This window comes from Doryrhamphus excisus, chromosome 17 (genome assembly GCF_030265055.1).
Source record: "Doryrhamphus excisus isolate RoL2022-K1 chromosome 17, RoL_Dexc_1.0, whole genome shotgun sequence".
Taxonomy (NCBI): domain Eukaryota; kingdom Metazoa; phylum Chordata; class Actinopteri; order Syngnathiformes; family Syngnathidae; genus Doryrhamphus; species Doryrhamphus excisus.
The window spans coordinates 2,913,401-3,174,546 of NC_080482.1; the positions used below are offsets into that span (position 1 = coordinate 2,913,401).

General features: G+C 40.9%; 3 protein-coding genes across 3 annotated transcripts; 2 read left to right on the top strand and 1 right to left on the bottom strand.

The window, feature by feature from the left end:
- Positions 1–15,748: 15,748 nt before the first annotated feature.
- Positions 15,749–34,422, bottom strand: LOC131105713 (putative uncharacterized protein DDB_G0290521). The gene is made up of 5 exons (XM_058054120.1): positions 34,280–34,422; positions 33,487–33,565; positions 33,329–33,402; positions 15,950–16,918; positions 15,749–15,770 (listed from the first exon to the last, which is right to left on the bottom strand). The coding sequence occupies exons 1-5, from the start codon at positions 34,420–34,422 to the stop codon at positions 15,749–15,751; spliced, it is 1,287 nt and encodes a 428-aa protein (XP_057910103.1).
- Positions 33,803–51,810, top strand: has2 (hyaluronan synthase 2). Its single transcript, XM_058053942.1, has 4 exons — positions 33,803–34,329; positions 47,339–47,965; positions 49,331–49,432; positions 49,539–51,810. The coding sequence occupies exons 2-4, from the start codon at positions 47,339–47,341 to the stop codon at positions 50,466–50,468; spliced, it is 1,659 nt and encodes a 552-aa protein (XP_057909925.1). The 5' UTR covers positions 33,803–34,329; the 3' UTR covers positions 50,469–51,810.
- Positions 51,811–66,802: 14,992 nt separating this feature from the next.
- Positions 66,803–215,562, top strand: znf407 (zinc finger protein 407). The gene is made up of 10 exons (XM_058053005.1): positions 66,803–66,936; positions 68,290–68,948; positions 69,034–71,079; positions 77,378–77,492; positions 130,105–130,179; positions 150,992–151,158; positions 162,784–162,867; positions 163,411–163,531; positions 170,045–170,223; positions 212,353–215,562. The coding sequence occupies exons 2-10, from the start codon at positions 68,366–68,368 to the stop codon at positions 213,162–213,164; spliced, it is 4,182 nt and encodes a 1,393-aa protein (XP_057908988.1). The 5' UTR covers positions 66,803–66,936; positions 68,290–68,365; the 3' UTR covers positions 213,165–215,562.
- Positions 215,563–261,146: the final 45,584 nt, after the last annotated feature.

Genomic DNA, 261,146 nt, shown 5'->3' on the forward strand with positions numbered 1-261,146 from the left:
GTATTATGGAAAGCAGGAAGTGAACAAATGTAACAGTTACTGATTGTAAAAGTACCAGATGGAGGGGTAGGATTTAATAAGCTTTGCTTCTTCCTACTCCTTTTGGACATGTGGAACTGGGAACTGATTATGGGATGCATTCAATTGTAATCTGATGCATGTTCAAATGAAATAAAACCATTACCATTACCATTACCATTACCATTACCATTGTTGGTGCTCGCTGGGTTCTTTTTCGTTGCAGGACTGGGCATCGGAACTAGGAATCAAAATTTTAAAAATTCGATCCCAAGAGAACATGAATGTTAGTCCCGGTTCCCATCGATGTTCGAGACTCGATGCTCAACCTACTGAACAACCTGTTTCATGGAGTCAAAGTGAATATTTAGCGATGAGGGGTTAATACAATTGTGTTGGAGGAAAAAACAAAAAAACAAAACGACATCTGAGTGACAACACAAAATCCAGCCAAGGAAAATCGAGAACGAACTGAACATCTAACCAGTATCAATCAAGTATTTTTTCACTTTTCAAGCAGAAGTACAATACCTCTTTGGGACCATCTGACCTGGCACAATGTTGACAAAAATGATGACAAAAATTCTCATTAGGAAGAACAAGTCGGCTTGTGACCTACCAGCCTAGAAGGTCCAAAGTCCTGTTTCGAGTGTTGTCATTTCCTGCTGTTATAATAGCCAGGTGGCCTCATAGTCCTGTCCATTAAATGTATCATATACTATATGAATGTAATAGTCTGAATTCCAGCTGGTATTGCAATTATCTTCAGTGAATACAAATGACATAACACATCGTCATACCAGCTTACAATTCTTGTTTAGGAATAGGGATTCTGTCTAGACAAGGTAGTGAAAAAAGCTATTTTGTTTTATTGGCTTTGCAGCCATTTGTTCTGGTTATTTTGGCTTGAATGTGTCCCACGGGAGTACGGATACACCTGCTCAGAGAGTGTTAGCGCGCTTGTGTTCGGAGAAGGGAGTCTACGTATGTCTTTATAGTTTGTCTTCCATATGTTTTTGTGTCTGCGTTAACAAGGATAGGCGCCTGGTTCAGATGGGTCATACAAACACTGACGGGGTACCAAGCTGCTCAATGTTATTAAGAAGGGTGGACGTATCATGGACATCGCCAAGACGGAAAGTTCTCCTGGATTTGTCTTACTCCGACTGTATGGTCAATGGAGAGAACGACCTTTCCACAGATGTTGGTACTGGTACGGCCTCTGCGTAGATCATGGGTTCACATCTGCCCAGTTCAGTGTGTATTCCCTGCATTTTCCACCATAGTTTTATGTCTGCCCAGCAAGACTAAATATGTCACAAACATTCAAGATATTAAACGCACTGTGGAAAGACAGAATGTATAATAAACGGTTGTGCATGTGTTAGTTAGTCAGGTCACTTACTATGGTACCCATTATGTCATTGGATGGTCATATCACCTCGTACTTTGGTACGTGACAAAAATAAATAAAAATAAAAATAAAAATAAAAATAAAAATAAAAATAAAAATAAAAATAAAAATAAAAATAAAAATAAAAATAAAAATAAAAATAAAAATAAAAATTAAAATTAAAATTAAAATTAAAATTAAAATTAAAATTAAAATTAAAATTAATGAATGAAATAAAAGAACAAAAAACAAAAAATAAACTGAAATTATATTAGGAAAGCAGGAAGTGAACAAATGTAACAGTTACTGATTGTAAAAGTACCAGATGGAGGGGTAGGATTTAATAAGCTTTGCTTCTTCCTACTCCTTTTGGACATGTGGAACTGTGAACTGATTATGGGATGCACTCAATTGTAATCTGATGCATGTTCAAATGAAATAAAAACCATTACCATTACTATTACCATTACCATTACCATTACCATTACCATTACCATTATCATTACCCCTGGTTTAAAACAAGCTTTTAACATATTTTAGATGATACCAGCCTGAATTTGACTCAATATGGGATTGAAAGGAAATCAGTCATATACTAATTACCAAATTATTCCAATAACAGAGAAAACAAATGAACAGAACAGTAGTACAATACCAGTATTATCTGTCAAATGAGAAATATTTAAAAGGTGAATGTATTTTTACGTGGACAGACATTTAAAAAAAAAAACTATAGACTTTTTAGGGGTAGGGTGAGGATTTACATGACTGTTCGCTTCATAATTTCAAATCTGACTGGTGGAAATGCACGGCATATATTGGTTTATGTTCAAAACCGTGTACTACGTGGTGAAAGTCTGTTTCAAAACACACTGAAACTGTACTCCATGTTTGGACAGTGTTGATGGGAAATCGATTGTTTTTGGTCAGATCAGAGTGAAAAATGTAGGGACTCACTCAGGTTCAGAGGTTTTACACTGAACGATGAATAAGATCCGAAGTTACATCTGGAGAGAAAGGAGTAGCAATTTGGCCAGAGTTGTTGTTGTGAGTCTGTGTGTGTTGTGTGTGTTGTGTGTGTGAGACCAGCTGTTATGGGATTGATAGCAAGACCCAAAAGATGTGAAGCGACTGTGTGAGTTCGGTTGGTTGAACAACTGATTTGTGACTCCTGCCCGGGTGGATGAGTGTGGCCGCTTGAGCTGTGGTTGGCCAACAGCGTGTTTGATTTCATCAGCCAGTCGACTGGGTGGTTTAGACTGTTGCTGGCTGCTTGACTGATAATGTTTACAGACTGTCAACGTTGGAGGGGGGAGATCGGGTGAGAAGGCGAGGGGGCGTGTGTTGGGGGGATGCCTCCGGTTACTCGTGTGTTGTTAGCAGGGCTGAAACAACACGATCACCCACTTAGTTTCCTCTCTGCATCTATTTACAAGCAGGACTCACAACCTAAACAGTTTTGGCAAAGTCATTTGTTATAATAAGAACGGCAAAAGATAATTTACCTTTTTTTGGAGGTTTCAGCAACAAATTAAAATAATTTAATAAAATAACCTGGTTTTTATACTCATTGGCTTCACCTTTAGGGGGACCAAATCTGCAACCAAGGGCGTAACTTTGGGTTTACCATTGGGAGGTCAGGGTAATTTGTATGCCTGTATTAGAAATACACTGTGATACTTTTACTGTGAAATACTTGGTTGCACGGCGGTTGAGTGGTTAGCGCGCAGGCCTTACAGTTAGGAGACCTGAGTTCAATTCCACCCTCGGCCTTCTCTGGGTGCTCCGGTTTCCTCCCACATTCCAAAAACATGCTAGGTTAATTAGCGACTCCAAATTGTCCATAGGTATGAATGTGAGTGTGAATGGTTGTTTGTCTATATGTGCCCTGTGATTGGCTGCCCACCAGTCCAGGGTGTTTCCCCCCCTTCTGGCCCGAAGACAGCTGGGATAGGCTCCAGCACGGCCGCGACCCTCATGAGGATAAGCGGTAGAAAATGAATGAATGAATTTATAATAATAATAATCACGACTGCACGGCGGTCAAGTGGTTAGCACGCAGAGCCCCACAGCTGAAGACCTGAGTTCAGTCCCACCCTCGGCCATCTCTGTGTGGAGTTTGCATGTTCTCCCCGTGCATGCGTGGGTTTTCTCCAGGTACTCCGGTTTCCTCCCACATTCCAAAAACATGCTAGGTTAATTAGCGACTCCAAATTGTCCATAGGTATGAATGTGAGTGTGAATGGTTGTTTGTCTATATGTGCCCTGTGATTGGCTGGCCACCAGTCCAGGGTGTACCCCGCCTCTCGCCCGAAGACAGCTGGGATAGGCTCCAGCACGCCCGCGAACCTTGTGAGGATAAGCGGTAGAAAATCAATGAATGAATACCGTATTTTTTGGACTATAAGTCCCTCCGGAGTATAAGTCACATTTTTTGCGGGTAATTTATTTTCCAAACTACTTGACCAAAACAGACATTACGTCCTCTTGGAAGGCAAATTCTAATATTAATAATAATAAACATGAACAGAAAAGGTGTCCAGTGTTTACGTAACATAAACACTTTTTTTAATTTATAAGTCGCTCTGGAGTATAAGTCGCAGGAACAGCCAACCTATGAAAAAAAGTGCGACTTATAGTCCGGAAAATACGGTACTTGGCATTGTTTTTTTGAGGATGCAGGGAGCAGGACCAGATTCAGGTAAAATGTTTATTTTGAATAATAATTCCGGTAGTAAAATACAGCAACTGAGTAGAGCAGACCAACAAACGATAACGACCCCAAGGAGAGGAGACGCACACACCTGAACTAAATAGGTACCAGAAATTAGGAACAGGTGTGGGCGATAATAGCAACACAGGGGAAAACGGGGCAAAGCAGGAAGTGAATACAAAATAAGGGCGTCCGAACAGAAACTAAAACCCAAGAAGGGGAACATAAACAAACCTACACAGGCGATATTCTTAACTATTTCTGCCACCATGACACAGTAGTTTATTCCTATTGTTTAAGCACAACCTAGCAAGACTGGCAGCTTCCACTCCACTCAACTATCGATAAAAAAATGTCAACTCCCTCCCTCTCTCTTTCTCCTAGTCTCTCTGAAGGAGCGTCTGTCATCACCATGGTTACCGCTGCATATGAAACGTAGAAATGCCTGGATAAAGGTAGTTTCTATTTGATCAGTAAAATATTTAAAGTCTGATTGATCAGAGCGGCACGGCGGTCTAGTGGTTAGCGCGCAGACCTCACAGCTTGGAGACCAGGGTTCAATTCCACCCTCGGCCATCTCTGTGTGGAGTTTGCATGTTCTCCCCGTGCATGCGTGGGTTTTCCCCGGGTTTCCTCCCAGATTCCAAAAACATGCTAGGTGTATTGGTGACTCCAAATTGTCCATAGGTATGAATGTGAGTGTGAATGGTTGTTTGTCTATATGTGCCCTGTGATTGGCTGGCGACCAGTCCAGGGTGTACCCCGGCTCTCGCCCATAGACAGCTGGGATAGGCTCCAGCATCCCCCGCGACCCTCGTCAGGAAAAAAGCGGTAGAAAATGAATGAATGAATGAATGAATGATTGATCAGAAGTTGCTGTATTTATTATTAACCCGCTATATGTGTACTGTGTATGTGTATAAGTAAGACTCATTATCTATACAGTATATAACCACCAACAGCAATCATAATTTAATTTCTTATGTATTTAAATGTGAGCAATATGCACGGGGAATACCATTACATCATAGCCAAACACTTGTTTTTTTGTATCTTGACACGTGTCAGTGTCGACAGCAACACACGACAGTGTTTCTTGGCACCACCAACGTGAAAATAATTCCCTTCCTCGACTTTGGCGGCGGTCCCAGAAACATACGCAGCATATGGCCGACATAATGTCGAAGCTGGTGGAGCAGAGCTGAAGGCGAAGGGAAGAGGAGCCACGGATGAAAGGGAACTTAAAAAACATGAAAAGATTCTGCTACATCCTGAAATCACACCAAAACTGGTTAGCCTCGGAAATTACAGTCAAAGACACAAAGTGAGTTCTATTTTGGCTTGCGAGCGCACTGAAAATAGAGTGGATGAATTTGGCACCGTTGGATGTTCAATCTGACAGTTATTGTTCCACCGAGGATATGTAACACCAGCGTGAGTGGATGCCTCTCGTGAAATGAAGCAAAGCCGCCAGCTCGATGGCAGCGTTTTTGAAACACACCTCAAAATGGTGCAATACGAACGTCACTTGGAAAAATTAAATAATGTTTGTCTTCTTAAAATGGTCTTATTTTAAGCTTAGAAGGATTTTAACCAAACCAGTGTAAGCCGTGTTGATGATGAGATCAGCTTCACGGGCTGAAACCATCATCAAAATGACGTGGACGTGTGTCATCTGTCACTTTTGGCAGTTTGAGTCGATTCAAATTGGCCAAATACCGTATTTTCTGGACTATAAGTCACTCCGGAGTATAAATCACACAAGGCCAAAAATATATAATTAGGTAGTAAAAAACAAACACTGGAGTATATTTTTTATGGGTAATTTTTTTTGTAATTTTATTTTATTATGTAGGCGGCCATGGGTGGAATAAATTAAAACAGTGGAAATCCAAGGAAATACAGCTGAAATAAGTGCAGATTCTGGAAGATCTAGAAAGCTTCCTGTGCGGGTTATTGTGTGTAGCTGCTCTATAGGAGTCCACAATTCAAAAAAGCAGAAACATTAGCATAATAGGTCCCCTTTAATTAGCTTAAGAAACATCTAAAATCGCATTTTTTGCGGGTAATTTTTTTTAAATTTTATTTTATTATGTAGGCGGGCCATGGGTGGAATAAATTAAAACAGTGGAAATCCAAGGAAATACAGCTGGAATAAGTGCAGATTCTGGAAGATTTAGAAAGCTTTCTGTGCGGGTTATTGTGTGTAGCTGCTCTATAGGAGTCCACAATTCAAAAAAGCAGAAAAAGGAGCATAATAGGTCCCCTTTAATTACCTTAACAAACATCTAAAGTCGCATTTTTTTTTGTAATTTTGTAATTTTATTTTATTTTGTAGGCGGCCATGGGTGGAATAAATTAAAACAGTGCAAATCCAAGGAAATATAGCTGGAATAAGTGCAGATTCTGGAAGATTTAGAAAGCTTCCTGTGCGGGTTATTGTGTGTAGCTGCTCTATAGGAGTCTACAATTAAAAAAAGCAGAAAAATGAGCATAATAGGTTTCCTTTAATTACCTTAACAAACATCTAAAGTCACATTTTTTGTGGGTAATTTTTTTGTAATTTTAGAATTTTATTTTATTTTGTAGGCAGCCATGGGTGGAATAAATTAAGACAGTGGAAATCCAAGGAAATACAGCTGGAATAAGTGCAGATTCTGGAAGATCTAGAAAACTTTCTGTGTGGGTTATTGTGTGTAGCTGCTCTATAGGAGTCCACAATTCAAAAAAGCAGAAAAATGAGCATAATAGGTCCCCTTTAATTACCTTAACAAACATCTAAAGTCACATTTTTTGCGGGTAATTTTTTTTGTAATTTTGTAATTTTATTTTATTATGTAGGCGGACCATGGGTGGAATAAATTAAAACAGTGGAAATCCAAGGAAATACAGCTGGAATAAGTGAAGCTTCTGGAAGATCTAGAAAACTTTCTGTGTGGGTTATTGTGTGTAGCTGCTCTATAGGAGTCCACAATTCAAAAAAAGCAGAAAAATGAGCATAATAGGTTTCCTTTAATTACCTTAACAAACATCTAAAGTCACATTTTTTGCGGGTATTTTTTATTGTAATTTTGTAATTTTATTTTATTATGTAGGCGGCCATGGGTGGAATAAATTAAAACAGTGGAAATCCAAAGAAATACAGCTGGAATAAGTGCAGATTCTGGAAGATGTAGAAAGCTTTCCGTGTGGGTTATTGTGTGTAGCTGCTCTATAGGAGTCCACAATTCAAAAAAACAGAAAAATAGCATAATAGGTCCCCTTTAATTAGCTTAAGAAACATCTAAAGACTTTATTTCATTCCAAAATACTACCTTAATATCCTGACTTGACCCCCACCATCAAACCGCTCATGTGTTTTGTTTTGTTTTTCTTTGTGGGGGTGCAACTTCTTTGTAGCCAAAGTCTGTGATGGAGATGGTTGACACCCCCTTTGACAATACTCTGGATGAAATATGTGTTGAAAAGCTTATTGCTCAATCATAAACACACGTCAAGCCACACTTGACCAAGAAAGCTGATCTTACTATTTGTAAGCAGTTTCTGTTGCGGAATAAGAACCATGAAACCACACGGTCCCTCCAGAATATTCCTCGAAACCATGAAAATATTTCTCTGAATACTTTATACACAATATTGTGAAGCAGTATTGTAAATGCGCATGCTAATATATGCAAAGAACTGCTTGCCGCTATTGTTTCTCTCCTTGGAATTCAGTCTGCTGAATTGAAAATAAGAAGTATGTGTGAGTAGCAAAAGTACACATAAATATACATAAATATCCATTCCATAAAACATCTCATTCTGCCATCTATTTGTCAAAGATGTCCACATGAAACCATAACATTTCGAAATGTGAGAAGTTGTTATGCAACTTGGGAGCATTACTGGTTGGATGGTATCATCGTTATGAAAGCGACCCAAAAATAAACAGTATAGTTCATCTAAACCAGAAGAAAACGATCTAAAGTTTTCAACCTAATTATCAGTGCCCGACTGTGACTATTGCAAATATCTTTCTATACGGAGTTGGACGGACGGGCGCAGCAACACGCTGTCCCGCTACACGTGTCGAGTCATTTGACACGCTTTTAGTAACATCATGCCTCAGCGAACATGATTGACAAGCTGTTGTATTGCACAATCAGTATGACCGTCCCAAACGTTCAATCAAATACGACCGCATGAATCACACATGATGGATGATCTCTCATGATGGATTAGTGCAGTTTAGAGACCGTAGCAGTCAAGACATTTGTACTGCATGAAAAAAACAAAACTTTATTGATAAAAAGATCTTGTGTTGATGTTTGGTTTGTACAGTAGATACAAGTACTTCTAGGAACGGGCTGTACGGCGGACGAGTAGTTAGCGCGTAGACCTCACAGCTAGGAGACCAGGGTTCAATTCCACCCGTGGTCATCTCTGTGTGGAGTTTGCATGTTTTCCCCGTGGGTTTTCTCCGGGTACTCCGGTTTCCTCCCACATTCCAAAAACATGCTAGGTTAATTGGCCATTCCAAATTGTCCATAGGTATGAATGTGAGTGTGAATGGTTGTTTGTCTATATGTGCCCTGTGATTGGCTGGCCACCAGTCCAGGGTGTACCCCGCCTCTCGCCCGAAGACAGCTGGGATAGGCTCCAGCACCTACCCGCGACCCTCGTGTGGATAAGCGACAGAAAATCAATTAATAATAATAATAATCACGGCTGCACGGCGGTCAAGTGGTTAGCGCACAGACCTCACAGCTAGGAGACCAGGGTTCAATTCCACCCTTGGCCATCTCTGTGTGGAGTTTTCTCCGGGTACTCCGGTTTCCTCCCACATTCCAAAAACATGCTAGGTTAATTGCCGACTCCAAATTGTCCATAGGTATGAATGTGAGTGTGAATGGTTGTTTGTCTATATATGCCCTGTGATTGGCTGGCGACCAGTACAGAGTGTACCCCGCCTCGCGCCCCAAATCAGCTTTCCTCACCCTCGGGAGGAAAAGCGGTAGAAAATGAATGAACTTCTAGGAACGTCTAGTCCAGTATCAACCTCTGGGTACCTCTCGATACGATACGATACAAGGCTCACGATATGGCGATACAGTCTTTATCGATATATTGGTCAGGTCTACAGATCATGGTCTCAATAAACCGTTACGGTCCACATTTGCCCCTCTTTGTCCCTTCTTGTGGTCTCCGCCTTCACTGTGGTTCTGCTGCTGTTTGCCAGCCTGGATACTTCAAACCAATTGTCTGAGCGAACGCTCTCGCTTTGACTTCTTGTACTTTTCGGAATATTTAGTAGTCACTGCGTCTTTTAGTAGTGTGACCAGTCGAGATTCCAGGAGAATGGAGTCTGGCTGCTGGCCTAACCCGATCTCGGATAAGCAGAATAAAATGGATGATTGGATGTGACAGAAAACGGTGAATTCATTTTATGTCAAAACGGTCTTTTATGTGCAACTTTGTATTTGGGCAAGAAAAACCATTGGAAAACAACAGTAGGAGTAAAACACAAGATATATAATCAAAACGAAGACGAGCGTCAGAACAAACTTGGCACCTTTGATGGCTCATCTGTCCGTAGATCTTCATCTGTGCCGTGTATGTTTAAAATATGAAATTGCCCTCATCAATATCAGCCGAGGGTGATGGTAAATGGTAAAAAGCAGCCCACCATGTCCAGTCGGAACACCAGCCAGATGAAACAAGGGCATAACACTTCAAATAATGAATTCTACCAGGGTGTGGTTACTCCAATGTTGATATTTTGTAAGAAACTGTGTGTATATGTGTGAGAGTCATCATACTAAGATCCCAAAAAATGAGTATTAAATTGTATGACCAAAGTAAATAAAATGCTCTACTAATAGCAGCCATGTTGTGGGTGACCTATGATTACTTATGGAATTTTTAAGAGGTATAAAAGTAGTACAGACAGTCCTACTATATAAGGAGGATCCTGCGTCTACTACCGGCTGTCACCACGGAGAGTTTGGGACTAGTCGTAAACCAGATATGAGGTTTGAAGACTTGGGAGTTGGAGTCCTGGTGGTCTTTCATTGAATCCGTGAATTGGGCAAGACTGAGGAAGGAAAAGAAGCAGGAAATCTGGAGTGTTGTTGAGGAATGTAATCCGACCCGAGGTTGGGGCATTTGGGGTCTGAGTAGTCGAGTACTTTGGGCTTGGAGAGCATCTAAAGCCGAGATGGGATTGATTTAGGGGAGTAAATGGGGAAGGCGCCAATTCTTCGCCCGAATGTGGGTAGTTGCTGGCGTTCAAGGGCAGAACCCCAACGGTGAAAAGGGTTTTGAGGTTTAGATTGTTAGGTTTGGTTTGGCCCTGAGGTTTCTCAAGATAATTATGAGTGAAACAAGGAGCTACGGGGGTAACCAGTAAATCCACCAATTTCATTTGATTTATTGTGGCGTCTGACTTCACGTCTGACAACAGAAGAATATATTTTTTTTATTTCTGTCCATCTTGTTTTGCCCCAGCTGTAGTTAGAGCAACCTGGGAAGGAAAACTACACTTTTTTTTATTTTGCTCATCATCCACAATTCATGTGATATGGTAATGGTAATGGTAATGGTAATGGTAATGGTAATGGTAATGGTAATGGTAATGGTAATGGTAATGGTAATGGTTTTATTTCATTTGAACATGCATCAGATTACAATTGAGGGCATCCCATAATCAGTTCACAGTTCCACATGTCCAAAAGGAGTAGGAAGAAGCAAAGCTTATTAAATCCTACCCCTCCATCTGGTACTTTTGTTACATTTGTTCACTTCCTGCTTTCTGTAATACAGTTTGTTTTTTTTTTTTGGTTTTTTTTAATTTTGTAATTTTTTTTTCCGTACCGAAGTACGAGGTGATCCAATGACATATGGTCACATCCAATGACCAATGGCTCATCGTTGTGCATAGTTTGATTTCCTTACTCAATCCATTCCATAGTTTGATTCCGCATACTGAAATGCTATGGCTTTTTAACGTAAATTTTACTTTGTTCAATACTGAAAAATAAATAAACATGAACAGAAAAGGTGTCCAGTGTTTATGTAACATAAACAGTTTTTTTCATTTATAAGTCGCTCTGGAGTATAAGTCGCAGGAACAGCCAACCTATGAAAAAAAGTGCGACTTATAGTCCATAAAATACGGTATATCTAGGGGCATGTAGCTCTGAGGATCATTTGGAAACTTCTCCACCATGATAAGATCATGGCTTATGAAAGAGTTAAAGTCAAATAAAATTTTAATTTGTGTATGTACTAAGACCTTTTATGGTTGCTTGGTGATCTAAATACAAAACATTTACATAAAAACATTTTAAGGCCTTGATCACCATGCATCCATGCGTGTGCGCTTTAAAAATCTTGGTCAGCGACAAAATATTGATGTTGTTATCTTTTATGGAAGCTGGACAGAAACTTGGCTCTCAGCGCTCACAGCTGTTGCATACACAAGAATGCGAGTGTTTGTGTGTATTTGCAAACGCACATCGATACTAATAGGTGGATTTTTACAAGTATTTTTACCTTAATGCATTACTGCTATATTTTCATACTCTTAACCTAACTGTCTTCGATAGCCGTTGTCCGTGATGGCATCTCATGAAAAGACCAAAATCAATGAGTGTGCACAGTTGTGTGTGTGTGTGTTTATGTGTGTGTGTGTGTGTCGGGGTTTCCACCCAAGCACGCGGCGTTTTCCTAGAAGACTAACAGGCTGATATGATGAGTGGTGGCCTGGCTGTTGGGGCTGAGAGCAGGGAATTTTCCCGAGCAAACTAATTAGATGCAGTGATGATGTCAGGAGGCAACCTTGGGTCACTGTTGTCAAGGCGACAGGTCGTGGTGTGTAAACGGAGAGCCGTACAGACACTTTAGTTTAGCGACCACGGCTTAATGAACCAGACTTTTTGTGACTATTAACTTCTGACGAGCGACAGGAAAAGCCCGGTAGTACTTTTACCTCACAAGTACTACATGAAAGAGTTGATCTAGTGTATATTTATACTGTTGTGACATGTTGCAATGGGCTTTACAGATGTTGTTTCTGAAACACCTTGGTTAGCAGCCGCCCCCGTTTTTCAGTTAAAGCCAATATTTTGGTTTGCGTACATTTTCCAGTTAGAGTACAATATGACACGGGTCTTGTCGTGTAATTAAGACACTATAAAAAAGCATTCTGGAACGGATTAATTGGATTAAAAAAAAAAATTAATGAGAATTTTTTTTTGTTAGCATCCATTTCGGTTAGAGTCGTACTTTCTGGAATGGATTAATGACCTTAACCAAGGTTCCACTGTATGTTTCAATGCAACTTCTGACGAGCGACATGAAAAGCCCGGTAGTACTTTTACCTCACAAGTACTACATGAAAGAGTTGATCTAGTGTATATTTATAATGTTGTGACATGTTGCAATGGGCTTTACAGATGTTGTTTCTGAAACACCTTGGTTAGCAGCCGCCCCCGTTTTTCAGTTAACGCCAATATTTTGGTTTGCGTACATTTTCCAGTTAGCGTACATTATGGCACGGGTCTTGTCACGTAATTAAGACACTATAAAAAAGCATTCTGGAACAGATTAATTGGATTAAAAAAAAAAATTATGGGAAATTTTTTTATTAGCATCCGTTTCGGTTAGAGACATACTTTCTGGAATGGATTAATGACCTTAACCAAGGTTCCACTGTATGTTTCAATGCAACTTCTGAGGAGCGACATGAAAAGCCCGGTAGTACTTTTACCTCACAAGTACTACATGAAAGAGTTGATCTAGTGTATATTTATACTGTTGTGACATGTTGCAATGGGCTTTACAGATGTTGTTTCTGAAACACCTTGGTTAGCAGCCGCCCCCGTTTTTCAGTTAATTTTCCAGTTAGCGTACAATATGGCAAGGGTCTTGTGCGTAATTAAGACACTATAAAAAAGCATTCTGGAACGGATTAATTGGATTAAAAAAAAAATTATGAGAACATTTTTTTTGTTAGCATCCGTTTCGGTTAGAGTCGTACTTTCTGGAATGGATTAATGACCTTAACCAAGGTTCCACTGTATGTTTCAATGCAACTTCTGACGAGCGACATGAAAAGCCCGGTAGTACTTTTACCTCACAAGTACTACATGAAAGAGTTGATCTAGTGTATATTTATACTGTTGTGACATGTTGCAATGGGCTTTACAGATGTTGTTTCTGAAACACCATTTTCCAGTTAGCGTACAATATAGCATGGGTCTTGTCGCATAATTAAGACACTATAAAAAAATCCTGGAATGGATTAATTGGATTTTAATTTTTTTTTATGGGAAAAAAATTTTTGGTTAGCATCCGTTTCGGTTAGAGTCGTACTTTCTGAAATGGATTAATGACCTTAACCAAGGTTCCACGGTATGTTTCAATGCAACTACCAGTAGTTTGCAAGCACATACATTTACAGGGTCACGCTAATGGTGGAGCATGTTTGTGTGCCTCAAAACAATAGTGTCTTTCTTTTTTGCCAAAGGAACTATAAAGGATGCATGTCCAGATGTTGCTAGGGTGCTTGTATACCTTGTAGTTTTACACACACACACACACACACACACACACACATGCACACACTTTCCCTCAATGTGTTCCTCATTTGATCATTCAAAAAGACACACCACAGGCCTATCTCCGTTTAACAAGACACACAGATGAATAAGCTCTCTGTCCTTGAAAGGGCGTAGAGCACACACAAACACGTGCATTCGCATTAGGATACATCCGTTCACATATTAGTTGTTTCCCTCATGCGTTTTAGTCCACTAATTGTTACAGTAACATTTTTCACACAAAGATCCTGCACAATGTAGACATACCAGAATATCTGCTACGCATTTACTGTTCCTTTTACACATAATTGAACCGAGATATTGCTGCAACTGTTTGCATTTCGATGTCCCAATCAGGATCCGGATCAGCTTCTGGAGATCGGATAATATCGAGATCGGGCCGATCAGGTTGGTGTATCAGGTTCGTAACAAAGAGCTACACACCAACATGCTAGGTGCAGTAATGGTTGTCACCTGACTCCAGTCATTTGCATAAAAGGAGAAACCACAACACCGCCATGCAGACAGAAATACTGGTATTTTTATGACTCTGACGGACAGTAGTTTAACCCTAAAGAAACAAGTTGTGTTGTAAGTCTGTTATTTTCTTTTGCCGTGTTCAGCATGTCTTTTGTCAGCACGTTCCCCTGCAAGTCCCAAGTACAAGTCCCTGTGGTGGGACGAATGACAAGCTGTGATTCAAAGGACGATTGGGCCACCTTTTCTGTCGCAAATAGAAAAAAAAGCAAAGAAATTCTATCAATAAAACGCAATCACGGCTACACAGCGGTCGAGTGGTTAGCACGCAGACCTCACAGCTAGGAGACCAGGGTTCAATTCCACCCTCGGCCATCTCTGTGTGGAGTTTGCATGTTCTCCCCGTGCATGCGTGGGTTTTCTCCGGGTACTCCGGTTTCCTCCCACATTCCAAAAACATGCTAGGTTAATTGGCGACTCCAAATTGTCCATAGGTATGAATGTGAGTGTGAATGGTTGTTTGTCTATATGTGCCCTGTGATTGGCTGGCCACCAGTCCAGGGTGTACCCCGCCTCTCGCCCAAAGACAGCTGGGATAGGCTCCAGCACCCCCGCGACCCTCGTGAGGAAAAGCGGTAGAAAATTATTGAATGAATGAAAAGGCAATCAAATTGAGAAAAACCAAACGACTTGAAATTCCATCAAAGTAAATGAACAAACTAAATGTGTGTTATATGACCACCAAAGTAGAAACCATTTAATCAATTGGAAAAATATCAATGTTCATTAAATGAGCATAACACCTAATTGAATGCAAATTGGATTCTGGGAAGAGAAGCGGTGGACGGTGATGTTTATCAAAGAGAGCTTTCCAGCCAACTGGAAACAAGCTGGGAGCAATTTTACAAGACAAAAGGTAGACTGTGTTTTCCACGCACAATTGAAACGGGTACCTAATGTTGTCCTATGCTGCACGTATATAAAATAAGATGTATACTAGCATGGTGTAGCTGGGAAGCAGAGATACGTTGGAAAGGAAAAAGATGTGAAAGGAAAAAGAGGTGGAGAGGATTAACAGATATGAGAGCATCCTTATGGAAGACTCGGAAAATGCAACCTCAGGGGAGATAAGCATTGCCAAAACATAGAAGACAAAAGCAGACGGAATACTAGAAAGTCATACCACTATATGATAATCCATAAATAATAATAAATAATTGGATAGATAATAATGCAACACTGTGTTCTGTTAGTTTGTACAAGAGTAACACACTTTACCTTTTGCTGAAGCAGAACAGTTTCCCAAAGTGTATCTTGAACGCAACATGCACCATGGACGTTGGGCCATAGTTATGTTAAGAAAGAGCAATCCAGAAGAGTCGAGCAAAACACAAATGATTTTTGTCACGACCTGGCTCTTAGGCAGCGACAACAACAAAGGATGGAGACTGGGCCCGACCAAACAATACCGACATTTATTGCCCCAAATTGCATAACAGGGGCTACAACTACAGCCAAGATCCATCCGTCGGTCTTGGTCTCAAGGTGTCAAGTAGTTACCAACTACTCCAGGTCCTGCAGGAACCTGGAGAGAGAGGGCAAAGGACAGCACAGAGAGGGCCGGGGGAGCAGCAACACAACATGGCGGAAGGGGCGGTCACACTTTAAGCATCCATGGCGAATTGACGGCGTGGAGACGGCGTCACGATGGGACAGCAGGTGAAGAAAACATACTTTTTTAAGTCTGAATATTTTAGTCCATACCCACATTTTGGGTGCCTGTCGTACGCGGACTTTTGGTCAGACTTTTGGTCAGACTTTTGGTCGGACTTTTGATCAGACTTTTGGTCGGACTTTTGGTCAGACTTTTGGTCAGACTTTTGGTCGGACTTTTGGTCAGACTTTTGGTCGGACTTTTGATCAGACTTTTGGTCGGACTTTTGGTCGGACTTTTGATCAGACTTTTGGTCAGACTTTTGGTCAGACTTTTGGTCAGACTTTTGGTCGGACTTTTGGTCGGACTTTTGGTCGGACTTTTGGTCGGACTTTTGGTCGGACTTTTGATCAGACTTTTGGTCAGACTTTTGGTCGGACTTTTGGTCGGACTTTTGGTCGGACTTTTGGTCGGACTTTTGGTCGGACTTTTGATCAGACTTTTGGTCAGACTTTTGGTCGGACTTTTGGTCAGACTTTTGATCAGACTTTTGGTCAGACTTTTGGTCAGACTTTTTTTTGGTCGGACTTTTGATCAGACTTTTGGTCGGACTTTTGGTCGGACTTTTGATCAGACTTTTGGTCAGACTTTTGGTCAAACTTTTGGTCGGACTTTTGGTCGGACTTTTGGTCGGACTTTTGATCAGACTTTTGGTCAGACTTTTGGTCAGACTTTTGGTCGGACTTTTGGTCGGACTTTTGGTCGGACTTTTGATCAGACTTTTGGTCAGACTTTTGGTCAGACTTTTGGTCGGACTTTTGGTCGGACTTTTGATCGGACTTTTGGTCAGACTTTTCATCAGACTTTTGGTCAGACTTTTGGTCGGACTTTTGGTCGGACTTTTGGTCAGACTTTTGGTCGGACTTTTGGTCGGACTTTTGGTCGGACTTTTGGTCGGACTTTTGGTCGGACTTTTGATCAGACTTTTGGTCGGACTTTTGGTCGGGCTTTTGGTCGGACTTTTGGTCGGACTTTTGGTCAGACTTTTGATCAGACTTTTGGTCAGACTTTTGGTCAGACTTTTTTTTGGTCGGACTTTTGATCAGACTTTTGGTCGGACTTTTGGTCAGACTTTTGATCAGACTTTTGGTCAGACTTTTGGTCGGACTTTTGGTCAGACTTTTGATCAGACTTTTGGTCAGACTTTTGGTCAGACTTTTTTTTGGTCGGACTTTTGATCGGACTTTTGGTCGGACTTTTGGTCGGACTTTTGATCAGACTTTTGGTCAGACTTTTGGTCAAACTTTTGGTCGGACTTTTGGTCGGACTTTTGGTCGGACTTTTGATCAGACTTTTGGTCAGACTTTTGGTCAGACTTTTGATCAGACTTTTGGTCAGACTTTTGGTCAGACTTTTTTTTGGTCGGACTTTTGATCAGACTTTTGGTCGGACTTTTGGTCGGACTTTTGATCAGACTTTTGGTCAGACTTTTGGTCAAACTTTTGGTCAGACTTTTGGTCAGACTTTTGGTCAGACTTTTGGTCAGACTTTTGGTCAGACTTTTGATCAGACTTTTGGTCGGACTTTTGGTCGGACTTTTGGTCGGACTTTTGATCAGACTTTTGGTCAGACTTTTGGTCAAACTTTTGGTCAGACTTTTGGTCAGACTTTTGGTCAGACTTTTGGTCAGACTTTTGGTCAGACTTTTGGTCAGACTTTTGGTCAGACTTTCAAGCACAGTTTTACAGGTGGGGCCCCTGGTGTTGTCCCCAGACCCCCTCCAACCCTTCCGTGTCCCTGGACTAGTATTGTGCCCCACGTATCTTCTCATCAGCTTCCGTTTACTAATATGTCATCACTTCAGAACACACTGCATTATTACTGCAATTGGCATGATCGTTGCTTATTTGTTGTTCTTCGGTTTATTTATATTGTGCACAATCACTATGACACATTATGTCCAAGTTAACGAGAAAGTCCCAGTAGCTTCCTAAACATGACCGAGTGCCCACGGGTACCAACCATGCACTCTTGGCCAGTACCGCCCCACTACTGAGTTGTTTCTCTGACCGAAGCCAAAAGGAATAAGTGTTTTGGGACTCCTGGGTCGTTAACACTTGCTGGAATCCCTCGCACGCTCGGCTTCAACACACCCACATCCAAGCCTCATTATTTTCCTTGCATGTCCTAAAACACCAGCCTTGGGTTTACTTCCATCGTCATCCATGTCGCACTTCCTGGCATCTGCGATGTGTCACCTTCTCGGGGCGACAGGAGAAAGGTGCTCGGTTTCAACAGTAATTTGGAGAACTGATGATGCATTGTCTATGCACTTTATTTACATGACGAAATTGACGGACATGCGTCGATACTGGCATCAATTGGTTCGCTAACACTTCTAATAAAACGTAGCAACCACATGTACCACGTGAGGCGATTCTAATAAGGAAGTTAAGCAAGTTGCAGCTGAAATGGCCCTGAGGAAACACTGCGGTGGTCCAGTCCTTCTAAGCAAAATAAATAGGAACCAAGGAGTTTATTTTCACTAGTGCTAAAAAGGGGGGGGGGAGTGAAAGAGCGGGAGTGTGAGCAAGAGAGAAAATGAAAAGCAAAAGAAGAGAAAAGTGGTTTATTTTTACTGCGGTAAAATGGGTTTGCTTTAACTCTACTGTGTTTTGAGTTGGTGTTAGCCCCCGTGTGCGCCAGGAGGGATCCGCATAAGATAAAGGAAGGTTGACATAGTGACGTGAGACCGTAACACAACACGGCACATGTAAAAAAAACTTGTGCCTGTGAAGCAAAATGCAGGCAAAATTAAGACAAAAATGACAAACCCTTACTGTTCCTTTCACGTTCATTGTTGTTGGGGGGGGGGGGGGGGAGGTGAAACTAATTAGCTTCCAAATCAAACATGGCTGAAAGCCCAATACCGCTTGGACACGCTGTCACAACACACACCCACTATTCCCCAGGTGTGGATGAGAACTTCCAAAGGAGACTCCACTGATGACGCACTTCCATCCATGTGACGTCGCTCCTCTAATGAATCCCTGCATCTCCCACCGACTGGTGTTGCAACTAAGAAAACAATGCAAGAATTATCACCATTCAAATATTCAGAAAACCCGACTTCCTGCGAAGAATACAAATAAGCATAAAACGCTTTTGATTTGCTGAATAAAATAAGCACGGACGCTTTGGCAATAGGAACTGTTCAGTTATGAGAAGCGAAGACGTCTGCTCTTGGGTGGGAACGTCAGATGATTGCACTACGTTTGATTACAGTTGGTGTTAAACAACAACGTGGTTTTTGGCAGTAGTGAAAACCGTGAGTGATTAATGATCTTGTCAAATGTACGCTACATTTCTTGGCTAACCTTTTTTGGTGTCACAGATGTCTTTTACGATAAAAGCCTGATTAATGTCGAAAATGTTTAGATCAGGGGTCTCAGACTCAATTTACCTGGGGGCCACTGGAACTAGGTTCTGGGTGAAGCCGGGCCGCATCAGGTTAAAAAAAAAACACAAAAAAAACCGCATTTATTAAAAACTGAAAAAAAAATCAATTAAAAAAAAAATCTTTAATGCTTTTGCTTCTGCTATACCCTACACTTTTTCAGTACTTTGGTTCCGGTTTTCCACACCAAAATATCTGATAAAACATTCCACTGTTCTCAAATATATTAATTTTTAATTTTCTATACACAAAATAAGATGAAAAAAAATAAATAAACAAATTAAGAATAAAGACAATAAATCAATAAATCAGGAATAAATAAGTAAAATAATAATAAAACAGCAAATAAGAAAAACGTAATTATTTTTTTCAGATTCAAATGTACAGTATTAACAGTTATTTAACCTTTAACATGAACATTAATGAAACTTCATAATTTGACCCAATTAGCAAGTTAGCATCGTACTCAGTTCCATCTGGGAGCAGCGCCATAACTTTAACAACATGTTTGATGAGATGCTTTATCTTGACGTGTATTTTCCGTTTTTATTCCAAATCATTTCCCGCATTTATTTGCACCCAGCGTCGTAAGCCTTTAGCTTCATTGCTAATCCAAAGCAAAACAGGGCGGGGTAACATGGTAGGGTAACAGTATGGGCGGGGCAAAATCATGTTAATTGTGTCCGGTGTGCACACAGCTTTAAGGTGTCATTTCAACATTAAACTTTGGTATCAAGGTGGGGGCCTCAAACTAGCGTCTCGCGGGCCCGCATTTGGCCCGCGGGCCGCAAGTTTGAGACCCCTGGTTTAGATCAATTGCAGTTTATTTGCATTGAATGTGATGAAACTATTGCTATTGTTTACTGTCATAATCCTCTGAATACATTATCATATAGACTGAAGGAAACGTTCTTAAGTTTCAAAAATGAAATTAACGATCACGGATGACCACTGGTCAGAGAACGTTAAACCAGCAAAAGGTCATCCCACCCTGGACATCTGACCTTTGGATGAAATAAACTGCCTATATTCTCCATGCTTCATTTCCACTGATTGTCATTGGAGAGGAATGAAGAAGAAAGACCGTCAAGATGTGACCCAACAGGACTTTCACATCTTTCATTTACATACCTTCCCATTAGTTGGTGAGTATTATTCTAAACAAGAGACAAATGCTGCCCTTGCCTCCTATCACGGACAAGGATGGCTGTTTGGAATGACAGCACGGAGACAAATGGTTCCCTTTGTAGTGTAAATAAGGAAGCAGCGTTTACAAATCATTGACGTCAGTGGGATGCAGCGCTGATTGGCCTCTCTGTTGGAGATGCTTATGGAGCATTAGGGTGGAAATCTGGGAGGCCGTTGGATATGATGGTGGGTGTGGCGGGTGGCGATACAGTCAGATTATAGTTTTTAAAATTTATAATTTCAAAAATAAAACCACAAAACTTTTAGGGAACTTTAGGGAACTGTCACTGTTTTCATAGGAAAAGGCCAAGGAATTCATTCTTTTATTTTCTACCGCTTATCCTCACGAGGGTCGCAGGGGGAATGCTGGACAATGCTGGTACACCCTGGACTGGTAGCCAGCCAATCACAGGGCACATATAGACAAACAACCATTCACACTCACATTCATACCTATGGACAATTTGGAGTCGCTAATTAACCTAGCATGTTTTTGGAATGTGGGAGGAAACCGGAGTATCCCACCATCGTCCATCTCTGTGTGCCATTTGTCGTAATAGTCGAGCGCTTGGCTGCACGGTGATCGAGTGGTTAGCGTGCAGGCCTCACAGCTAGGAGACCCAAGTTCAATGAATGAATGTGAGTGTGAATGGTTGTTTGTCTATATGTGCCCTGTGATTGGCTGGCGACCAGTCCAGGGTGTACCCCGCCTCTCGCCCGAAGACAGCTGGGATAGGCTCCAGCACCCCCTGCGACCCTCGGATAAGCAGTAGAAAATGAATGAATGAATGATGTGATAATTATGTCCCTTTAACATATTTGTTCGTGTAGTACTGAGGTATAAAATTCTTTATGTTATTTAAGTACAGTAAACCTCGGATATATCGAACTCGGATATATCGGAAATTCGCTCACAACGGACAGATAAAAAAGAACCAATTTTTCTGTAATGCATTTCCAATAAAAATTCATTTCATATATTGGATTTTTTATAACGGATTTTGCCTATTTCGGACAAAATCTCCAGTCCCGTTCCAATGCATTTCCATTAAATTTCCCTCGCATATATCGGATGACCGCATCGTGGCGCTCCGATTCGCCGAATCGTGACAGGCCGCTATACGACGTCATTTGCAGCGTTTGCAGCGTTGCCTGCGCGTCCAGGTACATTGGAAACATAGTCAAGGAAGTGCCTTTTTATAACGGATAAAATCCGATTTATGCATATACCGGATATAAATCCGATATATGCGTAAAACGGACATTTTCCGGTGTACGCATATAACGGATTTCGCTTATATCGGACAAAACCAGTGGGAACAATTGAATCCGATATATCCAAGGTTTACTGTATTACAATTACTGTTCTATTCAACTTGCATGTGAGCGGTATTGGGTAATATTCAAACAATATCCAACCCTATTGTTGCCGTGTGATAATTTATCAAGCCCATTTACTCTAGGTATATACAGTATTTAGAGTACACCAAGAAGTACAAGTGTTAAAACCAGAGAATACATTGCTTTGACATTTTGGCTAAAACAGTAGATGTCTGACGCTATTTAGGGCCTTAGTGCTTAGTGTTCAAATGCCAGCACCGGAGTGATGAACACATTTACCTGGAATGGAAATTCAAATAATTACAACTTTCTACGGCCCAAGACGACACATGACAGCTAATAAATATTTGAGACCAACATACAGATGTCATATCTTGCTGGAGGCTGACAATGCTTTCACAACTCTTCATTTTGCAGCTCTTTCATACGAGGCTTCCAGCTGGCTCCGAGGGTCATATGTGACGTGAGCACAGAACGTTCTACACTTTGGCCTCAGAGGTCGAGATCTTATGTTGCAGTACCGACTATGAAGAAGCAGTGTTTCTATGACTGTCATACTGTCATCTAATTATGGCTTTAGAGGCAACAAATCACGGTTGAGGAGGTTGAAAGGAAACAAGTGGAGATGATGTGGGTGCTGTATATCTGTGAACGTGTAACAAGTGGAAGTGGGAAGACTTTTACCATGTTCTCCTGGTGGTAGACTTGGTAGACCTGGTGGTTCACCGATGTCATGTTGGACTGTTTGTTGTCATAAGGTTCACACATCCATCCATCCATTTTCTATGCCGCTTATCCTAATTGGGCGAGAGTCGGGGTACACCCTGGATGGGCGGCCAGCCAATCACAGGGTAACAATCATTCCATCATCCATCATTCCAATCACTCCCAGTTTGGAGTCACCAATGAACCTAACCTGGAAAAGAACGAGTCCACCTTATTAACTCATTCATTCATTCATTTTCTACCACTTCGCGGGGGTGCTAGAGCCTATCCCAGCTGTCTTCAGACAAGAGGCTGGGTACACCCTGGACTGGTTACCAGCCAATCGCAGGGGCACATATAGACAAACAACCATTCACACTCCCAGTTTGGAGTCACCAATGAACCTAACCTGGAAGGGAACAAGTCCACCTTATTAACTCATTCATTTTCTACCGCTTTTTCCTCACGAGGGTCACAGGGGTGCTAGAGCCTATCCCAGCTGTCTTCGGGCGAGAGGCTGGGTACACCATGGACTGTTCACCAGCCAATCACAGGGCACATATAGACAAACAACCATTCACACTCACATTCATACCTATGGACAATTTGGAGTCGCTAATTAACCTAGCATGTTTTTGGAATGTGGGAGGAAACCGGAGTACCCGGAGAAAACCCACGCATGCACGGGGAGAACATGCAAACTCCACACAGAAATGGCCGAGGGTGGAATTGGACCCGAGTCTCCTAGCTGCGAGGTCTGCGTGCTAACCACTCGACCGCCGTGCAGCCTATACTAATGTTCATTCATTCATTTTCTACCACTTATCCTCACAAGGGTCACAGGGGTGCTAGAGCCTATCCCAACTGTCTTCGGGCGAGAGGCTGGGTACACCCTAGACTGGTCACCAGCCAATCACAGGGCACATATAGACAAACAACCATTCACACTCCCAGTTTGGAGTCACCAATGAACCTAACATCCATGTTTTGGGATGTGGGAGGAAACCGGAGTACCCGGAGAAAGAGATGCCAAAGCGGGCAGAGACTAAAAGACTAATTTGTGTGCTTGATTGGCACATAACTGATCTGGGCGGTGACATTTCTTGCACTGGACAACAACCCAACAGTAGAACATTAGTGCAGTGGAAAGGAACGAGTCCACCTTATTAACTAACACCTTTAAATCATTTTTTTTAATCAAGATCACGGATACGATTCCAGATTTTCAAGGCAATTTTAGCATCAAACATACAATTAAACAACATTAATATGGAGATAACACGAGATAACGGTGACATCTCGCTTTGTGTAACACTTCCAGTTTAATTTGTGTAAAGACTATTCTTACATAAATTAGCACTACGGTGTGTAATATATATCGTTTTTATTAATAAGACTACAGTACTCATCATACAAGCATGTATTCTCAGGTTCATGGACAGTTCATGACCTGAACGGTGATTAGTATTGTGCCTAAACTTGCTCCATATGAAAAGTCAGATAGATATTCTTGTGTATTGCTATTTTATTGACACATTGTGTTGAGTATTATTTAAATTTTATTTTAATTATTATTTATTTCATTATTATAATATTTTATTATTTTAAAATCTTTAAATATAAATATAAAATAATAAATAATAATAGCAGATTGCATGACAATTTTACAGATACAATAATACCAGGTGGACTGTTACGTGCAAAATATATAGTCTACATAATAATAATATAATAATTATTATTTTAATTTTATTTTAATTATTATAATATTTTATTATTTTAAAATCTTTAAATATAAATATAAAATAATAAATAATAATAGCAGATTGCATGACAATTTTACAGATACAATAATACCAGGTGGACTGTTACGTGTAAAATATATAGTCTACATAATAATAATATAATAATAATTATTTTAATTTTATTTTAATTATTATAATATTTTATTATTTAAAAATATTTAAATATAAATATAAAATAATAAATAATAATAGCAGATTGCATGACAATTTTACAGATACAATAATACCAGGTGGACTGTTACGTGTAAAATATATAGTCTACATAATAATAATATAATAATAATTATTTTAATTTTATTTTAATTATTATAATATTTTATTATTTTAAAATATTTAAATATAAATATAAAATAATAAATAATAATAGCAGATTGCATGACAATTTTACAGATACAATAATACCAGGTGGACTGTTACGTGTAAAAAATATAGTCTGACCCCCCCCCCCCCCCCCCCCCCCCGCCCCAATGAATTGTGTATACACATGAGTAAAAAAGTCACATATGAGTGTATTGTATTGAGTGGCATTGATGGAAATATATACCGTGTATATACCCTATATAAACATATATTATTTTAGATACTGTAGCTGAAATACAACTGAAGATTCGTTACAAAAAAAACAAAAAAAAACCAACACATCAAAGGTGAGCTGGTCATGATGTCATCCAACACTCATAATCACTATTTCAGCTTGTAAAATGGCTTCCACCGAGGAGTCGCTCCGAATTTCGTGGCGTCCGTTGCAGGAAGCAACACACACCAAGGCCTGTTTCTCTTTAATATCCTTCGGCAGCCAGGCTGCTGTCAGTGAAAAATGCTGTCATGCTCATTTAGCTCACAAAAGCTCCATCTCCACCGCCGTGCCTTGAAGTGCTTTTCAACAAGCCTGGACTTCATTCAGCGCTGAGGCCAAACTCACAAATTTGACCAACAATCTCATCTAATTGTGTGTATCCAAACTAATGTATATGAATATGTAAGCAGATTTGTTGAATATGAAAGTGGTTTGAACTAAGAACGCCACCGTAATTAAGAGCGCTACGACCGCTGACCTTAGAATAAAGCCAGTGTGCGAGTGACGCCATTAAAAGGCCTCGCTGATAGCAGCGGCTCTTTGAAGTAGAGTAGAGGTTGTAAAGAACCACCGGTGGACTTCCTGTGTTTGGGTGCACGGCGGAGTGTGTGTTTCACTGTCATTAACCCCCCCCTCACACACACACTGCTGGTTCAGGATGCTAACGGTACGCCACGTTCAAACCTCAACACTGTGTAAACGGATCAGAGACGGGAAGGTAACCCGGACAATGGATATACATGGATGGGTTCATTTTTCATCACTCTTAGTGGTTAGCGCGCAGGCCTCACAGCGAGGAGACCATGGTTCAATTCCACCCTCGGTCATCTCTGTGTGAAGTTTGCATGTTCTCCCCGTGCATGCGTGGGTTTCCTCCGGGTACTCCGGTTTCCTCCCACATTCCAAAAACATGCTAGGTTAATTAGCGACTCCAAATTGTCCATAGGTATGAATGTGAGTGTGAATGGTTGTTTGTCTATATGTGCCCTGTGATTGGCTGGCCACCAGTCCAGGGTGTACCCCGCCTCTCGCCCGAAGACAGCTGGGATAGGCTCCAGCACCCCACGACCCTCGTAGAAAATGAATGAATGAATGAATGAATGAGTTCTCCTCCTATTTTGTGTGGAAGCGGTAACTTTTTAGCTTCTTATTTTGTCTTTCCCCACCCTCGGCCATCTCTGTGTGGAGTTTGCGTGTTCTCCTCGTGCATGCGTGTTTTTTCTCCGGGTAATCCAGTTTCCTCCCACATTCCAAAAACATGGAATGTTTTTTGGAACATGGAATATGAGAATGCGAGTGTGAATGGTTGTTTGTCTATATGTGCCCTGTGATTGGCTGCCACCCATTCCAGGGTGTGCCCCGCCTCTCGCCCAAAAACAGCTGGGATAGGCTCCAGCACCCCACGACCCTCGTGAGGGTAAACGGTAGAAAAAGAATGAATGAATGAAAGAGTTATCCTCCTATTTTGTGTGGAAGTGGTAACTTTTTAGCTTCTTATTTTGTCTTTCCCCACCCTCGGCCATCTCTGTGTGGAGTTTGCATGTTCTCCCCATGCATGCATGGGTTTTTCTCCGGGTACTACGGTTTCCTCCCACATTCCAAAAACATGGAATGTTTTTTGGAACATTGAATATGAATGTGAGTGTGAATGGTTGTTTGTCTATATGTGCCCTGTGATTGGCTGGCCACCAGTCCAGGGTGTACCCCGTCTCTCGCCTGAAGACAGCTGGGATAGGCTCCAGCACCCCGTGACCTTTGTGAGGATAAGCGGTAAAAATGAATGAATGAATAAATAATAATAATAATAATAAATACAGTACAGAATTAATTGAAAGAGAAGGTGAGGGGTTCTGCAATCGAATCTAAAAATGACCTTTTATTACACTTTTATTGTAAATTGTACCAAAAAAATGTTCAATTACTCATGTTTTTTCGCACTTCACGGGTGGTCCCGGGTTGTAACCCCTGCAAAAGGGTGGCATCTACTGTAAGAACGTTTCACAGCACCACTTTTAATGTCACTTCCTGTTCTTAACGGTCGATAATCATTATGAAGACGGTCCCCATCTTTCATTGTAAACATTTAACCAAAGTAAAGCCTTGGAGTCGGTATTTGGTATTTGGTACGATATTCTTATCTGTTGCTTTCCATATGTTGCTGTTAGTGCAACATTGTCCCGTGATGGGGGGGTTGGGGGGGGGGCATGATTGAACGCATGTGGCCCATAGGTCGGCATGACCTCAAATAACACTCAGCAGTGGCTCAGACCCCAGACTGATGAGTTGGGGAGGGGTTCAGGAGGGGAGGAATAATGAGGGGAGGGTGAAAGTTCTCCTTTAAAACGCCTTTAATTCTGCACAGTGGTTTGGTGTTAGTGTCGCCATAGCAACAGTACCACAACAAGGAGGGTGGGACGTATCTGTTTCTGTCTTTTAACACACTCGCACACACACACACGCACACACACACACACACACTGATCCCGCCACAGCTCAACTCAAATAAAATCAACACAATATTATCCTCATTCCTCTGCTTTATGTACATAAAAAAAACAATGGCGTCTCGTAAGCTTGGTGCAAGTCGTGGAAACTCTGAAGCAGCACCCGCACGATGTAGAAGGTGTTTCCCTCTCAGAGTCAAAGGTTAAATCTATCCATTACCGCCCCGGCTCCACCTCAGACGGGAACCGAGAGGAACAGAACACATTGAACGTTACGTGCGGCGGCGTTTCTGTCATTGCTAGCTAGAGCAGCGTATTGTCGGTACCTCATGACATCATCATTGTTTGTGTAAAGTATGAAGAAGAGCTATCGTTTTGTTATCATTCGAGACAATAATTGAGATAATAATGGAGACACTCGTCACTTCCTGTCTGCCACTCACTCTTGTCCCCAAGGGAAAACATTTATAACAACACACACATTGCAAGTCTAACTTAAATGGCTTATTTACTGTGATGATGTGTACTATTTGGGTAATACTATTGTAAAGGTGACTATAAGGGTGTCACGTAATATAATGTTTAAAAAAAAAAATATTTATAAGGTTTTGTATGCAACTTCACAGAAATTCACTTATCAAGGTCGGGGTCTGGAACCAATTAGAGGCGACATATGAGAGATTACCGCACAAATGTTTCAAACTATACGTAAAGTGGAACCCTCCTTAGAAATACACAACAAACGGTACATGACTGCTTCAAAGTGAAAGTACCGCATTCACGAGTCAACTGAAGGGTTGTCAAAATGTGGCTCCTGATTGGATGCCGACACATAGTATGTTGCGGATGTGCTGTCAGTGAAATAATAATTTGTTCATTAATTCATTTTCTACTGCTTATCCTCATGAGAGTTGCGGGGGTGCTGGAGCCTATCCCAGCTGTCTTCGGGCGAGAGGCGGGGTACACCCTGGACTGGTGGCCAGCCAATCACAGGGCACATATAGACAAACAACCATTCACACTCACATTCATACCTATGGACAATTTGGAGTCGCTAATTAACCTAGCATGTTTTTGGAGGGAAGGTCTGCGCGCTAACCACTCGACCGCCGTGCTGCATGAAATAATAATAATAATTCTTATTATTATTAATAATAATGATGATGATGATGATAATAATAATTATTAGTATTATTATTAATAATAATGCTGATGATAATAATAATAATAATAATAATAATACATTTTGTTTGTATAGCGCTTTCAGAATACTCAAAGACGCTTTACAGTGAAGAAAAAAGAAATAAAAAATAGAGTTGAGTAAAAAACAAAGTAAACGATGCATTAAAATACAATATCCATACATTCATTCAGAGCTAAAAACAAGGCTAAAGCTGTGTTTTTCCTCCATGCCGCATCAGAAAAGTGACGATGACTCGTCATCTGCGGTCGCTTTAAAGAGCCCAACTTCAAAACGTGACTGTCAGAGAATTTTCACCCCCATTTTCACACATACAATATGAAAGGAGCCGGAATGATCGTCTTTTCACAATCTTTTCAACGCCCTGGAACACCTGCAGCCTTTAATTCGACACTTGAAGGTAACGTGGTGCAACCACGGGGCAACAGCTGAATGTGACACAAGAGGAACCCCAAGTGTGTATCTTTCTCACACTAGCATCAACAAGGTGACCACCAGATGTTTAAGGCTAGAACTGGTCTGTGAGTCACTGCAGGAAATACCAGGTTCACGCAAGGTAAGAATGCTTTCAAACATGTTCTATATTCATGGAATCATATGAGGGGGGGGGGGGGCTTAATGAGCCCACAAAACGTATCGGAAAATAATCTTTTGTAAAATAAAGCTGGATTAAAATACATTGACAGTTACTATGGTACTCATTATGTCATTGGTCATATCACCTCGTACTTTAGTATGTGACAAAAAATAAACATAAAAAAAATAATTAAATAAAATTAAAAAAATTAAAAAAAAGAAAATAATTAAAAAAAAATAAAAAAAATTGTTAAATTATATTAGGAAAGCAGGAATATGGACAGTTACTATGGTACCCATTACGTCATTGTATCGTCATATCACCTCGTACTTTGGTACATGACAGAAAAATAAAAAAAATAAAAATTAAAAAATTAAAAAATTAAAAAATGAAAAAATAAAAAAAATAAAAAAAAATTAAAAATTAAAAAAAAATAAAAATAAAAAAAATTTTAAAAATAAAAAAAAAATAAAAAAATAAAAAATTAAAAAATTAAAACATTAAAAAATTAAAAATTTAAAAAATAAAAAATTAAAAATTGGGAAAGCAGGAAGTGAACAAATGTAACAGTTACTGATTGTAAAAGTACCAGATGGAGGGGTAGGATTTAATAAGCTTTGCTTCTTCCTACTCCTTTTGGACATGTGGAACTGTGAACTGATTATGGGATGCACTCAATTGTAATCTGATGCATGTTCAAATGAAATAAAACCATTACCATTACCATTACCATTAAAATGTAATGGAGCTGACATCATCGAGTTGAAGTGAAAAGTAAACTCCAACTCTCTGGTGACCACGATGCTCATTCTAAGAAATGCTTTGTTAAAATGACTTACAAATCATAATTAATAATAATAATAATAACACAGTCAAATTAGTCAAAGCAGCAGTGGTGGTCCGATGCTGCTTTCATCCACTTACAGGAAGTCAAAGTAATTGTGCATTTCCTTGTTTAAATAAAGAATTAGCAAGGTGAGCCTTGTATGTAAGTTAAAAAAGCAAAGATGCATGTGGTCCCAAACAACAGGTGGCCCCTTGTCATAATAAGGTCCATCCCTCTGACCGGCACGGTTGTGAAAAGGTCCACGGGAGCTTGGAAATTGTGTGTTTTTACTTCCCTGTACATAAACAATGCGGATCTGCAGGGGGGGGGAGGGGTTCTGCAAGGCAGATTTCTCCATCATTTACAATAATGTTCTAAATGTAATTATCACAAGTCTGTATTGTTATGAAACAAAATGGAACATGACGAGTCAATATAGCACACAAGTTCTATTTTATTGTGTCTCACATATTGTATAACACGCCGCCTCTGGTTTTATTTTTAACTTCCAGGAACGACGAGTCCTTCACGTTTATCTGCAAATAGAGACAGGAAGTGAGATCTTATCCCAAGCGGTATCTGAGGATGCTTGTGGAGACACATGTTAATGCCAGGTGTGAACAACGGCCTTGGAGACACTCTGTTCCGAGGAGGAATTTTGGTGTTGACGACTCGGTTTTCCGAGAGGTTGAAAAGACGAGTGTGTGCGACAGCTTATATGTATAATGACGTCCCTCGTTTACTGTGGTTAATTGGTTCCAGGCCCGATAGTGATAAGTGAATTTCCATAAAGTAGGGTTCAATACAGTGCCCTCATTAGGCCTATTTTATCGGGATTTCAGTCCCCCTGAAATTTTCTTTAGACCACGTAAATAATTTTATATATTTTATTGATTTTTAAAAAAATTTTATTGATTATTTTTCTGACAAATTTTATATAATAGGGCAAAAGCAGGCTAATAAGAAAGCCAATAAGCAGGCTAATACTAGCCTGAAGAATAATGATGATAGTAATAATAATGGGCTAATTAATAATATGATAATGATTATTATATAATTGATCACTGTCCAGCGGTTTTGCAGTGTAGGTTGTGTGTACTTGTGTGTACTTGTGTACATTTAATGGTGGCCCTGTTTGTTTTTGGATTTTTTTTTTTTATGTCGACTACATTGATTCATATCCTGTGCATTTCCAGGGGTTAAGACCCCCCCGCCCCCCCCTCCTCAGAACCTAGTGATGCCCCTGGTTCAATATATAGTTGCTCCAGTCGATTGGCCACCAATCAATATTGATCAATTTCTGTAACAACAAATAACAACAACAACAACAGCAAATACTGTGAACAGTACATTTGTATCTCCATGTTATGCTTCTCATGTAGTACTGTACTGAACTCTACAACTTGATTACCCTTCTTTTGCCGTGCCATTTGTAGTGTAGTGCCAATCAATTCAGATTGAACCCCGCCTCCCACCATAATGGCGGCGATGTTCTTTCTTTGATTTAGTGTACACGCCTTCAAGTATGAACACCCCAAATCAAGTCTGACCATCTATGACGCCTTCCCACAGAACCAATTGTTAGTGTCGTCCCTTTTACCGGACAAGGCCCACCCAGATTCTCATAAGCCTGCTTTGGAGGCGGTCCCAATTCTCAGGAAACTGTTACCAGTTTGATAGCATATTGGCCTGATTTGCTTCCAGCCAATTCTAACATAAACGGCTAAGCATCCTAGCAAGGAGACAGGAAGGATGAATCATAATGAATCTGCGTGTATGTGTGAAGTTAATTCAGGAAGAACAGGATGTCGTTGTTCCAAGAGAAGTCATAGCGTGTTATCTCTCTGTTGCAGATAAGACCTACGTACTTGCAGGGCGACTCCCACAACAGAGTGGACAGTTTTCCCATCTCGAACATGAGCAAGAAAAATGTGGTGAAACCAGAAAAAAAAATTAATTCATTCATTTTCTACCGCTTTTTCACACGAGGGTCGCTGGGACTGCTGGCGCCTATCCCAGCTGTTTCCGAGCGAGAGGCGGGGTACACCCTAGACTGGTGGCCAGCCAATCACAGGGCACATATAGACAAACAACCATTCACACTCACATTCATACCTATGGACAATTTGGAGTCGCTAATTAACCTAGCATGTTTTTGGAATGTGGAAGGAAAACCGGAGTACCCGGAAAAAACCCACGCATGCACGGGGAGAACATGCAAACTCCACACAGAGATGGCCGAGGGTGGAATTGAACCATCTCGAACACAAGCAAGCAAAAACATGGTGAAACCAGAATAAAATAAAATAAAATAAAATAAAATAAAATAAAATAAAATAAAATAAAATAAAATAAAATAAAATAAAATAAAATAAAATAAAATAAAATAAAATAAAATAAAATAAAATAAAATAAAATAAAATAAAATAAAATAAAATAAAATAAAATTTATAATTTATATTTATATATAAAATAAATTATTTAAATAAGAATTTTTCTGCAGAACTTCTCTGTAGCCAACCCCAACCCACTCTGCTTTTTATTAAAGCCTCGTATTGCTGGAGCTGCTGTCACGTAGTCCCCATGATAATGACCCGTAATGACCCATAAATGACGAGAAAATTAATTTAACTTAAAAAAATAACACTAGGCAACATGGCGGACGAGTGGTTAGAACGCAGACCTCACAGCTAGGAGGACCAGGGTTCAATTCCACCCTCGGCCATCTCTGTGTAGAGTTTGCATGTTCTCCCCGTGCATGCGTGGGTTTTTTCCGGGTACTCCGCTTTCCTCCCACATTCCAAAAACATGCTAGGTTAATTAGCGACTCCAAATTGTCCATAGGTATGAATGTGAGTGTGAATGGTTGTTTGTCTATATGTGCCCTGTGATTGGCTGGCGACCAGTCCAGGCTGTTCATATTACTGTTCAAAAACAGTACAAAAACATACATGTTAGGTTAATTGGATCCTTACTAATGTGAACTATGGACGGTTGTACATGTATGAACCCTGTGACTGACTGGCCATCAGTCCAGGATGACGAACCTCTTACCCAGACGTTCAGTTTCCCGATGACCCTGAACAGATGAAGCAGTAATGAACGCCTGCAGGCCCTCGGCGTCCCTGCTGTTTTACTGAGCCATGACTGGTAACATGTTCCAAAGAGTCTGTCTGTGGAAGGCTTGTACTGGATTTAGTATGCAAGTGTATCAAACTCACACAAACATGTACTTATTTTGATAATTTTTGCAAAAACCGACACACTTTTCCACAGTTATGTTATGCAGTGACACCACTGAGTGACTCCCAGTGAAATAAATGCTACCATTGCTGGAGGACCGCTGCTTCTGAGATACACAGCACTACCTGCTGAGGAACGCTTGCAACTGCACCACCTCATGAAGAAGATTCCAGCTGCTGGAACTCTCATCTGCATTTCTCTGGTAAATGACCGACTTGTTTTAGCTCCCGTCCAGCTGTGCTGTCGGGCCGACTCGTACGTCTGATCATTCGACAAGACGTACTATGTCATCACAAGCGTCCATTTCAGTGTCAGTCACTAGAAACCTGCTCAGAACCAGAACCTGAATCTCATTGTTGAGCCTAAGAACGGACGATACAAACCAGCAAATTGATGAGACAAAAAAAAAAAAAAAACGTTCAAACTTCCAGACCAGGCAGACATCCTCCATCTCTCTCCCTCCCCCCTCTTTGCCTCCTTTTTGAGTGATCTTGAATGAGTGGTTCCCTCTCTCTCCTTGTCCTCTCCTCCTCCTCCTCCTCCTCCTCACACACCCCCAAAACCTCCCCCTCTTATTAAAACAAGAGGCCAACCTGGTGCAGGCCGGTAAAGGGGCTTTGGGACAGCTGAAACACCACTTGTGGCCACTTCTTGGGGAGACTATTCTCACACGCCCAAAAAGACTGACAAGTACAATTTGTATACTTTTTTTTTTAATTCTCTATTTAAAAAAAATAATATTGATGCTGTCAATTTTTTTAAACTATGATTGAACACGTTGATGGGGGATATATTTATATTTTTATACATTCTTATATCTTTTATTTATACTTTTCTACCTTAATGATGCCAAAGTTTGTGATTATGCTGATGTTTACCGGAGGCATGTGCGGCCATGATGGCGGACGCACGCAGGTAGAAACTGCTCAAAGTTCTTGAGCATCCAATTTTAAGGAAAATTTGTTTTTAGTATTTTAAAAGTCACATTTTAAGAGGATTCATGAGACTCACTCAAGTGTGCTGTGAAACTTTATCGACACTTTTCCTCCGGGTGGAGCGGCACCACCGGAGTTGACCGCATCTCTTCCCGGGGATCAGCGACAGGAGGACGGCTGCCCAGCTCAAGGTAGGTGGCATCGTCGTTCCCGTCTTCCACGGCGGTGCCTCCGATGCGGCGTGTTTTTACAATGTCTGTCTGAGCCGGGATAATTGAAATCATGTTCACGGTTCAGTCGTGTGAGAGCGCACATGCGTAAAAAGCGCATCTCGTGTTGCGTTTACAATGAAATGAAAGTGTTGGACGTTTTTGTTCTCATACACATTGCGGCTTTACATACTATTACAAACTTTAAAAATCTCTATGAAACAATAAAATGTATTTTTACCATCTAAATAGTTTGGGACATAGCCAAAGTGGGGGTACACTTAACTTATAAGTGCAAAGGACTCTATTCATTCATAAGTACATCCTAATTAAAACCAGTGCCTGAATGCAGCATTTTAATCCGAAACGTCATTCACTGACGTGTCCGCCAATGGGAAGGCTTTATTTGGATGGAGTTTACGTCATTGAAGGCGCGTAGTTCAATGCATTTATGGTGCATTCAGGCTCCGAGGAAAGATCATAACCTCGCTGTTTGGTGTGTGTGCTAACATGAATTACTTGAGGTGTGTAGCGTGGGACAATGGTGCGTTCAGTGACCATCATACAAAGTGGGATGATTCACCGCTCACAACAAAGAACATATACATGCAAAATATATGGGATTTGTGACAATATTGTTTCAAAAATTGGAAATTGGACTGCATGGCGGTCGAGTGGTTAGCGCGCAGACCTCACAGCTGGGAGGCCCGAGTTCAATCCCACCCACGGCCATCTCTGTGTGGGTGCCGTGGGTTTTCTCCCACATTCCAAAAACATGCTAGGTTAATTGATGACTGTATGTATTACATGGAGCTGCATGGCGAGTGAGTGGTTAGCGCGCAGGCCTCACAGCTAGGAAACCCCAGTTCAATCCCACCATCGGCCATCTCTGTGTGCCATTTATCTTAATAGTCGAGCGCTAGGGACCAAATGAAGGGCTTGGCTGCACGGTGATCAAGTGGTTAGCGCGAAGGCCTCACAGCTAGGAGACCCAAGTTCAGTGAATGAATGTGAGTGTGAATGGTTGTTTGTCTATATGTGCCCTGTGATTGGCTGGCCACCAGTCCAGGGTGTATCCTGGTGTATCTGGGATAGGCTCCAGCACCTCAGTGACCCTCGTGAGAATAAGCGGTAGAAAATGAATGAATGATATGTCGTAATGAAAGCTTACCACAGACCAGTACCAGGCTTCCGCCCCTGTAGCCGGGTACCTCTGGCTTTAAGTCATCAGGAGACACCAGCTGGCACCAATTGGCATCCATTCATTTTGCTGCATGTTTGCTTCTATCGGTCACTCTTACCTAAATGTGGATAAACATTTCACACTCATTCCAAAATGGCGTTATATAGTATAAATGACAATACTTCTGTGTATACTTCTTAGTATCACATGGAATATATACATAGTATTCTAATGCAGTTTGTTTCTGTTAAGTGATTCAACCCAAATGCATGCCAACATGTTGTCCCGCTAATGTTAGCCCTGCAGGGAGTCTGCATTATCGGTGTCCCGGAAAGGACTTTTCCCATGCAGCAACGTCATGCAGATGTCTGTGACACAAAGTGTTAGAAGTCCTGTTCAGTGTGCAGCATCGCCGTTACAGGATGTGCATCCAAATAGGGCAGAAAGCATTTAGCTATTTAAAAGAAGAAGGCATTCCATGACTGGTCCTCATTAAGGCTCACGTGCCGTTAGCCAGTGTGACGCTCCTTCATTGGGTAAGACCCAAAGGGCTGCTAGATTACAACTAAAACCTCAAAACCTCCCAAACGTACATCACTACATACCTCATTTATTTAGCATAAAAGCCACATTTAGGTATAGTAACAGAGAACCGGCACTGCAGCCGTCTAGTAAAAGTGAAAATTTGGACGCCTGAGGTTCCCATTGCGTCATTCTGAGTCACAGTCATACAGATGACACTGCCGAGGTTCAAGAGTGACAGTGTACTGTAAAATACCCAATTTCTGGTAAACTGGCGCTTTGTGGGCTGCACGGCGTTCGAGTGGTTAGCGCGCAGACCTCACAGCTAGGAGACCCAAGTTCAATTCCACTTTTGTTTGCTTTCATTTTAAGTAGGGACGACTGGATCATCATTTGAGTCGATCTGATGCTTTGATAATCTTATTGATAGATTATGGAACCGATGGTTCGATTCTCCGCTTGGGCATCTCTGTGTGGAGTTTGCATGTTCTCCTCGTGCATGCGTGGGTTTTCTCTGAGTATTCCGGTTTCCTCCCACATTCCAAAAACATGCTAGGTTAATTGGCGACTCCAAATTGTCCATAGGTATGAATGTGAGTGTGAATGGTTGTTTGTCTATATGTGTCCTGTGATTGGTGTACCCGTCCCTCGCCTGAAGACAGCTGGGATAGGCTCCAGCACAGAATGAATGGTGCTTTGTGAGCTTGATTTTTAGCCAAATGACCAATATTGAAGTTCATTCATGATGGAATGTGGGAGGAAACCGGAGTACCCGGAGAAAACCCACGCATGCACGGGGAGAACATGCAAACTCCACACAGAGATGGCCGAGGGTGGGAAAAGACAAAATAAGAAGCCAAAAAGTTACCACTTCCACACAAAATAGGAGGAGAACTCATTCATTCATTCATTCATTTTTTACCGCTTATCCTCACGAGGGTCGTGGGGGGTGCTGGAGCCTATCCCAGCTGTCTTCAGGCGAGAGAGGCGGGGTACACCCTGAACTGGTTGCCAGCCAATCACAGGGCACATATAGACAAACAACCATTCACACTCACATTCATACCTATGGACAATTTGGAGTCGCCAATTAACTAATTAACTAATTTTTGGAATGTGGGAGGAAACCGGAGTACCTGTAGAAAACCCACGCATGTACGGGGAGAACATGCAAACTCCACACAGAGATGGCCGAGTGTGAAATCGAACCCTGGTCCTCCGAGCTGTGAGGTCTGTGCGCTAACCACTCGACCACCGTGCTGCCCCAATATTGAAGTTAAAGTTTTTATATATGTGTATATATATCATTTTTTGGAACTGATTGTGGGTATCTTGTTGTGCTTGTGATAACACAAGAATAGAATGTTCAACCAAGTGGTTTTCCCAGGAAGAATAGCACTGATAGCGGAGAATTGGATTCAACAAATGGAAACAAAGTTGCTGGAATATCATCCCAGTGTTGACCTTTTTCACCAAAAAAGTTGTATTATATTGTTGACCTTGACGAGGTACATAGTACGCACTAAAGGCGAACAAATGTGTACATTTTTCGGCAGATCTTTGCCAAAATGCCGGCTCTGCACACCGAAGAAACGCTTCGGCAGAAAACTGGCTCAGATAGATTCAGCAGCTGATCTGGGCGTGTAATTTGCCAGAACACTTTAGGAGTCAGCACTTGCAATGAGGCCAGCCAACTACACCACAGTATTACCCCCCCCCCCACCCCCCGTCCACCCCCCCTTCGGTGTCTGCTGTCCCTCCCGCTTTTACTGATCCCAACCCACTTTCTCTCTTTCTTGTCTGACCAGTGTCAGCTCCCCAACTTCTTCCTCAATCGCTCTGCCTCATCCTCCCTTAACTATTACTCATTCACAAAAAAGTTGGACTGGAATGAAGACGTCCCAAGACATTTAACAGTGGAATTCGAACTTGAACTTATTCAACCTCTGTTCTAAATGACTAGAGATTATTTACTTTCCAAACGTACTAAAGGAAGGTCTTTTTTTTGCAGGTAATTTAAAAAAAACTATATAATGATACAGAACAATTGAAGGATTAAGTGTTCTGGACTTTGGAGCAAATACCCCGGGTTCAAATCTCCACTAGTAAGCATCATCGGTATTCGTCAGGAAGGGCATCCGGGATATAAAGTGCTCAAATCAGTGTCAGATAAAAAGATTTGCTGTGGTGACTCCTTAATTAGGAAAAATCCGAAAGAAACTAACAAACACAACAATTGAAGGGGACCGTGTTGATGTATACATGAAAGATGATAAAAACAATCCAATGTAGGACAGTGTATTGGATTATCCTTAATTTACTGCGTTTGTTTTTTGGAGGGTACAAGTGCAAACGTAAGAGTTTCACCGGGATTATTTGGGTTTTAATACATGAAGTTCATTCGCTCATTCATTCATTTTCTGGAGCCTATCCCAGCTGTCATTGGGCAACTAGTCTGGTGGCCAGCCAATCACAGGGCACATATAGACAAACAACCATTCACACTCACATTCATACCTATGGACAATTTGGAGTCACCAATTAACCTAGCATGTTTTTGGAATGTGGGAGGAAACCGCAGTACCCGGAAAAAAAACCCACGCATGCACGGGGAGAACATGCAAACTCCACACAGAGATGACCGAGGGTGGAATTGAACTCAGGTCTCCTAGCTGTGAGGTCTGCGCGCTAACCACTCGACCGCCGTGCAGGCCGGATAAAAGAACCGTTTATGAAAACACGAGGGCTTTCTTCGATTGCGGACTTTCATAATCAAATCTGATTGTTTGATGGTTGTGGAGATCTTCCAGAATCTGTACCTATTCCAGCTGTACTGTATTTCCTCTGTGCAGCCTACTAAAGTTCAATTATGTTTAATTTGTCCTTCTACTGCAGTTCATAAAAACTCATCCATTACATCTTTGGGAGCGAATGAGTTAAAAATAAAATGTTCTTAAATAAGCATATATACATATAACCGGAGTATACGAAAAAAAAAAACCCACGCATGCACAGGGAGAACACGCAAACTCTACACATATAGATGGCAGAGAGTGGAATTGAACTCAGGTCTCCTAGCTGTGAGGCTTGTGTGCAAACCACTCGATCGCCGTGCAGCCCTTACCTGAAGTACAGTGTTAATATTTGCGGAATGCGGAACGCGGAACTGAAGAGTGGCAACATTTACATAAATGAAGTGGTCAAAAGCAGGTGCACCGCACCTCAACATCGGGGACAGGAAGTTGGGGGGCCAGGTGGGCAACTTTGCTTAGGAGATCTGCCAGGTCTGAGTCACCTGAGTCATATATTGTGTTGCCAGATGTTATGATTTTTAAGAAAAAAAAAATTCAACACTATCAATTGGTTCAGAAACACTGTAAATGCTGCCGTTCCGTGCAGACAGCGCTGGTTCGATTCCCAGCCTCTGCCCAACACCCTGTCATTGGAAATCTCCAATGCAGATCATGCGAGTGACGTGAAAGACAACCATCATCATTAATACCGACACTTGGAGATTTTTTTTAAACAAACAAACCCCTACTCTAGAACGTTACTACTTTAGCTAGATTTACCGCGTAAGTCTTCAAAGCCCATTTGAGACGTCCATTGCTTAAGACAGCCTCAAAATGTCTCAGCCAATAAAGCATCCAAATGTTTCCCAGTTGCTTCCCTGCATTGTCTGCTGTGGACACGGACCCTAGTTAGATTCTTCTGCATCCTGCATTAACTGTCTGGAGGCCCATTTTAACATTTAATGTGTTTTAAATGCATCCTGCAGTTTAGTGCTCGCACACACACATACACAATTGTAGGCACATATGCATGTATTTCATATGAATTACGGAATGTCCCTGCTGGTTACTGGTGAAATAAGTCGATGTAAACATTGATTCGTAATGCATGCTAATGATATACACCACACATAACACACGCCCATCGTTATATTTTTTACGGCCCTATTGGGCCTGGAAACTAGGCCTCTGCCGACAGGGATTCTACCATGTGTGCATGCATACACATGCTCAGAAGTAAATATAATACTTCATGGTCTTTACCTTACATAACATTTGTAAGAGTTATTACAACATGTGGCCGTGGGGCTAACTGCATCACCTTAATGCTTTTTCCCATGTGACTTCATACTTTATGGAGTTGTTTTTATTCTAATACTCATATTTTACATTGGTATTCTATCAGTGCTATTAAATCTTTCAAAAAAACAGTCTCTCTCGGTTTCGGACATTTTTGATGATTTTGATTTTTCAAGGCAAACAGAATATTGTGTTATTGGGCTATTGTCTATGGTACTGAATACATGGTATACCATTAACCCTTAGATGCATAAGTGGGTCAAAAATGACCCGGTCAGGTTGTTTTCTTGAAATATCTTTGTTATGAATTTTTTAAAATCATTTCATATTCCAGGTATTCCTCAAAAAACATATTTTTGATATCATGCCGTTTATATTTTTAACGTACCTTTTATACATTTTAAGACATTTTTGTTTATATTTTACTACCCCAGCCTTCCGTAAGTGGGTCAAAAATGACCCGGTCAGGTTGTTTTCTTGAAATATCTTTGTTATGAATTTTTAAAAATCATTTCATATTCCAGGTATTCCTCAAAAAACACATTTGATATCATGCCATTCACATTTTTAACTTATCTTTTAAACATTTTAAGAATTTTTTGTTTTTATGTTACTACCCCAACCTTCCATAAGTGGGTCAAAAATGCATTTTCTATGGAATCCAATAGGAACCTTTGATTCTTATCAACTTTGGCTGTCAGGAATAAATGAACCTAAATATAATACTAAATATCATACAAGTGATTATTCCTAACCAAAATGGCAAAATCATTTTTGCGGGTCATTTTTGACCCACTTAGGGAAGAGTGTAGGGTCCAGTCACTCGTGCATCTAAGGGTTAACATGGTACAAACGAAACGTTATCATAAATGTAGCCTTATACGTATATTTAGCCAAAACGATGTCATAACATACACATAAAAATTGTTGTTTTACATGAAAGGAAATTTGTAACTCCAGCAGATTTTCACTTCCTGGTTGCTGCAGAGCTATTTTACGAGGCAAAGATGCATGCCGAGCTCTTATAAAATGCACTATAAAATACTTTGTGGCTGTTTTTCGGCTTGAAACGCCACTGAACATGCTCTCTTCTATTGTGGAGTTGCATCATCACCTCTTTGGGCCTCTCATGCAAAAAAAAAGACCATTAAGATGACAAGATGGATGGATGGTCGTTCTTAGATGGTCGTTCTTTCTAGACTTTCTATTGGACTTTTCTTTGACTTTTTTTTTATGCCAACCAGAATTAAATGTACATTTGCATAAATACAGCAGTGAGTACAACTTGTGTATCAAAAAGGTACAAAAAAACTGCACAAGTGCCATTCATTCCTTAATAACTTCAAAGTAAAACAGTGCAGTGTACTATGTGCTAATATTATACACTATGAAATACGTAAAAAGTGTAGTTTTCTGACCCAAATGGAGTTCATCGCTTGATACTTTCTCCAGATCAGCAGGTATTTAAAGCCTTAACATTTCCCAAGTGAGCAATATTCAAATGTCAAGGCTGTTGCCTCTGCAAACACATCTGTCTTAGAGTTGCTAGGCTGTGACATCTCGGGAGACGAGGCATTTTTATTATTTTAAACAGCCAATTCCGTCTCCTCCAGACCAATATTAATGTCAGTGAAACGTTAATTCATTCATTTTTTAGCCAACATGCAGGATTGACGTTATTGTCACTTTGTTTTTTTTTGTTTTTTTTTAGTTTTTTTAGACCCCAGGGTCTATTCATGACATCAGAACGACACACTGGGCGTCCAACTCAGGCACGCATCTACTAACGGCTGCTCGAACTTGCACGTAATTATGCTGCTTAATGGCTAGTGGCTTTGAGAAATGATCTTAGATCCTCCCCATTTGATGTCCAAAAGAACCAGGGCCAAGTTTAGAGCAGCTCTCACCGCTGACTTTTTGCCTGCTGTAGGCGTCAACTTCCACGCCGGCCCACCTGGTGGTCTGACTTTTGCTTTGCTTCATACGAGATGCTTCAAAGAACAAAGCCCCTTTACAAGTTGCCCACTTCGGGGTGTGTCGTCCTCTCCGAATTACTGAATTCACACATATCCGAAAAGTTTGACACCTTTCGGTTTTGCCACACAAGCTTTCGGCAAGGACGCCGCAGCAAAAGGTGGATGTCTGTGGTAATGGAATGGAATGGAATGGAATGGAATGGCCTATTTTCACAGAGTCACAGGGCAACAAAGTCTGTGTCAAGTTTGCATGTCATCCGTGGACTTGTTTGGGTTTGCATCGGGATCTCCTGCAGTTCAAAACAAGCTAAGGAGTCAAACTGGAAACACTAAACCAGGGGTCTCAAACTTGCGGCCCGTGGGCCAAATGCGGCCCGTGAGACGCTAGTTTGAGGCCCCCACGTTGATACCAAAGTTTAATGTTGAAATGACAGCTTACCGGACACACATGATTTTGCCCCGCCCATACTGTTACCCTACCCTGTTACCCCCACCCTGTTTTGCTTTGGATTAGCAATGAAGATAAAGGCTTATATGATGCTGGGTACAAATAAATGCAGGAAATGATTTGGAATAAAAACGGAAAATACACGTCAAGATAAAGCATCTCATCAAACATGTTGTTAAAGTTACAACGCTGCTCCCAGATGGAACTGAGTACGATGCTAACTTGCTAATTGGGTCAAATTATTAAGTTTTATTGATGTTCATGTTAAAGGTTAAATAAGTGTTAATACTGTACATTTGAATCTGAAAAAAATAATTTCTCTACCAACTGTATGTGGTTTCTTACATTTTTCTTATTTGCTGTTTTATTATTATTTTACTTATTTATTACTGATTTATTGATTTATTGTCTTTATTCTTAATTTGTTTATTTTTTTTATCTTATTTTGTGTATAGAAAAATAAAAATTAAGATATTTGAGAACTGTGGAATGTTTTATCAGATATTTTGGTGTGGAAAACCGGAACCAAAGTACTGAAAAAGTGTAGGGTATAGCAAAAGCAAAAGCATTGAAGATAGTTTTTTTATTGATTTTTTTTCCAGTTTTTAATAAATGCGTTTTTTTTTTGTTTTTTTTTTGAAAACCTGATGCGGCTCGGCTTCACCTAGAACCTAGCTCCGGTGGCCCCCAGGTAAATTGAGTTTGAGACCCCTGCACTAAACCCTTTCGCAGGTGTGGCAGACATATGGTGGGCTGTCATGGTGGTATCAGAAGATTTGGTTTGTTCCGTGACCCTATTCCAACGGCAATGACATTCATCCCATAATGTCAAAAAGTAGTCCAAACACTTTGATGGCACGTTTACCTCCTGAGTTCATTCACAGTTGGTCCAGAAAGAAAGGGTGAAGGGGTTTATTCTGCTTTAATTGTCTTGTCAGTATAACATGTAAAATTCACACACACACAATCTGAAGGGGGTCTGAGGTGAAATGCAGTCTCAGCATCGAACAATTGATGTGTGTGTGTTTATATAAGCGTACAATTTGCTCCGCCGTAATGAGCTTTTATGTGTGCATTTGTCTCCAGTGTGCATGAATACAGTATGTATCAAGGGTCTTGTAAAAGTGTCTGACGCTAACAGCCTAGCCACGTGCCAGAGGAGGTCTGCTCCACCGCTTGGGGCCTTCTCATCCAATAATCAAATGAACAAGGAGTTATTTCGGAGCCAAGCGTGCTCTGTTAGCTCTATTTGCTTTCTCATTTGAACGCCCCTCACTTTCTTTTCATGTCAATCAGCACCCACTCAAATGTGTTTCCCTTTTCTGTATCTCACACCTCCCTCCATGTTTCTGATGCGTTTAGGGCAGTCGTCACCACCAAGATACCAGAACCTAGGCAGGTTCTACCGCACTCTACCCTTCTCAGATACGTACACTACCGCTCACCGGTTTGGGATCACTTGGAAATCATTTTGACCAGTCTAAGATATGGCTTTTTCATAGTTGTGCAGCGTTTTTATGTCCTTGTTAGACCCAGTTTGTGCTGCTCTCTGAAGGGAGTAGTTATAAAATGATGAACTTGGATTAGCAGCCATACCAGGAGATTGATGCAGAGGACTGACAGTTGTTGATAGTAGGCCTCTATGCAAAAATGTAGATGGTTATAATTTTAATTGTTTGTGAAATGGATTAAAAAAAAGATCCCAGGTTCTACCGCCCTCTACCCTTCTCAGATACGTACACTACCGCTCAAAAGTTTGGGATCACTTGGAATTTTTTTTGGGCAGTCTGAGATATGGCTTTTTCTTGGCAATCCTGCCATGAAGTCTGAAGTCCTGAAGTCGCCGCTTCACTGTTGATACTGACACTGGTGTTGGACGGGTATTATTACCACTATTAGTACTATTAGTACTATTTAGTGCAGCTACCAGGTGACGACCTGTGAGGCGTCTTTGTCTTAAACTACACACTCTCAGATATTTGTCTTCTTGCACAGTTGTGCAGCGTTTTTATGTCCTTGTTAGACCCAGTTTGTGCTGCTCTCTGAAGGGAGTAGTTAACAGCATGGTAAGAGATTTTAGTTTTAGTTGAGATTTTTTTAGATGGGTTTTCTAATAATCTATTAGCCTTATAAAATGATGAACTTGGATGCAAAAATGTACATCCTTCTTTGGAAATCATCTGATTCATTTTAATTGTTTGTGTAATGGATAAAAATGTTTGTGAAATGGAAAAAAAATTGTTTGTGAAATGCATGAAAATGTTTTTCTTTGGGAAACAAAGACATTTGCAAGTGATCCCAAACATTTGAGCGGTAGTGTAGATACTATGTACAGTAAATATAGATGTATTTTTGCTGTATTGACGTGTGTTGGCACCTCCAGCAGAGCTTTAGGGTCCAAGACTCTGAGAGCCAGATGCAATGGAACGTTTGTTTTCTTTTATCCAGCTGGCTGATTTGACATTGATATATTATTTGGTATATTTTATCACCGACACACAGACAGACTTCTTACAAGCTTTCTACCAGACTTTGGTTTGTCTGTGGCGATTTGTGTCCATTTACACTGAAGAGCATCGTATGCTCCAAGGTTTTTAATTTAGGGGGACTGACTCACGATCTCTGTGTTTGATTTCACGGCTCTAGGAAATATTTGATAGTACACAGAAGTAGTTTTCATCATACTTTCTTTGCAAATATTAGATGACACCAAGTCAGAACGCAGCACTAGGAAACCCAAAGTCTCTCGTCGTTTTCTTCCCACGGAGATATAAACAGATGACATCACAGGGTGGTCCGCTCTGCGCCGAGCCACGCTGAGTGGGTCTCCGTTGGTCTGCCAAACAGATGGAAGTAGCAACATAATGACTGCTGGAAGCAACACTGTGAGCGGAGTCATTTCATAGAAGACTGTCATTCATAGATGAGACAAATAAACAGAAGATTTTCTTAATTTGGTACATGAATAACAAAAATATTGAATGACAACAGAGTTTTATGAGTCAGAGTTTTATGGATGTTGGATGTTGTATGGATGGCTGTGAAATGTTTCGATCGGCATTTGTGTAGAACTTGAATGTCTGGTATTGGTGATCACATTGACCGTTAAAGCTAGTTGTATGTCACTTAAGCTCAAAATTACATTTTTTAAAACAAACAAACAAATCCAACCACATCGAACTATGAATTTTGTGTATTGTTGCATATACGGTCTATATCTACACTACCACTCAAATGTTTGGGATCACTTGCAAATGTCTTTGTTTTCCAAAGAAAAACATTTTCATGCATTTCACAAACATTTTTTTTTCTATTTCACAAACATTTTTATCCATTTCACAAACAATAAAAATGAATCAGATGATTTATAAAGAAGGATGTACATTTTTGCATAGAGGCCTACTATCAACAACTGTCAGTCCTCTGCATCAATCTCCTGGTATGGCTGCTAATCCAAGTTCATCATTTTATAAGGCTAATAGATTATTAGAAAAACCCATCTAAAAAATCTCAACTAAAACTAAAATCTCTTACCATGCTGTTAACTACTCCCTTCAGAGAGCAGCACAAACTGGGTCTAACGAGGACATAAAAACGCTGCACAACTGTGCAAGAAGACAAATATCTGAGAGTGTGTAGTTTAAGACAAAGACGCCTCACAGGTCGTCACCTGGTAGCTGCACTAAATAGTACTAATAGTACTAATAGTAGTAATAATACCCGTCAAACACCAGTGTCAGTATCAACAGTGAAGCGGCGACTTCAGGACTTCAGACTTCATGGCAGGATTGCCAAGAAAAAGCCATATCTCACACTAGCCAAAAAAATGTCCAAGTGATCCCAAACTTTTGAGCGGTAGTGTACGTATCTGAGAAGGGTAGAGGGCGGTAGAAACTGGGATCTTTTTTTTTTATCCATTTCACAAACAATTCAAATTATAACCATCTACATTTTTGCATAGAGGCCTACTATCAACAACTGTCAGTCCTCTGCATCAATCTCCTGGTATGGCTGCTAATCCAAGTTCATCATTTTATAAGGCTAATAGATTATTAGAAAAGCCATCTAAATGTCTGAACTAAAACTAAAATCTTTTACCATGCTGTTAACTACTCCCTTCAGTGAGCAGCACAAACTGGGTCTAACAAGGACGCAAAAACGATGCACAACTATGCAAGAAGACAAATAAGTGTGATCCCAAGTGATCCCAAACTTTTGAGCGGTAGTACGTATTAGTACACAGTATGTGTGTGTGTGTGTGTGTTTATGTGTGATATTTTAGCACATTAGAAAAAAAGCACCCTCCAGGCAGCCGTGTAACCCTGGCATCACTTTTGTAGAAATCCTGTATTATGTTCCCATCCACATTACAGGAGACTATTGGCTCCTCTCTATTGTTTAAACAAATAATTTGTTTTGGGAGGGGTAGAGGAAAGTAGAGGAAGAAAAAAAACCTTAAATAGAATAATTATTTTGTTCCCTCCCTGGGCTGGATTGTTCATGAAGGGACTGTAAAAACCTTGTAGATTTATACAATCATCATATAAAATGAAGTTAAACTTTTGTTCACAAAGTTTATTTTGCTGGTGCCAAAAAACATGGGACGTTGCAAAATCTAAGGTTTTCTAAGGGTTTTATTCTTCACTAAATAATGAAATGCTAACTGCTACTTTTTGTTTTTAATTGGCACATACAAAGAAAACACAATGAACATGTTTGCTCCCTTTTGTATGACTTTTATTTTACTAAAATGAAAACTATGTTTCCCCAGATGAGTTGTCAACGGGTCCTCACCTACCTGCGGATATTTGGTACCACCATGTTCGGCGTGTCCCTCTTGGTGGGCATCTCCACGGCCTACATCATGGGCTACCAGTTCTTCACCACTGCCCACAATCACCTATCCTTTGGACTGTACGGGGCCATCTTGGTTGTCCATCTCATCATCCAGAGCCTCTTCGCACTCTTGGAACATCGAAATATGAAGCGATCCTTAGAGACCCCGATTAAACTGAACAAATCTTTAGCGCTGTGCATTGCGGCGTATCAAGAGGACCCAAACTACCTGAGGAAATGTCTGGTGTCTGTGAAGAGGCTGACGTACCCTGGAATCAAAGTCATCCTGGTGGTCGACGGGAACTCCGATGATGACTTGTACATGATGGACATTTTCAAAGAGATCATGGGGTGGGACAAGGTTGCCACCTATGTGTGGAGGAGTAACTTTCACAGCAGGGGACCCGAGGAGACGGATGAGAGCTACGCTGAGAGCCTTCAGCAAATATCCAGACTGGTCCTCAACAACAAGTGTGTGTGTATCATGCAAAAGTGGGGAGGCAAGAGAGAAGTCATGTACACAGCCTTTAAAGCACTCGGGAGGAGTGTTGACTATGTCCAGGTGAGGATGTACAAATGTAAAAAAAGAATGTCAAAGGCATGTGAGGTATATGAAGAACAGTAAAATGTATTCCATATTTGTTAGAGTTAGCGTCCCGTATCTCACTATAGGAACTGACTATAGTGAAGCCAGCAATGTTATTGCCTTCACTGTGGATTCAAAGAGAACCAAATGACCATTTATAGAATAAAGTGGAATGAGCTACAAATGCATCAGAAAGATAGAAGGTGGTCCGACGTTTGCGGCTGTTTTTACTCCTTGGTTTTGTCAAGAATGAATACATATACTTTATGATTACGGTAATGGTAATGATTTTATTTCATTTGAACATGCATCAGATTACAATTGAGTGCATCCCATAATCAGTTCACAGTTCCACATGTCCAAAAGGAGTAGGAAGAAGCAAAGCTTATTAAATCCTACCCCTCCATCTGGCACTTTTACAATCAGTAAGATTTGTTCACTTCCTGCTTTCCCAATATAATTTTAAAATTTTAAATATAATTTTTAATTTTTTATATATATTTTTTTTATATAATTGTTAATTTTTTTATATAATTTTTAAATTTTGTATATATATTTTTTTATTTTTTATTTTTAGTCACATAGCGAAGTACGAGGTGATATGAGCATCCAATGCCATAATGTGTACCATAGTAAGTGTCAATATAGTGATATATATAGCACATCATGACTGGTTCAAGACTCTTCATCCTTGTATTTAGCAAACATCAACAATGCTTTCCTAATATATTTTTAAAATTTTTAATATAATTTTTAAAATTTTTAATATAATTTTTAAAATTTTTAATATAATTTTCAATTATGTATATATAATTTTTAAATTTATTTTATAATTGTTAAATTTTTTATATAATTTTTAATTTTGTATTTAAATTTTAAATTTTAAATTTTAAATTTTAAATTTTAAATTTTAAATTTTAAATTTTAAATTTTAAATTTTAAATTTTTAGTCACGTAGCAAAGTACGAGGTGATATGAGCATCCAATGACATAATGTGTACCATAGTAAGTGTCAATATAGTGATATATATAGCACATCATGACTGGTTCAAGACTCTTCATCCTTGTATTTAGCAAACATCAACTGCTTGTATTGTTTCTTGAATTTGCTCATCGTTGTGCATTGTTTGATTTCCTTACTCAATCCATTCCATAGTTTGATTCCACATACTGAAAAGCTATGGTTACTATCTATGATTACTATCGTCTATGGATGTTTAGACCACACATCGGACCAACAGAAATTGCTTAATATGTCTGATTAAATGTATATTGATCATCAAACCTTGGATTGCACGGTTGAATATAATCTTTTCTTTTGTTTATGTGCTGGTAACAAAGGTGTGTGACTCTGATACCATGCTGGATCCAGCGTCATCAGTGGAGATGGTCAAGGTTCTTGAAGAGGACCCTATGGTCGGAGGTGTTGGAGGAGATGTACAGGTAATATAACCAAACTAAGATTGTTATGTTATTCCTTTCTTCACGCGGTATGTTGACGTCACGTCTATATCTCGTTTTCGCGGTTTGCCCAACCGTCTCCCCACAGATCCTCAACAAATACGAGTCATGGATTTCCTTCTTGAGTAGCGTACGATACTGGATGGCCTTCAACATCGAGCGGGCGTGCCAGTCTTACTTTGGCTGCGTGCAGTGCATCAGCGGGCCTCTGGGAATGTACCGAAACTCACTTCTGCACGAATTTCTCGAGGACTGGTACAATCAGACCTTCATGGGATCACACTGCAGTTTTGGGGACGACCGCCATCTTACAAACAGAGTTCTCAGTCTCGGATACGCAACCAAGTACACTGCACGGTCAAAGTGCCTAACAGAGACACCGATTACTTACCTGCGGTGGCTGAATCAGCAAACTCGATGGAGTAAGTCCTATTTCCGAGAGTGGCTCTACAACTCCATGTGGTTTCATAAACATCATCTCTGGATGACCTATGAGGCTGTGATCACCGGGTTCTTCCCATTTTTTCTCATCGCCACTGCAATCCAACTCTTCTACCAAGGAAGACTCTGGAATATTCTGTTGTTTCTTCTCATCGTGCAAGCCGTCGCCCTGATCAAGTCAACATTTGCCAGTTGTCTCCGAGGCAACATTGTCATGGTGTTCATGTCCTTTTATTCTGTACTGTACATGTCGAGCCTGTTGCCGGCCAAAATGTTTGCAATTGCAACAATCAACAAGTCTGGATGGGGGACCTCTGGGAGGAAAACAATAGTGGTCAACTTCATTGGTCTTATTCCAATATCAGTTTGGTTTACCATCCTTTTCATCGGGATTATCTACACGACTATTCTCCAGACTAGAAAACCCTTCCCTGAAACTGAAATGCTGATTCTGATTATAGGGGCGGTTGTCTATGCCAGTTACTGGGTGATACTATTGACTTTGTACGCAGTGCTCATAAACAAATGCGGTAAGAGGAAGAAGGAAACACACTACGATATGGTGCTGGACGTATGACTTCTTTACTACAACACTGCTTGTTGTGTTTCCTTAAAGATGCTCTTCTGGTAATCCAAGCATCTCTGGAGTTGGGTGTTGAGTTGAACTGCAGTGGGCAAAACCGAAATACTCAAACTTGAAATGGTAAGAATTGTGTGTTCTTTCCGGAGTACCATAGCATTGAAAACGGTGGGCACAACACTATCAATTAGCCCGCTGATGTTTTTAATGGTTTGGTTCATTTGAAGAACAGCTTCTGTAGGCTTGCTACGGTTAAGTGACGATGACTCAGCATGAATGCAAGACTTTGTACGGATAGCTACCTCGTAGACTTGTCATGTTCACTGGGCTTCACTATGGCTATTAGCATCTCGGCCAAAGAAACTGCGGCTCGTGCTCATCAAGGTTTTCCTCAACTATTATCTACATTTCAACTCCAGAGCCCAACTGTGCAGATTTGTTGAGCCTAACGAGAGAAGTCGCTGATTGGCTACCAATCAGTTACTGTAAAAACCAACAGGTTGGTTTTGATTGTTCTGCCAACAAATTACACAATGACTTGGGAATATGAACGGTACATATGGTATCATTGGGAGTCATTTTTTTTGCATGATCTTAGTTATTCTAGATGCCATACAATGTTGTACCTTGTCAGTGTTTTTGGAAGAGCCAAATCAGGCAGAGTTAAAGTAAAACTGCATTTTTGGGGGAATTTTGCCTGTCATCCACAATCCTTATGTGAAACATAAACACATTTATTTACCTTCTCTGTGCATTCTAATGAAAGAAAACAAGTTAGCATGAGCAAGCTAATAATGCACGTCATTGGGAGGTACCGAGGTAATATTTCTACTACGAAGCCCTCCAAAAAAAAACTTGTACCGTGTGATATACATGCGGTGATCGCGCATTAACAATTTCGCCGTATTTTGATTATGTAAAACAACATCGAAACGTCTTTCTTTCACATGATTCAACATGCTAGCCCACTTTCGTCAACACAAGCGGCACACAAACAGTGACTTACAGTGATGGCTGTATCTTCCAGCACATGTAAAAAATTCTGACAGCAAATGAGCATCTTGTTGAGTCTTGGTAGCAAAATTGAGAGCTAGGTATCCACTCTGAGCGGCTAGCTCCGCCAGGTAAATATAGTTTTTATTACGATAACAATATCGCTGTAGCTTGGTTAATATACAAGTCAAGTTATGTAAATGAAACAGTTTTTTTTAGATTTTTTGGTTAGAGCTTTAGCTACCTCCTAGCTCATACTAGCATTGTTAGCTAGCTCATACTAACTAATTTTTAGATATGCTAACACAATGGTTATTCAGCTACAAAATAAAATAAAATAAAATAATTAGTCCTGTTATTCAGGACTAAATCAATAATCCTTTTTTCCCCCCTCAAAAACTAGTTTAGCTACCTCCTAGCTCATACTAGCATTGTTAGCTAGCTCATACTAACTAATTTTTAGATATGCTAACACAATGGTTATTCAGCTACAAAATAAAATAAAATAAAATAAAATAAAATAAAATAAAATAAAATAAAATAAAATAAAATAAAATAAAATAAAATAAAATAAAATAAAATAAAATAAAATAAAATAAAATAAAATAAAATAAAATAAAAATAATTAGTCCTGTTATTCAGGACTAAATCAATAATCCTTTTTTCTCCCCTAAAAATTAGTTTAGCTATCTCCTAGCTCATACTAGCATTGTTAGCTAGCTCATACTAACTAATTTTCTCTCGCTAGAACGCGCAGAAAAGGGAAATAAATCCTATATGTGTTCATGTTTCACATAACGATTGTGAATGACGGGCAAAATTCCAAAAAAAAGTGCAGTTTTCCTTTAAAATTTGCGGAAACGGCTATAAAAAACTGAAAGCTGCTTTCTTTCTGTTATTGTTTTCAAGTCATATGGGGATAATCTTGTACAGTTCGCCTTCTTTACTTGATGAACAAGTAAATATATCTTGGTGAAAACAATTACTCGACCATATTCTGACAGGACAGCACTTGTTGACTGTTAAGTATACTGTATTTATGTACCAATACATTATTTTCAGAGATGAACAAATCTATTTAAAAATCACTTTCATGCAATCGCATGATTTGTTTACAGTGAATGAAATGAAAGCAACATTTTGACTCGGCATGTAATCCAAAAAAATCCATGAGAATAGACTTTTGAATGTGTCACTGAGAAGTATTGTCGATACTGTACACCATATGACTTGAATGCAGTATCTTTCTATAAGTTTACAAAGTGAAGAATCTCAAACTGATCACTGATTGGTAGATCTAATCTCCACCAGATCAAAGTGAACCTGTGACCAGAAGAGAGACTATGTGTAATTGCTGCTGTGACGATGTCATTTAATTATTTGTTGAAAAAATGGATTTAAGACTATATTTCGGATTTTTTTTTTTTTTTCCAAGTTGAATAAGTGAATGACGCTTTTCCACATACTCTTGCTCACTTACTTTCATCATGGTAGGTTTCACTACATGTTTCTGCTTCACTGTGATGAAGATGTTTCATTTCACTCGGCGGGAGGGAGAAAATGTTACAACGTAATGGGAATGCTGATTTTTAAAAAAAATGAAAAAAATGAGGAGAGGAACGGGAATTCTGGAGTGAAATGTGAGAAAGCCAGGAGAAGACACGAGTTTAACTCCTATGCACTTTTATGTCTCTCTTATTGTCCTTTATGATGCATGGTATAATCAAGATGAACTACCTCAGTGGTTCTCCATGCAGGATGCCATCCCAAGACTAATGCATTCTGAGGGCTCATGTAATTTATGACCTGTTTTTTTTTTTTTTAATATAAGTGTCCTTTTTTTACTCGCGGTTTAAAGCTGGATCCATCGGCCTCGTCTCTGCCTTTTGCTGTAGCTGTTTACTTATTGTAACCTGTATTTTTCCGAGTATTTTTATATGAATATAGACATGTTGATTCTATTTTGCTTCACCGCCAAAGATTCTTTATTTTGGTTCATGTTTTTTCTAAAAGAAACTGAATATATATGTTGTGCTTTCAACTGTTTTGACATTGACTTGTTTATCTGACCAAACAATGTGAAATTATGAGCTGGGTTTGTTTTGTTGTTTTTTTTTTTTATCTGCAATAACGGCAATAGAACAATGCAATTTGTAGGTTAATAAGTTATTGATTTCCAGAGAGAAGAAGAACCTGTGATTGTGTAGAAAATCTGCATATTTATATTGAAACAGTAGTTTTGCTTGTAGTATTCTGGACACGTGAGAACTCTTGGACTCTCGGTGAGGATACAAAGTTATGATGCAAAACAGAAAAATAATACGTTTGCAATTGTCATGCTTATTTAATGAAATGTAATGTCGCATAAAAAACTAATTTGCCAAGTGAACAGAATTGGTTTCATTTAAAAAATAATAATTTTCACTGAAAAATCTGATAATAATCTGACAGGAAAACCAACGCAGATGCATAACTGTCAAAATCAGTTGGTACAAAAATGCTGTTTTATCTTATAACGTTGTTTGTTTTTTTACCAAACAATATAGCATGTTTTTTTTTAATTTGTTTGTTTACTTTGATAAATGAGACCAAGCCTTTTACACATGGGGTTTATTTTCTTGTTAGACTTGTCACCGGCAGTGTTTTTAAGAAGCACTTTTGTGTTGTGCCAAATAAAACTTCTTATGATTGGACTTGCTGTTGTGTTGTGAAGTTTTTTATTCAACCAAGATCACACATAAGATGTTGACATCTTGTCATAGCGTTGCATTTTTCACACGTAAAACAGACATTTATACCCATCATTGTCATAAATTCATGAATTTTAACTAATTAAAACAGACGGTTTTGGAAAGCCAAAGAAATACAGCTGGAATAGGTGCAGATTCTGGAAGATCTGGAAAGCTTTCTGTGGTCGTTATTGTGTGTAGCTGCTCTATAGGAGTCCACGAGTCACTACAAGGGGGCGGAAAAAGCTGCATAAAACTTCAGTGTGTACCTAGTGGTGAGCGGACAGATGTGTAAAGGACAGGAAGTGATGTCAGACTTCAGAATTGAGTTTTAGCTTGTAGTGGGTTATGGCCCCAACAGATTTCAGATTACAATTGTGAGGATTTGGACTCCACACAGTTTATATACCCTATTTTCCGGACTATAAGTCGCAATTTTTTTTCATAGGTTGGCTGTTCCTGCGACTTATACTCCAGAGCGACTTATAAATGAAAAAACTGGACACATTTTGTGTTCATGTTTATTTTTTGTGTAGCTGAATAACCATTGTGTTAGCATATCTTACACCTATGGTCAAGTAGTTTGGAAAATAAATTACCCGCAAAAAATGCGACTTATACTCCAGTGCGACTTATGTATGTTTTTTTTTTACCTAATTATGCATTTTTGGCCTTGTGTGACTTATACTCCGGAGCAACTTATAGTCCAGAAAATACTTTGGTAACGTCCCGTTTTTTTTTTAGGTGGAGTCATTTGGCCTCGTAATTATGGCCTAGTTTTTTGCGTTGCAGCTGATGTGCGTTAGAAGCAAAAGAGAAGGCATTCAAGGGATTTCCCACGCTAATTAATGTGTGCGATGGCAGCACACATGAAAGGTAGCAATTGTTATCGGATTTCCGAAGTTCCTGTATTTCATTAATATTATCTGTGTAGCAGAAATGTGTGTACTGTATTTTTTGGACTATAAGTCGCTCCGGTGTATAAGTCGCACAAGGCCAAAAATGCATAATCAGGTAGAAAAAAAATATACATAAGTCGCACTGGAGTATAAGTCGTATTTTTTGCGGGTAATTTATTTTATGACCAAAACAGACATTACGTCCTCTTGGAAGGCAAGTTCTAACAATAATAAAAGAATAGAGAACAGGCTGAATAGGTGTAAGATATGCTAACACAATGCTTATTCAGCTACAAAATAAAATAAAATAAAATAAAATAAAATAAAATAAAATAAAATAAAATAAAATAAAATAAAATAAAATAAAATAAAATAAAATAAAATAAAATAAAATAAAATAAAATAAAATAAAATAAAATAAAATAAAATAAAATAAAATAAAATAAAATAAAATAAAATAAAATAAAATTAAATTAAATTAAATTAAATTAAATTAAATTAAATTAAATTCTCAAAAAAAAGTGCGACTTATAGTCCGGAAAATACGGTATTTTGTAATCAATAATGACTTCTAGAACAAACCATTTACAGGATGCGATTATAGCACATAATAAAAACATGATCATCATGTCAGGTTTCAAGTCCCCCCCGGTATTCGGGAATAAATCAATAATCCATTCCCCCCCCCTCAAAAACTAGTTTACTAGATGGACCTACATGCCGTCTGAGTCTATTGGGACTTCGGAGTCCACTAATTGACTTGTCAGGGTGGGGTATTTTCACCACTTTGATGCATTCCATACACCCCCCTTCCATGAGTGCTTTCTCACAATAGGTCAAAGCTACTTTTATTCATCTAATATAAGTCAACGCTTCAGCCAAGTTTCCTCGCTCTTCCTTTTCCTCTCATGTGACCTGCCTAACAACATAATGAAGCCCTTTTACTCGGGTTAATTGTTTTAAAAACTCCCATGTGTTTTTCTCCGACTCCAAGAGTCGCTGGTGATTGCGAGGATTGTATTTTTTTGCATGCGAGATGCCTACTTGCCATTTCTGTCACGTAGCCTGGTGTTTTCACGTTGTGTACAATCATGAAAACAAACCTTGATTGCGTACTTGACATATATTGATTTTTTTTTTTTTTAAAGCTCCGGCTCTGGCTCTGAATTTGCGACACTTAAGTAGGTGACACTGGTAGAGTCCAGGCATCTCCTGCTAAAGACAAATGAATGGCCACCCACAGTTACGGCATGCTTTACTATTCATTCTTCTGACAGATTCTTCCTTATCAGAACTGAGACGATTTAACTGCATTCACTGAATCACTGAAGTGTCTTTTAGTATATTCATCCCTCGTTACATTATGGTTCAATGGGATTAATAGACTCATAGGATTAATAAATCACCACTGTTTTGTGGTTGCCAATTATTCATTGATTCATTCATTTTCTACCGCTTTTTCCCCTCGAGGGGGTGCTGGAGCCTATCCCAGCTGTCTTCGGGCAAGAGGCGGGGTATACCCCGGACTGGTCGCCAGCCAATCACAGGGCACATATAGACAAACAACCATTCACACTCACATTCATACCTATGGACAATTTGGAGTCGCCAATTAACCTAGCATGTTTTTGGAATGTGGGAGGAAACCGGAGTACCCGGAGAAAACCCACGCATGCACGGGGAGAACATGCAAACTCCACACAGAGATAGCCAGAATAAAATAAAATAAAATAAAATAAAATAAAATAAAATAAAATAAAATAAAATAAAATAAAATAAAATAAAATAAAATAAAATAAAATAAAATAAAATAAAATAAAATAAAATAAAATAAAATAAAATAAAATAACACACACAGAGATAGCCTAGGGCGGAATTGAACCCTGGTCTCCTAGCTGTGAGGTCTGCGCGCTAACCACTCGCCCGCCGTGCCGCCCGGTTACCAATTAATTAGTCCAAAAATATTAAAAGACAAGTCATACAGCATTGAAAATGACATTTTTTTTTAAAATAACGGTACCTTAGCTTGCAGCCATGGGTCCTTGTAGTCCGTTTTGGAAAGCCGAGGAAATACAGGAATAGGTACAGATTCTGGAAGATCTCCACAACTCCATCAAACCAATCAGATTTGATTCTGAAAGTCCGCAGTCGAAGACAGCCCTCGTATTTTCATAAACAGTTCTTTCATCTGGGCTGCACAGTGGTTGAGTGGTTAGCGCACAGACCACACAGCTAGGAGACCTGTGTTCAATTCCATCTCTGTGTGGAGTTTGCATGTTGCATGGCGACTCCAAATTGTCCATAGGTACGAATGTGAGTGTGAATGGTTGTTTGTCTATATGTGTCCTGTGATTGGCTGGCCACCAGTCCAGGGTGTACCCCGCCTCTCGTCTAAAGACAGCTGGGATAGGCTCCAGCACCCCTGCGCGACCCTCGTGAGAATAAGCGGTAGAAAATGAATGAATGAGTCCTTGTATTCCTTTATTGTTGTTTGATGGTTGTAAAGATTGAAGCTGGTGAGACTTTGTGGGTTCGAACCCCAAACTCCCCAGAGGGGGAAAAGAAGCGAAACAAATAAGAAGGCTTGGAAGACGGAAACCATGACACGTAATAACACAGACAGAACATCAGTATTTTATTTATTATTTTGTTTGGGTCTGCTTTGGTTTGTTTTTATTTGTCATGAGTGGCTCCACAATGTCGCCTTTGCTGAATTGAACCCCAACTTAATATCAGTGCAACGTTTTTAAAAAAAAAGTGTGAATGCAAAGCTGTCCCTTGTCAGGAGTCTATGCATATTTTTGTTTTTTATGTATTTTAAAGTGAACAGTTCAGATGTGCTCTACAATTTTGAGTACATTTTCATTACGCAACAGCGGCTCATTTGACGTCCAGTTTTAGTAATCGTAGAAGTCACACGGATCAATTCAACCGAACATGGACATATTTGAAACCGAAACCGACATGTTTGTACTCTTCAAAGTGAGCGTTTCGAAGACGTCACTTGGCTCGACTGTTGCAACTTCGGCCAAAGTGATTACAGTATGGACTCCTGGCATTTGAAGAAGAAGAAGAAGTTTTTCCCTGGACTTTATTATTGGTTGAGATGACGCAACATGTGTAGCAAATCAGTCATTTGGAGAGGTTCATCCTCAGCATGTGGCGTTTAGATAAGCGGTCCTATTTTATGTATTTTTAATAAATGTACTACGTATATCTTACATACCAAACACCTGCTGTGTGGTACATTCATTCATTCGTTTTCTACCGCTTTTCCTCACGAGGGGTGCTGGCGCCTATCCCAGCTGTTTTTGGGCGAGAGATTGGGGTACACCCTGGACTGGTCGCCAGCCAATCACAGGGCACATATAGACAAACAACCATTCACACTCACATTCATACCTATGGACAATTTGGAGTCACCAATTAACCTAATTAACCTAATTAACGCTAATTAATGTTTTTGGAATGTGGGAGGAAACCGGAGTACCCGGAGAAAACCCCCGCATAAACCCACGCCGAGGGTGGAATTGAACCCTGGTCTCCTAGCTGTGAGGTCTGCGTGCTAACCACTCATCCACCGTGCACTGTGTGCCCAGTGGTTCCTAAAGTAGCCATGAGGGGATGAAAATGACAACATTTTTAGCACCTAACACTCAAAATTACGAGTGTTTCATCAAAGCTGCAGAGTTTTATACATTGGGTTCAAGTCCACTCCATCCCTTTCACCAAACGTTGTCATCGTAGAGGTATTTGGATTTATTACCATGTTGGAAAACTGCCATGCAGTCCAGTTTTCTGACGTGGAGGGAATCGTGCTGCTATCAGATACATTTAAAAACAACACAAACGAACATTAATCACGCAGGAACACAACCGCTGACATGAGAGGCTGTAATACAATGGGAAACCCACACCATGGCCTCCATTCAGAGACTCCATATTTCAAATCCCTGAGGGATTCCAATCCTTTAGATGAGGTCAGATGAGAGAATGATTCAGAAAGTAATAACATATCGATACAACACGATGATCAATGGGCTTTTGGGTGGGCTCGGATGCTTTTTAAACTAGGAAGTTGGTCAAGACGGCGAGGAGACTGGAAACCAAATGTACCGTAGAACCACCAGTTGATGACACTTCAGACAAAAAAGACAAAAGCATTTTTACATTTCTATCAGAACAGCCATGATTTAAGATATATTATTTCAATGACCCTGAAAACAAATGAAGGGAAATGTGAATTGAACTTTGTTTCTGTGGAAAGTAAATGTCACGGTTACGCATGTCGGCGTCACGGCGTGACCCCAGGATGCGGCGAGCAGGACCCAAACGCAAGTAAAAGTGTCTTTAATGGCTGATGCAATGCAGCAAAACAACAATGTTTGCAAGGTGCGAGGGATAGTAAATGCAAAGCAACAGAAAACAGAACAAAGTAACACAGGAAGTGAATACAAAATAAGGGCACGAACCAGGAACTAAGCCGTGAAAGGAAACTAAATGAACTGTCACGGAGGCTAACTTCCAGATCGTTACAGTAAAATAAAATTAAAATAGGTCATTTATTTTCTTCCACTTATCCTCACTAGGGTCTTGGGGGTGCTGGAGCCTATCCCAGCTGGGATTGAACTCAGGTGTCCTAGCTGTGAGGTCTGCACGCTAACCACTAGACCACCGTGCAGCCGACTAAAGGTCATTCATTCATTCATTTTCTACCGCTTATCCTCACTAGGGTCATGGGGGTTGCTGGAGCCTATCCCAGCTGGGATTGAACTCAGGTCTCCTAGCTGTGAGGTCTGCACGCTAACCACTAGACCACCGTGCAGCCTACTAAAGGTCATTCATTCATTCATTCATTTTCTACCGCTTATCCTCACTAGACTTTGAGCGAGAGGCGGGGTACACCCTGGACTGGTGGCCAGCCAATCACAGGGCACATATAGACAAACAACCATTCACACTCACATTCATACCTATGGACAATTTGGAGTCGCCAATTAACCTAGCATGTTTTTGGAATGTGGGAGGAAACCGGAGTACCCGGAGAAAACCCACGCATGCACGGGGAGAACATGCAAACTCCACACAGAGATGACCGAGGGTGGAATTGAACTCAGGTCTCCTTGCTGTGAGGTCTGCGCGCTAACCACTCGACCGCTGTGCAGCCCGGATAAAAGAACCGTTTATGAAAATACGAGGGCTTTCTTCGACTGCGGACTTTCATAATCACATCTGATTGTTTGATGGTTGTGGAGATCTTCCAGAATCTGTACCTATTCTGGAAGAATCTGTACCTACCATGTGTTTTGACTAATAATAAAACATTTTTCTTATTTATTAATTAGTGTTTTTTTAATAAAAATCCTGATCAAGTTAAGCCACCAATTTGAACCGTGAAGTGACGAGGGACGACTGTGGTAGCAAAGAGTAAGCCCACACACACCCACACACCCACACAAACACCGAGGACAGGCTGTGGGCTGGCTGATTTAGTGTTGCCAAGGGAACGAGGGTTTTCGGAGATTCTGCGCTCCAGATGTTTCACAAACAACACGGGGACTTCCTGGTTCCTGAAGGACTGAAAGCACACATCAGCCAGCCTTTAGCGTGCGCATGTGTGTGCACGAGTCTTACCGAGGTTCTCAGATGCTCGTGTTTGTCAGCTGTAACTCCATCAGCATGCGTATGACATCAGAAGAGACCTTGTTCAGACCCTTCCCTCCCAGCAGACCCAGATATTTTCAGAAAGTGTAACCCGCCCATTTCAGGCTTACACACGGACACACAACACGTTTGGTTTCTCACACCAATGTAGCATACTAGCATTGCTTAGCATCGGCATGTTCCCTCAACGCTCAAACAATCCTGATTACATTTAATATTTATACATGCAAATGACAACGTGACGGGGAGTCAGGCAGGAGGTGGAGTGTTTGAATCTCCGCTTCGGCATCTCTGTCTAGAGACATTGCTTATCCTCACAAGGGTCGCGGGGGTGCTTGAGCCTATCCCAGCTGTCTTCAGGCAAGAGGCGAGGTACACCCTGGACTGGTTGCCAGCCAATCACAGGGCACATATAGACAAACAACCATTCACACTCACATTCATACCTATGGACAATTTGGAGTCGCTAATTAACCTAGCATGTTTTTGGAATGTGGGAGGAAACCGGAGAACGGCTAGAACATGCAAAGAGATGGCCCAGGGTGGGATTGAACTCGGGTCTCCTAGCTGTGAGGTCTGCACGCTAACCACTGGACCACCGTGCAGCCTATACTAATGTTCGTTCATTCATTCATTTTTTACTGCTTATCCTCACGAAGGTTGTGGGGTTTGCTGGAGCCTATCCCAGCTGTCTTCGGGTGAGAGGCGGGGTACACCCTGGACTGGTGGCCAGCCAATCACAGGGCACATATAGACAAACAACCATTCACACTCACATTCATACCTATGGACAATTTGGAGTGGCTAATTAACCTAGCATGTTTTTGGAATGTGGGAGGAAACCGGAGTACCCGGAGAAAACCCACGCATGCACGGGGAGAACATGCAAACATGCAAGGCGAGGGTGGGATTGAACTCGAGTCTCCTAGCTGTGAGGTCTGCACGCTAACCACTGGACCACCGTGCAGCCTATACTAATGTTCGTTCATTCATTCATTTTTTACTGCTTATCCTCACGAAGGTCGTGGGGTTTGCTGGAGCCTATCCCAGCTGTCTTCGGGTGAGAGGCAGGGTACACCCTGGACTGGTCGCCAGCCAATCACAGGGCACATATAGACAAACAACCATTCACACTCACATTCATACCTATGGACAATTTGGAGTCGTCAATTAACCTAGCATGTTTTTGGAATGTGGGAGGAAACCGGAGTACCCGGAGAAAACCCACGCATGCACAGGGAGAACATGCAAACTCCACACAGAGATGGCCGAGAGTGGAATTGAACCGGAGTCTCCTAGCTGCGAGGTCTGCGTGCTAACCACTCAACCGCCATGCAGCCTATACTAATGTTAAAGAAGTAAAATACACCAAATTGTCATGGCCAGTAACGTGTTAGAATCTTATGTTTAGTTTTGTTTACATACACGAAGTCATAAAGGATTTTACACAGGAAGAGGCTGAGGATAAATGACATACCATAAGGATGGATCGCATACAAACATCTAAAAGCTTGGGTACACATTGTATATATACTCTTGGGTCATTAGTCTTTCAACAAGTTGACTTCTGATGTAGCTCTTTCCCCATGCATCAGCTGTTGAGGGTCAAGGGTCACACCTAAACTCTCTCTCTAAAGACCCATTTAGTGGACGTATGTACATGTTGTGTGTGCGTGCCCATATATGTACATGTAAGTCGGTTGGCGGTGCGTTTAAATGGTTTCTCGGGTTCAGCCCTAACACCAGCAGACGTCATGACACCATAATCACCTTAAGGCACGTGCACACACACCCCTTAGCGCTACGACATGAGCCCATGAAGGAAAATAAACAGTCCGAACTAAAGCAAACACATGGAATTACATCATCATAAAGCGTTTTATACTGCATTTTGTTACGTGCTGCTTTATGACGGAGAGTCACTATTGGCAAGTCTAATGCACGGATTGTCCAAAGTGCTTATACGCACAGAACAGGGGTCTCCAAACTACGGACCGCCATCCATTTTCAACTGGTTTAAAAATATCATTGACTACGGCCCGCCGTGCATACTATGTGTTTAACTGTTTAATACTCCGTGAGGCCGAATCTGGGAACGACATGACGCCCCTTCCACAAGGGCGATGGCTCAAACCAGGGGAAGGTGCACCGGGTCTGGATGACGGCTGGTATGAACCACGATATTGTTGGTCTGAACAGAGGGTCTAGTTAAAGACAAGGAACACAAAGTATGTAGAGTTTGAGGGGCTGCACGGCGGTCTAGTGGTTAGCACGCAGACCTCACAGCTTGGAGACCAGGGTTCAATTCCACCCTAGGCCATCTCTGTGTGGAGTTTGCATGTTCTCCCTGTGGGTGTTCTCCGGGTACTCCGGTTTCCTCCCACATTCCAAAAACATGCTAGGTTAATTAGTGACTCCAAATTGTCCATAGGTATGAATGTGAGTGTGAATGGTTGTTTGTCTATATGTTGTCTATAGGTTGTACCCTGCCTCTCGCCCGAAGACAGCTGGGATAGGCTCCAGCACCCCTGCGACCCTAGTGAGGACAAGCGGTAGAAAATGAATGAATGAATGAATGAAGTAGTATCAAGTCAAACTTCTGAACCAAGTACAAATACCAAACACAAAGTATTTATGGGGGAGGGACATTTTTTAAAATGCATTTTGCTTTAATTACAATTGACAGAAAGCACTTATTTGGTAGAATCTTTATTCATCAGCTTTATAAGACTAAGGTAACAATGAAACATCTCAGTAGTTAAATTATTATATTCTGTGTTTGGCTTATGCCAAATATGAAATCTGCAAATAATTTGTCCATATTATATTATCGTTGATTATGTTTGTAAATATCGATGTTGCCGGCAAAGTAATTTGAATTCAGGGAAAGAAGGAAGGAATCATTACGTTTCGGGCGCTCCACCCATTCCTCTACAAATGTCCAATTTCAGCAGAAATATTGAAAGAAAGATTTTGTTTTCTCTAAGTCACCCGTACTTTTGCTAATATACTCATTGGCTCCCCAGGTGACACCTCTGGCGCAGCCTAATGTGGTGTGAGGTCATGTTTCTAGGAATGGATGAAAAGGGAGGGATGGTGGGTGGGGGTTAGACTCTTGTAGAATCGTATCCCACAGCTGTGTGTCGTGTGTTTGATTCTAGAAAAGTAAGGAACTTCACCCTCGTATTTATCAACACACTTTTTCAACCCGGACACTCCCAGCCAGCAAAGAACCCAAGCGATACTTCATATCCAGTTACTGAAGAGGAAATGGACATTGTTGACGACATATAAACGTCTCACTTCCACGTCTTTTACACTTGCTGCAACCAAGTCCTGGTTTGACACAGATCTGTCCAGGAAAAAGATCGGCGCTCAAGTGTAAAGGATTAAGGAATCTACTCTAAGGGGAGTGAAAGTGCATGTGCAATCCATTTAGTTTGCAGGTTGGTATTTACGATAGATGGGATAATAGCACAGAAGAGTGAGGATCAGGGAACTATGGATGAGTTTCAAAGCAGAGCAATGCCTTAGAGTCATCCCAAAGAGGAGGCTAACATCACAATAAAAAGTCATGTAAGACTTCATTACCTGGTAATCTTGTAGAAAAACATCTCAAGTGAAATGGCTTGGTACATTTCTAAACCTGCAAACCCAAACATTGCAGCGCCCCATTTGGAGGCTCGCCTCTTAAACATGGCCGTGTTTATGCAGAAGGATTATGCAGCTACGGTCTCGTCGTCTTGACAACCCCGTAAAGCGTTTCATACCAAAAAACATAAAAAGTTGCCAAAAAACACACTCCAATAGAATTCATTAAAACATCATTTTGGTTCGGTTGCACAGCGGTCGAGTGGTTAGCGCACAGACCTCATAGCTAGGAGACCCGAGTTCAATCCCACCTTCAGCCATCTCTGTGTGGAGTTTGCATGTTCTCCCCATGCGGAGGGCTGCGCGGGGGACGAGTGGTTGCCTCACAGCTAGAAGACCCGAGTTCAATTGCCTTTTCTGTGTGGAGTTTGCATGTTCTCCCTGTGCATGCGTGGGTTTTTCTGCGGGTACTCCGGTTTCCTCCCACATTCCAAAAACATACTAGGTTAATTGTCAATAGGTATGAATGTGAGTGTGAATGGTTGTTTGTCTATATGTGCCCTGTGATTGGCTGGCGACCAGTCCAGGGTGTACCCCGCCTCTCGCCTGAAGACAGCTGGGATAGGCTCCAGCACCCCCGCGACCCTTGTGAGGATAATTGGTCGAAAATGAATGAATAATTTTGGCCCGGCTGTACGGCGGTCAAGTGGTTAGCACACAGACCTCACAGCTAGGAGACCCGAGTTCAATTCCACCCATGGCCATCTCTGTGTGGAGTTTGCATGTTCTCCCCGTGCATGCATGTTTTTTTTCCAGGTACTCCGGTTTCCTCCCACATTCCAAAAACATGCTAGGTTAATTAGCGACTCCAAATTGTCCATAGGTATGAATGTGAGTGTGAATGGTTGTTTGTCTATATGTGCCCTGTGATTGGCTGGCCACAAGTCCAGGGTGTACCCCGCCTCTTGCCCGAAGACAGCTGGGATATGAATGAATAATGTTGGTCCTTACACACCAGATTTGCTTGAGAACTACCTACGATGCTCGAAGTCGGAAGAATATGCGTCACACGCAGTACACAAGTATGCAGTAGTCCCAACAGCTTGACTGTAGCAACCATCAATAACGACAAAGATGGATTCTACATGCTGTTGTGAGGAGATTCGGGAGGAGAAGACGGCTTTCATTCTTCATGGAACATCACAGGTTGGGTTTGCACTGACTGCACTTTTAGGTGTCCTATACAAATGCCTGGCCACACTGTTTCGACACTGGTACAGAATATTACCTCCATCCAACCAGAGAGACCACAAGAGGTCAATTGAAGCCCACCATGTATTGTAAGGTAACATTACATTTTTTTGTGCAAGATGATTGTTTGGGGGTTACCACAGTGCCACATTGTGCAACTGTTTTGGACTGCAACATATGACCAACAATAACAAATGTATGTACAACATGGAATAAATGTGCATATTCTGCCCTCTAGTGGACAAAAGCTAGCAGAGCTTTAGCATCTGGGACTTTCAATGCACAACTTGGTCTAAATTGGTCAAAATTTGATGTGTCTTTATCAAGTGACTTCTGCATGGACACTAAAATGTTTTAGTGAACAGTAATTGTCTTAATTTACATATACAGTCATAGAAAAAAATATTAGACCACCCTTATTTGTTCACTTTATTGATCCATTTTAATGCCTGGTACATCTAAATATATACAATATACATTAAATGGTTGTGGGAGGTGTGGGTGACACATTTATTAGCTCAAAGGCATTCACAAGGAATAGATCCACTGTTTTAGACAGCTAATAGCGTGAAATGGATGATAAATCATAATGAAAAATTGGGCAAGGGAGGTACTGTGTGTTTGCAACCATCCATGTCATCTAATTTTGACTGTGATGAATTTAACAAAAAAATTATTGCACTCTGTATCATTTATCACCCCGACTTGTCGGACAGCTTAATCAATGAATGGCCATGCTTTAATTCATCATCTGCATGCTTTGCATGAATACTGGTTATCATGCAGTGATTCTTGTGAGGTTTGATGAGTTTCAGTTAAAACAAAGTAACTGCACAAGTCTTCTAAAAAAAACTTGAAAAATACGAATATCATTCTTTAAAGACTTAAACCTTAAATAAAGAATGGTAATTGTTACATCATTTTCAGGTAGATTGTACTTTTGTACTTCCTTTAGAGTGTTTACATTAAATCAGCTGTTTATTTCGTGTTCCCCCTAACTTTATTATTATAAAAAAAGGTTTTATTATTATTATAAAAGAGCAGCAATCGCAATACAATCGGAAAGGGAAACAACAAAACATTCAATTCTGGTTATTCGCTCGGACGCCTCAGCCCTTGTGACCATAAGTGGGTTTGATGGTTATGTTATGACACTTTATGACACTTGTTTTTCCCACGACACCCGAAGGCGGCATTGAAGCCAACAACCGGGGGTAGAAAAAAGGGAAAAGGCGGGCTCAAGTTCCGCCTTGGTGTGACGCATGTCCCATGCTACGGTACGCCATTTGTGTCTAGCTACAAAAAGCGCGGACGGTGGAGAGATTAGCAAAATTGGAGGTACGTTTGTGTTTTTAGTCGCATCCTTATATAGCATTGGGTTGTGTGTTTTGCATAGATTTGATTGTGTAATCAGTTGTCATTATGTAAGTGAATTGTTGGTCACGTTACTGCACAGTGTCACGCTGTCAATGTTAGCCTCCTTTTTGGGCCTCTGTGCTGCCGTCGTTTTCTTGGTTAGATAGTGATTAAGACCCGCCTATTCCTACGCTGTGATTGGACGACGAGTCAGATGGTGGAATTGTATTGGCCAATGTGTCGACATTTCAAAGTAGATGAGAATGAAGTTGCTAGCTAGCAAATGCTGTTCGATGGTAGCACTAAAACAAAATTGTACCTCTTTAATGTCACAATAAAACTCGAGTTAGACTATTAGAGTGTTAAGCCACGTCGTTTGCTGTGCCAACTAAGCCTTGGTGTGTCGTGGTAGTTGTTAGCACTCACCTTCGCTACTGTTTGGTCAGCTCAACCTTACTTTGCAGCTAATGCTAGTAGCAGTGTTAGCAAAACCGAGCAAAACTATGGAAACCAGAATGTTACTTCCAACCAATCATGTTATATTGTTATTTCTGCGGCGGTTTCATAATATTTGGTTGTAACTGCATTAAATTAAATGCAAGCGTTTGTCCTTCCATTGTGTCCACTGCAAATATTGCACTTGCTTTTACGCAAGTACGAGAAAAAGTGTCTTGAGGGTCAAAGCTCATGTTGCAGTGGACCATGCAGACACTAAATAATAATAATAATAATAATAATAATAATAAAAATACACGCTCTTGACATTTCCTGCCACCACACTAGATAATAAATAAAGGTTAAAGTAAATAAATGTTTTCCCCGTTTCATTATAAATTATGACGCAATTTTGCATAAACAAATGAGCTACAGAAATACAATAATTTACGTTATTCAAATACCACATTTTCGCCCATCTGTCACGATTTTCACTTATTACAATATTCATCGGTACGTTATATTTATCAGTGACAATACTTGAAACCGAGCACAATAATTTTAAAGTAGATGCGAAATTCTACTTCCGGATTCACATTTCCGTTTTGTTCATGATGTCCTCATAGCAGACAGTTAGAAAATATAACAGAAGAAAAGTTTTTACTATAAAGCTGCCTGAATTGTGCAATTAAACAACAAAAAAACAACGCCGAATGTAAACACTAGATGGCGACAGTATCACGTATTTGACCAGAAAATATTGCTGGGAAACTTTATCATCTGTAACTTGATTACAATACATTTGTGGTTGAACTATAATTCTTTTTTTATGGTTCTGAATTGTATTTGAGGTACATTGAGGCAGCCAAATTAAAGTGTGCATCATATCGTTTCACATAGGTGCTTGATTCATCTTCAAGTGGAGCCATTTTCACAGCTTTATGTAAAACATATACATCAGAAAAGGAGGCCGGAGATGCCGAACAACGGACAGCCAGATGACGTGGAGATGGAGGATGCACAAGTCAACTCATCCAGTACAATTCTGAAGCCTGAAAAAGATGATGCAGCTTCCACGCAGAACCTACAACGAGGCTCTGTGAGTGAAAACGAGACCACTCAATGCAGCGTTTGTGACTTCTCAGCAAAATGCCCAAGATCACTGAAGATTCACTATGCAAGGAAACATAAGAGGATCGCTACAGAAAATATAAAAACAGCCGAGGATAGCGAAAACATCTCAGATGACAATCCAGGTGAAGTTCAAAAAGAGATCGACATGGAGATAGAAAGTGCGACTGAAGTTCAACAAAACATTGAATCCAATCCAAATCTTGAGACTAATGAGCCGAGCTCAGCTTCCCATGATGATGGTTTAAGTAGCAAGGTGCCGGCATCGGCAGAGCAGACCGTATCCCCTCAAGAGAGAAGAGTGAGCAAACGAACCCCCAAACCCAAGATTATCTACTCATGCAACTACTGCGGACAGGAGTTTAGGGACCAGTCTCCTCTTGATGTACATATCCAGAGATACCACAGCAAAGACACACCATACACATGTGAGTATTCGCTCTATTTAGTAACGTAGCTCAACATAACAAAAGTTTCTTCATGATGAAATATTTTGTATGGACTGTCTTTCAGTTGGTGCTGAAGAGAACATGGACGAAGAAGAGGAGGCTGAAGACGCGGAAAGTTCTTTAAAGATAAACCCCGTACAAGTGATGCTGAAACATCCATTGACCAGAACTCAACTGAAGTGCGCAAACTGCGATTTCAAGGGATTCACGCGCTCCTTGCTGGAGAGCCACGCTCGCGTCAATCACCCCGGCTCGGATTGGTACCGCTGTAAATTATGTAACTTCTTTTCCGCTACTTCTGAATGGATGGACAGACATCTTTGCTCGGACACCCACATGCAACATCTGGCCAGGCAGAATAGTGAAGCGTCTTCCAGCCCGGCGGAGTACGTTGAGAGGGTAAACAAAGGGGACGGAAGCGGAGACGGCATGGCTGTCGTGGCCCAGGGAATTAAAGAATCCATGGAGGCAGCTCAAGCTGTAGCGGAAGAAGAGGAAGAAGAAGACGATGCGGAATTGGAGCCTCCAAAACGGAAAAGAGGGAGGCCAAAACAAGTGTCTTCAACCAAATGTGGTTATTGTGGCTTAATTGTATCTAATGCCACGAACCTCGGTATCCATGTCCGGCGTAAACACAGCAAGGAATATGTTTACCGGTGTACCGTGTGCAATTACAGCTGTGTGACCAAAGGAGACATAGATCGTCATTGTATCACCAAAAAACACATGAAACGTGTTCAACAGTGTGCAAACAGCCCTGCCAAAAATCTTGAACGCACTTCATCTCAGGAACCCACAGATACACAATCCCCGGAACCGAGCGAAACATCACAGACCGCAGAAATACAGCAGGACTCACAAGTCGGCAAAGAAGATCAAGCGGTGTCACGCACGAGCCCACAAGAAGAACAATATGGCCGTGTTCTTTGCAGCCAATGCGATTTTGTAGCTCGCTCAGTCTCCTCCCTCTCTCTTCACGTGAAAAGGAAACACAGCAGAGACTATGAATACGTCTGTCTGGCATGCAAATATTACGCTTTAACGAGCAAGGAAATGACTCACCATGCCAGCACGGAGACACACAAGGAAAAAAGCCAGATATACATGGCATCGCAGGAGAATGGCGGTCAAATATCAGCACAGGTCAAGGATCCTGGTGGCGCAATGGTTCACCCAGAGTCTGAACCTTTAAGCCCCCCAGAACAATCAAAGCAAAGTTCAGAACAAAGCCATGAAGAAAAATGTCAGGACACAGTGGCACCTTTTGTCAATACTAAGACTGTTGATGCTGCAGAGGAAAATGAAGCAGAGAACATTACCTCTTCCTCTGCTGATGTTCGAGATCCAACCGAGTGTGCAGTAACACAAACTGCACCGTCTGATCCCGTGTCCCCGACAGAGATTGAACTTGTAGTTCAGGAGTCTCAACACGTGGAAGGGTCGGTTCCGAAACCGTCCAGCGCTCCAACTTTTGATGCCTGCATTGTGTCCGTGAAGAACCTTGCTCAGCAGGAGAAGGCACGTTTAGAGGGCCAGGACGCTGTTGAAGGTCTAACAAGAGAAGCAGCAGAATCCTCTGTGCTGCTGTCCCACGTTTATGTTAAAAAGTTTGAACACACGGAAAGGAAATCAAAGAACGAGGCCAAACTGAGCAGCACCGGAATCCGCTGCGACGACTGCGGCTTTTTGGCCGACGGCCTCAGCGGTCTGAACGTCCACATCTCGATGAAGCACCCGACCAAGGACAAGCATTTCCACTGCTTGGTGTGCGGCAAGTCGTTCTACACCGAGAGCAACCTGCACCAGCACCTGACCAGCGCCTCCCACATCCGAAATGAGCAGAACAGCCTGGAAGAACGAGTCGAAGGCGGCGCGTGCTTCAAGTGCACCAAATGCACGGACCGCTTCGAAACGGAGCAAGACCTGTTTGTTCACATCAAGGAGAAACATGACGAGCTGCTGAGACAAGTCAACAAATACGTATTGGAGGACACCGAACAGATCAATCGCGAGCGGGAAGAGCACCAAGGCAATGTTTGCAAGTACTGCGGGAAAGTGGGCAAGAGCAGCAACTCCATGGCTTTTCTGGCTCACATCCGCACACACACCGGTACGTATGTACACGCTGCATTTGTGCATGTCATTTTTAACTCGCATGTAACACAGAAAACATATGGAAAACACACACGTGTTAACATACAAGGATATTCCTAATATAAACAAATAGACACTACAGTACATTACCCGCTCTCCTAATTTTGTCACATTGCAAGGGCATCCCTAGTGACCACCCTACAGATTTCAGTGGAATTTAGGTCTGGGCTTTCTGTTTTTTAATTTTAGCCCAAAATTTTAGCCCAAAATTTTAGCCCAAAATTTTAGCCCAAAATTTTAGCCCAAAATTTTAGCCCAAAATTGACTGGTATTTGGAGCTGTTCATAAGTTCACACCAAAGCCCCAAACAAAAACATGTTGCTCCCATCACCATGCATCACTGTTGTCATGGTGATTCATCCGGGTCTGTGATGAGGCGCTACGCTAATCTGATTTTTTTTTTCTTCCTTGCTACAGCAGAACAAGACAATGAGGAGTCTAATGATATTGATAATAATTAGGCCTGTCAATCGATTAAACTATTTCATTATGATTAATTGCATTTTGTCCATAGTTAACTCAATTAATTGCAGATAAAGGGTTTATCTATTATAAATAGGGATACAAATGATTTGATACACATGTAGAGACAGGTTAAGATATGATTCAAAAATGAAATATTTCCAAAACAGAATGATTTAGTATGATTTGATTCAGTGTGATTTTGTTTCCTTTAACAGTGCAATATTATTTTTGACAGCAGTAATTATAATACTACAACAATCCAGTGTAATATCTTCAAATCATAAGGGTATGGCCCTGAATATGGTGTGTGTGTGTGTGTGTGTGTGTGTGTTTGCGTATGTGCACACATGTGGGGACAAAAAAATCATCCCAGAGAATTGGAATCTCACGATTCCCAGTTTATGCAAACTGGTGGCGCCCTAATGTTCACTACCTAGTATATACAATGCAGCCATGCTCGCTACGTTTTTTGGCGCACTCTGTGGTTTTAAAAGCAGGTCACATCTCTTTTCCACATTAAAATGCATGATCAGAAGGTGCTCTTACTCTGAAACTGACAAGTTGTTTAATGTAAGTAAAAACCTGACAATTATACAGATGGGATGAACTGTTAGTGCCATGGCACGGCAGACTGGATTGGGCCATAAAATGAAGTGAAAGTGCAAAGGCACTGTAGCGTGGAGTGGCCCATAAAATGCTGGTGTAGGGGAATCTTGCATCTATGTGCTTGATATTATAAAGTTGCTGTTTAAAAAAAAAAACAACTTCAGATTTAGGTAATCATCTTTCACATCAACACAATATCAAATCAGTGTTTTATTGTTAAAATGTAAATTGAGAGGATCAAGCATACTCAAGTCGCCCTAATGGGGATAAGCGGCATAGAAAGCAGACGGACGGAAGGCAATTCAGTGTTGTTATCATGTCTTGAGGGATAATACGCCATTGTTTTTGTTTTCCTGCTCTCACTTTGAGTTCATTTAACTTGTTACCACTAAATATTAGTTCCTTACAGCATTTTGATGAATGGAATTCCTCAATTAAGTTAAAATCATAGGTGAAAGGGGCAGATACAACCCTTTTTGTTAACAGAAAATGGCACTTTCTTGGGGAATTTTACCACATCATCCACAATCACATACTGTATATGTCTTCCCAACAATGCTCTGTTTGCATATAATGAGACGTACATATTAATTAATAATACATTTGTACATCGCTTTTCAAAATACTCAGACACTTTATAGAAGAATGGAGTTGAATAAAAGCAAGTAAACAGAGTAGAAGACACACCAAAATACAACATTCATTGGTTAATACACAGTTAAAACATGAGTAAAAGCGGGGGTGGGGCACAGCTGTCAGATATAAAACGTTAGACATTAAAAACAGATTTAAAGAGGTGGGTTTTTAGTTTAGTAATCAAGCTAAGGCGACTTTTATTATTATTATTACTATTATTAACATTGTTACGCCAATCAAACTGTATACGTTACTCATTTATTTACACCTTGACACATTCAATGGCTAGCGACTAGCTTCACCACACACTCGTCCACAGTGCATCCCAACAAAGTTAATGCTAGGTGTAGGCGTATGTGAAAACAATGCACAATGCAGTTTTGGTAATGCTTAAAAAGAACCAATGTTATCATGAATGTGCATGTGTTACTACATGTTCACAGCACGTATATAAAACAATAATAGCTTTTTTGAGGTGTTTTAATCGCAGTCTTTGTAGGCAGCATAGGTGCGACATGTCTGTTTTTATATCTTGAACGCACAGAAAATAGAGACGTGTGTGTCAAGTAAGGATGGCGGATGATGAGCAAACTTCCCCCAAATTGCCCCAGTTTTCCTTTTTAAAGCTAGCGTCTGCTACATCCAGGTAAAAGCCGTTTCAGTAGAGGTGACGCTAAAGACTGATTGGGCTTCACAACAGCAAGAGAAACGCTAATGGACCGCAGATTGGGATTCCCTGAGCAACGCTTGTATGGTCAGAGACATGTGCGACTCATAATTGATGTGTCCATTACCAAGACTCAGTTGTAATTATAGTCAATAAGTCTCTGTAAATGTGTTAACGCTGAGGCTAAAAGCATTGGAGGTCCAAAGAGAGGTGGGCTAATAATTTAAAATAATCAATGCAGACGTATTCAAAGCCTTTAATTTCCCTTGTGTCTGGATGTCCACAGTTGTGTACGTGTGCGAGCGGTAGAATGCGTAGCGAACGTGCGTATATGTCAGCCTTCATGGCTAGTTGATTATCCCCAATCCATTAAGATTTATCCTGTCATTTATAATGCAAAGCAGAGACTTGCTCTGGGCTCAGGCTAGGAAATGTTCGACAGGTTAAGAACATACGGCGGTCTGTTACATCTCCCTGACCATGTGTATTAATTGCTTTTAAAATCAACTTAATGCAGGAATGGGATGTGAGGGAACCATCAATAAATGCCCTTCTCGCCTTCGAATGTTTCATTCCCACTTCTGCTCAAACATTAATGAGACTCGGATTCCATAATCCATTTTGTGTGTCTGGCTGGCCTACGTCGGTATTACAGCTTTGTTGCGCGCCACAAGTCCCCGCAACGGTAATCATTTTAATTTGTCAGTATTGTTGTGCCAAATCTGGTCTCTGGCTGCCAATATTTAACTGGTCAAAGCTGCGAGAATTGGAGGTTAAATACAAGATTAATGTTGAGCTCCTAATAACGGTGTCTATAAATTCCTACCTGACAACAGCATTATTCTTTTGCAGTCAGTGTTACTTAGGAAAATGAAATCTGTGACTCCGCAGTGCTGAGCGATGTCAACAGGTCAAGGGCGTATCGAGCTTTCAAAAGAATTTAGTTGGCCTTTCTGAAAAAAAAAAAAAAAAAAAAAAATGGTCATGAAATGTTGGTTTTCATTATGGTGGAAAGCAACAATTTTTCTTAATTTTGACAGCATATGCCAGTTGTTATTATTGCTTAAGTTCCCTCATTATAGTGAGTTATTAACTTTTTATATGGCAGTCATTTATTCTCGGAATTTGTTTATGGGGCTGTGGAGCAGCGCAATGGGGGTCTGCCAGTTTGGAGGCTGAGAGCATGTCCAGATCCTTTTAATTACGACCTAGTTTTTATCCTCTTGATTAATCACTGAAATCAGAAGAAGCTAGTGGGAGGTTGCACACAGATTTGTCAATTTGTCCCTTAAAGGAAACGTGCGCACATTTCCATTTTGCCAATGAGCCTGCCACTGGAATTTGCATTTTTAGGTAAATTGGTCACTTTTTCACTTGAGTGGTTTGTCTGACTTAAGACTGAGCATCAAAGTAATGGGTCCACATGGTGAAAGGACTTGTGATATAATATGATATACATAAAAAAAAAACTACTCCAAGCCCATTGCTGGCAGCATTCGTCAAAATGTTGTACATGTTGCAGGCAGGATTAGATGGATGGGACCAAATACACACAATTAAAACATAACCACCTGTTTATGTTTTTGTAAAAGTATAAACTTGAAATCATGCTTATTTCAACCATTTTCTAGAACTTTGTTTTAAAGAAAATGTACTGCCACCACCATCGCAGATGCTTGGCTTAAACCGTTGCATTGTGTATGGGCGTGCAGCTAAACATCACATAGGCTCCAGTCACTTCTCAGGAAATGAATTAATCATTGGCGATCTCATCAGGGACACGAGGGAGCCACATTGCCCCGTGTGGAAAGCAGTATTAATTCAACATGACACAGCATTGATGGTCATTTTCAGTTTCATGACGGGTGTTTAAGTGGAGTGGTGAAGTATTAATGTGATAAGATGTGAGAACTGAGGGACGGTTCATCTTTTTTTTTTTCTGCCATGACTCATTCAAACCATTCGTACAAATCAGCTTCCAACGCAGCCATCTCTTAAACTCAAATTTTCGATTTTTTGTGTGTGAGCAAAAAGGAAAGACCTAAAAACTAAACTACAGAGAAATAAATGAAAATTAAAAATGGATGTTCCAATGTCTCGTCTCATTGGCAGATGTAAGGATGAGACCGGATGCCTGCTGTGATTTGAGTATTAGCATGTGTAGCGTATGGACATCTGAAGTGATGCTTTTGCCTTTGCCGCAGAGCATGTGTAAACCCTCCCACCCTCCTGTGTTTATGGGCCTTGTTAGCACGCGCTAGCCTTTCAATCTTCGTTACCGGCTTAAGATTCAATGTGTCATACTTCCAGCACACAGCAAGTGAACCGTGACTGAACGAATTAGTAATCTACATAAAGTGCTTAATCAATTCCACTGCTGCCCCTAGAATAAATATTGCAGGATGTTTTGGAATATTCACCAAGAGAGAGTGTCGTTTTGCACTGAGATGCCAAAGTGGATGTCATACAAGGCCGGTATCGTACTGCCTAGCATTGGCCCGCACTGAAAGTATAGAATATAAAGCAGGGGTCTCAAACACGTGGCCCGCGGGCCAAACGTGGCCCGCAGGGCACTAGTTTGAGGCCCCCGCCTTGATATGAAAGTTTAATGTTAGTGCGGCCCCGTGCAAGTTTGATATGGATGCTGTATGGTATCATGTACCCAGAAAAAATTATTACGTTTCATTAATGTTCATGTTAAAGGTTAAATAACCGTTAATAGTTATCCTCCCTATCCGTGTGGAAGTGGTAAGTTTTTGGCTATTTAAGTTTAAAGGAAATAACTTGAAGGCCACCGTTTAGGTCGCTAGCTCTCCAGTTTGCGAGTTAGCATGTTTCTCAAGACCCTGCAGTTGCGCAATATGTTGTAAATAAAAAGAGTACTGTACGGAGTAGAATACCCAGTGTCATTACGGTACAGGCCAAATATCTGGACTTACACAACATAGTAACTGATGGTTCCAACTCAATTAATAAGGCAAGAAATTCCACTAAGTTACCCTGACAAGGTGCACATTTCAGGCCAAATAAGTAAATTAATATTTGGGAAAAACTGTAAACACAACTTTTAGAGTACAGGTACAATACCATAAATAATTGGAGCAAGCTATGTTCGATACAACAATGCTTTGCTTCTGTTGCTTTGTGTATAAAATATATAAAGAACCACAACCCCATCACCGAGAATTTGAACCAGGCTCATTCAACATTGGATCCGACCCTCACAATGTGTTTCTTATTGGACACATTTCCATGGAAACGTTCTAAAAAAGATATCCTGTGTGAGCAATGACAAGGTTTGAGTCATGTCAAATGTCAAAAGTAATGACAATGTATGCCACTCTTTATAGATACTTTATAAATACTGCAGATGCCAGCACTTCGCTTAAATGAAGGATGGCCATCAGATGCTGCACCGCTCTCTCAATGTGCCTCGCCCCCGGACTTATTAATGATAATAATTAGGGGGAAACCTCCTTTTGAAGCCTGCCTAAGTGATTAGTCCTTTAATGATGGAACGCTTGGTAGTGGGCACACATATAATTGATTTATGTTTTTGCCTTGACCTTTTAAAATCCAATTTACACATCCACAGGCAGGGGAAGAGTAGGTAAGAGTAGAGGTGACTGACAAGAATGGATGGAGAGTGAAAGAGGAGATACTTGGTACTCGGAGTGTGACTGTAGTTTTTACGTCAATTAGATTGAGCACATCTGGTTTTATGATACTGAGAATCAATCTTTGGCTGGTTAAATTGAAGTAGCACAGCAGTAATGGCGGCCGTACACACATGCTGTAATAGTATTAGGAAAACTAAACTGTGACTTTTTCAAATGTATATAGTTGTTAATGTTTCATATGTCAATGTCCAACTTTACAGGATCCAAGCCCTTTCTTTGTAAGATCTGCCACTTTGCAACTGCTCAGCTGGGTGACGCCAGGAACCACGTGAAGAGACACCTGGGCATGCGAGAGTACAAATGCGACATCTGTGGGTGAGTTTCAGGCTTCGCAACGTTGCTATTTAACCATCTATGTGGTTTCACGCCTAGCATAGTCAGATCATTGGAAATCTGAGTGTACCTAAAAATCCACAGCACAGTAATCCCTCATTTATTGCCCAGCCGTGATAAGTGAATTTATGCAAAGTAGGATTCCTTATTTATTAATGAAATATTTTTGTAGTTGGAGCACAGAAAACCTGTTACGACCTTCTAAATATGTTTTTTGTTTGAGTCCTGTTGACCTGATATAACACCCCTATAGTCATCTTTAAACTCATATAATCCAATATAGGAGACATAATGACACAACATAAGATATTAGCCATAGCACACACTCACACGTTAGCACCAGGAGAGTTCCTTCCATTTTCCGGACAGCATACTTCCTGAGGTGGCTTTTGTCTCATCAATATACTGTAAGGACGACTGAATGACACCCCATCAGGATGTCAGACACAGCATCAACACTTCAGCACTTCCTAGTTCTCATTTCCTAAAAGCTTGCTCTGATCCAACATATAGAAGGTCACTGCCCTCTATAGCTAACGTGCTAAACGGCAGCTCAGAAGTACACAAAATGCTAAATATAGACAGAGAATGTGTAAACTTTGCTTGTGCTTAGGCTGTAGTCTTTTATTTTGAAAAACCGTGATAGAGTGAAGCCATGAAATTTGATCCACAAAATGGCGATTGACGACTGTATTTTGCTTCTGCTGTTTTCCCGCAGTCGGAAAAAAACATTTTCGATACCGTTTGTGGGACTGTCTGTATGCGAACCACAGCAACTAATTTTCTACAGCATTTAATGAATTCTGAAATTTATTTTCAGTGCCATGATTTAACCTTCTTTGTAATTTAATCTGTATTATCAGGAATGATGAGCCTGTAAATACCAAGTAGTGTAAGGTTCCTGTAGTCTAAACACACAAGGCTCCTCCAAAAGTTCAAAGTTCTGGGTTCGTTCCTACGGCGAAATAAGAGTTCTTCACATCCCGCCCCCTTGCACCATCTTACGTGTAATTATGTTGTATTCAATTAGTTTTATTTCCGCAGTACAGCCCCACGCAGCCTTGCGGAGTTCAAATGCTTGCATTAAAATGTTAAATATACAGTTGGAGAAATACTTCATTGTTGAGTTTGCAGTTTTTCACCATCAAACGTATATGGCTCCAGACTCCTAAAGATGAAGACGTATGTAAAGATATTACTTTTTCTCTCTACGTATTTCTCTGTAAGCGTTTCCACTTAGTTCATTTGCAGGCCAAGTTTGTTCCGCGAAAGCCGAGCTGAGTGAATGTGTTTATTTGCTCCAACTGATGTTTGCAAACATATTACAGCGGGAGAAAACAAGCTTTGGTTTAAGCACGGCTTTTCCTTTAATGAGAAGAAATGCTCATGTTTCACGAGCTCTCCAGCGAAAACCCCCCCTCTTCTCCCAAGTGCTACAAATGTGACACTTTACATAGCCGCATATACATATGGAACACTTCTCCAATATGTCTTTAAATGGCACTACTAAATACAGCCCCTGCTTTCACAAATCATGCAGACGGAGGAGCCATGTGCTGCCATGTGCGGCCATTGGTGACAAATCGGCCCTATGTGTGCTTTCATTACTGACTGATCACCAGGCCATCCCTCGTCTTGAATAAAGAGCAGCAAACACAAAGAAACCCCCCAGAAACACCCTCATTAAGGCCAGAGCCACACATGCACACAGCCCCAACTTTTCCCGTTTGATGATTTATCCTTAATCTAAATTGAAAGCACATCGCTAATGGATGACCGCATTGCAGGTATAATGTATAACGTGATTACACGTTTTGGTAGACCTAGAAAACTAAGATTATTGTGCATTTAAAATTTGCATTTTCCGCTATAGTTACTAATGATGGTCCGTTGCCATTCTGTTTCATTAAGTTGTTGTGTTATTTTGTCTGTTTTTGTTTTTTTTTTTCTCAAAACATGCCATTAATCGCTTTGTTTCCCTTGTTAAACTATCAGAAGATAACATTACCTGGGTTCTAACGCTGAGTGAATGAATGTGCCGGATCGCAGCTGTCCACTTCATTTTAGCTTTCGCCCCCTGAAGTTGATGTCTTATCAGGAGCGAGGAAGTTGTTGATCGTTAAAGATCATATTGCTGTGGCATTTAATTAAGAAATGCTAATGCAGGGCCAGGACACATTGGAACTCTTGACCATGCTGTCAGTCACACCAGAACGGGCCGGTCTGCGTCTTGCTCATCACCTCGCCGTCACGCAGTCCTGTCAGGGATATTATCTATCTATCCACGGATCCGTATGTCTTTATTCCACAACAAAGAGATCTGTTTTTAATTTGCCTATAAAGAACTCCTAAGGTGCAGCAACAGCAGAAAACACAAATTGGTTGTTAGCATGCACGATAAGATTTCTCATATTTAATTGGTTAAAAAAAAAGAAAAAAAAAAGTCCACCAGCATGTGAGATGGTAGATTCCTGTGAATTCCTCCCAGCGTGTTTTGTCCACAGTGGGGCTGGGTCATTTAATGAGCCTCCTCTTCCTCTACTCCATCATCTCCCAGAAAGGCCCTGCGTTCAGCATTTTCACCCTCCTGCTCTCTGGTCCGGACGGACATCCAGTGCTGTTGTAGGTGTTAAATTATGCATAAACAATCTAAATGCTTTGAGGCATTGGTTTAATATCGGCCCTCGGCCCTTGCCTTACTACTGTAGTATTAACACTATCAAAGGAAGGGATTGTTCTCATGTGGAATGCTTTTTGTTATTATGAGTCATAAACTGCTTGTTTCCAAGTGTCACTTCATGAATTTGAGCAGAACTTTAAAAAAGTTTGCAGTTTACCTTGCTTGTATTTCCTGTAGAGCAGGGGTCGGGAACCTTTTTGGCTAAGAGAGCCATGAAGGCCAGATATTTTAAAATGTGTATCTGTGAGAGCCATATACATTTTTAAACATTGAATGCAATAAAATGTGTACATTTTTATGTAAGACCAACAGTTTTAGATATAATGGGCTCTAATTACGTAGACCAGGCACACTACCCCACGCCAAGGGGGTGTGGCCAGCACACTTTTGTGAGCAGCGCAGTGTCCAATAATAAATCAAATACTTGCTTCCATTAATGCAACTTCTGCTGCTGCATGGTTTTGCACCGTACTCCGTATATTTCATTCTTTTGGCCATCTTTGCCAGAAGGCTTGGTTCTGCAGCTTTAGCTAGGTGACTATTTGACTAAAGGAGGAAAGTTTACATTTACATCTTAATGACCGAGGTACACTACCGCATTACCCAGTAATAATCGAGTTTTGGTGTTTGACCTGGAAAATATCATCAGGAAAGATAGATATGGTCGGCCGTATTGCAGTAGAAAATAGATGGACGGATTAAAATGCATAAGAAAGTTGTTGATTTTTAATATTTTTAACAGTGATTTCTGTGATGTTTACTTTAAAATGTTAGCAAACATACATTTTTATTGTGGTAAATGCTTGAGAGCCAGATACAGTCATCAAAAGAGCCCTACCTGGCTCCCGAGCCATAGGTTCCCTACCTCTGCTGTAGAGGTTTCCTCCCACTCGGATTTTACTTCAATTGACTTAGTATCGGAGAGAATATTCATACAGTATATCTAGTCTTGATTTCATGTTGGGTGTGTGATTTGACTGTTAACAGGATGGGGCTGGCTCATGTCAGCATTTTTATGTCCCCTTGTCTTGTGAGATTGTCTGGTCCGCTCCCAGAATAGCCCATCAGTTCCGCCTTGCGTGGCTCATCCGCTGTAATGTGCCTTAATGCCCGGGCCTTATACGAGAAGTGTGAGGTTTGGCGGTGACAGTAGAGGAGCATCTTAACTTGCTGCTTATCCGGAGAAACCGTCACTTCATTCAGACCCTCTATTGTCTATCCACACCCCTCAGCTCCTTTGACGTGATTCTCCGTAATCCTCCAACAGATTCTGGTTAGAAACTCCCTGAGAACTATTTTTATTTCCCCCCCCTTCTTTGCTTCCTCTCATTTAAACATTAATGGTTGTTGCAGATGAAGAGAAGGATCCCTATGAGGATGATTATAATGTCACTCCACTGATCTCCCGCCGCCCCGAAATAATTGTACATCATCACTTCATAACGTGTCACAGGGACACGTTGGTGGCGTGCAATTAAAACCGCAGAATATAATACACCAAATTACTGCCTGTCAGGCATATATAAAAACACACACAGTGTTTGAGTTACACGTAATCATTGTGAACATTAGCGATTTCGCTAAGATCCCTCCACCCCACCCCCACTTTTTTCCTCATATAGCATTAAACGTACTGATCCTCGCAAGCTTAGCGGTCGGTACGGTCGGTGGTACGCCAGCTTCATCTTAGTGTTGGACCTTTGCATATTATGCACATTATGTTGTATATTTTGCATGCTATTATCCGTATTACAAGTAGTGTTTTGTGTTGAAAGTGAGTATTATTAAGCTCAAATTTCTGAATTATATCTTTTGATTTTCTTAAGCATCAGATGTAAGTATATGAATAGGTTTCATTTTTATTTTTTCGTTATTGAATGCGTGTCTGGGTGCATGGTCCTTTTCAGTTTCTGTTGTCCCCTTCACCAAAATAAACACATTATGCTCTGATGCATTTAACTGAATTTAGTACACCATTATTGGAAATGAAATGAGTAACACTAAAGGTCATTTGGAAAATAATGCAGCCAGGCTGGTCCGGAAAGGTTAAGTATGTGACTGAGCAGTTCTGATGATAACAAGGGCTGTGTATGGCTCGGAGAGCTTGGTGTGGTCTGGTTTGACTCGGTACTCTGTGATCGCTCTTTATGACCGAGACAGCTTTACAGCCCGTTACCCCCATAACACGATAAAGTGCAGCATAATGGATTAGATGTGTTTAGTAGCCTTGGGCTGATGTTTGTAAAATTAATGTTTTTTTACAATAGAAACGCAGTCATACACACATAGCATTTGGAAAAACATGACAGGAAAAAAAAAACATGAAACATTTTTTGCCGGAATTGCTATATCAGTATAAATTCAGATGTGTTTTTATGCCTGGTTTTTGTACTTGGTAGGGAAACAATGTACTTGAAATGTCTATAGGGACATTGTACAAATTAAGAATATTAGTCAATGACAACACAACGTTTTATTATGAAGGTCAGAATAGCCTTCATTGCCCAGTGTGAAAAAGTGATTGCCCCCTAAACGGAATAACTGGTTGGGCCACCTTTTACAACAACAACTGCAATCAAGCGTTTGCAATAACTTGCTATGAGTCTCTTAGAGCGCTGGAAGAATTTTGGCCCGCTCATCTTTACAGAATTGTTGTAATTCAGCCACACTGTCGGATTTTCGAGCATGAACAGCCTTTTTAGGTCATGCCACAGCGTCTCGGTAGGATTCAGGTCAGGACTTTGGCTACTTCAAAGTCTTCATTTTGTTCTTATTCAGTCTTTTCAAGGTGGAGTGCATGGCTGGTGTCTTTTGGATCATAGTCCTGCTGCAGAACCCAAGTTGGTTTCAGCTTGAGGTCACCAACATAATCGGAGCACGGAGCCTTGTAGCGTGCACAAGATGACAAATTAAAGAGAAATGTTAATGCCGAATCACAAAAACGGTCGGTACTGAGAGGGATGCCTTTAGAAATATGGCTGGGATCGAATTAGTTAATAATAAAACGTTTCATCTAATGTGTTGTCACCGACTAATATTTACATTTGTTTGATGACCTGAAACATGCAAGCAAAGTAGTGACAGTTAGACATTTCACACCAATGTACATGAATACTTCATGTATGACTGGGCTCTGGCTTTGGGCTGTTAACTACAGAAATGCAATCCGTGTTTTGGAAGTAATACAAATAGAATATTTGCTGAAAATTCTACACCACAGGTGCGTAAGGGAGATTAACTCTGCTTAGTCAGTCTCTTGTTGATGAAAGGAAGTTTTGCAATTGGACCCAAATCGGCATTTACTGAGCACCAGAGACAAAGGGAAATATTTTCCAACATATCAGTCCTATTTTAATAACAATCTCATTTAGTACACCCATAACGGTAACCCTGGAGCTTCATAATAGCTACATTTCTGTTTAATAATAATAATAATAATATAAACATGGATTGGAAAATAACCTAAAAGATGCTCTTGGCTTGGATGTTGACTATCCAAATTTTCTGGTGCACACTGAAGAACTTGTGTGGCCTTAACATTATTATTATTATTATTTTTTTGACGAATATTCATCATAGGATAAATTAATTCTATTAACGTAATTTCCGGACTCCTGAGTATAAGTTACATCAGTCAAAAAATGTGTCTTGAAGTGGTGGAACCTCTGTTAGCATCTGCTTCTGCGCGTTTTTCTGTCAAAAATTTCCATCACAATTTTCCCTGGTTTCACTGGTTAGCATACAATATTGCACACACCTTCAACACAAACATCCTTCCTTGTTAGTATCCTTATAACTAACTACCAAAACGGCATCCGGACCCAGAAGTTCCCCGCCTATGCTATCATCAGTGGTTGACTCTCAAAAGTGTTAGCACAAAACACGTTTTTATAGTTTTACATGCATGCAATTCTACAAATAAATGATGACTGCACAAGTAAGGTTTCGTTTACCTTAATGGCTGTTCCCAAAGGCATGATGTGGCAGCTAGATCAACACGGACTCCACCTGCCAGTTATTTATTGCATTCAATAGTGTTTCTCATCTTCTTTGTCGAAATGCTGGCACTTGAAACTACTTTGGTTGGCTCTATTTTGGGTTATTGATGTGAGAAACACAATTGAATGGCAAAACAGGAAAATTGTGGTGGTTGATCTTGCTGCCACACTGGGTCTTTGGGAACCATCACAGAGTCAATCCATTAATGATGCTAAATAATAAGGACCAACCTAAGTATGGGAAATAAAAGTTAGATTTATACTGGAAACCACAGTACTAAAAATCTAAGTCTGAAAAAAATGTACACCTCACTCACTTACAAAAGTTTTACAAAACTTTTATCACATCACGCTATGGAATTGTTTTAGGAACAATGCCGATCAATCAATTCCATGTAGCTAATTGTTTCATCAGTATGTTGGAGAAGGGAAAGAAACTTTGATTAGTGATTAACAATAGCAATGGAATGATGATGAAAAAAAATGTACGTAATTAAAATATCAGTCGTGTCATCGTCAGAAATGTGAGAGTCATCCATCGTACGCTTTATTAAAAAGCTGGGTGTAGGCAAAGAAACAGCGCTTGATTCCAGAAGCTCAAAGTGTCTGGTAATCTGCCCGTGGATAGCGCTGAAAAGGCTGTAAGTCATGTTTAAGTGTTGGTTCACGGTCCTGTATTTCTCTGTTGACGCCCAGATATTTGGCAGTCAGGAGTAATTTCACTTAATTAATGACATGCATATTTGATAGAGGAATAAAATATCCCGGCTCAGCAAAGTGAAGAAATGGAAAGTTAAAGGTGGCGAAATGGGGACGATGTAAGATGGATGGTTGACACAAAGCTGAGCTGATGGGTAAAGTGGGATAGGCGGTCTGGCTAATCAGACGGACAACTTGTGATTTACTTCACAAACCAGCACATTAGACTGGTTTGTATTTTCTTAATACTCACAAGGGGCCTTTTTAAGGTGTCCTAACAGAAGACCTGTCCCTATACCGCCATTTGTTTTTATTTGTATCTTACTACCACCATCCCTTACAGTACATGCTGGTTCTCTCAGACACTGGCACGGTCTGACAAAAAGCTGCCATATAGCTATTAATCTCCTCTGGCACTTTTTAATTAACTTAGGGTAAGTATAGATTATTTTCATTGCGTGTCCCTCCATTGACTCTTTCGTCACTCCTCTCTCTGTGTGATGCCCCTTTTTTTTTATCAGGGGTGCAGTAAAGAGGTAAAATGCCATCAGTCATTGCCATTGTCATAATTGAGCTGATATAAAGTGCAAATATTGGTCATATTTGGACATCCACTGTCAAACGTCAAGCTTTAGTTATTCTTCTTATGAAGACGTGTTTGACAATTCGATACATCTGTGTCAGATCTGTTTATGGGTATGCCCATTTCTCTGCCACTGTGACTGTACAAAGTAACGTTCATAAAGGATTTGTGCTTAGATGGTGTGGTGGTTTGACCTCGACCTCGTCATACACTGTTGGACTGAACAACGGGGATGGTGAACCAGGTCATCTTTCAATGTCAAAAACGCTGTGTCCAAACTCTTCCCAGAATGACCATCTTCATACCTGATGTATTTTAACGACTAACTAACTGACGTTAACTAAGTAATCATTGTCTATACATTCAACTTTTCTTTTCAGTTGATACTGAAGTGGGTCTTTGGACAATGAGACATCTGTTTTACAATTTAATGTTTTCAAAACTCCTAGTCTTAATTTGTTGTACTGCTCTTCAGGCTCAATATCCCAAGATTCCCGTAATTGTCAGATTTATGAATCAATATCGACTACTGTCTATATGGGTATGCCCATTTCTCTTCCCTTGTGACTGTACAAAGTAACGTTCATCTTAAATGGTGTGGTGGTTTGACCTGAACCTCGTCATACACTGTTGGAATGAACAACGGGGATGGTGAACCAGGTCATCTTTCAATGTCAAAAACGCTGTGTCCAAACTCTTCCCAGAATGACCATCTTCATACCTGATGTATTTTAACGACTAACTAACTAACGTTAACTAAGTAATCATTGCCTATACATCCAACTGTTCTTTTCAGTTGATACTGAAGTGGGTCTTTGGACAATGAGACATCTGTTTTACAATTTAATGTTTTCAAAACTCCTAGTCTTAATTTGTTGTACTGCTCTTCAGGCTCAATATCCCAAGATTCTCGTAATTGTCAGATTTATGAATCAATATTGACTACTGTCTATGGGTATGCCCATTTCTCTTCCAGTGTGACTGTACAAAGTAACGTTCATCTTAAATGGTGTGGTGGTTTGACCTGAACCTCGTCATACACTGTTGGAATGAACAACGGGGATGGTGAACCAGGTCATCTTTCAATGTCAAAAACGCTGTGTCCAAACTCTTCCCAGAATGACCATCTTCATACCTGATGTATTTTAATGACTAACTAACTAACGTTAACTAAGTAATCATTGTCTATACATGCAACTTTTCTTTTCAGTTGATACTGAAGTGGGTCTTTGGACAATGAGACATCTGTTTTACAATTTAATGTTTTCAAAACTCCTAGTCTTAATTTATTGCACTGCTCTTCAGGCTCAATATCCCAACATTCTCGTAATTGTCAGATTTATGAATCAATATTGACTACTGTCTATGGGTATGCCCATTTCTCTTCCATTGTGACTGTACAAAGTAACGTTCATCTTAAATGGTGTGGTGGTTTGACCTGAACCTCGTCATACACTGTTGGAATGAACAACGGGGATGGTGAACCAGGTCATCTTTCAATATCAAAAACGCTGTGTCCAAACTCTTCCCAGAATGACCATCTTCATACCTGATGTATTTTAACGACTAACTAACTAACGTTAACTAAGTAATCATTGTCTATACATCCAACTTTTCTTTTCAGTTGATACTGAAGTGGGTCTTTGGACAATGAGACATCTGTTTTACAATTTAATGTTTTCAAAACTCCTAGTCTTAATTTGTTGTACTGCTCTTCAGGCTCAATATCCCAAGTTTCCCGTAATTGTCAGATTTATGAATCAATATTGACTACTGTCTATATGGGTATGCCCATTTCTCTTCCATTGTGACTGTACAAAGTAACGTTCATAAAGGATGAACCTTATGCTTAGATGGTGTGGCGTGACAGGCCTCGGTTTTGACCTCGACCTCGTCATACACTGTTGGAATGAACATCGGGGATGGTGAACCAGGTCACCTTTCAATATCAAAAACGCTGTGTCCAAACTCCTCCCACAATAACCATCTTCATACCTGATGAATTTTAATGACTAAGTAATCATTGTCTATACATGCAACATTTCTTTCTTGTCAGTTGATACCGAAGTGGGTCTTTGGACAATGAGACATATGTTTTACAATTTAATGTTTTCAAAACTCCTAGTCTTAATTTGTTGCACTGCTCTTCAGGCTCAATATCCCAAGATTCCCGTAATTCTCAGATTTATGAATCAATATCGACTACTGTCTATGCAAAACAGATAATAAGCAATGATAAATGGGTGACATTAGTGATGAAATTATATCAACCTGAACAGGCGATTGTATTAACACACCTAGACGATCCCACTTTTCCCCGCTGCCTGTTTAATTGATTAATGGCTGACATGGATGGATGAGGGGTTTTGGGTCTTGTATCGTGGCTGATTGCTAGTCAACCATAAACAGGAGCAGTCACAGTGGGCCCTCAATAGCAATATTCATAGTCCCCAACCTTATGGTGATTTCTTCTCTCGCTGTGACATCAGGAAAAATACGTGGCCATAAAAGTGCTCATATCACCGAGCTGACATAAAGCCCTTCTTCCCGTCCCCTCTCCATCTCTCTGTGTGGCTTAGTTGCATCTCCTTTAGCTCCCAGTTGCTCAGCACACCCGTTGAACTTTGAAATCACCCATCCTTCTCTTTATAGGTTGCTACAGCCCCTCAGGTAGCCTCTGCGCCGCCCAGCTTTAAATATGAGCAAATAATAGTGAGCTGAGTGATGCCGCCTGTGTCCTTGACTGGGATCCTCTGTGTGCTACATCTCACAGTCTTGGGTCTCCCGGGAGGTATAAAACACCCCGGAAGAAAGCTCTCAAGGCTTGTTGGTGGCATCCATGGATGGATACAGCAATAGGGAAAGGCAATGTTGTCTTTTTGTACCTTAGTGTGGAGGGCTTGCTGATAATATTGATGTAAATACGCTCCTGTGTATTAATGAAAGGGAACAGAGTCCACTTATGATGTTTGTTTATTTCAGTTCTGTCTCATATCACTTATTGTTTTTTTTTGCCTTCCACCACTATGGTTCTAATAGTCAAGCCAATATATCATACTTGCCAAATTAGGCTAGAACCCCTGACTGGGTCGCTTGTGAGGAGTCACAGGATCTGTTTTGGATCTGGCCCGCAGGAATAAGATTTGGACACATGGCCCACGAATGCAGACCTTATCATCAACCACGCTATCTGTGCAAACTCTTCACATTATACCACGTTAAACCCCTGCACCACTGACTCCCTAAATAAGGAACTGTAGGTCTGCACCCCTGCGTCCGACCGTAAAAACACTGACACATCAATTATCCCTTGAGGGGAAAAAAAAAAAAAAAAACGAACGAAAAAGCGTTGCGTGTGATGAGGAGGAGCTTGCTGTGTGAAGAGAAGACATTTATTCCTTTATTCTGTTAGTTCAGCAAAACAAACAGAGGTCAGGGTTATGGTGCAACACTGATAGCAGTGTGTCTATTACAGTTAAATTTCAAATTAGGAGCTTCACTTTCTTCCCTTTTATGGTCATTTCAAAGGCTGCCCGTGCCTTTCAAGCCCCCCAGCAAAACTGCGATTACTGAAACATTTACAGGCTACATAAGCTTCAAGAAAAACAAACAAAAAAAAAAACAACTTTCTCTCATGGAAATCTAGTTAAGAGGCACAGAGCCATGCTGATGACTGGTGGTATCTTTACTCAACATTAGATGGCGCCATTCAACTTGCTAGAAAACCAGCAGGATTTCAGCTGGACTTTGTGACTATTGTCTGTAAAGCGGATGCAGTACATGAATGATATGATTCTTTCACTGGCGTGCTTGGATTTGAAATGCATTACACACAATTTGACGTGTGCAATTAGCATTAGCACGGTAATGAACACAACTGGTGCAAATTGGAGCAGCAGGGCGGTGTCTCCCGTTGGCAGAGCCTTAGTCGATGACACGTTTCACCTGTCTAACAAATACTACAAATACTACTACATGTATCCTATTGAATTCTGCTGGTGGTCAAAGTTAACACGGGACAGTTAAGACAATTTTCTGTCAATTGTCCCTTTTATCCTGTCCGATTAAAAGCCACGTATTATAAAATAGAGGCCCATGACAGCAGGGGACCTATTGCGATTCACTTTCCAAGTCAAATGCTGTAATCTTCATAATTATGTTAAAGTGGACTTGAATCCACCGGACTGCAGACGACCACGGCGGCTGCAAGTGCAGTTCTAAAAGGGCAAAGCCGGAAGCCGGCAGTGCTAATGTTGTGTTTGCCGGGGCATCCCTGCCGGCGCTGCTTTAACTAGGGTAAGCCTCTCTATAACGGTGCACCTTAGGGGCGGATCCGCAGGTCTCAGGAGAGGCTCCCCGCTCTGCTGTCTCACGGGGCCTGTCACGAGGGAGCTGATGCTGGCTCGCCTGGCTGGCAGGGTGTGGGGCGGCTACAATGATGATGCTGATGGTGGTGGTGTGGGCTGACATGCCGAGAGGGCAATTACGGCAAGGACAAAGACTGTGTAGCGATAAGTCCCCACAGCAACCTAATGAAGAGAACAGGTTAGCCTGTTAAGAGGGCCGGGAATGAGCGTGGCCTCGGTGCCCATTTGTTTGTGTGTGCGCCGCTTTGTTTAACCCACCTCGAGGAGCATACTTTTTCAGAGGTCATATAGCTACGGTGCTTGATATTAAACCTCCCAGAGTGCTGCTTTCCCATTCTGCTCTTTTCACTCCATAGAACAAAACGCATACAACTCCAACTCCCAACCATCGCATCTTTAGGGACTTATACTACTGCCACTGTGCGGGGAAAAAAGAACTAATGAACTCTTTAACGTATCCCAGTGGATAATTGCTGCACATGAGGAGATCCAGACTTTGTTTTTATCTCACCGCTTAATGATTTTTCCTTTTCGTTTAATAATATCCCACTTTAAAATTCAGCACCCAATATGCATTTTATATGTCAACTAAAGCGATGAGACTGCAAGCAAGGTAATAGAAGACATGCAGTACTTTATACTGCATGGGTAAGGAAAGAAGTGGTAAAAACTGCACTAATTGCACTTTTTTTTTTCCAAGGTAAGAATTGACTACATTTTCTGTGTGAGCACCTTTCTTTTCATTTAACCTTTTATTTAAGCAGATAAAAGAGCCACTGATCTCAAGAAAGGCGGCATCATACATCACAGTGACCAAAAACAAACCAATAAGAAAACACTGAAATACTAAGTACTAGTAAAATTTATAGAAGTGGAGTGTTATTTTTACAGTAACAATTTAAGAACTCAGACAGATAACGATGACAGTCGATCTATTTTATCAGGTAATTGATTTCAAATTCTCTCAAACCCTTTTCTTCATTTATTTACTAATTGCAACCACCTCTTTTTCCGGTATTGGTGGATAGTACTTGATAGTACTGCGTTGGCACACCTTTCTGGGATTTGATAAGAGAGCATCCAGAGTGCTTCTTAGTCAAACCAAGGTCTGTACCTTGTAAATCAAAGCAGTTAAAGGTTAAAGGTCTTTACTTTTCTCTGGAGTAGTACAGAGAAGAGTTGACTTTACCAGTCACATGGAGTCCAGGTGATTGGCTTTTACCAGATTTTCATTAGGGACTTGCCAATAGATCGGACACCGATCAGTATTGTCTGATTTCTGTGGTAAAAAAATCCCATGATCTGCATATGCCGATCACAAAAGGCTATCAACTGTGGGTAGTACTTCTGCAACCCCCAGCAATACCCGCAAGCAGTGTAGTGTCTTGGGCAGCGTCCTCTCGCTTTCCTTCACAGTGCGCAGGTACGACAGCTACCGCAGCCACGTGGACACTCACAGACAGTCAGAAAGCTAAGCAAATAACCTGAAAATAATTGATCGATGACCAGTCTTGCTCGAGTCCTGCTAGAAATCCAACAATCTACTCACACATCCAAAGTCTCCTTAAAGAAGGTGTATCATCCTCAGTAAGTCAAATATGCTTCTTGTTTAAATGAAGGTGATTTTATGGTTCCTTTTTCACATTATATATAGCAAGTAGCAGGGGTGTAGCCAGGAACACCATGACATTTAGTGTGCATTACCTGGTGTACCTTCTAAAAATCTGCATCACATTAAATCACTGCACTAATGTAATAACACTGATCCACAGTGATCACATGTAATTCCACTGTGTGGATATCGAACCTTAAAGCTTAATGTCAAGAACGGAAGGTGGCGTGTTAGGAGTCTCCCGGGTTGGGGGCGGGGTCGTAACATATGTTGTTTTCCCCTCTCAACAGTAATAGTTGAACATGAGGTTGAATTTCATCCTTGCAGGGCGTCTGTGTTAATGTGCTTGGCTTGTTCTTGTTCATTCTAAACTATACTGCATTTTCATGACATAAGTTATGAGGGAAAAAAATCAGCAAATAGCTAATGCAAACCTTGCACCATGTATGTGAATTTTGCAAAATATTATTAATTTAAAAAATGAATTTAATAAAAAAATATTCAGATTATTTGATATGAATGCATTAATTCATATTTGACTGAATGACTTTTGAAATAATTTGCCTTCAAAATTGTCAGTGTGCATACAATCCAGCAATGTATACTGAAATATAATTCATCAAATTAATAAAATGCATAAAGTATACTATAATTGAAATATTTGGGATTGTGTAGAGATTGGCGTCTTTGACATGCAAACTGATTAGCACAATCATGTTTAATGCATCACGCTGTTGTGTCGCTTATTAGGTCAAAGGTCTAATATGAAGGCTTTCTTACTAAATGAATCCGTATTATGTCTTCACATGGACTCTCTCAGTATGAATCCTACCAAGTGAACGTGATCATGAAACGTCCCCTTTTCCCACTTTGCAACCAAACACCGCTAATCCAATAGTCACCCGTAGTCGTTCACAGGTGAGCAATTTTTATTCAAGTCCCCGTGCCGTGCCGAGGTGACAGTGTGTATATGGGCAAGGAGAAATATTTGACGGCTGCTCACTTGTGCTGATAGGCCAAACGGTGGTGGGAACCCGCCACTTTTAATCATGCGGAGGGTGACTGCTTTCATAAGAGCACCCAGCCATTCTGACAACTCTAATAAGGAGAGGTGACAGATAAACTTTCTGTGTTAGCGGCAAAACAGAGGGGGGAAGGTCTTCTTTTTTTATGCCTGTGTTGTTTTTTTTTGTTTTCCGTTGCATATAAGAGACAAATTTCACTATCCGAGACTGGATTTGAGGTGAAAGAATGTCACTATTAATAAAGGCTTTGTGGACAAGGTCACACAAGTGCCCGTAAAGCAGAGTGCTGCAAGTCTGTTTGCGCATTTAGAGAAGGAGGAACACACTAAGACGTCTCTCTGTACATAAGGTAACCAATTGGAGTTTTCTCCTCGGTGTCACATGACACATAATGTATTGCTCTACAGCCTTTTTTTTTTTTATTCTCATACAATCCCAGCTGTGGTTAAAAGGCTAAAAGGATTGATGCTTTGAGGATATAATTAAAGATATCGTTCAAAGAACAACTTCTTGCATATTTGAATTATTACAGTCGTTAAAAAACACACAAAATATGGAAATACCATTGCTGGAAGCACATAAATCAGTGATCAGCAAGGCCTCAAAGCTCAATAAATATGGCGAGTTAAATACTTTAAAATGCAAATCACATTTCACCATTTGCATATGGGTGAATTTAAAGGAAGTGGTTTCCTTAGGACCCTTAGAGGTAGGATGGGGTAGCGCTAACGGCAGCCGTAATGCTTTTTTTCCCCCTCTCATCTTGTCATTGGTCAAGTTATTGGATGGTTTTACATGATAGCAGCTGAAGTGGGCTGACAGACATGGCTGCATCTCTTTTGTGGATCCACAGAGTGCCTTAAGTCATCTGAATAATTAGGAGTTAATTATTCTTCATCCATCTAAATCAGAATAGGACCCAGATATGGGGATGGAATTTATAATTTTAGCCCAACGTCCTGTCTTGCACTAATGTGGTAAACTAAAGTGACTGTGAATAATACCTACTGACCTTCCAGTAATTATGCTTCGCCTGGCAATTTGCTTGCTGTTGCTAATTGAGGCTCTTGATTCAGGGAGATTCATATTAAAAATACATATGTTTTATGGCTTGAGTTTTCTTTAATGTATTATTAATCCGTATTATTTTTAACAATAATGAGCAGACAGCTTGTGCTTAGCTTGAGGGTAGGGAGTACTTATTTTTGCACAGGTAGTGCAACTTTTTACTGAACGGAATTAGTTTTTTTTTTTGTAAAATAACATCCTTGTAAGTAATATTGCAACCATAATCAATAATTTACTCTTTATTTGCTGACTTAAAATAAAAAAAAAAACAGATTCCTCATGAATCCATTATCCTTCTATCACAATTCTCCCGTGTTGTTTCCCCCCCCCTCGGACATTTGAAGATACTCTGGCGGCACCAATGGATCAATGGGACACGATGTCTCTTTATGCATTAACACACAGGTTAGAGTGTTAGGTTAAAAACCTGCCTAGCGCCTCCCAAGAAAAGAAAAGGAAAAAAAAGACAAGCTGGAAAAATCAATTATCCCTGTGGATTCAGAGAGCTGGCTATCGTTGTGAAAGCATCCCTTTACCGATATACATATACACATATACGTTGGAGGGGAATATACTGTAGGGGTGACCGGAACTGTCGCTTCTGACTATTTGCACGTGTGAACGCCCTTGTGGCGGCGCCCGCAGGTATTGACCGGCGCAGTACAGAGGATGAGTAATGTGAGTAATATTCTGTGTTTTTTTTTTAAACTAAATTCAAGTAGTACCGACTTCCCAACTGACGTCCTCGTTGTTGTTTAAGGAGACACTTAAAGGAACCCCCCTGAATTAAGATAATGTGACTGTGTGTGTGATTGTGCGGATTCATTTGAAAGGACAAGCAGATTTAGCTTTTTAGAAGCTCTCTCTTTAAGGGGCCGTACATGTTTTGACGGAGTCCAAGACTCTTTATTTTTTTATTTTTTTCTGTCACGCCGATTAGTTTTCAAGGGAACGCTCGCTCAGCTTTCACAGCATCGCACCCCCTGCTGTTATGTGTGTCTGAGCGGGAGAGAACATGCCAGTTCGGAATGGGATGGACCCAAGTGTGATGTCCCCGCTGCTTCTTGTGTTGGAGTCCACATGGTTGCCTCAGCATAAATGTAAGCTAATGTACAGGACTTGTATTGCCGTATAGCTATTAGGACCAGTTCTGCTTTGAAATAAGTAGTTGGGCTAAGATGCACACACCAAATTAATATTCACTGCAGTTCTATATTCTATATGTGAATGTAGTCAATCTGTTATGCAGGTTCAATTCAATAACAAATCATATACGCTTGCACAGTGGCCAGTCTAATGCTTTAATGTTACTTTTCCTGCAAAATCAAGTGTAATTCTCAGTGCACGGAGAAAAAATGGACCCCAAATTAGCTAAAACTTCCAGACTTAAAACATACTTCACATTCTTTTTCAGCAAACCACATTCACACACATACAGCCCTCCAGTGCCAAATGGGCATATCTGACTTTTTTTTTTTTTTTTTCCCCCTCTTCTTTTCTTCTGCGTGTGAAACTACAAAAGGCCATCCGTCCGCAAAAGCCGTTCTGGTGCGGGTGCTGCTGGGTACTGCTGCTGGTGGTAATTAGGCGTCATAACACTTAGACCGGGTGTCTCGCACGCCGCGGAATTCCTCCTGACGTGACGGAGCGATAGAAGAGTTATTTGGCTTTGCAGTTTCTTCTGCTCTGTTGGTCATCTGTCCTCTTTAGGGCCATCAGCCTAATCAGCCCATCACATACACACATGCACGTGTGCACACACACACACACACACGCACAGACATACAACCTCATGTACAGCTCATCTCAAACGCCTGAAAGACCCTCCCACCGCCCCGTGCACGCACCCACAGGCACAATAGAGAGGCAAATAGAGTTAGAGAAAGAGATATCAATGCCTTTGAGGCTCGACAAGAGGGCGATGGGGGTTGTTAAATTGTTTTTATACAGGGAGGGTGTTGGTCAATAGTCAGTCTGCCGCATCACTAACTGTACAGACAATGTAGATCAATACAGGGTGAAGGCACATATATTTCACTAATTACTTTAATAATTAAAAGGGTCTGTGGTGATTAAAATAAAATCAGCTCACGGTCAATTTTTTGTGCGATTAGTTCACAAACACACCACACGGTAATCCACTTGTCGTGAAATCAATTCCGAAAACAACACACGCGAGCATATTTTTCTTTTCTTTGATAGGTTAACCACAAAGAAACATGGGACAACTTTCTCAATTTATTTACATGACCAGAGATACCGGAACGACGCGGCTAATCAGAGAAAAGGCAGATACACCGAATAGAAATTACAAAAAGATCTTAATCAGCTCAGTGGATTACATTCCCTGGCTTCTTTGCTTGGGTACTTTTATTTATTGATCCATTTTATTCCCACATATGTTAATCCCTATAAGAAAAGATTTGAGTGAATAATGAAGAAAACAGAGCTGGGGGCCAAACAAATGTGCTGTGGCGGTAAATTCAGAGTTTGCGTGGCGTGCCGTGCACATCGCCGGCCCACAGAAGGGGGGAGACATGCTGCTTTCATGTCCCTAAGCCATATTCACGTCCAACCAAGACTTGTGTTTTTACACAGGTAGGCAGTTTAGAGACTTGCTCGCTGAGGAAGAAGGGAAAGGGAAAAGAAGACAAGGGAAGAATCAAAGGATGTACCCCCCCCTTTTTAATAATGTAACAAATATTCAAATTTCTAAAAATAAAACCTCTTCATCCTTCCTGCTAATCTGAGCGGTAATTTATTCCAACCCAAGGCCATATTAGTATGCCAGCCCAGAGCAAAATGGTTACAAGACCAAGTTCCCTCAAAAACTTGGATACACACAAACAGAGTGAAAAGATCAAGCCGCGACTTGTAGACATCTTCGGAATATTTAATTCGATCTCTGCTAGTGGATTGTTATTACTGTGTAATTATTAGTAGTTTTTTTTAAGTCAAGTCAGCAAAATTTCTGTTTTCTAAAAATGAAAAATGCAATCACACAGTAGAGTTGGGGATAATTAATGAAAACAATGCTCGGGTTTCTATTGTTTTCCATGAAAAAGGACCGTTTTAGAAGTAAAATAATTGGAGCACAAAGCAGTGCTTGGCGCTGCTCATGAATTTCTGATTAATTGCCACTGAAGTGTGTATCCATGTCTTGCGTGTGTGTCCACATGAATCAGTGCCATTTTATGAAAGCAATTGAGCAATGATAGTTTGTATCAAGCATCAAAAGACACTTCATTATGGATGCAGTCATAACGCATTGTGTAGTATAACGATGGCGGCGCTTGGTATTGTTCATTATACATATGGGTGTCATAAGGCACTTGAAATCTGTGTGCATGTGTTTGTGTTTTCATCATTTTAGAATATCTTGTTTCAGCAAATTAATGCATAAACTATTGGGAAGAAAAATACGCCGCCATTTGCCAACAGTGACAAACAATATATTTGAGATAATGATTGCATCCTTTGGCTTGCGTGTTCATAAATGTTAGGCCGTGAATTTCTCTGCATGTTCAATGAAAGCAAACAGAGACACTATGTCACTGTGCCTGAATGGACTTTTCGGTTGCATGATTGATTCTCATTGCACGGTGAACGGTAGTCGGAAGACAGAAACATGACTTTTATTGTATCAGAAGTTGTTTCCTATTTAAATGTCACGCAGAGGCTTTTCTTTAGATTTGCTGCTCTTTACCAGGACGCGCTGGTAATGCCTCATAGGGAACGAGGCCTGCGACTTCATCAGTGACTGGCACGGGCCTTGAGCGTGCTGCCTGCCTTCAAAATCCTGAGCTTGTCGAAGGTTTTGTGGGCACTGGAGTGGAGTTGATTCCCGCCACGCATGTCACGCTTTCCCTCGCTGACAAGCCCTCCAGTTACACAATCAACATTATTATTGCGGGGAAATGTATATATTTAATTAGTAAAACAATGACAGTTTCGCTTGATTTATGATGCAAGGCAAGGTTTAATTAATTGGAAAACGCGCGTTACACTGTGACTTAATTATGATGTAATTAATCACCGGATACTTGTTCAGTCATTTTCTGGCATGTTTCTATGGTTGTCTGTCACAAGAATTTCCTTCCGGGGTCGTTTACATGTGAGGTCATTCCTTCTTTTGGTGAGTGGCTGTTGAGAGGGAAAACATGTACGATGAAAGCGTTTCCTAATGGTGGATGACATGCAGGCCTGATGAGAGCACGCTGACACGAGCTTGACATTTTAGTCGGTATTGACATCACAGATGGGGACAGTGAATCCATCGTTGGGTGGATATTAAGGCCAAAATGTTCATTTTCTAGCAAAGTCTTTACTTTATAATAGAAATGGTTTATAGCAGGGGGTTCAAACACGCGGCCCGCGGGCCAAATGTGGCCCACAGGACACTAGTTTGAGGCCCCCGCCTTGATATGAAAGTTTAATGTTAGTTTGGCCCGCGCAAGTTTGATATGGATGCTGTATGGTATCATGTACCCAGAAAAAATGATTACGTTTGATTAATGTTCATGTTAAAGGTTAAATAACTGTTAATAGTTATCCTCCCTATCCGTGTGGAAGTGGTACGTTTTTGGCTATTTAAGTTTAAAGGAAATAACTTGAAGGCTACCGTTTAGATCGCTAGCTCTCTAGTTTGCGAGTTAGCATGTGTCTCAAGCCCATCTGTGTGTGGAGTTTGCATGTTCTCCCCGTGCATGCGTGGGTTTTCTCCGGGTACTCCGGTTTCCTCCTACATTCCAAAAACATGCTAGGTTAATTGGCGACTCCAAATTGTCCATAGGTATGAATGTGAGTGTGAATGGTTGTTTGTCTATATGTGCCCTGTGATTGGCTGGCCACCAGTCGAGGGTGTATCCCGGCTTTCGCCCGAAGACAGCTGGGATAGGCTCCAGCACCCCCGCGACCCTCGTGAGGATAAGCGGTAGAAAATGAATGAATGAACATTATAGTATAGGCTGCACGGCGGTCGAGTGGTTAGCACGCAGACCTCACAGCTAGGAGACCCGAGTTCAACCCCACCCTCGCCTTGCATGTTTGCATGTTTTCCCTGTGCAATGCGTGGGTTTTCTCCGGGTACTACGGTTTCCTCCAAAAACATGCTAGGTTAATTGGCGACTCCAAATTGTCCATAGGTATGAATGTGAGTGTGAATGGTTGTTTGTCTATATGTGCCCTCTATATGTACACCCCCAGGGTGTGCCCCGCCTCTCGCCCGAAGACGGCTGGGATAGGCTCTCGCACCCCTGCGACCCTTGTGAGGATAAGCGGTAGAAAATGAATGAATGAACGATATATTTTTTGTCCATATTTCACTAGAGTACGTTTGTCTACATGTGTCTGACTGGCGAGTCCAAGGTCTACCCCACCCCACCACCACCCCACCCCACTTGTTGCCCAAATTCAGCTGCAACCGGCGCCAGCTCAACCTTGACGCCGAATATGATAAGTGGCAGAAAAATGAATAAATGAATACACCCTGTGATGTCTTAGTGCTCGAACACGAGTAATTGCCTGTGAAGTTGAGAAAACTGGCGTGACTTGCACGTCCACCTCCTGTGGACCTCGGAGACCTGGAGGCTGGGGGGGCTGTTGCCTCCTGAGCTCCGTGCGGAATCACATGCTCACAGTTAATTAAGATTACACACGTTATTACACAATCATCCAATCACACATGCATCCACTGATGATTTCAGACACTTCAAACTCCATGGAAAGGACAACTGGCAGCTTGTTGTGCAAATAGAATGCTTTTGGGTCTTCTATGCTAGCCTTGAGAAGCGTAATTTGCCAAATGCGACACTTAATACTCTGGGTCATGGTCACAGATATCGAATGCATGTCTCACTGCTCTGTGGTTTTGCTGTCATCCGCGGAAAAAGTTCTGCCAGTTTTTTTGTTTTTTTTATGAAGGATCACATCGGAAGATCAAGGATTTTCTCTCAAACAAGCTTCTCCAGATAGCTTATTGTGGAAAATGATAGGGGACGGACGGACTGAATGCAAAGATGTAAGCGGCGGGAGGAGGAGGAGGAGGAGGAGGAGGAGGAGGTGTGGCTGTGACTGGTCAACTATCGCCCACCTTCCCGCCAACAAGCTTCTTTTCCTGCTTTCCCTCAAGCCAGCCTCCGTGTGGCTGAATTGGTAAGCGTTTTAAACTATTAGAGCCGCTGAGAAAAAGGCCTGCTTGAGTGCAGAGCTGTCAGTCTGCAATGAGGCAATTGGGGTGGGGGGGCTGTCATGGCTGTCACTCAATGGGAGGATGAGAAGTGTTTGGCCCTAATGGATTCCTCCAGGCGGACGGCTTACACGGCAGCTAGAAGTAAAATCGATGTGTTGTCATGAGCAAGTGAGGCATCATCAAACGGCCAGGTGGACGGGGAGGCAAGAAAGAGAGGTCTGCCTGAGTAGTTATGTCTATATCTCGGCCTGTGTGTGTGTGTGTGTGTGTGTGTGTGGGAGAGTGAGAGAGTGAGAGAGAGAGAGTGAGAGAGTGAAAAGAGACAGACAGATGCTCTGCTCAGCTTTACACGCCCAATGGGGCCTCCGCTATGATTGTAAGCATGAAAGGGGGCTCTGACCTCCATCATCTCTGTTGCTTTTATTTTCCGGCTCTCCTGGAATTGGACATGGATACACACACACACACACACACACACACACACACACACACATACATACATGTCGATAACTGTGAACCTATGTAGGAAAGGGGTCTATTGTTCTGACATAAAGTCAAACATCTCTTGAGGAAAAAAGTGCTTTTTCTTCGGACAGAATTTTTTGTCAAAAGATTTTAGGCCCATTATTTCACCAACTAGCAAACGCTAGGGAAAACAAGGAAGCATTATCCTGCAATTTCAATCTCACCACCACCAGTGAGAGACTCCATTGCATCATTGGAACTTATAATCGGAGTGAGGGATGCTATTAATTTATAGTTGTCCAAGCTAGATGGACCCTCAAAGTTTTGCAAACAAAACCTGTCAAGTGCAAACACATCATAAATGCAGTGTGTTATTATCTTCTTAATAAAGGCGGCATTGTTTTTCAGCTTCTCCATACCAGCCTTATGTAGCCCTGACTTGGGATGTCCATTTATATCTAATACTGGGTAAAATAATAATAATAATACTATAGAACAATTACAATTAAAATCATCTCATAAATCTGTTGTAAGGAAATCAACCCAAAGGTCGTTTCAGTCCAAACTTCAGCTTCTTCTCATTGATTTTCATTCATTTTGTTTCATCTCATCGTCATTCTTAATGAAGGTATCGTTTTAAGCTGTGCAAGTGTGCTATGTCAACTACGTAAATATTACCTGTGAGTGAGTATTGGCAAAGACGCCATGATAGGTTACAGTGTGATATTGGGATTTTGCCGACATGTTGCCGTATTGTGCATAGTTAACTGAGAAATTTAAAATACAAATTGTATATATGTACGTCAGATAATGGTGATAATCGAGTAATTTGTAAAAAAAAAAAACAATGTAATTCCAAGTATATATATATATATATATATATATATATATATATATATATATATATAACATAATGTAAATATTTATTTTTTAATTTTTTATTTATTACTTATTATTTATTTATTACAATTGTACAAAAAAGTGGATCAAGTTTCTTGCCACTTCAACATCAATTGTCTCTCTGTCTTGTTGACCTTAACACACCAACAGCAGTGTTCAATTCCCACGTATTCGTCCAGCAACACAACACTTCCTCGTTATCCGCTAATCACAGTCACATCTTGCTGTGATCATTTCTTTTTTTTTTTTTTTTTTTAGATCATTTCTTGTGAATTTTATTTATATTGGTGAATTTATGAACTGGTTGTAATTTTCACTTTTTTGTTATATTATTGCGGTATTTAAATTAATTATTTAATTGTCAATTTAGCTTTATAGTTAATATCGCAGCATTTAAATTGGATGTCTATGGACTACGCACTACGGGTGTCTCTTCCAAATATATTTCGAGGGGACACACCCTCTCCTGTGCCATCGGCCATATTTATTTTATCTGTGTAATGTGGGTCACCTTTGTATGGCAGCCATCAGCGAGGCACAGCCAAATAACCACGTCTGAAGCCTACCTTTAGCATGATTTATGGGCCAGTGTGACGCTGGGCTCTCAGAAGGACCTCCATTGTCCTGCTACAGTTCTCAACTTTCGACGTAGGGGCGCTTTGTCTGCGTTGAGGCAAACCAGACCCCCGTCTTTAAAAAGAATCAAATTATTTCATCATGTTTGAAATGAAAAGGCTGTAATTAGTCCTAATTAGACCCTGACGTTGTTCTTTTCTTCTTTAATACTCAATTCCATCTCGTGCCTCCTCTCCTTTCTCACTTTGAGAGGTGAGATCTTTTTCCAAAGGTTTCAAGATTGCTCCAAATCAGAGCTGTTAGTTTGTGGAGTAGGGAACAATTTTCGGTTCACTTTGAAATTGATTAATATAGGCTTTTGACATCTCGTCTGGCTTTGATATTCCACAAGAAGGGCGGTCTGGATTCTAGGATGACACTGTAATGTTTGCTTTAAAGTCCTACCTTAATGGGGCTGACGCCACAATGTCATGATGTTTTACAACGTGCGGCGCTTTGTGAGTGTGAGCGTCCACATGTTTGAAACCTGGCTTTGCCTCGTTTTGACGGTTACAATCGTGTGAGGTTTCTTGTCCAATTACTCTGATTTTCGCCGAAGCGAATTAGTCCAATGGGTGGCTATCATGAAAAATCATTTTCTCCCAGTTATGTATTTACATGCATTCTTACCACAGGAGCGCTATCATTTTTGAGATGAATTTGCGAAGCAAATCAGCTCACCGTGTATTTGAGGCAAAGGCTTTCCAGTGTGTGTGCTTGTAGAGTCGCAGAGAAAGTTGGGGCAGCGGTTTTTAGAGGACGAGGCAGAGCATGGAGACGAGCAAATATTTTCTCTGGCTTGCACGGCAGAGTGAAAACACACTCCTAATGCTGATGTGTATTAGAAGTGAGCTGGGCAAATATTAGCACTGCCTTACAGTGGCAGATTGGTGGCGTGGAGGTGTTGGTAAATGTACGCGAGGAGAGCCTTATACTGGATGCGTTTCTGTGCAATAAAAGTTAATATAATTATGTATGCTTACAGATAGCATGATGCAGCCAAGCAATTTAGCAGCACACTACCGTTTTTCTCATTACATGAAATCATTAACACCGATGGCATTAGAAACACACGCGCAATCTCAACTTTAATCCAATATGTTGCATTCATCATCAATAACAACAAACAATGCTCAATGCTTCATGATTAGCATCGCTAGATTAGCGGGATGGATGTCGCGCCGGTGGGGCGGCACAGCGTTCGAGTGGTTAGCGCGCAGACCTCACAGCTAAGAGACCAGGGTTCAATTCCACCTTCGGCCATCTCTGTGTGGAGTTTGCATGTTCTTTTTTCCTGGTACTCCGGTTTCCTCCCACATTCCAAAAACATGCTAGGTTAATTAGCGACTCCAAATGGTCCATAGGTATGAATGTGAGTGTGAATGGTTGTTTGTCTATATGTGCCCTGTGATTGGCTGGCCACCAGTCCTCTCGCCCGAAGACAGCTGGGATAGACTCCAGCACCCCCCGGGACCCTTGTGAGGAAAAAGCGGTAGAAAATGAATGAATGAATGAATGTCGCGCTGGTGCATTACGACACTGCATCGTATTGAAATAGGTGTTCTAGTATGTGATTGGATATCTATTTAAGCTACGTAGAATCCGTTTTATTTTTAGAGCTTGCTCGTGTGTTGCATCTGCCTTATTTCCCAAGAGGGAACATTTATTTACATCAAAAAAATACTGCAAGTGCCCATTATAATTTCCCATATTTCTAGATGAAAGTCATCTATTATATTTTCCTACGTCGCCCAAACCTCATTGATATTTAATTTCCAGAAGCGGCAAATCACATTTGCAAAGCTAACCATCAATGTGGCTTGATGCTTATTAGCTTAAAATATTTATTCAGCCATTAACAGGAATTTGGCTAAGCATGGTGGAAATTTTCAACCGATGAGTGACACACACACACACAGCTAACCACCAGCCCACCCAAACACTCCCCAAATAAGTCGTTCATTAACGTGTTCGGGTTGGCGTGTACGCTCAAGGGCACAACACCAACAATTACCTTCACCCACATTTCCTGTGTAAGTCGACTACTCGTACGCCAGCGACAGAAGGAACACTTTTTTAAAAGAAATTCAATGTGTGTGATACGGCATTAATACAAAGTGTGTGTGTGTGTGTGTGGTTTTGACAGAAAACCTACATCCCCTCCCAAATGTCTTTGTTTTTTCATTTATTTAGCAAATTAATTTGCAGACTCACAGTAATAGAAGCCAGTCTTTGAGGTGCAATGCTTATTAGTTTCTTATCTACGCTAATTACCCATTAAATAACCACATGCATACACACATAAAGTCACATTACTGTATAATTAGCTAGTAGGCAAATATGAATATGCATTTCCACTGTTTTAATACACAGACATATGAATGCATCCATTGTAATGCCCTCAATTGACTTGTCCTGCTTTTCATGGAGTTGAGTAAAAGGCTATCACGGCGTGCTTCACTCCGAATCCCAGAAAGAGAGTCGTTTCAGCAGTGTGGTTATTACAGGAAAGATACCATTGGCGTCCTTATTAGTGGACAATTATATGGGCAATTTAAGATAGTTTACCATTTGCGATGCTGTAATCCATGAAAAGTCAGTTTTATGCTTCATTTGCAACTTTAGATGTTTGTGGCCTGCGGACGACCTCAAAAGTTGGTCCGGCTATTGTAGCCGTGGTGGGCGATTTTGTCATTTATTGCACATCTTGAATTCAAGCTTAGGATGCAATTAATAATGATAAATCAGTACTCATGAGCTCAGACGGTCTTTTTCTTCTTCCTGTACGCACGGATGCTTTGTTAGTACTTGCTGTGTCGAGGACGCTCGAAGCTGTGCGTGTCACATCAGGTGCGTCAGGATACCCATTGGCTACCCGATGTTGACCAGAGCCGTCCCGGCCAATCAGTTTTTACTTTGCTGACCTTTTTGCTGGCGCCCTGACCCTGATGGGAGGTGAAGTGTGTGGCTGGTAGCAGTCAGTTCTGGCACAGCAGGGTGAAGAGGAAAAGGAGGAGAAAGAAAAGGACCAGGCTGGAGGGCTCGGAGATTTTTTATTTTGCCGTTTTCTTCCCGTCCCCGCCCTCTTCCCTTTTCTTAACTTTGTCTGGAATCATGACAGCATCTCTTGATTGTTGCTTCACATGCAAAGGTTCTCCTCAAAGATTTACAGTACAGGTAGAAGAGTGTAACTACATGCGGTACTTGAAGTTTTGTACGTCTGTGGGGGTTGTTTGTTATGGTGACTGGTCCCCATTTCCCAGTAGCCACTGCGGTCGTCTCAGAGGTGCTTAACAACAATCTGTCCTCCTGAATGAGAAAACAAAAATCAGAGGATGCTCGAAAATGCTCTGAAATGCAGTAATGAATATTTTAGACATAAAGGACCACTTTCCCAGCCTCCATTTCCCTGGCTCAGTCCTCCAAACAGCCCTTTTAAAGTCAAGTGATGGGGGTTAAGTTAATTATGCACATTAGGGCCAGCCACCCTCCCTTGCTCGTTTAGTTGCCGTGTACGTGTGTGTGTGTTTGTGTGTGTGTGTTTGTGTGTGTGTGTGCGCGTGCGGGCTTGGGAAGCCAAAACTCTGCTTTTAATTAAACACAGATGCATGGAAGCAGACACTGTCACACATACTCTTAACAGCAGCTGCACACATGCAAACATGTGTGGGTTCCTAAACAAATACACACACGTACACAATGCCGTGCCAGGAAATAAATGAGTTCATCTTTTTTTTTTTTTGTTTCTCCAATTATATTATTTCTCAATTCCTTACTGTTTATGCCCCTCTTTAACTTTTTACACTTCATCCAACCTCCATTTCCTTTGTTCATTAACCTGATGTGTCTTGCTTGACAGGATTGGATCTCCCCTGCCACGGCATTTGATTGATGTAATCCATTTGCAGTAGGCACAGGAGAGCCAGCGTTAATCAGTGACAGGGCTTTGATCTAAGAATTACCACATAAAAGCTCCAGTCCGTAGTCCGGTTCCTGCAATATGCTGCAGACTTATATAATATTTAAAAACACATTTAAGAAACTGTCATTCTAGTTCAGAAAAAGATCAGGCTGTCGCAAATAACCCGTTAATGTCGGAAATCATTTATTTAATTGTATGGATGTCTTGATCAGATATTGATATTGTATAGGGCAGATAGCAGAGTTTGCGTCTCGAATCGATATTGGCGATCCCGGACTCCACACCAGCAGCGGCCGGATAGAGCCTATGTGATCACACGGTCGACTTTAAAGGAAAACTGAATTTTGGAATTTTGCCCATCATCCACAGCCCTTATGTGAGACATGAACATGCTTCTTTCTCCATTTTTGTGTTGTGAAGATATAAAAATAAACAACACACTTATGCCGCCTCCAAAGACCTCCAACAAGGTTTTGCTGTAAACATGCAAACACCACATGATTATTTTATTTGTTTATGTTAAATAATTAAGACGCAACTGAAATTGCACGTGTCCAATAAGTCCTTTTCAACCCCAAAACTTGAAAACTATCTTCTCATCGATCTGACGTATTTTCTGGACTATAAGTCGCTCCAGAGTATAAGTCGCACAAGGCCAAAAATGCATAATTAGCTAGAAAAAAAACATACATAAGTCGCACTGGAGTATAAGTCGCATTTTTGCGGGTAATTTATTTTCCAAACAACTTGACCAAAACTGACATTATGTCCTCTTGGAAGGCAAGTTATAACAATAAAGATAAGATAAGATAAGATATACCTTTATTCGTCCCTCAGTGGGGAAATTTGCATTGCGCAGCAGCAAGAGTACAGAATCAGTTAAGCAGTACAAAATACACAATATAGAAAAATAAACAATATAAACAACCCAAGTATTAACAAAATCAACAGTTTTTCCAGAGTTATATATACAATACAGTATGTAGATAATATGAAACGAGATGAGATATATGACCAGTCTATACACTGAGATCTTGCTAGAGAGTTAATATGAGGCAGAATAAGAATAAAATAAGAATAAAAGAATCGAGAACAGGCTGAATAGGTGTAAGATATGCTAACACAATGGTTATTTAGCTACACCAAAAATAAACATGAACAGAAAAGGTGTCCAGTGTTTATGTAACATAAACATTTTTTTCATTTATAAGTCGCTCTGGGTCGGCACGGTGGTCTAGGGGTTAGCGTGCAGACCTCACAGCTAGGAGACCAGGGTTCAATCGGGCATCTCTGTGTGGAGTTTGCATGTTCTCCCCGTGCATGCGTGGGTTTTCTCCGGGTACTCCGGTTTCCTCCCACATTCCAAAAACATGCTAGGTTAATTGGCGACTCCAAATTGTCTGAATGAGGTATGAATGTGAGTGTGAATGGTTGTTTGTCTATATGTGCCCTGTGATTGGCTGGCGACCAGTCCAGGGTGTACCCCGCCTTACGCCCAAAGACAGCTGGGATAGGCTCCAGCATCCCCCGCGACCCTCGTGAGGAAAAAGCAGTAGAAAATGAATGAATGAATGAAGTCGCTCTGGGGTATAAGTTGCAGGAACAGCCAACCTATTAAAAAAAGTGTGACTTATAGTCCGGAAAATACTCTAATTTTAAATGTTTTGCTATCATTAAATCTCAGCAGTGATTCCGTAAATGACTTATGTGTTTTCTGAGCCGGACTTCTTCTCTTTTTGTCTCTGGTGTGTCACAGCAACTGCGTCATTTTTCATTAAAACAATTTCCCCATTATTTTATTTCTTGTAATAGAATGGCACCAGATTACTCAGGAGCAATTCTAAATGCATCTCATATCTACTACTGCTGCACCATGGCTGAAAGCTTCATATTTCTTATTTCTCCCTCTATTGTATCTCTATATCTGGCACAAAGTGTGTATTTATGTGTGTGTGTACTTTCTGAACGTACAAGCCCCGGATCAGACACCGCTATCTGGTGGTCAGCAGAACTTCATTTGTTGTTTTTGTTTTTTGAAAGGGAAACCTTGTATTAAAGGGGGGGAAAGGTTGTGTTGTTTATAAAATGTCAGTGACTTGGAGAAGAGTAATTTACTTTGGAGTCGGAGCTAAGAAGACAGTAAATACTTCAAACACAGGCCAGTGATGGTTAACTGTGAATTAAAAACAAATATATTATAGTCACGGCATATCTTCATCTAAGATGATTCATATTTTGTTTTCAAGCAGCACCTCCATTGGTCACATTTTTCAGACGAGGATAATAGAAAATGTAAAGATATGGGCAGTGAAATATGAGTCAGTTTGGGGAGGTAAGAATGAGGAAAGATTAGCGTGAGATTAGAGTAAGAGAGATGGAGGAGTGAGAAAGAGGGGTCTTGCAGTGTGTGTCTGTGTGTGTGTGTGTGTGTGTTTTTTATGTTTGTAGGTACGTTTGTGTGTTCCAAAAGAATAATGACTGAACAAAATCCCACTCTGTTTTGTTTTCAACCCCCCTAGCCGAATATGGCTGAACATTTTAGCCCCAAAACGCGCATTTTTTCCACATTTTCCACACAAAGGCTTTGATTTTTGCCAAAATACACCGAGAGCCATAAACTATTTAAAATGTTGACATTAGTATCACTGCTTTTGCATTGTTCATTCATTCATTCATTTTCTACCGCTTTTCCTCACGAGGGTCGCGGGGGGTGCTGGAGCCTATCCCAGCTGTCTTCAGGCGAGAGGCGGGGTACACCCTGAACTGGTCGCCAGCCAATCACAGGGCACATATAGACAAACAACCATTCACACTCACATTCATACAATTTGGAGTGGCCAATTAACCTAGCATGTTTTTGGAATGTGGGAGGAAACCGGAGTACCCGGAGAAAACCCACGCATGCACGGGGAGAACATGCAAACTCCACACAGAGATGGCCAAGGGTGGGAATTGAACCCTGGTCTCCTAGCTGTGAGGTCTGCGCACTAACCACCGGATCACATTGCGGGCCTCAATACTTGTTTATGAATGTTTATGTTTATGAATATATTGTTTGTCTTGAAAACGTGGTTGGATCAGAAGCTGGCCAAAACATTTTCTTAGTTGTCCCGTATGCTTGTGTAAACACGATAGCCTCCAATGAGTTTTTTTTTTTTTTTTTGCTGCACTGCCTCATCCTGAGAGTCATTAAGGATGGCCCGTGGTGAGCGAGGCACAACTGAGCACCAGCGACAGAAGGGGAGCGAGTTCTGTGGAAACTTCTAGATCAAATAGCCACGGTTACTGCCAGACTCCAACTGTGGTTAACACCAGCAACATCCAGTAGCCCTGGGGATTTCTTGCCAGGGCTAAACCGACATTAGCGACATGACTCCAACATTTGCCTTTCTGAAATATATATATATTTATTATCATTTTTATTATTAATATAAATGTCTTTAGAGTCATTTTTGGATTAATTGCACAAATTTGGATTGCAACACAAGTAAACATCACTCTGGAGAAAACTCTATCCGGTACAAGTGATAATATAGCGTATTATATTTCACTCTCAGTTGTTCCCTTGTTTTCAGGTCAAAACTATTTTATTGTTTTGACCTTGTTAGGACCTTGGAATCAAACTATGGAATGGATTGAGTAAGACCCTCAAACAATGCACAACGATGAGCCAATTCAAGAAACAATACAATCAGTTGATGTTTGCTAAATACAAGGATGAAGAGTCTTGAACCAGTCATGATGTGCTATATATATCACTATATTGACACTTACTATGGTACCCATTATGGCATTGGATGCTCATATCACCTCGTACTTTGGTACGTGACAAAATTAAATTAAAAAAAAAATTAGGAAAGCAGGAAGTGAACAAATGTAACAGTTACTGATTGTAAAAGTACCAGATGGAGGGGTAGGATTTAATAAGCTTTGCTTCTTCCTACTCCTTTTGGACATGTGGAACTGTGAACTGATTATGGGATGCACTCAATTGTAATCTGATGCATGTTCAAATGAAATAAAACCATTACCGTTTTACCTTTCATCCACACATGAATGTCGTTTTGGGTGGGAAAGGCTTCCGTGTGGAAAAAACGGAAAATGCCAGTTTGTAGTTTTTGTATAGACGGGCTGCTTTATGAAAAAAGATGTGACTGACCCGTCGCCATCATGTGACCAGAAGTGAGCTTCGACGACAAGCCAACGTAATATCTGAATATTTCGACTGGCATGACCCTGATATGGTCTTGTCTAAGACTCCAAAATGACTTGCTGGGTCGGAGTTCTAGATGAGCCCTGGAAAGCAAAAGACAACAGACATACAGTTGGCGGGTTCTTTCTTCTTCTATGGTATGGTGTGTCACATGGTTCCGTCTGTGGATTCTCTTGTGTATTGTAACGCTTTTCCTCAGTGATCCGTTCCCGTCCGGGTGCAACTACTACTTAAGTCGACACGGTGTGGTTCAAATTATTTTGCAACACGGCAAAAAGAGCGTTGCCATGTGCACAGGGCCTAAATTTGTGCTTCATTGAAAACCATATTATTTTTTTGTTGCTTTTGTTGTTTTTTTCTGAAAATTCTTAAAGGGATGTGTTTCCTGGCTGACTTGAGAGTGCCGATATTCAAGTGTTATATTTTCCTGATTTGAATACATGAAGTACGCCCCACCACTCTGGTTATACTTGTTGTCAGCTCATGATAGTGATTTGGCAAAGTTTAGCTACTCATGTTAGCAATCATAGACAGTTTTTTACACAACTTTGCCTGTCTGTGTTACATTTTAGGACTTCATAAGTCATCTCACAGCTGTTTTTGTTGTAGAATCTGAATGAGAACATTTTTTTTGTTTTTTTTTTCTTCTCAAAACTGCTACAAGCCCGTTCTTTTGTTTCTTATTGAAGACCCCTGTTGTTTTTATCTTTGCGGTAAGAAGAGTCACCCCCACCATGGATGCTCCGATGGCATCTGCTTTGCGTCAGAGTAGAGCCGAGAGATTCCCAGTGACGCGTGTGGTCAACTCATCCCGCAGCTCTAATTCACCTTATATTACACTGCTTTTATGTTTTTTATGTATTACATCACGTCTTTCATGTCACGGAGTCGTTGCTATAGCAGGGTATGTTTTTGGAGGTAGTAATGCCAGAGGCTTGTATAATGTTCGATATCCTGTTTGACTCAGTGTTCCTGCTGATATTGGACATTGCTGTCTCCACTTTATCATTTGGAGTTACGGTTATTCTCAACTGGTGGTTGGCGGTCGCATGTCTTTTGTAATGAAAAAAATATATGACGAGTCAATATGTCTCACATTCTTGACTGATCCATTTATTTGTCAGTGGAGGCCTGACACGCTCAAGACCAACGACCAATCATTGAAGGAAATTAGTAATGTTTCCTGGTTTGAAAAAATATTTTTTTTTCAGTTCAAGTATCCTTTTTGTAGCTAACAAATCCCCTAATGTACTCTTTGTCTTCCCAAATCAACTATTGTGTTCTATGGAAATCAGTGCAGATGCCAAACAATTGTTAAGCTTGTTAGGAGCTCGGGGAAAAAAAGAAAGAAAAAAACAACTTGTGTCTAAATGGAGACATTGTCATCTGTCTCATAAAGAAGAGTAATGCAGTCTGCTGATTTCTCTCTTGTTTCATTTGATAATCGACTGGGTCTACAAATGAAAGTGGGAAACTTTCCATATTTTAAGGCTTCGCTTTGAGTACCGTTGATTGCTTTTTTTTTTTTTTTTTTTTTTTTTGCATGTCTTGTCAATTACCCAGGTGCAGTCGCCTTTCAAACACAGCAAAGCGCCGTGCTTGCTCATTGACTGGTTGACTGGGTGGCAGACTGGCTTGTCTCCGTGAAACCTGTGAAATATGATTTACATTTGGAGCATGTTGTACTAAACCCTAGCCCACGGGATGCATATTCCCCGCATTGTTTGTGACAGTTGGTAGTAGCGGCACTCAAATGAAGACCGACTGAGTAGGCAACCGACTTTGCATATCAGTGGCTGTGCTCGGGTCACAAGCACATCTGGTTGACTGGGAGGTGTGTGTTTGAGTTGTGTGTGTGTGTGTGTCTCGCAGATACTATAACTCGCAGTGCACACACCACTTATACACACACTCATTCACGAGCTGACTTGTTGCTGCACACAAACAGCAAACTCGGCACACTCCTACACATGCAAACAAACAAACCTGCTGCTCCTGGCAAGGTGCTCTGACAATCAGCTGGAGGAGGGAAGGCGAACAAAATAAACACTTTAATTTACATGACAGTCGGGTGCCTTACATTAGGATGTCTTGGCAATCATAGAGTCAAGCGGTTATATCCTGGACTGTGGGCATACCTGGATTTTATACATACCTTTTTTTTGTACATGATAGCATTGTGTCATGTGTTTGTGGTCAAATTGTTTGTGTGTCTGTACATGACTGCATATGTGTGTGTGTGTGTCTGTGTGTGTGTGTCAACTCAACTGGCTCCAGTGGTCTGCACTCCATGTAAAGAGATAGCATCTTCTCACAACAGATCAATAAGTGAATATTTCTAGAATCCCTATCTCTGTCTCAGATTCAACCAAACAGTATGCATGTACTATGTGTGTGTTTGTGTGTGTGTGTGTGTGTCAGGATAAGCTAAAAGCGACAACCACATGTATTTCCCTGTGGTGAAGTTTAATTTACTGTAGCCTACCATTATTCAATCCTTTTCGCATGATCAGACTCGGATAATGTGTATGTAGCGTACCATGTGCTGTATGTTGACACAAGTGTTATTTAGTTTTTTTTTTTTTTTCTTTTCCATTGTTTTACAGAAGCATTTAGTTATTTTATGTTTCTGTCACATTTGCCGTCATTGTATCGGGGCTAAAAATTAATGAATGAACTGTTCCATAATAATAGTGCAGTTTAGACACATTATTGGAGTGAAATAAATCATTGTTTTTTTAGGACAAGTACATACTTGAATTGTACCATTTTTGTTTGATTTACTGGTGTATGTTATATTTGCTTTAACGGTGAACTCAATCTAGTCAGTTTGTGTTTTTATTCTTGTAAAATGACCCCAACACACATGTTCTTCATGTTGAAAATCCCTGAACCCATTGATTTCTTGCCTGGTGCTTGTGGCAATCAAAGAGTCTCGCAGGGTTTTTATTTTGGAAAAATGACCAAATTCTAAGTATTTCCTCTGATTTTTTTCCTGAATTGATCCGGTCTGCGTTGCGTGACTCTTGCTTGAGAAGCTCGGAACATTCATTCATTTTCTACCGCTTTTCCTCACGAGGGTTGTGGGGGTGCTGGAGACTATCCCAGCTGTCTTTGGGCGAGAGGCGGGGTACACCCTGGACTGGTGGCCAGCCAATCACAGGGCACATATAGACAAACAACCATTCACACTCACATTCATACCTTTGGAGTGGCCAATTAACCTAGCATGTTTTTGGAATGGGGGAGGAAACCGGAGTACCCGGAGAAAACCGACCTGGAATTGGGTGGGTTCGTGGAATTGAACCATGGTCTCCTAGCTGTGAGGTCTGCGTGCTAACCACTCGAACGCCGTGAAGCTCGGAACATCAGCTGCAAAAACGCACCCTTTTTTAAAAGTTTGAATCATGGCATATAAAAAATAACTGAATTGTACGTACAGTATTTTATGTAATACATGAGATGTACACAAATGAGCGTTTTTGGTCTAAAAATCCTCTGAATTAATGAATCCTCGGGATAGACCGGCATGTTCTCCAGATCAAATATTTGGTCTTTATTCACCATTTGTTTGCTAACATGTCCAAACATAATGCATATGCATTGTTTATCAGTTAACACATTTATTTTAACCCATTGACATACAGGATGAATAACACATACCCTTGAAGTCAATCTGAGGTTTAGCACATGCAGTTCAAGGTTGGTCTCCAATTGATCCAACATTGATCCGTCTTTTTTATTCCTCATATTTTTCCTCCCTGCTCATATACCCCCCCCCCCCCCCCCATCTCTCTCTCTTGCCTCTGTCCTTCTCTTTTCATCTTCAGCCAGATAGGTCTGCCTCAACTGCCAAGAGCACAGAGTATCACTGCTTGTGTTTTTCCCTCTTATGCTCCTTTCACAGAGCACTGAAACTATGTCACAATTTCTCAGGGAGTTTTGATGCCTGAACGTCTCCTGTCTGGGCGCATCTCGTCTGCGCGGCAGCGGCAGCCCTATGCGAACTGAACTGCACTGCCTCGCTGCAGGTCAGCCTTCACGGCCGATTAGTGTCGAAGCGCCACTTTGGTCACAAGTTGTCGGGAGCGCTTATCGTGAAGATCAACAGCGATCAGTCTCACCACGGCACAGTCCCTCACCGAGTCCTCTACATCTCCGCCCTCTTTCTCTCTCTCTCCTTTCTGTTTTCTTCACTCTCGCCTCGGGCGTTTTCTCCCAACCTTGTTTTTCTTCCTCAGAACATATTTCCATCTATATCTTATAATTGTCGGCTTTCTTTTCTCCAACTTGCTGTGCACCCCACACTCAAAAACACTTCTTTATTCATTCCGTTTGGATTGGAAGTCACTATAAGTGTGCTGCTTATGAACAATATTTTGAACAATGGGGAAAATTGAAAACACAATATTAGCAGTAAGACATTTAGGAGTCAAAGCAGAGGTCTAAAATATGTCGGAAAGCCCACTTTTTCATTAAACGATGATCGTGATAAGTATAAGTATTTTTAAGCATCATATATAAATCTGTACGTAGTCACAACTGCTGCAAGTAACGTCTCAGATTGTGGCATTTCAGACATTATCCGGAAACCATGTTCTGTTTGTACAGTTCAAGAGACATCTACGCGCTCTATTCCTCCCCCCCCCAACCCATCTTCGTCGCTCCATCCCGTGTGTCTGTGCGCCGTCAGGCCTTGTCTGTAGCCAGAGTGGAGACGAGTCATGTTTGGCCTGTCAGTATGGCTGGTCGTGTCACTATCTGGAGCTGCCGGTTCCACTGACAGCGCTGGAGGGGCTACTGGTCCTAGCAGAGTGCAGCCGTCACCCTGTGACACGCTCAGTGTCACCGATCCCCTCTGTCTGGTGACATGGCATCCCCTCCTCCATGTCCTCATCTCCGACTCCCACTCCTGCCCCCACCCAGCCAGTGGTCTTTTCACTGCCACTCCGGAGTCCGTCATTCAGCATTCAGTCACTAAGGAGTCTCCAGTAGGAACTTGGATATGTATTTTTCAGATATGAGACTAGCAGTTTTGCCTCGCGACTCTTCACACTTACCTTGTTAGTTCTGATATCAGATTAATAGATAAGTGGATGGATGGATAGATCGATGATAGATCCTCCGTACGCAGCGCCGCTATGTGAGAGATTTAATCTGGCCTTGGCAAGTGTGCAGCAGTGACAAATGGATGCTCACTATGAAACCCCCTCATCCAACAGACAGTATTAGTTTTTGCTTTAATTACCAGCAGCAGTAATGTTTCCTATCCATAACTGTCGGCCTCCTAGAATACAGCCTGGCAGTGGGGTGAGGGCCTTGTCTCTTCTCTCAGCGGGCCTCCTGTCTCATCTCCTGCCCCCACCCCCTCGTCTATCGTCTCTTCCTGTCTCTTTCGCCTTTTCCCTATCTCGCTCCCCATAGTACAGACACATGCACGCACAGATACATATGCACAAATCCCACCCGATCTTTCATTTCAATATTTACATTTTTATGCAGACAGCCCAGGACTCCGCCTGGTGGACAGAGAGAGTGGGGGTGACCCCTCCATTGGTTACTGTATTATTTAAGAATTTTGACCTACACAGTGGAAATGTGGGATTCGTACACCACGATTCGCGGAGGGTTCGTTTTTTGATGACACTTATTGCAAAAAAAAAATATGTCACATTTTTTCCCACTGTTTCTGGTACTGGGGTGGCACGGCGGTCTAGTGGTTAGCGCGCAGACCTCGCAGCTAGGAGAGACCAGGGTTCAATTCCACCCTCGGCAATCTCTGTGTGGAGTTTGCATGTTCTCCCCGTGCATGCGTGGGTTTTTTCCGGGTACTCCGGTTTCCTCCCACATTCCAAAAACATGCTAGGTTAATTAGCGACTCTAAATTGTCCATAGGTATGAATGTGAGTGTGAATGGTTGTTTGTCTATATGTGCCCTGTAATTGGCTGGCAACCAGTCCAGGGTGTACCCCGCCTCTCGCCCGAAGACAGCTGGGTTAGGGTCCAGAAACCCCCCCACCCCCCCGCGACCCTCGTGAGCAAAAAGCTGTAGAAAATGAATGAATGAATGTTTCTGGTACTCTGATTATCGTACAGTGTGCCTAATAAACGAACCTTCTGCCAGCGTATCAGTCGGTGGATTCGCATCCCCAAACAAAACATCCACGCATTCATGACTCAGTCGCTCTGAAAATGGATGATGGTTCTTTTCGAGTTAGGACACTCCAACAGTTAAAAGTTCAGGTGATCAGTTATACCTGTCCGCTCTTTAAAGTTAAGTTCGTAACAACCGAGAGTGCTCTAAAACCTCGCTTTAACATGACCATGCCTTAACTTATATGCAGTTATATTCTGCATGCATCTTTTTTAAAGGCCCAATAATAATGTTCATTTCTGTGTGCCTTCAACTGACCACAGACACTCTTAATAAATAAAGTGTCTGGGAAGTCCGTCCTTTGCCATAAAGATCTCTGACAGCTACCGTCTGGTAATAGATTAGCCTAATTACCGTGTCCCTGAGTTTAGATCACAACGTCACATACTCAGCCTGTCGCTGTAATAGCTATTACAGCCACTACTCTCCACACCCTACCTCTTAATGTAACGTTGTAAAAACGTGAGGGGGGGGGGGAAGCCAAAAGGAAAAGGTCGTCTTGATTTGCATGCAAGCCTTCATTATAATGCGAACAATATGCGAATATGCTAAGGACCGTAGACGGCGCTTTGCATGTGCAAGTGATGAATGGTGGGTACATTGTAGGATGGGCTGAGACGGAGGCTTCGTCACCCTCATCTGCATACCATACTTTATTTACTTATTTATTTATTTATTCATTTACTCTTTGAGTGCTTGTTTTCTGTATTTCATCTTATGTCCTCAACCCCACCATCAGGCGCGCAGAGCCACTCATGTACGCAGAAACGGCTATGTGTGCGTGGGTTTTAAGTGTGCGTGACTCAATGAGAGATTGCTGGTTTTCTTCTTGATGTTCAGGGAACATACCAATTTGTTTTTGTCGGGGAGTCGAGCTCAAAGCTGTGACCATTCTATACAATGGTATACAATTGTGACAAGTATTGAAAAGTATTATCACGGTGTTAAAATGTGAAAATATGCCTGCACTTTGACCCGTGTTCAGTTTGTCTATGGAAAAAATGGCTTTAACGCAACCCACTTGGGCATCCGCAGTTGGCTAACAACTTTTGATTGAACACTGGAATCTCAGACACAAAACATGTTGACTGCTTTAACTGCGTTAATTGAATTTTGAAACGGTTAATCGTCTGCAATTTTATCACGGCTTATTGATAAACCCCATACCGTTCCATTCCTTTTTCAGAATCAGAATCAGAATCAGAAAATGGTTTATTGCCAGGTATGATCAAACACATAATAGGAATTTGTTTTGGTGAAGTAGGTGCAGACACATCTATTAAAAAAGAATGAAAAATACAAAATATACAGAATAAACAGTATAAATATATGTACATAGTCTGATTGTTTTTCCTAAAAGTCCAAACTGGGCGTTAATGTAACGCATGTAACGCATATAGTGAAAGTGTTTTTATGTCTGATTCAACATACAATCAGCAATGGATAGGAGGCCCACACACTTGTTTGACTAAAAAAAAAAGTGTGCATAGGGGACACAATCCTGAGAAAACCCACTTTTCACTCTCCTCTGTTACTGGGGAGGCAGATGGTGGGTGTCAAGACAACAGCAATAGCCAAACAAAGACATCCTTTGTGAGTGTGAGTGAGCGTCCATGCATCTTTTCAAAAGAGGTGCAGAGATGTTCAATTTGAGTGGGAGGGAACAGCAGTTATAATCGTACTTTAACAGTTCATCGCACATTTTTACTACAACCGCTCAATGTCCTGAAAGTCCACATTTTTTTATGATACCTTCGAGTTGACATGTCACCAAACTCGCGGGAAAGTTTAACCCTCCTCTTGTGTTCGGGTCGGCACCGACCCGTTTTACATTTTAATGCATAAAAAGAATCGCGTAACATTTGTTTATTGCATCGAGGCTTTTTGACTTTGTCAGGAAACTCTATTTCAACAAAAGAAAACAAAAAAAATTATTTTTACTAAATTTTGAAATGGTCTGGTTGAAATTATGACCACTGTATTGTTAGAGTCGGTTTCGACCCGGTTTTATTAATATGACTATAAAGCAATATTTTGGGCCAAAACTGAAATCATAAGTGTACAATTAGCCAAAACAATGACAACCAGCTCCTCTTCTCATCATGTAAGCGTCATGCTTTTTGATTTCAGTTTATACTAAAGTTCTGTTGATGAAAACAATTACTTTTCTACCTTTTCTTGACATTAATATATATGGGTCAAAATTCGCCTGAACACCATAGATGTTTCTTTAGTGATTAATACTAAAATGAGAAAATAAATAAAACTAATTGATTTAAGAGATTTGTTTTATAGCTCTCAGTAATAGCCATGTAACAAAAGAACCTTCAATTTATTAATATGATTCTTTTGAGGTTCATTTTACCATTTTTGTAAATTGAAATGGAGGGGTATAGTGACAAAAAAAGGCCTACATGCCCACACCAAAAGTATTAAAACCAACATTTTCATGAAAGGAAGCCTAAGAAGGTAACCAAGACATGAGAAGCAAATTTGATGGTAACTTATTGTTTTTATTGTATTTTATAGCTGATTTAATACATGGGTCAAAACCGACCCGTTAACATAATAAAATGATACCAGAAAGCTAACACAAGAGGAAGGTTAAGTTTAAGTTTAAGCAGCCAATGAAAATGACAGATCTTGCATTTGCAGAGTAACATAGAGTCCTCCTCCTATACTCCGGGTCTAGTCAGCCATCATTTGATATCGGATTAGTACCAATGTCAGTTTGTTTACCTGCAAACGTTCATCCTCTCCATGTTTTCACATTTCTCTGTGAAGTCCCACCTTCCATGCTCTGGATCTAATCTGATGTCAAGCCAAACTATTTCCCTCTGTAACTTGTTTAGAAAAATGATGCTACATGCTAGTAGCTAACTGGGGCAAACCGAGTGGTCATAACGTGACATTGCTTTACATCCTTCATAAGTGAGCGGTGACATTTTAACGTGCGTATAAATTACTTCACCCTTGCCTCTTTTTTTTGTGGCGCTCAAATGTACGAAGAAAAGTGACTCCTCCTGGATTGTGTCAACAGTATTTTAACTACTACTTCTCCTATGATGGTCCTCCAGGAATGGATTCCAATGATAAGAAAATACTGGTCTTGAAAGGTAAATTATGTGGATTCTGGTGGCTGATTGTAAAACTAATCATTTATGTTGACGTGTAGTCGTAGTTAAACATAGAAAATTGATTGCAGATCACAGTTCCCAAGATGCTCGCTTACGTTCGTATGCTGTACGAAGAAGTAGTCCATTTCTGAAATGGACTCTACTATCGCATGTTTGACAGAAGGTGTATACAGTTATCATATTCATTCATTTTCTCCCACTTTTCGGGGTTGCTGGAGTCTATCCCAGCTGTCTTCGGGCGAGAGGCGGGGTACACCCTGGACTGGCGGCCAGCCAATCACAGGGCACATATAGACAAACAACCATTCACACTCACATTCATACCTATGGACAATGTGGACTTAACCTATTATTATTATTATTAGTTAACTTAGAATTAGTTAACCTAGCATGTTTTTGGAATGTGGGACGAAACCGGAGTACCCGCAGAAAACCCACGCATGCACAGGGAGAACATGCAAACTCCACACAGAGATGGCCGAGGGTGGAATTGAACCCCGGTCTCCTACCTGTGAGGTCAGTTATCATATTTTGATCCACAAATATTAAGTAACTTTGATCAAATCTATAATATTTTGTGCCCATAAAGCATACTGATGCTTTATCATCTGTTTATCCCCGTTACTGAACATTAGTTTGTATTATTTCATTTGTTTTGAGCTGTGAACAAAGACAGTTCAACCCGACTGTAGCGATTTGTTTGAAATGTATTTTTAGTTATGTGATTTAATTATTTATTTTGATATATTTTCAGCTTTTTTTTTTCGCCCCGCCATCTTTTTTCATACATTTAATTTGTTCTCAGAGGAGAGGCAGATCGAGTGTACAGTATACAGACTGAATAAATCATGTTTTGTCTTTTTTTCCCCCCTCTTTTTTAAGTGGGGGTGTCTTAGGGCTACTGTTGGTTTTTATCCCCAGGAGGAATAGAGAAGGGAAAGCTTGTAAATGGACCCAAGTGCAGTTTAATCTGCCCACTGGGGGCCAGGGGAGGTGGTGGAGGCGTCCCTGATGGGAGTACAGGATGGGGAAGGAGGAGGTGCTTGGCTTGTGTCTTTACCTTTTTAATTAATGGCTGCAACAATAGATGGATCTGTTGTTTTCTAGTTATTATCATCAAAGCCACATCGGATGGCAGGCATCTGCTACATCGCAATGATTGTTTAGCTCCTCGTTATCATTGCAGTGCTTCATATTAGTTTGTTTGATATATATAATTTCTGGTTGTTTGTCTATATGTGCCCTGTAATTGGCTGGCGACCAGTCCAGGGTGTACACCGCTTCTCGCCGGAAGACAGCTGGGATAGGCTCCAGCACCCCCGCGACCCTTGTGAGGAAAAAGCGGTAGAAAATGAATGAATGAAGTAAAAAATAATTATTTTAGGGAGGACATTGGTGTTGTCCCTTTGAGAACATATATTAACATGGATGCCAAAATGTGAGTGATATGCTCACTTGTGAGATACCTTATATCAGGGGTCTCAGACACGCGGCCCGCGGGCCAAATGTGGCCCGCAGGACACTAGTTTGAGGCCCCCGCCTTGATATCAAAGTTTAATGTTAGTGCGGCCCGCGCAAGTTTGATATGGATGCTGTATGGTATCATGTACCCAGAAAAAATTATTACGTTTGATTAATGTTCATGTTAAAGGTTAAATAACTGTTAGTAGTTATCCTCCCTATCCGTGTGGAAGTGGTAAGTTTTTGGCTATTTAAGTTTAAAGGAAATAACTTGAAGGCTACCGTTTAGGTCGCTAGCTCTCTAGTTTGCGAGTTAGCATGTGTCTCAAGACCCTGCAGTTGCGCAATATGTTGTAAATAAAAAGAGTATAAATGTGACTATAGTCGTGTTTTGTCATGTCTACAGGGCTCTAATAATGCTTTGTTCATTTTAATCTAAAAAAAATAATTTTTCTGCCCACCAACTATATGTGGTTTCTTAAGTTTTTATTATTTGCCGTTTTATTGTTATTATTATATTTATTTATTTATTTATTACTGATTGATTGATTTATTCTTGATTTGTTTATTTATTTTTCATCTTATTTTGTGTAGAAAAATAAAAAAGTAAGATATTTGAGAACAGTGGAACGTTTTATCAGAGCTTTTCTTGTAGAAAATCCAAACCAAAGCAAAGTTTATTAATTTTTCTGTTTTTAATAAATGCGTTTTTTTTTTTTTTTTTTTGGAAAACCTGATGCAGCCCAGTCTCGCCCAGACCCTAGCTCCAGTGGCCCCCAAGTAAATTGAGTTTGAGACCCCTGCCTTATATTATGTAATCATACTTTAGTTGCAAGGTGAAATGATGCCACAGGTTCAGCATGGATATAAGTCTGCAAAACATCTCACTTGAGGTTGCAAATGAATCATTGAAATCATTGAAATGAAATCAGTTTTGTTTTCTATTAAAGACACAAATATATATATTGTTGAATGGTTTCAGCTGATATTGTATTGTGTGCTACACCTGGAGAGATCTCTTAAAACCCGAGGAAACCTGAATTACAAATTACTGCACATCATAGAAATAGTGCAGCTAGCTTTTTTAAAATACCAGTGCTGCCAGTGAGGTGCTTTGTAATTTATCCCTTCACGGCTGTTAGCCGCGCTGTGCAACAGTGATTTATTTGGTATAAGAGAAGTTTTGTTTAGAGAGATAATGAGCAGGAATTCTCTTTAATGATTTAACACGGCACAGCGGAATGGAGAGGGGAAAAACCACATGTATTTGTCATACCTTTAACTGCTCTGCTGAGAGTTTGGAAAGGAAAGAGGGGAGGAGAATGGGAGTTGTATTAGCAAGAGGGGCTAACAACCCTTAAGCAGCATTTTTGAATCGTTTTATTTTATAAAATGCGATTTTCACACTAAAGAAACACAAGGCAGTTAGCATGCAATATATTTCCTTTAAGACGCATGTTCCGCCATGCCGTGGGTGAAGGTTTTTCATTCATAAAAGTTGTTAATGTTAAAGGTTAAATAACTGTTAATAGTTATCCTCCCTATCCATGTGGAAGTGGTAAGTTTTTGGCTATTTAAATTTAAAGGAAATAACTTGAAAGCTACCGTTTAGGTCGCTAGCTCTCTAGTTTGCGAGTTAGCATGTGTCTCAAGACCCTGCAGTTGCGCAATATGTTGTAAATAAAAAGAGTATAAATGGTAAATAGTTGTGTTTTGTCATGTCTACAGGGCTCTAATAATGCTTTGTTCATTTTAATCTGAAAAAAATAATTTGTCCACCCACCAACTATATGTGGTTTCTTAAGTTTTTATTATTTGCCGTTTTATTATTATTATTATATTTATTTATTAATGATTGATTGATTTTCTTTATTCTTGATTTGTTTATTTATTTTTCATCTTTTTTGTGCAGAAAAATAAAAATTAAGATATTTGAGAACAGTGGAATGTTTTATTAGCTTTTTTATTAGCTTTTATTGTAGAAAATCGGAACCAAAGCACTGAAAAAGTTTGCATATTTTTCCGTTTTTAATAGATGCGTTTTTTTTTTTTTTTTGGAAAACCTGATGCGGCCCAGCCTTGCCCAGACCCTAGCTCCAGTGGCCCCCAGGTTTCTTAAGTTTTTATTATTTGCTTGTTATTGTTATTATTATTATTGTTATGTTTCGCCATGCCGTGGATGAAGGTTTTTCATTCATAAAAGTTAACCGCTGATGTTGCCCAATTTAGCGACTTTTTGTAACTGTCCGCGCCGTGTTCATTATACACCTTGCCTTTCATCTCGAAACAAAAGACGATGTTATTCTCTCTTCTTCAGCGTTTTCAGCACTTCTTACTTAAGATCTGAGTACCAAACTAATGCAGTTAATTAGAAAATATAATGAAGCTGAGTAGCCTAATATTCAACATTACAATAATGCTCTGAGCTTTAGGCTCTGTAACTCTGAGACTGCCATCGGCACATCACAAGGATGACATCAATAATAGATTACTTAATCAATTGCCATTCTCTTGAAGATGGAAATAAGCTTTTGGGAAGGGACTGGGTTTTTTGTTCTTCATTATCATTTCCCCCCTTTTCCCCGTAGCTTGAAAATGTCTGTTTCATCTCACATTAGAGTGTGCGCTGCATAAATGCAGGTGGAACTTGCTTTGCCTCTAAATGATCCTTTAATGGAATAGTGTGCACTGAAGCTGGAAACTCTATGGGGCGCCGCCACCGTCGATGAGAACTTTGCCTCAATCAATCCGTCAAGCCCCATCACCTGCCTCAGCAGATGATCCAAACACCCCTTTGGTGAAGCAAAGTGAGCTTTTAATGTACCTCCTCTTCGACTAGAGGACACGTGCACGTAGATGGGTACACAGTCAAAAAAAAACGCATCATCAGAAATGAGAGGTGTCAGTTTTCATTCCCAGTCTTGACATTGATCGCTTGTCAAGGAAACGCTTGTCTCTTTTGTTTTCATCAAGATCATCTCGGAGTAAATCAAGTGTTTGCTTTGCTGCGGTACGGGCAGGGGAACAAAATCAATTTGGGTGTTTTGTTTGTGTATTTCTATATCTTACGTGATTGCTAAGTCTCTATACACGGGTCTCTTAAAGGCCTGAGCGGTATTGATGCAAAGTCACCTCTTGCTATCGTCAAGCACAGCGACAGCTGCTGTTATCATCTCACATTTGATGCTGCTTGTCTGCAAGATTTTTTCTGATCGGTTTTATGGGCATGCATTACTTTTGTAGTTTTTTTTTATTATTATTGAAATTAATTTCCAAAGCGGCGGTCGAGTGGTTAGCGCGCAGACCTCACAGCTAGGAGGACCAGGGTTCGATTTCACCCTCGCACATTCCAAAAACATGCTAGGTTAATTGGCGACTCCAAATTGTCCATAGGTATGAACGTGAGTGTGAATGGTTGTTTGTCTATATGTGCCCTGTGATTGGCTGGCCACCAGTCCAGGTTGTACGCCGCCTCTCGCCCGAAGACAGCTGGGATAGGCTCCAGCACCCCCGCGACCCTCATGACAAAAGAGCGGTAGAAAATGAATGAATGAATGAATTTCCAAAGCGGCGGTCGAGTAGTTAGCGCGCAGACCTCACAGCTAGGAGGACCAGGGTTCGATTTCACCCTCGGCCATGTCTGTGTAGAGTTTGCATGTTCTCCCCGTGCATGCGTTGGTTTTCTCCGGGTACTCCGGTTTTCGTCCCACATTCCACAAACATGCTAGGTTAATTAGCCACTCCAAATTGTCCATAGGTATGAATGTGAGTGTGAATGGTTGTTTGTCTATATGTGCCCTGTGATTGGCTGGCCACCAGTCCAGGGTGTACCCCGCCTCTCGCCCGAAGACAGCTGGGATAGGCTCCAGCAACCCCTGCGACCCTCGTGAGGAAAAAGCGTTAGAAAATGAATGAATGAATGAATTTCCAAAACGGCGGTCGAGTGGTTAGCTCGCAGACCTCACAGCTAGGAGGACCAGGGTTCGATTTCGAGTTTGCATGTTCTCCCCGTGCATGTGCGGGTTTTCTCCGGGTACTCCGGTTTCATCCCACATTCCAAAAACATGCTAGGTTAATTAGCGACTCCAAATTGTTCATAGGTATGAATGTGAGTGTGAATGGTTGTTTGTCTATATGTGCCCTGTGATTGGCTGGCCACAAGTCCAGGGTGTACCCCGCCTGGGATAGGCTCCAGCACCCCTTGCGACCCTCGTGCGGAAAAAGCGGTAGAAAATGAATGAATTTCCAAAGCAGCGCGGGGCATACGTAGGTCAATGATAAAAACAGTCCAATTACAGAACGCGTTTGGAAAAATAGATTCTTGTTTAGACGCTTGAATCTTGACACAATTCCGACATGTGCAAGATGCATACAGTATCTAGAAGTTTCTTGATCTAAATGCGATTATTGCTACCTCTACAAAAGTGATACTGACTTTGCTTCCGCTCGCACTAAACTACACAAACCTTGCAGAACATCATTTCAACTAAGCCCGTAAAGCTCAGTGAGATACCAGGCTTTCTCAGTCACTCTGTCTATCAGCACATCTCATCCTCTGTCGTCTTGTTCCTGTCTGTTTATATGTCTGTCTGACGTCTCATTGCTGCAGGCTTCCTGTCAGCCAAGTGTCAGTTTCTGTTCTTCTGTCAATTCACTCGCCTGTCAAAGTTACCCAGATGAGACATGTTGACTTACCTACCGTGTTTCCACTTTTAGAGGACGGGTTTATGTGAGAAGAAAAAAGGTAAACAAGGCAGACATTATTTGCTTTTGTTTACTTGGAAGAGTTCTTTTGGAAATACTTTTTTTTCTTTGCTTACTTGGGGTGGCGTGAGATCTCGTGTGGTGAAAGATCATGAGTTTACAACATGACCGTACTTCTTGTTTCGAGATATTCTGTTTCATGAGAAGTGGGCAGCCAGGAACCAATCAGACTGATGTACGTATGGCATTGCTACTGTGAATGATAGTACACGTAATATGGGAGTGGCAGTGCATGAGCCAGGATTAGGATCACACACTATAAACCTTGCAATCCTACCTGCATTCAGAGTTCCCAGCATCATTCGCTCGTTCCCTCTGAATGTGTTTTTTTTTTTAGTTCAACAGCTGCCACGGTGTTAATATCCAAGCAGATGCTGTACTAAATCTACATTTGATGAAAGTTACTTCAAATTTGTCAGATCACAACGTGATCGCTGCATCTGACTTCTATCAAAACATGTGTTATATAGTCTAATTCTTACCTACTTCCTGGTAAGGCACTCTAAGCATCATGGGCACTGTAGTTCTTTTAGCGTACACGTAAGGCTAATCTACTGCAATCTATTTTACATGTTTACGTGTTTTTCCATAACTACACATCAACAGAAATGCTTAACCTTTATAATATGTACATGTATGTATGATGTAACGATAAAACATTGCGACGTGCATTGTTACCTAGCTCATATTGACTTGTTTTCTGGGGTTATTATGCACAGAAACATGAACGAAATATGTTTTGATGTTTCATATAAAGATTTTGAATGATGGGCAAAATTCCAATAAAAGTGTAGTTCCCCTTTAAGAAACAAAACAAATCCGGGGAGCCGTTTGGGAGCTGAAAGAGTCGGTTCTTTTTGGGGAGCGGAGTCGAAATAACCGATTCCTTTTAAAAAGCCTCTATTCCCATCAGTAATTGATCAAGAGGTAGGGAATATATCAATTACACGTAACTGTACATAATGCTGCACAGGTCAAATACTAAAGTACAAGTACTAAAAAAATACAAATGTAAATGTAAAATAGCAAGCTAAATAGAGTAAGATCATTGATAGATATACATTGGATGTGTAGGTTATCCTGTCAGAAAAAGATAAAAGTAGAGGAACACAAAGTAGGGTCGTTTGAGAGTGAGGGAGCGGGGTGTAGATGGGGGGGGGGGGGGGGCTACCTGCTGCTGATGGCAGTCCGAGTCAGTGAGGGATGGAGGGCGATCCAGCTGTGACATTAAAGCAGCAGGTGGAGGCCATCATTAGGACAGGCACAGGAGGCTGTGGATGAGCCTGCACGCGCTCATTTCTTTTGGGCCCAGCAGACCATTTCACATTTTTTTTTTTCCTCTGTATGTTTGGTGCCTCACCTCAAAACGTGTGCTAGAACTTCATCTCAGTGCTTGTGAACTTTCGTTCTCCCATCGGGGCCGTTCTCTACTTCTCTAGGTTTAGCATCTTCACTGGGTTAAGAATGATTGGTTCGGAATTGAATGAATGGTCACAAAAAACAAGGCCGATTTTCCAACATGTCCACTGAAGAATTAAAAAAAAAAGTCTGGCATAGTTAATGGGACTGTTGGTCATTAGTATTCTCAAGGTGCTAGCTATTTGCATAGAACGCCTGAGCCTTTTATCAGAATTTTTTGTATACACCAATGGAAAAGTGAGAGTTAAGTGCATTAATTCAGTTCCATTTTACATCAATGATTAATATCAGTTAACTGAGCAAAAGTGTCAGAACGTTGCTTTGGTTCCTCATGTTCTCCTTAGCTAAAAGTAACATTAAAAGTAGGCATGTCTGATCCACCTCTATCCCAGCATGCTTTGTGCACAAAACCCAGGAGTGAGTGTGGTTTTGGGGTTAGACAACAATATGTCTAAGCCAAATGCCGCTTGGGGCTTTTTCTTAGATCTTCCATCGCTTCCAGACTCGTAGATAGGCCTATCGAGGAACACCATTAGTCAAATGAAGTTGTTTGTATCAAAAATTGACACGTTATCTCTTCATCGTCAGCCGGTGGGAGGGAAAAGAGAGAGAAAGATTGTAAATGTGGGTAATTGAGCCGTGTCTCCCCTGCTTATCGGTAAAGCTCCGGCACGTCACGGACCTAACGAGCTGTGGCGCTGCGATTAGTCTGAAGGGAGAGTCGAACGTGAAACACCACAGCCTCTGTCTTTCTCTTTTCATATCTGCGATGGATATTATGAGCCTCCCTGGAGGGCAGAGGCACAGCCTTATTAGCTCATTTCATGGGGGGTGGGAGAGGATTGATACGAATGAATGGCATGTTAAAGTATCCCTTTGTTACAATAACCATCAAGGCTGATGGTTCAGGTTGATGATGCAGCCCAAGGCAGCCGGACAACAAGCTGAGGCCTTGACCCGCATGGCAACAAATACACACTCTTAAAGCGGGGATATGAGTATTATAAGTTTTATATGGTTGTGTGCAGCATATACCTAGTATGAATGACAAATTGTGTACAGGGACATGATTGATTAGCATCTTTATCAATATTTATATGCGACCGGTGTGTCGCCAATATCAGAAAGTTCATTCATTCATTCGTTTTCTACTGCTTTTTCCTCACAAGGGTCGCTGGAGCCTATCCCAGCTGTTTTGGGGCGAGAGGCGCAAAGTGCACCCTGGACTGGTCGCTACCCAATCACACGGCACATATAGACAAACAACCATTCACACTCACATTCATACCTATGGACAATTTGGAGTCGCCAATTAACCTAGCATGTTTTTGGAATGTGGGAGGAAACCGGAGTACCCGGAGAAAACCCACACATGCACGGGGAGAACATACAAACTTCACACAGAGATGGCCGAGGGTGGAATTGAACCCTGGTCTCCTAGCTATGAGGTCTGTGCAGAAACCACTCGATCGCTGTGCCGCCCCAAATATCAGAAAGTGTTCTAAACAAAAACAAACAAAATATTAATTGAGGGCGGCACGGTGTTTGAGTGGTTAGCGCGCAGACCTCACAGCTAGGAGACCAGGGTTCAATTCCACCCTCGGCCATCTCTGTGTGGAGTTTGCATGTTCTCCCCGTGCATGTGTGGGTTTTCTCCGGGTACTCCGGTTTCCTCCCACATTCCAAAAACATGCTAGGTTAATTAGCGACTCCAAATTGTCCATAGGTATGAATGTGAGTGTGAATGGTTGTTTGTCTATATGTGCCCTGTGATTGGCTGGCGCCCGAAGACAGCTGGGATAGGCTCCAGCACCCCATGCAACCCTCGTGAGGAAAAGCAGTAGAGAATGAATGAATATTAATTGAAACTTATGATTTTTATTTTGTTTTTATACAGAGTACTTATTGTGTTGTGTTTTCATACCGTGTGTGTCTCTGTCTAGCTTGTGCAAAGATCATCCACAGGGCATTTACCATGTCTTCCTTGTGTGCTATTCTGGGATTTATTTAGTGGAAAAAGGCAAAGATGAGATCTCACAACATGCCAGTTTGATTTGCACCACTCTATATCAAAGACTGCTAATTAAAATCATATTTTGCATATGACTTGTCTTTCATGCACATATGTAAATTCCCCGTATTGCCTTTCAGCACTCTGTAATTAGGTTTATGAAGGACAGCTGTAATACATAATTAACGGAGATGCTCGTGAGCTTCCCCCCCCCCCCCACACACTTCTCAACACGATGACTTAAGCAAGCGTGCGTGAAGTGGTCTCAAGGCCTTGCTTTTACTTTTACATTTTTCTCACCAGCACCTGACCCAAAATATATTAATTAAGTTGTTTGCTTTCTGAATCTTTTAACTGCTGATGTATTCTAAATGTTTTTGAGTTTGTCAGCCCCCCCCCCCCCCCCCCCCCCCTTTTTGGGGTATAAAATTCAGATCCAGTCACTCCCAGTAACTGTCACCCAGTTTGACTAAAGGCAGCGTCCCAGATGGATGGAGTTAGAAATGGATTGAGTAAATGTAGAGTGATTATAATGAGGCAAAACACTGGCAAGTGTTTGAATATTAATATGGCCGTGTTAGGTAGCATTTGCCTCAAGGTCCATGAATACGGCCCTTGTTGGGGGGGGGGCTCTCTGTGTGTCTCCAAATGTTGTTGATAAGTTCAATCAGACATGGAAAATGCAAATTCTGCAATAATTATGCTCTTGCTGCATGATAGACTGACTCCAAAAGTTAATAGTGAAACACAGCGACTCACCAGGGGGAGAAAATAAAATAATATAACTATCGAAGTTGGGATAAGGAGAAGTGAAAAGAATCGGAACGGACGCTGTACAGGAGGACCAGTGTTTTTCTTAGTGACAGTGCCAACCACATGACCGTCCCTCCCTTGGCCTCTTTCATGGAGCTCCATCCTCAGTTCTCAGATGTGGTCATTGTCTCTGTGTTGCACAATAATTGGAAGTGATGGGTGCTAAATGAAAAGGCCAGGGGATGAAAAACACGGTGGAAGCAGCTCGGATGTCTGAGTAGTTAGTCCTGTCCTCCCTTCATTATGTTTTCATGTGCTGTTTAGGAGACACAATAAACTCCACAAAGTCATAACACGGTGGTTGCTGTGGACCTACTGGCACCCCCGGGATTTTATACTTCTGTATGCAACTATGCATGCTTCTGGAAGTATGCTTATGTGCACTTTTGTAAACTTTGTAATTGATTTGATTAATTCACTTCAGCTATGCTAAGAAATTCAAACATATTGCAATTGCTTCATGCCAATGAATGTATTTGTTTTCTATGTTTATTAAAGATGGGCCTTCGTGATGAAGAAACACCTCAGCACCCACCTGCTTGGAAAACATGGAATTGGCCAACGTAAAGAAAGGTAACGTTTGCAGTTTATTTACACTTCTTTACCGTGAGCAAAGTTTGAAGAATGACATTTTAAATCCACGTAGATACACAACATCTCCCCCACGTCAATATAGCAAGTCAAATAAAACGTTCAATGCCCTCATGCCCACCTGACTTTCTCTATTTCTCTACTCTTTCTGTCCAACCTTACCTGGGTCTTTTCAGAAATGTTTTCACGCCCCCCTGTTTTATCGTAATGGTAATGGTTTTATTTCATTTGAACATGCATCAGATTACAATTGAGTGCATCCCATAATCAGTTCACAGTTCCACATGTCCAAAAGGAGTAGGAAGAAGCAAAGTTTATTAAATCCTACCTCTCCATTTGGTACTTTTACAATCAGTAACTGTTACATTTGTTCACTTCCTGCTTTCCATAATACAGTTTAAGTTTATTTATTTTTTTTTTTTTTAATAATGTACCTCGTACCAAAGTACGAGGTGATATGAGCATCCAATGACATAATGTGTACCATAGTAAGTGTCAATATAGTGATATATATAGCACATCATGACTGGTTCAAGACTCTTCATCCTTGTATTTAGCAAACATCAACTGCTTGTATTGTTTCTTGAATTGGCACATCGTTGTGCATTGTTTGATTTCCTTACTCAATCCATTCCATAGTTTGATTCCACATACTGAAATGCTATGGCTTTTTAACGTAGTCCTAGCATATAAGTGTTTCAAATGTACTTCTTCCCTGAGATCATATTTCTCCTCTCTTGTAGAGAAGTATTGGATGACATTTTTAGCTAATTGGTCATTTTTAGCCTTATGCATTATTTTAGCTGTTTGGAAATTAACTATATCAGCAAGTTTAAGTATTTGTGATTTTAGAAATAAGGAGTTAGTTTTAAATACTATTGAGAAAGTGATGATATATATTTAAATATCTGTACTGTACAGACTGAACCTGAAACTAAAGCAGCGGAATGCAACAAAATGGAGAAGCGTGACGCACACAAGTGTTTATTATAAGAGTTAAATCCAACTCCTAGCCACCTGACAATCCAAAAGTAGATGCTAAACATCCTTTAATCTGTCAATCAAGGCCCAAGAATAGAAACAGACGTCCTTTTTCAGGCTGTCGCTTCAAATATGACAAGGTAGGTACCTGATCTGCCTCTTTGGTTCTCATATATTAGTGACCAAATGTCAATGGTTTTTATGGTCCAGCTAGAACACATCAGAATCGGATGACCATATACATTTTAATCTCTGTATATTTCCTGAGGCTTTACTTTTGGTATGTAAGATGGCCCAATACATTATTTTGCTATTCCAATTAATGTACAGTATAATGTAGTTTCGCAAGGGAGATTTGATCACATTCTCACATTTAAAATAAAATTAATACTAGGAAACTCCAAAGCGTGTCTGTATGAATATGTTTATGCAGATAAGTATCCATATATACTGCATCCCATGGCTTTCCATAATAAATCCTACTGACTTACATTGTAAATAATGAAGCCAAAGCCATACAACTTGCATACAATTTATTTTAGTTTCAAATAGTCTTTCCTAGCTTGCAAGTTTACATTTTTTTACCCAAAGTTAGCAAACTAAACAAGACACGCTGTGTACATCATCGAAACAAGCAGTCTTGGAATCATCAGTTTTAACTTCGCCCTTAAGTATCTACTTCTGGTACCAGATCTTTAGACCTCTTTACACCCCTCAAGCACACACCGACGTGCATCCGTTGTGGGTGGAGATCGATCACCAGGTTGAGTGTCTTTAAACCTGTAGAACACAGTGTCATCTTTTCACTGACAATTCTGCAGACAGGCTTTATCTCTTCATTAATTAACCATCATATAACCAAGAGGGTGCAGCTTAATTACGACGAGGGCATTGAGTCGGTTAGGCGATTTTGAATGAAACAAATGTGGGTAAAGTGTAAGAATGCTATGTAAGAAGAGACAGAGGGTGGAGGATAAAATGAGGAAAAGAAAAAGAAGATATGGCACCCTTACAAAGACCATGATTTTTTTTTTTTTACATTTGTTTTGAAAGAGACCAACAAAAATACTGAAAAAAAAAACATTAAGTATGGGTTGTAAATGAATTTAAAGTGAAGAGTCTCACATCACAGTGTGCATAGGTAAACTTCAGGACCATCTGAGCAATGTAGGATCTCAAGTCACAATAACAAAGTAACCTACCTTTAATTATTATTTATTCCGTAGTCTTGATTTCTTTCTGTATTTTATGTTGATATGTTGGCTCTCTCTCATAAAGGTTACCAACCATGCTAATTATCAACTGGCCATGTATTTGAAAAGGGGTAATCTTCCAAAATCACCATTGGATCAATATGTATCCCCCCCCCCATATAAATGTAGGCATGCAGTATGTTTCAGTATGTGACAGGACTGTCTTGTTGATTGATAACTCCACTGCTTTTGAAACCCCAGACCCGGAGACTAGGACACTAGCCGGGGGGGGGGGTCAGTTTGTGTGTGCGGGGTGGTGTCTGAACTAGCAACTGGGGACCGGTGAGGGAGTGGGTTTAGAGGCGATGAGGGTTGTTGTGTGTGTGTGGGGGAGCCAACAGTATACATATGCTGGATGGCAGGCGGTGGAAAGATGGATTGCGGTGGGACGGTGTCAAAGAAGCAGTTTCATCACCATGTCTATGGCCCTGTTCACCCGATATTTTTAGAACGCTGGGGAGATCCGTTCAAATAAAGAGCAGCTGCGGTACAAAATGAGGACAATACCTGACTCTAGTACTCGGCTTTTTTGTCAGATACAAAAGGGGATTTAGGGTACCTGAGCAGCTTAGACTTTCACAGATTGGAATGAAATTGCAAAAAAAAACAGCCTATGGTGTCCATACATTAGTCCACTATTTGCCATTAAAGCAATGAAAAGCCAGCGGGCAGTCTCCTGTCATGGTCCACCAGACCAAGAGAATTAGATGCAACAATTCAAAAGTAGTCTACTGAGTTCAAACAGGCATGTTTAGGATGGAAGTACATACACTACTTGGTGTAAAAATCAAGAAAATATGTGTGAAGTGTACATTGTGTCCCAGTGTTTATCCACATTTGTTGTAATTCTAATTTCATGGAACAAACCACTAAAATAAATCCCAATCCCTGATAACAAAATACATTTATAAAGGAGTAACCCTCTACTAAATACAATAATTTTGGGGAAAGTAACTAGTAAGTATAACTAATATAGTTACTGTATAACTATAATAATAATATACAGTGGCACCTTGGTTAAGGTCAGAAGTCCAGAAGATCTGGCTCAAACCAAAACAAACTCTAATCAAAGCAAATTTTCCCATACAAAGTAATGCAAATCCAGACACCCCAAAATAACACAAACCACATTTTCCAGATAATAATTATAGTTTAACATGCAGAAAATTATGCAAAAACTATAAATGACAAATTAATAGACAACTCAACATTTAACATCATTTACTCAACAAAAAAATCCACAGAACCATAAATAACAAAATAACAGAAAATAAAGACATTATTCTGCTGCACTCGTAGTTTTCAAAAATGTAGAAATAAATATATTAAAATTTATATATATATATATATAATTAAAATTTATATAGAAGAAGAAAAACAAACACTGGGGGCCATGACGTGTGCTGGCGATGATGCCTTATGTGAAGTGACGTGTGCCATGTTTGACTGCGAATGCCGTGAATATGCTACAGAAAGTTGTCATGCTTATATTTTGTTGTTGGAAGCAGAAATGAGTGTTATGGATGTAAAATGAAACAGCCATGTCACCCTGGATACGCCACTGAGTGTTACACGTTACATGCGATGCTGTGTTTGCACGCATGTACTGTATGTGTGTAGCACAGCCGCCTTAAAATTCGGAGATCCTTCACCATTGTCCATCGCCTTTTTTGACCAAGTAGCGTGAGATTGCGTCTAGTACACGTGATCCAAGATGGTGGCGTCAACGAATGAATATGTTTATGCAGATAAGTATCCACATATACTGCATCCTATGGCTTTCCATAATAAATCCTATTGACTTACATTGTACACAATGAAGCCAAAGCCATACAACTTGCATACAATTTATTTTAGTGTCAAATAGTCTTTCTTAGCTTACAAGTTTTAATTTTTTACCCAAAGTTAGCAAACTAAACAAAACACACCAATGCGCATTGAACGATCACATACAATATTGCATCTTGTACACGTTATCCAAGATGGTGGCGTCAACAAACCGGATGGTATTATGGAAGCTAAAAAAGCCAATGCAACATTTTAGCAAAACCTTTGGTTGTTAACCAAAAAAATGTGCTAACCGGGGCAGACCTTAACCAAGGTATCACTGAACTTTTTTTTAAAGTGACGTACCCTATACTGGTCACATGCGTACTACCATCCCCTGTTTAAGAGAATAGAACCCGAATGGGAGGTCGGGTGGGATGTTTGACTAGATGAGAGTGCCAGAGAGGAAAAGAGGGCTGAACTGTTAGAAAGTGACACAACTAGGTCTTCATTTCTGTCACACCACCACCCCTCACTGGAGGCACCGAGCTGATGAAGCTTTCTTGTCCTTTAGTCTGGATAAACTGTATGCCTGGACTGTTTGAGATTTATCCTCACGGGGAGCAGTCAGTGCATCCGCGGTTGTTGACCTGCGACTCCATGTAATTCATTCAGAAATGATTTAAATACTGGATGTTATTGGATTATTATTGCTCTTCCTTTGACCACATGTTCTTGTTGCATATGAAATTGATTTCATATTTGCATCAGGCTGATGAAAAAAACATTCATTCATGTTTCATCCATTCATTCATTCATTCATTTTCTACTGCTTTTCCTCACGAGGGTCGTGGGGGGTGCTGGAGCCTATCCCAGCTGTCTTCGGGCGAGAGGCGGGGTACACCCTGGACTGGTGGCCAGCCAATCACAGGGCACATATAGACAAACAACCGTTCACACTCTCATTCATACCTATAGACAATTTGGAGTCGCTAATTAACCTAGCATGTTTTTGGAATGTGGGAGGAAACCGGAGAAAACCCACGCATGCACGAGGAGACCTGTGGGAAACTCCACATAGAGATGGCCGAGGGTGGAATTGAACTAGGTTCTTTTAGCTGTGAGCCCTGTGCGCTAACCACTCGACCGCCGTGCCACCCATTCATGTTTCATTCATTCATTCATTTTCTACTGCTTTTCCTCACGAGGGTCGCGGGGGGTGCTGTAGCCTATCCCAGCTGTCTTCGGGCGAGAGGCGGGATACACCCCGGACTGGTCGCCAGCCAATCACAGGGCACATATAGACAAACAACCATTCACACTCACATTCATACCTATGCACAATTTGGAGTCGCTAATTAACCTAGCATGTTTTTGGAATGTGGGAGGAAACCGGAGAAAACCCACGCATGCACGAGGAGACCTGTGGGAAACTCCACATAGAGATGGCCGAGGGTGGAATTGAACTAGGTTCTTTTAGCTGTGAGGCCTGTGCGCTAACCACTCGACTGCCGTGCCACCCATTCATGTTTCATTCATTCATTCATTCATTTTCTACCGCTTTTTCCTCACGAGGGTCGTGGGGGGTGCTGGAGCCTATCCCAGCTGTCTTCGGGCGAGAGGCGGGGTACACCCTGGACTGGTGGCCAGCCAATCACAGGGCACATATAGACAAACAACCATTCACACTCTCATTCATACCTATGGACAATTTGGAGTTGCTAATTAACCTAGCATGTTTTTGGAATGTGGGAGGAAACCGGAGTACCCGGAGAAAACCCACGCATGCACGGGGAGAACATGCAAACTCCACACAGAGATGGCCGAGGGTGGAATTGAACCGTGGTCTCCTAGCTGCTAACCACTCTGTCACCGCGCAGCCCCATTAATGTTTCATTTATGTTTATAAAATTGACTAAAGTCTAGGAAATAATATATTTATTTTTATTTTATTCTACCAGTGTCGACTCTTTTGGGCAAAGTCAACTTAGTATTTTGTCCAGCCTTAATACACCTTCATAATCACGGTGTGTGTGTGCATGCATTCATGTGTTGGAGCACCAAAGTCATCACTTGAAAAACAAGGGAGTGGCTGGAGTGAGAGTAACTGACAGCGGTGACCTTGACTCAATTACTTGTAATTAGTTATTTTAAAACAGGCGGCCAAAAGACAACCGACCTGTCGCGCATACTTGTTTTTCTAGGTAATTGTTAAAATGCCTGCCATTTTCACGCTTGTTATAATAAACTACTTGAACTAATACACTCATCATTCTTAAACAAGAGTGCTGACAACTCAGAAGAAAGATATGTTTGTTCAAGTTGAAAAAAAGGTACAAAAGGTACAATATGAGCATCTGGTAAGAATGATTTCCCTGTTTTGTTGATATCTAATTGCTAAGGCATGGTTTGGATGGCATTTGATGGAGTCATAGTGTAGTTGCCATGAAGGAAAGAAAATGGCGATTAAGTTGGACGCCAACAATTGTCCCAAGCGTTGGAATTGAGATTGCATGGGACTGAAAAGATGAGTCCAACTCATGATTGTTTTATTCAGCGGTTTGTGTCGATACTTCTTCATACTGGCCCATAGAGTGCATATGCAGTTTGGCTGACAATACCAATAAACATTTTTGCCTGTGGTCAAGTGGTTGTGCCAGGGGCGCCGTTTGGCTAAGCGGGCATCTGGCTCTGCAACGACAAACTGGGCTTGCAGCCGCATCCCAGCATGTCGCACAGTACAGCCATATTGACTGTGCAGCCTGTATAGGGACACGGGGCGGAAGAGCCCCGCCTGGAGTCAGCATGGCGGCAATATGGACCACACAGAGCAAGCCGGGGTCAAGTCACACACACACAAAAAATGCATAAAAACCGTAAGTGTGTGCAGAACTTCCATTTGTGCTGGCTAAGGAATTGTGTTAACTGTGCCGTGGAGCGATAAGAGTTGATAAAACAGCTTCTAATTCATTATAATAAAGCCCTTTCCTTAATTATTGATAATGAATCTGCTCTTTCATCTTTCTCTTTCTTCCTTCCCTTATCTGCTTGTGTCAGCACTTTGTCTCTCTGTCTTGATGTTGGGTGGTAAGGCCTAGTTTGTAGCCACCCAAGGGCAGCAGTCAGTAACGTCCCAATGCTGCTGGTACTGTAAGCAAGAGATTAGTGCAGAGAAACGGAGAGCAAGAAAATGTTCACTTCAAAGTAACTCACTGTGGGATATTTAGTTTGTTTAAAGTTACTTCTTGTTTGTATCAGCCAAGTGTAGGGGGGAAAAAAATAACAAACTTAAGTTTCTATGCTGACCATACAGAACATACAGCAGGAATGACTAATTGGTGTACAGCATTAGTAAATGTACTCCGATGGAATTCACGCAGATCCAATTTGAAGTTTTCCGCAACTCGCCTGCTGTGGCCCTGACCGGGACTCAACAACCCCAACACACCTTTTGTATTGTTGGCTACTTGTCTGAATAAGAGCCCATGGACAGCGACTGTTTACCCTACTCAATATTTCATGGAGAATGAGCACTCGCAGAATGAAGGATTGCATTAATATTGCTGTTAAAATTAAGCGATAATTACAATTTGTTAGTTTAAAAGCCATCACAGTCTATAAAAGTTTGATTACTAGAAAATTAGATGCATTAAGTTTTTATGGGTTGGCCTGTGCCATCACTTGGGAACGATTTTTATGCACTTGTCATGGGCATATGGTGCGGAATTGTGCAAGATATGTGTGTTTTTGTGGGTACGGTGTGTGAGGGGAAGTATACTGCTGACACACTGTAATACTTAAATTTCCACCCCTGTGGTTAAACTCATCATTAGTTAAATAAAGTACGGTAGTAGAAGCGTATTGGAAGAGTAAAAGCATTTGGAAAAATGTGTACAAAATTAGGCCGTGACTTGAGTTAGCGATGTCAGAGGTTATTGTACATATGGCGTCATCGGGCTACAGTTTGATGACTGTATGTTGCGGGGTCCTATTACTGACAATAGTATTAGTTAGCGCTAAGCAACTTTAAGCCACTTTTCCTGTCACAGGGACATGACCTTCACTTGTGGAATAACACTACAGGAGTAGTTTATCTTCCGGAAACAGTCTCTACCTCATCTTGGCGTCTAATGTAAGCTCCCATAGACAGTTTAGCTTTTGAAGTTTTTTTTTTTTCTTGCCAAGAGTGATGTCATCCCTCGCTGTAATCCAAGTGACATTACTCAGACAGACGGGAAAAGAGACCACGGTTCACCTTCATGTTCATATCACATCCTGTGGTACAAACCCAGACAGTTATCCTGTCCAGTGGTGCTATGGCGAGACTAACTGGTGACACTGGTCAGTCATTTTGCGCTGGGCAAAAACTGGCCCGTTACCAGCCTTTTTTTTTTTTCGACTCAATTGAAACATCAGACTGTCACGGTAGAAAATGGATGTTGCCAGGCATCACTAATGAACCATTTAATTAATGAATTAGCAGAACAGCGATTAAATTAATACAAACTGGATAGGCAAGTGGCAGTCGTGGATATATCCTGGAGAAAATGATTAACTCACACATAGAACAGGTAGCGATTAACACGTAACTATTTAGTTTGAAGGCTTCCTGAACTACCTTCTTGCAGCTAAATCTGAATTAATTTCAGGCTGCACGGTGGTCGAGTGGTTAGCGCACAGACCTCATAACTAGGAGACCCAAGTTTTTTGTGTGGAGTATGCATATTCTCCTCGTGCATGCGTGGGTTTTCTCCGGGTACTCCGGTTTCCTCCCACATTCCAAAAACATGCTAGGTTAATTAGCCACTCCAAATTGTCCATAGGTATGAATGTGAGTGTGAATGGTTGTTTGTCTATATGTGCCCTGTGATTGGCTGTCGACCAGTCCAGGGTGTAGCCTGCCTCTCGACCGAAGACAGCTGGGATAGGCTCCAGCACCCCCCACAATTGTCGTGAGGAAAAAGTGGTAGAAAATGAATGAATGAATTAATTAATTTCAGGCTGCACGGTGGTCGAGTGGTTAGCGCACAGACCTTATAACTAGGAGACCCAAGTTCTCTGTGTGGAGTTTGCATGTTCTCCCCGTGCATGCGTGGGTTTTCTCCGGGTACTCCGGTTTCCTCCCACATTCCAAAAACATGCTAGGTTAACAACAAGGTGCTAGGTTGGCAACTCCAAATTGTCCATAGGTATGGATGTGAGTGTGAATGGTTGTTTGTCTATATGTGCCTTGTGATTGGCTGGCCACCAGTCCAGGGTGTACCCCACCTCTTGCCCGAAGACAGCTGGGAGACATCATGGCACCCATGGAGTTGATGGTCTAGATATTTTTTTGGTAGAATTATCAATGCATCGTCTAGCCGTAGGATGCCCCCACCACGCTTGAATCAAGGCATAATGGTGAGAGGGTGGCGATGGTGTTTTGGGGCTCCCTTGATTATGTGACATCCTCCGGAAGAATGCCGGAGTTGCTTCCTCCGTTACTTATCCAGGGAAAAAAGAGGTCTTTTCACTATTGAGTCTGTCACCCTCAATTTGGACTAACGGTAAGCATGCACTACGCCTCCTGGATATTCTGCCCCACCTGCTTTCACCCCACTCCCACTCACCTTCCACATGCGCCCAAGCCTTCCCAGACTCCCCTCCCCCGTGGCGGAATGCTGTGGTGACAGTTTGATTAGATCATCAATCGTCGCTGTTAACAGCGGTTTTCCTGAGCACCTGGACGCCAGGTCACAGCTGGCTCTGAGCTACCGCTGTCCCTCTGACCCGGAGACACGTGTTTGTGTGTGTTTGGTGTGATATGACAAAGTAGTTCAGCGGTTTTCCAATATACTGTCTACATATGTATAGATCCGTGTGCAAAAACACAATTCCACAAACGTTTATTTGTATCTATAAATAACCTTAGTGTGTACTCACACGAGGCCAAAGGTGCCGTGCTGAACTTGGCCATAATTCCTCGGTCCTCTACAGGCCCCCGTCGGCCTCCACTTGCACCGAGCTTTCATACTACAGCCCGTTTGCTTTTCCCATCACTTATTTACTGCTGAATAACTGCAATTATACTACGTTGTGGATTAATTTCATTCTTATTTGCAGTAGTTCTGAATCTCTGTTTTCAGACACACCATTTTTTTCATGATCCTTGGCCAAAATGTTGCTTGATTCACGTACACTAATTTAGTTTCCGGACAACATTGTACGTAACTACAAGTGACTTCCTACAAGTGGTTGGTTAGTTCTTGCTCTATGTTAATTATTGTGATCTTTAATGAATGAATATTACATATATTATACATTACATTTATATAAACTAGACAATGATATAACTAACCAGAAAGTTAAACAGAGACTTTGACATTTTAACCCATAACAAAATTAATTAAAGAATACGAGCATCAATTATGGATTCTGAAAAGTTTGAAAAACAGGTCATGTAGCTCTGTGCAAACTAGCAAAAGTTTCAATGTAGACATTCATTATACAGATGCTTGTAAAACTGTGTCTGTGCATGTATTAAATTATTCGAAAAAAAAATCTCCAATCTCAAATATGGAAGTAAACGTGCTAAACTACTACGTTGACTGAAGTCACATTGAGACAAAACTACATTTGTGCCCAAATTAGCAAAACAATGAGGGACGATGGTCTCCAAGTGTCTCCAATCCAGACAGCTCTGCAGCTGCTATTCTACTGTCCCCCAACCCGGTGACTAAGATTAATGAAACCTCTGCCATTTATAATTAGCATGGCCACAGTCATCAATTATGTCTGCCCCACCCCAAATACAAATATTGTTATATTTGTGGGAAAAATCTTGATTTATTTCATTGGGCTCCCCGATGGAGTGAGATGAATGGCTCCCATCACGGTCATTTGCAGAGAGGTGGAGAAGAAAATGGCTGGTGTAGAGGAGTCAGGGGATTAAAAAGTTCTCGAGAACCTCTAAGAAGTTATGTCACTTTCTGTAGAGGACGTGAAGAGGGTCTGACAGCAAAAAAAACTTACTTAGGTAAGATGCATTTTTTGTCAGGGTTCTATGACCTTGACTTCAGCTGCCAAAGCTGTCCCACGAACCCGGTGCTGAACTGGTTCCTTATTTTGGGACAAAATAAAGTTGCAGAAAAGAAAGAACCGGTAAGACATTTACGCTTACTGGAGCCTATGACAGCTGACGAGGTTGCCAGTCAATCGCAAGACGCATACAAACAAATATTCTTATCTATTCGCACCAAGTCTCCAATTAGTCTGGCATGCATGCAGAGACCTTGCAGAGAGGTCCTATAATAATATTCATTGTACACTTTTTTTGAAAATTTACTCATCATTTTTCACAGTAATTACGCAAATAAAAGTTGTTTTTTTTTTTTAACATGGCTCACTCCCAGTTTGTTCAAGGATTCCTGCTAGCTTGACATGCTACGATTTTGGATCAAGATTTACACAAAAATTTACAGAACCATCCCTGTCTCTCTTCCAATGCCATTGTACACTTATGACACAATCCAGGTTTAAGCCCTAAATATGCCTCACACACTTATTAAACACATTTAAACTCCACTGATTTTTGATGGACAGACGATTCCGATACCGGTTCCGATTTTGATAACAAAAATGTGCAAGAAACCACTGTAATTATTACTTGAGAACAGAAAGCCATTGTGTGATGTGTTTTTTTATGGCTGACATTGTAGTCCACAGTTTACAGTCCAACTTGGCAGGCTGGTTCGGGTTTCTGGCTGGATGTTCGACATCTCATCCTTCAATACAGTTTATGCACTCAGCAAAGACACTTAATCCATATAGACGTTGTGTTGAAATACGCATAAACAGGCATTAGTGCAATAATGTGTTTGCATATGTGTAATAGGTGTCCGGTGCCAGGATGTTTTTTTGTCACAACACAAAAATAAAGAGATTAGAAAAAGGGCTAAAAAAAGACAAAAATAATACAAAAAATACAAAATTGAGCTTTTCTTTTTTTAATATCTGAATGAGACGTGTCATAATTGCTTCATAACTTCAAGATACGTTGCAGTTATTCATTATTTCACTCAACCTGCCCAACCACACACAACCACACACAGAACCACACAATGTTTATACACTTACTGCTACTACCAGTGTATGCCCACTGACTCCAGAGAAAAGAGAGAGAAACATCTTGAATATTTTATGAAGCTTTGGGACCCCACCTCTGTCTTCCCCACCCAGGAATCTGACATTGCTGCAATGTCCAGTCCACACACACACACACACACACACACACGCGCAGAAATAATGTTTTAAATGCAATCATTGTCAGACCCAAACAATGTCATTTATCAAGGGAGCATTTGGGGCCATATAATAAGTTTCACATTATTAATACAATTTTTCATCCTCTGTCAAGTCTATCTGATTTATGGCACGCATGTGATCTAAGGTGATCATTGAATTACAATTCCAGTAATAAGAGGGAGAATGGACCTGGTCTTTTACTTGTGCCCACTGGAGCTTACACGGACCCACGGTGAACACACACACACAAACACACACTTAATCCCGTATAAGCAGACTATTGTTGCGATATACAGGAGTTGCATATAGAAGCTAGGTCTATGTAGCCTCGTAGTGGTCATGCCGAAGAGCCAATTTGCAGTTACTATCTGTACCTTAACTCATGTTACCTCGCATCTGGAATGGAAACAGAAGAAGAAAAAATAAAATTTTACTATCCCTGCATTACATGGATTAGAGACAAAGCTCATTATTCTAAAATAATTTAAGGTCTTACATCGTGAAGATGAGTGGTCTGTTGGAGGCTCGGACTCGGATGTGCACGTCGTTCCCGGCCCTAATGATTTACCGCTTCACGTTGTTTGACGTATACGCCGCAAATTTTATGAAGTGACTGTCATTCCGGTCACCGACCTCAAGTCTAATGAAAATCCCCGTTCATACACTTCCTAATCCTGACCCATGCAACATCAGACCGCATGCAGTAAGGTACTCACCGTGCAGATAATATGATTCAATAAACAAATGAACAAATCTGAAAACAAATTATTTTGTGCTGATTAGATAATAAAGACAGACTCCTCTCATAACAGTTTGAATAAGTATTTGGCCTATTAGCGGTCTTGCTTTTTCTTTATCAGATTAGCTTGTTCGTCGTACATCATCCTGTTCTATTCTGAGCAAATTTAGGCACAATAGTAAGTGGATGACAGAGGATTCTGTTCCCGGTTAACGAGTGTAAACAGTAGATCAAATCAGTAACCCGCAAACTGTCCGCAATACACACTTCCGAATCTCCAATTCACCTCAATATTTCCACAATTTCCTGCATGTTTTCTTTGTATTTTTCTCCGATAATTAAGTTTATACCCCATTTTCATGCTCACATCTCCTCCCTTCCCCTTTTGTACACCTGAAAGCGAGCATTTGCAGCATAAAAACATAAATATTTCTATTGCACAGCAGCGCTGGCAGGTGACCCTAATGAAATTCTAGGAGTGTAATTTGATTTACGAGGTGCTAATGCAGTCTGATATTAGAGAGAAAGAGCTCCGATATGTGCCGCCTTGCGCTGTATTTAAGGCCTATCAGGAGCCTGATAAAGAGCATCCCGTGCTCAACTGCGAGGCTGAGTTATTGTCACAGATATTCACATTGATAATCTTTTTTTTTTTCCTGATGCAATTTATTGCGCGCAATATATAAATATGGAGATAATGGTTAATTTAGGTGGCCGCGTAGATTGCCAAACCTTAAATTAAAGAATCATCAGGAATCATTGAACGGTGATCTATTTCTATGTACTCCTTTTAAAAGCACCGTGTGAACGATGGCTGGAGGGCGCCTCGGAGAGGACCGAGGCGCATCAGATAAATCAATACAGTGTTTTGGTATCTTTGCATGTGAAAACAAAGCCTTTTAGTATACTGTTTTTTTTTTTCTTGTACATTTGTTAGTGAGGAATAGAACCGTCTGCAAAACATGAATCTTTGTGTGAGAAACTGGAGATAATGCGCGGTAGAGTGTTTCAAAGTGTGCTCGGGACTATTGAGCTATGGCTAATAATAAAAACAGGCAATAACGGGGCCACCACTGAGGGAGGTGGCCTTTCACCTCGCTGCCCACTTCCTAATTCCCCTCTGCCTTCTTACCACCGCCATGTTCCTGGTGGATTCTCTCTCCATCCCTGAAGTTATGGGCTGAATAACAGCACAACAATATTAAGATAACATTTCCTGATTGTTTGTCAGACAGGAGGCTTCTTCACCCCGCTTTCATCACATCTACCGTGTTCATTAAATTGACAATTTGTATTTGCCCTACAGCAGGATAAACAGGAGCTTATCTGATGGGCTCGGCCTTTTATTATTTATTTCATTATCTTCCCTTTTTTTTTTTTTTTTTCCTCGCTTCCCCTCCTTCTCTTGGGATGGAAGGCAAACATAAATCAGCTCCAGCATCTCTGCTGTGTGCCGTTGTTTATATTGCAGTCATATGCAGGAGTCCTCTCGCAGGAGCTTCATCTACAATACTCCTTGGACACATGTGGCCTCTTCACGGTGGCTTTTTTTTATTTTTTTATTTATTTACATATTGAGTTTTCCCTCGACACGCTGCCTGTGTACTTTAACATGCCCCTCTGTTAGGATAATTCTTGGACTTCACAGCAGATGATCTTTTTACAGCGGAGGCTTGTCTCCGGTGGAAGCTGCCGGAATAAGCTGGGGGCTTCTTTGGGAAATTCACACTATAGCGGGAAACTTTAATGCTTATGTCTTGTTGACTTATGTCGGAATTCTTTCCTGCCAGCGTAGCTCGGATTGTCTCACAAACATAGCATCTGTGTTTAGGGAAGATAAATGTAATTTGTTCCTTTTTTTTTTTTTTTTTTTTCACCACAGCTTCCAATCAGGTTGCGTTTCCGCTGATCCCTATTAAAGGATGATCATCTCTTTAGACACGTGTTTAGATCCAAACACAGTCAGCTACCATTTAAAGCTTACTCAGTCTTTTTCCCAATAACTTGGAAAGCTTAAGGCCAAATGATTTAATCTTCATTCAGCTAATTTAGTCTGGATTTAAGCTGCAGGCTTGTCGAAGTGCAGAGTGATGGAGTCGGAAAACAGGACGAAAGGAAAAGGATGAAGAGGGGAAAACGGAAGGAAGAAGCAAGGGAACGGAGAGATGAAGATAGAGAGTGATGGTGGGAGAAAGAGAGAGCGAGAGAGAGAGAGAGACGAGGCAGGAGGGGGTTGAAGATGATGATCCATCCTGACCCTAGTGAATGCTGTCATGTTCCTCCCTCTAGGTAATCTCTCTCACTCACTCGCTATTTTGCATGTGAAAATGCTCTCCTGACAGTTGCATATCAGATAAATTCTCTCTCTTCCCCCCCCTCCCCACTTTCCCTTCGCCAAATAAACAACAGTCTTCACTTTGAAGTTGTCTGTTTGTGTCAGTTTGGCTTGAGGCGGGAGTCGGCCCCTATCGTATTTTTTCTTTGTGTTGCCATGAGAGAGAGCATTGAAGGATTATTTCCACTCACCAACTGGCCAACACCCTAAACCAGGGGTCTCAAACTCAATTTACCTGGGGGCCACTGGACCTAGGGTCTGGGCAAGGCTGGGCCGCATCAGGTTTTCAAAAAAATTTTTTTTAATTAAAAACAGAGAAATATACAAACTTTTTCAGTGCTTTGGTTCTGATTTTCTACAATAAAAGCTCTGATAAAACATTCCACTGTTCTCAAATATCTTAATTTTTATTTTTCTGCACAAAATAAGATGAAAAAATAAATAAACAAATCAAGAATAAAGAAAATCAATCAATCAGTAATAAATAAATATAATAATAATAATAATAAAACAGAAAATAATAAAAACGTAAGAAACCACATATAGTTGGGGGGTAGACAAATTATTTTTTTCAGATTAAAATGAACAAAGCATTATTAGAGCCCTGTAGACATGACAAAACACGACTATAGTCACATTTATACTCTTTTTATTTACAACATATTGCGCAACTGCAGGGTCTTGAGACACATGCTAACTCGCAAACTAGATAGCTAGCGACCTAAACGGTAGCCTTCAAGTTATTTCCTTTAAACTTAAATAGCCAAAAACTTACCACTTCCACACGGATAGGGAGGATAACTATTAACAGTTATTTAACCTTTAACATGAACATTAATCAAACGTAATATTTCTTTCTGGGTACATGATACCATACAGCATCCATATCAAACTTGCGCGGGCCGCACTAACATTAAACTTTCATATCAAGGCGGGGGCCTCAAACTAGTGTTCTGTGGCCCACATTTGGCCCGCGGGCCACGTGTTTGAGACCCCTGCCCTAAACACATAAGAAGCACTACGCATGCCGTCGAAAATAAAGTTCAAGTGTCCACGACAAAGACGCTGCTGACGGACTTCTTGATTTTCACCATCGAGGGCTTTTTACAGCCAAACTGCTAAAATAAACAATTTTTTATTAACATAAATCTGCTTTTCACATTCCAAACCACATTTTAATTACACACCTCCACACCTCACCACTCGGTGGCAGTAATGAGTTTGTGGTAAAGAACCAAGTCTTCTTTTCTTTTTTTTTTTTCCACCCGCCAGTAACAAAGTTACCCCTCCTCTGAGATGTATATCACAATTAGTTCCAGTGTGGCCTGTGGTGTTCTGACAGTACCTTATTTCCGAACTGATGGCAGGATCACACCAGCGTATGGTAATGATTGACAGTATGAAGCTCTTACAATGCACAGGCAACAGGCCCTCCTTTGTCTTGGAATAAATCTGCACTGCATGTCAATCACATTGGACTAGTTCTAAGCTACACGTTTCTTCATGACGGAGCCTACTTTAATGTGGTGTGCTGCTTGGTTGGGCCTGTGCTTGGCCAACAATGTGCTACTAATTAAGCATACTGTATAGTAGCTTTGAGCTCGAATTCAAGTCCAAGTTCCTTCTACTTGGACTAAGATTTTACAGTTTTCTAATTTTAGTAAGACATTTTCTTTAGTCGTCGCATGGTGGGCATCTCTGTGTGGAGTTTGCATGTTTTCTCCGGGCACTCTGGTTCCCAAAATATGCATGTTAGCTTCATTGGCGACTCCAAATTGTCCATAGGAATGAATGTGAGTGGCTGCACGGCGGTCAAGTGGTTAGCGCGCAGACCTCACAGCTAAGAGACCAGGGTTCAATTCCACCCTCGGCCATCTCTGTGTGTAGTTTGCATGTTCTCCCCGTGCATGCGTGGGTTTTCTCCGGTTTCCTCCCACATTCCAAAAACATGCTAGGTTAATTAGCGACTCCAAATTGTCCATAGGTATGAATGTGAGTGTGAATGGTTGTTTGTCTATATGTGCACTGTGATTGGCTGGCGCCCAGTCTAGGGTGTACCCCGCCTCTCGCCTGAAGACAGCTGGGATAGGCTCCCCGCGACCCTCGTGAGGATAAGCGAAATGAATGAATGAATGAATGAGAGTGTGAATGGTTGTTGGTCTGTATGTGTGCTGTGATTGGCTGGCCACCTGTCCCGAACAGGCATAGGTGCAAATTGTGATTAATCAAGATTAATGTGATTAAATTGCAGGACATTTAATTGCACTTGACAACCATCATTTCTAATGAAGGTTGTACTTCCTGGTGGCGTTGAACCGCTCGCCATCGTACGGCAGATATCTGTCTGTTTCTTATGTTGATGCATCCTGCAATATTGCCGGGTGCTTTTTTTTTTTTTTTGTCTTTTTTTTCTTTGTGAGATAATTGCACCTTTTTTCATATGCTGCGCTATTAGGCTTCAAGAAACAGGGGAAGTAAACACAATAGAAAAGCCTGTGCTGGAATTAATCTCTACCACCCTCTATAATTTAGGTGCAGAATGACTAATGTGAGAGTCATAAACAAATGAAGTCAGGTTTTGGGGGGCATTTGTCTTGCGGCGAGGGCCATGTTATTTTAGGGAGGGTGGCTGTCTTTAAATCCTGATTGTGTCGCTTAATCCCCATGGTATCTGTTTCATAGCGAGCGGCATGACACTCACCTGAACAAATAATGACTCCACGCAGCATGTAGCATGTGTCGGAATCAATAATTCAAACTCATACATCTTCCTTACTGGAAGAAGCGGGACAACATAGTAATAGGGGAGGGACGTAAAGAGAGAAAGAGCCCGGAATTAAACGCAAGGGAGGGGGGGGGTAATGAGTAAAATGTGTCCCAGCTACAATATCAATCTATATGTTCCATAAAGATGACTTTGAACTGGATATAGATGCGGCGGTAGACGCATTTAGGCAAACTTACAACAAAGGGAAGGGAAGCCATAAAATGGCGCCTGCGACCTCAAATGCAGATTAAACTGCCTTATTTTCTCATCACGTGACTTCCTAGAAACATCATTTGACCAATAGATGTACATTTGCGTGTGTATTTCCTTACTCCCTGTGGTATTTATAGAAGAACTTGTCGTCGCCTGCGCCACCATGGGAGAGGCAAATAAGATGAGTGAAGAGATGTTATCTTTTATTGTAAGCATTATGTGCAACACTCGTGCTTTATGAGCTAAACGGGCCATTGTTTATCATGCAGCCTAATCGCAAAGTCAGGCAGGCAGGCCTTGACGTGGGCACGCATGCTGGGATGGAGGAAAAACGAGCGGGAACGCATGGGTGTAGCGGTGGGGGGGGGAGTTGTAAGCAAGAGGAGGGTTTGTGTCGGTTTCTTATGGGATCAGATGGAACACTTTGATCTTGTCCCCGCATGTCAGATCCCGTCATGATCCGATGTCTCAGCCATACATATGCACACTGCCTTTAAACACTCTGCACCGTGCTGAACCCACCGGAGGTAGAAGACGGAGGGGCGAGATGGAGATGGGCAGGGCTAATGGCCTTTTGAATACATGGGTGGTGATGCATATGGATATGGATATGCATACAGTACATGACAGAAACAGAGATGAAGTGAAAGAACAATTGACGTTAAGGTTCTACAATTTAAAATACTAATCATTTTCATTCATTCATTTTCTACCACTTTTCCTCACAAAGGTCGCAAAGGCTGTCTTCGGGCGAGAGGCGGGGTACACCCTGGACTGTTGGCCAGCCAATCACAGGGCACATATAGACAAACAACCATTCACACTCACATTCATACCTATGGACAATTTGGAGTCGCTAATTAACCTAGCATGTTTTTGGAATGTGGGAGGAAACCGGAGTACCCGGAGAAAACCCATGCATGCCCACGGGGAGAACATGCAAACTCCACACAGAGATGGCTGAGGGTGGACTTGAACCCTGGTCTCCTAGCTGTGAGGTCTGCGCGCTGACCACTAGTCCACCGTGCCGCCTCCAATAATTCTTCTTCTTAATTTATTTCAGACATGCATGCTATGCTACATTATTGTTTCTCACATATACACTTACAATACAATGTACTTACAATATATATATATATATATATATATACACATAACACCTCATTACTACACATGTCTGAAAAGGAGCAGGAAGAAGCAAAGCTTATTCTCCACAACATAGCAGTTACCAATTCAATAAGTGATTTTTTCCACACAAATAATCACATAATCTTACATAAGACAAAACAACATAAGAGTGGGGCGGCACGGCGGTCTAGTGGTTAGCACGCAGACCTCACAGCTAGGAGACCAGGGTTCAATTCCACCCTCGGGCATCTCTGTGTGGAGTTTGCATGTTCTCCCCGTGCATGCGTGGGTTTTCTCCGGGTATTCCGGTTTCCTCCCACATTCCAAAAACATGCTAGGTTAATTAGCGACTCCAAATTGTCCATAGGTATGAATGTGAGTGTGAATGGTTGTTTGTCTATATGTGCCCTGTGATTGGCTGGCGACCAGTCCAGGGTGTACCCCGCCTCTCGCCCGAAGACAGCTGGGATAGGCTCCAGCACCCCCGCGACCCTCGTGAGGAAAAAGCGGTAGAAAATGAATGAATGAATGAACATAAGAGTGGGAACATCGGAACATAATTCAGTTACCATGTTAAAGTCTTATTTTTGACAACCCTATTATAAATATGTTTTTCCTTGTCATTAACCCTTTCAAATGGTTTTAGTTAAAACTGACTCTTCCAAATCATCACTTTTGCTTTAGCGGGATGGCTAATATTTATCAAAGCAAAGTGCGTATTGATGCTAATGATGAGTAAATAAGGACTAAGTATTGGAATGGATGTTGCAATAAGAAAATCGCTGATACAGCCCCCTCAAGAGAGGGGCGCTGGGTAAAATGTTGATAACTGTTCATTTAACCCTGGCTAAGTGGTCAGGGATGCCGGACAGGTGAACTTTATTCTCCCCACAGACCCCCCCGCCGCCACCGCTGCCGCCGCCGCCCCTTTTGTGTGTGTGTGTGTGTGTGGACTGTAACAGAATTTCTGTAGTCCTCTGGGCCCTGGTGCAAAGCAGAGAATAAATGGTGGAGGTGGCAGGCCAGGACAGAAAAATCAATGCCTGCTTATACAGACATGACACACCAGCAGCCAACTGCACCGTGTGTGTGTGTGTGTGTGTGTGTGTGTGTTTGTGTCAGTGTAGATATACAGCGCCCAATCAAATGGCTCTGTGCTCTGTGACTATGAGTGCGACTACCCAGCAAACTCCATTTCCTTTTTCATGGCGTAGATTTTCCAATATTTTATGTCAGCACCGGGATCAGTAAATAACTTTGTGTTTTCTCCCGCTCTATTTCCCCCCCCTTGCCTCTCTGCTTCCTTCCATACCTTCTACATTCTGCAGGAAGTTCGAGTGCAAGTTGTGTGAGCGTTCCTTTAGTGAAAAATGGGCCCTAAACAACCACCTGAAACTGCACAGCGGAGAGAAACCGTATAAGTGTTCCTGGCCATCCTGCCACTACGCCTTCCTCAACCTGTCAGCCATGAAGGACCATTATCGGACACACACTGGTGAGAAATCTACTCCGGTAACTTTTAGCTAAAATCCTATACATCCTGTACTGTTGCTTCAGCACACACACACACACACACACACATATGTATGTATTTATATATGAAAAATCATTCTTGGATCAAACAAAATGTACTTTTTGATACATCTATAGATGTGCAAATTGTATGCACAAGAACTTTATGTGTTAACTGTGAAAATCTCACATCGATAATGAATCTTCACAGCTTTGTTTGGAAGAAACATACACACATTTTTGGCTGGTTGCAGCCATGACTTGGCCATCTGTACTCGTTTTCAGTACCCACAGACACTTGAGCAGTATTTCTTGGTCCCGAAGAGACTAAAAGCTCTTAATTACGCCACCGCCGTCCAAAGCACATCATGTCATCAACCACTTAGATTTGGAAGGAGAATATTCTTGTTTCGCACTGCTTTGTCTTTGGTTTAGCTTTTGTTGGTGTGTTTTTATCCCCATTAAATGAACCTTTTAGGTTATTCTATTCTATTGTAGCTGTTTTAATTATTTGACCATAAAAATGATGACAATAGTAAGATATTTCACAGCTAAACATAGTCTTGATGTAGGTCAATATTTGACTTTTAACATTTAACATTCGTTTGAGTAGCTCGAAGTGAGGTGCCAGTTATAGAATAAATATAGTATTACACATTTTTATTTATTAATAATAATAATAATAATAATAATAATAATACATTTTATTTGTATAGCGCTTTTCAAAATACTCAAAGACACTTTACAGAAGAATGGAGTTGAATAAAAGCAAGTAAACAGAGCAAAAGATACATGAAAATACAACATTCATGCGTTAATACGCAGTTAAAACATGAGAAAAGCGGGGCGGGGCACAGCAGTCAGGTATAAATATATTGCATTATATAAATAATATATAATAAAATTTATAATATAATATAATGTATAATATAATAATATATATTTTATATATAAATAACACAATATAAATAATATATATTTTATATATAAATAACACAATAAAATATATATTATTATTATATATAAATATATTAAGTATTATTTTAATGTTGTTATGATTGTAATGAAAACATATTTGGTTGGTTGGATATTTTGTCTTTTTCAAACAATTTCTGTTTCAATTAAAATACAACATTCATTTGTTAATACACAGTTAAAACATGAGAAAAGCGGGGCGGGGCACAGCAGTCAGGTATAAAATATATTGCAATATATAAATAATATATAATAAAATATATAATATAATATATAATAATATATAATTTATATATCAATAATATAATAAAATATATTATTATTATTATTATATATAAATATATTAAGTATTATTTTAATGTTCTTTTGATTGTAATTAAAACATATTTTGGTTGGTTGTATATTTTCTCTTTTCAAACAATTTCTGTTTGTCAAATAAAGAATTAAGAGAACAAATAATTATAATAACACAAGATCTCTCATACAGGGGGGCTTTTATATCTGAGGTTAAAGGTTACTTAAGTACACGCTCATCGCCGTCAGCCATCCATCATTCTGCCAATCAGATATTGCATGATTATATTGCCATTGCATGGACACCGTTCACTGTTCTATTGTTGTTAGGCATATTGTGCAGATTAAGTATACTTAATTAGATTATACCCTCTCAGCAATAGCCCAGGTCAACCCAAATGTCTTTTTGCTGCAGCCAAGCAGTTTCCCCTCGGCCTTAATAATGTCTCATACGTGTCCCAGTTTAAGTCAGTGAAAGACGCAGCAGCAGCCCCGCAGCCTGACAGCCTGACTAAATGCTTGGAGGAGAGCCCTCCATCCGTCATAGGTGCCTCCTGCGTGAGAGAGAGACTTGCTGGATGTTATTTTAAATGTGTTTTAACAGTGATGTAATGTCAAGGTACCTCTGACATAATTAGATGTTTTATTTTCATTTGCATCTCGCACTCATCATTCCCCATCAGGTGGCTGGCGTCTATGTCGCCAAGTTCCCACCTGGAGAGGTGTGTTGTCACTGTGTGAAAGAATGTCTGGATGTGTGTCTTTGTCATAAGGAAAACACAAACAGGAATAGATTGCGGTAAAATGAGAAAAGGGGGAAGGGTGAATATTCATATTGGAATTATGCCACAGCTCACATTGAGTTATTGGTGGCAAAGTTATTTTGTGTGGGAAAAACTGCTACGTTTCTCGATATCCTACAGCAATAATGATCGAATACTTTGGTGCAGGTTCAATATTGCATTAACAGGCATAGTTGGTTACACTATGACTAATCCACATACACATCTACAGTATCCGTTACATGGTAGAGCAGGGGTCTCAAACATGCGGCCCGCGGGAACTAGTTTGAGGCCCCCCACCTTGATATGAAAGTTTAATGTTAGTGCGGCCCGCGCAAGTTTGATATGGATGCTGTATGGTATCATGTACCCAGAAAAAATTATTACGTTTGATTAATGTTCATGTTAAAGGTTAAATAACTGTTAATAGTTATCCTCCCTATCCGTGTGGAAGTGGTAAGTTTTTGGCTTTTTAGGTTTAAAGGAAATAACTTGGAGGCTACCGTTTAGGTCGCTAGCTCTCTAGTTTGTGAGTTAGCATGTGTCTCAAGACCCTGCAGTTGCGCAATATGTTGTAAATAAAAAAAAGAGTATAAATGTGACTATAGTCGTGTTTTGTCATGTCTACAGGGCTCTAATAATGCTTTGTTCATTTTAATCTGAAAAAAATAATTTGTCTACCCACCAACTATATGGGGTTTCTTAAGTTTTTATTATTTGCCGTTTTATTATTATTATTATTATTATATTTATTTATTTATTACTGATTGATTTGCTTTATTCTTGATTTGTTTATTTATTTTTCATCTTATTTTGTGTAGTGGAATGTTTTATCAGAGCTTTTATTGTAGAAAATTGGAACCAAAGCAAAGTTTTTTAAATGTTTTTGTTTTTAATATATATATATATATATATATATATATATATATATATATATATATTTTTTTTTTTTTTTTTTTTTTTTTTTTTGGAAACCTGATGCGGCCCAGTCTCACCCAGACCCGAGCTCCAGTGGCCCCCAAGTAAATTGAGTTTGAGACCCCTGTGGTAGAGGGTTCTCGTTAGGCCTATCGCTGATCGATAATTGTGCTATTAATTATAGACCGATATTTGATCATTTTTACCTTTTTTGAAAAAAAAATATAATTCAAAAATCATTGTGTCATTTCACATTTTATCCACTGGATGGTACTCAAGTGTAGTGCACCCGAGTTAGACATTTTATATTAGCTACGAATTGCGTAGCGTCACCAGCTCACACACTCCGAGTTGTGGTGTCAAAACAACTACACACAGCAAAGCAATCGGTGGATAAAACAGACAATACACTACCAGCGTATAATGCAGAATATTAACCGACTACTACGTACGTCTATGTGAGGTCTAACTATGTGTTTTCCAGCCATTTACAAAAACAGCAAAGCATGCTGGGAAACAGAAAGTACGTCCGATGCCGCTCACAGAGGTTCAAGGAATAGTCAGGTTGTTTTTTCATTTAAAAAATTAGCAGTGACATTGCTTCCAAGCCTTTTTACCTCCTTAAAGTTTTGTCCCAGGCTAGTCTGGAAGGATAACCTTCTTTTTTGCTCCCAGATCACCTTGAAATAGCACACAGAATCCATGACCCCTGAAGCGTTCATTAACAATAATCTTTATCCTTAATGATGGTCACAGACCAGCAGTAGGAACCGTTTTCACTGCCATTACGATGGCTTTTTGGGAGACATAATGAAGTCCAAAAAGTCTTGTGCTGCACACCACGTGTATCCTTCCACCGCTGTGTGCTGTAACTAGTTCTCGAGCTAAATTTACATTTTTCATTCATTTACAGAGTGCGTTCGTAACTATGTGAAGTAACATGAAAACCGTAAACCGAGGACCACCTAACTATCCCGAAAAACACACACCCTACGCCTCTTAAAGCAAAATGCAAATTGTGAAAGCCGGTCCTAAAAGCCACTATAGCAGGGGTCTCCAATTAAAATTGAGTAAGGTCCATTTATGCTTTTTTTGTTTTTTTCACAGTGAATGTCGGAACCTCATTTTGCCTTAAAATGCATCAAACGAACTCGCTCATATGAATATCAAATGTGACAAAACGCTGCATATCACCCTACTGTTTCAATACAGCACAATTATCTTGGCACCTACGTTACAACATACAATAAAATGAACAAAAAATGTAAAATACAATACAATACATCCTCTTAAAGTTTCAGATTTGCTTGTTATTGTATGACTGTAGTAGCTTTTGTCTTTGTTTACCTTTGAGTAAAGTCTCTGCAGCTTAGCAATCCTTCACAACTCTCCCGTCAGTCAATGTTTTTTTTTTTTTTAGTTTAGCTCCAATATCCATACAATCATTAGTGAACACTCATTTGCACGTTGCTGTGCTGTGAATGCGCCGTGACTCCGAGATTTGTCAGACCGGGGTGTCAGCGACGTTATTTTTTGCCAACTTGGATGGATACTTCCCCTCAAATGATGTATGTTTTGTCAAATAACGTTGCGTCACATTTGCACTTTTGACTGAATGCTGGAAGAATGAACTTACCTATTGATTTTTTAAATGTTAATTTTTCTATATAAACTTTTCATATTTTGGAGCAAACCATGGTTCGCTCATTCACTTCTCGGCGAGTAAAGAAACCATTTCATTGGCTCATTTTGATTGACGTCACCACGTCTGATGTTACGTAACTATAGTAACTGACGGAATTACGCCCACAAACTGCCATTGCGATGGGTCTAAAGGCATGATTATACGTTATTATTATTATTATTATTATAGGACGGCACAGCGGTTTAGTGGTTAGCGCACAGACCTCACAGCTAGGAGACCAGGGTTCAATTCCACCCTCGGTCATCTCTGTGTGGAGTTTGCATGTTCTCCCCGTGCATGCGTGGGTTTTCTCCGGGTACTCCGGTTTCCTCCCACATTCCAAAAACATGCTAGGTTAATTAGCGACTCCAAATTGTCCATAGGTATGAATGTGAGTGTGAATGGTTGTTTGTCTATATGTGCCCTGTGATTGGCTGGCCACCAGTCCAGGGTGTACCCCGCCTCTCGCCCAAAGACAGCTGGGATAGGCTCCAGCACCCCCGTGGCCCTCGTGAGGAAAAGGCGGTAGAAAATGAATGAATGAATGATTATTATTATTATTATTATTATTATTATTATTATTATTATTATTATTATTATTATTATTATTATTATTATTATTATTATTATTATTATTATTATTATTATTATTATTATTATTATTATTGTTATTATTATTGAATAGGAGGTCACTACTTACTAATTCTGAGTCCTGATTTTTTTTAAGCTGAGATGTGTCTCCAAGCAAGTACAAAACATTTTAATCTTTGGGTCTTCATGACCAGTCAATAGAGAAGGCATGTTATCATATTAATATCCAGACAATGTAGACGAGATATAAGATGTCAAGATGTAAAATGTCTAATTCCATCACCTCGTCAAAGAGAAAAAGTTAACACTCTTTTTGTATTGGCCTTGAATTGAATACACCGCTCCTTTCTGATTTGTGTGTTTTTCTTATGAATCACTTTTCTTCACACACCAGTCCTGTTTGAGGGATTGGGAGGGGGGCGGAGAGAAGGGGGGGGCTTGGGGGGGGGGCTTTGTGGTCTTCAGCCGCCAGGGTCATTTATAACCGCTGATGAATGAGCGACACAAATAAATAAATAAGTGTGCTGCATCTGACCCACCCAGCTTTTTCCCAGGCTCTCGGGCATTGGAGGGGTCGTGGGGGGGGGGGGGGGGGGCTGAACGCAGCGACAGGGCCGCAATTGATTTCCTCATTGCCTCAGTTTGTCGCTTAATCTGGCGATATGCTGATAAATCTTCGTACTTTGTCAATTAATTTCCCTGAGAAATGAGAGGCAAAACGGCGAGCACATCAATACAGCAGCGGTTTCAGTGTCAAAAATTAAGCGGTAAAATTAATTGCCCTCCCTTCCTCTCCTGTTAAAACATAACTAATGAGGGAGGCAATTATAGCTGCATACAGACTCCTCCAGGGTTGAAACATACACATACATATATAATGGAGAATATATACATACTACTGATATACACAAAGGTTCCGTCTTTTGGCTTCAATAAGGTCGTTTTCAATAACGAATAAGAGCTGAGTTGCATCATGGGAGCTGAAACAAACAATTCTTCTTGTTTCAAAACGCCTTGCCATAACATGAATAAATTAATCACACGATAAATGAAAATTAACCTTTTTTTCTCAGGCAGGATGAGAGTTCATTCTCTGCATTTTTTCAGCGCCTAGACGTTTCATAGAACAACGGCGAACAGAGTGAGACCTCTTGTCAGTCATAAAGTTGATTTTGCCTCTGTGGAGGGGAGGCGGGGATGCTAGCATGCACACACACACAGAAAAAGAGTGGATGTTTGAGGAGCTATGCAAGGTAATGTAGTAAAATTAGGGACGCAAGTAAATGCTTGCAAAGTCAAATGCAAGTGAATGAATATCGAATATCGAACGAATTAGCCCATCTCAAAAGATTCCCACCCCCCCCCCCAAAAAAAAACCTCAATAAGAGCCTTCGTCTCGATAGTCAACACTCACTCAAACGTAAAGTAAAAACAAATAGAACAGCGCAAAATTGTGTGTAGCACGGTATACGGACTCTATGGAACTGCCTTGATACTCAATGCTATCTCGCTAGGTGCCACCATGCTAACTGTTAGCATTAATTATTTTGCTATTTTACTCCAGTTTCAAGGCCTATATATACATGGAATGATGTAGGAATGCTTTCTCTGAACTTTTTTGCTAGCATGCTTACTGTTAGCATTAATTTTTTTGGCTATTTTACTCCTGTTTCAAAGCCTATATATACGTTGCATGATGTAGGAATGCTTATTCTGAACTTTTTTGCTAGCATGCTTACTGTTAGCATTATTTTTTTAGCTATTCTACTCCTGTTTCAAAACCTATATATACATGGCATGATGTAGGAATACTTTCTGTGAACTTTTTTGCTAGCATGCTTACTGTTAGCATTAATTTTTTTGGCTATTTTACTTCTGTTTCAAAGCATATATATACATGGCATGATGTAGGAATGCTTTGTCTGAACTTTTGTGCTAGCATGCTTACTGTTAGCATTATTTTTTTTTTGGCTATTTTACTCCAGTTTCAAAGCCTATATATACATGGCATGATGTAGGAATGCTTTCTCTGAACTTTTTTGCTAGCATGCTTACTGTTAGCATTATTTTTTTTGGCTATTTTACTCCTGTATCAAAGCCTATATATACATGGCATGATGTAGGAATGCTTTGTCTGAACTTTTTTGCTAGCATGCTTACTGTTAGCATTATTTTTTAGCTATTTTACTCCTGTTTCAAAACCTATATATACATTGCATGATGTAGGAATGCTTATTCTGAACTTTTTTGCTAGCATGCTTACTGTTAGCATTATTTTTTTTTAGCTATTTTACTCCTGTTTCAAAACCTATATATACATGGCATGATGTAGGAATACTTTCTGTGAACTTTTTTGCTAGCATGCTTACTGTTAGCATTATTTTTTTTAGCTATTTTACTTCTGTTTCAAAGCCTATATATACATGGCATGATGTAGGAATGCTTTGTCTGAACTTTTTTGCTAGCATGCTTACTGTTAGCATTATTTTTTTGGCTATTTTACTCCAGTTTCAAGGCCAATATATACATGGCATGATGTAGGAATGCTTTCTCTGAACTTTTTTTGCTAGCATGCTTACTGTTAGCATACATTTTTTTGGCTATTTTACTCCTGTTTCAAAGCTTATATATACATGGCATGATGTAGGAATACTTTCTCTGAACTTTTTTGCTAGCATGCTTACTGTTAGCATGTTAACATTTTAGCTGTCTTCCTCACGCGTAAAGGCTAATACAGATATGGCATGATGCAGGGATATTGTAGGACCGCCTTGACGCTATGGAGTGCCATCTTGCTGGGGGCTAGCATGCCAACGGTTAGCATGTTAGCTTTTTTGCTAAACTCATGTAACGTACGCAGGGGCATTGCAGGGGCAATTTCAGCTGGAATTTAGTTATTATTATGATACATTATCATACATCATGCATTGGTCTCCAAAAAATATTTTTTTAGGGACAATAAAAATTCCAAAATTATTCTGCATTGTTTTTGTGACGTGGCTAAATGAAAATGTTTGATTGTTCCGGTCATATTTGATTTGTACATGTTGTGTTTGGTTTGTAGGACCATTCGATATTGACCGCGTGTCACTCTTGTGTTAACCCACCTTGTCGTCTAAGTCACCAGAGAGTGCAACACCACAGATCAGCAGATGAAAAGCACACATGTAATTTATTGCCAATGTTTTCTCCTCAAGAATCCTCAAGAATAATTGTGGCGACCGCAGCCGGGCATCGGGATCGATGGCTATGGATTTTTCTGTGGTGAGGTCTTGTAGCGCTTGGTGTAATGAGAGATGGAGAGAGGGAAGGGGTTGAACGAGTGACCAGCACCGTCAAGTCAAGCAAATAGGCTTTACAGGATAGAAGCTATCCCCTTTTATCTTTTGATTACATATATTAAGAATTATAAATACCATATCATAATGCAATATTTGCTTTAATTTTTGGTGTTTGTGATTTTTTTTTCTCACAGGCAATTTGTACCGACTGTTAAACAATAGCTTCAATGAACATCAGGTTGTTTGTATATGAGACATTACCCCCCAACTCTAAAACTTCATTTTAACATAATGGCCGGTCTTTGGGTTTGGGTTTGGGTTTGGGTTTCTTTTCAGACCAGTTACTAATTCAGAGGTTTATAAAGCCCATAAAAACAAATCTGCAGGTCCAGACCGTCCTCTGAACGATCTGACCTCGAAAATTGTTGCTATGCAGATTATTATTTTTTTATTTATTATTATTATTTTATTTTATTTTTTTATTTATTTATTTCTTTTTTATCAAACAACCAATGTGGTTTCCAAAAACAACACAGTTCAATAATTGCTGCAGTTAAAGTTGTTAATGATGTCACTGGGATCCTTCATTGTACAAAGTTCTGCACAATGCTTTTTATTGACTTGTACTGATTGACGCTGTCAATCATTACACATCTTGTGAAATGAGCTTTATGGTGGCTGCTTTTCTAACACAGGCAGAACTTTTGCATGTGTTATTGTTGATGTATGTCCATCCATTCTACAAAGACCCCCATTCTCTAATATACACTAACCGTGACTGTGTATCTTATATGTATGTCATTACTGCGCGCGGAGTGCTTGACTTCTTCTGCACAATGGCAGAGAGAAGAAGAAGAGCGAGGGAGCTCATCACGCTGTTAATGACGGGGCCAGATGCGGAGAAGGGAGGAGGAGTGTGAAAAAGCTCTCCACGCTCCCCATCTGGAAGGCATCGCCCCCAAATGAAGTTGTAGAAAACCATCCCATTGATAATAAAGCTAATTTTTATGGCTCTGACAAGTATGTAATTATGTTCAGCGGTGCTTTTCAGATTTTATCACAGTCAATAAACCACACTGGCAATTTCCCGTCCCCCATTTGACATATTTACATGGATCCGTCTGATTGGAGGAATTAGTTAGCTATGAGAGCTCTGATGGATATACGCTACTGATCTGTGACTTCTGCTTGGCTCATCTGTTAGCAAACTAGACCTGCGTTTTATGGATTCATTCTACTTGTTGTATTCTCTTTGTGTTCTACTTTAAATCACCCGTTCAATTCATTTCCGTAAATTTTGCAGAGTGGTGCTTCACAAGTACCGGTAATATTTGTTTCTCATTCCTCAAGCCATGGTACCATACTTTGGTCTCACGGTGTAGTCTAAGTTGTGTGTCAGTATTTGGGGGAGTGCTTTGACTTTAGGCAGTATTTCTAGTCTTTGTTTGTGTTTGTGATGTAAAGTGGCTGTTACCAGTAAATATATTGAAATGTATGGCAATGTAAGTGCAACCCGCTTCAGTGTGGATCTGAGCGCTCAAGTGTGCAAAAGGGCGGATGCCCTTAAGAAAGCAAGATGGGGAAATGATAATTTAAGGTGAAACACTGCAGTTGAGATGAATTGGTCATTATCAGTATTTTTATCAGTATTATTAAAACATGATCCTAATTGGTAAAGATCAGAAGATCATAAGTCACATTTCACTTTGTTTCCTGGGCCAATTAGAATGTTTTCGTGCCAGGGGCGTCACTAGGTTCTGAGAACAGGGGGGCGTTTAGCCCCCTGGAGATGCACAGGATATTAATGAATGTAGTAGACATTCAAAAAATCAAAAAAATCAAAATATCCAAAAAGAAATAAGGAACAAGAACCGGGATATAACTTTCCCACTTTTGGACAGATTTAGTAGAGATACTCAATTGTTTTAGGCCACTATTAAATGTACACAAGTACACACAATCTACACTGCAAAACCGCTGTTCAAGTTCTGCAACCATTCTGTCCAGTGAACAGTGATCAATGATATAATAATCATTATTATATTATTAATTAGCCTATTATTATTACTATCATCATTCTTCTTCTTCTGATTATTACTACTAGGCTAGTATTAGCCTGCTTATTGGCTTGCTTATTAGCCTGCTTTTGCCCTATTATATGAAATTTGCAGATATTTTTTTTGTAATTTTTTTTATTTGTAACAAAAAACTCTTTGAAAAATAAAATTAAATCAATAAAAAAAAAAAAAAATCAAATTATTACTACTAGGCTAGTATTAGCCTGCTTATTGGCTTGCTTATTAGCTGCTTTTGCCCTATTATATGAAATTTGCAGATATTTTTTTTATTTTTTTTATTTGTAACAAAAAACTCTTTGAAAAATAAAATTAAATCAATAAAAAATCCTAAAATAAAAAAAAAAATCAATTTATTACTACTAGGCTAGTATTAGCCTGCTCATTGGCTTGCTTATTAGCTGCTTTTGCCCTATTATATGAAATTTGCAGATATTTTTTTTATTTTTTTTATTTGTAACAAAAAACTCTTTGAAAAATAAAATTAAATCAATAAAAAATCCTAAAATAAAAAAAAAAATCAAATTATTACTACTAGGCTAGTATTAGCCTGCTCATTGGCTTGCTTATTAGCTGCTTTTGCCCTATTGTATGAAATTTGCAGATATTTTTTTTATTTTTTTTATTTGTAACAAAAAACTCTTTGAAAAATAAAATTAAATCAATAAAAAATCCTAAAATAAAAAAAAAAATCAAATTATTACTACTAGGCTAGTATTAGCCTGCTCATTGGCTTGCTTATTAGCTGCTTTTGCCCTATTGTATGAAATTTGCAGATATTTTTTTTATTTGTAACAAAAAACTCTTTGAAAAATAAAATAAAATCAATAAAAAAAAAATCAAATTATTTAGAGGGACTGAAGCCCCCCTAAAATAGGCTTAATTGATATATATGTGCATCGTTAATATTTAAGCCATTTCTAAATAACTACATTTCTTTCTTATTTTGCTGCTTTCTACGTGTTATATATTTATGCTACCTTCTGTGTCATCTACTCACTTGTGCAGGTGAAAAGACTTTCCTCTGTGACCTGTGTGGTTTTGCTGGAGGGACCAGACACGCTCTCACCAAGCACAGACGCCAACACACAGGTAGATGCCAAAAAAATCCAACTATGCGTGAACCTCTATAATCCTGGACCGTGGGTGACACTGGAAGATCAACAATAGACGTGTTTTCCTGTCCTTCTACATCATTTTCTCAACTATCACACAAACAAGGGTCCGTTAGTGTGACATCCTGCTGCCAGTGATAGACACGTGTACCAGCATGGCTGAGATTTTTAATTTTAGCTATCATTTCACTATGTCATTCTGTCACTTAGGGAAATTGCATTTTTTAGATGGGCTGTCAATACCAAGTGTTTTTTTTTTAGGGGAAATGGGAAGGCGAAACAAAACACTACTCTTAGCTGCTGTCAGGCAGGTGCCCAAGGATCAAGAATCATTTTTATGAATATTAATTTAGGTTTTCATAATTCATTTTATTTGCTCCTCAACTTTCCTTCCATTATTATTTTTTATTTTGTACATATTGGCATGTGTCAATTATGTCTGCCTGCCATTTCAGATTTAATATTTTATAAAATGCGTCTTCTGTTGCTTTTCTGTCATATTTTTATTTCAATCCCACAGGAGAAAGACCCTTCAAATGCAAGCTTTGCAACTTCGCCTCTACAACACAGTCCCACCTATCAAGACACAACCGCGTTCACACTGGGGAGAAACCGTACCGCTGCCCCTGGTGTGACTACAGGTATACTCACTCATTGACCCCACACACACACACACTTGGTGGCGCTGATGGGCAATGACGATCACAGGGGGGGTGCGAGGTGCTGGGGTGGGGTGGGGGGGGGGGGGGGGGGGGGGTACTTAATACGGCAAGCAGGTGGCATTGTAGAACAGTTAGTGTGTATTTGTGTGTCCCTGTGTGTAATGCGGCAGGTGAAGCGTAGGCTGGTCTAATCTCCACAGTACTGCTGCATCTCATCATCAGCAGGCCCCGGTCTCATCTCCCCAACATGCACCCAGGCGCTGTCAGTGTCAGCGACATTGGCAGGTCCGTGTCATTAAAAGACCATCATACCACATCAGTAATTACACAGGAAATTGGCAGTGAAATTGAAAAAAGTTTCGGGTGGCACTTTGCATCTCCTTATCTGTCTCTTTCTCTCATCCTCTTTGTCTGTATGAAGAATAACTTATGATATGACACGAGTAGGTAATACATTCCATATTTGCATTTATCAAATATCATCTTAGAAATCAATGACATGATTTAGAACAGGAGTTTTCGAAGTCTAACTAGGTGTCAAACGGCTAATAATCCCCAAACAAGGCACATATGTAAACCATTATGAGTATTATTGACTTTTTAAGTTGAATAAATTAACAGTTTTTTTTAAAAATGCTTATTTTTCCACAAATGTTCAAGATTTGCCCTGTGACATACATATATCTACAAAATGTTAAATACAGTAAACCTCGGATATATCGGACTCGGATATATCGGAAATTCGCTCACAACGGACAGATAAAAAAGAACCAATTTTTCTGTAATGCATTTCCAATAAAAATTCATTGCATATATCGGATTTTTTATAACGGATTTCGCCTATTTCGGACAAAATCTCCAGTCCCGTTCCAATGCATTTCCATTAAATTTCCCTCGCATATATCGGATGGCCGCATCGTGGCGCTCCGATTCGCCGAATCGTGACAGGCCGCTATACGACGTCGTTTGCAGCGTTTGCAGCGTTGCCTGCGTGTCCAGGTACATTGGAAACATAGTCAAGGAAGTGCCTTTTTATAACGGATAAAATCCGATTTACGCATATACCGGATATAAATCCGATATATGCGTAAAACGGACATTTTCCGGTATACGCATATAACGGATTTCGCTTATATCGGACAAAACCAGTGGGAACAATTGAATACGATATATCTGAGGTTTACTGTACAAGCGATCCTCGATCTATGGCATTCCATTTTATGAATTTCTTGGTTCCCGGCGTGCTCCCGTTAATTAATGAAAAACGTAATTTGGTCCATAAAAAAGCGAGACTTTGTCGATAAGTAGTTATAGCAAGGGATGGTGTAAAAATATGCATGGAGAATGACATGGCTTATTAGTTACAGTAGCTCTTTCAATGTCATTATGTCTCCCAAGCAGGAGTGCACTCATCAAAAGGTAAGCCGCCATTGAAGTGAAAATGTACATCAGAGAGAGGAGACACGCCCGCCGATATCGGCTGCTCTTTTGGTCCCAACCGCTCAACTGTTGAGATCATCATTAAGGATAAAGATGATTGAACGTTAATGACTGATAGAGGAGTCATGGTTATCCTTCTAGACTAGTCCGGAGTATGTAGTATGTATTTTGTTTGATCTGTGTACAGTGCGGGTGATTGACTCCGGAAAGGAACCCATTCATACATACATCATTTGAGAAATTTGAAAAAATATAAATTTAAAGATTTTCAGAGGTATTTGTACATGTTGAATTCATGCGCTTTGTTTTAACATGCATGCTTTTCTGTTTTGTATCGTCAATGCATTTGATCTGAACAAACAATAATATTGTTCAGAAGTAATAGTCCAGTATAAATGTTTGCATCTAAAATAGATGGCACTGATGGTTTGCTTTTCATATATGCTTCTCCGCCATGACTACACCTATAATAATAATGTGCAGGTAGCGAAAAGATGTCAATCCCTGCGTCACCTTTTCATACATAAATAGATAATAGAGGATAATAATTGGACATTTACAGTATTGTACGTTCCTTTGCAGTGGTAAAAAAAAAAAGGCCATGCAGAGTTCCAACGATGCCTATCTTAATATTCCCCAGCTTTTTATGCAAATGGAAAACTTTACTTGCTGTTTATTTTTTTTTTTGTATTTGCGTTGTTCAAGCCATAGAGGCAAAGTGAATGGTCTAATTGATACGTACCCTCCGACTCCTGCCAACTAATGACTGTTTTGTTTACGGAGCGGCTCTGTATTCTTATTTAAATCTGCTAGTAGAGTAAATGCCGCCCGAGTTAGAAGCGCGGCGTCTTTGAGGACGACACACCTACTGACGGTGGCAGACACGTTTGCAACCTTGTAAAGCGAAAGGGAGCAACGCGGAGGCCGTTAATGATTATTAGTGGCTTTTCTTGGCAGGAAAAGGTCCAAAAATGGCGGCGATCTAAATAAACCCCTCATCCAACTCTTAACAAACTCAAACACTTTTGACTCTCCTCTACATAAGTGGCTCTCAATTACACCTTTCCAATTACCATACGCTTGCTGTGAGGAGAAATATGAAAATTATGAAAATAAAAGAGGGCAGCAGAGAGGGAGAGACAGAAGTAGACAGAAGGGGTGATATATGCACGCAGCATCGGTATGGCTGATTCCCATGGCGAGTGCATGCATGGGGGAGGAAGTTGAAACAGTGTTGGGCTAATTAATACAGTATATAGTAGGAGGGCTGGTGTGGGCTTTCACTAACGGTGACACCTGCTGACTCCTAAATGCTCACTGTGTTGTTTTAATATGACAATTACACCATTACCATATCTGAGAGATAGCACGCCCCCCCCCCAGGAATCCACCTACGCTCGCTTCACAAGTTTTTAAGCGTTGCCTTAAATTTATATATTTTAACTTCTACATTTATAAAAAAAAAAAAAAAGTCACTTCATTCTGTAATATATGCACATTTCAGTACAGTGATATTAATCAACGGGTGCGGCGGTATTAATGAAACTGTTTTTTTCATGATGTGAACAAATATAGCCAAAGTTTGTATGGAGCTCTAATTATGACCAGGAAGTGTACAATCACACTGGTATGTTTATATCTATATCTATCATTATAATAGTGATTACTGATTCATGCGTGTAGTATGCATGTGTGTGCAGTGGTTCTTTGTCCACTATTATACCGTACCTGGTGTGTATGCAAAAAATCAATATATGTGAAAAAGTGTTTTTTTTTCCTCTTACATGTTTCACATTATCAAACAAATTTAAATATTGATAATGGTTTAATTTCACTTGAACATGCATCAGATTACAATTGAATGCATCACATAATCAGTTCACAGTTCCACATGTCCAAAAGGAGTAGGAAGAAGCAAAGCTTATTAAATCCTACCCGTCCATCTGGTACTTTTACAATCAGTAACTGTTACATTTGTTCACTTCCTGCTTTCCTAATATAGTTTTTTTTTTTTGTCACATACTGAAGTACGAGGTGATATGAGCATCCAATGCCATAATGGGTACCATAGTAAGTGTCAATATAGTGATATATATAGCACATCATGACCGGTTCAAGACTCCTCATCCTTGTATTTAGCAAACATCAACTGCTTGTATTAATTCTTGAATTAGTCAATGACAACACCACTGAACAAAAAAAAATCAGTTTTTAAATGAAACTTTTTATTATTAAGGTCGAAAATACCGCTTCCTGTTTGAAAAGAAAGGAAGATGTTTAAAAAAAATACAATATAACAAGGTGTCAAGGAAAAGGAATAATTAAAAATTAGTCAAGCCATAAAACAGGTACGTTAAAATCCCAGCTTTCAGCTGCATCAATTCTTTGCTACTTGTATCTTTAATATTATTGTAGGCGACATGTCATCTTTTAACAAGTAGTTTGTACTTTGGCTTCCTTCGGTACAACCAGAAAAATTTGCACTGTTGGAGCACGTGTTGCAATGATTACAATAGTCACTTCTTTTAGTGGGTGTCTATCAATACGATACGTATGAATCTGTCAGATTGCAAGGGAATCTTTAGCTTTAGCAGAAGCAGAAGGTTTTGTGGTAAATCCACTGCCGTATGGAACTCTTTATAAAGTCCCAGTTACAGTCGGTGGGAATCAACTCCCAAAGCATGACCCTGCCAGTCCTACATGTTTCACTGTGTCAATGCTGTTATTCTATAGAAATGTTACTAATTATTTAGGGGAGGCTGTGGAAGATTGTACCACTTTTTGTTCGAGCAAGTGTAACTACGCGGTTTGTGTGCCACAAATGTGGTACATATACAGTATTTGTCTGCAGTAAATGACTAGAACTTACAGATTCGTGGTACAATCAACAAACCGTTTTTGAACAGTTCTGACATCACCACAGCTCGTTTCTGATCTGTCAAAATAATCGTTCCAACTATTCCTTTGTTACAACCATTCCCGGTCTCTTCTACTTTCTGTACCTACTGTAGCCATCAGGGATTGAACCCTAAATGTGACATGGTTGATTCCTACTTGTATAAACATTGTAGATTTAGGTCATGATGGCATTCCGCCCGAAGGTTCATCTTTTCGACCTGCTCTCAAGGTTACTCATCGGGCGGTGTTGAATGTATTTCATATGGAACGAACAGAACAGGAGAGCTACAGTGGAGCCGGCTGGACTGCGGCCCGTGATGGAGAGTGGTGTCTCTGCAAAAAAGTGAAAACAAATTTTCTCTTCAGCTTGTGTGAGCTATGGCACAGTAAGGCTTTATTGTCCCGGCCAAGGTGATAAGAGAGAGTAATTGCGTATTATACTGTCCAAGAATGTCAGGTCCAAACTGAGCATGAGTGCCCCATCCATCAACACATGATGGTGTGCGCTTATGTGTCTGTGGCAAAAAAAAAAAAAAAAAAAAATGATTGTATGCAGTAAGATCTTGCTTATATATGATGAATGATGTCTTAAAGGTATGTGTAAAATCATGACTGTATTACTTCTATCACAGATGCATTTACATCCGGTCTGACTATGAACAATTTAATGAAATTAATGCACATGATTATGTTATCCATCCAGTCGTTCATGAGTGTGTGTGTGTGTGTGTGTGTGTGTGTTCACGAAGAGGTTTAGATCAAGCCCCGCAGCAGGTTGGGTCGTATCATTAATCTGAATTGGGTTGTGTGTGACTCCTTGCACTGACATGGTTACAGCCAGCATTATACAGTGGCACTGTCTGACCACCCTTACACACACACACACACACACACACACAATCACACACACACACACACCATGTGTGTGTTTGAATGCTCACTGACATTAAACAGCTATTCCAATTAGTCAAACCCTACACTCTTCATTCAGCTACAAATGATGGAAAAGGTAGATGGAAAAGCTATTCTGGCTGTTGGACCTACGGGAATTAAAAATGGGAGAAAATCACTTGGGAATTTTTAGGTCCGATGTCAGTGATGTTGATGATGTATTCCAGGGCTGGACGGTAAGACCAAAAATCATATCCCGGTATATTTAGATTGAATATCGATATACAATATATATATGTTGATATTTTTTCCACAAACAAAAGTACAAAAAAAAAAAAATAGAACAAGTTAAAAAGTTTGCATGTTCTCCCCGTGCATGCATGGCTTTTCTCCGGGTACTCCGGTTTCCTCCCACATTCCAAAAACATGCTAGGTTAATTGGCGACTCCAAATTGTCCATAGGTATGAATGTGAGTGTGAATGGTTGTTTGTCTATATGTGCCCTGTGATTGGCTGGCCACCAGTCCAGGGTGTACCACGCCTTTCGCCCCAAAAGACAGCTGGGATAGGCTCCAGCACCCCCCACGACCCTCATGAGGATAAGCGGTAGAAAATGAATGAATAAATGAATATATATATATGTCGATATTTTTTCCACAAACAAAAGTAAAAAAAATAAAATAAATATAGAACAAGTTAAAGAGTTTGCACGTTCTCCCCGTGCTTGCGTGGGTTTTCTCCGGGTACTCCGGTTTCCTCCCACATTCCAAAAACATGCTAGGTTAACTGGCGACTCCAAATTGTCCATAGGTATGAATGTGAGTGTGAATGGTTGTTTGTCTATATGTGCCCTGTGATTGGCTGGCGACCAGTCCAGGGTGTACCACACCTTTCGCCCAAAAGACAGCTGGGATAGGCTCCAGCAACCCCTGCAACCCTTGTGAGGATAAGCAGTAGAAAATGAAGAACATTAGTATAGGCTGCACGGCGGTCGAGTGGTTAGCGCGGTTGGTTAAATATAATAGAATCTTCAGTGCAATCATGCTGTACTCACAACGTGGTCAACGTGACATTCAAAACCAAACTTGCAATATAATGACAGAAAGAGAACATTAATACAAGATAGATTTTGTTGGTTATCAGCATTGTGATGTTCTTTCCACACACGGCTGCTCCTCCAGCTCCAATGTTTCCTTCGTCACTCTAATATTTGAGTACACATATTATGAAATTGAGATATCATAATGTGTTTTTCTCTTACAGATCCAACTGTGCTGAGAACATCCGGAAGCACATCCTCCATACAGGAAAACATGAGGGAGTGAAGATGTACAACTGTCCAAAATGTGACTACGGCACCAACTCCCCCATTGAGTTCCGCAACCACCTGAAGGACAACCACCCAGACATTGAGAATCCAGATCTTGCTTACCTTCATGCAGGTAATGTGACATAGACATATTTCCAAGTGTATTGTTTAGTATGTCAGGAAGAAAAGAAAAGCAATTAATTCAGCATTTTCAAAGTATATTCTACTTCAATTGGTTTTCTTAGGTACAATCCATGCTTAGGCTCTTTAGTGACTACGTTGCTATCTTCATCATTTCCTGATGAAATTATTTTTGGGATTCATTTCACCCTGTAATCCTTTGTCAAAATCGGAACCTTCGTGTTTTTGAATAACATCTGAGCTAATCCAAGCTCCATAATGTCTCCAGAGGTCAGAGCTTTCGGTATCCTCCCATGTTCCTTTTGTCTGTAGATCATGTCTCGCTATTCGCAGCCACAATCAGGCAGCTTTCCAAAACTGCTGAGCCTTCCTGTCAGTCACTCAGGCCATAGAGACAGATGAAATCATATTCTTACTCTGTTGGTTTCTTTGTGTCCGAGTGCTCTCCTTTGTCCTTGGAGGGCCCCCAAATCTAATTGACAGAGTGCTCGTCCTTCAGAGGAACAGAGGACAGCCTTTATCCTGTTATCCTTTTGACCTCTTAGGAAAACTGTAGAGTTAGAGCTCCGTGCATTCTTGTTGCGCTGGGCTTCATTTCTTAGTGAAAGCAAATACATATGCTTTTGCCCTTGTGTTTGTTTTCAAACTTTTTTTTTTTTTGTGAATCTCGGACACAGAATAGTCTTTGTATAATTATTCTTCAGACACAAGGACAGCCCCCATCTGATACCTTCAAATAAACCGTAGCCTCTCACCTCAAACCCAATGCTTCCGAAAAACCTTTCACCCCAAAATTTCCTTCACCGTTTGTTTTTTTTCTACATGTATGGATGACCTTTGCCAGCAAAAGGTGGTGTGGTTTATTCAATTGTTTTATTTCATTCTGTTTTTGGTAGTCAGCTATATAAAAACACGCAGGAGTTATTCCAAAATCCTGTAAAGGAAATTTCAGAGTACATTTTCAAAGCGGCTTTTTTTTGAGGTCACGATTTATGCTATTACCTAGATACCGTTTCTAGCACTACAGTATCAAAGTATAATTTGCTGATTTAAGGTATTGATGATATATTGATGATGACACATCAGTTTTTGTAATTTAACAGTTTCGGACGAAAACCAAAACATACAAAGACTAAATCAATTTGTACAGTACCAAGAAGCCAAAATATTACCACTTCCACATGACATGGGAAGAGAACTTTTTGTTCACTCTATCATGTCGGACATACGGTGGCTGAGTCCATAGTAATGTGATAGAATGTCGTGTCTCATTGATGTTTTGTGTCATTACTGACACCAAGTAGCCAGAGTACTACATATGACTTGAGTAATAATGTGTCGAAACAGTAATGATACATCAATAATATATATTTTTTAAAACTGCGATTAGGATGTTCACACCGCAATGTTTCGCGGAATGACAGGATATCAAAATAAACAAATAGAACAAGGATCTTTTCTTGAAGAAATAGTAGCAGATTTTGGCTTGACCGACCAAACAACATCGAAATAATCATGCGGTCAACCTGTAAACATATTTCACTTGGACTCACTTGGATCCTTTCCACTTTCAAAAAGTGAAAGTGTGTTGGTAAGTGTAAAAAAAAAAAAAACCCAGACAGAACTAAAAGAAAAGGACAGGAGAAAAAAAGATGAGGAAGGTGGATGTTGAATTAACCTGCTTGTGATAGCTCTCTGTCAGAGTGGCACCGGGGCCAGCAGCGAGAGGCAAATCATGTGTGATGGCCCTTCCTGCTGTTCCCCCTTTGAAAGACACAGATCAAACGCGCCGTACTCACAGACCCTTGCAGCTCCTCGCGTCGGATTGATTGACACCCAAATGTCTCGGCTGCAACTCTGTCTTCCCATATAACGCTCTCTTTCCCCCCACGTCTTTCTCCATCTTCCCTGCTCTATTCAGCATCGCAGCCCAAATTAAAGCCCTTCTCAAGGATGAAAGCGGAGGTATTTTACAAACCAAAGAAAAGAGGGAATTAGACCCAGCAAGCGATGGTGGAGAATGATGATTAGAATTTGAGAAGAAAACTAGGAAAAAGGGTTAAGTTTAATAAAATGGTAATGACAATTGTCTTTCTTGTGCGATCTGCAGTGAGATACGCCAGACAGAACGAGTAGGGCCTTTAGCTAGCCCGTCGTAGCACTGCAGCACAACCCAAGCTGCAGGTACCTCAGAATGCATCGTTGTGGGCACATGGCCGAGAAGTCCAGAATGTTAAATTCCCAACTGGACAAAGTTTTTTTTTGGAAATATGAAGAAATCATAACTAAGGCAATAATTTGTCAGCCTTAAAGGCACGGCGTTAAATCAAAACAGTGTGCAATTATGTGTTCCGTAACACGTTATGTATGGCTACTGTAGAATGCTAGAGCAGACATAACCCCAGAGGTGATATTTTTAATACGCACCCACAGATGATCACATTTGTTTTTTGCATGCAAGTTTTTTTTTTTATTGGATTAATTATTCATTCATTCATTCATTTTCTACCGCTTATCCTCAACGAGGGTCGCTGGGGGTCCTGTCCTCGAATGAGAGGCGGGGTACACCCTGGACTGGTGGCCAGCCAATCACAGGGCAAATATAGACAAACAACCATTCACACTCACATTCATACCTATGGACAATTTGGAGTCGCTAATTAACCTAGCATGTTTTTGGAATGTGGGAGGAAACCGGAGTACCCGGAGAAAACCCACGCATGCACGAGGAGAACATGCAAACTCCACACAGAGATGGCCGAGGGTGGAATTGAACCCTGGCTGTGAGGTCTGCACGCTCACCACTCAACCACTGTGTAGCCCCTTGGATGAATTAATGAAATATTATTAGTTACAATGGCCTTTTTTATTTTATTTTATTTTTTACTAGTTTTTACTAGTTTTGCATTGCGCAGACCTCACAGCGAGGAGACCAGGGTTCAATTCCACCCTCGGCCATCTCTGTGTGGAGTTTGCATGTTCTCCCCGTGCATGCGTGGGTTTTCTCCGGGTACTCCGGTTTCCTCCCACATTCCAAAAACATGCTAGGTTAATTGCCGACTCTAAATTGTCCATAGGTATGAATGTGAGTGTGAATGGTTGTTTGTCTATATGTGCCCTGTGATTGGCTGGCCACCAATCCATGGTGTACCCCGCCTCTCGCCCGAAGACAGCTGGGATAGGCTCCAGCACCCCCCGCGACCCTCGTGAGCTCCTTATAAAATGACACTTTCATCTGGTGAGCTTTACTTGTGCATCGTGTTGAAGCCGTGCGAAGGACAAGTGTGTACGTGAAGCAAATGTGCTTTGGTATTCCACTGCATACAGTTTGACACCGTGATGACATTGTGAAAAAAGGCGCAAACAATCAGCAGTTTTTCGACAATACTGTGTTAATGTGACATGTTTTGATGGGAAACATGTGATAAAAACAAGGATCGCAGTTCTTTATAAAGTCATCCGGGCTTGGGAACAACATATAATAAGTTTACGTGGTTCTTTCATTCATTCATTCATTCATTTTATACCGCTTATCCTCACGAGGGTCGCAGGGGGTGCTGGAGCCTATCCCAGCTGACTGGTCGCCAGCCAATCACAGAAAGAAACACACCCGACGCCCTCATCTATGAGCGATGCGTGGAGGGAATACTTGAGGGCAGCACTCTCGGTCCACAATGGGACAGTGAAAATGGGACCAGACAGGCCGCCTTCTCCTATAAAAGCTACTCCATTATTCAGCCCACCTTCCCCCTCCATTTAAAGACACACTACTTATCCGGATACAGTAGCCAAAGTGTCGCAGACAAGAAAGATAGATACTCAGAAGGGGGAAATACTGAACGGATAAGATGGTTGACATTCAGTTTTATCTCCCTTTGCCCCATCTTGACCTTTACTGAACCAACACAGCCCCTTGTAGCAATGCTTTTTTTTTACCTCTACCGTGACCTTTGCCCTCTTACTGTACCAAGCACCCTCGTCTTCTGTGTTGCTTCTCCAGTGTCTTCAGTTTGGTGACTCTCCAGACGCACCAGCAGCATCACTAATTACCAACAGGCTCAACTTTCCCAACTAAACAACCAATTATCAGCACTTTAGCTAAAGCCGAGTCCCATGTTTTCTGATACAGTGGCCTATTAGGGCCCCTTATTTCTCCCCCAGCATAATTGAATCCCCTGGCTGCTAATCAGTGGGCTATTTTAAGACAATGTGCAGTTGGTAATCAGAGGTCCTGCATGCCTATTAGACTTTCAGATCCCAATTAAGTGCCCTCTTATTTCTAACATAACAAGTCACTACTGCCACTGCTGTTTTGTAGTTCCCCTTTTAGTGGCCAGCTCGGTTTATGCGCCGTGCGTCTGTGTGGTCTGTTTGGCTTATTTGCCAAATAAGGCCCTGTACCTGCCCACACGCACAACCAAAACTTGAAATTGTTGTTATTTATTCTAAATTATTTCAATTAATTGTACAAATTACTGTGTACGCTGTACATTGTTCATATTTGATGTCATCTATTTATTAGCCACATTATTATTTATTATTATTTACTATTTATTATTTATTATTTATTATTTATTATTTATTATTTATTATTTATTATTTATTATTTATTATTTATTATTTATTATTTATTATTTATTATTTTTTATTTTTTATTTTTTATTTATTATTTATTATTTATTATTTTCTACCGCTTTTTCCTCACGAGGGTCGCAGGGGGTGCTGGAGCCTATCCCAGCTGTCTTCGGGCGAGAGGCGGGGTACACCCTGGACTGGTGGCCAGCCAATCACAGGGCACATATAGACAAACAACCATTCACACTCACATTCATACCTATGGACAATTTGGAGTCGCCAGTTAACCTAGCATGTTTTTGGAATGTGGGAGGAAACCGGAGAACCCGGAGAAAACCCACGCATGCACGGGGAGAACATCCAAACTCCACACAGAGATGGCCGAGGGTGGAATTGAACCCTGGTCTCCTCGCTGTGATTTTATTTTTTATTTTTTATTTTTTATTTTGTATTTTTTTTTTTATTTTTTGTTTTTATTTTTTATTTATTTTTTTTATTATTTTTTTTTTTTTTTTTTTTTTATCTATTATTTCACGGGAGCCAGGCAACAACATTTCATTGGCAATATCACTACTGTGTTATTGTGCAATGACAATAAAGAAAGTCTATGTCTATGTCTTGGAGCGCAAAAAAACAAAGGGCAAAGGTTAACTTTAGCGTCACAGTGTGCAGGTGTCCTTTTCTCTCTTTCGATACGCAGCGTGAATTATTTTAACTACAGCGCCAAGTTAGACGCTAACTATATTTGCACTCTGTTGTCTAATCGTTATGGCACACTGGCTTGTTTCCTTCTGTTTTACACACAAAAATAGTCCTTTACAGTACAAGCAGTATGAAAGGAGATGAGTCAGTTTTTTCTTAGATTAGATTTTATGGTCTGCTCCCATCTGCAGTGCAAGTTTAATGTCAACATAAATCTGTGCTGTGCCTGAAACACTGATTTCATGATGAAACTGATGGATGTAATTCAAGTGCCTCTGTAACATCAGGGAGTGCTCAACCTAATCTCTTTCAAAGTTTTTTTTTTTTTTTTTTATTCCCCCCACCACTTTTATTTAGGTTTAATGAGTGCACATATCACAAACCTCTCATTAGCAAATAGATAGGCACAGAAGCTGTTAAAGTACAAATGTAAACATCTATCTCCTGCTGTCTCAGGGGTCTTTCCAACAAAATTGGATGCGTCTTCATGCAGATTTTAAATTTCAGGAGGAAAAAAAAAAAAAGTTTGCAAGCGAATGTCTTTGCCAGTAGGACTTGTTTCTGTCCACTCATGAGTACAGAGTATCTCTCTCCTATTCTCTTGGTCTTGTCTTGGTGACTGGTGAAGTTGAGAGGAGCCAGAGTGTGAAAGAGGCCCACAGAGGGCAGCTTTTGAATGTGTATGTGAATCCATACTGTACAAATGTGTGTGTGTGTGTGTGTGTGTGTGGAAAGAGAAAGTTTGTGCATGTCTCCGAGTCTCTATGTGTTTAGTGTTGGTGTGGACTCCCCACAGCCTAATTAAAGGGCAAGGAAAGCCACTCACAGAGAGTTTAAATCTAAAAGGGTAAATTAGCACTCAAAAGGGGTGTGGCAAATTCACATATACACACAGGCCATGAAATCTCTTTTGACACTTTTGAAAAAGGGGAAAAAAGAACAAGGAAGCTGAAGAGAGGGGAAACATATTAATGAGACCACAGTGCATTTTAATATCAGTGCACTGATATGAACTTATAAAATGACACATCATAATTTCAGTCAATGTGGACTCATCTGACTAGCAATATCTCCAGGCTGTAGCTCAAGGTAAACTCAGGATTATGGAAGTACAGTATTATAGAAAATTGATATTTATTTATTGTTAACGAGAAAAGCTGGCTCATGGGAACAAGGTAGCCAGAAGCCAATCAGACTGTGAACTACGGCTTCACTACAATGAATGATAATAAATGTAATATGGAAGTAGCAGTGCAGGATGAAGGTTTGGAACTGCATATGAAGTGCTTTCCACACACTATAAATTTTGCAATTCAAGCTGGACTCGTGTTTTCCCCGCATCACTCGTTACCGGGCGGGTGCTTTTTTTTTCCATTGCAGTTCAACCGCTACCGCAGTGTTAATGTCCAAGCACGGGGGTCGGCAACCTTTAACCTCAAAGAGCCTTTTTCTTAGTTTTGCAGTAAATAAAAAAAAACAAAAATAGTCTGGTGCTGCAAAGTATCACATCTTAGCTTATATTCGGACAATAGATGCTGTGATATTTTTAGGAATGATTCTTTCATGTATTGTCCATCTGTGGGTTGCCAACCCCAGTCAGTAGTAATTATACACTTGATCAAACTCACCTAAGATAAGTGAGATCAAAACGTGACCCCTGCACAAGACTTCTATCGTAACATATGACGTGGTTAGCACGCAGGCCTCACAGCTAGGAGACCCAAGTTCAATTCCACCCTCGGCCATCTCTGTGTGGAGTTTGCATGTTCTTCCCGTGCATGCATGTTTTTTTTCATGGGGACTCCGGTTTCCTCCCACATTCCAAAAACATGCTAGGTTAATTGCCTAAATTGTCCATAGGTATGAATGTGAGTGTGAATGGTTGTTTATCTATATGTGCCCTGTGATTGGCTGGCCACCAGTCCAGGGTGTACCCTACCTCTCGCCCAAAGACCGCTGGGATAGGCTCCAACACCCCTTGCGACCCTCCTGAGGAAAAAGCGGTAGAAAATGAATGAGGTTTCCAGCTCATTCCAAAAACATGCTAGGTTAATTGCCGACTCTAAATTGTCCATAGGTATGAATGTGAGTGTGAATGGTTGTTTGTCTATATGTGCCCTGTGATTGGCTGGCCACCAGTCCAGTGTGTACCCCGGCTCAGCTGGGATAGGCTCCAGCACCCCCCGCGACCCTCGTGAGGATAAGCGGTAGAAAATGAATAAATAACATATGACACTATTTCAGAAAGTCAGCACTTCCTTTGGCCCATGTTCTAAGCATCATGGGAAATGTAGTTCTTTTTGAGCATAAACTTGTTCTCATGACCCCAATGGGGTGTATCTTGACACCCCTCCAAAACAGCATTTTTTTAACATTCCAAAGACAGATTACATAATAGGTATTGAACTCCAAGCTTGTGCCTGACTGTACGAATATGCAATATGTGTGTTTCCCCACAGTGAGAAGCTTATAGAGACTCCCGGTGTGCCATACAAAAATACTGTACACATGCCAAAGTACACACAGAATTACATTTCCAGTCTTCCAGGTCTTTTCCCCAAGGACTGTGCATATAGGATATTCCATGTGTACATACGTAGGTGCCTGTATGTCACTCTGCCGCGTTGGGTTCTGGAAAATACATCTTGGTTTTGTCAAATCTGAGTCTCGACATAAGAGGCCCGAACAGATGTCTCTCTCAGTGAAACACACGACCCCATCCTTTCATTTATCCACAAACACACACGTGCCAAAGCCGGTTTCAGATTCTCTCTCTCGGACCGGCAAGGAATACAAATTCAGGTCCTCTCTCAAGATAGCGATCATTCCGGCTGTGGCTTCAGAAATGTTATCTTCACCGGGAAGCTGAATTGATAATACTAGACTGTATGCATTTTATTACAAAGGCCCAGTTTGTAAAAAGGTAATCATTTACTGTTGCTGCTATCTGCCCCGAGCCATACATCTTCTGTCCTCGCAGGACAAAGTTCTGCCACTGCTTCTAACCTTTTGTTAAAACATGCTTGACTTTTCGGTGCATGCATTCCTTTTTCAGGTTCTTCACTTCCTGCTTTTCTTCAACATTTTTACCCATTGCAACATACCATAACCTGTTTTCTTCATCCGTATAGTTGCACTGTGTGTGTTTAGGGACGCAAAGACTAAAAATGACAGTGAATGAAAGGCTAATCCCTTTCGGCGTATTGCAGAATCCAATACCAGACCCGCAAATCTCATCATTTCAATTATCATATTTATCATATTTATTCATTCCGTCCTGCTTAATGCTGTCTCTCTTGCACACGCATTCTCTCTCACAGAGCCTCCTTCTGTACATTAATCTATTTTTCCCTCCATTGCTGTCTCCACTGGCGACATGTAAGCCTGCCAGTCATGATGATTGACAGCACTCAAGTGGCCTCCGGTGAAGCGTTTTTTTTTTTTTTTTCCTTTTCGTTTTTTCTTGTTGGTCAGGCGTTTGTGCCGGGGTCTTATCAGGAAACCCAATTTATTGTTGTTTCTTTGAGCGAAAGGGTGCTGCCACTCAAATTGACTGACAGCTCTCAGATTTGCAGGCTGCATTGCCGGGATTTCCTTTAAGTTCCTACGTTTGTTATTACTGTTGTTTATGTATTTATTTTAAATTGTCAGCATGCTGGAGATTATTGGGCATTCACTTCCTCCGCACAAAGAGTTTGTACACAGCCAGTGCAGGCTGTAGATTAGCTGCTGTTTTGTTTTGGTCTGACCTTGGCAGTGATTTCTACTGACAGATGGCAATCTGTAGTCTGCTCAGCATGTACCAGGTTAAATTTAGCCTTGTGAACATCTTTGTTTGAGCATGCATTTTATCGTTGGAATCACTGGTATGGAAATGTATTAAAGCTGGCATGGACTCACAAGGGCATAGGTATTTCTATTTTACTGTGTTTTTTTTTTTTTTTTGCATGTCACATATTTGTTTTTATTACAAATGTGTGCAACTGCAGGCACATTTATGAATTCATATTTTCATTTTATCTGGGTGCTTCAGTCGTGAGTGACTCAGACAGTTGATGTGTGCGCCTTCATTTGATATGCATTTCAAAAAAACACACATCTCTGTGTGTCATCATGTGTGATTTTTAATTTCTTTTTGCCGTGTCCTTCCCCCTCGCATGCGTGCGATGCTTGTTTATGACTATCAGCTCCCATGTGTAAGCGATTGTGCGTATGACCTCCGAATCTCGAGGCTTATCATGGCAGTGTTCCACATTATTGATAGCAAGCAAAGATATCGACAGGCCAAGCACCGGCAGCTTGCAGCAACGCCAGCAAGCGGGATGGGGCTTTGATATGACATATTGTGCGTCTCAGCACAAGCCATAAATAATTCTGACACGTTTTTGTATGCATGGGAAAGTCCTTGATTCAGCCTCCCATAAAAATAAACTTCTATTATGGAAGGTATTTGTCAAGTGGGTGCGTGATGGATGGCCCAACGTTTACCCTGTGGCAGGACGATGGGTTATGGATGCCCACCGCCCCTTGCTGGGGGAGGAGTTGTACCTAGCAACACTGACACCAGAGTAATTACTGCCCTCCTCACCACCGCAAAACCCAGATGAGGGCGTGCAAGAGGGCTGAGGGCATAGGGGGTGTGTGTAGGTGTATGCGTTGGGGGGGGGGGGGGGGTTGCAGTTTTATACAAACACCTCCACCACCTTTTGGAACGCCGTCCCCACCCACCCGTCATCAAGTCCCTGCACCGCCCATTGCGCAAAGTGACAAGGCTACAAGGGCAGTGATGTACCAATTTGGATGGATGGATGGATGGACAATAATAACAAATACATTATTGCGTAATTTGATCGTGTCTAGATTGTTTATAACATCTAACATATTTAATATCCTGAATCCTGCATTTGTCTGTTTATATCTAACGTGTTCACTTTATGAGTAGACAAAAAAGCGCAGCTTTGATTGTAACTGTTTCTAATTCTTTTATAACTGGGCGGCACGGTGGTGAAGTGGTTAGCGCGCAGACCTCACAGCTAGGAGACCAGGGTTGAATTCCACCCTTGGCCATCTCTGTGCAGAGTTTGCATGTTCTCCCCGTGCATGAGGACTATTTTTGTGTGTAAAACAGAAGGAAACAAGCCAGTATGCCATAACGATTAGACAACAGAGTGCAAATATAGTTAGCGTCTAACTTGGCGCTGTAGTTAAAATAATTCACGCTGCGTATAGAAAGAGAGAAAAGGACACCTGCACACTGTGACGCTAAAGTTAATAAATAAAAAATAAAAAAATAAAAAAATTAAAAAATAAAAAAATTAAAAAAAAATTAAAAAAAATATCACAGCTAGGAGACCAGGGTTCAATTCCACCCTCGGCCATCTCTGTGTGGAGTTTGCGTGTTCTCCCCGTGCAAGCGTGGGTTTTCTCCGGTTACTCCCACATTCCAAGCTAGGTTAATTGGTGACTCCAAATTGTCCATAGGTATGAATGTGAGTGTGAATGGTTGTTTGTCTATATGTGCCCTGTGATTGGCTGGCCACCAGTCCAGGGTATACCCCGCCTCTCGCCCAAAGACAGCTGGGATAGGCTCCAGCACCCCCTGCGACCCTTGTGAGGAAAAAGCGGTAGAAAAAGAATGAATGAATGTTTTATAACTTTGGTATTTTTATGAAAATTGTACCAATTGTTGAGCACGGTCTAGGTTAGTCCTTGAGGAGGCTTTGAATCTTCCAACTGCTTCAGGGAACTAAATGCTCACCTGTTTCACTCACTCATTGAAAATACTAACTCTGTTCTCAAGGACATTTGGGGTGCATTCTCTTATCTTTTTCTTATCATTTTTTTTGTTAGACTTAGACTTTTTGTTGCCTCTGCCGAGTCATACCGACTCACGTATGCCTGCCAGATGTACTTCCCGGTGACACTCTCCCATTTATTGGTGCTGGGAGGGGCTGGTATGGAAATATTGGCCACTGTACTACAGTACACATATATTTGACAGATATGTTATACTGCAATATGGGCGGAAGTCATTCCCCGGCCCTTAAGGTAGAATCTATGCAACTGTACGTAGAAATAAACATAACAGAACAAGTTCAAGACACTTCTTCTCTGTATTTTACGAACATCAACTGCTTGTATTCTTTCTTGAAGTAGCTCATCTTGGTACATTTGAGTTCCTTATGCAATTTCTTCCATAATTCGATTCCACATACTGAAATGTTGGGTTTTTTGGTGTTGTTCTCTCGTGTAAGTGTTTCAAATGTACTTTTTCTTTGAGATCATTATAGGTTATTGTTAGGGGCTGCACGGCGGTGATTATGAAAGTCTGCAGTCGAAGAAAGCATTATGAAAATTTTCATAAACAGTTCTTTTATCCGGGCTGCACAGCGGTAAAGTGGTTAGCGTGCAGACCTCACAGTGAGGAGACGCGAGTTCAATCCCACCCTCGGCCATCTCTGTGTGGAGTTTGCATGTTCTCCCCGTGCATGCGTGGGTTTTCTCCGGGTACTCCGGTTTCCTCCCACATTCCAAAAACATGCTAGGTTAATTGGCGACTCCAAATTGTCCATAGGTATGAATGTGAGTGTGAATGGTTGTTTGTCTATATGTGCCCTGTGATTGGCTGGACACCAGTTCAGAGTGTACCCCGCCTCTCGCCTGAAGACAGCTGGGATAGGCTCCAGCACCCACCGCGACCCTTGTGAGGATAAGCGGTAGAAAATGAATGAATGAAGATTATTGTTAGCTGTATGCATGATAATTTACTGAATCACCAATTAAAGCTAAACGTGGCCAACACAATGCAATACAGCAGCCACCACATCCAGTCTAATACAATCCATTTGATTTCACTCAAAATGAAAACTACAATTCTCTATCACTTAGAAAACACATGCATTTCTGTTTTATTTTGTGAATAATTTGACACATGTATAGTAGTAAAACAGGGCAAATGTCTCTGTTTTAGTTTGCATACATTCGCAAGTGTATGCCCATACACAGATTTATGAATATGTACAAGCATTTGTGTTTGCTAATTAGTGCATATGCGTGCGTGCGTGTGTTTGCATGTCAATCTGTAAACTCAGCAGACAGATTGAGGTGGCTCGGGTGCCATCTGAGGACGAGGACGGGTAGGCGTCGGGTAAGGGATGAGTTCTCGCCTAACCACTACGCAAGCACCCCCGCGTGGGTGTGCAAGTGGCAGCCTGTGTCACAATGGGGGCACGGTAGCAGCCCGTCAGTGGGAGTGACACCTGTTCACCACTGTTCACCCCTTCATCTTTACAGCTGCTTCCCTTCCTTTGCCTCAGCCTTTCTCCCTCTTCCTTGTTCGCTGCCGTCCTTATACCCCTCTCGTCCCGCTCAGGCGGCACAGAGGCGAAGCTCCTCACATCAGGTGGCGTAGCGGTGAGTAGGACCGGTCCAGATGTTCTTTCATGCGTGAAAGGAGGAGGATTCTTGTCAGGACACAAACACAAGCGCTGGCATGTACTGTAACATCAGCATATTGCCTCGGTGACACTAAAGCTGCTGTTAAATGAGCTGATTGGTACAAGATGGTTTGTGTAATACAGCCCATATATGCCACACGCCGAGGCGCTCTCGTTCTTAAATTAGCGCAGGTAAGCATAAAAGTGCAGTGTGTTCCGCCGCAGTCTCACGGAGTAAGTATAAGTTTACTCTCTTAACAGCGTAGTAAGTCACAAGACTCAGTTAGAGCTGCACAATCCTAATCAGATCTAATACAAGAGCTATACAAGCCATTATGTCTTTATAATTATAACAATGTCCTATCAGAATATAATTATTCTTTAATGTGTTTAGTTTTCTAAAATAGTTTGTGGTAGTTTACAAGTACGCTACAATATACTGAGAAACTGCATCTGAACGTTATTAGGAAAGCAAACATTCAAACATTCATATATAAATGCATTTATGGTAATGGTAATGGTTTTATTTCATTTGAACATGCATCAGATTACAATTGAGTGCATCCCATAATCAGTTCACAGTTCCACATGTCCAAAAGGAGTAGGAAGAAGCAAAGCTTATTAAATCCTACCCCTCCATCTGGTACTTTTACAATCAGTAACTGTTACATTTGTTCACTTCCTGCTTTCCACAATACAGTTTAAGTTTTTTTTTGTTGTTTTTTAATAATGTACCTCGTACCGAAGTACGAGGTGATATGAGCATCCAATGCCATAATGGGTACCATAGTAAGTGTCAATATAGTGATATATATAGCACATCATGACTGGTTCAAGACTCTTCATCCTTGTATTTAGCAAACATCAACTGCTTGTATTGTTTCTTGAATTGGCTCATCGTTGTGCATTGTTTGATTTCCTTACTCAATCCATTCCATAGTTTGATTCCACATACTGAAATGCTATGGCTTTTTAACGTAGTCCTAGCATAGAAGTGTTTCAAATGTAGTTCTTATTAATCTATCTTATTATTATCTTATTATTATTATCTTATTAAGTATTGGATGACATTTTTAGGTAATTGGATATGCATTATTTTAGCTGTTTGAAGATTAACTAACTATATCAGCAAGTTGAAGTATTTGTGATTTTAGAAATAAGGAGTTAGTATGTTCTCTGTAGGCGGCATTATGAATTATCCTTACTGACCTTTTTTGCAGTACATTTAGTGAGTGAAGATTGCTTTTATAGTTATTACCCCATATTTCTACACAATAAGTAAGATATGGTAAAACCAGAGAGCAATAAAGAGTGTGGAGTGATTTCTGATTTCTTATTTTAGGCTTCAGACATACGTTGGGTTTTGGAGGCAATCAGGTCACAGCAACAGTAAACACTTTGCATCCTTTTGTGTTATATTCACTTTGCTTTGTTGTCTTTCATTTTAGAATACACAGCCGGAACGAGGCAGGCGTTCTTAAGACATTTTGTTTGTATAGATTGGGTCTTGGTTAACCTTGTAACCTCCCCTCGTGATCTAGAAAGGTGGACTTAAACTGCTGTCGGCTGCTACAGATGGGGGTCAGAGAAAGGAACGGTCCTCAGTCAATAAGCCGAGAAAGACCATCAGGGACTATCGATTAGCGTGGACACTGGAGCTAGCGCTGCACTAATTGTTTCTTTACTAGCCTGTGGCAAAGACAACAGTCATGAGCAATAACTCATGAATCTTATATTTGTTTTCTTGTGAAAGTACCGGGAGTTAATAGCCTTTGATTACCAAGGTGTGTTTGCGTCCGTGTGTGTGGTTGTCCATCCCATCCATTCTCTATGCAGCTTATCGTCACTGGGGTCATGGGGGTAGGCTGGAGCACGGGGGGTACACACTGGACTGGTCGCCGGTCAATCACAGGGCATAACCAACCATTCACGCTCATATTTATTCCTATGGAATGTGGGAGGAAGTACCTGGAAGAAAACCCACGCATGTAGAAGGAGAGCATTTAAACTCCACACAGAGATGACCAACTCGTATCTAACACCTAACCACTGGGTCACCGTGTGTGGTTGTATTTTTTATTATATGAAATAAGATGTGTAAGACACGCCGTAAGCGCTAACCGAACATATTCCGCTGCTCCTGTGTGATATTCTTCTACGTTGGTCAGTACAAAGTCTGCTCAGGGACCGTAAGCATATTACTTACTCATTGTTGTTGTTTCAGCACTAAATTTCTCCAACAAAAATGGGGGTAATACCTCAGTGTGTGGGTAATTGGACTTTGGGACCCAAAGGGTCAGGGTTCGAATCTTATTGCGCATCAAAATGAATTGCAGTTAAATCATCTCAGTAGCACGGTATTATTTGCACACTCCATCACTTCGACCATTTCTCGTTTCGCCTACATGTATATGGACCGGTTCTTTGTGGCCTTACGTATGTATTACATTGTGTTCACCCAGTGATCCGCCCTGAAAACATCCCCTCACGGACTTGAGTATTTATAGATTCAACACTTTTTTCATTCATTCATTCATTTTCTACCGCTTTTCCTCACGAGGAAACATGAACATGCAAACTTCACACAGAGATGGAATTGAACTTGGTTCTCCTAGCTAGTCTCCTCCTAGTCAGTCACACTGTTATATGTTAGAATTTATGGTGTAATTATACTTTGACATGAAGAAAACAATGCAAAATCATTATGAATGATGGATGAAATGCATCAAAATGCAGAAACATCACTTTTATGTTTATTTAAAACTTGGGATGACCACACCAAAAAAAATCTTTGAACGTTTGTGATCTCAGTTTTTTTTTTTTTTTACCCCTTTCACAACATTAGCTTACTTGATTTATTTTTTATTCACCAGTATGTAACTTCCTATACATCCTGTCGATACAATCACCTTCTTTATTCAATTACTGACACTCACAACTGTGTTTGGCCCCATGGTGGGTTATTTAGCATTCATACATTCATTCATTTTCTACCGCTTTTCCTCACGAGGGTCGTGGGGGTGCTGGAGCCTATCCCAGCTGTCTTCGGGCGAGAGGCGGGGTACACCCTGGACTGGTGGCCAGCCAATCACAGGGCACATATAGACAAACAACCATTCACACTCACATTCATACCTATGGACAATTTGGAGTCACCAATTAACCTAGCATGTTTTTGGAATGTGGGAGGAAACCGGAGTACCCGGAGAAAACCCATGCATGCACGGGGAGAACATGCAAACTCCACACAGAGGGTGGAATTGAACCCTGGTCTCCTAGCTGTGAGGTCTGCACGCTAACCACTCGACCGCCGTGCCGCCCTACACTTTTTTCAACGCGCCAAAAACTGCCCAAAATGCCCAAAAACCCAAAAACTGTTCAATTCTACATTCTAATGAAGTCTGGAGGTGATAAGTATGAATCAAGACTTGATATATTTCTCACTGATATGAATACATATTGTGATAACAATCCGAGTGTATTTTTCCTAATACCAAGGTTGAAGAGGTTGGAGTCCTCCACTAAGGTCATGCCTGCTATTCTAACCCCCACTGCAGTGGGCAAGCAAATCCAAACGTGTTTGTTGTATATTGCGCATAGGAGCCCGGTTTGTTTGTGGCTGACTTGTCAGAGCGGCCAGCCGGTTGTGATGAAAGACACTTGGACCTTCCCATCCATTTCACATTTGCTCCAATCAATTATTCAACAGGACACCCAATTAAAAATGAGGGAGAGCGGTCAGGGCCTTGCCCCCCAAAGGCCGCCACTCGACAACTCTCTCTGTGAATAATTGGTGCAATTAATTTAGCATTGAGCAATAGAGTAGTTCTCACTCTCCTCTGTTCTTCTATTTCTCTCGCCACATTTAATGCGGAACCTTTCAACCCCAGCAGTCATTACAGACACATATAGCAAAAACACAGTGTAGTTGTCTCTAGAATATCATCTTGTACAATCTTTGAACCTGATTTTCTTTTTCTACATTGTAGGTTTTCATGAAGTAATACAATAAATGTGTACAGATGTATCTTTTGTTGCTAGAAAATCATGCACTTTAAGTTTGAAAAGTGCAAACAGTACACTTTTGCAGAAAAGGGTTTACTGTGCAACACCAAATATGTTTCCTTAAACAGTATGTATATGTTAGCGTGTTCATGATCGCCTGCCGGTTGTGTTTTATGTAGTGTATGTTTTATTTTCAGCAATATAGACACACACTAACGCTAACACAGCTGCAGAAGATACTGTACATTAGACCGGGTCACACAAGCCAGACAGTAAATTACTGCCACACAAAAGCATTATTTGCTTGAAACTATACATTCCTGCTTCTTTCCTTTTGCTGCAATTATGCTTAATTTGCTGCCGAGCGTGGCAAGATGGTGCCTGTATCAGCAGTTGCACCCATACTATGTACAAACACAGAGCCCATAATGAGAGCAATCTCCAGAACGGGGACCAATAAATAGCACAAGAGCTTGGATTTATTAAATCAGACAGACAAACAGAAGAAATATGACGGCGAAAACACCCTCCAACACCCCCCTTACCCCCCACCCCCCAACACCGCCCGCGTCTTCCCTCTACCAGCCCCTTGCCTGTCACCCTATCTTTATTGATCATTCGCTTTTTACCCCTCCCTCCTCCGCCACCTTTTCCCCACAAACAGCATCCACCCACCTTTTTTGATTGCTAGATTGACACTTGAGTAATTCCACTGTCAGTGCTGACTGACGCATGGTAATGGGAAGACGTTTCAGAGCAGCGGTACAACACAAAATAATTTCCAATTTACCGCTCATCAAAAGCAACCCTGTACAAAAAGAAAAAGAGAAGGGAGGGATGGGCACGGAGAAAGGGAGGAAGAAGGAGGGGGGGTTGGTGAGGTGAGGTGGGAAACACAAAAGTGGATTTATGGCTTCAATTACTGATATTTCACATTTAGTTTAAAGCGACATGTTTTTGTAATGTGACAGGCTTCAGTGGATTTGAAAACCTCTTCAGACCTCTCCACTCTGCTCTTCCGCTACCCCCCCCCCACCCCCCTTTACGTGCTATAGAGATAATGAAAAGGCGAATCAAGAAAGTGGATGATGGTGGAGGTTGGGTCGGTGTGGGGGGGGGTTGCAGGTAAGAGTGATAGCTGTGACTCTTGAGGTTCTGTGAAAAGCCAAACTGGGAGAAAGATGAGGTCTTTAGCCTCGGTTGCAGCAACTCACCTTAACATTGACTGGAGGGGGCTTCTAGTTCACAAGACTTTGGCAACATTTGCAAAGGAACCATAAAAATCACCTTAATTTAGACAGAAAATATTTTTCAAGATAACATATATCACTCGTGAAACTTATGGATGAGACACCGTCTTTAACCCTCCTCTTGTGTTAAAGTCGGCACCGACCTGTTTTACGTTTTAATGCATAAGAAGAATCACATAACATTTTTTTATTGCATCAAGGCTTTTTGACTTTGTCAGGAAACTCTATTTAAAAAAAATAAAATAAAACAAAAAAAATAATTTTTAATAAATTTTAAAATGGTCTGGTTGAAATTATGACCGCTGTATTATTAGGGTCAGTTTCAACCCGGTTATAATATTATGACTATAAAGCAATATTTTGAGACAAAACTGAAATCATAAGTGCACAACTTTCTGCTGATGTTCAAACCAGGGCAACAATGACAGTGGATGAACATCTTGTCCTTTTCCAAGGAAAATGCCTGTTCTGCTTTTTGAATTCAGTTTATACTAAAGTTCATTCATTCATTCATTTTCTACCACTTTTTCCTCACGAGGGTCGCGGGGGAATGCTGGAGCCTATCCCAGCTGTCTTCGAGCGTGAGGCGGGGTACACCCTGGACTGGTGGCCAGCCAATCACAGGGCACATATAGACAAACAACCATTCACACTAATTAACCTAGCATGTTTTTGGAATGTGGGAGGAAACCGGAGTACCCGGAGAAAACCCACGCATGCAAACTCCACACAGAGATGGCCGAGGAATTGAACCCTGGCCTCCTTAGCTGTGAGGTCTGCGCGGTAACCACTCAACCACCGTGCCGCCCCTATACTAAAGTTCTGTTGATGAAAACAATAACTTTTTCTACCTTTTCTTGACATTAATATATATGGGTCAAAATTGACCCCAACACCATAGATGCTTCTTTAGTGATTAATACTAAAATGAGAAAATAAATAAACTAATATATTTGAGAGATATATTCTGTAGCTCTCAGTAATAACCATGTAACAAAAGAACCTTCAATCTATTAATATGATTCTTTTGAGGTTCATTTTACCATTTTTGGAAATTGAAATCGAGGGATATAGTGACAAAAAAAGGCCTACATGCCCACACCAACATTTTCATGAAAGGAAGCCTAAGAAGGTAACCAAGACATGAGAAGCAAATTTGATGGTAACTTATTGTTTTTAGTGTATTTTATAGCTGATTTAATACACGTGTCAAAACCGACCCGTTAACATAATAAAACGATACCAGAAAGCTAACACAAGAGGAAGGTTAAGGCGAATTATGACGATTCCTAAGTCATTAAACAAAATTAAAAAATAAAGAGCAGACAGCAATATAGTTTTGTTTTTTCTTTTGCAACACCCCTAGAGTCACCACCCACAGCAGCAACCCGACCATCCCATACATTGTGTACATGTACATTTCCATAAGCGTGTTTACTGTACTTGTTCGCACCTCGCAGCCTACCCCCCCCACGCAACAGTTTTGGATGTAAAAGTGGAGCGTAATACATCAAGTTGGTGAAAAAGGGCCCTTTGTTTGCATAGCCTTCTGGAGTGAGAGAAAAATACCAGCTGCTCACCAAAGCAATATGAGTACATATACGGTACATACTGTTTATACAGTATAGATGATTTCTGGAATATTTTTATTTCTAATTTTTTTTTTTCTCTGAAGAAAACACATGTCATTCACCCAAGCCGTTAATCATTTGTAATACGTGATACGTCTAACATGAACCACCGTTCCAAATGCCCATCATTTTTACGTTTGCATTCACGCTTCACTTTCATGCTTGTTCATTTTTCTTGTGATTTTACACTTTGTTCATTTCTCTGCAGAAGTGAAACTTATGGATAACAATTCGGCCTAAAAACCTGCAGGTCAACATAACTTAATCAATGATTCAACAATCGCTTTTCTTACAAATGTTGATCCAAAATCAGAGCAGAGATAGATACACACCATATATAGTGTACACATAAACGGTATATACTCGTGATTGAATAAATAATCATACCCACCTAAGACCATCTAAGTTTTACATCATGGCCGCTTATGCGTAGATGTATATCAATGCAGCAAAGGCCTCAACATGGATTTTTTTAAGTGACGTTATTTGTTGCAAGTTTTCAAGGCGCCAAACTCCCAACAGCCCCTGGGTGTCACGATCTCTCCTCAGGTCCTTCTCTGATATCAAGTTTAATAACTAAATATATCAGCAACAGAAGAATGTAATGTAACAATGTAACAAATGCAAAATGGCCGACCTTGAGCTACAGAACAGTGAAGTCACCTTACATGTCATTTACTCAAGCTTTGTATAACGGAAAAAAAAAACATATGTGGCTAGAAAACAAGGAAAGAGCAAAAGGTTTTTAGGTATGCATGCATGATCCCATGTGGGTTTTCTAGTTCAGGACCATGACACTTTATACGTCCTCTATTAAAATCCCTGAATCCAAACTTGTGGTATTCAATCATTTTGATTAAAAGCCACGGTCTCTAACAGAAGTGTTCAGAGTGGAGCTGCATGGCGGCCCGCCACGTTTGAGAATTCATATATTTTCATAAACTTTTAACAATGTCAATGAGACACGTCTTCAATCTTTGGCTGTGCGACGGCAGGGCATTCAATCTTTCTTTAGCTTTTCGACAGAAAATTTGAATACAAGTGCAGTGTTATTAATGTGACAGTTCATATGGAGGGTTTCATAGGAGGGGGGGGGGGGGGGATTTGTGTGGCTTTTTATTAGTTTAGGAGACACTTGAAGCAGAGAGAAACAGGGCAAGAAGAAACACGCTCGGTTAGGTCAAACACATCTAGAGGGCTCCTCTCTGCCTTCGCCGCTCACTGTGACTTTAACATCTTCATTTTGCATGCCCAATTAACAGCACTAACTAAGCAGCAACATTAATTTCTGCTGTGTTTTAGTATATGAGAGCAAATACAATGTTTGTGTTTATTCATTTATCATCTTGTTTTGCATCGCCCCCTCTTCTCTCGCTTTTTTTTTTTTTTTTTATTCAATGGCAGTCAGTCAATACTGGACTAATGCAGATTTATTCAGATGTTTTCACTCAGTCCAACGTACCGGCTTGTGAATGGAACTAATTGTTGTGATTTTTATTTTTTTACCTGATTGTTTGAAGTCTGCTTAAATACAGTATAAACACCCGAGTATTTTTTTTTAAGATGCTTAAAGAAATGAATGACTTTGATGACATTCGGATTCATTCATTCATTCATTTTCTACCGCTTTTTCCTCACGAGGGTCGCGGGGGGTGCTGGAGCCTATCCCAGCTGTCTTCGGGCGTAAGGCGGGGTACACCCTGGACTGGTGGCCAGGCAATCACAGGGCACATATAGACAAACAACCATTCACACTCACATTCACATTCATACCTATGGACAATTTGGAGTCGCCAATTAACCTAGCATGTTTTTGGAATGTGGGAGGAAACCGGAGTACCCGGAGAAAACCCACGCATGGGGAGAACATGCAAACTCCACACAGAGATGCCCGAGGGTGGGATTGAACCCTGGTCTCCTAGCTGTGAGGTCTGTGCGCTAACCCCTAGACCAGGGGTGGGCAAACTTTTTGACTCATGGGCCGCGTTGAGTTAACAAAATTGTGCGGGGGGGCAGAACATATATTTAACACACACACACACTATTTTACACTCTAATTTTATTTTATATGATTAAGATATGCCTTTATTCGTCCCTCAGTGGGAACATTTGTAAAAGTGTCATACTATCAGCTATATGTTCTCATTTCCCTCAAACGACAAAACGTAATTTTACTTCTTTTTTTTTTTTTTTACTGAATAAGACATCATATTAAAAGTTGAAATACTCTGAAAGTAACTGGCGGGCCGGATTCAAACGCTTGGTGGGCCGCATGTGGCCCCCGGGCCGTAGTTTGCCCACCCCTGCCCTAGACCACCGTGCCGCCCCGACATCCGGATTGACGGGTTAAATTTAGGCTGATGCCTTGTTGCTGTAAAGAAGAAAAAACCCGGCTAACACGAACTGCTTTATCAATGCCAGATCAATGTGTACATCTTGCACGAACACTTACTGGCTACATAATCTATAACAGTTGGTAGGGTAGCATTATATTGAGCGTCTGATGCCTTTGACACATCTTTGGTGTCATGGGTGGTGCCGTACAGGCGCCTTATAATGGGGATATAGTCGCAATTCATACATATAGCTTGTATTGCCATTCTCTGGTTACATGCCATGAGTATTTCCTCAGTATTAATGTTTGCTGGTGTGGATATCCATCTGTCAATATGCAAACACACTGTAATGACCGTGTTCAGGATTATGGAATGTTGCAATGTTCTTATATTAATTTTATTTTGAGACACTGCAATATATGAACAAAATTGTTGACACTCTTGACCAGGGGTGGGCAAACTTTTTGACTCGTGGGCCGCATTGAGTTAACAAAAATTGTCCGGGGCGCCCGGAAAATATATTTAACACACACAATATTTTATATTCTTATAATTCTATTCTAACATTCTGCATTGAATTAGTTGTCTAATTTATTTGTAAAAGTGTCATACTAACAGCTGTATGTTCTCGTGTCCCTTTTTTCTGGAGCACTTTAAACATCAGAACACATCAAATTACGAAATTGAATTTTACTTTTTTGTGTGTGTTTTTTTTTAATCCGACTTGCAAGTCATGTTGCCAGCTTGTATGTTAAAAGTTGAGATACTGAGAAAGCAACTGGCGGGCCGGATTCAAACGCTTGGTGGGCCGCATGTGGCCCCCGGGCCGTAGTTTGCCCACCCCTGCTCTTGACACACGACCTGTTTAATCAATCAACTACAAAATAGCAAAAAGTCTGTCCAACAGAATAAAAGCTTCCATTGTGGGTTAATATAATATATTGAACGAGTCTAGGTGGCACGGTAATCGAGTGGTTCGCGCGCAGACCTCACAGCTAGGAGACCAGGGTTCAATTCCACCCTCGGCCATCTCTGTGTGGAGTTTGCATGTTCTCCCCGTGCATGCGTGGGTTTTCTCCGGGTACTCCGGTTTCCGCCCACATTCCAAAAACATGCTAGGTTAATTAGCGACTCCAAATTGTCCATAGGTATGAATGTGAGTGTGAATGGTTGTTTGTTTTATATGTGCCCTGTGATTGGCTGGCGACCAGTCCAGGGTGTATCCCACCTCTCGCCTGAAGACAGCTGGGATAGGCTCCAGCACCCCCGCGACCCTCGTGAGGAAAAGCGGTAGAAAATGAATGAATGAATGAACGAGTCTACACAGTGGTTATAGTGGTTCTGTTTATTTTTGGCTGAGGATATGGAGTCTGAAAAGCCTTTACTCCATGCTTCCATTGCAGAAGTTTCTATTTGTTGGCCTTCTGATCTCGTCTTTGCTCTTTGCAGATGATGTGGTCCTTATGACTTCATCAAGCTGTGACCTTCAGTGTGCGCTGGAGCAGTTCGCAGCTGACTCTGAAGTTTCCGGGATGATAATCAGCACCTCCGTATCTGAAGGGGGTTGTTGATTGTGTCCTCTGGGTTGGGACTAAAGTCGTGCCTCAGTTGGAGGAGTTCAAGTATCTCACGGCTGAGGGAAGGATGGAGCAGGAGATTGACAGGGATTGGCTCAGCATCAGCAGTAATGCCATTTTTTTTTTATCAAAGCGTTGTGGTGAGCGGAGCAAAAAGGCAAAGGTTGAGCTGCTTTCTTAACCTCACATCTTGCCTTCGCTTCCAAATTGAGACAAGCCAGTCGATGTGGTTTGGGCATCCAGTCTGGACACCTCGTGCATTGGGGAAGTAGACCATTTCTCACATCTGAGACAGAGAAGTCCAGGCTTCTCTACCTTCTTCCTGGATACGTAGAAACAATGGATGGCTGGTTTGGTTGACTCTGGGACCCTCCCATTTCTGACTTGGGTTTATTCATCCTCTGCTACGTACAACAGGCCTGTTGTCAGGAGGATGGATAGAGTCTGTCCCACCCAATGAAAACATGGCTGGACTTCAAATGGTAACACTAATAGTTACTGGATCAGAGCTAAACATAGACATCCTTCATACATGTTAGGGATTTCAAAAATGGCTTCCAGAGAGTGTCTATCTGTGTGTATGTGGGAGAGTGTGAAATTGTATGCAGCACAGTTAGAGTACCTGCTAGCAACCCGGTCATGATGCAGACTGATGATGTTAATAAGATGAGCCCCCCCCCACTTTGCTACAGGACACACACGTATCCTCATATACAGATGCGCTGTTCTAATATGCATACAAACAAAGATCCAAATGTGTATCCAAATGTAAACACCTCTTGTTATTGCACAGTTTATTGTCACAAACAGTATCGCACTTAAGCTGTTTCATTTGTTCAAAACGAGAAGGTAGCTGACATGGGAAACTACATCCTGATCTGTAGAAGATATGCGTGCAGTGGAAAAACCCTGCTGGAAGGAAAGAGGACTTACCATGTGGTATCTCAATGTCTTCATGCATGAAGCAATGCTCTTGTCTCTTTTTATTTAGGAGATAAAATCAGTAATTGGTGGTTGATGTATGACTTCCGAGCAGCATTCATTGCAGGTACACATACGTAGTACCACCTCTTTTAATCTGTATGTGCAGTGTGGTTTCACAATAATCTGTTTGTAGCCTAAGAGTTTAATCACAACAGACCGCTGTCCGGTAGTGCAGGTTGTTAGTTAGCTTATTCTCCCTTCACATTGTCTTCTAAATGAATGGAGTCGATCTGTTTGGTCCAGTAACATCAGCACAAAGAACATGTAGTTTTCCTTCATGTGTGTCTCGCACTCACAATTTAAACATATTTTACAGAAAAGCTGATGAGGAGCTTGTTTTAACAACCTCAAGGTCAGCAAGTGAATGCCTGAAGTGGTCCCACCAGCCCTGTCAGTGGCCTCTGTGTATGAGTTTGGATGTGTGTGTGTGTGTGTGTGTGTGTGTGTGTGTGTGTGTGTGCACATCATGTGCATGTGTGTTACACATTGTGGCATTGTCATGGCAAATTTATACCTCACTGTGCACCCTCAATAATTCAATAACAGGAGCCGTGTCTCCTGCCCGGCTCTCGGTGTCATTATAAAGGAGGGCTAAATGCCACCAGAGCTCATTGGCACACATGCATACATTGGTAATGGTAATGGTAATGGTAATGGTTTTATTTCATTTGAACATGCATCAGATTACAATTGAGTGCATCCCATAATCAGTTCACAGTTCCGCATGTCCAAAAGGAGTAGGAAGAAGCAAAGCTTATTAAATCCTACCCCTCCATCTGGTACTTTTACAATCAGTAACTGTTACATTTGTTCACTTCCTGCTTTCCACAATACAGTTTAAGTTTTTTTTTGTTGTTGTTTTTTTTAATAATACACCTTGTACCGAAGTACGAGGTGGTATGACCATACAATGACATAATGGGTACTATAGTAACTGTCAATATAGTGATATACGTATATAGCACATCATGACTGGTTCAAGACTCTTCATCCTTGTATTTAGCAAACATCAACTGCTTGTATTGTTTCTTGAATTGGCTCATCGTTGTGCATTGTTTGATTTCCTTACTCAATCCATTCCATAGTTTGATTCCACATACTGAAATGCTATGGCTTTTTAACGTAGTCCTAGCATATACGTTTACAAATGTACTTCTTCCCTGAGATCTTATTTCTCCTCTCTTGTAGAGAAGTATTGGATCACATTTTTAGCTAATTGGTTATTTTTAGCCTTATGCATTATTTTAGCTGTTTGAAGATGAACTATATCAGCAAGTTGAAGTATTTGTGATTTTAGAAATAAGGAGTTAGTATGTTCTCTGTAGGCAGCATTATGAATTATCCTTACTGACCTTTTTTGCAGTACATTTAATGAGTGAAGATTGCTTTTATAGTTATTACCCCATATTTCCACATACCTTATATTTCTATATTTTAAAATGTGTATATACAGTATTTACAGTATGTGTGGTCTAAGAGTAGGCCCGCCACTGCTGCAGAGACACTCAAACACGGGGCCTCAAACATGCACACGTTGCAGGTCTGTACATTGTATGTATAAAATCGTCATTCCAAGGCATCATGCATCATTTTGCTGTACCCGTATAACACATATTTGTGTTTCATGTATCAATTCAAACAATCCATTTCCAACAATGGAGTGTTTTCTTCCACAATTAAAGCATGACGAGAATCAAAAGTCACTTCCTCCCTTTCCTCACCTCTTTCGTGGCCTTTGGATGTCTCCTCCCTGCGGTGTAAGGCTATTTAAACCCTCACGACCTGTCTCCTTGCTCTGCTTAGCTTTATTCTGGACATCCATAACTCCTATGTAACACAGAGGTCCTTCAATCTCTCCTATCGATCCAGCCCCCTCTATTGCTACGTGCTTCACCCTCTCTCTGACCCATCCTCTACTCCCTCATAGTCCTGTCTATGCACCACACAATGGGCTCCTTATGTGTGTGTGTGTGTACGTGCACGTGAGAGTGTGTTCACCGTTGACCTGAGTGATGAGTGGTGACCCTCTGGCTGGCGCCTGGCGTCCTCCTCACTCCTATTGATTAGATCTGAGGTTTCATACAGTAGCCGCCTCACGTGACGCTGTCATTTACTGTCTCTACGCCGGCGAGGACCTGTTTTGCGAACACACGCATTCATTGCGTCATTTAGGGAACGTGCACGTTAGCGATGAGCTTCATCTTGTTTCCGCTAATTAATGCAACATGGGTTAAAAGGCCGGATAACACACTGCGTGTTTAAACATACACCACGGTAATGTTAATTTAGGGACAAAAGTGTAATGTGAACTGTATCATTTCTCTTATTATAATAATAGGCTGAAGTGCAGAGTTGAAAAACAGGATACAATTGATGTTAATACACTTTCTAACAAATGGCTTTGATGGTGTGGGATTTCTGACTCCTTAATTTCTCATCTTGACAAGTTATTCCCTGTCCCGTCCTCCTTGGCCTTTCCGTCTCTAAACAGTATTTGTGTTTTTGTGCGTCATGCTCAGCCTCTGACACAGTAATGCTCAGGTTAAGTGTAGTTACAGGCTATTATGCAGTACATCGGGGTAAGGATTAAAGTGAACGCTTTCAAATACAGTGTTTGATTTCTCACTGGCTATGGCAGAAAGTATGCACACACACACACACACACACACGTGGAGTACATACTGTATAAACCGACGCACTGTAGTCGGCCACATATGCAGTCAGTCAGTCACAAATCAACATGTCAGTCGGGTTGTTTATTGGGGCTAAAGTCTCCTGATCACCGCTAGTCAGCCTGACTGGCACTCTTATGCTACAGCAGAAATTAAATAACTTCTAATGGCTGGATGTAAATGTTTCACGTTTTATGATATGTGTTAACATCAGCCATTTAGAAGCTGGTAATTTCTTTTGACAATATTCATTTGTGGGAAGCTTTGCACAAAGCGTGGACAGATTTCAGATCAAAGATCAAGTTCACGCATGGAAACAATAAATTTGGAACATCGTTTTTTTAAACTCAATTTAAGAACTGCAGCTTCAAGTGTAGGCTGGTCCAATATTGTGTGGAGATTGTTTTCCTTTGTCTGAATCGGTTCCTTCAAGTGCTCTTCAATATCAATATCGTTTTAGAATATATTGTTAGAATACCGTGTTTCCTGTGTGCTTGAATATTTACAGTTTTTAAATAATATTGACACTTTTTCTGTGTCTGGAGGAGGCGGAGCAAGTGACGTCTACATGGGACCGTCCCACCAGGACGTTCCCGTTCACTGCAGTGCATTGGCTGTTATGCTCTGTGAATTTCTGTTTTCTATTTTTCTGGAACACTTGAGGAGACATAGTAAGCTTGCTCCTATTTCTAGAAGACCATTGGCCTGTTTCCAAATATTTATTTATATATGACAATTTAATGGATGGATGAATGGGTATTTTATGTTGATCAAATAGGTAAAGTTTACATTGACTTAAGTTAAAATAGTGGGGACTGAATGGTAACGTTTTCAATCATAATTTTAGCTAGCACAACAGTATTCATCCGGAAGGGCATCCAGAATTTGAAGGGCTCAAGCCATATCAGTATGCGGATCAAAAATATCCGCTGTGGCGACTCCGTAACCAGGAAAAAAGCCGAAAGAAAGAACCAAATAAACAAACAAACTCAGTGACGCACACTTGCATGTTCCGTTTTCTGAAGATCACACATTGTTTTTGGCCGCAGTCAGAAGTAAATGTCCTATCGCTTTTCTGTCGTGTCATCTTCTCTCTGTGCTCGTCTTGTCCCCTGTCTCTCTGCCAAGCCGGGTTTTAAAGACCGAGGCTAGTTGGGTGGCACAATAACATGGAGGTGATGGATGGAGGGCAGGCGAAAGACTAATTGTTCTCATTAAAGAACAAATAAAAATCAATACTTGAAAAAGTGATTGTGGCAGTAGGACTATTGAAGGGCACTGTAGTTATTGCATAGGAGTGGATTTGGTTAGAATTTCAAGCAGTGGCAAAATGGTAATGGTAATGGTAATGGTTTTATTTCATTTGAACATGCATCAGATTACAATTGAGTGCATCCCATAATCAGTTCACAGTTCCACATGTCCAAAAGGAGTAGGAAGAAGCAAAGTTTATTAAATCCTACCCCTCCATCTGGTACTTTTACAATCAGTAACTGTTACATTTGTTCACTTCCTGCTTTCCATAATACAGTTTAAGTTTTTTTTTTTTTTTTTTAAATAATGTACCTCATACTGAAGTACGAGGTGATATGAGCATCCAATGCCATAATGGGTACCATAGTAAGTGTCAATATAGTGATATATATAGCACATCATGACTGGTTCAAGACTCTTCATCCTTGTATTTAGCAAACATCAACTGCTTGTATTGTTTCTTGAATTGGCTCATCGTTGTGCATTGTTTGATTCCCTTACTCAATCCATTCCATAGTTTGATTCCACATACTGAAATGCTATGGCTTTTTAACGTAGTGCAAAATCACAGTGGAGCTGATCACGTTTGAATTCTAATTTCACTGAAGCGATATTTGAAGAATAAACTATCATGTTCCGATACTCTTGGTCCATTTGGGAACATGGTACACGTAATACGTATGTAATGTACCAAATGTCTCGTACAGAAAAAGGCTTGATTCTGGTTTTGGCACCAATTCCCATCTTTCTACCACAACTGTCTAATTAGGGAGAATTTATCATTTCGAAGAGAAATAATGAAACCTCACAGTTTTGTCCACGCGACTTCGGTGGCCTTAACTGACTCAGTGAGTAGCTTCTGAAATGTTGAACATATGGAAAGACGTATTCTGTGTGACTTTTCAATCAATATTGTGTGGACAATGTCCCCGATATGAATCATTTTCTGCAAAGCCTCTTTGTTTTCACGATACGTGCAAGGTAAATTTAATGCTAAAAGAATGTGAGCAGACGAGCGACAGCGTGCCCTTCAACAGTTTGCTGTGTCAAGTGGTTAATTAGCTCCTTGCTACGTCGGCACTGGTGATCACATTAAGCAAACGTGGACTTCCACGCTGTAAAAAGCCACAATGACTGTTAACTGGAGTAAAATTAATCCATATCTGTGAAATGTACAAAGTGTGCCTTCAAACTGAAACTGAACCAACTTGCTTACCTTTGAGAAACTTAAGTTAGATGCCGAACTCTTAAACGCAATGATTTAATGTTTAATGTACCTCCGAATATTGAGTCCTATAATAGCGAATTTACCCACATTCCAGTCGAGCTCCTGCGTTAATTCTAATTTTCGATTTTTGCACGTTTTCAAAGGTGACATTGCATCATCTAGTTGTATTTACTATTGGAATGCATTTTTTTTTATCCAGAGCTTTTATTTTATTGCAGTCTTTTCTTTCCACAATCTTCATTCTTTATAAATAAGAGAGATTCAATAGATTTATAGGAATAATGTACTAAGGCAAACGTAGTATTTTTCCCCCCTCATCAAGAGAATATATTTAACAAAGACAATTACAAGGTTAATACATCTTAACGTCCTCCTCAGAGACGCCATATATTTGTTCAGGGAGTTTGTGTTTTGGCTTAATTAGCTACAGTATTTTAAAGGTCTTTGTCACACATTCAGTCAAGTCCAAACCATTTCCTGGAAAATAATTCCACACATTTGGAACTACCCTTAATCAAGACTAACACATAAGTAGCCCTCACTTATTTGAACTTTTCTCCACTTCTGCGTTGATAGGTCAAATTCTAACCACTGACCCTTATATCAACATGGCAGCTACATGGGTATAGCAAAGATGGAGCGCTCTGGTTTCTTACTGACAAATGACGGAGTCGATAAACGTATCAGTATAAATGTCTCTGCTGGTGTGTGGGCGTAGACATTTTGCACGGTGGGTGTGAGTATGTGAACCCAGTGTTGTTTCTGATGAACTGTACAGTCCGTAGTTTAAGTCCACATAAACTCTTGTGGTCCGTGTAGAACATTTTTAAAAGTTTACAAACATATTGACCCGAAGCTTATGAACAATAATCACGTCTGGATGATATCAGGATGTTTCAATGGAGGTTTAAATTTCACTTTAGCGCGTTGAAAAAAGTCCCCTTGTCAGGTTGTTAAGAAGTAGACATTAGAAATTCAACAGTGAAGCAAATTGGCAGAGCCACAGAGGGCGGATCGACAGTGAGAAGACAAGCTGGGAAGGAGGTGGAGAGCAGAGGAGGCAGTGTAAAGATGGAGAGATGATGCCGGTGGAGGGAGAAAGAGAGAGAGAGAGAGAGTCTGTGGTTTATATAACATCTTCAGCATGTTCTTTGGCATGCGTCAGGGGGCTGAGGCATCAATCACTCCATCTGTGTAAAATCACGAGCTGACTCCAATATTGCTAAATATTTATACTGTCACATACACACGGGCGTGCAGATGAAAAGAGCCATTCATTAGAGCCTTTTCAGGCCTGTCAGCCTGGAGATGGAGATTAGAGGAGCAACCTCCCGCCGCGCCCGCCTCTCCTCTCACCGAGCTCCTCGACCCTATATACCGTGTATACAGCCCCCTTGATAATAAATATCTCTTGTGTGTCCGATAGTCGGCTGGATCGAGGTCCAATTTACATGAATCTGTGAAACTGTGTAACACCATCCGGTGTTATGTGTCTATGAATGATAATGGAAGAGCTATGAAAGAGTCGCACGGATGCTATGACTTTAGTCCATGACCAACATTCCTTCTAAGTGCGCCCGATCAGAACTATATTCTTGCTTACGTGAACTTTATTGTACCGTCTAGCATTTGGTACGATCATCATGGCGCACACTGCAATGTGTCTCCCTTAAACCATTCCCTCTGCAACCCGTGTTGACTTGGAACCTTTACATTACAGTCCTATTATAGACTAACAATTCTTGTACTTTGCTTCAAGTTCGTTCATGACTTCAATTGTGTTTGTCATGTTCTTTATCAAAGTAATGGCACTAGCCACAGAACCCATGTTGGTCATGGTTCTGTATGCGTCCTATATGAACAAATATAGGACGCCCTGGAGTCTATCTATGATGTCTGGAAAGGAAAAGAACCACTATCTGTTCTTTACAGAGACTTAGTCACCAATCCATGGATGCTTTGTCAGGTAGGGTTCTCGGTACCGACTTCACGCAGTTTGTTAGGTAAACTGTTTGACTGTACGAAAATCAAGAAAGTGCACAAAAACCAACACATTTTGGCAGTAATTTCACAAGTATGGTAAGGTTGGAGTCGTCCTGCTATAAATGTAAATTTATAACTTCCGATGTGTATGAATTTGTCTTCTCTACTCGCATTATTATTTCCTGAACAACCCTTTTTGTGGTTCTGTCTGCTTTTGGCATAAGTGTTGTAAAATGCCTAATACAAAACAAAACAGTTCACGTTGCGATGCTCATTGAATTCTGCTGACATCTATTCTAGAGGTTCCGACACTGAATTTTTGCTGACATAGATGATTCCGCAAAATGTGGATCAAATGTTGTAGTTGTAATTCTGAAGCTCCATTGTATGTCTGGAGTAACGGTACTAGCGCTAGTAAATATTCATGTCAGAAAGATGTGAACAAGGATGAGTTATTTTCAGTAATTGGGGAAAAAAAACATTCTATCACTGATTAGTGTTTCTCAGCTTCATACTGGTGAGCATTCTGCTTTCCTCGCTCTCGTCGCTCTTTGTTTATTCTCTTTCTCTTATAGCTCAATCCTTTTTATTTTGAAATTTGGTAGCTTTCTGAAGTCATTATGTTCCGATTATTCATTTCATATGCCTTGATGGACTGCAGATCACTGTAAGGGCCAGGCCTTGGCAACAAAGAGACTGTTCACACTGTAATTACAAGAATGGGGGAAATTTCATTTTGATTAGCGAAAAAGCTTTTATTCTCAAACTCACATCCATAATTAATCATTAAATCATGTGCGAGTGAGTGAGAGGGATAGATAGGGAGGCCGAGTGAATGGGAGATGGAGGGATGGATGGTGTTGGGGGGGGGGTGAATGTAGCAATAGAGAGAAAGGGAAAAGACATGTAATTATCTGCACAAGTTCGACATCCCTAGTAAATCCACTGAGCCGTCTGACATGGCTAATTAAAGGAGCAATCAAAGGTCCACCTCCCGAGATTTTGAGAGAAAAAACGAGAGGGGAGAAGAAGGAAACAGGCCTGAGAACTAGAAGGAATTTTTAATAGGGAGAGGAGAGGAAAATGATCTTGGTTATCATTTCATATGTCAAATGTTGTATTCCTTTCATAGATAAGGCTTTTATATTCTATTTTTTTTTTTTCCTCAATGCTTTTATTTGGCCATCACACTGATCAGTTGTGACCTTCATCTGTGAGGAGCGAATGGCAAAGATTTACAGCATCAAGGAAATAACCAGCACATCAAGCAGTATTACGTTGCTCATATATGATTGGCTGAAATCATGCTTCTTCTGATGCATTTAGAGGCCGCGATATCAGCGATATAAACCCTGCCATCATAAATTGTCCTCTGACAAAAAGCCCACATTATCAAACTGCAACTTTTGTTTTATTTTCATTCATGGCCAAAAGTCTGTAGATCATGGGTCTCAAACTCGCGGCCCGCGGGCCAAATGAGGCCCGCAAGATGCTAGTTTGAGGCCCCCACCTTGATACCAAAGCTTAAAGCTGTGTGCACACCGGACACAATTAACATGATTTTGCCCCGCCCATACTTACTGTTACCCTACCCTGTTACCCCACCCTGTTTTGCTTTGGATTAGCAATGAAGCTAACGGCTTATGACGCTGGGTACAAATAAATGCAGGAAATGATTTGGAATCAAACGGAAAATACACGTCAAGATAAAGCATCTCATCAAACATGTTGTTAAAGTTACGACGCTGCTCCCAGATGGAAGTGAGTACGATGCTAACTTGCTAATTGGGTAAAATTATTAAGTTTCATTGGTGTTCATGTTAAAGGTTAAATAACTGTTAATACTGTACATTTGAAGCTGAAAAAAATAATTTTTCTACCAACTGTATGTGGTTTCTTACGTTTTTCTTATTTGCTGTTTTATTATTATTTTACTTATTTATTACTGATTGATTGATTTATTGTCTTTATTATTAATTTGTTTATTTTTTTTATCTTATTTTGTGTATAGAAAAATAAAAATTAAGATATTTGAGAACTGTGGAATGTTTTATTAGATATTTTGGTGTGGAAAACCGGAACCAAAGTACTGAAAAAGTGTAGGGTATAGCAGAAGCAAAAGCATTGAAGATAGTTTTTTTATTGATTTTTTTTCCAGTTTTTAATAAATGCGTTTTTTGTTTTTTTTTTGAAAACCTGATGTGGCCCGGCTTCACCCAGAACCCTAGCTCCGGTGGCCCCCAGGTAAATTGAGTTTGAGACCCCTGCTGTAGATCGACCATTTCAGTCGTAGGTGCCATGCTCTTGAATTTTGTGGAATTTTTCGGAAAAGTAATTCACCGGATACGCCGCAAAGACTTACTGGGGTAAACCCGTTTCAACCGTATCCCATACCGCAATACTCAGTTGAGTACCGAAAAACGGTCTCTGACATTGTTTTTTTATTTGTAGTTGTCTTTTTTCTTTCTTCAACATCACTGACCTGACCCTGAGGGGGGGATGGAGTTTGAGTTATTGTGGACTAGATTATACTGGGTCATCCACTGTCAGCAGAAAAAGAGCTGAGAGCAGGACACTGACCCCCCCTGACCACTGTTAGTGTGTGTGTGCGTGCATCCAACCCCCTTTTGAGCCCTCTTCACCTCCATTGGTAGACTGCAATATTTCTTTGTCTTGGCTTAAAGACGTGTTTATTTCTTACATAGCTCTGTACTGTATCACTGTGCTTCCGTTTGTATCTCCGAGTACAATTTGAAATAGACATATTCAATTATGTTATATCGTTAGCATATACGGTTATGTTTCTGCCATCGGGTGTGTAGGCCTCATCGGGATAGCTGCATTGGCTGAGTGAAGAATACAACATGATACCAGCATTGCAAAATCGTGATTTACTTGACTACAGTGTCTAGTCATTCAACCATCAAGGCTAATCAATCACGTTTGTCAGTACAAATTAGTAGAAATAGGCCCAAGAAACAACTACTGGCTTCCACGAGTTACCTTATTAACGTGTCACACTAGGCTAGGCCTTTCCAACCATGCCAGACTTGGGCACGATTCCTTCTCCTAGCCCCCGTTGGCCAGTGCTCACATGGCGTATTAGTGCTTTGGTTCATTTGCTAGGTTTTTTTTGTGGATTATTTTGAGTTGTGTTTTTTTTTTTATTATTGTGCATGACGGTGGTTATCGTCATCGGATGGGCAATCATGCTCAAATGTACTCCCAAAGTTTTGCGGGGGTGCTGGAGCCTATCCCAGCTGTCTTCGGGGCAATCACAGGGCACATATAGACAAACAACCATTCACACTCACATTCATACCTATGGACAATTTGGAGTTGCTAATTACCCTAGCATGTTTTTGGAATGTGGGAGGAAACCGGAGTACCCGGAGAAAACCCATGCATGGGGAGAACACGCAAACTCCACTCGCCAGCCAATCACAGGGCACATATAGACAAACAACCATTCACCATGGACAATTTGGAGAGGCTAATTAACCTAGCATGTTTTTTTTTTGGAATGTGAGCGGAAACCGGAGTACCTGGAGAAAACCCACGCATGCATGGGGAGAACATGCAAACTCCACTCACCAGCCAATCACAGGGCACATATAGACAAACAACCATTCACACTCACATTCATACCTATGGACAATTTGGAGTGGCCAATTAACCTAGCATGTTTTTTTTTTTTTGGAATGTGGGCGGAAACCGGAGTACCCTGAGAAAACCCACGCATGCATGGGGAGAACACGCAAACTCCACTCGCCAGCCAATCACACGGCACATATAGACAAACAACCATTCACACTCACATTTATAAATCAAATTAATACAATTTGGAGTCGCCAATTAACCTATAAGCATGTTTTTGGAATGTGGGAGACCTGGAGAAAACCCACGGGGAGAACATGCAAACTCCAAACAAAGATGGCCGAGGGTGGAATCGAACCCTGGTCTCCTAGCTGTGAGGTCTGCGTGCTAACCACTCGACCGCCGTGCCGCCCTACTCCCAAACATGACGTGATTTTATAGACTATTTTCAATATTGCTCAAAAGTGACATCCTCATTAAGAAAAGGGCGAGGGCTAAACATCCGAGTTTGTTTACATATTGTTTTAAACTCGGCCTTTGGCTACATGGGTGTTGCAGTCCTTAAGACCCCTATGTCAGTCAGTGCCCTCATTGTCTTTTTTGGTTTAGTTTGTCCTTGGAATGGGTAGAATGAGTTTCCAGCTCTCCCTCTGCCCTGTCCACCTGCTGTCAATCTGGCTGCTGTATAATTGGCTGTTTTTTGGTCCACCGGCCTGTCCTCCATGGTGTTGATTCATGGCGTTTGTAAAGGTGACAGTAGCGGTTGTCCCTACCAGACAAAGTAGCGCCATCACTAGCTAGACCTCAGTTGACCCTCTAGCTTTTGCACAATCACACACACACACACACACACACACACAGGCATTGGCACAAAGGAAACACATGCTGCTTTGCCTGAGGCCTCATGAGTGGAGAGAAAAGACGTCAGTTAAGGTCATCTCGTACAAAGCTGGACCAAAGAAACACAAATTAAACACATTAAAGTGAACACAAACACACAATAAAGGGAATAATAACCACTTGCATGTAATCTGTATGCAGTTAGATTCAACACAGAAACTAAAAAGTGTGACATATTCAGTAGACGTGGTCATTAAAGCACAAAAATGTACAGTACACAAGGCAGAGCAAATAATTACTTTATGGCATTATTTATTTACAAAGTCCTATTATAAATTCCACAGAAAAAATGTATAAAGCTTCTTCACCTTGAATTTTTTTAAACTAATAAATGTATTTAAATAAATTTAAAATATTAATTTCATGCAATTAACAGCATTTTTAAGCTGATAACTCATAATAATAAGGTTCTCAACATTCCCTGGGTAGATAAAGTATCATTTGGTTCACTAGCTGTTGTGCAAATTTACCTTGATTTACCTTGATACCTTGTACAGGATGTGTTTTGTGCAAAACCAGGTACGATTTAATTTGCATGTTGTTCTGAGCTGATGTGTGTTACAGCAGCTGTAATTGGTTGTGTGTGTGTGTGTGTGTGTATGTGCGTGCGCTAGTGTCTCAGTGTTAAGGTTAATTTCTTTAACTGTTGGTAAGTGCTGTCTGACCGCTCCCTCGGCGACCTCTCTGAGCTGAAGTAATGCCACTTAGAGGCCCCAGACCCTCGCTACCGGCCAGCTCATTGATCCAATGATCAATAATTGAAAGCGGGGATGCTAACACAGAGACTATTGTAAGGTGTCCAAGGATCTTAACTCAGCCGTGAAAATATTCCAGTGCAAATATCACTTAAGGGTCTTAAAAGTGATATTAGAGGCATCCTCAACAAAGTCAACTTTGAGTTTTCCGACCAATTACTATCGCTTGATCTTGGTAATGGTAATGGTAATGGTAATGGTAATGGTAATGGTTTTATTTCATTTGAACATGCATCAGATTACAATTGAATGCATCACATAATCAGTTCATAGTTCAACATGTCCAAAAGGAGTAGGAAGAAGCAAAGCTTATTAAATCCTACCCCTCCATCTGGTACTTTTACAATCAGTAACTGTTACATTTGTTCACTTCCTGCTTTCCTAATATAGTTTAAGTTTTTTTGTTTGTTTTTGTTTAGTTTTTTTTTAATGTTTTGTCACATACCGAAGTAGGAGGTGATATGAGCATCCAATGACATAATGTGTACCATAGTAAGTGTCAATATAGTGATATATATAGCACATCATGACTGGTTCAAGACTCTTCATCCTTGTATTTAGCAAACATCAACTGCTTGTATTGTTTCTTGAATTGGCTCATCGTTGTGCATTGTTTGATTCCCTTACTCAATCCATTCCATAGTTTGATTCCACATACTGAAATGCTATGGCTTTTTAACGTACTAGTCCTAGCATAGAAGTGTTTCAAATGTACTTCTTCCCTGAGATCATATTTCTCCTCTCTTGTAGAGAAGTATTGGATGACATTTTTAGCTAATTGGTTATTTTTAGCCTTATGCATTATTTTAGCCTTTTGAAGATGAACTATATCAGCAAGTTGAAGTATTTGTGATTTTAGAAATAAGGAGTTAGTATGTTCTCTGTAGGCGGCATTATGAATTATCCTTACTGACCTTTTTTGCAGTACATTTAGCGAGTGAAGATTGCTTTTATAGTTATTAGCCCATATTTCCACACAATAAGAGCAATAAAGAGTGTGGAGTGATTTCTGATTGAGAACAAATTTTGCTTTGTTCAATATTGAAATATTTCTTTCTTTATTTTCCTTCACAGCAGAACTAAAAATAAAGATAGACTTCAAGTCATTAGTAGATGTTACTTCCCATAGTGTGTGTGTGTGTGTGTGTGTGTGTGTGTGTGTTGATTGCTGGGTTGGTGACACACCTGTAAGGTGCATCCCAGGTGTGCTGGATTGGCATCAGGTGAGACTGGCATAAAGAGGCAGACGACGATCAGCCTCTGTCAGTCATTGTTGTTGTTGTGTGACCTTTGTGTTGTGTCTGTCCAACCATTTTGGGTTTTTATAGTTTTGTGTTCATTGCTTTGTGTGTTTAGTATGTTTAGTTTCCCTGGAGAGGTGTACTCGCTCTCACTGTTTGCTTTTGTTTTTGATTTTTGGGTTAGCGTTTGCAAAATTGAGCTGTTTGGTGTATAGAAACCGATGTAATTTTGTATCACAATAAAAAGTGTATACAATTCCACCTCCAATGACATGCATGTATTTCACACCAAATCCACACCTTTTGGTTTGTAATAGGACCATTTGATCTACCTTTAATTTATTTCTACCACCCTTAAGACAAAGAAAGCATATGAGCTCTACCTTAAAGCGAAGAATCCATTAAATGTTGGACTGACACATCATCGGAAATCACCTCTCCACAGGTGCAGGTAGTCACCGATGAATGTGGAAAATAGGAAAAGATTTTTGTCATCTGAAATCAAAATGGAATCTCCAACCGTCTCTGCTACCTTTTCTACCCCCGTTTTTTTTTTCTTCACTGCTCAGCGAGCTGCCATCTTATTTCACATCTCAGTCAATAAAGCAGCCGTCTTCGATCTCCCCCTCTCTCTCATCCTCTCTAGTACTTCCTGTTAAAGGAATCAGTCACTCAGAACACTCGGAACACATATTAAACAGGCATCAACCTCTCGCCAGGGCCAAATCATGCTGTTCAAATGTTGTTCTTCCACCGGGAGCACAGGACAGCACCAGAGATGGGATGTGCAACATTAACTTGATTCACGGCCGCGGCGACTGAGTGACACTCCATAAACCTCAGCGGGCTGCCACTGGGACCCGCCAACAGCACCCCGTGGCTAATGTGACACACACTAGCAACACATAGCCTCGGTACCCCCACGACACCCCCACATAAGTACGCACACAACCTCATACAGGGACTTCTTGTACTAATAGAGACATGAATCTAATATCCATCTGACACTAATGTTTGACACACATGTATTCTACATACAGTATGGGAGATTCATAAACACATACTGGGTCTGTACGCTAGCAAAACTGGGATTTATTGAGCATGACTGCATGTTGACGGGTCCTTGTTCGGGTAGGGTAATTGCACAGCCTCTGGGTTATCATCCTCGCCAACCAAGCCATTATGTTGGCATAAGGCACTTCCAATCAAACTGCTCTATCCGGTCAATACACTGGATTATATAGAAAGAAGTATACCGGATGTGCATCAAATATGGAATAGCTAAGACTTGGATTGGTTTGTTAAAGGCAATATTGTACATTGCATCATTCCACGGAATCGAGTACCCAAACATCCTACCGATAAGTTCCATTGATCACTATTTTTGCCTTTTAGTTAAGAACTAAAAACACTTCTATGCTAGGACTACGTTAAAAAGCCATAGCATTTCAGTATGTGGAATCAAACTATGGAATGGATTGAGTAAGGAAATCAAACAATGCACAACGATGAGCCAATTCAAGAAACAATACAAGCAGTTGATGTTTGCTAAATACAAGGATGAAGAGTCTTGAACCAGTCATGATGTGCTATATATATCACTATATTGACACTTACTATGGTACCCATTATGGCATTGGATGCTCATATCACCTCGTACTTCGGTATGGGACAAAAAATAAATTATACAAATTTAAATGAAAAAAATTTAAAAATTATATTAGGAAAGCAGGAAGTGAACAAATGTAACAGTTACTGATTATAAAAGTACCAGAGGTACCCATTATAACATTGGATGGTCATATCACCTCGTACTTCGGTACGAGACAAAAAATAAATTATAAAAATTAAAATTTAAAAAATTTAAAAATTATATTAGGAAAGCAGGAAGTGAACAAATGTAACAGTTAGTGATTGTAAAAGTACCAGATGGAGGGGTAGGATTTAATAAGCTTTGCTTCTTCCTACTCCTTTTGGACATGTGGAACTGTGAACTGATTATGGGATGCACTCAATTGTAATCTGATGCATGTTCAAATGAAATAAAACCATTACCATTGTTTTCTGCACGTAATAATTTATAAATGTATTTTTTGTTCATTTTTGAGAGTCTACAACCGATTCATTGGATTGACATTATTTCCTATACGTAAAAATTGCCTCAGTTTTCTTACGATTTGGTTTTAGACATCTTCGAAAAAATTCATGACAAAAACCGAGGTTCCGCCATCCACGCACCTTTTTTATCCAAATGTGCTCCAATCTGTAATCCATATGAGCCATTCTGTTAACTCATAAAAATAAGGTGTATGTTTTGTAATTATGGCGCTAATGTATTTTTGGCATCATAAAAAATGCTACTCAGTGTTCTGCAAAGATATTTAAAGACAAATCTGACTTTCTGATCACATTGTCACCTTTGGTGCTGGACATGAAATGTCTGGGGGAGATAAGAATATCAGTGATGGATGATTTTGTCCCTCTGTGCACTGGGAGATCTCTGATGTCTGAACATTAAATCTTCAACCTCCAAAATGTCAACTTTACCAGAGCGTCCATATAAAACAAATGTTTTTTTCCCCTTCAAACTCGTGTTTTGTTTCATTTTCTGAGTTTTTAAGGGAGGTTCTTGCCTTGTTTGTAACATTCATGCAGCAAGTTAATCTGCACAAAGATGCTTAGGCAAGTGGCAGGACAAGACTCTGACTGTATGATAAAAATACTGTAAGGTATTTGTCTGACTGTATGGTAAAAATATCAGTTTTCAATGTTATTTATTGCTGTAAAATGTTATTTTGTAAAAAAAACTGCAGTTTTTAGTGGTTAATGATGCAGCTCAAGTCAAAACACTGTAAATAGTCTTAGTTAACGCATTGATGGATTGTGTATTTGATGTGTTTTGATTACCGTATTTTCTGGACTATAAGTTGCTCCGGAGTATAAGTCGAACAAGGCCAAAAATTGCATAATTAGGTAGAAAAAAAACATACATAAGTCGCATTTTTTGCGGGTAATTTATTTTACGATCTACTTGACCAAAACAGACATTACGTCTTTTTTGAAGGCAAGTTCTAACAATAAAAGAATAAAGAACAATAGGTGTAAGATATGCTAACACAATTGTTATTCAGCTACACAAAAAATAAACATGAACAGAAAAGCTGTCCAGTGTTTATGTAACATGAACAGTTTTTTTCATTTATAAGTCGCTCTGGAGTATAAGTGGCAGGAACAGCCAACCTATGAAAAAGAAGTGTGATTTATAGTCCGGAAAATACGGTAATTTGTTGACAATTGTAACTTTTATTTCAGCATTAAAGTCAAACATTCAAACAGCATCAACTTGACCTTGAATGCGGCATCCAGTAATCCCTCGTTTATTGTGGTTCATTGATCGTTGACCCGACCGTGATAAGCAAATTTCCACAAAGCAGGATTTGATATGTCGCTACCGACGTCACATTTGGCGACTTTCTTCTTTCAAGCCATGGCCGTCTGTATTTTTTACGCTAGTAGGGTGGAAATGTTTGGGGAATAGCCTCCTTCAGCCATCATGCAGCCTGCAGGGTGATGCTGAGCATAACCTGACCTTCTCTTTCTGTGATACCGCAAGAAGGGAGAACGGCATACCAGGACATTTTAGTGTTTTTTGGCACTTCTTCCTACGGCGATATACCTTTTTGAAATTGCTAACAGAGCCAGCCGTTTCTCAAACAATGGCATTTTAACACTGTTCCTATCACCTTGGTAACACCATGGCAACCTTCCATCCAAGAGGATGCAGCGTGGCTCAATTAGCACCCGGCTCGGTGCGCTATGCTCTTCTGGCAGACTAATTCCCTAAACCAAAACGTGACACCAAAATAGAAACGCTAACCCGCCTGAATGCTGTAAAAAGATTGCAGTTTGTGTTTGCTTGCTTTATTTCAATATCAATATAATCAATATCATTCTACAAGATAATGTGACTTTCTTTGTGTGTTTTCCTTCCTCAGGTATTGTGTCCAAGTCCTTTGAGTGCCGCCTTAAGGGCCTTGGGGCTTCTTTTGTGGAGACGGAGGCTCTGGACGCCTCTGTGGGCAGGAAGATTAGCGACGAAGGGCCGGTCCAGCAAGTCATCATCATCCAAGGCTACAGCGAGGAAGAGGTGGCCATCGACCAGACCCTGGAGGAGTCTGCTGCCGCCACCCTGCAGACCTTGGCCATGGCCGGCCAGGTAGCAGAGGTGCTCCACATCACAGAAGACGGAGAAGTCATTGCCTCGGGTAGGGAAGTGGCGTCCACGGGGGCTCAACTTGCCGGAGGGAGCGCCCAGTATGTCGTGCTGGCGGCAGGCGAGGCCGGCAATCAGCTCCAGACTGTCGCTAGAGGAGGATCAGGAGGAGTAGGAGCCTCGGAGACTGCAGGACAAAGTCATATTTTATCCGAGTCGTCCACAGCTCTGGATGCTCTTCTCAGCGCCGTCAGTAAAATGGGCCATCAGGAGAAAATGCAAGGAGAGGCATCTGTCGTCCACAAGGTCGCAACCCCCGGGACGGAGGAGTCTGTGCGGATCGAAGAGCAGCCCGTGGTCAAAGAGGAAGAGGAGGTGCAGGTCATTAACCAGAAAGGTCAGGAGGACATGCAGGACCTGCTGAAAATGGCAGCTTCCAGGATGATGAAGGAAGGTCTCACCCAGGTGATCGTCAACAACGAGGGCACCCACTACATCGTTACGGAGCTGGACAACTGCACCCTGCAGGTGGAGGAGGGCGTCTATGAAGAAGCAGAAGAGCAGGCTGAAGACCAGCAGGATGACGACCCCTAACCGAACAAGGAACGTTTATCCTTACAGTTCTATATCCAGAAAGGCCGGAATGTCGAGAAAAGGTTTAATGTTGATCGAAAATCAAAATTCCCACCAATGTGACACTCTGTCTCTCTAGAGACGTAACTACGAATTTATTAAAAATGTCTGTCCCGACCGCCATTAAGGATGAAGATGACATCGGATCGTAACGACAACAACGAGGAGTCCATCAATAATCTTTCTGGCTAAAACTAAACGGATTCCTGTTGGTCAAACAATATCGGGCAAACTGGGTTGTCCTCTCTGCAAGCACCCACCCACCCACTCAGTCAGGACATGTCACGTTCAAAGACGGTCGGAAATCACAAGATTCTTAACATGCCTGTACACTACCAGGTTGCTGATCCTATGAAAGCGACAGTAATAACAGCGTCGTGTAGCGGTCTTATTATGGACATGGAAAAGTTGGTTTTATTTTATTGCCGTTTATTCATTCATTCATTTATTTTGTACCGCTTATCCTGACGAGGGTTGCGGGGATGGGTGCTGGAGCCTATCCCAGCTGTCTTCATCCGAGAGGCGCGGCACACCCTGGACTGGTCGCCAGTTATTGGCGTTTATTCATTCATTCATTTTCTACCGCTTTTCCTCACAAGGGTTGTGGGCGGTGCTGGAGCCTATCCCAGCCGTCTTCGGCCGAGAGGCGCAGCACACCCTGGACTGGTCGCCAGTTATTGGCGTTTATTAATTCATTCATTTTCTACCGCTTATCCTAACAAGGGTTGTGGGCGGTGCTGGAGCCTATCCCAGCTGTCTTCGGCCAAGAGGCGCGGCGCACCCTGGACTGGTCGCCAGTTATTGGCGTTTATTAATTCATTCATTTTCTACCGCTTTTCCTCACAAGGGTTGCGGGGAGGGGTGCTGGAGCCTATCCCAGCTGTCTTCATCCGAGAGGCGCGGCACACCCTTGACTGGTCGCCAGTTATTGGCGTTTATTTTCATTTATTTGTGCAGTGAGTGACTTAGGAGTTTATCAGAATTTAGCTGTAAGATCCGACACGAAAAGCGCCAAAACTCGAATATCTCGGAATGGAATTTTCGATATTTGTGACTTGAGATCCTCCTGTAATAAATGGGTATTGGGTAATTATTAAATATTTGAAGCGCTCGTATTGACGATGGTGTCGAACCATTGGCTTTTCATTATATAGTGATTTAGTTTCCTATGGTCCTTTAGCTACAGTAGCCTAGCGTACACAACAGGAAGGAGAATTATGTGTAAGATGAAGGCTTTATTAATGCTATGGAAAAACATATGCAATTACCGTCACAATTGTAATCATGATTAAGTATATCATGTATTTTTTTTTTTGGTCTGTTATGGTTTTAACATTACTTCAAGCTATCTATGTTTCTTATTTTATTCTTTGTAGTTATTAGCATACGATTAGGCCCAAAGCCTTGTTTGGCATCGAAATCCTATATTTGCTGTACGCGTCTCTCGTGCTACATTATGCAAGCGGTTATCTGTGAGCTCGCCATGTTATAAATTCATTTTCATTTCTAACAATAAACATTAAAGCCCCTTTTTAGCAAGTGTGTCCGTAGGTTTTCATCGTCTTTCTGACACTTTATTGTCGTGTTTGCTGTGATTGTTGTCATTTCGGCATCAACGCCGCATTTATGTTCACGGCACAGCGCCGTCCAATGAGAAAGCTCCATGCGCATACGTGCATTAACTGATAGCTCCCATCATGCTTTCTGATCACTAACATAGTCATTATCATCACCATTATCATTATCACCACCATGATCACCATCACCCTAATCGCCATCCTCTCTTCCTTTTCCCCCCATCAGGCCTATTCCCTTCATTGCATATAACACACTCATCGTTTCTCTCCGACCCCCCCACACACACAAAACCCCTCAGTATTTGGCACCGGAGGGAGAATCAATATTCATTTAGGCCGCTACACAGGCCTGCAGTTTCTGATGGAGTGAGTGGGAGAGCAGTATGACGGCTGCAAGCACAATGGCTAAAAGTAGAGGGAGAAAGCACTCACACACTACTAGGGCATCAAAAGATCATCCCTTTAACACATGCACACACACACACACACACGCACACACACACACGGCGAGTGTGAGTGAGAAGGTGGGCTGAGAGAAAGTGGTGGACGAGTGGGCAGGAGAAATGAGAGCATTGCAGATGGATGTTGAGAGAGGTGAGGCCACGGAGAAGTGGAAGAGCAGCGAAGCCCACAAACACGCAAAGAGAAGCAGCAATTTCACATAACACCTGTCTGCCTTTTTAGCCCGTCTTGGTCTCCGGTTTGCACAACACTTTGCTTTTTTTTCATTGCATTTTTTTTTTTTTTGGCCTGTGAATTTTCGGAGGTCACTTTCTATGTTTGAGCACCCATGCGCGTTTCTAAACTGGATCCAATATTCGTATTAATTCATTCATTCATTTTCTACCGCTTATCCTTAGACTGTCGGAAATCACAAGATTCTTAATCAGGTTGCTGATCCTGTGAAAGCAACAGTAATAACAGCATAGTGTAGTGGTTATTATTATTATTATTATTATTATTATTATTATTATTATTATTATTGACATGACAAGGTTGCTTTTATTTTATTGGTGTTTGTTCATTCATTCATTCATTTTCTACTGAATTGAACCCTGGTCTCCTCGCTGTGACGTCTGTGCGCTAACCACTCGACCGCTGTGCAACCAAGTAGGATTCATTAATTCATTCATTTTCTACCGCTTTTCCTCACCAGAGTCGCAGGGGTGCTGGAACCTATCCCAGCTGTCTTCAGGCGAGAGGCGGGGTACACCCTGGACTGGTGGCCAGCCAATCACAGGGCACATATTGACAAACAACCATTCACACTCTCATTCATATCTATGGACACATCCCATTAATACCTGGCAGGGGACATTTTCATTTGTGCATAGTGCATAAAAAATAGTGGCACTTACAGAAATGTCAGTAATAACAGTTGTGATGATTGGACACCACATGATTTTTAGATATCAATACGTAATTAACTTCATGATTCATTCATTCATTTTCTACCGCTTATCCTCACGAGGGTCGCAGGGGGTGCTGGAACCTATCCCAGCTGTCTTAAGGTGACAGTACCCCCCTGACGAGTCACCAGCCAATCACAGGGCACACATAGACAAACAACCATTCACACTCACATTCATACCTATGGACAATTTGGAGTCGCTAATTAACCTAGCATGTTTCTGGAATGTGGGAGGAAACCGGAGTCGAACCCACGCATGCACGGGGAGAACATGCAAACTCCACACAGAGATGCCCAAGGGTGGAATTGAACCCTGGTTCTCATAGATGTGAGGTCTGTGAGCTAACCACTCTTCCACCGTGCATCCCCAATGTTCGCCATAACGACATAACCATATGAAATTTAAGCCCCATATAAACACGAGTGGGTGACACAAGCCCCCACTGGTGGAAAATTGGAGCAAAAGTGAATGAGGAGCGAATGAAGGTTATCGCCCTCCTCAAACTTTGTGTTGATGTTCCTGCTGTAAATATGGACGCCGTTCTGTTTTCTCCGCTCAGACATGATTGTCCATCCTCCCTGCTTGTGTATCTCCCTAATCAGTGCAGGATGTCTCGTTATTAACTGCAGCAGGCCACTCGTGTGACATGGAGGAGGGAGAAATTAGCAGCTGTCACCCAGTGATGAGTTAATTTCCTGACAGGCTTTCTGCTGCAGATGACCAGACGGCTGATGGAAACCTGCCGCTGAAGTTTAATTGGAGAGCAGGGAAAGGGCAGTGTGGCTAGGAGGCGGGGGGGTAGTTGGGTGGGGGGTGGGGGGGCATCATGGCTGGAGAGATGAGGGTGACAACGTGCAGGCAAGGCTGGAAATGATGCACAGTTTAAGTATTAGATTACGTTCAAGGATGAATGATAAGGAAGAGGCCACTTTGTTTATATTTGTAAATAGTAGCTAGACCTCCTCCAAGGCTCAACTGATTATTATATGAAATTATTATATAATTATATTTATGTGTTATATAAATATATTTATAATTATTTTTATATATTAATAATATATTTATTATTAATAATATTATTGTTAATATAATATATAAATGATTTTATATTATAATTATTATTATAATTATATGAAAATCTGTTTTTGTTTTCAATTCCGGGGTGACGACCGAGTATTCTACTGAAACTCAAATAGCAAAAACAAATAACTTCCTCTATCTGCTGCATGTCGGTCACAAATAAATCAGCTCTAAGATACAGCTGTTTTCCTGGTATTTTTGGGGAGGGGGCTTAAAAGTGAAAGCACGTATTGTTCTGAGTCTCAGCTAAGTGCAATCAGAAAATATCATTCACTTTCGTACTGATGCAAATATTCTTCCGTTAATCGATTTTTCAGAGTAAAGTACGTCATTGAAGTGTGCAGGTGTACCTAATGCTGTGGCCTAATGATAATGCTTTTATTTCATTTGAACATGCATCAGATTACAATTGAATGCATCACATAATCAGTTCACAGTTCCACATGTCCAAAAGGAGTAGGAAGAAGCAAAGCTTATTAAATCCTACCCCTCCATCTGGTACTTTTACAATCAGTAACTGTTACATTTGTTCACTTCCTGCTTTTCTAATATAATTTTTTATTTTTTTTAATTTAAATTTTTATAATTTACAATTTATTTTTTGTCCCGTACCGAAGTACGAGGTGTTATGACCATTCAGTAATTGTTACATTTGTTCACTTCCTGCTTTCCATAAAACAGTTTAAGGTTTTTTTTTGTTTTTTGGGGTTTTTTTTATTTTTGTTTTTTTTAATGACATCATAATTGATATTAAAAATGATCCACATACGGAATGTGTGCTTATTGGGTGGTTTGGCGTAAGGTTCCCATTTTGGCACCGGTGTTGAGACTATAAATAGCTTCCATCGTCATCTGGTCAGAACTAAGAGAATGCGGTACAATATGGCGGGTAAGTCGCACACACAAAGAAACACTAAGTTGCTCTCCCTCCTGCAGGCAACTCTCATCACTCTCCTGGGGACAAGTGAGGGGGGGCGGCAGTGAGGATGTGGGGTGTGGGGGGGGTTCTCTTTCGCTCTGTTTCTCTGAGTATGATAAATATAGCAATTGTGTTTAGTCGCCATCAATAGAAAACATATCAGCCTGCGGATCATTTCCTTAATGTCTCCGCTATTAGTTTTTGGCTTCCCTTTGGCAGTATTAGCATGCCAGCTATGATATGCTCTGTGTGTGTGTGTGAGTGTGTGTGTGTGTGTGTGTGTGTGAGAGTGTCCTCCAGGCTCCAGGTACGATTCCATTAAACTTCAATTTCTTGTCTGATTCTGCACATGCCAGCACATCACCTTTGCATCCAAACTAATACCAGATAGGAAGAATTTGGGATGTTTTTCCCGAGACATGGTTCACTTGTAGTTCATGGTCTCCATGGTAGTGGGACTCGGATAGAGGGAGCGAAGAGGGGGTGATGTTGTTGTACGGGCCCCGCATGGTCTCTCGCTTACGATGTGGCTCTGCCTTCGTGTCTTTGATCACGTTAATCCCTGCCTAACGCCCCCCCCCCCCTGGTCTGCACACCATACACTCACTGCCACACACACCTCGACGACTGACACAAATTGACAGCCCACTCTATCCGCCCCCCTTCAGTCCCCCATAGAGAAGCTTACCCTAACCCCAAAAAAGAATCACACAACTTGAGCGGGCGGCGAACATGCGCCGATGAAAGACCGCGATGGTGTTGAATTATCTTGCAAAATATCGCTAAAATTGTATGTTGACGTAATTTTTGACAGCCCACTTACTTAACAGTTTACCAAATATAACATACCTGTGGCAAAGGCTTCTTTGAACAGTATTATACTTCTTAACAACCAAGCTGAAATGGAACTCCTGGAATTAAACGCGCTCGGTTCTGAGAAAAGGTGGTACGCTACCTTACGCCAACACGCCACCGCGCCAACACGCCACCGCGCCGCTGCTCTTGTTTAAATCGCAGATCTTCACTGTCAGCCCGCGATAACACCTTTCCACGCGGCTGCTGCCGCCATCTGTTTCATGTCAGGACTGCTACGTCGGGTTTGATTCTGTTGGTGTTTTCATTTTAGCAAAACAAACAGTGACACAGATCAAGTCAATCAAATATATATTTTTAGTATTTGCATCTTTATAATAAAATTTTAACGACATGGTGAAAACTGGGTCAATCATACAATCAAATGTAGGAGTACGTCGAGAACATGTACTTACATTATGTATATTATAATCAACTCCAAATTTGGAGGAAAAAGTGGAAAATTAGTGAAATTCTGGTTTTCCAACAGAAAACCAAAGTATGAAAATATTTGGTTTATAAATAAAAGGAAATTCACTTATCACGGTCGTCAGTGAGACAGATCAAGTCAAATGTTTATATGTATATTTTTAGTATTTGCATATTACTGGGTCAGTCATGAAATCAAATGTAAGAGTACGTCGAAAACATGTACATGTACGTTATGTATATTATAATCACTTGCAAATTCACAGGAAAAGGTGGAAACTTAGTGAAATTCTGGTCTTTCACTAGAAACCCAAAGTATGAAAATATTCAGTTTATAAATAAGGGGAAATTCACTTATCACGGTCGGCAGTGAGACGGATCAAATCAAATCAATGTTTATATGTATATTTTTAGTATTTGCGTATTATGATAACATTTTAACGACATGGTGAAAACTGGGTCATTCATGCAATCAAATGTCGAGAGCATGTACTTAAGTTATGAATATTAAAATTACTTCCAAATTCGAAGGAAAAGTTGAAAATTTGTGAAATTCTGGTCTTCCGACAGAAACCCAAAATATGAAAATATTCGCTTTATAAATAAGGAAGAAATTCACTTATCACGGTCGGCAGTGAGACAGATCAAGTCAAATGTTTTTATGTATATTTTTAGTATTTGCATCTTACTGGGTCATTCATGCAATCAAATGTAAGAGTACGTCGAGAACATGTACGTTATGTGTATTATAGTCACTTGCAAATTCGAAGGAAAAGGTGGAAAATTTGTGAAATTCTGGTCTTCCACCAGAAACCCAAAGTATGAAAATATTCAGTTCATAAATAAGGAGGAAATTCACTTATCACGGTCGGCAGTGAGACAGATCAAGTCAAATGTTTATATGTATATTTTTAGTATTTGCATCTTACTGGGTCATTCATGCAATCAAATGTAGGAGTATGTCGAGAACATGTACTTACATTACGCATATTATAATTACTTCCAAATTCGAAGGAAAAGGTGTAAAATTAGTGAAATTTTGGTCTTCCACAAGAAACCCAAAGTATGAAAATATTTGGTTTATAAATAAGGGGAGATTCACTTATCACTGTTGGTTCTGGAACCAGTCAGCCATGATAAACGAGGGACTTGTGTCCATAAAATGCACCCGCATCCTCGCTTTAGAAACCGGTGGCATCATTTGGAAGTTGAAGATTTGTGGTCAATGGAAAATAGCATCGCTAACCCTTCGATTAATTTCGGACGTGTTGTTGGGAGGGCCAGGATGAAAGGCCCAACGTCTGACGGAGGCTCTTAGTTCTGGTCTTAGACTAAGATAGATTTGAATAAACACGGCAGTGATTCTTCTAGTTTCCATTTCCACCATCGCATCCCACGGCCCCTCGTCGCCGAGTGAAATGCGTATAAATGAGTCTGAGCTAAAGGATGCGACTCGGCATCCGTTACATTTTCCTCCTCATCTAAAGCGAGGAAGTGAGTACTCCTTTCTCAGCATGATCTCATTTGCCGTATTGAGTTTTTCTCATCACCGCTATTGAGTTAGATGTGATGCTACTTCTGTCCTTTGCAAAAGTGCACTCCCAAATTTATGGGCCTGCCAATGGTTGGTGTCGGTGTCATTGAGCTGGACTCATATTATTGGCCAATTCCCTCATCCCTAGTGATCTGCTTGACATTTCGCCCCCCTAAAAATCCCTTTACGGGAGTTAGCCTTTGGAGTGTAATGTTCTCGGAGAGTAAGAACACGTCATTTTGCGAGGATTTATTCCCAAATTGATCTTAAACATATCTGAGCTTCTTCTATCCCATTTCAAAGCAGGACATAATTGTGGCGCTCTTCCTGCTTCCCTGTCCAACCTGACTTTTAACCAGCGCGCCCGGCGAACCCGGCCCCGCATTTGTGAAGTGTAGCCCTAGGAGTCCCCTAGTGGCCTTGGCCTTGCTGTAACAAGCTCGGAGGGGGCCCTACGGTAAGTGCTCTTTCGGGGATTGCGGCTGTGATCCGAGCGTCCCTGGGGTCCTGTTAATTTCTGATCCTCTCGCCGAGCCTCGACGCACCTCCTCCGCTCGCCGGGTTCCTCCACTACTTCATCCGGAGCTCGTCCTCGCTCTCTCTCTATGCTCTTTATGTCGAAGGTGTGCTGTCAACAGGGGCCTCAGCAGTCTCATTAGAAGCTGGTGGAAGCTGGTGAGGGTGTGAAATTGTGACGGCGACATGGATGTACAGATCAGTGGCAGGCTGGTGTCACGGCTGCAGAAACAGTCCATTAAGCAAAGCCTTTCTTTGGTGCCCACTTCCTTCAAGTCCCCGTCCACTCAAAGATTCTTGGGGATCTCATCTGCATCCGTTTCTACATCGGAGGAGGAGGTCGTGTGTTCCGTACGTAGCGAGGCGGAAGGTGAATTAGACAATCACGCCAGAGTTGGCCATCCATCACCGACCTGCAACTCGCATCTACATTTTTATTCTCCGTAAGCAATCAAATCAGACGGCGGCGGCGTTACTTCCATGAAAGCCCGCGTGTCGTGTGTATCGACTGGAAAGGTCGAATGAAAGTTGAGATCATGTCTTTAACGTTGGGCAAAAGTCAAACATGTTCGACTCCAATGAATGGTGAACTCGTGACGAGCAGTTGAGGGCAACAACGGAGGCAAAGGTCTGGAGACGGAATCAACCTCAAGATACTGCAATTATAGGAACACCCAGCCAGTGGATGGATGGATGGATGGACGGACGGGTGGATGGACGGATCGATGGATGGACAGATGGACGGACGGACGGACGAATGGATGGATGGACAGACGAACAGATGGATGGATGGACAGATGGATGTATGGATGGACAGATGGATGGATGGATGGATGGACGGGTGGATGGACGGATCGATGGATGGACAGATGGACGGACGGACGGACGAATGGATGGATGGACAGACGAACAGATGGATGGATGGATGGACAGATGGATGTATGGATGGACGGATGGATGGACGGACGGACGGATGGATGGACGGATGGATGGATGAATGGACGGACGGACGCATGGATGAATGGACGGATGGATGGATGGATGGATGGATGGACGGATAGATGGATGGATGGATGGATGGATGGACAGATGGATGGATGGATGGATGGATGGACGGATGGACGGATGGACGGATGGATGGATGGACATGTAAGCTAAACACAAGCGCCCCAATGTGCCCCCAACAAAACACGGGCAAGGGCCTGAACGTCAGCTAGATGTTGCCAGGTGGGGGTAAAATTGGGAAGGAGCGCGGGAAGAGGGCGGGGTCATGCCACTCAACTCCACGGGAGTGATAACCACGAATAAGGCGTCCATATTGGTGTTGGACGGATCTTCATATTTAGATGGAGCAACAATGGCGGTTCATAATGTGCTGATGCTGACCGAGTGTCAGTGTGATCCATGAGTGCCGAGCCTCCTGCATCCTTAAGCAAGCCCCCACAGGGGCGTCACGGGGGAGAGTACAAATGGGACAGCATCTGCCGGACTATAGATAGATAAGGCGGAGCGGAGGAATAAGGCGAGAAGAAGACGAGGGATGCTCGTAGGAAGTAGTGGAAAAGATGTTTAACAAACGTCCGAACTGGGATTTGAACCTGGAACCCAAATAAGACACACAGAGGCCCACTGTGCCATTTACCAAAACTAAGGTGTAGTTTTTGTTTTTGGTACGCTTTTTATTTTTATTATTTATAGTTTTTTTTCTCCTTTTTTCTGTTTTCCGGCTGGTTTGCCAATGGAGTTGGCGGTTGTCATTTGGTACGCTGCTGTTACATTTGTTCACTTCCTGTTTTCCTAATATAATTTAAGGTATTTATTTTTTATTATTAATTTTTTTATTTTTATTATTTATAGTTTTTTTTGTTTTTTTTCCTCCATTTTCCAGCTGGTTTGCCAATGGAGTCGGAGGTTCACATTTGGTACGCTGCTATTACATTTGTTCACTTCCTGTTTTCCTAATATAATTTAAGATTTTTATATGTGTAAAGTTGACTATGGGGTGTTATTTCATGTCTAGTGATCTCTAAAGATGTTTAAAACCATAATGAATCCAACTTCACGGAAATGGACGTATCACAGTCTGGTCCGGAGTCCATTGACCCCTTTAATTAGGGATCACCGGACTCCACAATAATAAGATTCCAAGATAATAGCGATCCAAATCTCATTTCAAATTCAGCAATGTGGACCGTCCGGCGGTTAGGACTGTTGTGATGACGCAATGGGCGGAGCTTGGCCTTTTTTAAGACACAAACCGGATGCTTATTTGCATAATTCATACATTTTTCAGCCGTTTGGTTCATTTTTAGTACTTAAGCAGGCTTTACTTAGGCTTTCAATGTTCTATAAGATGGCCTGAGTGAAGATGCATAAATATTTAGACAAGGACGACCCAATCAATAACTGGCAGTACAGAAATTTACTGAATTTTAGGCGGAAAGCAGGAAGGTGGTCAATTGCCAACTGGTTTCCCCAACAATGAAGGCTTGATTGTGGGATGCCAGAGGTACCCCGGCACCGTCACCATCACCATCATCATCATCATCATCATCATCCATCCACCACCCTTTCTTCCAATATGAATGTTGACATATAACTGTTTCACCCTGGCATCACCGCCACGGTGACAGATGACAACTAATGGCGGATCTTTGATGGAGAATTTGAACAGATCTTATCAAGCTTGCAGTGCGGGCGTTTGTGATTGGTGACAGCGCTTTGAAGTGCGGTAAAGAGACACACCAGCGCACACACACACCAATGCAGGCGTGCACGTCACGTATTTGCTGCCTTCCTCAAATGTGTCACAATGAAAATGCCCCCCTAGGCATTCTTCATTTACTGTCACAGCCATTAGACATGGAAGTGGAAAAAATAAGAGATAGTATCAGTAACGCATGAGCTCCAGTAATTAGCCTCCTGATGCAAATACCTTTACACGACGTGTATGCGTGTGTACTAATGCATATAGTACATACATCCCTCATCATTTCCACGCATGAGAAGCAGATTCTTTAACTGGCATTTAATTGTTCATGTCTGATATCATAAGATAAGGTCCATGTTGGTTCAAATGACTTCACACGAACTGGAATATTTATTCCAGGCATGTGGAAATACTTTGTCATGTCTTGTTGTTCCTTACAATTGGACTGGGCTTCCGTGTACTGGGATCACGGGCAAGAGGGGTGTCGCCAAAAGTAATGGTAATGGTTTTATTTCATTTGAACATGCATCAGATTACAATTGAGTGCATCCCATAATCAGTTCACAGTTCCACATGTCCAAAAGGAGTAGGAAGAAGCAAAGCTTATTAAATCCAACCCCTCCATCTGGTACTTTTACAATCAGTAACTGTTACATTTGTTCACTTCCTGCTTTCCTAATATAATTAATTTTAATTTTAATTTTAATTTTAATTTTAATTTTAATTTTAATTTTAATTTTAATTTTAATTTTAATTTTAATTTTAATTTTAATTTTAATTTAAAGTTTAATTATTTTTATTTTTATTTTTATTTTTATTTTTATTTTTATTTTTATTTTTATTTTTATTTTTATTTTTATTTTTATTTTTATTTTTATTTTTATTTTTATTTTTATTTTTATTTTTATAACTTTAAACCGGCAGCAAAGTTTATGACTGGTTAATGGAATTACAACAAGCAAGTAGTGGTGGTTATGTAGATGTTTTCATTGTATACAGCACTTTGGGGCGGCAATTGTTGCAAAAAAAAAAAGTGCTTTAAAAAGAACATAGTCATCGACATTGACATAAATAGCTCCTTAGTTATGCTTCGTTGCGGAAACAACAACAACAACAACAAAAACATAAGCCTTAAACAATATTCATGCATTGACTATTTGGATAAAAACTTGGAAAACTGCTTATGGTCATGAATAATACAAAAATCTAATTTGCGAACACGGGTTTGCATCCACTTATGCAACATGCAAAGGGGTAAAGTGCCCCCTTTAATGTCAGTTGACTTTTCATATGAAACCTCTCTGAGGAAGGGATAATAATAATAATTTGGCAGATAAAAAAGTCATGCATGTCCGCGCTAAATTGGAATTAAAACTAAATTTGACTATATCAGGTGTGTGTGGGGGGGGGGGGGGGGTTGTATAATATACCATATTTTCTGGACTATAAATCGCTCCTGAGTATAAGTCGCACAAGGCCAAAAATGCATAATTAGGTAGAAAAAAAACATTTTTTGCGGGTAATTTATTTTCCAAACTACTTGACCAAAACAGACATTGCGTCCTCTTGGAAGGCAAGTTCTAACAATAATAAAAGAATAGAGAACAGGCTGAATAGGTGTAAAATATGCTAACACAATGGTTATTCAGCTACACCAAAAATAAACATGAACAGTCGCTCTGGAGTATAAGTCGCAGGAACAGCCAACCTATGAAAAAAAGTGCGACTTATAGTCCAGAAAATACGGTAATATAATAACCCTGATGAAAAAGATATGTTGATTGAAGTAAATTGTGACATTATTCAAAGAAGGGAAAAACAAACATCATCATTTCTCCTCTGTGCTCCATCTCTGCTCCAACGAGATGGACCAGAAACATCAGCAATGCTAAGAAAATAAATAAACAGACTCTCTGAACTCCAAATCCATATAGAGTGGCAGCATCTGACTGGATCGCCTTACCGAGCGCTCTTCTGCACGGTCCCTCTTGGTCTGTGTTGGCCCGGGTCCGGGTTCTGTTCAGCATCAAGACTTGTGAGCTGACGCTAACACAAACACACAGCAGTCACAGAGTGACTCGCTGAGCGACAGCCTTGAGGCCTTTTTGGTCTGCTAAACGCCGCTGACATGTCCGAGAGCTTAGCCAGTCCTTCACTCGGCTCCCACAGAGAAGAACCACCCTGACTTCTTCAGTGAGGAGGTAAAGAAGGAACGTCCAGATTAGGATTCTCACATTGATGAGCACAAATATAGGAAACGTTCTCCAAACCTGTTGATTAAATAACTTGGCAGCCTATCCCAGCTGTCTTCAGGTGACGTCACACCCTGGACTGGTGGCCAGCCAATCACAGGGCACATATAGACAAACAACCATTCACACTCACATTCATACCTATGGACAATTTTGAGTCGCTAACTAACCTAGCATGTTTTTGGAATGTGGGAGGTAACCGGAGTACCCGGGGAAAACCCACGCATGCACGGGGAGAACATGCAAACTCCACGCAGGAGGGTGGAATTGAACTCGGGTTTCCTTGCTGTGAGGTCTGTGCGCTAACCACTCGTCCACCGTGCAGCCCACTTAATGATTCATTTGCATCTAATTTGACTAAAACCGAGCTGATGTTTGTTAGAAACAAAACAAAAGGCTAATTATTAACATGGGTGATGGCAGCATGACACAAAAGTAGTGACTTCCATTGGATTTCCACGGGTCCTGTACTTAATATGGTAATGGTAATGGTAATGGTAATGGTTTTATTTCATTTGAACATGCATCAGATTACAATTGAGTGCATCCCATAATCAGTTCCCAGTTCCACATGTCCAAAAGGAGTAGGAAGAAGCAAAGCTTATTAAATCCTACCTCTCCATCTGTTACTTTTACAATCAGTAACTGTTACATTTGTTCACTTCCTGCTTTCCATAATACATAAGGTTTTTTTGTTGTTTTTTTTTGTTGTTGAGGTGATATGAGCATCCAATGCCATAATGGGTACCATAGTAACTGTCAATATAGTGATATATATATATATATATATATATATATATATATATATATATATATATATATATATATATATATATATATATATATATATATATATATATATATATATATATAGCACATCATGATATTATCTGTGGAGCAGAAATTGTGTTTATATATTTTTTTCAAACAGAACATCAATAACGCCTTTTTTATAGATTGCGATTACTCAATGAAACCATAATATTCTTGGTCAGGTTTTAGTGTCCTTCTACCCCAATACCCGGGATAAATCATCAATCAAACCATATCCAGGATTCCCAATCAAGGGTACGAGACCAAGATTCAGGTAGTAGGAGGCTAGCTAGGGTAGGATTAACTATGAACTGGAGATAGCAAGTTGGTAAAGGTGCAAAATGTGTAAATATCGAAGATTTTAGTCAGTAAAAGTTTGTCTATGGAAATAAATGTGGTGAAGCGTGTTATCCATCGCTGGATTATGAGCATTCCAAATGATTCCCAGCAGATGATCAGCAGAGATATAACACCGTTTCTTTACGAGAGCCGACATGTACTTTACATCAGCCATTTTTAACGGTGACATAAACTCACCTCGTCGTGGCCTGGGCATCGCTGTAGAGACCGGGCTGAGTTGTAGCGGGGCCCTGAAGGACCCGGAGCGGAAAAGCAGCTCGCCGTCCGGCCGTGGTGCAGCTTTAGTGCGGGAAGAGTGAATCCACAGTAGCGTACCTGGCGATATGGGACCCAGCTAACAGCCTCAGGGTCGACTTTAGGGCTCCGACTGCAGGCCAACATTTGCATCAGACCGCATTTCAAGATCTCGGCCGGCCGCGACAACCGGCCTGCGTTCGGGGAGCTGGCGGTATTTGCTTTCGGAGTACAAATCCCCGGTGCCGCTATAATACATTTTGTTATTTTTCTTGGGTACACGGCACAAACAGACACCCCCCCGGCTTGCTGACACTCCTGAGAAGGGACATTACCATGACAAGTAGTGAGTACATAAATACTGGGGGACGTTTTCATTACTCGCTGTAATGCTGCACACTTCTGTCTTTTCATATATTTCTGAATCTCGCCATATTTTGTGCAGTGAAATGACATTTTCATATTTGTATTTACATTAGAATAAGTACTGTAACACTTTTGTCGTCCATCATTTCTACAGCTATTTCATACATCTATTTTTTTTCTTGTAAGTATTATGTGAAAAGTATTTCTCAATGTGATTCTATATTTTATCAAGTGCCTTAATGGCATATGTTTAAGACACCTATGAATGTATTTACATAAAATGTCGCATTTACATTTGCAGGTGAGCTTCCGCCGAAGTTTAATAAAGAAGTAGAAATGAATTCAAAGTTTAAATGAGGAAAAGATGTTCACTTTTGCCTGTCAACATTTCCACCATTTTAACTTTCTTAGCAATTTAACTGGGGAGCCGTTGGCGTCAGCGTGATGGAGGGTAATAGCAAAGAACATGTTTTATTACTTAATTGAGTGGAGTTCCAGCCGGCCCTTTAAATGAGGAGTGACAGTAGGCGTTATCGCAGAGCAACCTGGGTAATTATGTGTGCGTGGAGTCGGTGACGCTCTAACAATGCTTCTAAACAAGAAGACTTTGGCGGATTAAAGCTGTTTTATTTCCGCTACAGGACACCTGTTTATGTGCGGGCTTATTGTGATGACTGCTTATCAACTTCCACCGGCTCACTCCAACAGGTCCGGGCGCCACAATTAGCGTTTGTAACAGCGCGGCAATCAAAAACAAAAAACAAGCATGTTTGAAGCACTCGTTCCTGGTGAGAGGTGTAATCATGCTCGGGGGCAATTAGAAAGGTTTGTTGTTGTCTTCAGCCATGTTAGGTACCTGTGGGATGCTGATTGACTCAACAATCTAATTAGGTTTCGTGATGTCGGCGACACAACATGTTGCAATTGGCTGCGAGCTGTTGGTGGCGCACGGGGCAACCGGGTCACAGTCACGAGTGGCTGCCCCTCCGAAGTCTCTCACGTGTTGTCGTTGTGTTGTTCAGACCTCCGGCCTTCTCCCGAGCAAAACAAGAGCTGTCGTCAACGTTGCCTCATGGTTCGTGCGGTTTTGTCAATGATTTAGTCTTTACAACTGACCGTGACAGATATTAGAAACGACGGATCGAGAAATAGGAAGTAGGCACGGAATTTCTCTTATTTCCAAATGTTGACAAACAATTCATTAATTTTCGACCATTTATCTTCACGAGGGTCGCTGGAGCCTATCCCAGCTGTCAATGTCGTCAACATTGCCTCATGGTTTGTGCGGTTTTGTCAATGACTTTGTCTTTACAACTGACCGTGACAGATATTAGAAATGACGGATCGAGAAGTAGGCACTGAATTTCTCTTATTTCCAAATGTTGACAAACAATTCATTCATTTTCTACCGCTTATCCTCACGAGGGTCACAAGAGTCGCTAGAGCCTATCCCAGCTGTCAATGTCGTCACCATTGCCTCATGGTTCGTGTGGTTTTGTCAATGATTTAGTCTTTACAGCTGACCGTGACAGATATTAGAAACGACGGATCGAAAAGTAGGCACGGAATTTCTCTTATTTCCAAAGATTGACAAACATTTCATTCATTTTCAACCGCTTATCCTCACGAGGGTCGCTGGAGCCTATCCCAGCTGTCAATGTCGTCAACATTGCCTCATGGTTCGTGCGGTTTTGTCAATGAATTTGTCTGGCGAAGCTACCAGATTCAGCCAGTTCAACAGTGTGAGCTCAAACTCAGGACCTCTGTGAGAGCCGAGAAGGCTAACCGTCGAGCTAAAAGCCTGAACTGTCTACTTGATGCTCAGTATGTACTATAACATATGTTTGTACATCGGTTACTTCTGGGAAATGCAACAAAAAAAACAAAAAATGAAACCAACAAGATGATCACTTCAATGATCTACAGAAAATGTGAAAAAGTTCCACGTAGTCAGTGTGACCTTCCACGGCGACATGTACTTGATAAATAAGAACAATCTGGAATGGACCACTGAGCATGTATGACAGAGAGTCACAGATGTTACAGGAGTGGGAGTGGGGGGGGGCAGCGTCCGTGTCACACGTTATGTATGAAAATGGCTAAAGCGAGAAGGAAGGAAGGATCAACACAGTCAGGGCAAAGTCTCCATAGACTAATTATTCCTGTGACAAAGTGGAAAGTGTGCCACCACCGTCCCACCCAATCACACGTACGTGTGAATACGCTCATCGGAGGACGGCGCTCTGAAGGCTCCACTTTCCACGGTGAGAAGAGAAGCTCTGATTAAGGTGGAATCCACACAGCTGTCCACCTTTGGGACCCTCCTTAAGTGGCCTTAAATAAGATAATAAAGGCCCTGTTCCGAGAAAAAGAGGACCGTGTCTGCTGGCATTAGTGCCACCGCTACGTTAGTGGCGATGTATTTTTTTTTTAAATTTTTTTTTGGGGGGATTGGGGTGGGCTAGTGTGCCGGTAATGAGACAGGGCTGCCTTCCCTTGCCGGCCTAATTAATCCTACATTTTCATAGCATAAAACGATGCCCACAGTGCAGCCTTCCACTGGCCAGAGAAGAGAGATGTCAGACGAGTCTCTATCCGTTGGCCCATCTCTTTCTTTCCTCCTGGCTCCTTCTCTCCTTCTATCCTTCCCTCCTTCCATTCTCTCTCCTTCCTGCTGCAATTTATTACACTGGTACCCCGAGTGAAGTGAAACCTCCCAGTACGGACCTATCTGTCATCTCTTCATTATCACCAAAACACAATGCCTTCCATATTTGCGCTACATGGGACTCCGGCAAATGACTATTTTTATGAGACACGATAAAGGAAATGCTGCCTTATGTTCAAATGTTCGCCTCTCTCAGGGAAAGTGGCGCGGACCGAGTGCTGTGGATTGCCGTATGTGTCTTTGTGTGTTGTCCGTACTCTCCGACGTGACAGTGCGCTGATGGAGTGAGTCATGTGTAGCTGAGGGTTAAAATGCAATAAAGCAGTCATACGCGGCCGTGATAATAACTCTGAAGAACAAAGAGGAGGCGCTCATAATAGGCGTAGTTTTCATGCTTCATCTGTATTTCACATCGTTTCCGTCACATTATGGGCCAGAGACTGATGGTTTGGATATCGACCCCATACCAAGTCAGTACTCATACATTTTATTTTATTTTTTATTTTTTTAGGATTGCCTTGAATTCAAACTTCTTTTTATAGACACATTTCTTAACAATTTATCAATACAACAGTGGTAGTTTTTGATATGGGACGCAAGGGCAATTGCCCGTGGCGGCATTCTCTAGGGGACGCCGCAAGGATGAGGCAAAAAAAAAAAAGAAGTTAATTACCGCTCCAATGCCCAATGTCCAAGCTCGGTGTGTAATGTTTCTTTCTTTTAGACTCTTTCAGCTATATGCAACTCACTCCAGATTACTAATATTATAATATTTGACACCAGAACATTACCACTGTTTAGCATATCTAACCAGAAGTGGTATAAAGGAACATATTGTATGAAATAATGTCTACAATAATTGTAAATGTAGTGTCCTATACGCGTACACATCCATAGTACATGCACATACCCAACAGCAGAGAAAAAAAATAAAATAATAATTATAAACAATATATATAATATATAAAAATATGTACAAATAAAAAAATAAACAATAATAATTTTCACAATATTATGGCTTTATTCCAATAAAATAACTTTTTTCTCAACCTAATTTACCAAAAATTACAACTTGATTTTGTTTGGTTGGTGTGATTCTCATAATATTATTAAAAAAAAACATATTTTATATTTAATATTTCAACACTATGCTGCTAAAATGGCATTATTTTACACTTATCACTAGAATATGACTTTTTCAGTTATTATTCTTGGGACATTACAGCTGTTTCTTTCATTTCTTTTATAATTTTTAGAACTCATTTTCAACAACTTTTGTGTTGTATTTATGACTTTTTTTATTATTCATATTTATTATTTACAATCTTTATTCCAACATTACATACTGTATTTCAACTTCATGATGCCAAAATTAATTTATTTCCAAATTTATTAATTTAATATTTTGACTTTATTCCTGTAAAATGACTGCAGATGTTTCCATTTTTGTTGTTGTTTATTCTATTTTTCATGTTAAAATAGCTATGGTTGATAATGTCAATGTTAATAATCACTGCAAGGAAAATATATAACAGACTTCATGATGAAATAAATGTGAGTAGTTGACAGAAACATAGTTGGATAATGAGTGTATTTAATTTCAGGATGCGCCGTGGGCCAATAAAAAATGGCCTCGGAGCCGCACTTTGTTTACCCTGGGTGATACGTTCAAAGATAGCCAACACGCTCTCTAAGTAGATGGAAGAATCCTGTGTATATTGTCCCTTTAAGTGTCATATTATGTGTTTATACACTCCCTTTTTGAGTGACAATAAGCCATCCAAGGAGGTGTGATTGACAAGTACACTATAAAAGGAAAGTTATTGCCAAAAGCGATTCCAAAGGTAACATTTTACGATGAACTGTTACGTTACTTATGTTATGTAACGATTGTTTACACATGCAATTAGTGTGTAGATCACACTAATCACAAATGAACAAATCAACTGAGTTAAATGAGCTCATAAAGTCTTCGCACATCAATCAAACTGTATGTCCGCATGCTGGGTACAGTCGCCGATGCCGCTTGTTTTTATGGCGACGCCAGCTCGTGGAAGGCGAATGCATCTGCGGCGTATGCGGCGTATGCGGCGTATGCGGCGTATGCGGCGTATGCGGCGTATGCGGCGTATGCGGCGTATGCGGCGTATGCGGCGTATGCGGCGTATGCGGCGTATGCGGCGTATGCGGCGTATGCGGCGTATGCGGCGTGTACATCTGCATATGCGGCGTTTGCGGCGTTTGCGGCGTTTGCGGCGTATGCGGCGTATGCGGTGTGTGCATCAGCATATGCGGCGTATGCGGCGTATGCGGCGTATGCGGCGTATGCGGCGTATGCGGCGTATGCGGCGTATGCGGCGTATGCGGCGTATGCGGCGTATGCGGCGTATGCGGCGTATGCGGCGTATGCGGCGTATGCGGCGTATGCGGCGTATGCGGCGTGTACATCTGCATATGCGGCGTTTGCGGCGTTTGCGGCGTTTGCGGCGTATGCGGCGTATGCGGTGTGTGCATCAGCATATGCGGCGTATGCGGCGTATGCGGCGTATGCGGCGTATGCGGCGTATGCGGCGTATGCGGCGTATGCGGCGTATGCGGCGTATGCGGCGTATGCGGCGTATGCGGCGTATGCGGCGTATGCGGCGTATGCGGCGTATGCGGCGTGTACATCTGCATATGCCGCGTTTGCGGCGTTTGCGGCGTTTGCGGCGTTTGCGGCGTATGCGGCGTGTGCATCAGCATATGCGGCGTATGCGGCGTATGCGGCGTGTGCATCAGCATATGCGGCGTATGCGGCGTATGCGGCGTATGCGGCGTATGCGGCGTATGCGTACATATGCAGATGTACACACATGTATGCGGCGTATGCGGCGTATGCGGCGTATGCGGCGTATGCGGCGTATGCGGCGTATGCGGCGTATGTGAGGATCCCTCAGATGATAAAGAGGGGGAAAGTGAAAAGTCACATCCTGTCACGTCTTATGATCTGCAGGCTGAAATGCGAGGCCCAGAAGGCCTTGAGGGTGACATCCTCCGTATACCAACACACGGCGGGATGAAGGAGGCGGGGAAATAGGGCAAGGCTGGCAAAAGAAGCGACGGAAGATTTAATGGTAAATACGAACGCGTCGTATCAACTGATCTTGTCCCTTTCCCGTCTCGGCGAAAGACCGCCGCCACTCCTCTTTTTTTTTCTATCTCTCCCTCTCAATCGCCGTCTGTGTGAGACAGATACTCCAACCTCAAAGTGACAGGCCCTCAAACGACTTGGCGAGGAAACCAAGCATTAATTAAGTCATTGCCGGACTGTAATTTCCTTGAGAAGTGAAAAAATGCACGAGAAAAGGTTACTGAGACCTTTTCTGTGTCAAAATTACCATTCGTCATGAATATTAATGCACCTAATGAAGACAACCTTTGCTTCATCAAGAATGTTCTGGAGCAGGGTGCCACGCTGATAGACTCTCCCTGGCTGTTTTTCTCCTTCAGTCAAAAGGAGAAACTGGCACACACACACACACACACACACACAGTGGTTTACACATATGAGTCACGTACATGAATGCTTTCCTTTATGTGGTGCAATGCAGCCTTTAAATGCGAGGCGCCAAATTTGATCAAACAGACCACCGAGGAAAGAATGCAGTACAGATGCAACAGTTCAAGTAAATGTTACAAGAGGTCAAAATAACCCAAAATCATAACATGTTCATAAACTTAATGTTCGATATGTGACATTAAATCTACTTTAAGTCGTCAAAGACTCAACTTTGAAAGATTTGAAAATAAAGTTGGCTGGCTGTTTATGCTGGAGTTGAACAATTTGCTTTCCATACATAAAAAAGACGTTTGTGATGCCGTAGGTGCTTAAAGATGAAAGCGTTGAGCTGTCAAGCAAAGAGAGGCTCTTGTTGGAAACATCTTTTTTTTTTTCTGGAAGTATGTGATCTTATTGGCAAAGTCTTCCATTTGATCTCGTATCGGGTCTTATTGGATCGGGCAGGTCAGCTATCTCGTGTCTGGCTGGCTGTGATGATGTCATTTAGACGTTAATAAGTTGCACTCCTTGGCTGTTTGATGGTGTTTTTATTGTTTGTTCCGATCGAAATTTTGCAGAAACATAATTTCCGATGTGCAACCTAAAAAAAATTCCAACTTTTCCATTCATTCATTCATTCATTCATTTTCTAGCGCTTATCCTCACGACGGTCGCAAGCGGGTGCTGGAGCCTATCCCAGCTGTCTTCGGTCGCCAGCCAATCACAGGGCACATATATAGACAAACAACCATTCACACTCACATTCATACCTATGGACAATTTGGAGTCGTCAATTAACCTAGCATGTTTTTGGAATGTGGGAGGAAACCGGAGTACCCGGAGAAAACCTACTCATGCACGTGTTTTGCTTCTCCCGAGCAAAACAAGAGCTATCGTCAACATTGCCTCATAGTTTGTGCGGTTTTGTCAATGATTTAGTCTTTACAACTGACAAGTAGACACGTAATTTTTCTTATTTCCAAATGTTGACAAACAACCATTCTTTCATTCATTTTCTACCGCTTATCCTCACAAGGGTCGCAGTTCTGGAGTTCTGGAGCCTATCCCAGCGACCAGACTAGTCATCAGGGCACATATAGACAAACAACCATTCACACTCACATTCATACCTATGGACAATTTGGAGTCGCTAATTAACCTAGCATGTTTTTGGAATGTGGGAGGAAACCGGAGTACCCGGAGAAAACCCACGCATGTCGTCAACATTGCCTCATGGTTCGTGCGGTTTTGTCAATGATTTAGTCTTTACAACTGACCGTGACAGATATTGGAAACCACAGATCGAGAAGTAGGCACAGAATTTTTCTTATTTCCAAATGTTGACAAACAACCATTCATTCATTCATTTTCTACCGCTTATCCTCACGAGGGTCGCGGTGGGTCCTATCCCATTGACCAGACTAGTCACCAGCCAATCACAGGGCACATATAGACAAACAACCATTCACACTCATTCATACCTATGGACAATTTGGAGTCGCTAATTAACCTAGCATGTTTTTGGAATGTGGGAGGAAACCGGAGTACCCGGAGAGAACATGCAAACTCCACGCAGAGATGGTCGAGGGTGGGATTGAACTTGGGTTCTCCTAGCTGTGAGGTCTGCACGCTAACCACTCGACCGTCGTGCAGCCTTCCAACTTTCCCATAATCATGTAAGAATAATTCCTGCATGATTGGGAGACGCGTGCCATCTTGGCCTCCTCATTTCTCACCATCTTTTCATACTCCTTTTGATACGTTCTACAGGAAGATGGAAGGGTCATCGGTTCAACTCGTCTTCCATGTCCCTCCTCCAACATCTCATCTCATCACTCCATCCAATGTTGCCTTTGATTTAGTCGCGGACACCCACAGAACACAGCACAACTTTACTGTCGAGATTAATCGATTTGAATGGTTATGTTTTTAACAGACTTGGAGTATACGCCGACTTTTTTCGACTTAAAAATGGATCAAAATGTTCTTGCGTTTTTCTTTTGAATTTATGGTACCCTTAATTTGTAATATGATGACATCTTACCGATATAAATATTCAAATAGGTCAGGTAGTGATGAAAAAAAACAACATTAATCCTTAGCACAGATGAATTTATTCGGTATTTTAAATAGTTTGAGATCCTAAGTGTCCAGTGCATTGATAAAAATTGTCCAAAACCCAAAATAATTAGCAGGGAATTTGTTGTCTATGTTATTTAATGTGTCTCATCTTAATCATTGGAATTATTTAATTTTAAAAAAGCTTTCATCAAAAAATGTTTTAAGCCTGGTTGGTCACACCTGAAAGAGCTAAAATGTCTTTGCTTCTAATTTGGATCATGTCATCCATATATGGCGGTGTTCTCTTAAAGGAGTTCAAAGCTTTCCTTTCCATGTCGTCCATGTTGAGGTTGGCCACAGAAGGAGACACCGGTCACACAGCCCCCTAAATAAATAGATAGATAAATTCTAAGAGAGCCAATCTATAGATAAATAGATTGGCTCTTGCACCGAGCTCTCAGTCTAGAGCTGTCCTATCTAGTCTGAATCAACATGTAAACAAGAGTATGTAACATTTCTAAGGTAAGGTACTTAATTTAACTGAACAAGAGCAAATGATTTCCTATCTGGAAGGTCCTGCTGTTCATATTTTGACACCCACGCCTGCCACACCTAACACACAATCACCGCCATCACAAGGACGTTGATGCCAGTCATCAACACGTTTCAGAACTTGAATATACATTATAACACTCCCAATTTATTATAACACTCCCCGTTTACCAACAAAGCTGCACAAAAGGTGTGAAAGTTGTATCAACACGTGGCATATTACCAAACTTAATTATGGCCTCGGTAATGTGTCACCGCTTCACGTTGGAAACGTCGTCAGTGAGCAGCTGGGAGTTTAAAGCTTTAGCATGTCAATGTCGATTTGTTTTTTTGGTTTTCTATGCATTTTTTTTATTCATAAAAGTAACATTTATACATCATTTCATATTGTGGTCAGTTGGGTCGCACAGGAAGTAGTCAAAGCAAAACTTTGGCTGCTTCAGGAACTCATGAAGCCAGCTTGAATAAAAGGCCAACAGTCCCGATGTCACCTTGCTGTTTTTTATATGATGTATTCAATTCAAGATTGTTAATGTGCAACTTTTGGTGGCATGTTTTTGATTTTATATCACTCTCACAAATATCAAGCACTATAAATTCCACACAATATTCCCTTATGGCAGGGGTCTCAAACACGCGGCCCGTGGGCCAAATGTGGCCCGCAGGACACTAGTTTTAGGCCCCCGCCTTGATATGAAAGTTTAATGTTAGTGCGGCCTGCGCAAGTTTGATATGGATGCTGTATGGTATCATGTACCCAGAAAAAATTATTACGTTTCATTAATGTTCATGTTAAAGGTTAAATAACTGTTAATAGTTATCCTCCCTATGCGTGTGGAAGTGGTAAGTTTTTGGCTATTTAAGTTTAAAGGAAATAACTTGAAGGCTACCGTTGAGGTCGCTAGCTCTCTAGTTTGCGAGTTAGCATGTGTCTCAAGACCCTGCAGTTGCGCAATATGTTGTAAATAAAAAGAGTATAAATGTGACTATAGTCGCGTTTTGTCACGTCTACAGGGCTCTAATAATGCTTTGTTCATTTTAATCTGAAAAAAATTAATTTGTGTACCCACCAACTATATGTGGTTTCTTAAGTTTGATTGATTTTCTTCATTATTGATTTGTTTATTTATTTTTCATCTTATTTTGTGTAGAAAAATAAAAAGTAAGATATTTGAGAACAGTGGAATGTTTTATTAGAGCTTTTCTTGTAGAAAATTTGAACCAAAGCAAAGTTTTTTTTTATTTTTTTGTTTTGGTTTTTTTTTTTTTTTTTTGGAAAACCTGATGCGGCCCAGTCTCACCCAGACCCTAGCTCCAGTGGCCCCCAAGTAAATTGAGTTTGAGACCCCTGCCTTATGGGATTCAGAAAATGCATCTTGGGGTATCAATTATTACTTTGCAACAAACGAGATCAGTTAGAACACTTTTAAAAAACCTGGACACAATTTTGCAAATTTTCAGTCATCTAGCCGATGGACTGCATAACCAGTCAGCTGAGATGTGGCACTGTCACGTTATTGTTAGGAACAGACACCTGATTGGACGCCGCTAATGATTGGCACGCAGCTGCTCCAATGCAACGACTCCAACGTGATTTCATTGTGACCTAATTATGTACTGATGTGAAATAATATAAATCAGTCTTATTCTTCAGTTGAGTGGACTGCCAGCTGCAGACCGGAGATGCTGAGCAGATGAAATGGTGACAGCAATCTCATATAAATGGCTCCAACATCGGTTGGATGGCTGATCAATAAACCCACATATCATCAGCTCTCCTGTTTGAGAGGAGCGTTTGTGTTTTAAGCCAGCTGTTTTATGTTAGCATCACAAAGACACATTTTTTTTTTTCCCGCATATCAGTTCCTGAGAAGATCTTGGAAGATCCTTGCTTCTAAGCAATGCAATACAACAGAGGTGTAACACACAAAATGATTTTCAGATGTTCTTTTCTTTGAACGTTCTCGTTTGTGCATTTGGACTTCGGCCCATGGAGGGTCCACAGCCTCTGTATTTGCAGAGAACAGTTCTACCAAGGAAGACCATCACTTCAGGACTAAGATGCTCATAAGACAAATGGAAATATACAATAAAATATTCCATCCAACATCAGACACTGACTTTTTATTTCATTTTTTCACCCATTCTGACTTGGTCAGAAAAAAAAATAATTGGTCAATTACAAACACAATGTTTTTTTTCTTTGTTGTGATCTGCATAGGAGTCACGGCCATACATTATCATGAATAATACATCCATATCTCCTTCATAGCCACGGGTGGTAGGGATTAGATAAAGCGCCATAAATAAGCTTCAAAGCTCGCTGTTTGCCATTTTGCTACACCTCACCATGGAAGCCTTTGCTTTAATCACAAACTTAGCCTTAGCTGGTAGGGCCCTTTTGTTGTGATTGTGCTGGTGTCGCCATTAGTGTAGGGTGGCACCGTCTGTACACATACCGTCATTTACCCAATTAACACGGGACTCACACTGGGAGTCACAGAGAACAAAGCTTCCGAAGGGAGGCTTGTTTCTTACTGATGCCTGCCATCAGAATGACTGCAAAGAAAAGCAAATGTATTAGAGGATTAGCATTCGGCAGGTTTATTTTTAAGACGTACATATTTGTTGTTTTTCTCTGTTCAAAGTATTTCGATATATATGAAAAACATATACGTATGTCTAAGGGTTCCTGAGGTGATCGGGCGTTCTGATATTTGCATTATTTTTGTATATGTGCTGTGTCTCAAATGGATGTACTAATGTTTGCGTTGTACTTTATATGGAAGCCACATACCGTATTTTCCGGACTATAAGTCGCACTTTTTTTCATAGGTTGGCTGTTCCTGCGACTTATACTCCAGAGTGACTTATAAATGGAAAAAAAGTGTTTATGTTACATAAACACTGGACACCTTTTCTGTTTATTTTTATTTTTTGTGTAGCTGAATAACCATTGTGTTAGCATATCTTACACCTATTCAGCCTGTTCTCTATTCTTTTATTATTGTTAGAACTTGCCTTTCAAGAGGACGTAATGTCTGTTTTGGTCAAGTAGTTTGTAAAATAAGTGCGACTTACCTTGTTTTTTCTACCTATTTATGCATTTCTGGCCTTGACTTATAATCCGGAGCGACTTATAGTGTAGAAAATACGGTAATCCATAAATGTGTGTGTGGTGTTTCTTCATAATAAGATCTGTTTTAGCTATCAGCACCACCAGTTTTAATGTTGTAGACCACCCATCTGTTTTAGGACTCATTCATTCATTTTCTACCACTTATCCTCACAGGAGTCGCGGGGGTGCTGGAGCCTATCCCAGCTCTCTTCGGGCGACGGTACACCCTGGACTGGTTGCCAGCCAATCACAGGGCACATATAGGCAAACAACCATTCACACTCACATTCATACCTATGGACAATTTGGAGTCGCTAATTAACCTAGCATGTTTTTGGAATGTGGGAGGAAACCGGAGTACTCGGAAAAAAAACCCACGCATGCACAGGGAGAACATGCAAACTCCACACAGAGATAGCCAAGGGTGGAATTGAACCCCGGTCTCTTAGCTGTGAGGTCTGCATGCTAACCACTTGACCACCATGCAACCCGTGCCACTTTATAAAATAAAAAATATGTAAATATAAAAAATCAAATGCATGAATATTAGCCAATATAATATTTGGAGTCGCTAATTAACCTAGCATGTTTTTGGAACGTGGGAGCAAACCGGAGTACCATGCACATGGAGAACATACAAACTCCACACAGAGATGGCCGAGGGTGGAATTGAACCCTGGTCTCCTAGCTGTGAGGTCTGCACGCTAACCACACGACCGCCATGCAGTGTTTTAGGACTACCTTACACAAATATGTATATTTTTGAATATGACATACAGTAGGTTATTATAAGGTGAACGGATAATGAAATGCTATGATCATGCTGTTTATGGCAGAACACAAACAGATTAATTACATGGGGTTGGATGTTGCATCATTAGACAATTATCACCTGAGGTAAGTCAGTTGGCCGCAGTTTACCCTTTGGTTTTTTTTTGTTTTTTTTCCCTGTGTGCGCCTCCCCTGAAAGCCATCAACTCCCAGCAAATTGGATGAGGGGCAGTGAGACATATTACACCCTAAACACACAGTGACAACAAATCTGCAATGGCAGTAATAAACTCTCATCTATCAGGAAGAATGAGGAATGAAGGATGCCGCCCGGTCACGGCGTTGCGGCACATTCAGAGGAGAGTCGAACCGCGAGAGCAAAATGACTGATGTGTTTAAACTTCATTTGTCCACCAAGAGTCAGCAGTGACGAAACACTTGTTTATTCCTCCGTGTTGTGTTTTCAATTACTGCCAAGTGAGAAGGTTTATCCTTGTTGCCCCGCGGTGGCTCCTATGTGAGTTCGGCCATGTTTGACGCCCCCCATATCTGAGTGGGATGTAGTGGGTAGCCTCGGCAACCGCCTTCGATTAGCTTTTCAGCAATTACAGCAGCATTCATCGATGAGCTCTGCATAGTCTTCAATCCGGTCTTCCCAGAGGACAGTCGGAGTCAGAGAACGACTCGTCTCGAAGGACACATGTTAGCAATTAGCTGCTCTTGGTCGGAAGATAAATGTGTGGCACGACTTTTGTGTTTATATGGTGCGGAGATTTTATAGTCAGCAGATTTCTAATTTAGTAATCAATGTCATGTTATTTTGTTTTATTTTACTAGTAGTGTGTGTAGCATTTATACTTCTTATTTTTTGAGAGGATTATGGTAACTCTGGCAACCCAAACGATGGCAACTACAGACTTCTGCTTGTTCATTCATTCATTCATTTTCTACCGCTTTTCCTCACGAGGGTCGCAGGGGTGCTGGAGTCTATCCCAGCTGTCTTCAGGCGAGAGGCGGGGTACACCCTGGACTGGTGGCCAGCCAATCACAGGGCACATATAGACAAACAACCATTCACACTCACATTCATGTGGACAATTTGGAGTCGCCAATTAACCTAGCATGTTTTTGGAATGTGGGAGGAAACCGGAGTACCCGGAGAAAACCCACGCATGCACGGGGAGAACATGCAAACTCCACACAGAGATGGCCGAGGGTGGAATTGAACCATCTCGAACACAAGCAAGCAAAAACATGGTGAAACCAGAATAAAATAAAATAAAATAAAATAAAATAAAATAAAATAAAATAAAATAAAATAAAATAAAATAAAATAAAATAAAATAAAATAAAATAAAATAAAATAAAATAAAATAAAATAAAATAAAATAAAATAAAATAAAATAAAATAAAATAAAATAAAATAAAATAATTTATATTTATATATAAAATAAATTATTTAAATAATATTTTTTCTGCAGAACTTCTCTGTAGCCAACCCCAACCCACTCTGCTTTTTATTAAAGCCTCGTATTGCTGGAGCTGCTGTGACGTAGTCCCCATGATAATGACCCGTAATGACCCATATATGACTAGAAAATTAATTTAACTTAAAAAAAATAACACTGGGCGGCACGGCGGTCGAGTGGTTAGCGCGCAGACCTCACAGCTAGTAGGACCATTGAAATTCCAAATTGTCCATAGGTATGAATGTGAGTGTGAATGGTTGTTTGTCTATATGTGCCCTGTGATTGGCTGGCCACCAGTCCAGGGTGTACCCCGCCTCTCGCCCGAAGACAGCTGGGATAGGCTCCAGCACCCCCTCGCGACCGAATGGCCGAGGGTGGAATTGAACTGTGAGGTCTGCGACTAACCACTCGACCGCCTGCTTGTGATAATGTGTTATTTTCATAGACACACCCAGCAATAAGGGCGTCAACGTAATTATGGGCATGCCTGTACATTTGTAGTTTGGCAGACGGTTCGTACCACAGCATCCGTGATATAAACATCAAAAATATATATAACCTCTACACTTCATAGACTTTCAGACATCAGCCAATCAGAGGATGCTGAACACCTGCTGGATGGCCCAATAACGCAAGTCCGAAGTCTAACTGGCTGTGTTTCTGTGACATGGGCCTGCACTCCTCATTCTGATGGCTCTATATTGACATAGCAACACATAGAAGCTGAAATGTCATTGGACAAAAAGAAAAATGGAGCATGAACTCACACTACTGGAAGCTTGCTTCAAAATGAGACTGTTGGGAATTAATTAATACAATTTCACGGACAAACACCATAACAAATACAGATCAGTGCTTCTTTATTTAGGCCACCAGAGAAGGCTCTGCTGGCCACACCGCCGCCTTAGAAGGTATTAGTATTGAAGTCCCCATTGGCGCTGGTCAATAAGATGATCCCATGATGAGATTCAGCAGACACGGACCAACACAGAAGACATTTCATGTAATGATTCCAGTGAACTCACATTTACCTCTCGCCAGCACCGTGACCTCACTCTTCCACGGATGATCTTTGTTGCCATGGAGACTGGCAAAACAAGTGTGACACTATTTTTGAGCGTTGTCAGTATGTGATAAAGTAAATGTAGCCCCGGGATCGACACCGAGCCATATTGGCTACAAATCAATACGTTCTGTGTCTTGCATTGGTTTGGGTAAGCTGTAACATATCAGTCCTCACGTACACACACACACACACATTTCCTGGTTGGGTTTGTGTGTCTGTGTGCATGTGTGTACAGTGGCTTGTCATGTGAGGAAGAGAAAGATGTTGCATTGAACAAAAGCCAGCCGCAGTGTTTGGACTGCTTTATTAAAACAATCTTTGTTTTTGATACATGGAAGGAGAAAACGAGCGAAGCTGACAGAGCATAGGCTGGATGTCAATCTAAAATTGGACTTTTGTTGTTTGGGTCTTGCTTTTCTTGAAATTTACTTTCTCATTACTGTGTAAGGCCTTGAGCAGAGGGGGGAGAAAACCGAACCAGAGATGCAGTGACTGAGCCCAGGGGCCCCCGAGAACCACGGGGGTTCCTGCTTTGATGGAGGCCTGAGCATCATTAGAACAGATAGCATGATGGGGTCAAAAAACTTGCCTTGCACAGTAACCCAAGAAAGACACACTGCTAAAAAAAAAACCAAACTTATAGCCAGCTTTTACTGTGACTTGTATTCATTTAAGACAGTTTCTCACTCGCTTTAGTGCAGGGGTCTCAAACATGCGGCCCGCAGGCCAAATGTGGCTCGCAGGACACTAGTTTGAGGCCCGCGCAAGTTTGATATGGATGCTGTATGGTATCATGTACCCAGAAAAAAATATCACCTTTGATTAATGTTCATGTTAAAGGTTAAATAACTGTTAATAGTTATCCTCCCTATCGGTGTGGAAGTGGTAAGTTTTTGGCTATTTAAGTTTAAAGGAAATAACATGAAGGCTACCGTTTAGGTCGCTAGCTCTCCAGTTTGCGAGTTAGCATGTGTCTCAAGACCCTGCAGTTGCGCAATATGTTGTAAATAAAAAGAGTATAATTGTGACTATAGTCGTGTTTTGTCATGTCTACAGGGCACTATATGTGTTTTTTTAAGTTTTTATTATTTGCAGTTTTATTATTATTATTATTATATTTATTTATTACTGATTGATTGATTTTCTTTATTCTTGATTTTTTTATTTATTTTCATCTTATTTTGTGCAGAAAAATAAAAATTAAGATATTTGAGAACAGTGGAATGTTTTATCAGAGCTTTTATTGTAGAAAATCGGAACCAAAGCACTGAAAAAGTTTGTATATTTTTCTGTTTTTAAGAAATGCGTTTGTTTTTTTTTGGAAAACCTGATGCGACCCAGCCTTGCCTAGACCCTAGCTCCAGTGGCCCCCAGGTAAATTGAGTTTGAGACCCCTGCTTTAGTGGAAATACCTCTAAATATCGACTTAGCATATGGATTTGAAAAAGATAAGGACTGCGGAATATATGACATGAATTAAAAAAAGTGTAGGAAATAATCATGTAGCCTATTGCTCTTCTCTCCAAAAGTTCACTCCTTGATGTAAGCGTCTCTGTTATGGGCATAATAAAAAAATAATAGTGTTGCGCTTCAATTTTTTAATAAAGTGTCTCGGAGCCTTTAAGGCGACTGGCGTATGATAATAAGTCTAAGAGGAGCAGGCTGTCCAAACAGCAAAGAGAAGGAACAATTGTGCTTTAAACCATCCCTTGTCCTCAAAGGTCAACCATATTTTTGGAATATCGCCGTGGTGGCCGACACTAAATCTGTCCAAAGAATAGGCAGCCGCACCAATGAGAAAGTGTGGAAGATAAAATTTGGCACCCTTCCTAATTACCACACTATATATAGGTGAGGCTGTTCTCAAGGTGTGTTTTATGTTTTATGGGGTGACTTTAAGTCCCTCTTATGTTAGAGCATGTTATAGAAGGAACATTTGTGAGGCTGGTATTTAACATTCATAAAATCCAACGCTGGATATTTCTTTATGAACTGCGTCAACCCCCTTGTGTTGAGCGTAGTTTTATCACTCAATATTCCAAGATTCTATCAATACCCGAGCGCTGTGTTATGTTCATTGTTTATTTTTATGTATTTTCAGTTGTTCTTCTTCTTTCGATATATAAATTAATTACCTTGAAGCAAATTCCACACTATTTTCTTTTACAAACATGGATTTTTACAAACAGAATGGTCGTCAGGCTAACGCTAGAGAATAGCAAGATGGTCGTGTTTACGTAATCCGCCCTTTTGTAATTCCAGTCAAAATTCACGATGATATATTAATTTATGTTCGCCTCGTGTTTTGAGTCGGGAATGAGTGTCAAGGTTCGTGCTTCCACAGCCAAACAAACTTTTGTGTCTACAGCACACAACTACGGTGTGTTCAGGGACCTTTCCGACAGTGGTAAACTGTATGTATGCTGTTAATTGTTATTGTATTGTTGTGCGAGTTCATCAAAGTTCATTCACACAATATAAATACGAATAGTTCATGTTCATAGTTCACTTTTTCAATTTTGAACTCGTTCAAAGTTCCGTTAATTTCACATTTTTTAATGAAAAGTGAGACTGACCTTGTTTTTAAAAGAAAATTATGACATCCATCACCACCTAAAAGTGTTCACTGTTTACTATTATGAAGTGTTTTTTAGCCCGTGCATGTTATTGGTTCACGCCCTGCACACAAAAGCCACAACAAATTATAGTGTTGCTTCATGCAATGAAATTAAATAGTAAACGTGGCACTATGTATCCGGAAGTCCTCAGGAGCGCTTGGTAATGCGCATGCATCAGATTACAATGGAGTGCATCACATAATCAGTTCACAGTTCCACATGTCCAAAAGGAGTAGGAAGAAGCAAAGCTTATTAAATCTTACCCCTCCATCTGGTACTTTTACAATCAGTAACTGTTACATTTGTTCACTTCCTGCTTTCCATAATACAGTTTAATGTTGTTGTTTTTTTTTTTTAAATATTGTAACTCGTACCTAAGTACGAGGTGAGTACACGGAGAAAACCCACGGTGGAATTGAACTCGGGTCTCCTAGCTGTGAGGCCTGCGCGCTAACCACTGGTGCACTATGCAGCCCGGGCCACTTTATAAAATAAAAAATACGTAAATATGCACAGATACTTGAATATTAGCCAATATAATATTTGGAGTCGCTAATTAACCTAGCATGTTTTTGGAATGTGGGAGGAAACCGGAGTACCATGGACATGGAGAACATACAAACTCCACACAGAGATGACCGAGGGTGGAATTGAACCCTGGTCTCTTACATAGGAGGTCTGCGTGCTAACCACATGACCGCCATGAAAACAATCAAAATAAAAATATATGACCAAAAATGTGCAAATCTTTGTGGCTAATCATAAATGTGCAGGCATCCACTGTAAACATGGCCGAGAATCCTTAAGAAAACCTCCCTAAAATAACCATTGTATCAAATATGTAGGATTTAGAAGGACATAAAAAAAAGTTCTGATTGACATTTGAGTTTAGACTGGCCTCTCATCGGCTTCTAAATACGAGCATCACCACACCTGGATGAGCCGTGTGTATGCACACACAGTCACACACTCCAAAACAACTGTCACAACACAATCCGCAAACATTGGGGTACATGGCACACACAGGATACACTAAGGCAGCAGGAAAAAAAACAACACTATGGAATGACTGATGTTGTTTCCAAGGCTGAATCGTTCTTCATAATGAATCCTAAACTAATAGATTTCTATGTTGTTAAATAGATTAAGATTGAGTTTTAATAGAAGACGAATAAAGTGCCCTCAACACTATATTTTTCATTCCTTTTGTGTGTGTGTTGGTGTCAGCGTTTTGGAATGAAGGCGTCTCTCTTTTTTTTCCGTGTGTGTGTGTGTGTGTGTGTTTCCGGGTGGTGATGAGCCCCTGTCTCTGACACGATGCTGCTCTGTTAAGGTCAAGCCCTACAGAATGTCAGGGATGATGACACGCACTGAAAGGTTTCATCTAATCCCTCCATTTCCTTTCTCCCCACCGCGTCCCTCGAATCGGACAACCCCACCAACCCCCCATCCCCCACCCCACCTCCTCCCTCCATCTCCGGCCCGCTTGCTCACAAGACAGACATATACCAGCCTTCACCTACAGTCTGTGTCAAGACTGGTTGTGGGTGTGTTTGTCGAAGTGTGTATAAATAGTGTCAAGGCAGGCCATCCCACTCGTGAGGCCAAATCAGAAATGCTCGCGGCCCCTGTCTCTTTGTCTGCATGGTTAAGCTAGTCTTTCTAACGCTGTTGTCCGATTCACATCCTTTTTACGAGACGTGAAGGATTAAGGTGAATGTAATTTTAGAATGCAACCCCGGGGCCGTTTGCAGCCAGCGATGATTGGCCCGCAGCACACAAAAAAAATGCAAAAATTGGGAAAAATAAAGCAAAAAGATACAATTTTTAAAAGCTGAAATGTTGATAATAACACAAAGTGTATGGCATTTTTTGGGACACTTTATTTATTCATTCATTTATTTTCTAAGGCGGGGTACACCCTGGACTGGTTGCCAGCCAATCACAGGGCACATATAGACAAACAACCATTCACACTCACATTCATATCTATGGACAATTTGGAGTCGCTAATTAACCTAGCATGTTTTTGGCATGTGGGAGGAAACCGGAGTCCCATGCATGGGGAGAACATGCAAACTCCACACAGAGATGGCCGAGGGTGGAATTGAACCCTCCTAGCCGTGAGGTCTGCGCGCTAACCACTCGACCGCCATGCAGCCCGGTCCACTTTATAAAATAAAAAATATGTAAATATACACAATGTTGCTTGAATATTAGCCAATATAATATTTGGGTACATTGCACAGATGTGGGGACTTGAGCAAGGCAGTAAATTCCCATTATGTTGGGCTCGATCGTATAAACATCACTTTTAAACTCTCTTAAAGTCGTGAACAGACGTATACAAGTATACAATTCAACTTTTGAGGTGTTATGTTTAATTACTGTATTTTCTGGCGTACCGGACTATAACGTGCATGCTAAAACATGTGGTCTACAAAATAAGGCAACAGTGACTTTAGTTGAACTTTATTCGAGTATTTAACATCACACTCGCTGTATTTGTAATTCATCTTCTTCCACAAATCCATCAAAGTCATCATCTTCTGGATCTGAATTGAACAACTGGGCAATTTCGTCGGGTTCCCTCTCATCATTGTCGGAGTCGGTCTCATTGTCAGGTTGTTCATCACTCTCACGCCACTCGTAACTTGACTTTGAACGCCCCGTTTACATCGATGTCCGGCGATTGGAGTTCTTTTGTTAATCCTCCTGGAATGACGTATGGAGCGTATGGACTATATGTATTATGTGATGTTGGTTTATCGTTGTCAGGTACGTATTACCCCCCCCCTGGGTAAGTGGAAAATGGTCCATGGATCCATCAGTCAATCAAGTGGAGCGCTTAGCAAAGTAACAACATTTTTACAGATTTACAGACATTGACGGTGAAAGTCGCTGCTACAAATACAGTATACACATGTAAATATGGAGTCACTTAATTTGTTCAGAGTGCGGTCTAATAACCATCATATGACACCAGCAAGAGAATGGTTTTAACAACAAAAATGGTCCTCATGGCTTCCAACGTTACTGACATGACAAGGAGATCCTATCTGAGATGTTTTTTTCACACGGCACGGAAGATCTGGAGTGGATTTTTCCTTCAGTGGAACAATGAAACTTCAGGTTGTGCAGGGGCGTCCAAAGGCGTAAAAATAGGTTTTCTATGCTCTAACTAGGGAACTGTTTGATTTATGAATAAGGAATCCTATTTCACTGAAGTGTATTTATCACAGTTGGATCTGGAACCAATTAACTGCGATAAATGAGGGATTATTGTAGATTCTGTGTTAATACAAAGAAATTAGTTTTGAAATCTGTTTTGGGATGATCCAATATGATGACCACCAATTTCTTTGAAAATAAAAGATTTTTTTTGGTGTAGGTTGTTCCCTTTTCAGATTTTCCCTGCAAATCCTGCAAAAAGAAAAATCCAATCTCCCGTTGATGCTCACCGAACTGGGGTCTAGTGAGTCATACTGAGGGCATGACACTGATTCAATGCCGCTCTCAGGGGCATTGGACTTATGGGATTCCACTGTAATAACTAATTGTGCATATAATCCGAATTATTATCTAAAATCATGGTTGTGGTGAATTTGACTGCTTTTTGCACACACTAATTATAAACGCTGCAAATTATCAAAAATGGTATCTAAAATCTGACTGAGGATGAATGACGCCGGGTTTTGTTTAGCTAAGCACAGAAGCCGAATGCTGTTTTGTACCAAAAGTAAGGAAACAATGCTAGATTCAAGATGTCTGCCTTCTTCCGCACCTTCCCAAGCTGTCATTTATCCTCTCACCTCTGTGGATTGCGTCTGCAACAGCGGAGGGATGGTGGAGATGGAGCGAGCAGAGGGAAGGGGAGGAAATGAAGGATTATATAAAGAAGAAGCAGCACTTGACGGTAACTGGTTGAGATTAGTGCCTTAGGGGTACAGCAGTGGCTGTGATTTTGATACTGCGCCCCCAGCTAAACGCTGAAGGCCGCCTTGCCTGGAGGAGTCTGCCTTCACCCACAGGCAGTCAAAGATTGTTTTCTTACCATCTCCTCCTCCTCCTCCTTCTCCTCCTCCTCCACCCCACAGACACCTGTCATCTCCAATGTCAAAACTCCACTCTGAAAGGAAAAGACATCGGAAGGAATAAACAAAAGAAACATGCTTTTTTAAAATGGCACACTCTGCATACAGATGTGGGAGGGAGAAGCTTGCAGGATCTCACGGCAGTTCACCACAAATTGTGCCCTGATGGCTAGCAGGGGTTAGCCTGCTCTGCTAACATTGATAAGTTTGTTAAATTACGTAAAAGCTATGCTATCGTTCATGAATGGACCAACACTTTTAACTCCAGTGTTATGTTTTATCTTTTAGTCCTATTTTCCTCAGGGGGGTCGTCCACACTGGGGGCTGTTCGGGTATGCTGAGGGGGTGCCATCCTTGGGTCCCTTCGACACGGCCGGCTGGGGGTTCCTCCCTTTAATGTGGGGGTCCGCCCGTCTAACGGAGTCGGGGGGGCCCGGGTGCTGGTCCTCCGATGGCACGGCCTGCAGCTCCTCCCAGTGTGGACGGCCCCAAAGGTGGCGTTTCCTTGTTCCTCAGTGCCATGCCATGTCTCCCTACTGTGTGTGATTGTGTGCTTGCGTGTGTGTGTGTGTGCGTGTGTGGGTCTAGTATGGAGGGTGGGAAGGAGGGGCTTTCTTTTTGCTTCATTGTTTTCCTTTTTAATTGTGGAAATTGTTTTAATTCTGGAAAGCACTTTGTGTTGCATCTCCTTGCAGGAAAAGTGCTATATAAATAAAGTTGATTTGATTTGATTTGAACACACAAATGGACAAACTTTTATTAACACCTCACTCTGTGGTCTGTACCGGGACACGAGAATCATAATAGCATGATAAATAAAAATGAAGTCAATAATTGCATATCCATGTGTGCTTCTTTTCCTCCTCTTTCGACCAAACGAGAGGTTTTACTCTGCATCTCAATACCTGGGCATTGGTTCTATATATCGGAATGAATGGAGTGACGGAATCTTCCTGTCAATCATTCACTCTCTTTGTCCCGGTTTTGACATTGTGTATGTGTCTTGTACTTCACAGTGGGTCGGGAGATTCAAAATAAGAAATATTAATTATGGTTTCATGTAAGAGTCCATTTTATGGACTTTTTTGTTCGTCTAATTCATTATGGGCTGCATGGCGGTCGAGTGGTTAGCGTGCACGACCTTCAACATCAACATAATGGGCACCCCCGATTTAGGGAATTTACTGCCTTGCTCAAGTCCCCACATCTGTGCAATGAACACAAATATTATATTGGCTAATATTCAAGCATTTGTGTATATTTACATATTTTTTATTTTATAAAGTGGCCCAGGCTGCATGGCTGACGAGTGTTTAGCGCGCAGACCTCACAGCTAGGAGACCGGGGTTCGATCCCACCCTCGGCTATCTCTGTGTGGAGTTTGCATGTTTGCATGTTTTCTCCGGGTACTCCGGTTTCCTCCCACATTCCTAAAAAAACATGCTAGGTTAGTCGTTGACTCCAAATTGTCCATAGGTATGAATGTGAGTGTGAATGGTTGTTTGTCTATATGTGCCCTGTGATTGGCTGGCCGCCGGTCCAAAGCCTGAAGGCAGCTGGGATAGGCTCCAGCACCCCCACGATTGGAAATGAAGCGGTAGAAAATGAATGAATGAATAATTTATTATGTTGTTTATTGTATTTGTTAAATACTCTTCAGAGATTGACGTTGCTTTTGATATGGTGTACTCACATTATTATGTCATATATTATCGATGCATTCATGAAACAAAATGAAAAATTGTTAATTGTCAATTGTTAAACCCAAATAAATCCCAACAGATCTGGTTAAACGATCCTCGGCCCAAACGAAGGTTGTTAGTGGTTCAGAGTGCGGTCTAATAACCATCATATGACACCAGTAAGAGAATGGTTTTAACAACAAAAATGGTCCTCATGGCTTCCAACGTTACTGACATGACAAGGAGATCCCACCTGAGATGTTTTCCACACGCCATGGAAGATCTGGGATGGTTTTTCCTTCATTAGAACAATGAAGCTTCCAGTTGTGCAGGGGCGTCCAAAGGCGTAAACAGGTTTTCTATGCTCTAACTAGGGAACTGTTTGATTTATGAATAAGGAATCCTATTTCTCTGAAATGTATTCATCACAGTCGGATCTGGAACCAATTAACTGCGATAAATGAGGGATTATTGTAGATTCTGTGTTAATACAACGAAATTTGTACAGACAGAAAATCTGTTTTGGGATGATCCAATATGATGACCACTAATTTCTTTGAAAATAAAAGATTTTTTTGGTCTAACCTTTTTTTCCCTTTTCAGATTTTCCCTGCAAATCCCGCAAAAAGAAAAATCCAATCTCCCGTTGATACTCACCGAACTGGGGTCTAGTGAGTCATACTGAGGTCATGACACTGATTCAATGCCGTTCTCAGGGGCATTGGACTTATGGGATTCCACTGTAATAACTAATTGTGCATATAATCCTAATTATTATCTAAAATCACGGTTGTAGTGATTATAAGCATTACAAGTGTACAGGCGAGTTCTTAATGAGTTTATCCTCAATTTCATATTAAATCTGACTTTGGCCGAAAAATCAAGAGTCAAGGACCTTGAGCAAAGACAACAAAGCCAACGGTAAGAAAAACTAGTCCGATCGTGATGCTGAAGTCGGCCATGTCTTCTTCGCAGACGCACGAGTTGACGTGACACTGGCAACCTTGCCAGGCGGCGTTGTAGCAGTCAATGGGGGGGCAGAGGACACCACGGAGAGTAATGGCTGCTCCATGTCATCAACCTCACACCGATAACAACACGCCGCTGTTTCGTCTGCTCTCTTTTTCCCCCCCATTTTAATTCCTTCTGTTTGTTTGTTTGTCGACCTTGCCCGTGTCATCTGACCTCGCTCCATCCAGGGCCGTGAAAAGAGGAGGGGGTACGCTGACATTTACGCAAAGAGAAAGAACAAACAGCACATACAAAAAAAGCAACCGCCCCCTCCCCTCTGATAGATTTACTCCAAAATATGTACACGCCTTGGATGTCCGTGACTGTGCGGCCGGGTTCTCCGCTGCCATTGCCAAGGAAGTGTCAAGGTATTGTGACAACTTCAGTGACTGCAGAGACGACGGGTGACCCTCAGCCAGTGGAGGGGGGGGGGTTGTTGAATCCCCCACCCACCCTGGATTCTGACAGATGTCATATACCTCCTCCATGGGCACCTTCTGTTTCCTGTTCACCTTTCTCCATCCTGCAGCGTTAGGGCTCCTGTCTCCACCTCGTCAAAACGCGCACACACGAACAAACACACAAAGACGAAGGACGGACACCAACATAATTCAACATGGTGTTTATTTTCTAATTAACAATGATAATAGAACATTGTTGGCAAATTATTCGCTAACAATTCATATTTCCCATTTCAATCAACATCTTGAGCGCACAGCTGCATCGACATATCCTGACGAACAGTATGTTTTTGATAAAAGCCCAACATTGGCTTGATGCTTCCATTTTATTCTGTTTATCTGTTTGCACTGAATCTTTTTTTTTTATGTGCTTAAATACTTGTTTTAATAGACAGTCTTGCGTCTGTGCTCCCTGGCGTTCACATCGCCTTCTCAGGGGTCGTTTCCTGTTATTTACCAAAGGATTTTCGCTGAGAACAGTTGGTATTTTAGTCTTAGCACACCCCACTCAAAACCTGTTTGCACAGATTTTCCCATCATCCTTCAGACCAGTTTGACAGAAACACTTCAACAAAATGAGATTCTGCCTCGTTACATTGTCTTATACTGTTATATCAAATGTGTCGCCTGCCCACTCTTTGAATAACAAGTCCAACAAAGCAAAATGGCTCACGATATTAGATTTCCATAAACCTTCTGTTGGCTGCCTCCTCGCAGACATTGTGCATCATCCACTCCAAACGCTCTCCTGGATGGAAATGTGCAGACTAAATCAGATCACGGCGCTAGATAATGTTCACTTCTCACACCCCAAACACTGACACGGGTACAAGACGAAGGGGATCCTGTGACTAAACCATCAGTCATGTTGACGTTTTGCACGAGTGATGGATATTCTAATTTCCATTTTCCATGCAGGTACAAAGGATTGATGACGATTACTGGTCGGGCAAGGTTATTTCCACTAAACAAAGGAAGATGCCTCCAGTGTCGCTAACATAAGGAAAGCCATTTTCGGAGCTTTGACAATGATACTTCACATTTGGGAATTGATTCAAGATAAATGAGCTAAGACGAAATAAACAGCTTCGACAAAGGTGTTGCTAACACAACAATTGCCTTCCCTCTGAGGGGACTTACGACGACTTCCACAGTCACTTTTGTGATGGGCCTTGACACCCTCACCTTATTTTCACACAACCTGTTTCTCACATTCTGTCATTGCTACCACCTCCGTAATTATTATTTTTTTTTATAACTTTCAGCTTCAAACTGCATAGACTTGCAGTTTATTTACCACAGCATCCTCCTCAGGCCAACTCCTCCAACGCTTATCTGTCAAACTCTTCAAAGACAAGAGTTCTGCCAGTGATGTGTTTGATGAAATCCTCTGACATATCAACGCTGCAGGCTCGTACAACTCTCCACAACAACAATTTTCAACATTTTTTTTTTCTTTTTATGCTTGACTTTCACCCACAAAAGTCTCTCACATTGGTGAATTTAACTCTTTGAGCGCTGTATATGCCGTGCTGGAGTATATAAGTATATGAATATGCAATAAGGGGTGTCAACGCACAGGAAATGACGTCGGGCTCCACACAGCAACAAGGTTGCTACCTCAGTGTGTCCACGCTGTGGATTTGTTTGTTTTGCCTTCAGACGGCAAAGCGCTGCAAGGGGGGAGTAAGGCATTTTTCTTTAATACTTCTGATCTAAAATATGTTTTGTTCATGCATAACATTCTGAATGAGCGCAGTTTTTTGTATTATACAAGTATTTATTAAGACTAACCGCTTACTTGTTGATACTAAGTTGATACAAAGACTTATATTTGTTTACAATTGGTCATGATTTTTTTTTCAATGACTTAATATTTAAATTTTGCATGTTGTCATATTTGTCTTATGTTGAACAAACAGTGTTTATTTGTGACTTGCATCAAGTGCCATCGCAGTAAAGAAAGTATAATGTATTCACTCATTACACGAGATGTCACCTGACATTAGTTTGAGGGAAAGTAATGAAGTGCGGGACAGAATCGGTATATTGGATATCGATAAGAAACCCAATATCGAGCATCAAATACATTAAAAAATAATAATAATGAGCTTCATAATCAGATTTCAATCACATGTGGATTTAAAGAGCTTGTTCATATTTCTCTAAAACAATATTTATTAACAAAATTGATTTATTTTCAAACCAATTTCAAAATGTGTTTCTCTCGAGTGTACAGACTTATGCAAATATTTTCTTGATTTTCGTTCTTTTTATATACTGACTTATTCAGGGCTCAACATTAAAAACAAAAATGACTTGCCCGTGGGGGATCCTTAAGGTGACAACTACTTGCCCGAACTTGCCCCATGTAAAATGAAAAGACTGCCATAATGATATCATCTAACTTTTGTGGCATCACATGAGAATCTCAAATAAAGATGAAATGATTATAATTTCTTGTGGTTGTTTTCCTACATAGATCAAGCATCAATATATGCTGATAATTCATCAGATAATAAATAGTACTGACGCATTATATTTGGAGGAATTGTGGAGATGTATGTTAACATGGCATGCCATACTACCTTACACATGGTCGTCGTAGTAAGCAGTGATATTTATAAGTTGTGCACCACAATGAAACATTATTGAATAGACACATTTTTGTACTAGTAAAGTGTTTTTAATCCAGAAAAAAAAATGCTCAATGGTTAAACAATAATTTGTGAAGCAATGGTGAGAAAAATACACAGAGAGATTTTGTAGCTTGTGCAAAATGAGCACTTGGTATTGGATCTAATGGGTGGTGTTTCATTGTGACCAATTAAAATTGTCACAGCAATGTGATTCACTCACATGTGCCATCATTTGATTTACTGCCGCTAATAAAATACTTTTCATCACTTTTTGGTGTTTTCCTTCAGAAGTTGTTGAAGAATTAGACCATGTTGGCAGGGACGCCATGATTTACTGTTCACGCTACACTTTACATTATGTTGTTCATATTTGGTGTCTATTCTATCTAGTATTTATTCTCCACATTATTATTATTATTATTATTATTTATTATTACTTATCTTCTTTTGTGTCTGTTATTATATGGGAGCCAGGCAACGACATTTCGTTGGCAATTTCACTACTGTGTTTTTGTGCAATGACAATAAAGGGAGTCTATCTATCTATCTATCTATAGATGTTTTCGTAGTCAAACGATCGCTTGATTGGTTGATCGCGAACAAGAACGGGTGTGGTTAAAACGCGGACCGCGGTCTAAATAAACAATTCTGATTGGTCCATATCAAGATTTGCAAGGATTGGTTTGCAAATTACCAACCGGAATTACGCAGTCCGTGTTTTACCAACACCCAACAAAAAAACTCTTCGCTGTATGGCATACCAAAGTGCACTTGCCCGAATTTTGTTTTGACTTGCCCCGGGCCATCGGTACATCGTTATTGTCGAGCCCCGCTTATGGTGGTACTTTGCTGCACTGAACTCCTTGGTTGGACAACAGCAGCAAAGCATTCGACTTGTGATTTCCAGTTTTTCCTTTCCTTTCACAGCTGAATCTGGACATCAGCGTTCTTAAACCATCCTGCACTCAAGACTTTTCAAAAGAGCGAGAGAGCTCTCTTCCACCTCTGTCCTTCTGCGTCTGTGTACGGCACTTTATCTCTCACTCTCTGTGCAGCCCCCTTCCCACCACGTCCCTGTCCGATGCTGTCCTCCCAACCATCTGTCATGTAATGTTTATGGGCCCTTTTGCTTTTGTGTCTTGATGACCACTGTCACAGAGACCCGGCCATTACCGATGCGGCCTGATGAACGATGTTACCCAGACGCAAAGCTGACACCCTTGTGTCCTTGGCTGCAGAGAACGCTGTCTGGCTAGCCTTCCCGGCCAGTAAAGAATGAGGACAGGGGGACCTGGGGGAACTGGACTGAGGACCTGTCCGTTATCCTGACGACAGGATGCTCATATTTCTTCCCCCCCCCTTTGCAGCCCCGTCTCTCATTTCCTCTTTATCCGGCCAATGGAATGATGGCTGGTCAGCATGGCGATGGCGATGATGCTGTCATTAATCGTAAAAGTGTTGAATAGTGTCCTTACCTCTCACCTTAATGCATATCTACATCCTCCACAGATGTAGTTTGGCATCCCTGCCCCCCCCCCCCACACACACACACAGAAGTTGCCAGATAGGGTTAATGTAGGTGGGGAAATGATGAATGCTGTGTGCGATTTTATCTGTCAAATGAAATTGTTTGTATTTGTTTTGGTCTTTTCGCAGGTGGCATAGTAGCCGGCTGAAAGTACGTTTTATCTCACCGTGTTATGTTATATGATTCAGTTAGCATGCAGTTGTATCATATTATTAAAAAAGCTCTCATCTAGACACTCGTGCGCTTGACCACAACCACCCCGACATCCTTGGTAAGTTCCTTTTGACAAGTATGAGATACAGAGCGCACTAACAATTTAAGTTCTCATCACAAAATTAATTTATTACATATTTACGTAAGACAGTTATACAATTACAATAAAAAAAATTAAATTAACACCTCTCTATGACAATTAAAATGTAGCTTAATAAATTATCTTGACATTTGTAATGAACTAGTTTATGATGGTATGTGCATGTATTTACTTAAATGATCCAAGGTCGTTTTAATTAGTCTTTTTGAGCTCCAAATACACGAGTCATGACTTCTTGGGGTCCGAGCACAAAGTGTGCAAATGTCCTTTTGTAGCCATTGGGAGAATTATGTAATGCAGAAAAAAAATCACCAAAATTGGCATGCGAATCGGGAATATTTTAGTGGTGCTGAAAACACGGATGTCCAAAACTCGGTCTGAAATTAACCGTATTCCGTTTGGTGTAACCCACCAGTTTCACAGAATGACACAAAACTGGTGAATAGGATGACCGAATAAGTCAGCATTGAACTAACTCATGTTTGAAAACACAAAAAATCACCAAAATTGGCATGCGAATCAGGAATATTTTAGTGGTGCTGAAAACACGGATGTCCAAAACTCGGTCTGAAATTAACCGTATTCACTTTGTGCTCCGTTTGGTGTAAACCACCAGTTTCACAGAATGACACAAAACTGGTGGATAGGATGACCGAATAAGTCAGCATAGAACTAACTCATGTTTGAAAACACAAAAAATCACAAAAATTTGCATGCGAATCAGAATATTTTAGTGGTGCTGAAAACACGGATGTCCAAAACTCGGTCTGAAATTAACCATATTCCGTTTGGTGTAACCCACCAGTTTCACAGAATGACAAAAAACTGGTGGATAGGATGACCGAATAAGTCAGCATAGAACTAACTCATGTTTGAAAACACAAAAAATCACCAAAATTGGCATGCGAATCGGGAATATTTTAGTGGTGCTGAAAACACGGATGTCCAAAACTGGGTCTGAAATTAACCGTATTCACTTTGTGCTCCGTTTGGTGTAAACCACCAGTTTCACAGAATGACACAAAACTGGTGGATAGGATGGCCGAATAAGTTAGCATAGAACTAACTCATGTTTGAAAACACACAGGAAGCCAGCTATTTTTTTTTTAGAACCAATCGCAGACCCCAAACTTTGTCCAAATGACCCGAAATCCAAACCATGGATCCTCAACAGATGATGACGATAATTTATGATTGGAGTTGAACCTGCTAAGTGGACAGATACATTCATCAGACACAATAAAAAATAATCACGTTACAAACATGCCAGTCGCCTGAAGGAAATAAAACTCTCATTTCATCAGCAGGACCCCCAGTTGGACCCCCACACTCCTCCCCCTTGTCTCTCCATCGCTCTCTGAACATCTTCACCGGCTGCTATAAGGCCACTGATGAATTCTTAAGCAGATCACACTGATAATTGTATTTCATAACTGTCACTTGTATGAAGGCTGCCAGTGTGGTCGGGAGCTATTTGCGTCTCAGTGTGTCCAACCACCCCCATCACCCCCACCCAACCTTCCCCACCCTGTCCAGCACCCCAATCACCAGGGATGTGTTTACTGTCTCCGCCGCTGAATTACTCAATCAGGGGGACACATTTATGGATGACACCTTTATTACAATTAATCAGGGGGACTTGATTAAGAAAGTTATTTCTCCCCTTCATTCAGACTTCCACAAGTGGTGGCGATGAATATTGTAATTTATGTCCCACTGAGCTCTCGATGCTGATGATGGACAGAGGAGCTGACACATTTCCATTCGTTCCGAGACGTGTAGAAGTGTGCGTATAAGAGGGAGAAGAGATTGTGGGACCCTCGCGTTGGTGCAGAAATGCAAGCAAGGCCACAACAAACACAAACCCCCAGTCATTCTGTCATGCACAACTCAGCAGCGTTTGCAGTTTAATAAATGACTTTAATTGGCTGGAGAGATGTGCTGGCTAAAGGAGGCTCAAATATTCCATTTCTTTCCTGTCTCTGTCACACACACATGCGGACTCACACACACACACACACACACACACTCTTGAATGAAGCCATCTCTTTACCTTTACTCACAGTTCCTGGGTCTGCTGTGGCTAATTAGTTGAGTGGGGTTTTAGGTTTGGTAATTAGACAGAGGCAGGAGTGACGGGGGCTGTGGGAGTTGGGGAGTTGATGGTGTCTGACTGACTGCATGGAAAGAGAGTGGACTGTCTGGATCCTGGCAGTACCAAGCAAGCCAGCCAGCGTCCCTTAGGCATCTGGTGGTGGAGCACCAGAGCTCCACACAGCAGCGCTGATGTCTTTGTTTTGCGCCACATGTTACAGCAGGCAGAAACTGTGCGGGGGAAAAAAATAGGTTTGTGAGAGTAAAAGGGAGAGACCTTGGAGGATTCCACTTGCTTTCGGATAGGACACCATCATCTGGGATAGTGAAGTGGGATAGGAAGTGAAAACTACATGAAAAAGCTGTTTAATTTGTAATGTAAATGTGAAACCTTTTAGATAAGATTACTATTACTCTTTAGATAAATACAACCCGGTGGATAATTAAGATTATTACGGTCTTATGGTCACTACATTCGGTACACCCACAAAATTGGATGCAGTATTATAAATATAGCTAAAAGCTCTGAATATTTAAATACGTTTAACACTGAAAATGACACATTCTGCTGCAAATTGTGGCTGTACAAAACAGATTGTTGCCATTTGACAGTGTCAAAACTCAAAACTGTTATAGCATTTCTAATTCAGCTTATTTTATCGCACCCACTGAAGTGGCATGTATTTAAAACTAAGTGCAAGTGGTTTGTGAATGAACATTTAATAGGCAACGCAACAATATTTATAAGTAAACGACAATTAGGCTAAATCTTCGAATCAATAGGAACAAAAACACACATAAAAACTGTCCCTGGAAAAAGACTTTCTCAGTCTTTAATGTCTTGTTTACTCCCAACAATTCCAGGTTGCTTCCCTGTTGCCGGTAAGGAGCCTCCGACAGCAACACAATCCAATTAAATAAAGAGTGTTGTCTCTCCAGGTTCCTGTGTTCTCTAATTGGGGCTGTGACTGCTCACTAATCAGCCGAGGTACAGGTGGGCCCTGGAGGACGCACAGACAGGCTTCTCCTGTTAATTGAAGAGATGCTATACCTGGCCTACTCATCGCCATGCAACGTAGATGCAAACAGAACTGTAGCATGCTAAATTTATCTAAACATCCCCGTGCATCATCTCCCCTCTCACCTTTTTGTGTGGCTGATGTTTTTTTTTTTTTTTTCATAAAAAAATACACGAGCAAACAGTGG

Coding starts and splice junctions, on each gene's coding strand:
- LOC131105713 (XM_058054120.1), bottom strand. CDS start 34,422: ATGATTTCAATTATCCCGGCTCAGACAGACATTGTAAAAACACGCCGC. Junction 16,919..33,328: donor TTGCAAGCGTTCCTCAGCAG/GTAGTGCTGTGT, acceptor ACCAAAAAAAAG/TCTGACCAAAAGTCTGACCA. Junction 15,771..15,949: donor GACAGGCACCCAAAATGTGG/GTATGGACTAAA, acceptor CTCTCTCTCCAG/GTTCCTGCAGGACCTGGAGT.
- has2 (XM_058053942.1), top strand. CDS start 47,339: ATGAGTTGTCAACGGGTCCTCACCTACCTGCGGATATTTGGTACCACC. Junction 47,966..49,330: donor GGAGTGTTGACTATGTCCAG/GTGAGGATGTAC, acceptor CTGGTAACAAAG/GTGTGTGACTCTGATACCAT. Junction 49,433..49,538: donor GTGTTGGAGGAGATGTACAG/GTAATATAACCA, acceptor GTCTCCCCACAG/ATCCTCAACAAATACGAGTC.
- znf407 (XM_058053005.1), top strand. CDS start 68,366: ATGCCGAACAACGGACAGCCAGATGACGTGGAGATGGAGGATGCACAA. Junction 71,080..77,377: donor TCACATCCGCACACACACCG/GTACGTATGTAC, acceptor CCAACTTTACAG/GATCCAAGCCCTTTCTTTGT. Junction 151,159..162,783: donor CCATTATCGGACACACACTG/GTGAGAAATCTA, acceptor TCACTTGTGCAG/GTGAAAAGACTTTCCTCTGT.